This window comes from Cupressus sempervirens, chromosome 2 (assembly GCF_028749045.1).
Source record: "Cupressus sempervirens isolate cs-2001-9-10 chromosome 2, ASM2874904v1, whole genome shotgun sequence".
Lineage (NCBI taxonomy): Eukaryota > Viridiplantae > Streptophyta > Pinopsida > Cupressales > Cupressaceae > Cupressus > Cupressus sempervirens.
The window spans coordinates 706,092,888-706,381,245 of record NC_143119.1 but is presented as its reverse complement, the minus strand read 5'-3'; the positions used below and the strand labels follow the sequence as shown (position 1 = coordinate 706,381,245).

The 288,358-nt window shown below is 35.3% G+C and overlaps 2 protein-coding genes across 2 annotated transcripts; one reads left to right on the top strand and one right to left on the bottom strand.

Annotated features, from left to right (window-relative positions):
* Positions 1-10,472: 10,472 nt before the first annotated feature.
* On the bottom strand, positions 10,473-11,913 carry LOC149575330 (transcription factor bHLH101-like). Its single transcript, XM_089816024.1, has 2 exons — positions 11,692-11,913; positions 10,473-10,937 (listed from the first exon to the last, which is right to left on the bottom strand). Exons 1-2 carry the CDS (start codon positions 11,911-11,913, stop codon positions 10,551-10,553), a joined length of 609 nt encoding a protein of 202 aa, XP_089672150.1. The 3' UTR covers positions 10,473-10,550.
* Positions 11,914-84,854: 72,941 nt separating this feature from the next.
* LOC149575329 (uncharacterized) lies at positions 84,855-245,824 on the top strand. The gene is made up of 9 exons (XM_089816023.1): positions 84,855-85,090; positions 88,822-88,963; positions 119,993-120,094; positions 176,684-176,814; positions 220,471-220,787; positions 244,387-244,480; positions 244,590-244,928; positions 245,374-245,424; positions 245,609-245,824. The coding sequence occupies exons 1-9, from the start codon at positions 84,980-84,982 to the stop codon at positions 245,822-245,824; spliced, it is 1,503 nt and encodes a 500-aa protein (XP_089672149.1). The 5' UTR covers positions 84,855-84,979.
* Positions 245,825-288,358: the final 42,534 nt, after the last annotated feature.

Below are 288,358 nucleotides of genomic sequence, written 5' to 3'. Positions count from 1 at the left end.
TTCATCCACACTAACCAATACAAGATTTTCACATAACATTTCTTGTAACATGGATTGGTCAAGTATCTTTCTCAAACCCTCTACAGTTAGTGGATTAATGTTCTGAGGTGATTTATTAGGAACATCTTTCACTATTATGGTCTCTGCAGGTGTATTTGTGTCATGTGGAGGGCTCATGGCTGGCAATTGTGAGTCTTCAACACTTTGTTCTGCTTGCTACTCATCAGTTGTTGCCATCTCATCTTTCTTTTATTGTGTCTCCTCCACATTAATGTCTTCCTTCTCTTTCTTTGTTTCTTCTTCTTTGTCCTCACCTTCTTCCTCATTGTTTCTTCCCTCAAAGGGATCTGGTTCTCCTTCTTTGATAGTTGTTAAACCATATATTAACCTCTACATTTGTGTGGATTTCTTCACAATAGCCTCAATTATGTTCTGTAAAATGTTGAATTCCATGTACTTTGGTGAAAATCTGCTACCATATTTCTTATTTTCCTTACTTATTTGTCCTTTTGACAATTCTTGCATCACTTGTGCTAATGTTGATTCTCTTATTTCTTTTTCCATATTTAGGCAATAGTCCCACTTATTCTCAACAATTGTATAGAAATCTTTAGGCATTGTGTTATCAAATTCAAGAGGAGTGTTCTTGAATTTTTTCATCATGGCATATACTAACTCTTCAATCATGTTTTGGTCTTCTCTACTAAGTTTACCAAATTCAATGTTTTTCAAACCTGTCAAATATGCATTATCTCTAACATTATCACAAATGTTTTCAAGATTAGATTTGGGAGCATGACTTACCATTCTAAATTGGCTTGTGTCCTCAAACTTTTTCTTCTTATCACTTGTCTTTGGTTGTGCTACATATTTTCTTCTTGGTTTCTTCTGCATAGGACCAGTCTATTCAATGGCCTCATTCTTCTTCTTTACCTACTCTTTGGCCTTTTGAGTAGTTGCCCTTGTAGTGGCTCTTGTTGCTAGAGTTGTAGGTTTTTTTGCACTAGATTTTGCAGCCTTCTTTGTCTTTGGTTGTGCAATTGGCTATGTCTTGGTTTTTCTTTTCTTTGGTTGAGGCTTTGTTGGTGCTTCCTTGGCATCTTCTCCCTCTGCACCTTCTTCCTGATCTTCATCCATACCTTGGGTCAAAGCAAGAGGTTCTTGACCTTGTACCTCTTCTTCATCATCTTCTTCATCATTTTCTTCTTCTCCTTCCCCAAACTTGGCTTTTAATTTTCTCACCATTTTATCTTTCTTCTTCAAATTTGAGGTTGTCTTCAATTCCATCTCAACTTTTGACTTTACAACATCATAATTTACCAAAAAAATTGGTAGTCTTGTCAACTTCTTTAGCAAGAAGTGCAATGATAGCAGCTGAAGCTTCATCTATATTAATTTCTATCACAAAGGCCTTAACCATCTGACTCTAGGTACTGTAGCCTGGATGAAAGTATAGTCAATGTTTACAAGAAAATAAATATCATTGAGATGTTTCTCTACTAGAGAAATAGGAATTCTTAACCTCTATTTCATGGACTTCTTGAAGTCTTCAAAATAGCCAGTCATTAATGACTCAAAATTCTCTCCCATTTGCTCAATATATTCATTGATTTGCTCAGCAACTAACCTATTGGTCTTTCATCCTACTCTACCAAAAGATGGGAATTCATTTTGCACATAGAATAATATACATATTAGTATTGAACCAAACTTACATTGAGCACTCTTTAACCTCCTTATTGCTCCTAGGCTTTCCATTGTCTGTTGCAACTGGAGTTCTGCAAGATCATAGGTATGATCTTTCTTGACTATCTTATAGCCAACATTAATTGCTATACAAGGAACACTATTCAATCTGCTTGACTAATAGAATTTATGTGAAATGACCCTAACAACAAAGTCAAGAAGTGGATATGTGATAGTGTCAATAGTCATCCCATGCTTGTTACACTTGGCTCCTATATTTAACTCAATTACCTCTTTAGAATTGCTTCTCAATGTCTTGGACTAATCTAGGGTTGGATATCCAATAACCCTATGTATAATTCTCTTTGAAAATTTGATAGGGCCTCCTTCTAACCATAGACAACCATCATGTATTCTACTCAGGACAATTTTGATCCATTCAATTTTGAAAACTGATGGGAAATCTAGGGCAGGAGTTAAGCCCTTCCTCTCTACAATTTTAAATTCCTCCTTCAACACTCTATTTTTGCATAGTTTTTCGTATGCTTTTTTGATTTCCATGTCTCCAATGCCTCCTACCTTGCAATTATAACACTTCCTCACATCTTAGACCATTACAACCTTAGGTGGAATGACAAATAACGCACCTGTTGGGTCATTCTTATATGAAACTTCTGGTATGGCCCTGAAATCTGGTTGTTTAACCTCGTTGCTCACTAATTAAACTTTGAACGTGTCTTTCTCTTTTACATTCTTTGAACTTGAGGCCATTGTGCAAGCTAGGGTTTTAACTAATATGAAATGGTGTAGCTCGGCAAGTGAGATCGATGAACTAATGCTCAATCTTCACTATGATTCGTGCAAATGCTTTGATCTTGCTTGTAAATCACTTCTTCACTCTGCTCGCTCTTGCTCTGTGTCCATAATGATGAAAAAGATGTGAAATTCAACCTTATACCTTTTCAAAATATAGCATTTATTGCATGGTACATGTACAAATGTAAACTCAGCTTCAATGCAATTTATGTTTCACTCGGCACTCATTGGTTTTACCATCACTCGGCAACTATTGGAGTTACCTTTACTCAGCACCTATAGAAATTTCTCATACTTGGCAGCTACTACTAACTCGGCTTTAACTGACTTTGGCTGACAGCTAGGCACATACTAGTACTTTACTTAGCAATTGAAGAGGACTTTTCACACTCGGCAGTAATGTGAAAACTTAAAGATTTGATCATGGAATTTACTTATTTTCTTGCATCTGTCTTCATGCTAATATATCTTTCTTAGTACTAACTTATTTTGGAACTGATGTATCATAAAACATTTTAAATATCAGTCCCACATACCTCCTTTTTCTTAATTTGATGAGATGTGATCACTTGACCTATTAGGTGAAGTGATCCCTTTGTTTGATGTGTTGCATCCATCTTTCTTCCTCCATGTTTTGTTCATCTCACCTCTGGTGTGTTCAACATCTACCTTGTCTTTTCCTTTGTTGAACTCTGAGTTGAGTGTCTTTTTCCTTGTTGGGTAGTCCTTGCTAATATGACCAATCCTTAAATAGCTAAAGCATGTAGTTTGACTCAACCATCTATTGTAGTTACCACTGAAGTGTGTTATTATGCAATTCTCAAGGATGTGTCCATACTCTTGACAATAATGATAGCTATGTCTTGTATTGTAATCCCATTTATAGGAGTTTTCATATCTTCTTCCCTTTGTTGGCTTGTTTGATGACCATGTGGACTTGGATCTGCATTCAAAGGCTCTATGTCCAAACTTCTAACAATTGTAGCAGTGTCCTTCAAATTTTGGTACATGCATGGTTCTAGTTCTGCATTCATGTGCCTAATGACCTTTTTTTGCACTTGTGACAATGAGTAATGTTCTTAGGCTTAGCATTCTGACTAGTATTCTTGCTCTTGCAAACATTGGTTGTATGTCACTTCTTACCACAATGATGACAAATAGTTTTGGAATTCTTTCCTTTATTGTTTCTTTCCTCAGTAGCTTTGAATTTTTCTCCTTCTTTAGTGTTTATGTAGCCCAATCCTGATGTGTCTTTACTGGATCTAGGGGATTTTAGTAGTTAATCAAAGTACTTGATGGCTTCATTTGGCTTGTTGAAGCTTTTAGAAAACTCCTTTTATATTTTTAGGTCATTCGGTAGTTGATCATTCTACAACTTCAATGTAGTTATTTCAATGTCCTTAACATTCAACTCATGATGAGCATTCATCATTTGGCTTAGGGTGTCCAATTGCATGTTTGAGATCCTGGATAGCTCTACTGATTTTTCTTCCAATATGTTTGCCAAAACCCTTTTGTCTTCTTCAATCATGGTCTTGTCTTCTATAGCTTTCTTCTTTTGTTTAGTCACCTCATATAGCAATATAGCTTGTGATTCTTGTTATAACTTGAGATTTATTATTTCTTTAGCTTGTGCTATGTTCTTTTCCATGATATCTGCAATTGTTGCATCAAATTCATAGGAGTTACCATCTGAAAATAACTTTGTGGTGTTAATCTCTTTGTATTACATGTCATTTTCTGCCATAGCAATCTCTTTCCTTCTCTTTAGCAAACTTCTCAAGGCATCTCTAGCTTCACTTAGTTGTTGTAGTATGAGATGTATCCCAATCTCCTAATTTTCAATGGTCTTTCCCAACTTGTAAACTTCCATTTCAAAATCTTTTCTCCAAGTTGTAAGGCTTCTCCTGATGAGAACTTAGCTCTAATACCAATTGTTGAAAATACAAATGGGAAACATATACTTCTGGGGGGGGGTGTGAATCAGAAGTCCTAATCTTTAACCAATAAAACTTTTAACTTCAAGACAATACATGCATGAACATATTGAAATAACATGTAAAGTAAATGCATCCACATAAATACTTGACAACAAATATGATTACCCATAAACCTTCCAATGAGAAGGTAAAACTGGGGTGGGGATGACACCTACAATTCTTCACTACTTCAACAATAAAGTTTACCTGTTAAGGTTACATAGTTTGACCATTTTCATGATCTGCCCTATGAAAGGCCTACCCTGTTAAAGGCTTACAAAGGATTGTTAGATCCTACCCTGTTAAAGGATTTTAACACCCTATTTAAAGTGTGTCTGTCTAAAGGACTTTAAAACACTCACTTGGAATGTCACCCTATTAAAAGATTTTACAATGACTATTAAATCAACCTTAGTCCAAAGGATTTCACCCTGTTGATACAGTTATTAGAAAGTAAGAATATAATGTTTGATCTAATACACTTACAACTTTTGCCTTGCTGATTTCATATCATATTTTTGTCCATCTTGATCTTTTTGATCTGTTGTAACACTGGTGTATAGCTTCTCCTTTGTTCTGAAAACTAATTCTGCAATCCATTCACACTTCTAAGTCACCTTGAATGTTTATTGATCAATTCACCCCTTTTCACTTCCTTCAATTCTTTGTTTTCATACACACATACATACTAAATTATGGGGCTTCATCTCCCTTTAAAAAGACTTTGGTGGCTTAGAGTTAGGTATGAATCTATGACTGAGATTCATTCATTTTCCCGCTTAATTCCTTCCATTTTTTTGATTAGTTGCATGTTGATCGCATAAGGAATCCAAATAGATTCGATCTTATCTTCAAAGCTTTGAGATTTATCCATAAGTTGGCATAAAAATGGTTTACATAGTTGTTTGTGTCATCACAAACAACTAGGTCCATTCTGTGTTACTTGGCACTTGATAATACTGATGCTTAGCACTTACTATAATTATGTCATGCTCGGCACTTGAACTTACTCGACATCAATTGTTCACTCAGCACTTGAATTGCTTGACACATGAGTGACTTGGCACTCATTGCAGCTTGGCATCTATACATATTATACTCAACATATGTTACTAGCTCAGCATGAACTTAGTAAATATCTTAAGTGTGTTGACACTCAATTGTCAAAACCAATCTGAGATCAACAATACTCTGTTTGATTCAGCCAAAATTTGATGGGGAATTTGAGGACCCAAAAAATTATGTTTTCTAAAATAAATAAAACTAGAATAGGAATACATATTCCAATTCCACCTATTTAGGTGGAATTGCAAATGCTCATTTTTGGGTCAAATTTGGAATATGTAATCTTATTTTATTCCAATTCGCAATTCTAATTTGGTGCACCAAAACATGGCAGTTATTCTACAACTATATTATGGCAAGATTTTTTCAAGTAAAATGTACATATGATGATATAAGTAAATCTACATTTGATGAATTTTTGTACCACTCAATTTAATATATACATTCCAAGTATATGGGATCATAGTATAATGCTTGGCTACTAAGTTTTGTGTACCTTATTTGTTATGCTAATTTCCCTCAAGTGAAAAGTATTTGAGAAAATGATCACAATCCATAGAAATGAAAAAATATAAAATAAAATATGAGAGCCTTCCTATAATCACAAGACCACATTTCTTAGTACATTAGATAGATTCCATCAAAATTTGGTTTTTTGAGAGCACAACTTATAATTTACGCATTTATTTTTTGTGGTGTTTGAATCTCTAGGATAGAGCTAGCAACCCTTTGTGTATAGTTACCCGTGGAAATTTTGGTGAGTGAAAAGAACATCTACAGTAGTACTAGAACATGTGTGTGTGCCATAAAAATAAGGTATTATATTCCATATTATTCTGTGGATGTTATTTATAAGTCCCTTTCTTTACTACATGTTTCTCACGAATTGGCCACTAAAGGAAAAATACCAAGTTAATTTTATTTTTCTACTAGCCAAGACTTCAAGTTTCAAGGGGAATTCAAATGAATTATGAAACTTTCTCTCCAAGGAATGAGGTATTATAAAGTCAAAATGGGTTAGTATATGTTTTTACTCTTGCAAAAAAAATAGTTATTTTTTCATATACATTATGTTTTTTGTATACAGCTTGAATTATTTTTATTGAGGATCTGAAGCTAACAACATAAAACTATAATTCAAAAGCAATTCACAAAAACACTCAAATTAAGATTCGAATGCAAATGACTAAATGTAAATAATATCATTTGGGGACTTTTGATTCTATTAATTTTTATTAGAAATTGAAAAACTTTTTCGGCCACAAAATAGTAAATTACATGCTCAATTTGCAATATAGAAATACATTTCTTCATACATTTCCATTACAAATATATTCATTAGCTTAAAAAATCTATACCCATTGAATTTAGCATTCCTCTTATTTATTTTTCAAAGAAATTCACAGTTTCTTTCCTTTAGTTTTAGTGCAACATTAGTTGTTTCAAAATTATGACTCCTTGGACTGTGCTATGTCCTAACTCCCACTCTAGAGTCCCATGTTTCCATGCAACATTAAATAGATTTTTCTTATAATCTTTACCACATGGTTTTTGTTAATATCCACAAATATTCCTCTTTATTTCCAATGCAACCAGCTCTTACCGTCTCTCATTTCACTACAATATCTTTTCAACTTCTATTTCTTATGCTTCTTTCTTCCTTAAACTTTGTTTTGTCTCCCATGTTATAAGAACATTTTGTGATTTTATTTATTATTATTTTTTACCTGACTGCATTCTACTTGATGCAAGATGTGAAGTATCAAAATGCTTCAATGGTTATGTAAATTAGAAACTATATAATTTCTACTATTTGCATTACATGAATTTCTTTTTCTGGCTTTATTTGAAGATTCTTCCCTTTTAGAATTTAGTATTTGAATGTTTTATTATGTTATCTTAGTATTTTATTTGTTTTAATTTGAAAATAAATAGTTATTTTGTGGCTTGATTGAAAGAACTTTTTAGAATTTTAACACTTGATTATGCCCTCTTAGTATTTTATTTGTCTCAATTTTAAAAAGTTAGTTAATTTTTGGCTTTATTGGAAAAGAATCTTATGTCATGAATAATATCTAAAACTCTAAGATTCTATATTTTGACATTATTTTTTTATGCAATAGCACTTTGTTTAGCCATTCTCACATAGTTGTTGTACGTGTGAGCTATCAAATTGTGTTGTGCCAGCAAACTGAAGGTTGTGGATGGTATGGAGCAATTAAGAATTTTTTCTTTGGGTGTTTTATGTTCAGTTATGTCCACAATTCAGTCTTTGTAATGCTATACATACTATTCTCAAGTCATGATAGGGTCTCTTATAAAAGCTTGTTTTAGCTAGGATCTTGATAATGGTCTTTTTGGTGTGCTCTATACTCTATATCTTAACCTTTCATTGTGCAAACATAGTTTTGATTTATAATGAATCTTGTATGTCTAAGAAATGACATGGTATCTTGAATTTACTATTAATGTATGTAAATGCATAGAAATTGTGATTGGTATTGAAGTTTGTACATCATGTATTAGAAAATGACAAGATGTACTTGCCCTCCTATTTCCACTCATTCTATTGCAACTTCTAAGGCTCTATGTTCTTTCCTCTTTTGACAAAATTTGTTGTGCTCTCAATGCCTCTTTCACAACATGGGTCTTCCCTCTTATTTCCACCCATTGTTCCTTTGCCTCTATCTATGCCACATATTTCAATTGATTATATTTCATCTCAACATGAACCATAGTGTCATTGTGTCTTACCAACATGCTTTGAAATCTATATTATTGTCCTTGTTGAACTTTATGTTTTGCCTTACACTATAGCAACATAATTGATTATCTTGTTAATCAATTTCAACAACACTAATGCCCTCCTCTCGTGTATTCCTTATTTTTAATTGATATTGCTAATATAAATTTAATTTTTCCCATCATAAAATACCCAATCAAACAAATGATTTCTTCTAATTTTCACACCATAAAATACCCAATCAAACAAAAAATATCTTCTAATCCCCTCCCTAAGGTAGGGACTCTAGTTGTGCATAGTTATTGTTTAATAATTATTTGATATGATATTATGTTGGTTAATTTCATATATTGTGTTAATGTAATTGGTCGATCATATAATGATTAATGGTCCACAATTTATTAATCTAATGAATTGAATACAGATATTTATTATTTATTATGAGCTTGGTGAGGTGATTCTCCATACTCAAAGCCTGAATAACCCTGAGCCACACCTTGCACTTCCTTTCCTTTATGCTGACGAACCTTGTGAGGTTTAAATTGAAACCTAGGGTTTACAAAAAAAGGTTTTGTCGATTGGACTATGGCTTTTCCAGAGAAAATGTTGGTAGCAGAATTACTATTGGACTTGATTGGGATATTCTCCTCCACAAAATGACAACGAAGAAAGTCATTGGGTAAGTGGTTGCTGCGACTGAGTCAAGGATTTGTAGGCTAGACAAAAGGGGTTCCATGTAAAAGTCTCGCCATGTTAGAATGTAAACCCTAAGATTCGCCTATTAATTGTTATTGTTGACGCCCTTTGGCAAAGTTACTAAGGCAGCAAAACTCTTTGAATTTCTCATTCTATGACTGCAACAGTCTTCTTCTCCCCACCGTTCACCATTCTCGCTCTCCACCCATCTCCCTTGTTACATGAATGTTGGTTGATTTCATAGATTGTGTTAATTTGTAATTTGTTGATCGTATAATGATTAATGGTCCACAATTTTGTAAGAATGAAGTGAATACATATGTTTATTATTTATTTATTTTGTTTATATTTACATTATCCATATATCATTGAGGGGTAATGACAAAGATTACCTCTTGAGAAGTTATGGTGCTTCACCTTTGTGAACATCACCTAGATGCAATGAGTGATAAATGTTTTATTCATTCTAATGAGAGATGGGTTGGTGTGAACCACTATTTAGTAAACATAAGTCAATGAGTTTAATTGCATCTTGATAACAATATTATAATTTTATGTGTGTGTGTGTGTGTGTGTGTGTCTATATATATATATATATATATATGAAAAAGATCGAAAAATAATAATAAGACTCAAAGATTGTTATATATATAAGAGATACAATGATTTCTGAGTTATCCATTCATTATAGACAAAGATAATTTCATGTGAACTACTATTCATGAAATTGTTACAAGTTAAGGTTATCGTTGCACCAAAAGATTGATCTGTCAATGCCTAATACAACCACTAGACTTATTAGAACACAAGAGACAATTAAGCCATGTCATGAATCTCGAAGGGGAACATTGGTAGTTAGTCCAACAACCCCCCCTCAATGTTACCTAAGGAGAATCGAACCTGTGACCAAACTCTAATACCACTTGTTACAAGTTAAGGTTGTCGTTGCACCAAAAGATCGACCTCTCAATGCCCAATACAACCACTAGACTTATAGAACACAAGGCAGTTAAGCCATGTCACGAATCTTGAAGGGGAATGTTGGTGGTTAGTCCAACAGAAATATGAATCAATGAATTTGGCTCATACTACAAAATTGAATTCAGATAACAATATCACCAATTAGATATACACCAAACCTAATTTGTAAATATAGATTATGTAACAATTTGAATATGAAGATTTGGATGCATCAATCTTTTTATAGCACCTTGGATTATGTTACTACTTTGAAATTCAACAAAAAGGTGGCGTTGAAGTGTATGTATAGTACGCCTTAGCGTATATTTGTGGCATACAATCTGAATCTTAGATCTCAGAGCACCCAACTGGAAAGTTGAACTTTTCATCATCAGAAATTAGAAGAGGCCCAATTTAATTTGATTTAAAGTTATTTTGAAACATTCAAGAAGTAAAATGGATTTAAACATCACACTAAGACTTGATTCGTAGACTAAAAATATTAAATAGACAACATTTACTTACTCTTAACAAACTTAATTTTTTTCTTGTTATTTTGATATATGATATTTCGGAATGACCTGAACAAGCAAGAGAATACATCATTAATTCACGTCTACCTTAAGCTGAATGGTGTGCAAGACTGTGCCACCTGAGACGAACGTAGAAGCGTTCAAAACATCCAAATTCTCTCGCATGAACAACACCAATAAATTAGAAAATAAAAATGGCGCAGATTCTACTGCGATCACCACCTCTTCTGCATCGGCCATTGAACTGACATTTACTCTCACATTAAATAAAATTCCATAGTTTTGATCCAAATTGTGTTCGAAATTCGTCAGATTCTTCAGCCCGTTATTTGTTCTTTGGGAAATTTGTCTGATCGCTGAAAGCTCCTCTCTTTTTCTGGCAAGAATCTCTATTCGCTTCTGCAGCCACGGAATATATTCTAGGACTCCGCATAAAACTGCAGGTACGCTCAAATTCTTCTGCCAAAATGACAAATATCGAAACTAAATTCAAAACAAATTTGAAAATACTAAAACTAAATTAGAGAAAATTCTTCTGCCAAATGTCTGATACTGAAAATAAATTCAAAACATTTTTTTCCACCAAAATGACAAATACTGAAACTAAATTCAAAACAAACTCTTCAACCAAAATGATAAATACTGAAACTAAATTCAAAACAAATTCTTCAGCCAAAATGATAAATACTGAAACTAAATTCGAACAAATTCTTCAACCAAAATGTGTCTGATACTGAAAATAAATTCAAAACATTTTTTCCCGCCAAAATGACAAATACTGAAACTAAATTCAAAACAAACTCTTCAACCAAAATGATAAATACTGAAACAAAATTCAAAACAAATTCATCAGCCAAAATGATAAATACTGAAACTAAATTCGAACAAATTCTTCTGCCAAAATGACAAATACTGAAACTAAATTCAAAACAAATTCTTCAGCCAAAATGATAAATACTGAAACTAAATTCAAAACAAATTCTTCAGCCAAAATGATAAATATTGAGGCTAAATTCAAACAAATTCTTCTGCCAAAATGATAAATACTGAAACTAAAATCAAAACAAATTATTCCGCCGCCAAATGATAGATACTGACACTAAATTCATTATAATTTTTTCTGCCAAAATGACAAATACTGAGACTAAATTCAATACACCATAAATCAAATGTATTTAGGGTTTGAGATCTGGTGAAATATAAGCAAAGTTACCTTTTTTTTGTCAGAGTAAGGAAGTATAGATCTCAACGTAGCGTAAAGCGCGTTCAATTTCTTACGACGCTGTCGTTCATTGGCGTTCTGGCAGAGCTTCTTAAAATCTCTGCTCTCCTCATTTGTACATGCAAACAACTCATCTAAATCCACAATAATTTCCTGATTTTGGATGATTGCAGAGTAATTTGGGAGGCAGAGAAAGTCTTGCAGAGCGCACATTGTTCTACCACAACCAGATTTCAATTAACAATCTCTCAGCCGTATTTTCCTTCGGTCATTGTTCTTCCGATTTATTTCTAGTCTGAGAATATTTATTTGTCGATCGAATCCTTGAGAATAAAAAAATGATGAAAGAGGATATACTGGACCAGAACCTTGTTCACATTGCGAACTAGTTATTTTTGAGTTAAATATGTGCAGATAAATACGTAAGACAAAAACATTTGGTGAGCGCGTGCCGGGGTCGAATCAGCACACGCTTTCGGCTGTCGACCACGAGCACTCAAATGACATGGCTCCAATTTTAACTTTTAACTGCCCCCACAAAACCATGAGTATTTTTATTTTTATTTTTATTTTTATTTCTACCACTCAATCTTTAGGGTGACATCACTTTCATTAAATTTTCTTTTGAAGATCCTTCTGTTTCTTAGCTCTTTAGTTGTTTTCATAAATGTCAAAAGAAACCATTTTGGCATACATGGTTAGAGAAAAAAAAAATACGTGGTGCAAATTAACAAGGAAACCATTTTGGTATATTCATTAGTAATCAATATTCTAATGACCTCTATACATCTATTGTTATAGATTCTTCTAATTATCCTTCATAAAAAAGTTTCAAAAAAATGATAGCACATGTACTAATAGTTGATTTTTTTTTGCTTTCTTGGTTGCTGATTGGTCCATTTGTGCAAAAACTACTATTTTTTTTAGTGAGTGGCGATTGGGGGGTGAACATAACGAGTTTCGGGCGAATGTTTTAAATTGACACTTTTAGACCACCTTGCACTCTACGAGTTCTACTTCGTAAGTGTGGAAAAGATGAAAGGTTAGCTTTAAGCTCTTCACTCATCTACGAAGGTTCATTGGGAAAATCACCAAATTTCTACATACGAATTAGGAGTTGTAGGTGTGTGAAGTGAGCTTAAGCAGGGTCATCTCCCCTAGATGTTTAAAAAATTTATGAAATGTGTAAATCTATTTATTTTTGAGATTTTTCATTGGAGGGAATTATGGTTCAAATTCAAACTCTTTCATCTTAGATCATGAAGTGGGATTAAAGCAATAAAAAATTTAGAAAAGAACTCTCCTCTTGGTCAAGTTGAATGGTTTGAAATGAATCTACAAGGAATAAGTCTTGTTGAGTGCAAGACTTCAACATCATAAGGGATGAGGTCAAGATCATACCCTTGATGAATTTTGTAAAATGGCTATCCCCAACCCTTGGCTCTTAGTCGAAAAGGTTTCCACCTATAGTCTCATGCTCCCTTATAGGGTAGCAAAAATTGTCTACAGTAGCCCTTGCTAGAACTAGGTTACTCACATGCTTCATGCCACTGTTGGCAACTCTACTTGTAGGTCAACATCTCCATTGAAAATAAATATAAAATTATGTGGTTTAAGTCTTGTTGAGTGAAAGATTTTGACATCATAAGGAATGAGGTTGAGATCGTACCCTCGATGAATTTGGCAAAATGCCCGTACCCCTAACCCTTGGTTGTTAGTCAAAAAGGTTTCCACCTATAGGCTCATTCTCCCTTATCAAGTAGCAAAAATTCACTATAGTAGCCCTCGCTAAAACAAGGTTACTCGCATGCTTCATGCCACTGTTGGCTGATGTACTTGCAGGTCAAAATCTCCATCAAAAATAAATATAAAATTATGCAGTTGTTCTTAAACCACACACACTAACCAACATATTAAGTTTTAAAAGTATTAATCAAGTTGTTTTGTTTAACATTTTTAAGCCTAAAATTAAAACCTTAGTGTGTGCGAGATTTAAGTTGGCCTCTTTTATAAGGTTTGAGGCAACCCGATGACTTCAATAATATCACAATGAAGTATCACACTTTATATTATTTTAAATGTGACATAACTATTATGATACACAATTAGTAAATTTTCAATTTGAATTAGAATAAAAAAACATACATCATATAATTACCAAGGAAATGAATGTTATTATTCCATTCTAGAGATAAATTATATCAGTATACATTCATTAAAATAAGTCGAGACTTATTTGTCAAGGTTGTGATTTGTTCAATACCATATTATGTATAAATGTGGTATAATTAATTTATTTAGTAAATTTTGCATCAAATAATGAGGGATGGCTACAAAATGTATTATACTTGAGCAAAAGACAACTTATCTACTTTTAAGAGAAAACAAATTAAAAATAGTTCTACTTAATAGAGAAGTGTTATGTGCAATTGTATGTATATAATGTCATCGCATATAAATTTTATGATTACGTAGAGATTGAGAGAGCTTACAAACTCAAAAGGGAGCATCAAAGTTGCACAAAATAATTTCAACTATTTAAAGAATGATTGAATTCTTTTATTACAAAGTAATTCTACAGATTTGATGTATTTGGAGGAAAATCATTTTGTACTCAAACCAAATCTTAATTTTATCTCATTAAGTGAAATTGATGACATGAAAAGAAATTATATAGTCAATATCATTGGTGTTGTTTTATCAATTGATCCATCAAATGTAATATTAAAAAAGAATGTAACACAAATTTAAAGAAAGAACTCTTCATTTGAAAGACACCTCAAGTTTTAGAGAGGAGTTGTGTGTGGGGTGGTTTTTACAATAAAAAATGCCAACAACTCCAAGACATATGTGATTTAAGATTATTTCATATTCTTGTTATAAAGATTGGATGAGTTACTAATTTCATTTTAAATTTTATACTAATAATCAACACAACACAAATTTTTATATATCCAAACCTTCCAAAGTCATATCAATTAAGAGGCATTGTCTGATATGGAAGGGAGGAATCATTTTTGTCATTCTATTACAAAGGACATCTCATCTACTATAATGCTGAAAAGTGTGGCATAAATAAAGGAGAGACTTGGTAGATCTAACATGCCTTTTTGGATAGTGATAAAGCTACCTTGTATTTTATAAAGGTGAACAAGTTCTATTATATAGCTCATCCTTTAAAAGTTAAAGGAAGACAATGTGAAAACAAGGTGAATGGTAATGGAAATGGTAATTGGTATTGTGAAATTAATGTAATAAGATTTTTCTTATTTATGTGATTACATATGTATGCATCAATGTGAAGTATAAGACCATGTTGATATCACTCAAGCAAATGCTTTTGATGAAGCACTAGAATAAATTATGGGTGTTACAAGAAAGGAATCAAACAAATTGATGCATGAAGAACAAGTGATGTGAATATTTACGACATCATAGAAAAAATTATTTTGAACAATGAATGTATTTTAAATTTCGAGTGAAAGTTGAGGCTCATATCAATGAGTAGAGGGTTACACACACCATCATAAAAACAAATTGACTATGCATCTAAAAGATTTTTTTTGCTAGGTTCTTGATAACCAACTTCTAGGTTTTATTACATAAAATTATTTCTTTGTATATCCTTTTTGTTAAAAAAAAATTCAAACATTTCAAATAAAATCATTGGATACTTGTAAGTTAGCTCCTCCAATTTTTTATTATTATTGATGAGTGCTTGATAGACCCCTCATATCACCAACAACTATTCAATCTTCTTTCTTGATCAGTAATAAGGTAATTCCATTAATATAAAAAGTAATACATATAATAAAATTACATCATATATATGTTTCAACCAATAGATTAAAAAGATCCTATCACTATAAAAAGTGACCTACCTATCATTTATATGATTTACAAAGAAAAACCAACTTGTCTACCACTACCTTCATTTAGAAAAATAGAGATGAATGTCCACATATTGGACTAAATAACAACAACATCCTATATCAATGACACTTGTAGATATTGAAAATACAATTAACTATGCACAAAATTTATAATCCTAAATATGGGACACATTATTCAACAAGCTCGGGTTCTAGCACAACCTAGTCCATATGACAACATTGGACCACTTCCTTGCAGTAGCATTAGAGCTCCTCTCTAGAATAGACTATTAGGCTTATTAGACATTGGGTGGAGGAATCAATGCAATGATAGATATTGCAAATTTTCTCATAAATATCAAACTTGACGAATAAGAAACTAATAATGTATGCCAAACACTTACTAAAATAAGCTTCAACACTATAAGCACAATGACACAAGTTTTCATATCATGGAAACCATGGGAATAAGGGAAAAACCACGGTGTGAGTTGGTACCCACAAATCTTATTACTACATCAATCACATTGTTCCCTATTAGGAGTGTACAATCACTTTATTAAGAGTACACTTGGTTAGAAGTGTCTAAAGCTTGGTTAGGAGTTAAGAAAGTCTTGTTAAAGACTGAAGTCTTCCTTGTTAAAGGATTTAGATCTTATTATATGAGACCACCTTGTTAAAGTATTTTACAATAGATCATTTAGGATCCTGAAATACCTTGTTGAAAATAACTTTGTAAAAGTATTTTAACTGCAAGTCAATAAACTTCCCCTTGATTAGTAAGCTCAATGAAGTGACCTTATAGTATCACTCTTATACCTAATATTTCTGATAATTTCATTGTCTTGGTAGCATAGACTCAACTCCTTCAATTCTTCACTTTATCTATAATAGTATCTATCATATCTCAATACTTCAATTTTGCCACTTGTATACTCACTGTATAAGTTAGTGATAAACCCTAAAATGTATTACCAAATCCATCTTGACAATACAAGTGCAATTGTAATTAAATTGGTACACGTGATCAACAATAACTGGGTCAGTGCAAGAAGTTGGGTCTCACTTTTGGCCAAAAAGTGGAAGTGTTTTTCCTATTTTTGAAATATATTGTCAATTGATGCCAAAATTTGAGCCATTTAAAGATTAAATGTAAAAAAACAATTAGAAATAAAAATTGTAGTGCTTGGGATCTTTTTGAATATGTAATTTATTTGTATACCCATATTATAGATTTTTTTTTTGGTATGGATCTTTAAAAACTACTTTTTTAAAATGCTTGTTTCAAGACCATACCACGCTCGTGTACAGACACCATAATTTGAAACAACTAAATATTTTTTTGTGAATCCTTTTAAATGAAGTTACTTGACACACCAAAGATTGATGAAAATATTTTTCTTGAATTTTTTAATGAATATTTTTTTATTAATTTGTAATTGACGATTAAGCTAATTTCAACAACTTCTCATCTATAGATGCCATAATTTAATCATATATATATATATATATATATATATATATATATATATATATATATATATATATATATATATAACTTTAAAAAAATTGTGTGAGGATTGATGACATGTAAATTAATTTTTAAAATATGATAAATTTAAAAAGTTATTAAAGTTTTAGTAAATATTACTATTTGACATTTAAGAGATACTTTTGATTAATAAATAATGGAAAAATAGCAAATGAACTCATAACACTATAAAATTTACATTTTTGAAATTAGAATAGTAAGACCCATAATGAGTTTTTGTTTTGTCAAAAAATTCAATGGGGACCATTATATAAAAATTACGACAATCCCTTAAATTGTTGATCAAATGCCTTAGTAAAAAATTGGTTCATAAAGGCATAGGCTTGGTGGGAACAAGCCTATGCCATGCCTTTCCCCAAGGCAAAACCCCATGCAAATTTGTGGGTCATTCCAAATTCCCACCCATGTCACTAGAATCGAGCACCCAATTTGTAATTAAAAAATTGAGTGCTCGATTTGGTTTTAGTCGTTAACCAAAATGGGCACCCGATTTTTAAACAATTGGGTGCGTAATTGTTTAAAAATTGGATGCCCGATTTATAATCAGGTACCAAATTCTAATCTACCCATTGGGCCCTAAAAGATGCCCCATAGACCAATTTTCAATGATTGCAATGATTGAATAACAATTTTGATCTGCAACAATGAATTTTTGCCATAGTTATTCTATTTTCTTGTCTTCTTCTACAATTTGCAAGCTGTTGATTTGAATTCAAAACTAGTGCAAACATAAGATCAAAACAACGAAGAAAGAAGAAAATAAAAGTTTTGACAAATGAGTAGATTGCAACAAATAAAGAGAATGAAGTACAATGTCAATGAGAGAGAAGACAAAGAATTAGGGAATTGAGCAATATTTCAAAGGAGAAAGACATTGAGGATACCACGATGGATGAAGAGGCTAAAGAAGAGAACCCAATACAAGAGATTCAGGTGCACATTCTAATCAAACATTTAGTACAGTTGTGTCTCCAAACCCTTGATTTTTTTCTCATGATGAAATTGGTGATTTTTTAGAAGCGGATTATGATTTAAACGATTTAGATTTTCTTCATGAGAATAGATTGTCAAACGATCATGCAAAACAAACTCCAATGAAAATGCATGCCCCAAATGAAATACCAAGAAAAAATGTAGATGAGATTATAATTCCAAATAAAAGTGAATGAAATGCCAAATGAAAATAAAAATTGTATGAATGTAGACATAGAAACACCAATTACTGAACAAACATGTCAGAATGATACTAAAGTGCCTGAACATAATTTTCATTTTCCTAATAATGTGCTAGATAATCTTGAGGGATTGGTTTTATGGAGACAAATTAGGACACATGCTAATAGATTATATAGACATTTTTTTCTAATAAGAAATTTGGGTTTCAATGTCAGTTGATGTTGCAACTAATTAAAATGTCTAAAATGCAAAAAGTAATGAAAAGGTTAGGAATGTATGCAAAACCCAAGAATAAAAATGAGTCTTTAAAACAAGTTGTATCCACTATTGCTAGTGCCTTGGATGTTATTGGAAAGAGAAGTCACTCTAAAGATAAGAATGTAGCACAATGAGCAATAGCAATAGCTTTAGTTAACAAATCAACAACTGAAAAAAGATTAATTAGGAACATAAGTGGATATCTTAATATGAATCATAAGAGTTTAGGAAGAGTTGTAAAGAAAAGGATTAACTTTGAATGTGATCCAACAAATATTTTGTGGACTTGTAGTGGTAGACTCCTGAGATGTGATATGAAACTTATTAGTGAAGTCAAAATTTTGGTTGAAAAATTTTGGCATGATAATACAAGAGTATCATCTAATTCAAGAGATGTTCTTAAATTGAGAGTTGGTTCAAAAATATGTGATCCAAATCTTAAACACCTTTTCGACATGACTCAAACTGAAATGTTCTGAAAATTTGTAGATGGTAAGGTGTTAACTATTACCATTAGTCAAAGATATTTTGAAAAGTGTAAACCATGGTATGTAAGGATTAACAAGGAAAGGATTGTTGTTGTAAAACTCATATTCAATTTTGTTACCATTATGATGTATTTTGATCTATATGTGGTACATGCATAGTAAAGAATGTTGCAAGAATCTAGTATAAAAATACCACCTCAAACTATAAAGGATTTCATATCAATTTTTTTTTGTAAGCCACCTATTTGTTTTGTAAGCCACCTAATGATCAATACTTTCTTTTCAATGCATGTCTTTCTGGTACATGTGATATGTGTGGCAATCTTTCTTTGTTAGACAAATTTTTGTATGAAAATGCTTTGACTACTTTTGGAAAACAATTAGTTGATGTAAAAAGATTCAAAACTATTGAATATCCATTTAAGGATGGGAAGATTGGAAGAAGGTGTGATCTAGTTATAGATAAAGTTAGTTGTCATGCATTTATGGATGAGTTTAAGAGTGTGATCATACCAAAATATGTTAAACACTCTCAATATGCTAGATGGCTTGATGGACAATTTCGTATATGTAAGAATACATTTTCAATTGGTACTATACTTTCAGTTGTTGACTTTGTAGAGAACTACACACTTGCACCATAAGATGAGGTACAACCACAATATTACAATTTAGTGCAAGTAACAATTTATGTTCATATAGTTTATAGGCATGCACTTGATAGTACAGAGGAGGATCAAAAAATATTGAGAGAGTACCATTTCTATATGAGTGATAATAAACTTCATTCATCTGAGTTTTTCCAATATTTTTTCAAGGTCTTTTATGATAATTTAAAAGAGAGACAAATTCAAATGACACAACATTGGATATGGTCAGATAATTGTACAGGACAATTCAAGAATGCTAGAATGTTCTATTGGTTGATTAGGACACATAGGAAAACTAATATCCAACATGTGTGGAGTTTTTTTAAGGCTGGACATGGTAAAGAAGAACATGATGGTGTGGGTGCATGCATGAAGAGAGCCCTTAGTAGAGAGCAATTAAAATTTGAGGAAAAAGTCAAATTCAAAAATGCACATGAGATTGTCGAATGGTGTAACAAATATTTATACATAGGATATGTTGGGATTAAAGATAGAGTAACTGAGAGGGGGGTGAATCAGTTACTCACAAAAATTAATCCTCAGATCCCTTAGATGTCTTAAAGATCTAGTTACTGTTGATACTCGGTAAACAAATGTTGTAACTCAGTAAATTAAACTATTACTTATCTTCAAGCATTCATGCATGTAATTAAAAGAAAAATGAACATAAGAGACACCAGATTTAATGTGGAAACCCAATATGAGAAAACCCACCAAGTAACTAGTCACCAATTTTTCACTCTTCTGAAGTGAGCCCTGTTAGGAGCCAACCCTGTTAAAGGTTACAATACAAACTGTTAGGTGTGACCCTGTTAGAGGATTTAATCACCCTGTTAGGAGTGGCCTTGCTCGAGGTTTTTAGAACAATTCAACTTAACTGCCACCTTGTTAGAGGATTTACAAAATGGCTATTAAACCAACTCTGTTAAGAGATTTGAAATCGCTTCTACAATGGTTAGAAAGCAACAATGAATTGACCTGAACAAGATGCAACTAAATTTGCTGATTACAAGTCTCTGTTCAGCATCATTAGATCCTCCTTGATCAAAAATACCTTTGCTTCTCCTCAATCATCTCTGATCATCCTTCAAATTTGCTTCCATAATAATCAGTCTTCATATCACATTAATTCCACATCACATACTTAAAATTCACAACTTGACCTCTTAATTATACCATTCAGATTATCAAGTCGGCCCATTTACATGTTACATTTACCAATAAATCATACATCAGTCAACTACAAATATTGCTCTAAACAAATAAACATTATTTCATAAAACAATGAAATCCTTTATTGGCCGACCTTGTTTGGTAAATATTGCTTCCAGAAATTTCCTAAGTTAACCTTCTTGACTTGGTTAACATTGCAATATCCTTAAAATCCTTTGGCTGTTGAGTTTACTTGGTAAGAACTGAATTCCTTCATGAGAGCTCAGTAAGAACTACTTTTGCCACATTTCCTTTTGATGACAGAGTGAGCTCGATAAGAACTGTTTACTCGGTAGATACTGCAAGTTTTCTTTACTAACCTTCTAGGCTCGGTAGATTCTATCCTTTTGCCTTGCTAACCTTCTGAGCTCGATAGACTCTGTCCTTTGCCTTGCTGACCTTCTAAGCTCAGTAGACATTGTCCTTTGCCTTGCTGACCTTCTGAGCTTGGTAGACTCTGTCCTTTGCCTTGCTGACCTTCTGAGCTTGGTAGACTCTATCTGATGACTGATATGACATTTGTGTGACATCAAAGACAACACACAATTGAACAATTGTATCCAACTAGATCAAGTCAGAACTCTACAATCAAACGTTTCTTCTACCTAGTTGAAGAGAAGAATATCCTTTCAAGATATGATTGTGATACAATTAGTAGGTCAGCTAAATGGCATTCATTTAGGAGTTCAGATTCTAATAGTTGGACTATATGGACTTGGGAGCTTGCTTGTTTTTGTCAGTTTTGTCTTGCAGGTGAATGGGAAGAATGCAAGAATACAAAATGGGTTGAAGATTGGCAACAAAAATCATTAGCACCTACTGACACACATTTTCAAGATGATATAGTAAATGAAGACCAGAATGTTACTTTTTCATAAGAAGACTATGGTCGTATTTTAGACCTCATACAACCTAGTATGCACAATTAAATTAAATTTTGTTGTGACCATGCTTCAATTTATATTATTTATTTATGTACATGTCATTAATATAATTCAAATACATGTCTTTAATATATTATTTATATACATACACATGTGATTAAAGTGTTTATGTAATTTATCTTATCTTGCAGGACATCTTTATGTTATTATTGCACCTAATGATAACGATGAAAAGACTGAGTATTGGCTAGCTAGATGTGTGGAACCTAAGAAAAAAATTGATATGTCATCATGTAGATGATGATGGTTTTGAGTATCCAATTGGGTCTATCATTGTAACTAGCACCTAGCTACATACATATCTAACAAGAAGAAATGGTTTACCAGCATTTGAAGACTACCAATTCGAAAAGAAGATTTTACACTATTCTCATTTGGTTGTGGCAACGAATATCAAATTAGAAAGATACAAAGGGAGACCCGCCAATAAGGTATTATGGACAATTTCAATGGACGAGCACGAGACAATCATAGATGCATTGCAAAAGAGAGAGGATGCAGATGGTACAGTGGGATGACTACATTTAAATGAAACAAATGTAATTTTTTTTCTTTATTCTGCTATTTTTATATATACTTATATAATTTAATTACATGTAGGTATGAGTTGTCAATAGAAAATTTTATATATATATATACCTCTTATTCAGGTCTCAATTATAATTTATGCAAATTTAAATCAACATCTTGTGCAATTACATGTTTTAAAGGTGGATCAAACTTCAACATCTTGTGCAATTACACATAGTGAGTACATACAAATTACACATATTTACACAGTTCAAATAGCTCATATTAATTTATGATTTTATTAACATGTGTTTTTGTTTTACAATTTTATTTTGCGGGACCTCATTTGAAGAAATGCGTTGATCCAAGTTTATATTTTGAGTTCACTTCTATTTGTGTCATTGACATTGTCTTACATATATTGTGAAACATGTTTTAAACATTTAAAAATAGAAGTTTACTTCTATTTGAAAGTTAAAGGTGTGCACTTGATATTATAAATTAATTGTCAATTCAATTAATGGACTCCTATTTTTTCCATTACTTTTACATTCAAACATGTTTAAATTAATGTTTCTATATAAATAATTAAAATTATTAAAATTATTGTTCATGTACCATATACTTACAAAATGTGTCATAACATGAATAAAAATATATCACAATAAAGAAAGCGGTTCATACTTACAACATGATATCATAATAATCTATACTACATACACTAACATGATAAGAAGTCATAAAAAAATAGTTCATGGTCTAACATGTCATAACATGATCTATGAAGTCAAAAAATATGTATAATACAGTTGACTATCCTAATACAAATTGAATCAAAATAAACAATATGTACATCATAAAAACACAATCTAAAGGTGCCAAAAAAAACCTAATCTATCTGATCTACAGTCCTCTTTAGTCCACGCAAAGAGGACTCAAATGGATCATCCTATGTAACATGAGTTGTCTCATCATGTGGAACACCCCGTGAGGCAGATGGATCACCCTGTGTAACATGACGTGTCTCATCATTTACATGCTTAATTGAAATGAGTTTCAAAATCTAGCTTGCAAATAAATTAAATGTTCACTATATAATAAAAATAATACCACATGAGATGGGTGTCCCTCTGTAATAGGAGGAGGTGCACTATGAAAGCTACCAAATGTGGCAATGGTGAGGTCCTATAATTTACAATACATACATTTTTAAAATTTGATAAAGAGTGTAATGAACTATGTATGTACATAAATCACAATACTGACCTCAAAGGATGATGTAGGTACCTCCATCTGGCTTAGTCTCGTACACTCAGCAACACTCATGGTGACATAGTCCTAAAATTATGGATACATAAATGTTGAGTCAAAATTATATATACATGAATTATAAAGTACATAAATGAAAAAGTACATAATTTACACTACATTTTTTATAAACTATAAAAATATGTATATGTGTATGTATATATATATCATACCTGAGTACTAGCCAATGTCATAGATGTGTCTAAATATATGCTACCATGATGACCATTAGCATGTCTCACATGGTCAAAAGATGGAGTCAAAAATAAACTATACCAAGGCCTATATGGATAAGTATGATCCATCTCATGTTTGTAAAACCAAAACACATAAAATTGTACATAGATTAAAGTTGAAGATTATAAGTTAATAATAATGTACATACATAAAAATAGTATAAGTTATTTGTCTTGATTCAAAAGTTCATACCGTAGGTATCTGAGGCTATGCCACAGTGGTCAATGGATCAGGACCTGTACTGACATCAAACTATGTAGCTACTGACAATCCCTACAAAATCAAATAAAAAGAACATATGAGTACATGTTATTAAATTTGAGTTTGAATGTACATTATTTATAGTGTAATTCAAAGTGCATACTGTATGAGGGATGCCAACGTTTGTAGGTCTCGAAAAAAGACTATGCAGCCTCCTAGGAGGAACAGTATCATCCATCCTCTGTTATTTCAAAATTAGCATACATTAATATGGTTAATACAATTACACATGTATGTAGAAAGTAAATAATTGTGTACTTTATTTAAATTTTAATTAAAATTTTACCTACGACTCCTAACTATTTCCAGGCTCTCCCTACAAAAGGTCAACAAATGATGACACATCAATATCATCACTACCATCACCATGGGTAGCCTATGCGTCATCATCAAAATCAGCACCCTCAACATAATGGTCATCATGTGCCGCATCAACATCACTCTAGGGGCCTTAGCATATATCTCTACAACTAGTACAAATGTGTCCAAGTGGACGAATATCTCTCACATGTGTCCACTGCTCTACTAAATTGCCTGAAAGGGCACTCAATGAGGTAAGAGCAAATGACACTGCTTGATGATGGTGTGGCACTGGGTCAACTAGTGTGGGAAGAGGTACAAGAGGCTGAGTTTGTATGTGATTCCTCATTCTATCGCTCAGCTTTGCCCTAGGCCTATCCTTAGGCATCCCTCCACAACCCCCTGAAATGATCTAATATCAAAATAATTGGGTTTCAAACCCAATTCAAATTCAATCCATAGCTTCCTAAGGAAGTAAATGGGCACCTCTTGATTTATGTGTGGTGGATGGTCAAATACCATTCACCACCACTCTCAAAAGTGTGCTAATATACGCAGATGTGTGCACCATCTAATAGAAATGCGAGGCTTCTTCTCGCTAATCTCATCACCCATCTTAAAGTTTACAAAATATCTTGTAAAATGTCATTTATTTATTTTGAGGTTATGGATCTCTCTATAGGATAGGTCATCAGAATAAAAGGCATGCATGTTTTGCCTCCATAATCTAAAGCTATCAATATCAAAATCCAAATGCTCTATAGAGTGAACAACACCTTGCATACTATCTGCAAGGCAAAGTAGGTGAGAGGGGGGGGGAGGGGTGGGCCTCATGCTTAATAGTCTCAATATCGCACATGAGGTTGCAAAGGTTTCACCTCATGTTCTCCCTCAAATCCTTTGTGGTAGGTTTTGGAGGCGGACTAGGTGATCGTAGAGGTGGGGATGGAGGTGGAGATGGAGATGGAGGGGGTGGAGGCGAGGGTGGGGGAAGGGGGTGGGGGAGGGGGTAGAGGTGGGTCCATCAAATATAATCTGCATATATGTTTAAACAACATAAAAAATCACAAAATTACTATTTAATAAAATAAATCTAAAATATCAATTATATAAATGCATTGATCTTTAAAACCAAATTTAAGCCTAATCATAAAATAATACTCCAAAAAACAATATTAATAAATCAACTTTAAAAATATCTTATATAAATATGTTTATGATTATGCCTTAGCAAATTTGTACTATTAAGGTTCGATATTAAAACAATTAGGATTGAACATATAAATAAGATTGTGGTTTGGGTTAGGATTTAGGGTTATCCACTTACAACTAAAGTAGAGTGATTAGCATTATGATTGAGGCACAAAATATAAGATTTAGGATTAGCATTATGATTGGGGGCTACTTTTTTGGGGTTAAAATGTAGGATTTTCCTTAATGCTAAGTGTGTGCATCTTCAATGAGATTCCTTTATCACTGCACTAATTCTATGTACTATAATATCACACATAATTATTGTTTTAGAAAATGGTTAAGACCAATCACATAGATAATAATAAAATGTAAAGATATTTACATTTTCCATATATATACCAAAAGTTAATGGGACTTGAAATGTCCTAGAAAAAGGGTTGCAAAAGGAGTCATAGGAAACAACATAGACTAAGAAAGCATGGCGTACCATCTTAGAAATATAGATGGTGATCAATATGATTACTCAAAAGTGGAGTTAATATGGTGATACCACTAAATGGAAGAGGGAAGTATTATGAAATTTTATCTCCCTTATTGGCCATATCCAAAAGTGGAATGGCAGTATGCATTGGTAATGTAAAGATGGAAATGACAATTTCATTTTGTTTATTGTTATTGAAAACATGGCTTTATAAAAATAAAAAATTTAAATTACCCCTTGAGAAGGGAATTATCATTTTTGTAAGGCTAAAGTTTAATAACATAGTAACATAGTGAAGGTTATATGTATCATGGGCCATGTAGAAATATTAATTTTCTAATTTAATCATTATCAAGTAACATACTGAAGGTTTTATATATATATCATGGACTAGGTAGAAATATTGATTTTCCTTTCCATTCCAGTAGTGACACTCTACACTTAAGGTGTCATCATATGGATATGTTGATTAGGATTACTCATATAAGACAAAAAATAAATGATTTTCTTAGGGGTGATTTTGGAGAATAGTATTAAAAAGGTTGTTTGGACATGACCTAGTAATTTGCATACAATGCATGTGAACACTATCATTGCCACATTTTTTGTAGTCCTATTAGATCTTAGTAAACCAAAGCAAATGACATGTGCTCTATGAATTAAACTATTCAAAAGGGTTTCTCAAGAGGTTTAGATGTTAAAGAACTATCAAGTGATATGTAGAAAATAAAAGGAGGTGAAATTTTTTTCCCTTCTCAACTAGGTGATATTTCAAGAATTGAATAGATGTGTCCATGGTGGTAAGATTTAGTGTTCTTTTATTTAAGAAATTGTTGGACCTATTAATGGATGATAGAAGAAGGTGGTCCCAAAAGTAATGGTTTCAAAAGGTCTTTTTGGTGAACATGAGGAGGATATAGTTAAAAGTAACCAAAATATTGTTTCTTCCTCTAGTATATAAATTTTAGTAAAGAGGCTAAGTTGGAGACTCATGTAGATCGTGACCTAAGATGTTAAGTGAAGATTTGTGTAACCAAGAATGTGTATCAAAAAGTGGTGTTTACTTATAGGCAACTTCATGTTTGATTACTAGATCACAATTATGTTTTGTGTAAATGTCATAGAAATAGTTATGGTGATAACAAGATCTTAGTTGGAAGATATTATTAGATGTCCATGTGTTTTTCTTTCTTATGGAAGATTGGATTCTTTGTCAAATTTATGACACTCTAACTATTACAATAGATAGTTATATTTCCCAAAAAATAAAACTCTTGACCAAATAATACTTCAAGAAAAAAATCCAAATTTAACTTAGACATAGACATGGAATTATTTACACCAATGTCTAAGTATAAAAACCATTCTAAATATAGTTTTAAGTCAATTATGTATTAAACAGTAAAAAAACATGTCCAATGTGAACAAACCTCATGCTAAAAGAATCAAACACACATCTAACGATAAAATCCATATCGACTGAAATGTATTATCTACATAAATTATGGTGAAAAGTTAAGTCCTACATATTGTGTGGAGAATTTAAAATAATATAAATCAAAAAATATCATTATCAACAAAAATATTAATAAATTAATATAATTAAATTAAAAGTGTACAAAATAAGTTTTTCTTGAAGTACTATTTTATAGCTTATCATTTAAGATTTCAATATTTCTTCAACCTAATTTAAATGATTAAATAATATTTTCAAACTTAGGATTAAGATTGCTTTCCATTATGGACAAACTGTTATGGTTACCTAGCTAGGGATCAAGTGTTAGGTTTAAGATTTGAAGTTACAATTAGAATTAGGGTTTAACATTTAGGATTAAGTTTATTAATGATTAGGGTTAGGTTTCTCAATTTTAATTATATAATTTGGTTAAAATTTTAATCAGTGTTAGGGTTAGGCTTAGAAATAAATGGTGAGAGTGAGATTTTACATCAAGGTTAATACTATGTTTATGATTAGTGTGTAGTTTTATTAAAAAAGATACGGTTTTAAGGTAGGGGAGCACATTATGTAACACCCCGCCAAGGGATCCAAAGACCTAACCTAAAGTTTTACTAAGTAAGCAATAACATATAATAATACATAAGCAAACATAACAGATTACATTCCTTAAGGATCCCAAGACGTTGAGTCACATTTAATTTTTAAATAATACTAATTAAAATAAATAACACATCTACATGAAAGAATAACTACAAGTTCAATCCATTTAAATAATATACATTTGTTTTGAATGTCACTTGGCATTAATTTGGAATACACAATCATCCACTGTATAGGTCACAAGGTATGATAGGCTGAAAGAATATATATTTATAGAATAGATTACATCATCCCTTTCGGATCCATGAAAAAAAGTACAATATAATAAGTAAAATCATTAAATACTTGGTTTTGTGTTTGGATTCCTTGGCGGGGCGTTACACATTAAATACTTAGTTTATGTTTAGGGTTTAGATTAAATTATTGTACAGTTATGGTTAGGTTGAGGTTAGACTTAGGAATATAGTTAGTTTTACTTTCTTTGTTATATGGTTTACAAACTAGTTTATAATTAATTACTATTTAGTTGAAATAAATATAAAATATCAATGTAATTACATGTTTAAACAATCTAATTTACATCTATCTAATCATTCAACATTGTAATTTTTATTAAATACATTGAAACATCTAAAATAATTTTTAATGAACATCTACAAATTTAAAAAATTAAAATATACAAAACTATTTAAATAAACAGATATAATAATCTAAAAATAAAACTATTAACAATGAAAATTTACAATTTTACATATTAAAAGTGGAAAAAAAAAAACAAAAAATTGATAGAATTATAAAGCGTAAAACTAAAAACAATGAAATAAAATAGTAGAAAACAAACTAAAATACCTAGCATGCTAAAAAAGATCAATAGGGGGTCAGTAGAAATCCAAAAATGGGCTCCTATTTCTATGCTAACATTGGGCTCCCATTTTGCACACAATAAAAATGGCAAAAAAACCCCCAAAAATGTAAGTTTTGTAGTTTTTCACAATCGTGTACCCGATTGCTTTAAAATTGGGTACCCAATTTTTAAAACACAGTTAGAGTACCTGATCCATATTCAAAAATTGTGTACTATATTTTTTGAATATGGATTGGGTGCCCGAACCGTAACGTCTCATTTGCGGAATTGACTTCCATGGAATTGCAACCCAAGTTTGTGCTCTTTCCCAACTATTTTCAACATCATGATACAAAGACTAATCAAACATAATCATACAAATGATAACAATCTCAATTTTATAAATATATTTTTGACTTCTTGATTCCAAGTAGCGATATTGTTAAGATTACCTCTAAAACATACTTTACACATGGCATTTTCTAAAGAGATCTTAGATATTTCATATGTATCCTATTTGTAGTATCTAAACACATGATATCACCTATAAACTTTATTTGATCATCACACCTCTAAATCTTCCTATGCAACTGTGATATCACTAGTTGCTTGAACACTTAACTAAATATTTTATGCAATTGAATATAATATAAGTTAATCAAACTTGTCTTGTGATAGTACAGTAGTTTCTAGCAATAACAACATACATGAAATAATATATGTGACCAAAAAACAAACATCTTCATTGCATGCCAATAATCTCCCCCTCTGGCATTAATGGCAACAATTAGAAGACTTAAGAATATTTTTAACTATGACTCTGATTCTGAGTGACATATACATAAACTTATAGAGTCCTAAAATCAACTTTCCCCTAACATAATGAAAAAAAAATTTCATACTACTCCCCATTACATCAAAAAATTATATTGCTCCCCCTCACTACATCAAAATTTTACTACTCATACTACTTCCCCTTTGACAAAAATGACAAAGTTAGTAGCCAAAAAATATTTTATTAAGATTAAAAGTAGAGTAGAAAATTACAATATTTACAAATGATTGAAAATACTAGTGTACTTGTCCCAACCTTTGACAAGATTTTCAATAATGAGACTTTGACCATGTAGGTTGATTGTTATCTCTTCCATTTCATCCACTATATAAACATATGGTGAAGCTCATACTTGTTCAACTAACTTGATTTCTTATTGCATGACATCCATCTTTGTAATCACAGTACTATGTTATTCCATCAACTGATTTACCTGTTTTCCTATTCAATCCAATAGGTTTAAAACTTGTGATAATTTATAAATTGACATTTGAACCAAACTGAATAATAGACTCAGTGATAGGATTAGAATGCTTGAGTTAATTTATCAAATTTCAATAACTTCCTTCTTTTCAAAATCTTCAAGAAAAGTTGTAAAGGTTGAAATAGTTATTGGTCTCTTTCCATTTTCTTGTAGGATCTCCTTCATCTTATTTATTGCAACAGTTAATGTTTTCCTATCCTTTGCAATGCTTTCTATCATCTTCTCCAATCTCCTATTTTTACAATATGTCATAGCTCTCATTTGTGCAAGCTCTTCTAGACTCTTAATATTTTCTCTAGTTACACTTGCTAGTTTTTAAGGTGCTTAATTGGAGTTGCAATATCTTCCACATGCACATCTAGTACAAAGTAAACTAGTGCATCTATTGTTGCTTCAATTACTAACTAGTAGCCTTGTTACTCTAGATTTTGTCTTGAAAGCACTTCTTATTTTAGCAAGTTTTTTCCTTTATTTCATCATATGTCATATCAGGGACAAGACTTATCATAACGTATTGAAAAAACCCCTTGTCTTGTCTCAATGTATCTTCTCATCTAGATTCTAATGAATTATACAATGAAAGTGCTACTTCTCTATAAATTTCTATAAACAACCTTTCTTATTTGTTCAAACTAAACACATATGCATCTTCTACTTTTGCTTTGTCCTCTTCACTTAACTAATTGTAATGCAATTTCACAATTTCTAATATTCCATACTATTTAACTTTCACAACTAGTTCCTCAGTAGATACAATTTTGTTTGAAAGCAATATTAGATGTATCACCAAATTTATACATCTTACCTGATGGCTCTTCATCAAAATCTTCTAGTATATCATGTCAAGTATATTTAACCTCTTTGTAACCATTTTCCTTCCCTTTATTCCTTTTTCCATCTTCCCTTTTAGCTTCAAAATTGGTAATACTAGACTTCATATGCTCTAATTTAAATTTACTTTCTTGTTTTTTGGGTGGTTTAAATTTGGAAGGAGGAGAAGTCTTCTCCTTCTTGATTATCATGGAGATCCTTGTCTTCTTACCAGTTGAACCTTAACTAGTTATAGAGTATAGTTCTTTTACCTCTTTATCTCCAACTCTAGATGATGATGTTGCAACCTTTTGGGCTTCATATTGTGCTCTTTCATCATTTATCCATACTTATGTAAACCCTTGTTATTCAAAAAAATATCCAACTACTTTCCTTGCTCTTTTCTTGATGGTAGACTCATTCAACATATTTGCAACCTCATGGTACTTTTCATGATATGAGCCAAATATCTTTGTTGTGGTATCCACTGGATTACTTAACAAAAATTTAGAATTATAAAATTTTAGTAAATCACATAAATATCTCTTTATGTCTCATCGTAATGAACTTTTCAATCCCTTGCACAATGCATGATCAAATCCTTCCTCTTGTAGTGCACCAAATCTCAATTAACCAATCCACTTTAGTCTCTTGTCTCTTATGGATAGATACCAAATTCTCAAGGTGAGAAATAATATATAAAAATCTATTTTTAACACTATTTACTTACTACAATAAATGCATTATTGATTGACAGTAGTTTAAACATCATATCAAAGATTTTGTCAAAAATGGATAAAACAATCATAACAAATTCAAATCCTTTGGATTTTCAATGATAACATCATATAATCTGTAATCTATGAAATAATATCTTGTTGCACATCAATTTTTGGGGGCTCATGATATATCAAACCTTATTAGGCTCCTCCTAAGTCAATGGTGACTTATTTTGGTAGAGTGTTCTCCACACTAGGTGAGGACATGGTATCGTAAGTAGATTTATCATCATTTTTTTTCACCCATACCATCTTCATTTGTTTCCTCATCTCATCAATATTCACATTTTAAATTTTTCTCCCTTTATGCTTACCATGTTGATTAACTAGTTGCTTTCATTTGTTGATCCTAGCTTTATAGGACCTAGCAATGTTACCAACTTGACGATTGTAGAAACTTGTCATACTTGTTGAATTTCATCGATCAACATTGCCCCTTCCTAATCTCAAATGAAAATTGATAGTTTTATGTCCATAATTACAATAATAAGAGCATAACACATCAAATTGACCTTTATTCCTTTAAAGGAATCATCCAATTCATGTTAACTATTCTTCTACATTCACTTTCCTTCTGACCAAACTTATTGCAAATGTAATAATAACCATTAAAATTTCCAGATCTACCATTAAAATTTCCAATTCTTTTATTTAAAGATTCATATCCAATATTTAACCTACAAATATTAGTTGTATGACCAACCTTATGACAATGTAGCATACTAGTTTATAATATTTCTTACCATAGCTCTTCTTATTTACCATAGGAGTGATTTTGACATCTTGATCAATTTCCTTATTTCCAGATGATTCTCCAAATGTATATTTTGTATAGACTAAACCATATCTTCCTCCATGTGTGCTTTTCTTCCTTAGTTTTTCATCAAGCTTTACGATGCTTTCGTTGAATTTCTTCAATAGGTTATTAGTAGATTTCAATTCATTCTTCAATTGTCCAACTTCTTTCTCGAAGCTTTCATTCTCTCTTAGTACTTCATGATTCTCTTCATTTGTTTCATGTAAAAGTGCATACAATATATCACCTCATATTTTGACTTAAACAATTCTTCAACTTTTGATTGTAGGGATTCTTCAACAATTTTCTTTACATCCTTAGAGTGGGTCTTTTCCTAGATTCTTCAACATGTCTTCTTGTTTCAAGTTCTTCCCTCATTGTGATAGGTAAGGCTTTTCTTTCCTTCTTAAGGTTCTTCTTATCATGAATTAAATTTATATTCTCCTAGAACATGGCTTCTAGGACTTCTTCTAATTCATCAAATCCACTTTTCTCTAAAAGTTGTTCAATGATATCTTCACTCACACCTAGCTTCTTTATAAGCTCCTTTTGACTGTCTACAAATTGATTAAGCTTTCATTTGATTTGACCTCTTTTGCTTCTTCGGATTTCCTTTTATACTTTAGTCTGTCCATATCTCCCTTGAGGATCTTCTCAAAGGTGTTAGGCTCCTTTAGGGGAACTGAGCTCTAATACCATTTTTTAGGCTTATTAGACACTAAGAGGGTGGGTGGTTAATTAGTGTAATCATGGATTTTGCAAATCTTACCATAAACCAAATTGATAACCAAGAAGCTGATAATTTAAGGCAAGAACTTAGTAAAACACACATCCATAATATAACCACAATGACACAAGTTTTAGTATTATGAAACCCTAAGAATAAGGGGAAAACCACGATGGTAGTTGCTACCCACAAATCTCACTACTACAATAATCAAATTTTGTCCTGTTAGGAGCATACAATCACTTTGTTAGGAGTACATATGGTTCAAAGTTTCTAATGCCTATTTAGGAGATATGCAAAGTTATGTTAAAGGCTACATCATTAAGGGCCCATTTAGCTGCGGGAATACAAATATGGGAATAGGAATTGTTATTTTGGAATAGTTATTCTGGAATAGAAAATAAGGATACATATTCCTATTCTCTATTTGATTCATCTAGAATTTGATTGGGAATTCACAGATCAAAAAATTGATGTTTTCTAAAATTAATAAAACTAGAATAGGAATATGTATTCCAATTCCACCTATTTAGGTGAAATTGCAAATGTTGATTTTTGGGCCAAAATTGGAATACATATTTCTATTTTATTCCAATTCACAATTTCAATTTGGTGCACCCAAACATAGAATTCAAAATCTTAAGAATTTACATATGCCTATTCCACTCGTATTCCCATTGCCAAACAGAACCTAAAGGGTTTAAATCCCATTTTATCAAACCATTCAATCAAAGGATTTTACAAGAAATCATTTAGGATCTTGAAATACCTTGTTAAAAGTAACCTGGTGAAAGGATTTCAATTTTAATTTAATAAGCCCACCCTTGAGTAGAAAAGTCAATGAATGATCTTATAGTAACACTTCTATACCTGATCGATCCAATAATTTCACTATTACGATAGCATAAACTCAAATCCTTCACTTCTTTCTGATAGTCTTCATCACTGCAATACCCTTTCTCTTCCATCCATTACTTGCATATTACCTTTTTTGGTTAGTGATAAAACCCTAAAATGTATCATCAAGTCCATCTTAAAAATACAAGTGCAATAGCAATTAAAATGGTAAATATGATCATCAACAACTTTGGCCAACATTGTGATACAAAGGTCAATCAAACATTATCATACAAGTGACCACATTCTCGATTCTATAGAACTATTTTTACTTCTTGACTCCAAGTAACAATATTTTTAAGATTACCTCCAAAACATACTTTGCACGTGACATCTCTTAAAGTGATCTTAGATATTTTATATGTAGCCTCTATAGTGTTTAAATGCATGACTGTATCACCTATAAACTTTATTCGATCATCACACCTATAAATCCTCCTATCCAATTGTGATATTACTAGTTTCTTTAACACCTAACCAAATCTTATGTTGAATTGAATCTAGTATTAGTATATCCAACATATCTCATGGTAAAAGAGTAGTTTCCAACAATGACAACATACAAACAATAATATCTTACCAACAAAACAAACATTTTCATCATATGCAAATACAAACAAATCCCTAGCCTTGTGTTTCCTATAATATGAGGTGACACCCATCATGTAGCTTTTTTTGGCCATCCTCTTCCCAATTGTCTTTTCCTCTCCCTAATTTTCTCTTTCACCTCTTTTTCTTTCACCAAAACCTTGAACTTTTCCCACTTAACTCTCACATCCTTGGTACAAGCTTCCTTTCTCACCATGGTTCTCCACATAAAGAAGGATAATAAGCACACACTAGACCCATCCAAAAGCCCCATTTCTTTACTCAACACTCTGAAATTGACCTCAATCTCAACAAAGAGAAGTTCATCTGGATATCACTACCCATCCATTACAATATTTTATTCACACAAATCTTCCAAACAATGCCTCCTTTGAAGACCCTAATAACACAACCCACACAAACAATATTGAATACACATCCATATTCACACAATATTAATAGTTAGCCTCCTAATATTCTTCCCCAAAAAATGCCTCCAATGGACTAAAAAACTTGAAATCTCCAATTTTGAAATGCTCTTCAATATATAATGGGATAATCAACCAAAAAATGACCTTTGGTAATTGAGGATCTTCAGTGTAAAGTATGCCTTCATTTGTTGATCTCCAACAACCACCCAACGCAATGTAGCCGCATAACATGACAACTCTCACCAACATATGCAATCAAGGAAATCTAGAGATTTCTAGCCCCTAATTTGACTCCTAACCCCACAATAATAACAACTCAATATACGTGCACATGTTTTAATAACAAGTCACTGTCTCACCCTCCTTAGAACTTTCTGAATAATTATTTGAAGTGAGAGAAAAATTGTCATCCCATCATCATATTAGCCAATCCAGGACAAACAAAATGCCCCTTTTAGAGGCACATCCCATGCACCTATGTCACTAAAGTGGAACTACCCTAGATACACCAATTTATAAAGAGAAACTACTTTTACATTCCAATTAATTACCCTTTATATCTCATAAATATTTGATCAACTCCTTATTCTCTAAATTTGAGTCTCTAACTCCTACTTTTGAAAGAGCATCCATTTGCGTATTTCCTTCCATGCTAACATGGGAGACCCAAAAATCCTCAAATAGTTCCATTTTTGACATGATTAAAGGGATAACTTTAAGAAACCTCTCCCAAAAAACATGCTTAAAATGCTAGTGAATCCAACATTTTGTGGGCAGGAAAATTTTAATGTCAAGGGAGATTTTTTTGTTCCATATAGGAAAATAAAATATTATATGTTCGAGATTTTTTTCTTGCCCTAGCAAAAATCATTTTAAATGTGGTGAATTAATGTTTTTTCTTGTAGACAAATAAATAAATGATGGCTATTTTTCCCTTGCCAAAAACAAATTAATAATGTCAAAGGTGAATTACTTGTTTTGTAGGAAAATGAATAATAATGGTATTGGCTAATCTTTAGTGGTAAACTGAAAAATTGTTTAATCTGAAAGCAAACTTGCAGATGTATTGGCTAGTGATTATACTGACTACTGAGTAGTCACTTCAAGTTTCAACTTGTGTACTGTCTTAGGTATATTATTAATAATGTTGTTACATCAATATCACTATTACCAAGTCGGCTACCATCACTTTTGCATTGTTAATACAATAGTTTTATCAACCATTGATTAATTAGAGATCAATGGTAGAAGATGCATTTTAGGGCTAGTCACTTGAAAAGACCAAGAGTTGCATGAAATTCTCTGGAATGTCTAGACACGTGGAAAGTTTTGCACGAAAACCATTAACTGGAATGTATTCAATGTAGTGAACATCACATCAAGATTAAAATCATAAATGTGGTACTGGCAGTTATAATTATTACATTCCATTTATAGCCACCTTGGCAAGCACTTTCGACTGTCCGACATTAATGTGAGTACGTTTCACACACTTGAAAATTAATAGGAATATGAAACAATAAGATATGAAAGATCATGAATGCCAAACAATTTAATAGAACTACCATTTGATAGCCTCTTCAATTCCTCTTTCATAATCATTTCTCAAATTCTTGAATCTGAATTTGGTTTGCAAAGTTTCTTAGTCACAGATACACCAATTTGCCTAAAATGCACTACAATGACTCTATAAAAGCCCTTTTTGGGCATAATACCTAACAATGTCCTAGCCATGGTTTGCAAGGAAGATGCCTAAGGTCCTTTTATTTGCCATGCTTTATTCATGGTCCTTTTATCCCCCATGAATTCTTAAGAAATGATAAGAGGAACCGTGTGTCCACAAATATTACCTCTCGCTTCCTCGCATCTCTTCTCGACCTTGGAGGTAATCAAGTGGACATTCTGATGCTTCTGGGTACCATTTTTAAGGAAATATTTTTAGAATATGACATCAAAATTCTTGTATTGGTTAAGGAGGTACTGGGGCTAGGTATTGGCATCCCTTTTAGAGACGTAGTAGACAAGTGTTGGGAGCAAGGCATAGGGAGCATTGTATAGAAGCTTCCCTTCTTGCTCAACATGAATGAACGGCAATTGACTCACCATCGAAAGTGGGTGTGACTCGAAAGGAATTTTCTAAGGAAGTGGTTAGTGTTGGACAATGTTAGCAAAACTAACTTCACATGGCTATATGAGTTCAGCAACATCATCTTCTCCAACAAATTCTGCACGAAGGGACTTGAAGACCTTTTTTATTGAAGGCTTCAAGCCTTCGGCTCCTCAGCCCATTGATGCTTCCAACCTCCCTGTTCCTTGGTTCCCTGTTCTATATTTCCTGAATCCTGTAACCTTGTTTCCTTGACCTTTACCCTTTGGGCAAAAAAATGTTTTTAAGATATCTATTTTTTCTTTGGATTGGGTCTTTGCCCTTTAATGTAAATTATGAAATAGTAAAAGTAGGCTGATTTAATTAGCTATTTTGAATATCTATGTTATGAATCAGTATTATGTACATTGTATGCTCTAAAATATTATCAATAAAAATAATAGTTTTTGGCTTCTCAAATCATTGTTTTTGTTAGTCTATGACTTTGTTTTTGGCATCTCAATGCACTGTTGAAATGCTAGTCTACAACTCTACTATAAAAAATTAACTATTAATAGTTGTAAAGTTAGAAACAAAAAAAGGGTTTCAACAATCCCTTTATGGTTTCATATTTGATTAACGATTTATAGCAATAAATTATTCAATTGAAAATTATCCAATGAAAATTTGTAAATTTGTAATATGTATATGTATGTCCTTTAAATTTCAAAACCTGTAAATTTCGATAATATATGAATGTAGGGGCCAAAGCCATGCAAGTTAATAGTTATTAGTTATAATAATTTTAACTATTATTAATTTATTTTAAAATATTAAATAAATAAATAAATAGTTTGTTAAAGTTTAACTTATGATACATGTAACATCATGAATCACGAATCCTGAATCCTAGTCAATGATCATGCAATTTAAATTGTATAGATAATATTGAAATTTGATTTGAAAATAAAAAGTTCAAATTATAACTTATATATAAATGTTCATATAAAATATTGAATATTAATTTATTTATTCATTTCTTCCCATTTTGAAATGTAAATTTATTTAAATATCATGATCATCATAATATTTTTAACTTTTTATCATATTTTGAATTAAATGAAAATTGTCTCAGTTATTTAAATTTAAAATAAGTTATCACACAATTTGTTAAAATAGTGCACCTAGTGAGACATGTCCAAAAAATGACTTTTTTAACATTCGACCAAAGCTTAATCTAATAATATCTAATAATTAAATTTAAAATTATTCATTTGTTGTTAATAGAATATTGTATAACTATATGAAATGTAACATATATGTAACCTAAACCAAATAGTTATTATTAATCACAAATATTTGTTATATATAACTTTTATATATAACACAAAATGACAAATACTTCAACAACAAAAAAATATTTGTTGTTATAAAAATAACACATTATTATACAAAATACAACCTATAACCAACACAAAGGGACCATTAGTTGAACACTAAAATTTTTTGAGGATCTCACACATTTCATAAGAAAATACAAAATGTTTATTAGTATTCACCTTTTATATTTGTGAGACATATTATTGATATAATTTACTCTATGCATATACATTGCTACCTCAATAGTTGTACACATAAGAGTAGTATTTGTACACTAAGATATCAATGTTTATTTAATTGAGCATATTATGTTTTGAGTAACACACATATATGAAATAGCTATTGTATTTTAATTTTTATTTGAGACAAAAAGTTATTTATTTCACTCATTAATGAATTTGTATATTTTTATTTTTTTATAACATTTATAAGTTTTCATGTGTTCAAGTATTGATATATTTTTTATCAACGTTTGGATTTATATATGTACAAATAGTTCAATTAATTACAATATATAATATAATAGTAAAAATGTGTTGGATTGGACTCTATGTTGACAATAGGGTGATCATAATTAGTTCATGCCATAGGTTATAGAACTATAGGCATCAACCTTCTAACTAATGATTAAACTATTGAACATCAACCAATCAATTTTCATAACTTTTCTTCTACACATCAAATTTTAATATTTGATAAAGTAAAATGCACAATTTTTAAGTTTTGTAATTTCTAAAACTGTTTATCTTTAATCTGATTGGTTAAAACAAATGGAGCGATAAGAGCAAATTTCAAGGAAAACTAAAAGATTATAACCTTAACAAAGTTAAATAAAATTTTGATAATTTATGTGTCAATTTTTTATTTCAAACCTATCTTGTCACCTAACTTTTTTTCATTATGAAATATTTTAAATGACAAATAATAATTTATAAATAATTATCACATGCACATTTCCAATATATATTAATAATTTATAGATAATTAAACTATATTACATTTTAATTTTGAAACTAATTCATAAATATGAATAAAAATATAGCATTTGTAATTATATTTTTTAATTTTAATTATTTTATTTAAATTAAACTATTATCATTATTATTTCATATCTTGCATCAATTTTATTTTATAAAATTTAATATATCTTCATTGAATTTTTCATATCATCTTTACAATAAAAAGTTTATGATAGAAAAGAAAATCGTTTCTTTAAAAGAAAAGAAAATCATTTATTTATATTATATTATAACTATTATAATTATTATTATAAATCATATTTATATATATAATATTTTATATAAATAATTAAATTAACATCATGATTTTGACATGCTCAAACTTAAAAATAAAATAATAATAATTAATAACAATTTATTTAACAATATTTATTTTAATATTTTTATCTATATGAAGTGCTTGTGATTTTTTGGTAAATAGGTGCCAAAAAGAAGTCTACAAAATGGTTGTAGTTATTATTGTTAGTAGTCATCCTCATCTTATGTGTCCACTCATATACTAGACTTGGAGTCTCTAATTTCTTCTAGGTTTTCTCATCAAACTTATAGACCTCAATATCAAGCTTGTTGTTTTTTGTCTCAAATATTGGACGATGCTTTGCTAAAAGAAGGTAGCACAAGTAACTTGTGAATTTAAATATCTTTTTATTTCATGTAGTTGTACTTTGTTTAATCATTTGTACAACAATGTGTTGAACAAAATTATATCTTACATCTACCTTCTCAACTGACTAACCTCGATAGTGGATATTATAAATCATTTCAAGAACACTGGCCCCCACTTCCTTATTATTGTCCAATCCCAGAAAAATGATAACAAATAAATAGTATTATGAACCAATGACACAAAAATATCATACTAATAAGGAGGCTTATGGTCTATGTCCAGTGTAACAATAACACTAGTAGACGACTCTGAGTTTATTAAACCCTTAATATATGAATCTTGAAAGACTCTTTCTAGTTTGTCATAAGCTTGTGCTTGTTTATCTAAGTTAATGGGCTCGTTAAAACTTTCTAGTTTAAACCCTAGCCCTAGGTCTGATAGAGAGAAAAATTCACTCTTAGTTATGGATAAAATTTCCTCCTGAGTGTTTTGGTTTACAATTGTCTTTCTATTTTCATCATAATTTTGAGCGCATAGTATTACAATTTTAGGGCAAGGGAATACTTTGGGTACAGTAAGGTTTGCTTATCTAGTAACCAAAGCAACTAGTTTATTTGTATGTGCACAAATACTGTTGTTATATTTGTAATAATTTCTCCCCTTTTGTGCATATTTCCACTTATTTTACAATGAATGTCTAATTCCCATGATTCCCAAATCTCCATGGATAAAAGGATCAAAAATATCATGACATTCATCAATGAAACCTGGAGTTTTTAGCACTTGCCTGAGTTCTATACTATCTTTATTTTCCTTTATGCTTTCACTCATACTGGAGGTTTTTGACTTTGTTTTGCCCATGCCTACTACTGGTTACTACACAAAAATTTTCTTCAAGCCCAATTTAAAAAAATTGTAAAGTGTAAACCTAAGACAATAAGAATCAATATTTCTATTGCTAAAAATTGCACTGAAAAGAAATTTAAAAAATTTAAATACCTAGAATCAAGAATCGAGATTTGACAATACTAATGCTAGTAGATACTCAGATAATTGGTGTTGTCCTGTGATACCCAAGTTTCACACTTTCAGTCTTTAGAACACAAAATGGAATTCAGTCAGTCTCTGAAAAGTTGAAATTTGAAAACCCTATTGTATCAGACTCTTGACTTGCAGAACTCTGAACTTCATACTCTAAAAACATAAAAGGTTAATAGTTAAAATGTAAGTATTAAGTAATTAATGGTTTTAGGTACTTTACTAATTCTATGTACAATGTACATGTAAACAATATGAAGACTCAATAATCTACATAACTACAATAATAAAAAATAAAATTTATTACATTAATATACATTTGAATTTGAAATTTGTTCATTTTAAATAAATAAATAAATAAAAAGCAAACTTAATAATCGATATGATTTTTGGGTCAATTTGTGGAATGCCATTAATGTTGTCAAGAGTCATTCGGAATCATGACACTTGTCAAGGACATGTGTCATGATTCTAGAGGTTTCTTGACAACACCGATAGCATTCCTAAAATTTACTCAAAATTCGTCCCGAACCATTAATCTATCTTTTACTTAACAATCGCGGCATCGCTGAGTTGGGATTAAGTAATAATTTTTTTTAAAGACTAAACATAATTAATATTTAATATTAACTAAGTCCTGACACTCAATTGAGCTTTGCAATGATCGGACACATGTCACGATTCCAGATGAATCTAGGCACATGGAAAAACATTCCTCAAATCAGCCCAAAATTCATCTCGGGCCATCGATCTTTCTTTTAGTCAATAGTTAGAAGTCACGAGTTGGACATAAATATAACTTATAAGATATAATCTTCGACTACACCTATCTTGATTTTGGGTAGAAATAGAATTTAACTTCAATCTTTTAAAATTTGGTCTAATATAGAGCCACAATCTTGATCTATCATTCATTAAATGGTCCAGATCAAATCATGAATCGTTAAACCTTTCACATAACTAATATTAATTATTCAAACAAATTTTGGTAGCAACTACGTTTGTGCCAAAAAATTGATAGAATTAGTAAAAAAATTGATTTTATATATATATATATATATATATATATATATATATATATATTAGCATGAAAAGAATTTAAATAGCATATTAAGATTGCCTATGTCTTGTAAAGATTGCATTCAACTGGGAAGTCAAATTCAATTGGTTGACTGGTTCAGCATGGAAGAGTATAGTATCTTAAGGTTTTACGGTTCAATAGTTGAATTTTGCAAACTTCCAATGCATGACAAAAAGGGTTTTTGCACTAGAATATGTATGGCAGATGGAGAGCGCAAATGAACTTTTCACTGGACAACAAAATAAAATGATATTTCCTTCCTTGCCTTTCACAATTGGAGGCCTCACATTTGAGAGAACGGCTTTCAAAGTGGCAAATGAATTGGTAACTTTTTTTGGCTTTGATTTTTTTATTCATTGGAATTATGATCCACTGAGCATAATAAAAATAAGACTAATTGCCAATGGGAACTCTATGAGAAAATATCAACATCGAGAGATGCCATTGGTAGAAAAGTTAAAAAACAAGGATTCGTGGGATGAGGTTAAGAAAAAGATGGAGAAACATGCAATAGAGAATAATATTTCAATGCAAGAATTGTCATTCCAAATTTCAACATTGCACATATCAGAATCACACAAATCAAAGCCTCTAACATACTTAAATTTCTACAAGAAAACATCTCAACCTTCTAAGAGGTCTATGCCAAAAGCAATTAAAGAGGCATGCACATCTGAATTATGGTGTCAAACGAAGATGACTAATTTTTGGAAAATGAGGCAAAATTTGGGTGAACCAAAGACATTAGTAGGTTTTGAGGAAATTAAGGAGGATGAAATTTTCAATGATTATTGAAATAAAGAGCATCCAACTGCATAGTATATGACTTTGGCAGTTGCAATGACAGTGATATTCAAAGACAGAAGGACCTCGAGTTTGATGGAGGCATTCAAGGTATTCAAGATTTTGGGTCAACTAGGGGTAGACATATTATTAATCTTCAAATCAATGATTCTATTAAACAAATGTATAGTAAAGGGGCAATTATGATACAAAAAATGGGTTATGTAGGTATAGGACCCATTGGTACAAGTGGTGAAGCGATTTTGAATCCAATTCTAGTACCAGACCCACCCAAAAGAGGAAGTAAATCAATCACTGAACTTTCTGATGAGATTGAAGATGATTCATCTAGAAAGGGAAAAAAATTATACTTCTACTTTTGAAGGTCATCCTAACACAACATTTGTTAAATCTTCAAATCCAATTGTAGTTGATCCCACTAGCATGGATGAACCTTGTGCAAAAAAGCAAAAAGTTATAACAATTACACCACAAGCAATGTCAGTGGCTACTTCACTAATGTATGCACCAATACAGCTTCTATACAAAACCCTGAAAATAGTCCTAAAATGTCGAGATTTGCAATGGGCCATCTCCAGTATGTTGGAAATCCTCAAAATATAATTGTAGGTGGAGTAAGTTTAACTGGAGTTGGAGGAGCATACAACAATACAACTGATAATTCACCTTTGAAACACTCAATTGTGTCAGCGAACCCAAATTTTAGTTTGAAAGAGTTTGCATCAAAGTTTGATCAAACAAGCAAAAGAAATAGGAAAATTATGAAGACTTTGAAAAGTGATGCAGTTGCTGAATGTCAGGGATCTACTAACAATATATTTCCAACATATGATCTAAACAATGAAATGATGAACTTCATGGCTGTTATGCCCCTAGCTAGAGATAATAATCCACTAGAAAATGTAATAAATTGTAATGATGTACAAGTTACTAGTCTTCAAATGGATTTGTCAAAATTGAAATTTATCGACAAAATCAATATATCAAAAGAGAGCAACAAAATGGTCTACTCTATACTTTTGAAAGCCAAGAGGGAAAACAAAAGGCTTACAAAGAAAATAGAAATGTTACAGGCATACCTTGATAATGTGAAGGCCAAGGAGAAAGCAATAGACAATAGGTTCAAAGAATTGCAAAATAGGATAAAGAATTCTTCTCCTATAGAGGCAATTGTCTAGCAAGAAAGGACGAATGAACAACTGAAAAAATTGACTAAAGAATTGGATGAGTGCAAAAAAAGAATTTAGCATGACAAAGCCTCTACTGCACAATTGTTCAAGTCTGTAGAGAGTAGTGCACAGGTAAACAATAAATTGAATATTGACCTAGACTCTGCTGTCAAGGAAAATAATCATTTGAAGATTGAATTGGAGAATGAAAAGAAAAAAGAGGAGTCTAAGGCAAGGATAATTGATAATTTGCAGAAGCAAATGGGGAATGAGAAGAAAAAAGAGGAGTCTAGTACAAATACAATCTGTAATTTGAAGAAGCAATTGGAGAATATAAAGAAAAAAGAGGAGTCAACTGCAAAAGCAATCCTTGATTTGAAGAAGGAATTTGAGAATGCAAAGAAAATAGAGTCTAGTGCTACTGCAAACAATAACACAATCCACCATATGAAGAAGGAATGGGAGACTGCAAAGAAAAAAGAGGAGTCAACTGCAAAGAAAATCTTAGATTTGAAGAAGGAATTGGAGAATGTGAGAAAAGAGGAGTCTACTCAAACACTCCATGATTTGAAGAAGGAAATGGATAATGTGAAGAAAAAGAGGAGTCCACTGCAAAGACAATCCATGATTTGAAAAGGAAACTCGAGGATGAGAAGAAAAAAGAAGTAACTACTGCAAAGAAAATTCAATATTTGAAGAAGAAATTTGAGGATGAGAGGAAGAGAGCAACTAATTGGTAAGGGAAACTAAAGAAAATACAAAAAAAGAGTGAAATAGAGATGTCTGAAATGAAGAAAAAGATGGAGAATGTAGTTGCACAAAATATAATAATATCTTTCAAAGACCATCATGTCAAATATACTATAATAAACACAATTAAGCTTATCAAACAAGAAAATTGAGACAAAATAATGAAGAATAGTGATAGTTTGTTTGAATGGCTTGATTTAAATAGCATTCTTAGACTTGTCTTTGTAAATGTAAAAAAAGATGTTGAGTGTAAAAGAAGTATCTTCACCAATTCCTTAAAAAATCTTGCTAAACAAATTTTTGAATAAAGTATAGAGATCTAGTGATAAGGATTTGGAAAACTAAGGAATAAACAACCACTTAAATGCCTTTGTAATAACCTTTTCTATCTATCACTATTGTGAACAAGTAATGGAAATAGATGAAGCTCTAAAATCTACTTCTAGAGACTTGATGAAGATGAATCATAGCATAATGAACTTGCTAAATGTTGCATTACCAAATCTAGCTTACTTAAACAGAAAATTTATTAGAAAAGAAGATTACATGAAAAAGTTGCACAACACCATGGATTTTGATTTAGGCAACTTGCTTGAGGAAAGCACTCCAAAAAGCATTTCAAGTTGCATCAAACCACTATCAACAATGAATGCAGTTATAGATAAATTCCTCTATTCGTGTAAAAATATCTCTTCAAAGTATTCATTGTTGATAAGGATACAACTATTTAGCTACAACCTCAAAAAATAGAGCTTCCAAATGATGCAGAATGGAGTACCCTAAAGAACATCATTGGAGTTGGGTCATCTTCTCAAACTACTATTGTTGTTGTCAATGACAGTCATAGTTGATAACACTAAGAAGTAACAACTTAGTAAGTGATAATACTATAATCGTTTTGTTACTTGTTGCCCTTTAATTTCAAATTTTGGATTTAAATTCAACTTTGTTTAATGTTATTATAAGAATCAAGAGCCATCATATTAGGATAGTTGGATAGCCAGACACTGGCATACTATTACTACACAAAGCAGATGGAAAAAAATTTCCTACTCCTACTTGAACAAATTGTACAATTGGTAATGTGGCAATTTGGCAATGCGATTGTACACACATAATGTATTATGTAGTAATAATATGATTATATATAAAATTACAAACCAACCTATAGCTATTGTTGCTCCCTTGTATGTGTAGACACCCAAAAATTGGCAAAGACCTGAATTATGCAATTTCGATCAATCAACGCAAATTAAGGAGGAAATCAGAGAAAAACAACAAACTTTCAAATTAAGGATTACATCAGGTCATTAATCGATTAAATCATCTATCAAATTAATAAGACTTAAATCAACTTCAAAAGAGGAGAAAAATAATTCAAAACCATAAAATAAAATTCAAAAGGGAGAGGGAAAAGACAAACTTTTGAAAATAAATGGAACTTTTATTAAATAATAAATCCATTTATCCTCATAAAATGAAAATCCTCCTTTTATATAAAGAATTGAAAGAAATTCACATTTATTATCAAAATCAAGACTTTTGGACTCCTCTTATCTCTTATGAGACATTTTAGTTGAAAAGAAATCCACATTTATCCTCAAAATCAAGACTTTTGGACTCCTCCTCTTGTCTCTTATGAGACATTGTAGTTGAAAACAAATCCAAATTTATCCTCGAAATCAAGACTTTTGGGCTCCTCCTCTTGTCTCTTATGAGACATTTTTATTTTCACCTTTATCTACCAATTAAAAGTAAAACCTAGATTCTTACTCCAACCCTTTCTAAAATCCCATAAATAGAAGGAGAATTCAAGAGCAAAAGGACTCAAGTTTTAAGCATCTGCATTATAGGAATATTCAAAGTTATCATATTGAGCATATTAGCATTGTTATTCTAGCAAGTTTATGTCATTTTGATAGCATTTTAGCTTTGTTTTCACATTATTTAGTATCATCTTAACATATGTTTAGCTCATTGCATGTTCATTTTTATAGTATTCTAAGAGTTTTTATTCGCATGTAATCTATATTTTCATCTTAGATCTTGCATACATACTGGTACATCTACATTTCAAGCATACTTCTCACTCTAGAACTATCACTGAGATGCTAATCTAAGAGCATTCTTAGTGGTTGTAGTTAGAGAAACATGAGATGTTCATAGAGTTTGCATTCTAACAATGATTTCTTAGGTTTAGTGTAGTTCATTGTTATTTTATTTGCACTCTACATCAAGGTTTCATGAATACGTGAATATTTTATGTACAAAATGGCACCCAACATAGGGCTTTGTATTAAAACCTCTCTGTTCTTCAAGTTTTCTTGCTAATCTGTTATTTTTTTCTTTTAGATCCATTATTATTTTTCTTTTAGATCTACTTTTTTCTCTGGTTTTGGTGTAGATCTTATCTTTTGCTAGTTTTATAGCATGTGAGAAGCTTCATAATGAGATCAAAAAACTTTTAAAGACATTTCCAAGCTTGCAAATATCAGATTGTCACTCCCCTGATGCAGTAGCACTTTTACACACCATTTTAATGCTTCTGCCCAGTCTTTTAATTCATTTGAATCATTCTATTACGCATTTGATCATTCTTTTAACACATTAGAGCATTCTTATAAAGCATTTTCTTATTGTTATAGTGCATTTGCTCATTTCTATAGCGCATTTGAAGATTCTTATAGTGCATATACTACTTTAGGTGATGCATATGTTGTTTTCTGTTATACATCTAATCCGAGCTATTAACCTTCACATCTAATGTTCAAATATAATTTTTGATTGTTTACAGACCTCATCTAAGCTGACAAGAACTCTCAGGTTGCTAGAAATGTGCAGTAGGAATGAAGACCCTCAAAAATGTGTCCAGCCTTTGCTAGCTCCAAAACAGGTAAGTAGATCTAAACCCTCATAAATTAGATTGCAGCATTTTCGTTTAAGTTAATAACCTACTCTAAGTAGTACATTTGACCTCACTTGTCTAATCAAAAGTAGTCCTATGCTCTCAACTCACAAGAGTTGATTAGAATGCCAAACCTTCTATGAGGGTTAGTAGCAATCAAATAGTCAAAGAACAAACACATAGTTTAACTAGGAGCCCCTCTTGTCTACTGTAGTTAAGGGCTTGGAATTGAATCAAACTTGTTTGTTGTGTTTGGGAGGTCAGAATAGTAGAGATATGCTTTCACTCTCCTAGAGTGATCAAATTCTCAAATTTGTGTATGATTTCCATTTTCCTGCTTTCTACTAGGTAGGATTACTCAGTCATAGAAAGGCTACCTCCTGAGTTGCCTTAGTAGGGTCGGTGAGAACAAACGCCTCTCAATCGAATGTAAGCCACCTATGTTTGGAATATAGCCTTCCTCTAATAGTCATGTAAGGGATTGTGCCAAACCTCCTTAGCATTGGTGGGAAGCTCTCTGTTACAAGAGAGGTAAATTCGATAATTGATGGTTAAAAATTAAAAGCCACTAGTCACCAGCTCTAGACAACCTTGTTAGGAAGCCCTTCTCTTGCATTTTCTAGGTGTGTGCGATTTTATATTTTATTTGGGTCTCTACTATTGTGATTGGATGTATTTTAAAAATTTAATAACAAACTCCAGTTTGAATCACAGACCTTCTGAAAGATGTGACTATAAACTGATAACGAGAAACCAAGTTCAAAACTAGAACATTAGTGAAAGACTCTAAATAGCACATCTACCACTCCAAACAACACATCTAGATGATACTATGATGCTTTTGAACTCTGTCATAATGCATATAACTGCAAAACAATGCATCTAAATCCTTAAATAGTGATTTTTCCCTATAAAACAATGCATATGGTAGATAAAATAGCACATCTAAACATTTAAATAGTGTGTATGATCAGTGAAATAGTGCATATGATCAATGAAATAGCACATTTAATCAATCCTATAATGCATTTGAGAAAGAACCTAAAATAGAGGCTATCTATGTACTCGACATGTGCAAATGAACAATGGATTTGGATGCCCTTTTTACCATTGATATTCTCCAAACTGAGAGATCCTGAAATTGACCAAAACCATTTTTGAAACAAGCAAAGTTATGAACAATATTATTAATCCAAAAACCTGCATTGCTTCATTTCGCATATCAAGTCAGAAACATTGGAGAAACACATCCATTCCCTACCTGACTTCACGAGAGTGAGCTTATCATATCAATATTTTCAAAACACCTTGTCTATCCTAGCTTGTTACTCCTAACAAATCATGGTCAACAGAAATCCTCACATTGTAAAAATGCATAAGAGTTAGAGGAATCCTATTCACTTCTCATGCCACTATGAAAAACTAGTATAATTGTGAAGCCAAAATGATCACCTATACGGGTGAGTGCTCAAATAGCCAATAGAACCATTAAATGCACGAAACCTCTAGATCTCATTGAACCTATTACCCCAATATATTGTTCACCGTTACTCACAAGTTGCCCTTGTTCAACCATGGTTTAGAAGCCTTTACCAAAATGGGTTCATCTAACATATGGGATGAAAAGAGCATTGAAACTAAAATTGAAGATTTTTAGCAAAATCCTGAACTTATTGATATCATGGACAAGATACTTGAAAAACACAAAGAATGCTACATACTAGCATTAGCACAACAAGGTGTGAAATTGTTGTCCAACTTGGATATGACCAATCTGAAATGAGATGAAGAAGAGTCACCCTTAGATATTGTTACACAAAAATTACAAGACTTACAGTTGGAAATGGAAAGAATGAAGTGAGGGAAAATACAACCCATAGAGTTTAGCCTCGAAAAGGTCTGTCCTCTACCATTCGATAAAAGCATTACCTTCACACCTTTCCCTCAAAATGTGCAGATACCAAAATATGATAAATATTTTGGTACATCAGATCCACAAGATCACCTTAGACAATTCTATGTGGTAAGTATGGAGTTTGTCTATGACACGACTTACCTAATGTGTCTATTTCCCAAGAGCCTTGGGGGCAAGCCATGAAGTGGTTCTCCAAGCTGCCTTCCAACATTAAAACCTGTGACTAATTGGCTTTTGTTTTTATCGCCCAATATTCCTATAACATCAAAAAGGAAGTTACAATGATCAATTTATGTAACGCAAAACAACTTCCTAGCGAATCATTCAAGGTCTTTATAAAATGATGAAGGAACACATTTTCTAAGTATCATAGAGACATACCAGAAAAAGAGAAGACAGACATCTTTATCAATAGTCTCTCAAAACCCATGAATTACTGGCTGCAACTCCAAGAGCCTAAAGATTTTAAGACTACCTTAGAAAACACTACTAAGGTAGAAGAAACTTTGATAAACAATGACATTATTAAATTATCTAAAGATGATAAGGGTTTCTCCAAAAATTCCACACAGAATCACAATTCCTCTGATCAGTCCACTAACAAAAAAAATTTGTGGTGGAGAAACAATAAGAAAAACACCGCCAATGATGGGGTGGTTGAAACCAACCATGTCAAACCTCAAACTCAACCTCCTCTAAATCAACCAAGTCCTATTGTCAACAACACCAATCCAAACACACCTTGACAAGATAACACCTATCTATTTTACTGATGTAACATGATAACTCCCTCTATGTCTAATCAAGCTCATCCCCCACGAAGATATCAGTCCTCTGATATACCCAAGAAGTATACACCTATCGAGTTGTCTTATGAGAGTGCTTTGCAAACCCTCTTGGTCGATGAATTCATTGTGCTACCCAAGGCCAAACCCTATGAACCACAAGTCAAACTGAAGTGGTGGAATGACAAGCACATATTTTCCTATCACCAAAATAGGGGGTGCTTAACAAAAAAAATTTTCAGCCTTAAGGGGTCCATACAAAAGTTAATCAATGATGGAACTATCGAAGTAAATAACCTTAGCAACAATAAAGATCATACGACCTTCAAGAACCCTTTCATGAGTCATAAATAGGGTGAATCCTCTAGAGCTAATTAGAAGGCACCTCCTCACGATAAGGTAAATTATGCACATCAATATGATAACACCATCAGTATGATCTCCAGATTTGATGACACCATAAATGTCATCATAATTAAGGATAAAAATAAGAAACAATCGTCAAATGTTGTTACCCAAGGTTAGGCCTCTAAAGTCATTTTACCAGGACCTGTGACAAATTCTGATCATGCAACTATGAGTTCCTCCTTACCTAAATAGAACCTGGTCAACCAGTTACTTAAGACTCTCACTCATATCTCCATTTTTGAGTTGTTGCAAATCTCACCAGAGCATAAAGAATTCCTCACCAAAGACTTAGTGTCATGACCTAAATGTGAGTAGGTTTCATAACATGGTCAGCAATCTTGTGGCTCCTTATTGCATCTCCTTTTCAGCCCAATATGACATATCTGTCATCTAGCCGTAAAACTCCCCTAAGCATATTGAAGTCTTTATCCATAGAAATAGAGTTAAGAGAGCATTGGTCAATGGTGGGGCAAGTCTCAACATTTGCACACTAAATTTAGTGAAAGCCCTAGGATATATAGAATATGTTGATCCAAGGAAGAAAAACACCATCAAAGGTTATGATGACAAGGAGAGATCCTCCAAAGGCAGGGTTATTCTACCAATTAGGGTAAGGCCAGTTGTGAAAGAAACTATTTGTCAAGTCTTAGACTTGCAATTAACTTATAACATCTTGTTAGGAAGATCATGGATTCATGACATGCAAGTTGTTCCCTCCACTTACCATCAATGTCTTAAATTTCTATACATAGGTCAAAAGGTGACCATACCTGGGGACCAAAACTTTGCACAATATTGTAACTCCCTTGTTCCTCATAATAGGGAAGACACTAGCACATTGACAAATGATGTCAACTAGTCCACATCAATAGATACTTCATGCTCTACCTGTAGACACCTAAAATCCTTTAGAAAATAAAATATTTTTATTTTCTAAAAAAAGTCTCTGATGACATCATCATTTATTAATTAATTAATTATTTAATTTATTTATTTATTTTTATGCCATTAAATCCCTTTATCTTAATTAAAAATATTTAATTAAGGAATCCCTCCCAAAAATGTTTAAATCTTATTTAAACATTATTTCCTTATTTATTAATTATTTAATTAATAAATTGACCAAAAAACCCAAAATAAATAAAAAAATTATTTTTTGCTCAAAACTTGGCCAATTTCCTTAAGACCACTAACCTCTTCCAAAATCTTCTAATCCTTCTTTAATTTTGATTAAAGGCTAATCCCATCATTTCCTACCCCTAATCCCAACTCAAAATATTTAATTAAGATTAAATATTAATCCTCATGTTTATTAAAAAAGTTTTAATAAATATCTCCTCAACCCAAACCTTTGAAATAAATAAAACTTTATTTATTTCCTAAAAATCTAATTTATCCTCATCCTAAGAAGTTCTAGACTCTTCTAGAAAGTCTTCATCCTCATCCTAGGAAAATCTAGACTATTCTAGAAAGTCTTTATCCTCATCCAAAGTCTAGACTCTTCTAGAAGATGTCTTTAAACCTAATCCTAATCCCCTCCTAACCTTGTCACATTCTCTAAACATGGGTTAAGACTTACTAACCCAAGCCAAAGTTAACAAATATCTCCTCCTTCACCCACCCTCATTAAATGCCATCCACTTGCCTATCCCTAAGCTAATCCTAAACCATCCTAATCCATCCTCTAATCATTTGCACAATCCTAAGCAAGCTTAAAACCTTCCTAATCAAACCCAAGTCGAAATTCCTCTCATTTCCTTCAAAATATCCCAATCATAAAACTTTATGAAGCCCACTAGGCCATAAATGACTCTTCCAAGCCCTTTTATTGCTCTTACAAGCCATTATGAGGGTCTTTATGAAGATTTTATCCCTTGAGCCTCCTTTGTTGACTCATCTTTCCCTTTCCTCCATCCTCTCACCCTGTGACATGTGTCACTCCTTGATTGGCTGTAAGGAAGCACAATCTGTGTGCTCTCCTCTCATGCAATCTGAGCCCTCCATGAGCTTTTTCCTATCCTTGCATCTTAGCCCTCAAACCCTCAAGCCTCTTGCCTATAAATTGGATCCTTCCCCTTTGCAAAATAACACAATCCATGAAGTAAAGTCATAATGCCATTTTAAGAAGCCATTTTACATCAAAACCATACACTCACACCCAAATTCCAACTCCATTTGAAGCCCTTTTTGAAGCATAAGCTTGAGCATACATCCTATCTATTTAGACAAAGCCACTCAACAAGAGAGCTTCTTATTGAGAGAGCCCATTAATGGCTCATATTCTCAATTGAGAGCTCATCTTATTCTATCTTGAATTTTATGAATTTTGTTTAGTTTGTAGAAGCTTTATTTAAATTTGGTTTCTATTAGCATACTAACATTGCTCATATACATTTTGGCACGCCCGGTGGGACCCCGCATGGGTCATCTTCATTAGCTTTTTTAGTCAATTTTTGTATGTCATTTGCTAATTTTGGCTAATTTTTCTTATTTTTGTGATTGGTAGGATTGTATAAATTGGTTTTGTAGGTCCACATGAGCATAAAGAAGACAAAGGAACTCATAGTCTATCTCATAGTATTTGCAGATTTTTCAAGCTTATAGGTGGACAAAGCACTTGGAATTCTTCTTCCTCTTCTTGTCTATATTCTTCTTATTCCATCTACTTCTTCTTCTTCTTCTTGTGGGAGATCTTGGCCATTTGTTTTTAAGGAAGCAAAATCATACACACTTCTTTTTAGTGCTTAAAATGAACCTCCAAATCACACTTAAATCCATTAAAAAACTAAAAAATTGCAAAAAATATATATATATATTTTAACAAGTGGAACTAAACCAATCCAATCATTTGCATCCTTGCAACATCAAGGTTTTAGATGCATTCATGCAAAGTTAGGAACACTTCATTTTTGGGAATTTAAAAAGAACTTCAAGTTTCCATTTCAAAAGGTTCAAAATCACACACTAAGTGCACACTAAAATCTAAATCAAACTCAAAGCATCAATCAAGGACAAAATGAACCTCATTTGCAAATATTTTAAAGTTCTTTTAAAAATCTCATGAAAACTAAGAGTCCTAAATGGTTGCCAAAAATTGTCCTAAAAGCTTTGTTATTTGTTCCAAACAAATGTCTTGTTGTAAAATCTTGAATGTTTCTTAGGTTTTTCATGCATCAAAACAATCTAGGAATATCATTTTTGGGCTTAAAATATGAAAACTAGAACACAAAATCTTGAATGAAAACCAAATTCCAAAGAGTCATTTTCACTTTTGAGTCCAAAACAATCTTGAATGATCTAAGGTTAAAACAAAGCACTTCAAAGTTCTTAAAACAACACACAAAATCTCAATCTTGAATGCTCAAAGGAAAAAAATTGAATGTTTAATCACTTGTCTTTGAATGCATGTTGCTAAAATCACTCTTGAGTGCCATGGATTAAAATCAAGTTTTTTTTTTATGAATGCATGATTAAAACAAAAAATCCAATATTGAATGCCATAGATCAAATAATCATCTTTTGGGGCATAAAAAGAATCCACATTTTTGAAATCTTCTAAGTTATAAAAACTAATAAAGACACTTTGAGTAAGTTTGTAGTTGGACTCACCCTCTTTAATCACCCATCAATTTAACCATTGGTTGCAACCTCAGTGCCATCTATGGGGATGGCTCTACCTAAGAGGGTGTTAAGTGCTCCACAAAGATCAAACTCCACTCACTTGGGTATTTAGTGGTTTTTCTAAGTTAGAAAATTCCTTGAATGCACATTAATCTCGCTCACACTTCATTTGGGCATAAAAATTGGACAAATCTTGACGTGGAGGGCCTCTGGGTGCGCGCTTGGCAATCGAGTTTCACACATCTTTGTTTTGGGCTTAAAAAAAACTCACAATCAATCTTGAATGCCTAACAATCAACGAACATTTCATGGTTTGGACACATTCTCAATGACGCTCACATTTCTTATGTTGATGATCTCTCAACTTTCATTATGCTGACGATGCTATCAAATTGGAATGAACATTGTATGCCATAATCACAAGTGTCTTCAATCATAGCTTACAAAATCTAAATCATCAATTGGAATAAATGTGTGTCTTTTAAAGCCCAAGATCATGTATGTGGTCTTGTTTTACACTTTTTAGGAGGCCTGCTTGGGGATTTCATCACCCCTTGGGACGACCTCAACTCCAGTGTTCCGGTGGAGTATAAAAATTGGGAAGTGAATCCAAAGACACCTCTCTTGGAATCAAGGTTTTGTCACTCGGGCTAAGCCTCAAGGAACTTTATACCCTTGAGAAGTGAAAGAGGAGAAGTGGGTTACCGCTCCTCTCGGCTGTGTGACATCTTTTTGATTTCATCTACGGATTTGGGCCTCACATACCTTGCGTATATCGAGGACTCCCTAGCTATAACAAATTTCATCTTTGTAGAAAGCTTCCTAGGATGTTGGTGTGTTTGACGTGCTTGCTCCAAAATTTTGTCTTCTTGTTTGTTCATAGCTTTTGAATGAATGTTTGCCAATTTTGGTCAAAATCCCCAAAAAGCAGAAATCTCCCAGCTCAAGGCATACTTAGTGTATTCACTGCCTCATCAAAAAATCATCCAAGCTCCCCCGCTACAACCGAATCTATCTAGTTCCTTGCTTTAGAACAATCCCAAATCATCCCCCCCAGCCAGCTAGCAACCCAATCCAAAATCACACCCAAGCCTTTAGAGAGTCGTTGTCATTCTGTTAGAATTTTCTATCCAATCAATCTGACCAATCCACCAGCCTCACCAAGGTTATCCCTTTGACAGAGCTTTGTCTAGGGTAATCTAGCTTTGTCACTTGTTATCCCTCATCACCTTGAGCTAAAGGTTGGGATCCACAAGTGGTCAATCTCGTGTCATACCCATAGGATCATTAGTCTGTCCTTAAGTTGACACAATCTCCACCAATCCAGCACATAAGAAAGCAAAACTCTCACTTTTTGATAGCATGCCCTTGAAGTCTTCCATCCATAGGAAAGCCAAAAATCTCCAGCCAATCCTCCTTAGGTCTATCATACAGCTTTGACTCTCCCTAGGAAATCCTTCATCAGCCAATCCAAAATCTGAGCTTAATCCAAATCTAACCATGAGCTTCCGTGTTCATCCATATGCAAGACACCATCCCCATCTGACTCATCATCAAAACATGAAATCCCAAACCTATCATGATGTGTTCGGTCATATTGTCCTTGCTCCTGCCACCTCCTATTCCAATGATGATGAAAATCTTGTTGACTATGACGGGTATATTGAAAGCCTTAGAAACATTCCCCCAAGCATCCCACAAAATCCATGCATTCTTCCAAACTATCTAGTCATGCCATCTAATATCCCAGCTTCTCCTCCATCACCCAATCACCCAAGCTTCCACTCTTCCACCCCCATCACACTAACTATTCCTGTCAATCCACCTCCACCTCTGACACACGAGTCTCCAAGGAATCTCCTAGAGGAAATACAAGAAAAGTCGCCTCCAGAAGTCAATAAGCCATGTCATCTAATCCAACCATGTGAAGTAGTCAGTAATGAAGCTTCCCCATCTATAATATCACCTCCATCTCCCATAGCTATCATCCCCATACCATCCATCAAATTGCTTAAAATCCTTCCACTTCCTGCAAGCATCAAAATCCCACCATCTATCAAAACCCTCCAAATCCTATCCACATCACCTCCAAGCATTTCCCAAATCTCCCATAATGACCCTTATGCATCCATCTTCTACTCACCCATCTCCACTATTGAATCTCCCATCTATCCATCCACTGCCTTTGAAGAGTCCATCCCTTCACCTCCTATCACACCATCCACTCCAAACCAATCCTATCAAGATCCTGCCCAAAAGCATGTTGAAATCCCCCAAAGCATAAACGAAGATATCATCGTACCATGTCTTCCATCCATAGTGCAGTCACTATCCCCTCCATCTCCAAAACCTCAAACCATACCTCCTCTACTGCAAGATATATTTTCATCCCATCAGCTAAATCAAGATCCTATCCTACCATCTCCTCCACTCCATGCTTCCATCTTACCACCTATCCAAGCTATTTCACCATCTATAATATACCCTCTTGGTTCACTTACATTCATCCATAGTGGCCTCCTCTCAGTAGAAGAATTAAGAATAGTATCTCCCTATTGCAGTACATTTAATAAAGCACTTCCACCATTTTTTGCAAGCAAAAAGTATCCTTAGCTAGTTCAAATGCTCAATCAATGGAATTATCAAGGTCAAGGTTTAGGACCACAAGAGCAAGGAATCAGAAAGCCTATTATTGCACAAAAAAATCTAGGATTTCATGGTCTTGGATATGTATCCAAAGGCTCACCATCTAAAGGTGTTGGTACACCACACCCCCAAACCAAGCCTATCTCCAAACCCCCCATGCCAGCCTCCCATCACTCCTTCAAGAAATCTTATGTCATCCCCACTCCACCATCTTTGCAACCTAAAACAACCTACCATATCCCCCCTTCATCCGCTAAATCCATTTTGGGTCCCTATGTCCCAAAATCTACCATCCTCCATCCTTATATCAGCCATCATTCAAATCCTATTCCCTCCATTCCTATGCAAGATCAGCAAAGGCACATATTGAGGCACATCATCCATCATCATCCTCCCACTATAAGCTCCTACATATCCTCTCCATCTCGCAAAGCTTCTCATAACCATCTTCCCAAAGCTTACCACAACAATGTGAATGCCAACTTCAAAATGCATAAAGCTAAAAATCCACATCTTAGGAAATCATATGTCTATTCTAAAAAACATACTCCAAAAAGGCAAAATCCAATCAAAGAATGCAAAACAATGTAAAAGCCTATGAAAAGAAAATCCAAAACCATGTGGATCCCAAAGAAAATAGTTGAAATCCAATGCATAATGGCATCCACCATTGCTAATCCTCCATCTAGTGACTCATGTCCCCCATCTCCTAACTCCATCTTGGGTGCCTATATCCCCAAGCACGCTTCCACAAAATCCTCCATCACGCCCGCATCTACCATCTATCCCCTATATGCTCTTTTCACACCCGTCCCAACATGTGCCACTGTTGCTCTTGCAAGCATCCCCATCTCATGCTCCTTTCCAACCTTTTCATCCCTCCATCTCCTACCATCAATCCCATCTAATCCAATCTATTGCATAAATCACACATCCGGTGTACCAACAGCTCGCAACAAAATTGAACATTCCAACAGCCAGTGAAAAATCCCAAAAAAGCCAAAATAGCTGAAGAAAGCCAAAATCATTCCAGCTAAGTCCAAAGTCAAAAAGTCAAAAAAAATAAAGAAAAATAAAGCGTCCACTGGTGAAAACTTGGCAATTCAAGTGCCTTGGACAAGTACCATGATGAAAACTTGGCAAACAAGCGTCATGCGTAATCCCGCCATCCCCAGCTTAGCCTATCACCCTCATGCTTTTGGTCATCTCTTGACATATAACTCCATCTTCCAATCTATCCACCTATCCTCCACCCTCCATCTTCCATCTCACACCATCCACTTATCTCCTGTAGCTTCAGCCAACCATCCCAGCTATCATCCATCTCCCTAGCCCCTTCAGCTTTTTCCATCCTAGCTTCAATCCTATCACATCCATCATAAGACCTCCTTTCGCATGTTATCTTCTGATTGGGGGCACTATATTCCTTGGAGATCTTCTCTTGTCCATCCTCCCTTGTCATTGGTATCTAGCTCTAGGCTATCCTCATGCAAACCCAATGCCATCTCTTTATATCCATCATAATTCTAACTATCTACCATCCTATCCAGCCATCTCATCCTGCTTCTCTAGCTATCCTTGGTCACAAAATCTCTCATCATCATTGGATGCATCCTGCCAAATCCATATCTTTTGCTATCACCCCACCCTTAGCTTTCGCATCTTGCACAACATCGAACCATCCTGCTATCCTATCATCCTGAGCTTTTGCCTGCTTGTAACTATCTTGGTCAGCTTCAGCTTGTAAATATCTTGGTCTGTCAGCTTGTACATCCTCTTTAGCTTAGTACCATTGTATCTATCCAGCTTTTGTGTCAGTTCCTCCTTGATCAGCATCTTGCACACATCGCACAACCCTTGGTTAGCTATCCCAATGCATCCTTTAACTAGATCTCCTGTCACCAAAGTGTTATCCTTCTTAGTTCAGCTTGCTAGACGCATCACTCATCTAGATCCATCAACTTAGGTGCTCTCTGATAGATCCTTGCAGGATATAGCTTTCCTCATGTCTGATCTTGGTCCGTTAGTACTTTGTCCTACCCATCTCATTGGCAAACAGTTCTCTTTTGGATTTTCACTTTCTTTTGATTTGGAATCTCCCCTTTTGGGTCTTGAAGTATCTTTTCCAAACAATCTTTTTGTTCCCTCCTCAAAGTTGCCACGATCTTCCATATCATGGTATACTGTGAATGGGGCAATTTGGGCGTAAGGTCTTGATCAAGTCTTTTGTTTTCTGCTTGTGGGTTACCCAGTGTCGGTTCCACTCTGATTCTTTCGAGATTCATGTGTGATGCTGGGGCAATCCTTGTGTGTTTGTTTTGAGTCAGTCCGTCAGTCCTCTGGATAGTTGGTGAAAAGGCCTTGATGTTCTTGGTAACCTTGGCAATTAACCAACAGTCCTATAGCAAATCTAGTGCTCAACTACATGGTGGTACTTCTCTTTGAAGTATCCCCCCGCTCAAAAAGTTTCAATGGTTTTCCTTCATCTCCATTATCCCCCATCCATATCCAACATCTTTCTCTCCTACCCTAGCTTATACTTCAGTATCTCTTTGAATCACTCCTCACCTTTAGCTTTAGGGATCCATAATCCTAGTCTTAGGGATCCACCAATCCAAATCAATCCACCAAGCCTCATCTTTCGAGATCCACAATCCTAGTCCTAGGGATCTCTGAAACCCATCTTTTGCCAATCTGACTCTTTGAAATCCTGTTGCATCAGCTTTTTAATCCCCTCATCCATCTCCCCATCCTAGATTCCTTTTATAGCGCTCCGCTCCTTCATCCTCTGCAATCCCTGAGATCTTAAGCTTGCTTCCTCTTGTGCCTCTGATTATCCCTTTATCATTCTCCCGTAGTGAGAGTTTGAGCTAACTAAACCTATTCTCTTAAGCCAATCTGAGTCTTCTTGCTAATCTCAAATTCTTGTACTTTTCAAGAAGTTGTCGAGCCTCGCTTTCTCTCCCCGCCGCCTTCTTGAGGGGGCATCTTGCAGTCCATTCTCTCCTCTTCTGCTCTAGCCTTGGGCATCGTATTTTCTTATCTTTGATGCCATGCCACTGGCGGCATCACATCAAAGAGGGGCAAAATGTAGACACCTAAAATCCTTTAGAAAATAAAATATTTTTATTTTCTGAAAAAAGTCCTTGATGACATCATCATTTATTAATTAATTAATTATTTAATTTATTTATTTATTTTTATGCCATTAAATCCCTTTATCTTAATTTAAAATATTTAATTAAGGAATCCCTCCCAAAAATGTTTAAATCTTATTTAAACATTATTTCCTTATTTATTAATTATTTAATTAATAAATTGACCAAAAAACCCAAAATAAATAAAAAATTTATTTTTTGCCCAAAACTTGGCCAATTTCCTTAAGACCACTAACCTCTTCCAAAATCTTCTAATCCTTCTTTAATTTTGATTAAAGGCTAATCCCATCATTTTCTACCCCTAATCCCAACTCAAAATATTTAATTAAGATTAAATATTAATCCTCATGTTTATTAAAAAAGTTTTAATAAATATCTCCTCAACCCAAGCCCTTGAAATAAATAAAACTTTATTTATTTCCTAAAAATCTAATTTATCCTCATCCTAAGAAGTTCTAGACTCTTCTAGAAAGTCTTCATCCTCATCCTAGGAAGTTCTAGACTATTCTAGAAAGTCTTTATCCTCATCCAAAGTCTAGACTCTTCTAGAAGATGTCTTTAAACCTATTCCTAATCCCCTCCTAACCTTGTCACATTCTCTAAACATGGGTTAAGACTTACTAACCCAAGCCAAAGTTAACAAATATCTCCTCCTTCACCCACCCTCATTAAATGCCATCCACTTGCCTATCCCTAAGCTAATCCTAAACCATCCTAATCCATCCTCTAATCATTTTCACAATCCTAAGCAAGCTTAAAACCTTCCTAATCAAGCCCAAGTCAAAATTCCTCTCATCTCCTTCAAAATATCCCAACCATAAAACTTTATGAAGCCCACTAGGCCATAAATGACTCTTCCAAGCCCTTTTATTGCTCTTACAAGCCATTATGAGGGTCTTTATGAAGATTTTATCCCTTGAGCCTCCTTTGTTGACTCATCTTTCCCTTTCCTCCATCCTCTCACCCTGTGACATGTGTCACTCCTTGATTGGCTGTAAGGAAGCACAATCCATGTGCTCTCCTCTCATGCAATCTTAGCCCTCCATGAGCTTTTTCCTATCCTTGCATCTTAGCCCTCAAACCCTCAAGCCTCTTGCCTATAAATTGGATCCTTCCCCTTTGCAAAATAACACAATCCATGAAGTAAAGTCATAATGCCATTTTACATCAAAACCATACACTCACACCCAAATTCCAACTCCATTTGAAGCCCTTTTTGAAGCATAAGATTGAGCATACATCCTATCTATTTAGACAAAGCCACTCAACAAGAGAGCTTCTTATTGAGAGAGCCCATTAATGGCTCATATTCTCAATTGAGAGCTCATCTTAGTCTATCTTGAAGTTTATGAATTTTGTTTAGTTTGTAGAAGCTTTATTTAAATTTGGTTTCTATTAGCATACTAACATTGCTCATATACACTACCAGCCGAAATAGCAACCACTCATCTACGTTGACTAAGGGTAAAGAGAAAGTTGGTTGTTGAAGTTCTCCCCTTCCTTCACCATCATCACCAAAGGACCCTAAATAGACACATTATGAAGAAATGGATAGGTTGATGGAGTTTGATAGGAAGTATAAACTACAACACAAAGGGGTAGGTGAGTACTCAATCTCCTTATTTGATCCCCCACTCTCTCCAAGATCTCATGGAAAACCATCATCCACCGCTAGACCGTATCATGCACATTTTGTTAAGGCAAGTGGAGTACCCCTAAGCACTATAGAAGAAATCAGTGAACAAAACATTGACATTTCCCCCATCTACACGAAAAAGGTTTTGATCTAATGAAAAAGATGGGATATACAGGAGAAGGTCCCTTAGGGAAGGGAAAGGCATTATCGGACCTCTTGTAGCACAGTTTTTGTCCAACAAATCCAAAATAGGGGTAGGGTATAGTGAACAAGGCAAAGCACAGAGCACCCCCAAGTCTCTTCCCAAGCACAGTGATTCTGCCTCTTTTGCCCTGGCATGGGTACCGAAAGAAAGAGGTGGCAATAGCAAGAAGGCAATTGATATAATAAATGTAAATCTATCTATCCCAGATTCACACCACACAAGAGAACTACTCATGGACACCTCTAATAATGAAGATGATGATGACTCCACTAAGTAGGAGTTTGAATCATTATCCAAAGAGTCTATCTATGACAAAGAATGTAATGTTGTTCACATTCTTGAATCCAATGATTTTACTGCACAAGGATCAACCTCTCGTCTGGATCTTACTTCACCAAGAGTCAGAATGCAATAGAATAACTTAGGGGCTACTACAAAATAGACACATCACACCGCATCATATGAGGATGATGAACATATTGAAGGGTTCTAGTTTCAAACCCTATTTCCTAACTTCTTTCCAACAGAAGTCAAAGATGACTACTATGAGTTGCTCGCAAGCTCTACTTTTCCTGGCACTTTAGAGGAAGCACATTTCATAGATTTAACTAATACATCGTATAAGCCATCTATCAAAATCATGTCTTTGAACCATGTGAAACCCTTTCCATATTATGAATCACTCTCCCTTGACCATCCCGAACTCGTTTGCTAGGATATAATTGAGCCTCACCATATTCCCCATTTTGACACTGACTGCGATGTCTTTGTCTACCTTAACGTGGTTGAACCATCTCATCCACGAAGAACCAAAGAAATGCACATAGTCAGGTTTGATATCAATCATCTTAGTCATACTAGTATAGGCCAAGCAGTTCATAGTCTTAAAGATCACTACCAAGTTGTAGCCAATTTTGAGAAAAAAATAGAAATAAATAGAAGTGACGCATCCAATGGTGAAAACCCAACTATGGCACCCACAAATGAGATAATTGATACCTTACCGATGCACTCTGAGGAAAGATTATCCATTTTAATTGAACCAACCAAAAAAGTCAACATTGGTATAGAAAAGGAACCAAGGATCATCTATTTGGTACAGTCTTTAAGCACATAGGAAAGAACTGCATTCATTCGCTTCTTTGAAGAGAGGCAAATAAACTTTGTATGGTCTTTCATAGACATGACTTTAATCCTCCATCACCTCAACATTTCTCCAGAGGTCAAGTTGGTCAAACAAAAACTCAGGAAAATGCATCCCCACGTAGCTCTACTAGTCAAAGAAAAATTAGAGAAATTGATCAATATGAACTTCATTTGGCCCCTAGCATATGCATCATGGATATCAAACATTGTGCCTATATCAAATAAGAATGGCAACATACACATCTACAATGATTTTCAGGATGTCAACAAAGGATATCCTAAAGACACCATTGTAGATCTGATAGCGAGTCATTCCATAAGATTAGGATAGCTCTAGAGGACCAAGAGTAAACAACCTTTACTTGTGTATGGGGCATGTTTTGTTAGAATGTGATACCCTTTGGGCTGAAGAACGCAGGCGCAACCTATCAGCATGCCATGACCACTATCTTTCATGACATGATGCACATCTTTATGGAAGACTATCCTTGCCATATCCTTACCATATCCCATACTCAAGAAGAACATCTACCCATATTGGACAAGATATTTACCCACTTAGAAGCATTCAAAGTTAGGTTAAATCTAAAGAAATGTGCTTTTGGCATCAAATCTAGCAAGCTTCTAGGATATATTTTATTGACAAAAGGGATATAAATTGATCCTAAAAAGGTACAAGCCATAGTTACCATGCAACCACCGAAGAACCTAAGTCAACTACACTCTCTCCAAGGAAGGCTCCAATCAGTCTGTCATTTCATTTCCTAATTAGTAGAGAAGTGTGTGCCTTTCACCCACTTATTACACAAAGACATAATTTTCAAATGGGATTATTAGTGTTAGAAAGCTTTTGATTTACTTAAAACCTACTTGATGAATATGTTAGTGTTGGTGCCTCCAGTGTCACATAAACCATTATTGTTGTATATTTCCCTAACTAAAAAATTCATTGGATCCCTCTTAGCACAAGAAAATGACCAAGGAAAAGAAAGGGCCATTTATTACATCAGTCGCACCCTGGTCGACTATGAGCTAAATTGCTCCTTTATTGAAAAGGCATGTTTAGCCATAGTTTTTTCTTCCCAAAAGCTATGTCATTATCTTTTGACACATAAGGCCAAGCTCATTTCCAAGATTGATCCCCTCAAATATCTTCTCAGCAAAATAACATTAATAGGTAGATTGGCCAAGTGGGTGATGATCCTAAGCGAATTTGACATCAAGTATGTTGATAGGAAAGCAATAAAAGGGCAAGCCATCGCTGACCAATTGGAAGATGCACCTATAGAGAGCTCAAATCTTATCTTAGATAATTTTCCAAATATACACATTCTTCAAACAGAGCTGGTAACTTCGAAATTCTATTTTGATGGTTCTTACACACACCATGGTTCAGGTGTCGGTATATTGTTCATCAAGCCACTAGGTGTTACCATCCCTAAATCCTACAAATTACTTTTCCCCTGTACCAACAACATGGAAGAATATGAAGTCTTGGTCTTAGGTCTCAAGCTAGCTTTAGAATGGAAACTAACAATGCTAGAATTTTACGGAGATTCCCAATTGATCATCAATCAAGTCACTGACACATATTAGACCAAGGATGAAAAATTATTGCCTTACAAACATATGGTTGACACACTTAAGACATGTTTTGTTCATATTACTTTTGAAAAAATTCCCAGAGACAAGAACAAAGCAGCAAACGTCATGGCCACCTTGGCCTCCTTGCTTTAGTTACAAAAGCAACACAAGTGATATGAGTTCTTAGTAGAAGAGGCGGTTCAACCCACATTTACTCAACCTGATTCTCTTATCATTTGTCATTTAGCCACTCCCGATTCCCTTTGGTATAACCCCATCATCACTTACCTCTGCGGTAACACCATCCCCTCTAACATTTCATGCAAGCAAAAATGTAATTTCATTTGACAGACCTCATGCTACACTTTGGTGGCTGATACACTGTATAGGAAGGGTCTTGATGGTACTTTGTTTAGATGTCTTTAGAAAGACAAGTCGAGAGTTTCTCTACAAGAAGTCCATGTAGGAATTTGTGGGTCACACTCTAGTGGTTTTACATTAGCAAAGAAGATTATAGGGATGGATTATTTTTGGCCAACCATGGAAAAGGATTATATTGACTATGTTAAGACTTGCAAAAAATGTCAAATCCATGGTAACCTTGTTCATGTGCTAGCTCAAGAACTCAACCCTTTGGCCACACAATGGCCTTTTTATCAATGGAGTTTTGATTTAATTGGAGCAATCCACCTGCCTTCCTCTAGTGGACATAAATGGATTATCACCACCACATAATACTTCACCAAGTGGATTGAAGCAACACCACTTGCTAACTCTATGGGAAAATAAATCTTTTCCTTCATCCTAAACCATATCATATGTCGGTTAGGAATACCTCATGCCATTCTCATTGACAATGTCTTGTACTTTAAGAATCAAATAATTGATGAATTATGCAAGAAATTCCACATTATACACCACTCCTCGTCAATTTATTACCCCTAAGGCAATGGCCAAGTAGAGGCCACCAACAAGACCATTATCAACATTCTCAAGAGAACTGTCAATGATGGTGGTAGAGATTGGCATTTACAGCTGAATCCCACCCTCTAGGCCTATAGGACAAGTGTTAGGACACCTACAAGTGCAAGACCCTTCTCTTTGGTTTATTGTTGTGAAGCCATTCTTCCCTTAGAGCTTGAGATTCCATCTTTGGGAGTTACTCTTCGTGATATCCTATCAGATGAGGATTATAGAGTGGCCCATCTAGAGTAGCTAGAGTTATTAGAAGAACATTAGCATATGGCACATGAACACCTTAAAGTGTATCAAAATAGATTATCCAAACATTACAACCAAAAAGTCAAACCGTGTGTCTTTCAGGTTGGTGACCAAGTGCTCTAAGAAAACCCTAAAAACCAAGCTACTAGGGAAAAGAAAGGAAAATGGGAGGCTAATTGGATTGGTCCTTACATTATCACAAAGTCTTTTGGGACTGGTACTTCTAGACTTGTGGATTGTGATGGTGCAGACCTAGTAGAACCCATCAACAACATCCATCTCAAAAGATTCTATGCCTAAGATTTTGAGGAGACATATCATCACCGAAAATACCCAATTTAAAAAAAAAAAAACACCAGAAAATACCAAAAAAAAACAATGGTGAGAAATACCACTTTTGGTTTCAAAAGGAGTGAGAGATAGCACCTTTGGACTTCCCTAAATAACACAAGTCCTTCAATGCCAAAAGACACTCAAGATAGAACTCAAGCAACTTCCTCAGAGACAAATTTTGCTTGTTTATGGCTTACCTAGTACAATTGAGTTAATTTCACACATACCCAATTGAGAAACACTTGTGGGTTCCAGTTTAGTAGTTTCTTGGCATCAGACACAGTTCATAGTAGTAGAGACAATCAGTATAATAGCACCAAAGGGAAGCACAATAGATAAAGAGAAACATGGAGTCAAATTATGTATTGAGATACCATAGACATGAATTGCAAAAAAATTAGTGTACCTCTCACCTATCTACCATGGCCAATAATTCCCAATATCTATTTTATCTTTTTATTCAATCATTTTGTTGTTCCAAGGATTCTTTTTGCCTTCATCATCTCCAATATAGCTCCCTAAGCCCACTCTTAGCCCTTGTGGCCCACTTTGGTCTCCTCGACTCTTTCGATGCCTCCACATGGTCCTGGCTATCTCCAGAGTCCAATAAATCTCACTCACATCCTCGCTTCACCCCCACTAGTTGGAAAATTGTTAAAAATTATCAAAAAAATCCAAAAATTATCAAAAATTATCAACAGAATCCAAAAATTGTTAAAAATTATCAAAAGAATCCAAAAATTATCAAAAAAATCCAAATATTGTCAAAAATTATAAAAAATAATCCAAAAATCAAAAAATAATAAAAAATAATCAAAAAATTCAAAAATTGTCAAAAAATATCAAAAAAATTCAAAAATTATCAAAACAATTCATAAATTGTCAAAATTTGCCAAAAACATTCCAAAGGGGGTAATAATTGCCAAAAATAGTCGAAAAATTCAAAAAAAAATAACAACACCCCAACATTCTAGTCAGAGATGACTCATTTCAACTCGAATAAGCTATTCAACTATACATAAATTATTGATGTATTTTTCAAATCAATGATCCATTGATTTCATGTCAAATTGGTGTCTGTCTATAATTGTTGCTCCTTCAGGACAAGTTTGCATACCTCAACCTATTTTTTATGAAATCAATAGTGAGGCCCACTACATTGAAAAATATTTAAATATTTTTTGGCTCCATTACCTTGGGCAAAAAACCAAAAACAACAAAAAAGTGCCTCAATGACATTAAGAAGCAGCATAGTTATGTCGTGAAACATCTCACTAGGCTTTGGAAAATCTAGCACAACTTGAATAGCGAAAGAGGATCTGGTAGAGTTCCTTATCTTTCCTGTAGCCAAGAACAACAATTCTGGATGAATTATTAGTCTTATTTATGTTGTAGTGGCCACAATTGATCTAGACCCCTCCAACAAATATATCAATGCTATCCCAAAACGCCCATATATCCATCGAATTCTTTCATCATCCCCTAACAGGGGGCATGGAATAAGTAAGCATAAGTTTGAGAGATTGTAGGGGTCTCCTTGCCTTTTTAGGACCCAAATACCTTTTTCAAGGCCTTGTTTTGGCCTTTCCAAGCCCCCGAGACACCTTTTCAGGCTAAATGCCTTTTTCTCCCTCTCCCCATCCCCGGACCACCCTCATCATTCTCATCCTCCCCCCCACTCAATGGCTTATCAATGCCTATAATAGGCTTTGTTCGATCTATGTATCTCAGAAAGGGATGCTCCTAAAACCATCATGCATAGTCCCCCTTCATCCCTACATTTGCCTCTCCATCCCGCAAAGCCCATGGTTGTGGTGTGTCTATCATCTGCAAAAAGGCCTTCAGACAAGTTTATTGCACCCGAGCATAATGTGTTGATCCCTGTGGCATGCCCTGTCGCTACCCAAACTATCTCACCACCCACCAGAAACAAAATCGCTCTATCACTATCGGTACCCAGCCAAAAAAAATCTTAGACCAAAGAAATATACCATCTCATCATCATCCTCGGCCCACAGCTCTGTGAACCTGTATGGTCTCCACATAGCCTCATCAATATCATCCATAATACGTCATCAATACTCTGTCTTGCCCAAATGGGGATGAATGATCACACCAGAGTAAGTATACATGTAAGGCATACCCTAAGGCTGTTGTCGCACAGATACCAAACGAGTAATGGGTAAATGCTCCCATGTCCATAGCTATACCAAAATCACTCCTACTGATAGTGATGAGGCTCCCAAATATACAACTAGACGTAAATCATGGTACAAGTGGGCCAATATATAGCTACCCCTTGCAAATCTTTGCGACTGATCTATCATATCTTGTATCAACTGACCCCATTCAACTAGACATCCTCACCCTCATTGGTCTAGCAACAAAAACCCTCCTATTAGTCTAGCCGAAACTGTTGACAATGGATCATATTGTAGCATTTGGAACTATGATACATTGTCATCCCCAATGTTGTCATCTCTGAACAAATCTCTAAAAGTAGTGCCATTTACAGTCTGAACATAGTACACTAAATCCCCTACTGTCGGGATTCACAATATCTGATATACATCCTCTGGAGTCATTGTCATCTCACCCATTGGCAAATGAAAGGTGTTGTGGTCCAAGTGCCATCGCTCAACCACAGTTGTCAATAGCCCCCTATTCACTCAGAACTGGGGCATCTTTAGTAAATAAGTAAACCCACATTTGTCAATCACCTACTGCTCCTCAATCGACAATCTGCCTACTACATGTAGAGGCCATGAATATAATCCTTGCACTATGAGCTTACGCCCATATACCTGTTTGCATCCACCAAACACATGACAATGTCAGTTTTCATCCCAAGTGATCATCATACATCAGTCTACTATCTATATCCAACCAATCAATGATGAGTTCTATCTTGGACCTATTACTTGTCCTTCTCTATCCTAAGCCAAACCTATTTGTTTTCCCTACTTTGTATACTAAGGTGGAGCATCATTCTATCTATCATCAAACTAATCCTAAGACATCACTTCATGACTACCTAATTGTTATTGTTTACTTGCTATGACACATTCTTGTTTGATTTTGCATTATCTTATGCTCAATTACAACTTTACAATCAGTTTTTGCCCTTCACAATTCCTTTGCGCTATTTCCTAGGACATATGCACTATAAGATCCATCAAATGCGTTGGGAAATCCATATGCACTCTTATAATATTTGAACGCATTGTTTCCTGGATTGAATGCACTATAACATACGTACAGTGCATAAGCACTATTATAACCAAATGCACTAAAACACAATGCATATACGCTGCAAGATTATTCAAATGCACTTAAACACTTAGATGTGTTATTTAATGCTACAAAATGCACTATTTCCCTAATACATGCACTATTTTGCTCCTACCCTAGGGGTTTAAATGCACTATTTCATCGCATGTATGCACTTAAAGAATGTTTGAATGTGCTAAAATAATGCATATGCACTAAAAGTGTTGGTGTAAATAAGTATTTACTTATTATACTTAACTTAAGTTTATTTAGGTTAATGCATTATTTAATTATTTTGCATTATTTTATTTGTAAGACATTTAGGAGTATGTGCGCTCTTGTGAGTTGTCTTGATGACATCATAGGGGGTCCACACCTCTTTTAAGCACATGTTGTCTACAACACAAGAATCTTCTACACACATATGACACTCTTATCCATTCATCTAGAATGTTGGATAAGGTGCTTAGTTGTCTTATCTCCTAGTTATTTCTAGAGACATTCTAGGTGCTTCCTAAGAGGCCTTTATATACAGGCACTCCTAGGGTACTTTTTATCATAGCATATTGAATATATTGTCATTCTGATCATACTCTCTCTCTTGGTCTACTGTGTGCTTGTGTTTGAGTTCTTAGTTCCTGGGTGAATTTTTTCTTTAGGCAAATTCTTACATGGTATCAAAGCAACTTGGAGATTTTCTCATCACATAGCCATTCGAGACCATGTTTGCTTTAGCACCTCAGCTTGAATCTGGAGTATTGTAGAAATTAGGAGCATCTAGAGCCAGATCTGACCTCGCCATTGCATCCGAAATGCTAATCTGGTAAAAGTCGATTATAAACACGACTACCTTGGCCCAAAGTCAACCGTGAGGCAAATTTTTTTTGCAAATTGAAACCCTAAGGCCCTGATTTGTAGATCAATTATGGTCGTTTGCAGATCTTTTTAATTCATTTTTGGATCTGTATTTTTTTTTTAATTCTCTGCATTTTTCGTCATTATTGTTCAAAAAAAAAAATTCACCCTACAGGCATCCAGCAAAGGAAATTTTTTTAGCAGACCTGAGCAGTGACACCCCGAATCTGCTATTTTTGGAGGTATTTATTTTTTCGTAGGCAGGCAATATATTTCTCGACCTCGATGTAGCATCCATATGATAAAGGCCATGCAATTGAATTGAATCAGCAGGCGTCATTGAAAATCTGGCATAACCCCATCAGCCTAGACACACACTAATTGACGACCAAAGCCAACCCAGCCCTCAACATAACCAACCCTCAATACAAAGCCAACTTGCTCTTTGAATTAAGCCTCGCAGGCTATTGCTTTTAAAAAGTCCAAAGCGTCTTTGCCTCCTGCATTTGGAATACATCTCCCACATTGCCTACCATTAAAACAATCTTTTTTGGCAACATTCAGCAAATTTTTGGCTCATCTTTGGTGTTCTCCAGTGATCAATGGTGGCCTCTGCTTGCAGATGGTGGTTTCAACACTTCCAGCCCACAACGTCGACTTCCTGGCAACCGTAGGTCTTTCCCGTGCGGTGGTTAAAAACTTCGGCATTATTTTTGTTTTTCAGCACTGCACGTCCCATCTCCAGCATCAATGTTTTTTCTGGCACAAGTTTTTTTAAAAACACTTCCTGCCCACGCATTTCAACTCTTGCCCATGACTATCAAGCTCCACATGGACCAGTTCTTGTCTGCCACATGTAGACATTGACACGTCAACGGCCACAGAGGACCAAGACTGCCACGTAACTAGTGGAACCCATTTTTTGCCATGTCACCACAGTGACTCATATTGCCATGTCATCAGTATAGAAATTTTCCATGTCATCATATTCGTACAACACAGACACGCATTTCACCTACCACATCAACCAGGCGCTAATTTTTGCTGATGTCAGCATTTCCCTATGTTAAAATTGATGGTCATTTGACTGTCAAAACTAGGAATTTTACAATTGTATTGACAGCCATTTGACTGTCAAATTTAGACTCTCAATTTTTGCTCCAGACCCCTCTCCAGATTGCATTTCAGTTTGGCAGCCTAACTTTGCGAGTCCATATCTCAGACATCTAGACTCCGATTCAAGTGCAATTTTTTTTAAAAATTGGGTAAAATTTCCTAAATTTTCTAGTGGTGGTGTTTTTTTCTAGTTTTGGTGCACACATTTTGTAGAAATTTAGTTTTTTGGTGACTGTACCTGCATAATCTTGCATTTTGCAACTTCAGAAGCTCCGTACAGGCACATCTGGTCACTTTTTCAGGTTTTTTTTTTTTGAAAGTGTGTATTTTTTCATCTACTTTCCAGATCTAAAGTCAGATTCTAGGGTTGTGTGGACCAATTTCTCACTATCAGAATCAGGCCTTTTTCAGCATTGTAAAGTTTTGATTCTTTCACAAAATTGTTGTAAATCTGAGCTATAGTACTTAAGTGACAGATTTAAGCCTTTTAAGGTAGTTATAAAAGCAAAATCAGGAAGTCCACTTTGTTCATTTTGACAAGTGGTCCATTGTAAACACACTAGTTATAAAGTGCTAACAATATCTTTTTTTGGGGGGTCTTTTGATTAAGTGAAAATGGGGGGTGCGTACTATGTTTTTTGTGTCTCTCTATTGTGTTCTTTTTATTTTTGCATCATGGGTTTTAAATGTCCTCTAACTTCACGCAACTATTCTACATGGAAAGATATTGCATAGAGTAGATTTATGGAAAAAGGATATAGTCTTTATGTTGATTGTACAATTCCTAAACCTACTGATGCTAAAGAACTCATTGATTGGCAAAATCAAGACTGACAGGCTCTTGGAGTTATCAGGAGTTGTGTACATGGGGATCTTCTCTTTCACATTAAAAATTGTTCAAACTCTAAAGAAGCATGGGATAAACTTGAATAGTTGTATGGTAAGGTCGATGAAGAAAAGGGATTTCAGATTGAGGATGATCTACTTCTCTTGGATCCTAAGAATTTTGACACAATTTAGGATTACATTATTAAAGTCAATGAGTATAGGGCACTTCTGAAAGATTGTGGAAATCCCATGCAGGATGACAGGTTGATTCATCACATCCTAAAGAGGCTACCTTCTAAGCACGCTAATTTTGTTTCAAGTTTTAATACTCACAAGTTGACCATGGGATCTGCCTACCACAAGTCTTCCTTTGATGCATTTGCAGAGATGTTGATTGTTGAACAATCTCACTTAGTGTATTTTGGACTTCTTAAGTCATCAAAGACCAAAGCCTTGGTGGCTAGTGATGAGCACAAATCAACTCAAGGGGGGAAAAGCAACAACAAGAAGAAGTAGTGGAAGCAAAAAACACAATCTGAGACACAACAATCCTCCTCTCAACAAGGTAGTTCTTCTTCCAACAAGAAGGGAAGTAATGAAAAGAAGGACAAGCTTTTTTGTGCATACTGCAAAAAGCCAAATCATGACGAGCATCATTGCAAGACAAAAAGAATTGATGAGTTAGAAAATCTACTCAAGAAGAACAAGATTCAAGTGCCAAGTACTTCCAAGGATTCAACTCCAACCTCTTCAAAGGGTAAAGGGAAAGCACTTATGACAAACCAAATTTCTTCTTCAAAATGGACACTTGACTTAGGTGCCTCTTATCATATGGGTTCTTCAAAGGAAGACTTTTCTTCATTGAATCAGTCAAAGGTACCACACATCTTCGTGGGAGATGATACTAAAATGGAATTTGAAGGAAAAGGACATGTGGAAATGGAAAATGGGGAATTCAAAGATGTTCTCTACATTCCAAACCTTAGCTCCAATCTCCTATTAGTTTACCAAATCACTCACCTTGGAGATGGTCATAAGGTTGAGTTCCTTCCAGATTCAGTGATGGTGCGAAGTCTTCAAGATGATTCATTGGTAGTAGTGGGGAAAGTCAATGATGATAAGAGGCTTTTTTTCTTCTCCCACTTTGTGCCTAAGAGTCCTTCCTAAGCCTTGTTAACTCACTTTACTTCACAAATCAACTTATTGCATGAGCGGTTTGGTCACCTTGACTTTCGCTCTCTTCAGCAACTTTGCTCTAAACATATGGTCAAAGGTCTACCCAATATCAACCTTTCTAAGGGAGAATGTTCAACAGATATGAATCTCAAGGAGATGTATGATAAAGGGAAGTCTTCTCAAGCTCCATTTGTTCTTCAGCTAGTTCACATGGTGTTAGCAGGACCCTTTGCAGTGACTTCAGTCAACCAAGGCCGCTACATACTCACATTTGTTGATGACTTTTCGAGATTCACTTGGGTCTACTTCCTTGATCACAAGAATGAATTGGATCATAAGTTTCAAGACTTCAAGACTCATGTTGAACACAAGTCAAGGAAAGCCATCAAGGTACTAAGGGTGGACAATGAGAATAGATATGTAGACAAAAGACTTAAGAACTTTTGCAGAATTGACAAGATTGATCTTCAGAACCCACTAGCATTCAGTCTGCACAAGAAAGATGTTGCAGCTATGAGGATTAGGACTCTCAAGACCATAGCAAGTTGCATGATAAATGCCAAGTCTCTCGATCCTACATTAGAAGTTGAAGCCATTAGCAGTGGTACTCACATACTTAATAGGTCTCCTCATCCAGCCTTAGATGGAAACACTCCTTTTGAGGCATGGTGTGGCAAAAAACCAGTTGTGAGTCACCTTAGAGTCTTTGGTTGTCCAGCATGGGCATACCTATCTTCCAGGAGTTGCAAGGCACCAATACCTAGGCCTTGTACCTTCATCAGATATGAAGAGAAAGCGAAGGCTTATAGACTGATGGATCCAGAGACTCATGAGATCTTTGTGGAGAAGGATGTTCACTTTGAGGAAATTTCTCCCATCTTATCCTGTACTCCTCTCCGCACATCATACACAGTGGAAACTGGTAGTGACACCAATGATAGTGCTTCAACATGTTTAGACACGTGGGGTTCTATCGATAGTTGCAGTGAGAAGTCACATCGGTCTAGTCCACATGCTTACATTGCCATAGTGAAAGGTCCATCATAGCATGGTACATATCATCTTCCAGCTCCAGCTTTAGTTGACTTGGGAGATAGACTTGAGGACTTACATCTTCTTATTGATGAAGGTGATTTGTCTACAGTTGTTGCGAGGGCTCACTCTGACCCTCATGTCCATTCTCTACATAATTAGTCTTCATAGGTTGGCGTGATTGTGGATCCTTATGAACAACAATTAATGGAGGTCTCTTTGTTAGTTGAGGAGACAGGTGGTTCAATGGAACACGTTCAACAGACATCCTTGCCTGATCTGCATTCGTTCTTTTCAGCACAGTTGGAAGGGGTGAACATTAGCATTAGCACATGGATACTTGAGCAGATTTCAGGGCTAGCATACATCTTTAGGACTGTACCTTTGCCTTTGTTTCTTCCTAAGGGGAGGAACACCTTTTTGCATTTGTGGACCAGCTTCTTCATCAGAGTAGCTTTCACTTGTTTGCATTCTTCTTTGGGGGGGGGGGGAGCCTATATTGTCTATCTTCCTTCTCTCATCATTCTCTTATGTATATACTAGATGTATGTCATAATGGGGGGGTCTTGATTACTCCATCCATCTATGCATCCTTATTTATCTCTCTTTTTGGGGGAGGGTTTTTCCCATGAGGTTTTCCCTCTTTCTCTACTTTATGAGAGATTTGCATCTTCATTATGTACATGGGTACCTAATATAGCCTAGTAGCCGGGACCCATTATGCATCTTCATATAGTTTTGTAAGCTTAAGGGCATTCCCCTAAGTTGCACTTAAGGGGGGGTGTTGGTGTAAATAAGTATTTACTTATTACACTTACTTAAGTTTACTTAGGTTAATGCATTATTTAATTATTTTGCATTATTTTATTTGCGAGACACTTAGAAGTATGTGCACTCTTGTGAGTTGTCTTGATGACATCATAAGGGGTCCGCACCTCTTTTAAGCACATGTTGTCTACAACATAGGAATCTTCTACACACATATGACACTCTTATCCATTCATCTAGAATGTTGGATAAGGTGCTTAGTTGTCTTATCTCCTAGTTGTTTCTAGAGACATTTAGGTGCTTCCTGAGAGGCCTTTATATACTGACACTCCTAGTGTACTCTTTATCATGGCATATTGAATATATCGTCATTCTGATCATACTCTCTCTCTTGGTCTACTGTGTGCTTGTGTTTGAGTTCTTAATTCTTGGGTGAATTTTGCCCTTAGGCAAATTCTTACAAAAAGAAACCATAAACGCACTACAATACCTAAACTATCACATTTATCACATAATTTGCACAAATTTCCAAACAAACTCAAGTACACATGAACAATCTTAACAATGGGGGATCTCAATGACTTACCAAGGCCTCGTAGTCCACTGGATGCTCGTACCTGTGACCTCTCTCAAATCTATGCTCTTGTAAAGGGACCACCATCCTCGTTAACTCAAAGCTCCACAATGCCAAATGTCAAATGAGAGTGTGAAAATGACAAGGGTAAATAGCCTTTTGACCTATTTAACCCTCCTTAGGGGCATTTATATCACCTTTTCACTATATTTACTCAACATTATAACCTTTTTGCTCACTTTCTGAATTGGATATTGTTTTAAATCACCTTGTTCATCTTTATCTATTAATTATCCAACATTTTAGAAATAAAATTGGAAACTCCTTAATTTTCACACATTCCCTTTTTTTCCAATTTCATTTCTAAGGGGGCAATATATCTATGTCCAAACTGGGGCATCCAAACTAGGATGTCAAAATTTTCTAAAAAATAAAAAATGTTCTACCCTAGCAAAAAAATCTCAAACATCAAATCAACCAAAACTAGGGTATCCAAGTAAAAACATCACAACATCAATCAACAAAATCAACGGCAATTAAAACATCAAATCATCAATGATCAAACATCAAGCCATCAACAAATAGACACCGCGACAACTGTGAAATGTTAAAAATATCATCAAACATATATACAATCATTAGAATTTGACCTAAAATTAGAAAATCAAGACAGTCTTTGAACTAATATGCTTTACATATTAGCTCAAAGAGGGGCATTTGTAGACACCCAAAAATTGGCAAAGACCTGAATTACCCAATTTCGATCAGTCAATGCAAATTAAGGAGGAAATCAAAAGAAAACAACAAACTTTCAAATTAAGGATTACATCAGGTCATTAATCAATCAAATCATCTATCAAATTAATAAGACCTAAATCAACTTCAAAAAAGGAGAAAAACAATTCAAAATCATAAAATTAAATTCAAAAGGGAGAGGGAAACAACAAACTTTTGAAAATAAATGAAACTTTTATTAAATCAATAAATCCATTTATCCTCACAAAATAAAAATCCTCCTTTTATATAAAGAATTAAAAGAAATCCACATTTATCCTCAAAATCAAGACTTTTGGACTCCTCTTATCTCTTATGAGACATTTTAGTTGAAAAGAAATTCACATTTATCTTCAAAATGAAGACTTTTGGAATCCCCCTCTTCTCTCTTATGAGACATTTTAGTTGAAAAGAAATTCACATTTATCCTCAAAATCAAGACTTTTGGGCTCCTCCTCTTGTCTCTTATGAGACATTTTCATTTTCACCTCTATCCACCAGTTAAAGTTAAAACCCAGATTCTTACCCCAACCCCTTCTAAAATCCTATAAATAGAAGGAGAATTCAAGAGCAAAAGGACCCAAATTTTAGGCATCTGCATTATAGGCATATTCAAAGTTGTCATATTGAGCATATTAGCATTGTTATTCTAGCAAGTTTATGTCATTTTGATAGCATTTTAGCTTTGTTTTCACATTATTTAGTATCATCTTAACATGTGTTTAGCTCACTACATGTTCATTTTGATAGTATTCTAAGAGTTGTTATTCACATGTAATCTATATTTTCATCTTAGATCTTGTATACATATTGGTAAATTTGCATTTTAAGCATACTTCTCATTCTAGAACTGTCACAAAGATGTTGGTCTGAGAGCATTCATAGTGATTGTAGTTAGAGAAACATGGGACATTCGTAGAGTTTGCATTCTGTAAATAATTTATTGGGTTTAGTCTAGTTCATTGTCATTTTATCTACACTTTACATCAAGGTTTCATGAATATGTGAATATTCTGTGTACAGTATCTATAAAAGTGAATTCAGGGTCATTTGACATTGAGTCATTTGTAAAGGGTTGCAATTGTTTGTAATTGTTAAATATATCATGTTATAGGCTGATTTATAATTATAAATTATAATACAATTTTTTAAAAATAAAGCTTATTCTTTTAAATGCATTATGTTACAATTTCTTAAAGAAACTAGAATCAATGAAAATCTAAAAGTAAAAATGTCTAAAAACTAGAATGAATGAAAATCTCAAGTTCAACATGCACTATTGTATTAAAACTAGAATCAATGAAAATCTTAACATGTTTAAAAAATACAATCAATTAAAATTTTGATTCTCAACATGTTTAGAAAATACAATCAATGAAAATCTCAACATGTGTAGACTCTAAAAGTAAAAACTAGTTTCAATGAAAATCTCAATATGTAAGTTTGTGTTTAATTTTTTTTTTAGTATCTATAAAAGGATAGTTAATGAAGGATATAAATTAAGTTCTATAAGCATAATTAATTAGTAAATAGAGTCTTAGATCACAGCTACTAGCCTACTACTTGATTCACGTAGAAGTTAGAACTTGAAGTTGAGAAGCTTCTATAGTTGTTTCTCCGCTTGGACCGACTTAGCATCACTATCATCAAAATCCTCCTCATTTATTGCATATAACATTTCATTGTTTGTTGTTTTTTCTTTAGATTCACTATCAGTGTCAGTATGCATGCCAAAGTCAACATCATATTCATTGCTTCCAATATCAGGACATGAACCACTACCACCGCCACTGCCACTGCCACCACTACTACCACTGCCAGTTGGGTTTGAAATGTTGGCCATCCATCTTATTCCATATTTGTTTCTCCAAATGCTGAGAGCTTTGTCATAAGGGAGACTATCTACCTCATACCTAGAATTATAGAGCCTCAAACAATTATCCATTTTTTGTCTAATTTGTTTTTAACCTTTGACTTCAGGAAGCCCAAAGTACTAAAAAAATCTCTCGTCCTCCACTAAACCCAATATCATTGTCAAACATAAATTAGTAAGCTTGAAATATTCTAGTATTGACTCTCTCAACTGACTACTTTGACTAAGGTTTTTCCAAAGCTTTGTTACGGCTCCCTCTTCATTTGGATTCTCCATAAGATCATATTATTCCTTCATTATGTTTGTAAAAGAATATGATTGATCTCTCAGTCGAGATTGATCTAAAATTCCATTTATAGTTACTCCATTGATTACTTCAGGTTTGCAAAAATGTTAAATCAAAGTCCTCATCCTTCTTCAAAAATCAATCAGACAGTTTAGAGACCAATATTGAGGAAAAACAATAGACATTGCTTCAAGTAACTCCTCTAGAGGGAATATGAATTTAATTTCTAACAAAAGATTGTAGCAAACTCACTTGACAGAGTCAAGCACAAAGTCTTTGATCTTCTTGAAGTCTTCACTTGTAACACGTGAAAGTACTTTCTCTGGTTCTGATTCTACTTCACTTCCTGCATCGTTGGGGTTGGAGTCAGGGTTGACTCAGACATAGTACTACATTGGTATGTCAACTCCACATACCTTGGCACATACCTCATCATTTGCACCACTATGTAAAAAGTTCCCAAGATTGTTCAAATTTGTGATTTCTATCCACTCTGCAAACTTTGATTCATCTAATGGTAGTAATCAATATAGAGTATCCAAGCTACTACATGTCATTTTATGCAGCTTATTATATTCTACAATGTACATAGCTCTTTTTTGAACCTTTTTTATGATATTTCTCATGTCCTGTAGCATGGGGAGAATAACTACTAAAGTTAAGAGTATCTAAACATTAGTTAGACTTGAATATAGCCGAGGGAATCTATCTCGCACAAAGTGGATTAGTCCAAGCAATGACGAATATTCAAAGAATACTTGATGCACTGGTCCATCCAAAGAGATCCATATGGTATAATTGTCTTTAAGAAGCTTCCTCTCGTCAGAAAGTCCTTGAGAAAAGTTTTGACATTCTCGGGCTCATTTTGGACTTCGACAAAAGTATTGGTAAATATCTTTGATTAGAGATTCCACTTTACTTATACAACCAAAATCACTGACAATTCTGAAGGCTAGATTTATTTGATGGGCCATGCAATGAATGGGAATAGCGTATGGTCCCAAATCATTCTTGATCTTTTTGCAAAGACTGCCTTTATGACCTTGCATAACCAAAGCTCCATCCACTCTAACACACACCAATTTTTTGCCAATCTCCATGTTATCCAAACCTCCACATTCAATTAGAGTACTCTTTAATAAATTATATAAATTTTCAGCTGTTGCACTACAATTCAATTTAGCAATAGATATTAGAAAGGGTTGACGAAAAAGATTGTTTACAGTATAGACATGCATGCACACCTAGGAAGTATTATCAATTGTTGTAACTTCATCTAGAGAAAATGCAATGAAATTTGAGCATTTTATTTTTTCTTTCATATCTTCTTTTTCAACTTGTGCAAGACAACTAGCCCATTCCCACTCACTATTTACTGACCAGTGACTGTTTGATAGTTTCAAACTTTAAAAAAGTGCAACAAGTCAGTAATTAAAGGGTAGTCTATCATAGGATGTCCTTTACTCCAAATATAAAAGGCCACACTTAATTGAACTACTTTTCTCATATTTTGCACTTCCATTGCTTTCCCAATGAAATCTTTAATGGAACCCTTTACTGTAGAATACTTCTCTCATAATTGCTTGTGTAGCTCATATATTTCAGCATTCCTAATATGTAGACAATTGCCCTTTGTTTTCCAAATTAGCACAAATTTTTCAACTCCATCTATAGTTTCCTTTTTGTAAACTTTACCGACATGTTTTTCTATGGTATCAAGTTTAACTTGCAACCTCTTCTCCAATCTTACATCTGCATTCTATGGGAGGCTCACCATCAATTGGATTGGCCACTAGTATAATGAACCAGTACTTTTCCACTCATTCTAATTGAAAATTCCTTTTGGATAGATCCCAACCAAATCAATCTTTTTTTTATTCCAATTTTCTTTTCCCCTTTTGTGCGTGAACATGATATATGGAATCACTTTTGGTTTTCTCACCCGATTGGTCATTAACCAACTCCAACTCTATAATATTAGTTTGTGACTCCCTACTCAGGGGAAGTGCCTCCAAATCATGTTCAAGTTCATCCTTGACTGAGACATCATGTTCACCAACTTGAACTTCTTCCATATGTTCTCCAACTTGTGATGAATCTCCTTTTTCAATAAGCACTAGAGATCTAACTTTTGAATCTTGTAGGTTGCCAACATTTCCATCACCAAAATATGCTGATATGGTTCTACGTTTTGGTAATGGTGGCCTCTCTTGGCTTTTAGGGATCCTATCAGAACCCTTGTTACCCCTCTTGTTTGACATTGCAAACTGATAAAGGCTGCAAAAAATAAATCAACTTAGTTGTTGAACAAAAGACTTAAATGGTGACGAGTCAAAGACTGTGAACAGTGACAATAGACCATTTAGACTACATATAATAACAATAATATGATTCATTCTCATAAAAAGGGTGCATATAATAACAATAATATGATTCGTTCTCATAAAAAGGGTACTGCTACGGTACTACCCAATAAAATTTGCAAACCTATAGTCTATCTTAGCATGTGAGATGTCCAGTCACTAGTGGACACTGGACAATAAAGTTTTAAAAAAACCAGTACCAGTACCACTGTCCACTTAAAAAAGTTAAAAAATCACTTTCCTTTTACGAAAACCACGGTCCACGAGTCAATGGCTAATGCACTTAGCACTCCAAAACTTTAGCAACAATAAGAAATGCCAGTCTCCAGACTAGAAAAGAGCGAATTATGTAGAATAATAATATCTTATAGTCCAATCTAGGTTGGTAAATTGCGTGGGATTAACAAGCGGGAATGTCAAATGTAAGCGAAACACACCTTCTTATGCAAGCCCACAATAGGAAACGGTTGGCTAAATGGGGTTGTTGGTCGACACACGTCGAAAAAATGGTAGGTGATGCCAAACCCAAGGGAAAATTATTTGGTTGTAGTAATGGTGAAACAATGTTGTCCAATAAGAAACAACATGCAAAGGATGGCGAAATGTTTAAAATAAATGTATCCAAAACGTATATTACATTGGCGATTGGACCGATATTTTTGACCAATCATGTGATAACTTATGGGCGACTACCACAGGCATTGGACCTAAATCTGATAAATATTCAGTGATGTGGTTGACCTACGTTACATGTGATATTCGCTAAATGACAATCGACCCATGAGACGGGATTGCCAAAAGGTGAAGATTCGCTGCTCAAGTAATCTTTGCCTGATTAGTTTTACATATTTCTTTAGGTTTCAAGAACAAGCATCCTTGTTTAAGATTGCCTCAATTAACAACAACGAATCTTCCTCCAAATTGATCTTCTTGACCCATACCTTTGTATCCTATTGAACAACCCAATATGCCACCTAAACTTTTGCCTCATTGCTAGTCCCATCCTTTAGTCATTTAGTTGTGAAGAGTATAGAATTGCTCATAGAATCTCTCATGATGAAGCCCACACTATATAGCCCCAAGTTACCGTTTGAAGCCTCGTGGAATTTTGTTTTGTGCCAATCCTTTTCTAGTACCTTCTATACTACTTGCTTTGTATTCCTAGAACGAGGATTACCCCCTTGAAGCCCATGAACGACCAACATCCATTGAATCTATATATTTCAAGTATAATTAAATATATCTCTGATTTATTTTATTTTTGCCTAATATATTTAACATATTATTGGTAGTTAAATATATATCTCATTCATTGTATTCCTATGCTCTCACTTGTATTTATGAATTTGCTTATCCTAATATTGATTTATGCATTGGTAATTTTATTTAATACAAATTGCGTTGAGTTATTTCCTATCTTGCAATATTATATTTCTCTTTATATTATTTTAGGAAGTTTACCTTATCTAACTAGTTTGATTGTTCCTCTAGTTTTTTGTCTAATAACTCGTATGCTTATTCTACACTAGGTATGACTATCAATGTTTTTGCGTATTATAATACATTGTATCATATCTTCATAATATTTAGGGTAGTCAATAAGTTATTTTTTAAATGTGTTTTTAGTTTTAGTAAGAGCTAATTATGGGCTCATTTTGTAGCTTTTGGGCTACATAAAGATAGTCAAGGTTGGCTTTATATTTTAAAAATAATTTTGGAAACCATGTTAAAAAATTTGTTTACATTAAAGAGAGTGTTTGAGTACAATTCTATTGGTATTTTAAAACACAAATAACATGTTGTTTTGAATAGACAAACATTCTATCACATACATGTTGTGAGTTTTTATTAGTAAGAAGTGCATAACTTACATTTTATCATTAGATTTACTCTGCTTTAGATGGGTGTATTCAGTGCTTGGTCTCAATGCATGTTTTGAGTGACCTGACATTTCCATTTAAAAAAAAAAATCTACCTGTCATCAACAAAACTTAATAATTCCATTTAGAGGATTTCTACTTTCTCCCATCTTCGGTTCAAATACATGCTAAATATTGACATTTTATTTTACCTTATGAAATTAATTCCAAATTTTTATAATTCAAGTTTATGGGCCCAAACCAACCCTTTTCCGACTAGTCATCAGGTGTTATTTCCCATGTCAAAAGATTCCAATTATGTGTCTAGTCAAATTTAAAATGACGCTGCCCTCAATTCATTTCACAACACATAGAATCCTTAATCCAGCTATCACAAGGACAACTCTACTACACCAATTTATCTCCATGACCATCTATTAGTCATGTTACAACTTTCAATACCAACACTTCCATTATACATTGTAAAACCCTACTTTTCCCCCCTAGCTCATTGTTACATCCATTGCATCGAAGTCTTCTTGCACCAAGTTACATTTCATAATCACTTAACACTATAACCACATCGACAACATTTACATTTATTGTTGCTTCTTATCTTCAAACACTTTCCAAAATAATTCTATCAATCAATGGAACTTGATCGAAAAGAATGACACTTGACTAGCAAAGTCCTAAATTTGTTTATTAACACTACCAACAATTTGTTATATGTATAAATAATAAAAAAAATATTTATTTGTAGGTATGAAAAGGTACAATCTATTTTACAAACATAAATCATCGTTACATGCAAATGGGGTTGCAAGCTTTGGGTTTAACTGTAGAGGAAACTCCGTAGTTAAGCGCGCTCAGGCTGGAGTAGTACTGGGATGGGTGACCTCCCGGGAAGTCCCGGTGCTTCACCCCTGTGAGCATCACCTAGATCCAATGAGTGCTAAGTGTTCCATTTATTCTCATGAGAGATGGATTCATGTTGAATCACTACTCATGAAATATGGGTCATCGAGTTTGACTCAAAATCACACAGTTAAATCCTGATATTCACATCACAATTTGACTAGCTGTGGAAATCATCTCCTACTTATCAATAAATCATCAAGATACCACAATTTTGATCCATATCATTCATGTTCACATATGAATCTCACAAGTTATAATAAAAGGTTAAAATCAGTTTTATTGACTTTTTAAAACCTTTTCAGGTTGAACCTTTGTTTAACCGATATTTGGCCAACCCCCGAAGAAAAGGCCGCCCAAATATTTTACTGAACATACGAGAAGCTTGTCGGTGAAGATGGAATGCATTGGGTGGTATGGGCCCCTGATTGATCTGGCAGCCGCCTCTGCACATATCGGAGGATTTGTGCAGCTTCTTGTCTTTGTTCATCAATTTCATCCTCCTCAGGTTTTTCCCTTTGCTTTCAATTTGCGCAGAAAATAGACTAACTGAATTGCATGCAAACCTTAAAACTCATTTGAACACCTAGAGCTCTAACATTTTAAATGTTCTAGGTAATGGCGAAAATTCATATTTGTCCGGGATAATGTAGAATGTCTAGTAGCCTAGTCTTAGAATCTTGGAGTCGAGTTGCGGAAATTTGTCATCTGCTTAAATTCTCCGCGTTTAAAATCCTGAAATGTTTAGATTGACATTTTAAGAATCGTTTAAAAATTACAGATGAGTTATAGAAAACCATCACATGCTTAAATAGTTGTGTCCAGTTTGCTGTAACAATGAAATGCTATGGATTGGCATTCTATGAATCATGCGTTGCCATCCAATCAGTTGAATAATCATGAAAAATTCAAGCACGGGACAGACAAAATTTCAGACCGTTAAAAATGACACTTTCGGCATTTCAATTTGACAGTGAAATTGAACATATCTATTTTCAGTCCAGATTATAGGCTGATACGTCTTTCTCAATTCTGACATTAGAAATGATCAGTTTTATTTTCAGATTAGATTATTGAATTTAAGTTATTTTTTTCCCCAAACGATTTTCGAATTTAAGCATTTTTTTGTCCAATTTCAATTTCGGATAACGCGCCAAATTGACGATTAAAAACTTGTGTTGACAATAGCTTATCATACTTTTGATAATGTAGTTCATGTGCTTTGCGCACACATTTTGAGTTATAGTATTTTCTCACAATTTGTGCTGCCACTTATGAAGCAATGATTAGACTTAATTCTTACGTACTCTAGGTTATCCCTACAGAATTTCCATTGCCATCTAAATTGATATATTTATATTGCTGTCTAAATTGACAAGCATTATTTACTACTTCATAAATGTTTTTCCTCCTGTTGATCTGTTGATCATAATTGTTTTGTTTAGTGACAACTCATCCACTGGTTTCCAGTGTAATAGAAAAATCACTTAAGACTCATGCTTGAGTATTATCTGTTTGGCGATATAGTGCGGTCTCACAATTTGAGGTCTGCAACAAAGATTTGGAATTTTATTTAGATATGATCTATGCCGAGGATGAATGTAAATGTATACAGCAGATTTTGTGGATACTTTTCACATGTCAATATTAGGTGGTTTTTTTGGTGTCTTTGCCATCCCATGTCAATATTAGGTGGTTTTTTTGGTGTCTTTGCCATCCCATGTCAATTGCAATGGGACTTGGATCCATGCATCTTTCTGCTTCTTGTTTGATCACTTCAAAGACCTCCTTCTACTGTTTCTTAAAGTTTCCCTTGCCAATGGTATATTTTCTGATCTTCTTTCCCACCTACTCCTTTGTACCCTCGTCTGCCTAGTTTTTCTAGAGTTTTCTCATTCACTGATGATATCACTACCTAGACTGGTGAATTTATCTAGTAGTTGTATCGTGTCATTATTTGTTCATGTGTCATCGATACACCTCTTCTCTTCCTCCTTATGCATATCTTGCTCTCCATCTGTGTTTTGCTGACTAAACTGACAAAGTTTGTCAGCCTGGATAATTGTGCTCCCAAGCATAATGAGCATTGTTGTGTATAAATAGAAGTCAGATTCCACTCATTTGAGGTGCAAACACACTCCCTCTGCACTTGATACTCTCAAACAGCTTTATCTCTCTCTCTTTTATATTCTTTTGGAAAACAAATTTAAAGTACAGGCATTTGTTCTTTCATTCTTTGTTGGAATCTCTCATTTTGCAACCTACAGTTTCTGCAAAAAGAGAATTGAGTTCCCTTGAGTTTATTTCTAAACTTGCTCTTTTTCTTTCCCAAGTTTCCACTACTCCATTCAGGGTTTCATAAGCTCATAAATATAATGCGTATTAAGGAACCACAAAGCCCATAGCCTCCACTGTGGAAGAAGATCAAAATCAGGTGCACATAGTCCTATTTCTTGTATATGTTGCATTTGCATTTTAGAGGAGGGCATTACACTGATATTGCATGTTTAGTCAGTCTTACTTTTAGGACTTTGCTTTGCTTCCATTGACTTGAGTAGTTTAGTGTTATTTATATTGAGTTCTTCCATTGCATGCAGAACTGCTCTAATTTAGTTGGTTATACTGGCATTTGTTTTTTGATATCTTGTTTATTGTTAGAGCAGATCACTGGTTTTGCCTATTTCTGTATGATTGCTAGAAGTCACTGAAGTGCATGCTCCAGGATTGGGATCGGCCCATTCTCTGTCATTTGGTTTTTAGATTCTTTTCCTAGCCATCTAATAAACAAGTACCCTCAGTTGAGACATTTTAAGTGTTTTCCATGAGATACATTTGCAAGAATAAATGTCTTTGTAATAGCTTTACACATCTTTTGTTAATACTATATAATACAACTTTGACTTAGCAAGTCATACGAGAGACTGGAACTGATCTAAATTAGTAAGTACGGCATCTTACACTAATGTGACATGAGTTACAATTTTGGTATGTTGCCCAGAATATGGATAGAATATCTTGTTAGGATTTAAAGAGACAGAAATAACAATTACATGCAAATATAACCAATATCAGAAATTAATAAGTCACACAAAAGAGAACACAAGACTCAAAGATTTAATGTGGTTCATCCAATCCCTGGGCTACGTCCACCAAACAACGAGTCCAATATTCTTATTATCTAGTGATTACAACCTGATTACAATCTACAATCCGTTACAAACTCAATACCGCGCAAGAAGCTACAATCTCATCATACATTATGAAATCCCTAACCTCAAGCAATTTTATACAAGCTTTTTTCTGCTTACAAAATTAGGGCTAGAATATTCTAACCAATAGAAAAATAGGTCCCGACGCCTTTTACAATAAAAAGGTCATTTGAACTTTTGGGGGTGCTGCCCTCGAAAACCCCCACAGGGGTGTTGCCCCTTGACCCCACCTTGTATAGTGACAGGGAGCACACCCCAGGACCTTGCAAGGGGTGCTGTCCCTTGACCCCGTCTTGGGGGCACTGCCCCTGAACCCTCGTAGACAAATCTGAGGGGAAACCGCACCGAATGAAGTAGGGAGAAATTAACCTCCGAGTCTGAGTAGGCTCCACATAACAACATATCTTGACAGGTTGGAACTACCCATTCCAAGACCAGACAATTTAGATCCAATGTATTTAATTTTTGACTCAACAGATCCTGACTTTCAAACAGAGAAGAGGAAAAAGTGTTTCTTTACCATGGAAGATTAAAAGATCACAGATACAAAGTGAACATAAAGAAAAAAAATTCAATCATCAGTTCTTAAAGAGATCACAACATATGCTTTTTTGGTATAAAAGGTTCTTTGAAAGAACTTGAACTACTCTAACAAAGCTGTGATCTTAACAGTTTTACTTATAGTTTGGTTAAAAGGAGTTTGGTTCAGTTAGCATCATTGGATAGATTAATTCTAACCCTAGGTTGGCTTCTATTAGTGTGACTAACTTAGCTACAAAGAAAATTTATCCTCTCCGTGCATGCTTTGGTCATCATCCATTAATATTATCTTTTCTCTAAGATTGAAGTTTCCTTTTTCTCATTTACATCTTTGCATGTTCCGAATTTACTTTATACATTTTATTTACTGACATTTATTGACCTTATGCACTTGGAATTGGTTTACTATATCTTGTTCTTGCTGATTTAATTTTGATTTCTTGAGGCAGATAGCTATTATCGCTAGTTAATGATATAAGTTGTATTGCAGAGGCTTAAAGCTTCAAATGGCAGAGAGCTATTGAAGTCAATGCTACAGGTTGGCGACAACACACAACCATACTTTGATGTTTCTATGTGGCAGAGGCATGCGGATTCTAACATATCTGCTGGTGACATTGTCCTATTACAAAGTACTTACAACAATTTCCAGTAATGGTCTAGTAAAGATTTGCCATGTACAGCATACTCACAAAGACTGTAGAATAATATTTTTCTAGCCCTTTTTTTGGTTAAATGTAAGATGTCAAGGGCAATATGATCATCTGATGGGACTTACGAGAAACAAGGGTCAATGTTAGATATTGTTTTGGCAGATTTTAGCTTGATCTTTAATGGATTATGACACCATTTTGTTTTTGATAGAAACACTAAATAATCAATTTATTTGTATTTTTGGTATATTTAATTTCAAATGATCCTTCATTTCCTGTCTGTTTCCTTTTGATCTGTTTACCGCAACTGAGGTTTGAAGATTTTTATTAACAATAATATATGTCAAGGTACACAAATGACCATCCCATTGTCACCACACAGAAACTGCATTAATCATTTCAGTAGCCAAACAACTACCTATTGGTTTCTTATGCCACTGTCAGAAACAACGTATAATTTACTTTGAGCAAAATAGGCCAATCAAAACTACTTTCGACTGGTTTTGATGCCACAATCTGAACCAAAAACTACTTCTCTAAATAAAACATTTGATATCTTGCCACCCAGTCTCAGCAAAAGGGTGCCGATGTCCTACTGCCTAACTTGCCTCTCAGCACCCAAAAACAAAAGAAAACTGAACACCAGAAAGCCAGTTTTTAGTGTTCAAGCCCTCTGGACTTTGCATGCGAATGCGGAATCATTCTACATTTCTCATTTTCTGCAGACTTCTTTTTCCATTTCACCCTGTTCACTGATTAGAGCCCTCCCCCAGCAGATTGTCAGCTACAACCATATTGCCTTGTGGAGGATCCAACACTAGGAATGAGGACTTATTAAGTGCTGATTTGTGAAGAATGCTTGTTGGAGAGGGAGAAACCTTGTCAGGAAATTTAGGAGCCAAGCTAGTGAGAGGTTCCTTCGACACAGAAACTTTATTGGTGTCAAGAGCATCTTCAATAATTGAAGAAATATGCTGGCAACTAAGTTTTGCCCCAACCCACCAAGTTCCCTTGGTCTTGGGATTAGTTAATTTTTTGGTGCACACTGAAGCACTATGCCCAATGTAATAAAATCTAAATGGTATTCCTTTTTGTGTAATGGGCACCCCTGGATGTCTCAAAAAACTAAACCAAATTGCTGAAAGGAATTATGTCAAACAGTTTGCATTCAACTTCTTAAAACCCCTTATAACTCCGGAAATCAAACATTTATTTGTTTGTTGTGTTTCGTGCATGGAATTGGTATCATACAACATAAACAAAAAAGAAACTACAATAATATGCAAAGTGGAAATGAACGGCTGCTAATAAAATGTTATTTTCAGAATTCATAAAACCAAATACATGGCAGATTTATCAACTCACTAATTACTTCAGCAATATTGTCATAATACTCCAGCCCATGCTTACGAACTTGCTGCTACAATACTTTGTCCTCCAATCAGTCCACTACCTTCATAATACCATTCCCTTCTAGCGGCATAAGCGTCGGACAAGTAGTGAAGAAGATATGAGCAAAATATCAAATCTGCCTGTAGCCGGAAATGCAACTAAACTGCCTGATAATGAAGCCAATAAGAAAGAATTCCAAAGGCCAAACCCCAAGGGAATGACGTCTAGAATGTTACAAGAGAGGATAGACGTCCTCAAATGCCAAGAACAAAGCTGCAACTCACACACCAATTTCTTCTCATATTCAACCTGTCTAATGAAGCCACAAATGCTTCCTTTTATTCTATTCCCACGGGTCCGCTCAACTCATATGGGCAATGTGGGATAAAAGATGTATAATATAAAACATATATTAAAATACCCCTTATGTCTCCCTTGGGTACACATCACCATAAAATAAACATTAAAGTAACACTTTAATATTTTACAATTAAATTAGACGTTACTTTAATAAAACTTCAGGCATTAAAATGTATTAGCAATCGGACTCCGAATGATGCGAGTGATAGCTCATCGGAAAGCTCTCACCGAGGAGTATCGAATCCAATCACCAAAATTGACCTGCACTGTGTCCTGCCGACTTACTAAAAATAGTAAGTATGCCTGAAACTGAGTAAATCAACTTCGTTTTGGCCCAAACTAGAAATGACTAGGCAAAAACACTCCAAGATCCCATTAAACCCTTCGTTAGCCCTCGAGACCATGTAGAACAAGGCTAACGCACACACACTTGGTCAACTGCTAAAATGGGGACATTACAGTCCGCCCCCCTTGAAATTGCTTGTCCTCAAGCAATCTCAGTCCAGCCTGCTGAATAACCTGCTCACTCTCCCATGTAGAATCTTCCTCCGGCAGGTCTTTCCATCTGACCAAATACTCCTTCACTATCCTGTTTCTAAGCTTCCTCTCTCTGGTATTCAGAATAGCCTCAGGTACTAACACAAGCTTCCCCTCCTCATCCAAAGGGGGTAAATCTGCAGAAGGCACTACACTCTGACCAATGGCTTTCTTAAGCCTAGACACATGAAACACATTGTGCACTCGATTGCCCTCTGGAAGCTCAAGCTCATAGGCGACTTTGCCCACTTTGCGAATCACCCTGTAGGGACCATAAAATCTAGGTTTCAACTTTTCAGCTCCGCTCTTCTTGAGCGATGACTGTTTATATGGTTGTAGCCTCAAGTAAACCATATCCCCTACCTCGAAGCTACGCTCTATTCGGTGCTGATCAGCATACAATTTCTGTTGATTCTGGGCCTGTTGTATATTCTCTTTGAGCACTTTCAGGATGTCCTGACTATCCTGCAATAAGTTTTTGGCTTTGGGCACTCTACTGTCCCCCAAAACTAAATCCATGAAGCTAGGTGCTTCATAACCATAGAGTGCCATGAAAGGAGTCATCTTGATGGACATATGATAAGTGGTGTTATAAGAATACTCTCCCATATGCAACCATCTGATCCAAGCCTTTTGTTGTGTAGTTACATAGTTCCTCAAATATCCTTCCGCCCATTTATTCACAATCTCTGTTTGCCCATCTGTTTGCGGATGATAACTAGTGCTAGGTGTAAGATCTGTACCACACAACCTAAACAACTCTTGCCAAAAAACACTCATAAACTTACTATCCCGGTCGCTGACAATGAATCTGGGCAGCCCATGTAACTTGAATATCTCTTTAAAGAAAAGATCTGCCACCTGTGCTGCTGTGTAAGTGGACGGAATAGCAAAAAAGTGAGCAAACTTCGTCAAGCGGTCCACCACCACATAGATGCAATCCCTTCCCTGCACTCGTGGTAAACCAGTGATGAAGTCCATCGAAATACTTTCCCATTTCCTATCAGGAATGGGCAAGGGCTGTAATAAACCTGCAGGAAATGTGTGCTCTCCCTTATTCTGTTGACAAACCACACACTCCCTAAGATACCTCTGAACATCATCCTTGAGCCCTTTCCATGAAAACCGCTCTCAGATCTGCCTGTAGGTCTTGAAGACCCCCGGATGTCTAGCTGTGGGTGCATCATGAAATGCCTTCAGTATCGCATCTCTCAAATGTGATGACGGAATCAAATAAACCCTGTCCTGAACTCTGATCAATCCATCTATCACCTCATAGCGATCATCTTGTATGGTACTTGAAATCAATCCAGAAGCCCAAGCATCTCCGACATACTCTGCTATAATCCGATCTCTCCAATCTCCTGAAATCTCTGCCAGAGCACATAAGTGAGGTCTTCGAGATAAGGCATCAGCCACCACATTTTTCTTACCTTTGACAAACTCTATGTCAAAGTCATAAGCCTGCAATTTAGTCACCCATTTTTGTTGCTGGTCATTAAGATCACGCTGGCTCATGAAGTATTTAATACTGTTGTGATCAGTCTTGATCACAAAACGTCCACCTACCAAATATGATCGAAATTTGGCCAATGCATGCATTATGGCCAACATCTCCCGGTCATAGACAGAATAACTTTTCTCAACTCCTCGGAGCTTCCTACTCTCGAATGCAACGGGATGCTTCTCCTGCATCAATACTGCTCCAATCCCATCACAATGAAGCTCAAAAGGCTTTGTGAAATCTGGTAGAGCTAGAACTGGACATGAAGACATTACCTGCTTGAAATGCTCAAAACACCTCTGTGCTGCCCCTGTCCACACGAAGGCTCCTTTCCTAGTAAGATCTGTCAAGGGTGTAGCAATCTATGAGAATCCCTTAACAAACCTCCTATAAAAACCACATAAACCAAAGAATCCCTTAAGCTGTGTAAGGTTTGTGGGAGTAGGCCACTCTACAATAGCTCTAATCTTTTCGGGATCAACCCGAACGCCATCTGCACTAATGATATGCCCTAGGTAAAGGAGCTCAGTCATGCCAAACTCACATTTAGATTCCTTGGCATACAATGACTCTTTCTCCAGAATAGATAACACCTCCTCCAGATGATGTAAGTGCTCCTCCCAGGTCTTACTGAAGACCAAGATGTCATCAAAGAAGATCAAGACAAATCTCCTCAGTTGCTTCCTGAATACCTGGTTCATACAACTTTGAAATGTAGCAGGTGCATTGGTTAGACCAAATGGCATAACCATGAACTCAAAGTGGCCATAGTGACATCGGAAGGCTGTTTTCTCAATGTCCTTTGCTCTCATCCTGATCTGATGGTATCCGGATCGCAAATCAATTTTGGTGAAGAAGCATGCCCCATGCAACTCATCAATCAGCTCATAATCCTAGGAATGGGATACCTGTTTTTAATTGTTTTCTTATTCAGTGCCCTGTAATCGATGCACATGCGCATCGTCCCATCCTTCTTCTTTACCAATACTACTGCTGAAGCAAAGGGGCTCTTACTGGGCCTGATATGCCCCATCTCCAACAAATCCTTAATCGCCTTCTCTATCTCATCCTTGTGTTTCTTAGGATGACGATAGGGAGTAATCATAACTGGTTTGGCTCCCTCCTCGAGCTCAATAACATGTTCCATCCCTCTGTCAGAAGGAACCCCATGAGGAATATCGCTAAATACTTTAGCGTGTCTATCAAGTATCTTCTGGACATCTAGTGGATGACTCTTTTCTTGTGGCTCTAGTGAAGTTGGCATAATGTGGCACTCTGCCGCCCACTCTATGTCATCATGACGAAAAAGTCTCTGCATTCTCCTCAAGGACACTACTCTGCAACCTCCATCTGAAAGCCCTCTAAGTACCACAGTTCTGCCCTCATGCTGGAATCTCATCTCCAATTTCGCTAGATTGAGTGTGAACTCAACTAGTGAAGCCATCCATGTCATGCCGAGGATGACATCATAATCTCCCATGTCCACAACATAGAACTCATCCTCCAACTCGTAGCCATCTCCAAACCTGATGCGAAGATTAGATATCTTCCGAGTGCATAATAACTTATCACCGTTAGCCACCATGACTCTAAACCCATCATGCTCCTCTGTCTGTAACCCTCTCCTGAAGTTATGTGTAGCCCCAGTGTCAATAAGAGATATCACTTTCTGCCCCTGGATAGTACCCCTGACCTTTTATGTGATTGCCTTTTGGGCCCCTGTCAAGCGTGCCAACGATCTATCATCCTTAGGAATGTTGCTCGCCTCTATAGTGTTACCCTCATCTAAATCGGAGTGCTGATCCTCCCCTTCTGACTCTGACTCTTCTGCTGAAAAATACTCCATTTGATTTGCCTTAGCCTTGAGAGAACATTTACGAGATAAGTCCCAAGGCTCTCTACAATGGAAGCACAGCTTCTTCTTTCAAAGTTCATTCAAGGTTTCATTGTCTAGTCCTTTTGATCCTTCTTTGGGTTTGCTATACTCTTTTTGAAACGATTTTTTGTCTTTGTCCTTGCGGTAGGAAGAATCTGTTGAATGGGTTTTTCCTTTGTATACCGAAGGGGCTAAATCTCGTGCCTTTTTAGTTGCTTCAGCTAACGTGAGTGGATCATGTCCCTTCACCCAACCTCGTAATGGATCAGCAAGACCATCACAAAATAACACCACCAATCTCCTAGGAGAGATATCAGTAACAAGTACAGACAAGCGCTGAAACTCGGCAATGTAAGCATCCACAGAACCTGACTGTTTTAACTGTGCTAGCTCCTTGAAATGTAACTCGGGATCCTTAGTGTCAAATCTCCCAATCAATGTTTCGGTGAATTCCTCATAGGATGTAATCTGATTATGCCCCAAAGTCACCATGCCATGATGCCACCATTCATGTGCAACGCCATCCAAGTGCATAGCCGCATACTTGATAGCCTCCTCCTTAGGCATAGGATTTAGCTGCAAGTATGTATCTACCTTCTGCACCCAAGCTCGTGCAATCATCTTCCCTGAAGCATCATAATAAGGTAAAGAAAGTTTTCCAACTTTCTTTCTCAGCTCAAAGTTTTGATTCCTCCCTCCTGCTTTAGGCATGTGTCTCATCCTCAAGTCCATATAATCTCTAAGAGAAATATCCACCTGAAACTCTGGTCCACTAGCCTCCCAGTCCCTCCTGAACTGATCCTGTAACTCGGTAATCCACGGTTCGTTTACTGGTTGAACCGGATCTCTGGGTGGGAAAGTGGGTAGAAGAGGTCTCGAGCTCGCAGTCCGTGTTGGGCGTGCAACATGTCTAAAGTTGTCAGCCTCATTCCCATTGTTGCCGTGTCCATTATTACCATTAATGTTATTCTCAGGACCATTGTTGTTGCCTTGGCCTTCATGGTTATTGTTTCCCCCGTTGTTATTGTTTCTGTTGTTGGCATCACCTGGATTAATATTGACACCCATCTGTCTAGCCATGAGCTGCAACATCATGTCCATTCGCCTATTCTGCTCCTGCTGCATACGCTGCCCCTGCTCTAATGTATCCAGTAACTATCAGAACAATACTTCCCCCTGATCTGAACCAGCATTTCTGCCTCCACCTAATCCTGTATTCCTGTCATCTCGATCACCCATATTATTGTCCTGATCACAGAATATCTCCTCTGTGTCTGTATGGTTGGATTCAATGTCCCCCTGCACGGATGTACTAGACTGTTTGCTTTGCAAGTCTGAAATCCTATTTTGTCTTGCTCTGGTATCGCGAAAATTATAAGACCCCTGTCACATGCTCAAACATAAATGCTTAGCCTGTGTTTTTTATTTATTTCTGCTTTTAGTGTTTTGAAATTTCGTCAAACACTTTTCCCTCTATCCGGCTGTTCCAAATTCCCTATAAGACCTCCACAGGATGGCAGGACTTATAGCTCTGATACCACTGTAATGGACACCCCTAGATGTCCCATAAAACTAAACCAATTTGCTGAAAGGAATTATGTCAAACAGTTTGCATTCAAGTTCTTAAAACCCCTTATAACTCCGGAAATCAAACATTTATTTGTTTGTTGTGTTTTGTGCATGGAATTGGTATCATACAACATAAACAAAAAAGAAACTACAATAATATGCAAAGTGGAAATGAACGGCTGCTAATAAAATGTTATTTTCAGAATTCATAAAACCAAATACATGGCAGATTTATCAACTCACTAATTACTTCAGCAATATTGTCATAATACTCCAGCCCATGCTTACGAACTTGCTGCTACAATACTTTGTCCTCCAATCAGTCCACTACCTTCATAATACCATTCCCTTCTAGGGGCATAAGCGTCGGACAAGTAGTGAAGAAGATATGAGCAAAATATCAAATCTGCCTGTACCCGGAAATGCAACTAAACTGCCTGATAATGAAGCCAATAAGAAAGAATTCCAAAGGCCAAACCCCAAGGGAATGACGTCTAGAATGTTACAAGAGAGGATAGACGTCCTCAAATGCCAAGAACAAAGCTGCAACTCACACACCAATTTCTTCTCATATTCAACCTGTCTAATGAAGCCACAAATGCTTCCTTTTATTCTATTCCCACGGGTCCGCTCAACTCATATGGGCAATGTGGGATAAAAGATGTATAATATAAAACATATATTAAAATACCCCTTATGTCTCCCTTGGGTACACATCACCATAAAATAAACATTAAAGTAACACTTTAATATTTTACAATTAAATTAGACGTTACTTTAATAAAACTTCAGGCATTAAAATGTATTAGCAATCGGACTCCGAATGATGCGAGTGATAGCTCATCGGAAAGCTCTCACCGAGGAGTATCGAATCCAATCACCAAAATTGACCTGCACTGTGTCCTGCCGACTTACTAAAAATAGTAAGTATGCCTGAAACTGAGTAAATCAACTTCGTTTTGGCCCAAACTAGAAATGACTAGGCAAAAACACTCCAAGATCCCATTAAACCCTTCGTTAGCCCTCGAGACCATGTAGAACAAGGCTAATGCACACACACTTGGTCAACTGCTAAAATGGGGACATTACATTTTGACTATTGTTTCTAGACCTTATTGCTAGATTTGATTTCAATTTCAGCAGGTAACGGTTTGGAGAGATCCATTTTAACTAAAACTGGAACAAATGTGAAAGATAGTTGGACTTTGATATAGGATTTAGAATCCAAAGATTAAGACCAAGGACAAGTTTGCCAATGGCATCACAAATAGAAGGCAAGCAAGAGGAACCCCAAAAATGCAATGGAAGAAAAAGTATGCACACCTAGATTGTAGCTGCAAAATTAGGGTTCATGCATAGTATGTCATTATCTGACATTCATGTATCCTTTTGCATTAACATATCTCTCTCTTCAAGAAACACACATATCATTTAAAAGAAATTGTTTGCACAAGGGCCAATTTAAATCTTGCCATCAAGAATGGGTTTCCATTTCCACTTGATCCATTTGATTAGTTCCACTGGACTAGGCCAAAATTTATGAAATTCACAAATTAGGTTATTATTTATGTGCATCTCTTCACGTCGTAAAGCATTATCACCCAGATCTACAACAAGCAATAGGAGCCTAACATGTTCGGGATTCAAACTAGAGCAAGAGGCATTGCAATTTGAAATACCGAAAGGGGCAATAGATGTGCTTGAAACCCCAATGTTAATAGGAGTAATTCGATCTTTGCCAAGGACAATAGAAACACTCGAAACCCTAGCCCCAATATCTTTACCAAGGATAGTAGGAGAAAGTAGTCAACCACCTAATGAAATTGAGGATTTGGAGCTATTCTCGACCTGCCCACATTTTGGGATACCTTAAGCAATTGAATCATCACCAAAGTTAATCATGGGAGATTTGTGAGGCATTAGTGTGCCTAAACCTTGTAACATGTTGGAGGAGCCATCTTGTTGGGGCCTGTTGAGCTTTCGTTTTGCACGATGCTTAATGACAGGAATCCTTTTGAATTCCTCTCTTGAAAAGCTAATCTAGGATCAACTCCAAGGTTTCGGGCAATCTTGCGACCTACTAAAATCCGCTGAGTTGAAGATAAATGTGTTTGTTCACCTTTGCTGGTTCTTACCAATTTCAGATAAGATGTTCAATTGCTTGTTGTTTCAAAATAACCACAGAAGAGATGTTTTGTGGTATTTTCTATTTTTAAAATGAATGCAATTTAACAATGCAACTATATGAATTCCTAATTTAACCAAGTGTTAATAAAGCAAATAACAAAGACAATGTAACAAGAGATGAAAGCAAATAACATGAAAGGGAAATTCCTAACGGACATAAACTAAGTTAAATCATTCAAAAGATCGGGTAGGAAACTAATGAAAATAGGAGCAACGCTTCTTGAAATCCACTAATGCAATCGTCGATGGAAACTTAGTAAAAATCAAAAGATGTTTCACTTCTCATTGAATCACAAGGCCACAGAAAGTGCAATCATGTGAGACAAGAAGCTATGTAGGAACAATAGGGTGATCTCTTCTCCAACTAGGTACGTCAATGGAATTCATCAACACGCGGTAAACACCAGAACTAAAAGATCACATAATCAAATTAACACAACAAAACTATTGGCTCCATTATTATTCATGAACAAGAATTCACAAAAATAACACACTCTGGCAAGAATAACTACACTCAAAATGAGAGCACCAATAGCATATATTATTGCATCAAAATAACAGCTTGGAATACATGTTACATTCCTGAATTTATAAGAAATTATCTCCTTAATTTATGTTGAGAGTGAGAGATCTCTTAATGCAAACATATGCTTCTAAACTAATAAAACAAATCTAATTATGTACAAATTGTCTTTCTAAATGGTGCTACTTAGGACTCCACCCTTGTTTATATCAATTAATGGGTGCATGAGCCTTTCGATGTCTTAAAACAAAGAAAGAAGCAGTAGATAAGAAGAAGAAAGCTGTAAGAGGTTTTGAGAGTCTCTGGAAACCTTAGTTGCTGATTCGTGACACATTTGATTCGGGCACGCGAATCGGATCCGTGGATTCGGGATTTTTTTTCCCCCAATTATGATTCGTGGAGGATTCATGTGTATATATATATATATATTATATATACTAAAAAATAAGAGAAATATACATAATTCTAAAACTAAATCATTTCATAGTATGAATCTATGATTCTAGTATGCATTTATGAATCTAGCATACTTGATCAATGATAACTAATCTATTTTCATGATTATAAACAAAATCAACACATGAACATTCACATTGAATTACTGAAAGTGAAAGTTTGTAACATTCAAAATATAGATCATTAAACTTAAAGTTTGTAATATGATTTACTCATAAAAGAGTTAAAAGTCAAAACTAAAGTTTTTGATTTAATCATCAAATGGGTTTTCAAAAAAATCCGCATTAGAGGGGTACTGATGAGCTGCAAGTGCTGCATCTATATCAGTAGAGGAACCCAAACCACTAGTAGTAGAGGGGATTGTAAACTCATAATCCTCCTCCTCATCATCCACATCAATCAAAGTGGATCTAGCAAGATCTCAGATGGTCATATCTAAGTTAGGAGTCTCTGGTGCTACATCCCAAAACTTTTCGATCCCCTTCTTGTACATTGGATCCTTCTGTGACAACAACCGCAAATTGTTGTGAATGAACACAAGGTCTTCTGATTTTATTGGAGCCAAACGGTTGCGTTTGACTGAGTGGATAGAGTAAGTACTCCAATTCCGCTCAGCTGCAGAAGAGCTGGCAACCTAAAGATAAATTAAAAATTATCAATATAACAATCAAGATAAATAAATTAAATAATAAATTCAAGGAATTGAGAGTGTCAACCTTAAGCTTAGTTTTACAAACTTACTTGGGATAGGGCCTCTATGGCAAGAGGTTGGAGGTACATGAAGGCTTGCCCATGAAGGTGCCACCATTTGATGGCATTCATCTTGCTTTGGTCTGCTATGGCAATAAGGTGGAAATCCTCATCTAAGATGAAGGCAACAAATTCACTCCTCACAATTGCCCCAATCTCTGGATCTTGGAATATCTTAGCTAGTGCCCTCATACCCATTTGCAACCTTTGCATCTTTAAATGGTGGCACTCTACCTGGAAGGCGAAGTACATCTGCACTATAGTACCTGGGGATAGCAAAAGACAATTGAACACTATCAAATATCAATAGCACAAACATTCGATAAAATAAACACAAGCATTTGATAAGAACTACAGTACCTTGGGGATAGAGCATACGCAAGGAGGTGCAAAGGTGTGGTCATCTTGCTCCATCAATGATGAACAATTTTTTCCACCTTGTAAAGGGTGTCCTCAGGATCATTCTCCCTCCTCTGTATGACCTAGGATATGAGATATGAATAATAACTATAATTAGTGAATATGTCAATTTAAACTTTAGAATCTAGATATCTCTCAAATAAAAAATTGTTGTAAAAGAGTGTAGAACTTACTATTTTAATATTTTCCAGCATAGTGTCCATGGAATCATAAATATCCCCAAGGCATGGCTCATCATTGTCTGCAAAGCTAAGCATTGCTATTATTGGATTGGTGATTTCCAACACATAAGTCACAAGACCCCACCAATCCTCATCTAGTATCATTCTTCTCACTTTTAAGGCCCTTGCTGTATTGGAATTTTTCCAAACGCCCCATTCGGGGCTAATGACCATATGTTTCAATGCTTCTTTTACCTTCACAAGTTGTCTCAAGACGATTGTGTGAGAGGCAAAGCTAGTTTCAGCAACCTAAGAAGATGTTAAACTCAAGTTAGTAATACATTTAAAAATTAAAACATGTTAATGTAAACAACAAAAAAATTTATAGAATCCAATAATATTCAATTATATATTAAATATACAAATTTATCTTCAATAATTCGAAGTCCGAGAAACTCCTAAAAATTGCTTGTGACATGTGGTGATTTGTCACAAACATTTGAATCTCTTCAGCTTCCTCATATATCTTTTTCACCCAATCTATTTCGGTGCCAATTGCTTTCATCACTAAATTGAGAGAGTGGATGGTGCATGGTGTCCAAAAGATATGATCATATCTAGACTCTGCAATTATCCCTGCAGCCCTGCAAACCTTTGCATTGTCCGTGAGCACTTGGACAACATTATCAGGACCCATTGACTCTATGGCATCAATGAGAGTGCATGAAATAAATTCTGCATTTTTCACTTGCCCTTCACAATCAACTACCTTCAAGAACATTGCCTCCTTAGGGCATACAACAATAACATTGATCAATGGACGGTTTCTAGAATCTTTCCACCCATCCGAAATAATAGACACACTTGATTGAACCCAAAAATCTCTTATTGGTTGAAGTTCAACCTCTACAGATTTCCTCTCATCATGTAATATGGTAGTGCGCAACTTCTCATAACCAGGCGGTTTGTAACCACGAGGTGTTTCATTTATTGCTTCCACCATCTCCCTAAATTAAGGTGATCTTACAAAATTAAATGAAACACCATTTGCAATTAAACAACGTCCAATTTGTGATCAGCAATGTCTCTCAATTCATTTTGGAATGCCCTATCTAGTGGGCCTCTCTTCGGGGTGAGTGGAGATGGATCTTCATCTTCATCATTTGTAGTTGGCATAGGCAAAAAAGGATGTGTTCTTGTGTTTGTTTGATTAGAGGATGGTGTTGGTGTATTTGTTCTTTTGGAAGCACCACATTTGGCTTTTGCAACTGCTCTATCACATGTTAGTTCCTTCTTCTGTAGGGCCCAAAAAATGTAGTTTCACTTGGGAATGGGAGCTTCTATGTTGTATATTGCAATAATTACATTTCCATATGTATGCCCCACCCCCAGGACATTGTGCGACTCTTGTTGTGTGTCTCCATAAAGGAGACCCCTTATCAATTTTGAAGCTTGGTGTTGTAGCCCCACCCCCACCCATTGAGCCTTGACTACTCATTGTTCTATTCTTGCAATCTAGAAAGAAAAATGAAAGAAAACCATGCTTCACACTTACACAAGAACTTGAAAATTTGGAAAATAAAAAATAAATCAATAATCTATGAAAGAACTTAAGAATATGGTTGAAATGCATACCTTAAACACTTTTTTCAAGGTATTTGGAGCTCCACAACCTATCTCCTTCGAATCCAAGCACTTTACTTCAAACTAGCAAGTATGAGAGCAAAATAAAGAGCAAAATAGAGAGTAAATGAACTTGCATTATGACTTAGAGGGTTGTTTTTAAGGTTTAGGCAAAAAAAAATAAAATTAAAAAAATTGAATGGGCCCACTTTTTTTGAGTTTTCCTTGCTCCTTTTGTGTAGATTCATTTGGCGCGGATCCAGATCCGGATTGGACCCGAATCCGGTAACTTAGTTGGAAACTCTAAAAATGGAAGCTTGACCTTCTCTAGGCGTTTTTGGGAGTTGAATTGTCACCAGAATGCGTTTCCACTTCCAGTGCATGAAAAGCTCTAAATTTGGAATTGGCAGTTAACTGTTGGTGCATTTTACTTCTTCAAAATTGCCGGTGCACTTTTGGAATAGCACACCTTGCACACCTCGGTGGCAGATTCAAAAAATCCAAAATTTTCTCAAGTGTCAAAACTGAAATTCTAGCTTTTGGGTTTTCTTCCCCTTTATGCCAGAGCTATGTCTAGATGTTTGCTCTTGAATTTCTCTATAATCTCTGTCACTTGGGTAATGTCCGACAAATCTAGAGCCTCATATTTATGCTTGACTGTTTGCCGATAATTACTGACATCCATTCGAGTCTTTGCAAAATAATCATGTCTAGTGTCCAGTTCTAACAGTACCTCTTCAATCCTAATATCTTCATCAGACGAAGCATCCTTGAAAGTTCTTCAGAATTGCTCAAGCACTGATTGCACTGACTTGAGCTTTATTTTCGACTCATCTTCAAAAATCTCAAGAGTAATAGCATCATAATACCTCTCTACTTCCAAAATTGTCTCGAGTCTGGTCTTTTAACTTCTGAATATCTTCACGAAGTCCCTCCATGACCTTATTTTGCACATCTATCTTCTCAATCCAATCTTCCAGTTTATCGAACTCTTTTGCTGTACATACATCCATGAGAGTGTGATATCTTTGACCTTTTATTGTTGTCAAAACTTTAAGGTCCTTAGGCCAGGTTTGCACTTCATCCATCAAACCAAAATCCTGGTTCACTATAGATACCAGCTTCTTCGCACTAGACTGAATGTAATGTAACAGGTTTAGATTACACTATATTATCTCTACACCTTTCTACTTAAAACTGTCATGCCATTGTTTACATGCTCCGAAAATGAATCAACTTGCACATTCCCTTTATCTTTCTTTTCCAATTTTGCAGCAAGAGTAAGTTTTGAGTGATCTTGGTCCAAAGGACCTAAAATTTCATGCAGATAGCCTCTTAGAAGCTCATTCTGTTTACCAGCATCACCAATTCAGACTCATTTCCATCTAATTGCCTGAACACTTCCTTGACACCCATAGTGATCATTACTTTAGTTGTGTCTACCGTGGGCTTTCCTAACAGGACTTCTTTAATTTGATAGTCCTTAGGAGTAAATTTTCAGTATCCGCATGTGGACAAGGGATGGCTATATGGGCAAGTAAGTCTCGGTCTTTATTCTTCATTATGAAGGCCAATTGTGTTGAAGATGGTAGCTGCGATAGAGATCTTTATCTTTGGAAATATGAACATTATTACCGTTATTGTTATGTTCAGCTGAAAAGGACACTTAAGTTTTAATTTGTAATATTAAATATAAATGACATGTGTCATTCTCATGCATTGAGGCATGAATATTCGAAGCGTCATAATTAATTATAGGAGTTATAGGAATCTCAAGAGACCTTTTGGTTATCATGTGAAGAGTCTCTCCTATTGTTATATATTTGTATCAAGCGAAGGATATTGCACACTTGAACATTTCGTTATCAATAAAGATACTTTTGTGTTGTGTGGTTGGGTTTTTCCCTTCATTCTCGAAGGGTTTTCCTAGGATATTTCTGGTGTTCTTTGTTTTAGTTTTTCTCTTTCTATTTGCTGGTTATTATCTTTGATTTCTGGGCTATAGTTTTAACATGGTATCAGAGCTGGAGTTTTCTAGCTCCCCACTTCAAGTTACTGCAAAATATTTTAAAAAAAAAATTATTTGTTTGTTTTTCTTCACTATTGGGTGAGGTTCTTGGCTCCTTGCTATCATGTCCATTTGATGATTTTGGTGAGATAGGTCAGGAGATTTATTTCTTTCATGCAGTCTTATCTTTATCATGAAAATTGAAGGAATTCATACCCTCAGTAGTATTATAGGGAGCAAGTCTGAATTTCACCGCTTGGATTGTCATCAAATTGCTTTAGTTAAGTTGGGTTGTTTCATTGCTACCTGTTTCTGTTTGGACTGTATAGACATTCACTGTTGCAGGTTTGATTCAAAATTGAAAATTTTTGTCTGGATCTAATTGAAAATTGTTGTGGGACATTTATATGTTTTTTTGTAGACCTTGAGTATACTGGTTGCATTTGCATGTTAGTTTACCAGGTGTCTTATTTTTTCTCCATCGTGTTCTATCTCTTAATTCTTTCTGGGTCCTGCATGTGTGTTGGCAACAGTTATCCTTTTGGACTTCAGTTACTTATTGCCAAGAAGAACTTGATTAAAGAGTTATTGAATATATGGTAACCGTTACTTTTGAGAAATGAAGGTCATCGTGCAAGATCATTCCTCCATCACGGCTCGCTTTAGGTTAATATTCTTTTCGTCAGTGATGATGGTATCGACAGTAAGTCATATTATCTCCAGTTTTACCATTACTGCATGTATTTACTTTGCGATTGATAGGCTCGCTTCAGATATGCGGCATCTGGAAAAATTGGCTTTTGTCTGTATGGTCAACCTCTCTCTTCTTATCGACTACTTCTCAGATTTAAGTTTTTCTTTCAGAATCTTTTCGAAAGTCAAGGCTGAGTTGATTTCTCATGCGTTGACAGTTTCTCGATCATTTTGATAGTCAGGGTATGTTTCTTTTGAAGGCAAGAGTCACTTTTTTTTTAACATGCTTGGGGCTTCAAACGTTCATTATTGATGATTTATACTCTGTGCAATCTACATAGGTTAAACTTTTGTCAACGGCTTTAGCGCCAGTTCTAAGGGCATCAGTATAGGATTACTTTTTTTTAGAGCTTGTCACTGTTGATGAAATCAGAAACATTGATATGATGACAATCGATACAATGTTGGTTGTTACAATTATATTAACGCAAAGTTTTTATTTTTCCGTGTGATGCTCGGCAACCAGAGGTTCTCAGTTATTTTTTATTTCCGCTAATTCAGGAAACCCTCCCTAGGCAGGATTCGATTTAGGAATTTGTGCTTTCCCATGGTCTTCCTTGCAAGCATTTGATGTGTTGTTCTGCGGATTATATTTGTGAGTGGTGTTTGTAGTGATTATGTTTTGTAGGTCAGATCTAGACAAAATTGACGTGTATGGTTGCAGAGCTCGTTCTAATATCCGTGTGTGGTGTTGTAGCCTTTGTCTAGAAGGCGTTTTTATCTCCATACGCACTGGCTCGACCAAATTTGGGAGATTGAAGGTGTTTTGTGTGTTCGATAAAAAAAGAAAAAAGAAAATTATTATTATCATTGTCGTGGATGCCGTGTGACTAGAGGAATTTCATTTGTTAGACAAAGATATCATGGGCTCCACGGTTTGGTCTTTCAAAGACTTGTCTTCATAAATATTTTTTTTTGTATTATGTTTATGATAAACAGTCACATTTTGGATGGTAAGAGCTCTTTCCTATTTCTAAGCGAATCTTTCATGAGCTGACAGATAGTTTTCATTTTTTTTTAAGGTATAAGGTTGTCTTATAGTGGCTCCTACCATTTCATAATTTACATGGAGATGAGTATTATTATTATTGATTGTGGAATATTGATTCAGTAAGTTAAAGAAGATTATGATACATCATACAAGCATTATGAGTAAAAGTCTTTTATTTTGGAAAAGCATTTAAATTTATGAATCTTTAAAATTCTCTTTCTCTTTGTTGCAGGATGCAACAAGATAAGGATTATAAATCCAAAGGGAGATTTTGAGCTTGAGAGGGAGATTTTAGCTTCAAAGGGAGGCTTCATAGTTAAGAGGGACTACTTATGGAATTCCAATCACTTTCATAGATGCTTATGATGCTTGTGGTATTTGAGACTTAAATGGAATCAAGTCTTAGTTTGTTATGCCTATTTCTATTGTTGTGTGAATAAAGGAGATTGTAAGACCAGCTATGATAACTCTTTCACTATGCGATAGTGAACATCATGTTGAGAGAGTCCATGATGTCATCACGTTGAGAGATTCCATGATGGGAGTTGGTGTCATGTTGAGAGATTCCATGATAGTTCACGTTGAGAGAGTCTGTGAACAAAGGCTTAGTTGTGAGTCTTACAAATCTTTTCATGTTGAGTGATTCCATGAATATGAGTAACTGTTACAGGTTTTCATGTTGAGAGATTCCATGAATATGATTAATTGTTACAAGGTTTCATGTTGAGCGATTCCATGAATGTGATTGATTGTTATAGTTTTTCATGAATCTTATAGGATATATGGGATAAGATTTCATCATTAACATTTTGGTTGCAGTCTTGTGTGATTGTTCAACTCAAGATCTCTCTCTGGCTAAGAGGGAGTGTTGAAGATGGTAGCTGCGATAGAGATCTTTATCTCTGGAAATATGAACGTTATTACCGTTATTGTTATGTTCAGCTGAAAAGGACACTTAAGTTTTAATTTGTAGTATTAAATGTAAATGACATGTGTCATTCTCATGCATTGAGGCATAAATATTCGAAGAGTCATAATTAATTATAGGAGTTATAGGAATCTCAAGAGACCTTTCGGTTATCATGTGAAGAGTCTCTCCTATTGTTATATATTTGTATCAAGCGAAGGATATTGTACACTTGAACATTTCGTTATCAATAAAGATACTTTTGTGTTGTGTGGCTGGGTTTTTCCCTTCATTCTCGAAGGGTTTTCCCAGGATATTTTTGGTGTTCTTTGTTTTAGTTTTTCTCTTTCTATTTGTTGGTTATTATCTTTGATTTCTGGGCTATAGTTTTAACAAATTGTTGCGCATCACCCATAGGTGGCTCAGGCTTCTTGATTTCTTTTACCAGCTCATCCATACTCTCCTCAAGAGTCATATCCAATTGCCTCTTTTGCTCAATCATAACCTCTCTCTTCAGCCATATTGGTGTAGTGCCCATGGGAGACATATATTTAGCTGAAGAGGAGGTTTGCACTATTGGCCCTTTACCCTTATCACTCATTCCTAGAGTCTTCTCCTTCTGAGAGAGGTCTATATTGGGAGTCCTTGTATCTGTTGTAGCCAAAGTCCTTACCTCTGAATCTTGAGAAGTTTATTGAGGTTCTTCAGGTATCTGTCCCTCCTCTGATACTTCATGGGCTGGCCTCTGTTTTGGCTCTTCTTCAGGCGCTGCTTGTTATTGTCCTTCGGTGGCAGGAGGAAGAGGAGTGATTGAACCTTTGTCTAAGAAAGGCAAGTCTTGAAATGATGGTGGTGATGTACCCAGAGATCCTTGTGGTAGAGGTGGCATTTGGTTCCAATCCTCTCCCAAAGGTTGGTTCTTGGGTGTATCTCGTATCTTGTCACCCACAATTTCAATTCCTACGGGCCTAAAATCGAAATAAAAAATGTTGAAAATATTTGTTTCTTGACCTTCTTGAGCATCAATCCACTGCAGTTGCTCATCTTTAGAAATGGTAACTTGAATAGGTTCCTTAGGAATGGATGGCGGCTTTACAATGGAGCTTCTTCTTCTCTCTTCTTGAGCAACTCTGGCAAAACGAGTCCTCTGACTCAAGGGGAGATTATCTTCTTCATCTTCTTCATCTTCTTCATCGTCCGCCTCAGGGATGGTTTCAAGAATTAAAGGAATTGGAATAACTTTCTTTTGTAATCTCCCCCTTCGTGTCCTTTTCATAGTAGGTCCAACCTTAGCCTTCTTAGCAGCTGAAGGAGTGGCCTTTTCCTCTTGTACAGGTGGTGACACCTCTTGTGCTTCCTGCTCCGGTCCCTGCTCATGTTCCTGTTCCTGCGGGGGCACTTGTGTAGTATCTTGGGCTTGAGCCGCCTCTTCTTGTTGAGGCTCTTTAGCTTCGGGCTCAACTTGCTTTGGGGAATCTCTTTTCCTCTTATTCTTGCCTTTATCTGCTCTAAAGTAGCCAACATCCTTGTCATGTTGACATATCGTTTCCATCCTAACTGGAGATTGAGCAAGGAAAGTTGGTACTGTAACTTTTGCACCTTTACCATTAATTGGGCGTGCTGTGGCTTGAAAGGTAATAGTCTGTGGAATTGAGTCGAGGTTAAAAGGCTTCTTGATCCAATCCTTTGTCAACTGAATTATGTGCCTAGCCCTGTGGTTAATATTTGCATTTTCGTCCTTGTCAATCTCTGCATTCATAATCGGCCTATCATATATCTTGTCTCGGTTATACAAGGGATCCGAGACATCTTGAGTGTCTTGCTGAACAACTTTGAGCGGGACCTTTATCTTTAAGGCGCTCCTTGCTAGATATAGAGTCATCCTACAATAATCCCTTATTCAGATATCCTAGTCATCTATTGCGTTCATTCAATGATCTTCAATGGCATCTTTGTGCACAAACTGCTTCCCTGCCAAATGCTGAACTCTACCAATATTGTCAAAATAGGGACGAGGGGAGTTGTAATCATCCAAGGGATATTGATCTCACTTTGAATCAAAAGTCATGATATGCTGCTTCTGCTTTACCTCAAATGCACCTGTAGTAATAGGCCATATCCATGTCTTCTTATGTTGTTTTCTCACTCTGTCATATGAAGATGTGAGCAGTCTTGCAATCTCCAATAAAATGAGCCTATCCGATGGATACCTTAGGAGTTTCTTTGGATTCACCATCGTACTAACTACCCTTAGGTAAGTGAATGTTTTAAACTGGATGTAATAGGCCCCAATCTCTGCAATCCTTGCTGTTGCCTCTACTGACATCCTCTTAGCATAATCACCCTCTATGAATTGGATGATTGCAAATATGAAAGCATCATTCACTATTTGGAATTCTTTGCTCTAATTTGATAGCTTCTTCTTTAACAACTGAGGATATACCACATAGGACCAAGCATTGACATCTTGCATGCTTCCCCTCTTGTACAGTCCTGGATAGTCAATTGTCCTCGTTGCCAATAAGTACACCAAATATGATATCATGTAAAACTTGGGGTCAGCTTTAACTCTTACAAGCTGTTCATCTAAGTTTTCACTTAGTATTGTGGTCCAATCAATTGGCATTTTGGCTGTTTTGATGGTCTCTATAAAATATACCATCCATATGTGAAGATGCCCAGCTACTGGTAGACCCATAATTCTACTCAAAAGTACAATAGCATATTCGATGTCATCTTTCATATATCCCCTAGTCATGTCTACCTTTTTGGCTCTGCATCCCGTCGGTGTTCTATCAATAAAAAATGATGATTGTATTATCTTTGTGGCCTTCTTGTCATTCTCCCTATATCATCTTTCTACTTGATGATAAGTTATCTTCACATATTGATCAGCTCTCGGGAGATGGGAAATTTTCTCAATGTTCCTCGGTCTTAGGTCCAAGACTATCTCCTGTAATGTTCCCATCTTTTTAGCATCTTAGTGGAGTTCTTAGCCTTTATGTTCTCCGAAGGCTAAGTGGAGAAATAAGGGAAAATTGATTAAATTAATTTCTTATAAAGTCATTAAATAAAGTAAAATTAAAAGGAGACTTTATAGTTAATTAATTTAATTTTCTAGAAGCACAACTAATTATTGTATTGGAAAGGGGGAAGCTTCTAGAGAGTGCATTTTCTAGAAGTACAACTAATTATTGCCTTGGAAAGGGGGAAGCTTCTAGAGAGTGCAATTAAATAATATTTTATTTCTTTCTAGAAGGGTGAAGGAAAAGAATAAATAGGGAGGGCAACCTCATTGTTGAGCATCGAATGTGTTGCCATCTACTCTTCCGGATAGCTTGTGGAGCCAAGGGTTTTTGCAGTTGTTATATTGATCGTTGGGAACGAACACTCCCATTGATTTGCATAACTGAGGTGGTGAAATATCTTCCGAAGGGTTGCAACTGTTGGAGAAGACAAATCAGTCTTTTCATTGTGCCAAATTTGTGGCCTAGGGCCAGCTTTGTGGAGTAAGGAATAAGTTGGAATTTGCTACAGTGATTTGCTACAGGAAAATTCATGTTTTTGGAGCAATTCCAAGTTTTTATCTACTACATTTTGCATTGTTTGAGAGTAGATATTTAGGGCATTGGTAGAGTTTGTAAAATCTGTTGTAACCTGATTTATATCAGAATTTGTTGCCCTGATGTTTTATTGATGTAGATGTATATTTTCCTATTTGTAATCAATGTTATTCAAAAACAATTGCATCTTCATTGTTAGTTGTTTGGTATGTTCTTTGGAAGCATATTTATTAAAGTTTGGCATTTAGAAAGTAATCAGAATTTACATATGCAATATATCTCTTGCTTGCAAAGTGTTTGACAAAATGTCAAACAATTGAATTTGAGAAGGATTTGGTGTTTCACGAAGTTATAACCTATCAAGGTTATTACATCTCTTTTGTGACACTTTTGATAACTCTTTCTTCGAACACATAGTTCTCGGCCAAAGTCATAATGAGCTCAGAAGACTGCACTGATGTGAGATGTGATGTGACATTCACCAACCCTGATCTGATAAGTGTCGACACCATCAGGGACCTCTCTTTAGGCTTATTATAGAGTACAAGGAATCCATTCCAGTCTATGTGTCCAAACTCAGTATCTCTGATCTTCGAATGATTCTCCCGAAAATGTGATTTCTTTGGTGCACCTTGAAACTTGAAGTCAACGGGTTTTGGAGCAATCTTTTCAGCAAGTGAGGATGATGAGGAAGCCATTTTATTTGCACAAAACATAAAATTATTAGTCTGGAGAGGTGAAAATTAAACCGTAAACAAACCCTAATTGACAAAAAATCAAACCTAGAACACCAAAACCTTGAAAAAACAACTAAAATCCCCCTTAATGGCTTTAAAATGCAATTTAGCGCACCTTGATAGGTGCACTAGGTGCGCTTAATAATGTTTTAAAAGTTCATTTTTTGCGCAGTTGTGCATCTGCACACCCTGATGGGGTGCACGCCTATGCACATTGCAGAAGGAATGTGCAATAGGGGGACTAAGTAGTTTACTTAATGCTAAGGGTGTGCACATGCTCACCTTGATGGGGTGCACATGTGCGCACCCTTGGTCTTGATGTTATTGGGAGAAAAAATGGTGTATAGATGCACACCATTATCTTAGGAGCCTTTACGTTTTGAGTTTGAAAGGTGCACATATACGCACCTTGGATAGGTGTGCATGTGTGCACCTTTCACTTAGGTGTGTTAAGCTTTGTTTAGGTTTTGTAGTTACAAATAAAGGTGCACACTTGTGCACCTTGGGTAGGTGTGCATGTGTGCACCTTTGATGACCCTTGTTTGTGTGTGTAGGGTGGCAGAGTGTCGCACCTTTGGAGGTGCGGAGGTGCGGTTGTCGATGGTGATGATAGAATAATAGAGATAAGAGGAGGGGGTCCTGGGCTTTTATAGGCCTTGGATAGTACGCACCTTTGGAGGTGCGTACTTGCGCATGTGTGCAAGTGCACATCTCCAAAGGGAGATAGAAGCACACTTGCGCACCTATTTAAGGTGTGCATGTGCGCTAGGTGTGCTAGTGCGTACCTTTTCACAAAATCATCATTTCTTCTCAAATTTTTCATTTTTGACTACTGGGTTTTTTAGATAGAGGACTAGGCAGGATCCAAACTCCAAGTAGAGTCCCAAAAATGACTTAGACCTCGGACTAGGCGTCTGGGAAAACAAAAAAATTACTAGGGAGTCCCTATTTCTAGGAGAAATGGGACATGCGTTGTGAAACCACAACAAGGCCTAAATGGAATGTAGAGCTAAAACACCATGACATGGAGCTCTAATGCCAAGAGGATTCGGGAAAGCATTGTGTGCATGAAAAGTTTCACCTTGCCATGCATGAGGGGGATCCAAAGGAGAGTGACTCAAGGGCTCAGAGGTGATGGAGCCACCCTGCACACACAAACAAACAAACCTTTCATTTCTTGTCTTTCCCTTGAGTAGTGTGTTAGCATTAAATCACAACTTTGTTACAAAAGGGAACATATGTGGGGTAAAACCACTCTATGGATTAGAAAGAAAAGCTCCTTCTAAAATAAAAACTAACCTAAAATTGGACTATATGTATGTACATCTTACAAACTTTACAATGTTTTTAGTGGCAATATTAGGTTCATGTTGAATTTAGAGTATGTCTTTTTGAATTTCCCCAAGGCAAAAGGACTAAGATGCTTCTCCACTTGAGGGAAACATTTTTAATATTTTGGTAATGTCCTCTTTTTGAAAGGAGATTATAAAAATAATAATTTATTAGTATATGTGGGTGGGCACACGCACTTATGTATCTATGTATGCATCGAAAAAATGATGTATAACTATAAGAGACAACAAACAACTAGAACAAACCATCATACAAAGGATATGTTTTTTATTGTTTGACAATTACTCCTTTGGAGAATGGAACATCATCTCATTTAAGTTGAAGACCTTCTTTACTAAGTCCTTCCTCTTGATCCCCCTCAAATTTTACTCTGTTTCAAACTATATTGCCCCCATTTGAGATTACCCTATATTTTTCCCTAGAATCACACATTCAATAAACAAGGAACATGATATAGTTAGAGATATAACTTTACCCAAAGAATGTGAAGCAAGATAGATCCTTGTTAAGATCCTACAATCATGTTACACAAATTACCAAAAGTAAAATTCATAAGATCAACCACTATTAGGGTTTAAGAACATAATAATTTTAATCATATAACATATCTAATTTTTTTGCTAGGGTTCGACCACAACAAAGTTTGGATAAGACATGATAGGGTGCCCAAGAGATCCTCTACCCTAGGCCCAAGGGTAGATATACCACTCCTCTTGGCCTCGTGTGTCTTTTCACCATTTCATATGTGGTGGTGAACTTAGTAAGGAAACCTATAATGATTCCTCTCCATCATCTGACCCTTATACACTCTTTTGTGACCTAGACTCCTTTTAACTCATCCCAATGATCACCTAATGTAGAGGTGGGTGAAGAAAGTACAAGAGGGTAAAGTAAAGATAGCAAGTTTGCACAATCCATGAAATGTTGCTGTTATACTGTTGATATTGATGTTAAAAGCTTACACACAATCTTTTCCAGATCCGTAACAACTACAATAGGGTGCCCAAGAGATCCTCTACCCTAGGCCCAAGAGTGGATATACCATTCCTCTTGGCTTCATGTGGCCTTCCAACATCTCATAATATCCCATATGGGCTGAAATTTTAGGTTGTCCCCCCTGTATTTATTTTTTACAACTTCTTTGGCCCTATCCATGGCCTCATAAAGGGACCCCATTGGGGTTTGTTGCCCATCTACCAAGTGGAGAACTCTAACCAAGGGCTTCAACACCTAGAATTGAAACGTAGAAAACGATTATTAATTAGAGAGTAGGGTTATAAATTAATAATGAAAGACTTGATTAATAAGTAGAAAACAAATTAAATATTCAACTTCTGAAGTTTCCAAGTTACCTCCACAATTTCTGTAGCTGGATAAAAAAAGTGGCTGTAAAAGACAATGCGTGCAACAATCTGTCCATCGAGCATCTTTGAATAATTTGACTCTAGCCATTGTGGACTCACAAACATTTGCCTCAAAGGATTCATAAGAAGAACACTTTGCAATGTTAAATTTTTTTTTGCAAATCTTGTGACCGCGGGTCTAATCAAATCCTTCTGATGGGTGAAGTCTCATTAAGCAAAGGACCCAAGGGTGATTGTAGATATATTTTGTTATCTTCCTTGCATCCTCTATAGCCGGTTTCACCCAATCCAATTTTCCTAGATCCTCCAAAAGGTCAATAACATGCAAAGCACAAGGAGACCAAAGAAGTGTGGTATGCTTTTCTTGTTAGATCCTATCCACTGCCACGTATGCCGCTGCATTGTTGGTTATGATTTGCACCAAATTTTTAGCCCTGACTGTCATCACAACATTCTCTAACATTAGAGCCAAAGTCTCAACTGTCTTTACCTTGTTTGAGACATCCAAGGAGTAAAGAAAGACTACTTGATCCTCACAAGAAATCAAAAAGTTGGTGATGGTATGGTTTCTTCCATCCATCCATCCATCCGTCTAAAAGTATGGTGCAACTATACTGTTTCCATTGTAATTTTTGCTCCCCAACCACATCTTTAGATCTAGAAACAACATCTTTCAACAATCTACAAGTGCAAAATAAAAAAATGACATTAAGTACACAACTTTGATTTAAAAAAAATTACATTCAACAAAAATAAGTAAACTGTAAAAGTATTAAAGTTTGAAACAAGTAAACTAACCTCCCACTCAAGTCTATAGGAGTAGGTGGTTTGTAGCCCTTTCTCGCTACTGTACAACCAGTCACAAAATATGGATTTGCTGCAACATTGAAGGAGAAGTTGTTAAAAAGCAAAAAATTGGCACATTGAATGTCAACTTGCCGATGCACATCACTGTTCCCTCTAGTACCCTCTAGTGATGGTTGTGCTCCAGGTGTGTTTCTATGCACAAAATAACTATCAATAGAAGATTTTTGTGGTTTACTAGAACCAACAAATGTGGAAGGTGAGCTTGAGGTTTGGCACTGGTAGGTGCGTGGATTTGTGGGCCACAAAGAGAGCCCACTATCCCCTCTAGTCCTCCTCCTTCATCAAGGGTGACTGGGATACCTGATCACAACCCACATCATTTCATTATGAATCATGAACATTGTTTTAACACAATCAAACTAATAATGGTGATTAGAAAATAATAAATGATTCTTAAAAAGGAAACATACCTTGCGATTTGGAAATGGATGCCCTCATGGCCAATTTTGACCTTTCCTTTTTCAACTTCTTCTCTTCTTGGGCACTGAGCAAAGCAATCATCTTTGTTTTTTATTTCATTTGTAGTGTTATCCCAAACCCTTGTGTTACGCTTTTGTATACTTGCAAAGTGGTACTTATAACGAGATATGCCTCTACAAATTTGTTTTTCACATTTTATGCATGTCACACAATTATACTTCGTTCCTTCAAAGCCATATTTCCATGTAAAGTCTCTAGCCCCTTTATGGCGCGTGCCTATGAATCCAGATGGACATGCATCTATGGGGCCATTGCTAGATGCTGCAGCTGACCCAGTTGTAGAGGAATCCATATTTGCCATTTAATGTAAAATCAGCCTACACATACAAAATAAGCCACAAATTTTTAATAAACATATTTAGGAACAAACTATATTGGATTAAAACTTCAAATAAGTTCAAAGATTAAACACAAGCCAAAACTTGAAAGAATAAAACAAAAAATGTATTAGGTTATGACATTATTGAAAAAACTATGATTTTTTTGGAAAAATTGCAAAAACATGGTGTTAGATTTTAGTCATTACATTCTAAAATGTAGTAGAGAACATTGCAAATGGTATTTTAGTGTCTTAATAAAGTTAGATGCAAGCTATGCAAGTAAGGCAAGACAAAATGCATTATAACTCAAAAGAACAAAAAATTAAGAAACTTATTTGTGAATCTGGTTTTTGCTTGAAAAGATCTTCAAATCTGCTTCAAATTCACTCCTAATCCAGTCGCTCCAGATAGCTGCCAAACATTTCTTTTCTCTTAGACCCTCCTGCTCCACCCAAGATGCTCAACATTGGAAAAGAAATATATTTTGCCGTTTTTCTGGGCGCCTCAGTTTAACTGGTAACGCCTGTGAGCACTTGAAGTCTTCTCGCCGAGAAGTGGTGATTTTCTCGCCAAGAAGTTTTGAACTTCTCCTCCTAGAATACTTGTGCGAAAAACGTAAGTTTTCATGCTAGCCTCAAAATCTCGTGAGAAAATGAGATATCAATGCTAATTATTTTCTATTTTGAACTATGATATCGACAATCTTTCATCAATTCATACATATTCTTTTTTGAGTCAATATCGTTCTTCTTCTGACAATATTTATTAATTTATTCATTAATTAAAGATGTGGTTCAATATTGATGTTAAAAGTTTGTACCATCGATACTTGGCAAAATCCATTATAATCTCTAGGAATACCGTTAATATTGATCAATTATTAATAATATTAATATAATTATTATTGTCATTAATATTTATCAATTACTTATTTGATATTTAATTTTTTTTATAAATTTAAATTTACTTCTAAAAGGGGATATCATAGCCCTACCCTCCCAAAATTGCTTGTCCTCAAGCAATTATATGTTTCTACAAATTATTCAACAGTAACCTTTTGTGATAAGATTTCTTTCATTCTGATTGATTATGGGGTTAGACAGATACACATGATCAAGGCCATCTATTTATAAATCGAATTTTTATTCATATAACACTTGAAAATGTATGCATGAATATGTGAAGACATGAAGTATACATGAAGCATACACATTGATGCATCAAAATATGAAGTATACATATTGATGCAAGAAGACACAAAGTATACACATTGATACATGAAGAGATAGACTATACACATGATATACATATTGTTAGGTTCTTTTTAGAATGTTTTGTTGTTTAATCTCTTACCCCACAGGATGGTAGGATCATGTTCTGATACCACTTGTAATGTCTCCTAATTAGGTTTAGTCTCAGTTAGTACTAAATCAACACAAATTTGATATTTATGGCCCAAGCTAAGGGATATAAGACATTTGAAGTTAAAAGAACTTTTCATCTATTTCATCAGATTAGGTTATCTGTATATTTGTTAACACTAAATCCTACCTTATTACTATTCCAACTCAAAGACGGCAGGAGTAGGTGTTATCCAAGTTGCCTAGATACCAACTTGCAATGAATTCCCTCATAATTTACAGGTCCAAGCCCTTTAGCCTTCCTTGGGATTATGCCCGCAAGGTGCTTGGGGTTGTTGATCCCTACCCTATCTTGTGACAAGAATCCATTGCTTGGATTTATACAAGCCCCTCCTTGGAAACATCATAGCATTCCCCTCTTAAGTCAAATAGTAATTAGTTCTGAGTGCACACACACACACACACACACACACACACACAGAGTATTATGTATTATGTACAATCAGAGAGAGAGAGAGAGAGAGTATTATGTATTATGTACAATTATGATTGCATTATCATTTATATATTTTCTCTTATTATTAACGAATGCAGAATATTTGTGTTTGGTTCTTATATATATATATATATATATGTGACCATATGATGGCTCTTCATCCTTAATATCATATACATATAAAATTCTATAAATTAGTATCTAGTTCAGGTATGTTACCATTTTATTGCTATCATGCTATGCTTACAATAGAGTAATTGATTTTATGATACTTATTTTCTTTTCTATTCCACGTATCTATTTCTTTTATTCTTTCTTATGAAGATCATTCTAAATATATTATTTTCCTATTTAATGATACATAACATTTATTCTTGTAATCAATCTTTCTATATTTCTTTCTTCTCTTCCTTCTGAAGAGTGTCCATTATATTTATATTCTCCTTAATTGGTGATTCCTGAATGAGTGACTTCAATGTTCTTATACATGCAATCTTGAGTGGACCCTTAAGTCCTTTGATAATCCTTAATACCAATCGCATCCTTTCATTAAAACGCTGTCCAGATATTGTGCTTCTTAGATATTGACCTTGGCTTACTTATGTTCTTATATCATTATCCACCCATGTGTTTATGACTAATCATAGACTTAGCTAATCATATGTATTAGATGTTGGCAGTGTTCATTTCATTCTTTTGATTATATATGTCAGATATAATGATTGTAAGTATTACCGCTAAAGCTATATTGAGTATTACTTGCCCATAGATTCTTCAAATGTATATTATCATTCTTTCCATAGCTCGTACCATCTTATGGATAATATTAAATGATGACAGTAGGATACCACAAGTGTTCATTATCAATAGCTATAATCCTCATATCATTTGCAGAAATGCTCTATTGACTTGGAGATTCTCTGTGTTCCCATACTAGGGAGATTAGAGGTTGGTCACTGAATTGTGTGGTCCTAGTGATTAGGACATTGGATGCTTTCTTTGATCATTGTTGAATTGTTCAACATTGATTGGAAGTGTTGGATAATAATGATAGTTCTTATTCATATTGATGGTCTTTCATTAATTCAGACATAGTCTGTGTTGAGTCAATATGGTTCTTTTGACAATATCTATTAGTTTATTCATCAATTAAAGATGCGGATTGATATTGATGTTAAAATCTTGTCTATCGATACTTGGCAAAATCCATTACAATCTCTAGTGGTATCATCAATATTTATCACTTATATATATATATATATTTTTGATAGATAATCGGCCGAAGCCGAGATTATTTATTATTCATTTATTATTGTTGTTAAGATTAATTATTATTACGTGTTAATCTTGAATATATTCGAACCCAAGACCTCCTTGATGAGGTTCTCACAATTTACCATTGCATTGCAGGCTCTTGCCGATTATTAATATTATTATTATTGTCATTAATATTTATCAATTATTTATTTGACATTTAATGTTATTATAATTTAAATTTACTTCTATAAGGGGATATCACAAATATCTCATTAGTTTTCCATTTGGAATTATATTCTGAGCACTTATTATAAATATATAAAATTGTTGTTGGAGCCTTTTTGTTTGCCTGTTATTTGTTATTTTTGTAAGGATCATTACAGCACTGTGACGGTTGGCTTTTTCTGTGTTTGTTATTTTAGCATTTTGGCAAGGGATATTGTTGCAGGAGGATTTTGGAAACAAATTTGAAGACAATAATTGAGGGCTAATATCAGTAGTAGTCTGTTAATAATTAATTGTTTGGAGTTCCTGTTTTGAAGGCAGTGTTGTAGTAGGTAAATGATACACTTGAACAATGTTTTAGTATCATCATAATAATAATTAAATCATATGACTTGTAACAATTAGTGTTCGCATATTAAACAAGATAATGTAGAAGTTAGTGGTTAGTGATTGCTGAGATGCATAAGCGATTAAACTATTGTAATCACACATCTGATACATAAACAATGTTCTTTTGAGTGAGAGGTTGAGATAGGTTTATTTGCCTATTTTGAACTCAGTGTATTATTCTACTGAGGCTTGTTTCTTTATACGCTATTTATGATCTTTGTACAATTTTAGCACTTATTTTGTTTGGAGGCTAGTCACTATCTTTTTTTTGGTCTAATATAGCTTTTTCTTCTTGTATGTCAACACAAACTTCCAAATGCTTGCAATTTATTTTCTAAGATTAATCTCTTGGATTCGTTAACGATTTTAATTTTTATTGAGATTTGGCAATGGTCGTCTAATGAATATTTAGTTGTAAGTTATAGTATGAGTTATGAATTGAGAATGAAGTACACATTGTTAAATTATATTCATTTTTGCCCCTTTTTAAGGTTCTCATGATGCTACGTAATATACTATCTATTAGGTTGCGTGCTTGATAAATCATCAGGAACTGATTGTGTATATTGATGTTGAAGATGTGAAGGTAACAAAATTTCGAGATGTGACAATGGCAACAACTATTCAACACTCATCTCTTAGAGTACTATTTCAAGCACATAAACTTCTCGCTAACCTTGGTAATTTCTTTCACCCTCTCTAATTACATACAAATATCCACATGCATATGCACATTTGCTCAAGCTTGTAAATTGATCTTTTTGATATTAACAAGCCCATTTAGAGTAGAATACTTAACGAACAAATAGTCACTTAAAAATTATCATGTGAAATTGTTCACATATGCAGCCTTATGAGATATAGATTCAGGCCCACCTTGAGTGCACCCATTGTACAAATAGAATATTAATGTATTTTAAGTTGAAATATAACTTATTCAGTCCTGATTATTATGTCTAATAACATAATTGAATAATACAGATATAAGTTGTAACTGATGTTCAAGTAGCATTACACCCCAAAAACTAATGATTAGACACTGAGTTTTCAATACCCATCTCATTTGCTATGCTGTTTTTGGAGTCTATTCTCAAGTTTCTGAAAAAATGGTTGGATATTTCTTAACTTAAAACTTTCTTTTCTGGCTCATTTTTACACTTAGGAGAAGAAAAACAAAAGCACAAGAAGATTGGAAAATTTCAGTTTAGGGTTAAGGTCAGGGAATTCTAAATGTACAACATTGAATAGATAAAATTTTAAGTTAAAGTTTTGAATAGGAATGAGGGGTTTTGTTTTAACTACATCTGAATGAGGCTTTGTTTTAACTATAAAGCTATAAACAATTGAGTCTCCCCCTAATTAATAAACCGTGTTTAATGATGGTAACATTTGCCTACTATTTTAGGACCAACTGTATATCTTTTACACGCATACTCTCTTTTTTTAATCGGTAATGTACACATATACCCTATTATTTTGAAATAATTTAATTGTTTTTGAAAAATCCTACTTGTTTTTCTAATAATTGGGATTTTTTTAATATTTTGAATCTCTACGCACTGTATTTGACAAACCAAATCAAAATTATCTCTATTTTTTATGAATATAATATTTACTTTTAGAGTTACCTTAGTATTTTTTGTTTTAAATTTTTTAGGTAATTGTCTTGTGTTTACACTTTTTGCTGTGAAATGTAGATGGAATGCTACTATGATTGATGGGATTTCCTCCTCCATCAGCAAATAGGTTTTCTTATAGATTCTAGTGCCTGCTAGTGCTTTTATTTCCATTTCTTGTAACCTATTGTCCACTGAGTTTTTGGGATGGGGATGTTTTAGGGGATGGGGATGTGTTTCTGGTACGGGTATGGGTTGAAGCCAAAATTTAGGAGACGGGACCTCAAGGGACGATGATTAAAAACATAGGGGATTTTTTTATATATATAGAGTATTAGAGACATAATTCAACTATGCATATCATAACATTGATAAACCATTCACTGAAGAGTTATAGACATTTTAGAAGATCAATACATGGAAATTGAAAACTATCAAGATTCAAATGACAGTATGATATTTGACTTATCCAAATATCACATACATATGGCAAAAATGCCCAAAGGCTCCAAGTATCAATGTATCATGCATGAAATCAAAATGACATAATGATAAAGTAAATACTAGAATTCTAAATGAGATGTCCAATTCCATAATAATCAAAAGCAATAATGTATCTGAGTATTTGCAAAGCAAAAAGCCAAACATATGGCTGTCCTCTAGGAATCTAGATCTATATCTAAATCAAGATCAGCCTCTCCCATTGAATCACTGGTTGGGGTAGGTTGAGTGTCCTCATCCAATGGAATTCCAAACAGCTTTGGAGGTGTGTCATCCTCATCAATTTGCAATGCATCCTCGGGATTAACATCCCAACGTAGTGATGCAGTCTACCGATACTCAAGACTTTCCCACTACTCTAGTCGTAATGCACTGTGAATAGCTACAAACTTCTCTAATCGTCTAGAGGTAAGGTTGTTCCTCTTGACTGATTGGATAAAGCTATATGTAGACCAATTCCTCTCTGCAATAGAGGAACTCACAATCTGTGAAAGAAAACAAATGGCAAGAGCTTTTAGCTTAGGTGCATCTTTACCATTCCATGTCCACCATCCAATCGGGTCCCTTTGAGCTAATGCAGCTCTATCAGTCCTCGCCTTTGGTCTACCAAAAGTTGGACCACAAAGATTGGCAAAGTCAAGCCTTTGCCCCCCAATTTTTGCAGCATCCTCTCCATTATACATTTTTGAAAGGGACTTGATGAAGCCCTCCTTCACCTATATTGAACAAACAAAAAATTAGAAGTTAGAATTTATAAACTTTACAATTTTTTTTAAAAATATATTAAGAAATCAGAAATTCAAATCTTGAACTGTTAAAACAATAAAAACTTAAACATAAATTAGACTCACCTACTCATCAACAGATGGAGGCACTCTCCTAGCCCTTGGTGCATACCATTTAGGATTGATTGCATAGGCTGCTATATGAAGTGGGGTGTTCATAGTGTTCCCCTTTTCATCACAATGGGCTTAAGACACTCGACATAGAACTCCATAGTAGGTTCCTTGTTCCTTGTTTTTAATAGCTTGCTTGACTTGCCCAAGCATGCTATCAAAGGTCTCATAAATCTCTCCATGGCTAGGAGAATCAATATCAACATATCTAATGACTTGCACAATAGGGTCAATGAAGGAGCAAATGTATCTATTAATAATAGAAAATTACAAGTGAGAAACATCATAATTTAAAAAAAATCAACAAATGCTAAAATTAGAAATATTTTGATTAAATCAGCAATAACAATTATTTAAGTTTCTTACCTCATTGTGGTCCACCAATTATCATCCAGGATTCTTCATTTCACACTTCTTCCATCCAGGGTGCTTGATTCATGCCATCTATTCTACTATGAATTGACCACCATGGATTGTAAGGCCTCTTGGACCTCAAGCATCCTCTCCAACAAAATGAAGTAGGTAGCATATCTAGTGTCCACGGGCTTGAGGAATTCTTTCTTAGCACATGTCGTAAATATTCCAAGATATGTGTGATGATTGCAAATAAACATTTGCACATCTATAGCCTCGGATACCATAGCTTTTATCCAATCAATTCTCCCAATGTCCTTCAAGGTGTCTTTCAATGCATGTACACAACACGGGGTCCATAAAATGTGTCTATAGGCACTCTCTACTATCAATCTTTCTGATTTACACACCCGGGCTAAATTAGTGACTACTTGCACAACAATAAAGGCCCTGCCTCTTCTATAACATCCTTCAAAATCTGAAATTGGAAGGATGCATCCTTCCTTTTTCCTGGATAATCAATGACTCTAAGAAAACAGACCCTTTCTTTACTAGTGACAATAAGATTGATGAGTGACCGATGTTTGATAGTGGTCCACCCATCCATGATGATAGAGCATCCATCACTCATCCATGTTTGTTTCATCCTCCATCAAAATGCTTACTTTTAAGTACTCTTTATCAAAGATATTGGTGCGCAATTTAGTCTCTCTTGGTGGTATAAATGAGGGACCACCAACACATATATCTTTGCACATTTGTCTATAGAATGAGGAACAAGAAACATGGAATGGTATACCATGAGCAAAAAGAAATCTGCAAATGAACTCTTCTCAAGTTTCTCTTTTGCTTGTATGTTAAATAATTTAGCTACATTTGTATCTCTCTTGGCCTTTCCCTTCCCTTTACCAATAGTGCTTGTGGGTGTGGGTGTGGGTGTGCTACCTATTGGACCCCCTTCTTTCAATGACTCCCCCTCCACATGCAACCTATTGGACACTTCAACTATAATGTTTTTGCAACCTTTCAACCCTTGCCCACCTATCCATAAAAGATGACAATAGACTCGTGTAGCTCCCCAAATAATGTTTCTTACATTTATGACACTCTCATTCTCTACTACGCCCCAAATAGTTTTTTTTTTATTGTTGTCTACTTTTGGAGCAAATTGAAGGAGAGGTTTCTTAGGGTTGTTTGGGCCTTTGGCATTTTTTTTAGGACTTTGGAAGGGCACTCAAATGGATTAGACATTGTTGCATCTTCAAAAGGGACATCTATATCAGTTGAAGAATCATCCATGGCTGCCCTAGGTCTTTTTCTTTGTCTTGACATTTGAGTTTATTGCATGGCAACCTCCATGCTATCACTACTTCCCTCACCCTCACTGCTGCTCATGTTTTTGGATTTTGTAATGTATTATTTTGTTGCAAGTAATGGGAATTTTTTTTACAATGTTTCATTCAACATACCCTCTCTGTGTGATGAAAAAATTGAAAATTGGCAACAAATAACATTAAAGTTTGAATCAGACAAAAAAGAAAACAAAATACATAATTGGAATGAAGAAGAAGTGAAGGCAAAACCTCCTCCTGCACCTCCAAACTACATTGCTCTCTTGCTGCTATTGTTTTTCTCTTCCTCTTTTTGAGTAGCAAATATCTCCAAATGAATAAAAGGTTTGAACCTTTTGTTTTTTAAAGCCAAAATAGTGTTTGATTTATTATTATACCCCAATGTCCATGTGGGGCCCGCGTGAAGGGGACAAAAATTTAAAAAATAAATAAATTATTTTTTACCTTTTTTGAACTGCTGCCGTTCTAGAAAAAAGTGGATGGTAATTTATATCAAGGATGGTTGAGGGATGAGAATGCAATCCTCGGTACGAATTTTTGTATAAAGTTTATTAGATCGTTGTTGGTGTAGACTTATCAAGGTGTTTCGACATGTATTCTAGATTATAGCAGACTGATGTCTTATTTATTTAATGTCAGACTTTCTATGTTCTTGCTGTGATAATGTATTATCCTTATTTGAGATCAGTATGCCAAGTTAGTGATATGATCTGCAAATGAGAAATTAATTTGGTATATATATAAATTGAAATATAATCAAGTAGGGGCATGACCCTACATGGTCATGCCTCAATGTATACAATACTAATTTGCATATGTTCATAACTAATCGTAAGCAAATACTAATCACAACTGATGGTAATCACTTTAATAATAATAACATTTGGATAAGGAAACTCCCGATTTTCCAGTCAGTGGAAGTAATACAAAGTAGTTCATCTTTATACAATCGGTGAGAGTATACACCCGATAACAATCGGCGTGAACAAAATATTGAATAACCCGATGCAATCGAGATTAGATGTAGCATCTGAACATGAAGTTAAACATGTTATTCGATCTGAATATGGATTGACATAAACAGTCATATATATATGCGTGCGTGTGTGTGTGTTTAAGTTTCTGCATTCAGAATTATAATGACAGGTGTAATATATCCATATATATAATTGTATACTGTCAACACTTACTGAAACAACAAGTGTGTCAACACTCAGAATGCTAACATTCTTAACGCTCCCTCTTTAGCAGTGAGGGTGTGAAACATCTGCATATATATAAGTGTAAGTACCACTCAACAGTGGTTTAATGGTTATGGTGTTCGGTAGAATCTAGCTTGAAGAACCATAACAATGATTTTCATGGTGTCCGGCAAAATCTGGCCTATAACTATGATGGATATCAATGTGTCTGGCAGAATCCGGCCTATAACAATGACTCCAATAATTTTCATGATGTCTGTCAAGATCTAGCCTATAATCATGATGGATATCAATATGTCCGATAGAATCCAGCCTATAACAATCACACCAATAACCATCAATACTTTTGGTATTAAAGATTGGTCATCTATTGATAAGATCGTCATCTTATAATAGAGACTTCTAACAAAATATGAAAGATGACCTTCCATTTAACAAGTTTGCAAACAATAATTTAATATAATATTCATGAATAAATTTACAAAAAATGTAATTACATATTTGTCATACCAAGTTTAGATCTAAAATACTCTATTTTCACTCTTGCAAGAGGTTTAGTGAAAATGTCAGCATTTTGATCATTTGTATTAACATAGATCAGCTTGATCACATTTTTGTCAACCATGTCTCTGATATAGTGGTAAGGAGTCTCAATGTGCTTTGACCCATTGTGGAACACCGGATTTGCTGAAAGTTTGATGCAATTCTGATTGTGACAATGAATCACAGTGGATCTAACTTCTTTCCAAATAATCCAAATAGTAGTTTCCTTAACCGAACTGCTTCACGTGCTCCCATGAATGCTGTCATATATTCTGCTTCAGTAGAACTTAAAGCAACTGTAGGTTGTTTTCTATTGAACCATGATACCATTGTTGATCCGAGACTGAAGCAACATCCGGTGGTACTCTTTTGATTTATGGAACAACCAGCCTAATCAGAATCAGTAAAGCCTTCAAGTTTGATTTCAACATTTCTGTACTTTAGTCCAAGACCAATAGTGCCACGTAGATATCTCAAAACATGTTAAGCCGCCATCAGGTGTATTTTCTTAGGTTCACACATAAAATGACTTAGTACATTCATGGAATAACAGATATCAGGTCTAGTGTTTACCAAAAACATGAGAGATCCACTAATTTGTTTGTAGAGGGTAGGATCAATAGATTTCGAATGTGCTGCTTCCTCTTTTAACTTGTGTAGATTAGTTTCCATTGGAATTGTAAGTGGCTTGCTGTCCATCATTCCAAATCTATTCAAAATATCCTGAGTATATTTTCCTTGATTTAAGAATATGTAATCTTCCTTTTGACATACTTCTAGGCCCAAAAAATAATATAGCAAACCTAGGGCTTTCATGTCAAATTCAGCAGCAAGGTCTTGTTTGCATTTAGCAATAAGATGGTCTTCACCTGTTATCAAGAGATCATCGACATAAAGAACCAATATGATCATATCTCCATTAGAGATATTAAAATAGATATTAGGATCAGCTTCATTTTTAGAGTATCCTAATTTAATGAGATAGCTGTCAATTCTTTCATACCAAGCTCGAGGAGCTTGTTTCAGGCCATACAATGCTTTCTTTAGTTTACATACATAAAGATTTTTATTTTTTATCACAAAACTTTCAGGCTGTTCAATATAAACTTCTTCATTTATGACTCCATTTAAGGATGCAATTTTCATATCCATTTGATGCACCTTCCATCCTTTTGCTGTTGTTAATGCAAAAATTGTCCTGACTGAAGTGAAACGAGCAACGGGGCAAAAGTTTCTCCATAATTAATACCTGCCTTCTATGAAAAACCTCGAGCAACAAACCTTGCTTTATGTTTCTCAGTGCTCCCATTTGCTGCATATTTGATTTTATAGAGCCATTTAAAAGAGACAACAAATTTTACTTTAGGTCTAGGTACAATGTCCCAAACATCATTTTGTAGTATTGATTGATATTCTTCAACCATAGCATCTTTCCACGTTTGGCAAATTAAAGCTTCTTCAACAGATGTAGGTTCATAATTAGTGAGCTCAGTTACTAGTGTAGTATAACATGATTTGTTTTTGGTTTTCTTGACTTCGTTAGTAATTTCATCTAGTTCAATATCATTTTCTTCAATCATTTTTCTTGCCCACAATGGTGTCTTTTTGATATTTGAGATTTTTTTTTTTTTTTGTATCTTGTATTGAACTCATTTCTTCTGATATATTCTCCCTCTAAATTTCAGGTTGTGGACTTTCATCTAAGTCTGTTGAAGGCTCATCATTTGTGCTTATAGATAGTTTTAAGACAGTGTTTACCTTGAATATGACATCTCTGCTTACTTCTACTGATCTTTGTCTAGGAATATAGACTCTATATCCTTTTGAGTTTTCACTATACCCAACAAATATTCCTTTCTTTCCTAATGGTTCTAACTTAGTTCTTTCTTTCTTTAGGTATATGTATATACACAGAACAACCAAAGATCCTAAGATGACTTAAGTTAGGTTTATTTCCTGTAAAGACTTCTTTAGGTGTTATATTTTCTAGAATGGAGTGTGGACATCTGTTTTGTATGTATACAGCAGTATTAGTGGCTTCTACCCAGAATGAAAAGTGTAGGTTTTGATCATGAGGAATAGCTTTTGCTGCCTCAACAATAGTTCTATTTTTTCTTTCTGCTACCCCATTCTGTTGAGGATTATAAGGTACTGTATACTCTCTCTTAATCCCAACAGATGTACAAAAGACTTTGAAATTCTCAGAGGTATATTCTCCCCTAGTGTCAGATCTTAGAGTTTTAATTTTCTTTGACACTTGATTTTCCACCAATTCTTTGAATTCTTTGAATTTTGATAACACTTCATTTGATTCTTTAAATTTTAGAAATAAGATCCAAGTCTTCCTAGAGTAATCATCGATGTAATAGGAGTAACCTCCTAGAGAGAGAGTTGGCATGGGCCCACATAGAGCAGAGTGAATTAGTTCTAGGATTGATTTAGACTTGTGTTCACTAGGAGGGAAAGGTATTTTAATGTTCTTTCCTAGAGCACAACCTTTACATATACTTATATGTTTAGAATTTAGGTTAGTAATTCCAGAGGTGATTTTTCCTATCTTTGGTAGTGAGCTGAAACCATTATGCCCAAGTCTTCTATGCCAAATTTCATTAGAGTTTGTTATTTCATGATTAAGAGCTTGATTTTGAATGTTACAGAGTTTATATAAGGTCCCATCTCTAGTCCCTATGGTGATAGCATTTTTTAGACTTGTGTTTTTAGGCCAGTTCAAGACTTTGTCTTTGTTGAATGTAACTTGAAATCCTTCATCCGTTAATCTAGAGATTGAAATTAGATTTCTTTTTATTCCAGGTACAAGTAGAACATCTTTCAACCTTAATGTAACTCCAGTCTATAATTGAATAGAGCAGGTCCCAATACCTTTGACTGGATGAGTGGAGTTGTCTCCAATAGTAACTCCTTCAGATCTATAATTTTCAAGTGTTTCAAATTTGTCCCTGAATCTTGTTATATGTTGGGAAGCACCACTATCTATTATCCATACACTTTCATTAGAGTTTATCTCACTTGATAGAGCAGAGTAGAATACTAGATTTTCGTCTTTCTTACTTTTGGCTAAAGAGGCTAAGATTCTTTCCCTTTCAGGACATTTATTGAAGACATGTCCGAATTTCTCACACTTATAGCATATAACTTTGGAGAGATTACTACTGTTGAACTTATTATTCTTTTTCTTATAGTCATGTTTCTTTCCTTTAAATTTCCTCTTTTTCCCTTAATGATTTGGAGCTGAGAAAAGAGCTTGATTTTCTCCCTTTTGGTTTGATACAATACCTCTAGAAATTAATCTTGACTCTTCTGATGTACAATCAGTTTTTAATTGATCAAATGAAGGAATTGAAGGTCTACTGACAACTTGAATGAATGCTTCCCATGATAGTGGTAATCCTCTAAGTGCTAATATAGAGAGTTCTTAATCTTCTACTTTGTTTCCAATGGAATTTAGGTGATTCTTAATTTCAGAGATCCTTCCAAAATAAGATGAGATTGTTTCTCCCGTATTCATTTTAGTATTCATCAGTTGATTCTTCAGAGTAATCAATCTACTTGAATTGTTTATTTCAAATGCATTTTTTATTGTTGTGAATACTTCAAAGGCTTTCTTCAAATTTGAAATGGAAGGAAGTATGTGATTCTTTACGGAGTCTATTATGATTTTCTTGGCTTTATTGTTTCGCCTTTTCCAAGTGATTTTTTTTGTTTCATCTTCAGGAATTAGATTATTAGTTTCAATGAAAGATTCTAGTTCTAGTTCGTCAAGGATCGCAGTAATCTGAATTTTCCATGACAAAAAATTTATAGCACCTTCGAGTCTGTCTTTTACTCTTACATTATTTGACATGTTTGCAACACTTTTGATAGTCTCTCTACCAACTAGTCTCTAATACCATGTAAAGTTTATTAGATCGTGGTTGGTGTAGACTTATCAAAGTGTTTCGGTATGTATTCTAGATTATAGCAGATTGGTGTCTTATTTATTTAATGTTAGACTTTCTATGTTCTTGCTGTGATAATGTATTATCCTTATTTGAGATCAGTATGCCAAGTTATTGATATGATCTGCAGATGAGAAATGAATTTGGTATATATATACATTGAAATATAATCAAGTAAGGGCATGACCCTACGTGGTCATGCCTCAATGTGCCTCAATGTATACAATACTAATTTGCATCTGTTCATAACTAATCCTTAACAAATGCTAATTGCAACCGATAGTAATCACTTTAATAATAATAACATTTGAATAAGGAAACTCCCGATTATCCAATTGGTAGAAGTAATACAAAGCAGTTCATCTTTATATAATCGGCGAGAGTATACACCCGATAACAATCGGTGTGAACAGAATATTGAATAACCCGATGTAATCAAGATTACATGTAGCATCCGAACATGAACTTAAACATGTTATTCGATCTGAATATGGATTGACATAAACAGTCATATATATGTGTGTGTGTGTGTGTTTTTTCTGCATTCAGAATTATAATGACAGGTGTAATATATCCATATATATAATTCTATACTGTCAACACTTATTGAAACAGCAGGTGTGTCAACACTCAGAATGCTAACATTCTTAACATTCTGTACCCCCGTTTCCCTGCTCAATCTGAAATTTTGTTGTGTGATGGCACCAATTTTGTTTTATTCGGAACGGGACAAGGTATGGCAAAAAATAGCACCCACATCCTTGTTTTGTACCCGATATAGGTACGAAGCAAAAAAGCCAAGGGATGCGTCCCCATGGAACACAATTTATAACATTTGGTATCAGATTCATCACATGGGTGGTTTGTGAGCAGTGAAGCATTCATAGATGATCTGTTGATACAACAAAATTCTAATTCCTGAATGAAATCCGATTACCTTATGTGATGTAATAGTGATTGCAAAGCTTCACAAGGAAAAGATTGAAACATGTGTCGAATTAAACACCATTGAAAGGAAAGCAGGGTTAGCCATTGGAATACATTTAGAAGTATAGATATCAGTGTAGGGCTGTTTGTAGGAATCAATTTGCAGGTATACACATCTCTGCAGCGTTGGCCATGGAAACAAATATGGTGGGAGTTGTGTGAATTGATGAAACCATTACGGGAGACACCATTATGAGCAGACAAAGATTTTGCAAGGTACAATGCAATGTTTATAGGCAGAATCTAGGGCAGGTAGTGCAGGGCATCCATAGAGACATTGTTGCAAACATTCCAATCGTGCAATCTTTATTGTGTTTGGGTATAGTTATGATATTTGAGCGATTTCAATAAAAAGCATGCAGCAAAACCAGTCCATTTTAAACCTTGGTAACTATATAAATTTGTTGGTGGTGGTCTAATAGAGACTTTCTCTTATCCTTTGAGGTGTCCCCATCTGCTGTTTGACATGGCTAATATTCAAACTTTGGTGTATTTTGACACTTGGAAACTCACTAGGCAAAATTATAACATCTGAAGTCACAAAACCCACACATTCTTTGCATATGAGGACTTTGACTACATAGTTTTTGAGAAGGAATATAAGCTCTTAGCAAGTCTGAAGTGACATTATTTCCTTATCATGGAGTCAGACTGGGAGGACCAAGTAACAAGGGAGGACTGAGTAACACAAGATTTGGTGTTGGCGTGGAAAGTCTCCATTGACCAGTACGTGTAAAAGGAAGCCTGAGAGAGAGCGGTCCCTAAGAGTGTGGTATGGGGACAAACTTTCAGTTCCACCAGCAGTGTATGATCTCCTTGGACAGATATCTTGGTTACTAACAAGGAACCTAGTATGATTGGAGGATGAGTGGGCCTAAGTACTACGTGAACAACAGAGGCAATGAGTACTCCAACAATTTGTTGAGAGAAACCAACGTGAAAATTAGGAGAGGGATATTTCAAGACTTAGGATGCCTAGGCAGCAAAACAAATAATGTCCCTAATTCCAAAAAAAGATCCAAGGCGATTACTAGAAGAAGAAACTGAGGGGGAAGGTGCCCCATGGAAGACCTTACGTATTAGGGAGCAAGAGGAAAGGCGTCGTCATCCGAAAGTCTTGTGCTCAGTCAAAACTACCAAGCCAAATAGAAGAAAATGTGATTGAAAACACTATAAGAAGAATATAAAACTTGGCAATTTCGAAAGAACTAGAAATAAGGGTGGAGTGGATAGATCCAGAAACACCAACACACACAAAACAATGCTCAAGCCATGAATAAAGCTCCAATAACATAGAAGAAGCACAAGGAGGGGGAGAAGTGACCTTGTCGGGAAAAAACACTCAAGGAGTATTAATAAAATTAGATTTCCACAATCCATTTCTAATAAAATTTTGTTTCTGAATTTAATTGTGTATGTTTTTTAGCATCAATGTTTTGTATCACACTTCGTGATCCATCATTAGGATGAGAGAGAAGGATAGTAAAGAAAGAAAGATATGAAGGAGTAACCTTATCGGGAGCAAACACTCAAGGAAATAGTCAGAGAACCAAGATCGCTGACATAGTAGAAAAACAAAAACTCCTCGAATTCGCGTGTGACGAGTTAGAAGATTTAGCATGTCACTGCAAGATGTGTATAACTATATGGCAAGAAAATGGAGAAGACAATTAGGATGAGTGGGTAAAAGCATTCTCGACCACTCTGAGGGGGATTGCCATTGATTGGTATACGGAGTTAGAGGCTGGCAAGAAAGCAACATGGAATGACCTCTGGATGACTTTTGAAGAAGAATTTAGACTATTACGCGATGATGATGAGATAGTTGCAGAAATATATGACACTAGGTAGGCCATAAATGAATCCACCTGAGCCTACAACAGGAGAATGAAAGAATTAATAGGCAAATTGGAAAACAAATCAGTGGACGAATTGAAAAAGATGGTTTATCAAAGGGCTAACTCCATCCTCGTGGTGTAAGATAAAAGTGGTACTGCCATCCTCCTATGCAAATGCCTACACAGTCATGGACATCGAAAGTGATAATAAAACCTCAAAAGGAAGAAAGCATGGGAGTGACAATGACAACACAGAAGGAGAGAGTGGGGAAAAATCCAAAACAATCCAAGTGTCAAGGAGGGACATAAAGCAATTGATGAAGGAGATGACCATTGGAAAGGAAGGCACAAGTGAAGGGAAGGAACTCTGGTGCATGAATTGTTAGATGGAGGGATACACAAAAGCCAACTATCCAAAGAAGGCATTTTGTAAGATATGCAATGTAGTAGGACATTCCTTTCCGTATAACCTGAAGGCAAGGAGCGCTCAGGTATTCTTCACTCAAGATGAACAAGCCACACCCTCCTCTACACCTCTAAGAAACACAAACATGGAGACATCACTAGGAGGGCATTGTAACAATCAGTGGGTAAGTAATAACAATAGCAATTCAAATACACCCTAAAGCTGCATCTAGTACGATACCAAGGGACACCCTATTATCCAATACAAAAGATGTAATGAATGGGGCCATTTTTCTCATGACTGTCAAAGTGGAGGACAAGGTGGAGGGATGTTATGCAAATGGTGTGGACCTAACAATCATGAAGATGTCGACTGTCCTAGAGAGAAAAGTGTGAACATGCTTGCTATCTCATAATGAAAGAGGGAAGTCCTGGCCATCACAAGGACCCAAGCTAGGAAACTCACTTATCCGAATGCAAATACAGAGAAGGAGAAGCTAAGGGAGGTGAGGAGAGATATCTAGGAGGCCATGACAAAAGGACAGGTGAGTACCCCAAACTCTCTTTCTCTAAAATTAGTATTAGAAACTAATATTATGCAACAAATGTTACAAGCCACTGTACTGGTGAGGGTAGCAGATTTGTTGGAAATGTTGTCTTAATTTAGGGTGTTTATAATGCAAGGAGGGAGTGATAAGGGGGAGAAAACAAGGAAGCAGTGGGAGAAAAACACACCAATACTCTGTTTACAATAGGGGCAGGGCGGATACTTGCCATTGTAGAAATGGAAACAACAGGCTGTAAACTAACAAACACTATTGTGAATGGTGGATTTGGTTTTAACGTGCTTCCTGAAGAAACTTGGAAAGCCTTTGGAAAACTAACCCTTTGGCCACCCACATTTCAGTTGGTAGGGGTTGAGTAGCACGAAATCAAGCCAATTGGAACATTGATGGGACATAAAGTGGTGATCGGTACGCAAAATTTTTTCCTCAACTTCGTGGTCATTTCTTTAGAAAAGAAAGGGTATGATGCATTGTTGGGAAGAGGTTGGCTTGTATATTATGGCTAGGGAATTGCTCGGAAGACGAAATGAGTTCCTCAATGGGCTATATCACTGGCAAATGGGAGATTATGAGGTTTTGCAACCACAATATAACATGCTGCAAATTTTAGGAAACAAAACCTAAGAAAGAGTATCTAGAACACTACAGGGAGTACAAGGAAGGTACAACCAAACTAGATAACACTCCAACCCACCAATTTGAGAAGGACAAAGAAGTAGAATACGAAGAACCTAAACTGAAAAAAATGAACCTAGGGGAAGAAGATCATCCCAAGGAAATCCTCGTTGGCAATGACTTGGACCCATTGTTAAAAGCAACAAACTTCAGAATTTTTCTGGAGTACAAGGACATGTTCGCATGGTCGTATAAGGACATGAAGGGAGTACCACATGAATTATGCTGAAGAGCACATGAATATATTGGGGGGGGGTGAATCAGTATAATAACAATTTTGCCAATTTAAAACTTTCATCCAAATAATAACTTCAAATGCTGAAATAAACAATTTTGCACTAGAACACAATAACACAAGGATTTACGTTGAAACCCAATGCGGGAGAAAACCACGGCAAATAAATGCTTTTATATAAACTTGATCTCTTACAATGATTTGTAGGCTCCAACCTACCAGAGGCTTTGACCCCTATGTTCATGAGCATTGACTCATTGGAAGCTCCAAATCCCACACTTCGTAGGCTCCGACCTTCTGGAAGCTCCTACTCCCACGCTTCTCAGGCTCTGACATATTGGAAGCCCCTACTCCCACTGCTGATAAAACCTATCTTCCACCTTGTTTTATTGCTCTTACAATTGATGATGGACATTTTATCTCTCCTATATTCTCTTTATATTTTTCCTTGCACAATACCAGTTGCATCTGCATATACTTAATATATCTGTATTAACATAAATATCTCTTTTTTCAATATTTGCACAAATCCTCTTATATTCCCTATTCCATTGATCTGCTCCACACACTCTTATACCTGATATATCTTCCTTAATACATTTTTGTTTGTATCTATATATATATCAGATTAAAAATCTGAATATATATTTTGTTCCTTGCTTTTCTTCTCTTCTATTCTTCAACTTCTTACTTATTTCAGTGTTCATTATCCTTTCGTTATATATACCTTTTTATTATAAAAGACGTGACTTTTCAATGAATAGGCATAGCTCTTCCTTTATACTGATGACTCTTCATAAGTAATTTTAGGAATAATAATAACAACGAGCCCTTTTGTTTTGTTTTTATTTTAACAACACATTTTAATCTGCCAATTAAATATTATAAAGCTGCCTATAGTTGCGCATCCGCCCAATTGGGTGTAAATAATTTAAATGATATGATTATTATTCAATATTGTTAATTGCTAAAAGCTCCCAACGACATCAATCCAAGCTTGATAAGTTGCCATTAAGACTTGGCTACATCCTCCGGATAACCTTCGACAAATGAAATCACCGACTCAATAAAATATCCAAATGTTGGGTATATCTGTGTATGCCTCTTTGACTGCATCGTCAATACTCTTGGTCTGGATGACACAATACCATTACATGTCTATGTCTTGTCATAGTCTCTTCTTTCCTTCATTATATATATCGTTGTTTACCCATGTGCATTATTCCTTTAAATCTGAAGTTGAACTATTGATTCCTTCTGTTCATTGATTATGCATGTATTAATATCGGGCTCATGAAGGTTGACAAACTCTGGGTGTTGAGCATTCAATCTGATTATCACTTTTCATATATACATGTGTCGCTTGCTATAGATTTTAATTATTGCGGCACATCTAGTCATGATAGTGGATATATATGTCATGATCATTTCTATTACGAAGTATTTGGAAAATATTTGCTTGTTATTAACAGCAATCAAGAGATCAACTTATACAAGAGACTGAACAATGTTTCATTAAGAAACAATCGTAAAGAATAGAAACATTCTATTCTAGCAACATAAAACTAAATATTAGAAACATTCTAATATTTACAGAAGATTACAATAGATAACCATTAGATACTAAATAAAGATAATAGAAACTATCTATTATCGCAATACCCTCCCTTAATGGTTAATCTATCCAGAGCACGAAGCTGTCAAAAAGCCTAAAAGGAAAATTCTATCTGCTCAAGGGGCTCCGCATTGTTCACTATGGGTTGTGAACTAGATTACTTAGAGAGGGCAGCTAAGCGCTTTCAACATTCAACATTTATGTGCCCAAACTTGTGGCAATAGTTGCATTGAATGTTTTTTTTAAGAGCCTTCTGAATTTGGAGTAGAGGATGTCTGTCGAGAAGACTACTGATGTTACTTTGGATAATGCTCCAAAACTTTGTAGATGAGCACAATACTCCAAAACAAACCACAAAAAGCCATGATTTTTAGGAGAAAATTGAAAAAACTAAACACGATTTTTGGGGTGAGAAATCAATCAAAACCCAACATGATTTTTTGAGGTGAAATATTAATCAAAACCCAACATGAATTTTGAAGTGAAAAATCAATCAAAACCCTACATGATTTTTGAGGTGAAAAAACAATCAAAACTTGACATGATTTTTGAGGTGAAAAATCAATCAGAACCCAACATTATAAAGCTTCATTTTTTATATAGGAAAAACGGTAAAACCCAACAAATAATTTTTGAGGATAAAATTACAAACCCACAAAGGAATCCCACACAACTTTGTGAATTTTTAACGGAGGCAAAACATGAGACTTTGCATGGTAAAGCAGCACATGCAAACAACATGCAAGTACATGCAACCCCAAAAAAGTAAAGACCTAGAAAATTTGAAGGGTAAACTAGAAGAGAACTCGAAAACCCCAGAAAGAATGTTGTTGGTTTCTGAATTGGCTTGCATGAAAATTGAGGCACCCAAAAAGTTATAACAACCCATTTGAACTCTCGAAAAACCCATCAAGACTTTGGAATCAAAATTTTTTTCCAAACTCGAAAATTAGGGTTTTGAACAAAAACGGCCTTGTTGCAAAAAACCAAATAAAATGATAGAAATGTGCAGAAAAGATAGACGGATCTAGACATAAATGGGTTGCAGAACTGAAGCAAAAGTCGGCAGATTTAAATCTTTGAGAACGGAAACCTTAGTCGGATTATAGAGAGAGTTGGAAGCAAATATGCATGTAAATAATTTCGAAATAAAAGGCAGATAATTTCAACCAAGAAATTATAATTATTTTCAAAAAAATTTGGAGCGTTGGCTCTGATAGCGTATTATGAAGTATTTGGAAAATATTTTCTTGTTATTAACAACGATCAAGAGATCAATTTATACAAGAGACCAAACAATGTTTCATTAAGAAACAAGCGTACATAATAGAAATATTCTATTCTAGCAACAAAAAACTAAATATTAGAAACATTCTAATATTTACAGAAGATTACAATAGATAACCATTAGATAATAAACAGAGATAATAGAAACTATCTACTATCGTAATAATTTAATCGTTGTCTCTGTCCAAATTTTAACATGCACTTGACGACATGAGCATGGTTCACAGACATTAAATAACTATGTTCTCTATCAGGATTCTTCCTTGCTATTTAATACTGCATATGATATCTTTTAATTCGGAAGGTAATGGATTTTATGTTTCACTGTATTATGTACAATCTCTGATGGCACCATTGGAATATGAAGGGGACACCAGAATTCTGAACCGCTGCTCTTCCACAGTGAACTTCCGCAAATCCCAAACCATAATTATGTATTTGCTGCACTTATTGCGCTCTTCTAATTTATAAATATTCAAATCTATCACTGCATATGATTATTCACTGAACAAGACAAAATATATGTTTTTCATTTCGACTTGAATAGTTAGTCAAATGATTAATCTTCAATCGGTGTCATAAATCTCTGACTTGAATGTTTTAGCATTGTTAGCAAGCATAAAACTCCCAGCGGTATTCTCACAAGTTTTTTAATCAATCGCTGCTATAAATTGCCATTTATATATTCACTCCTTTTCCATAGTGAATCATTGTCTATGAACTTTGTAAGTCTTTAATAGCCCATAGTGATGAGCCATACTAGAGACATTCTAATACAGACATAAATCCAATCAAATGCTGGCTTGGAAAACCATGATGAAGTTGACGTGACTTCATATGATACGATTACATGTTTCAAGCCCACACATGTCTTCTATATATTGGTATTTCCAATTTTTTTCGTCATTTCAAATTGTTTGACATCAATTTCTTTGTATTTTTGTCGATGTGAATGATATCTCTGGAGCTGCAGTTTATGTTTCTTTATACTTCAGTTGAACGTCATTGACTTGCATATGATATTTCCTAATTATTTTAGCGAGTGACTTTTTTTCAATTTGCATTGTTCCTTTTTAAATTCTCTTTGTATTTTATCTTCATTTACCATTGTGAGTATTATATCACTTTCAGTTGACAGAATGATCTTCATTATTCATTGTATAATATTGGCTGCTGAAACTTGTCATGCATCATAGCTTAGGTTTCTTGTAATCTCACATTCGTACCTTTGACATTGATGCTGTTTACACTTACAACTTGTCCATCTATGACATCAATGACAATATTTCCATCACACACGTCCATTGGCTCTCTCTCATACGGATGAATAAAAATTATGCAACTAAGGTACAGGAGGTGATTGCCAAGATGCTAGATCCCGGTATCATTTTTAAGGTACAAACCAGTGAATGGGTCTCTTCTATAGTCGTATCCTTGAAAAAGAAAGGTAATCAAATTGTGTAGATTTCAGATGTCTGAACATAGTAATTATGAAAGATCCCTTTCCAATTCCATTCACAGATAGCATTCTAGAAGAAGTGGCGGGCCATGAAATGTACTCCTTTATAGACAGGTTTCTAGGGTATAACCAGATCAACATAGCTGAAGAGGATAAGTTGAAAGTCACATTTGTTGTGGAAGATGGGAGTATATGCATACAGCTGAATGTTGTTTGGTCTATGTAACACATTAGCCATCTTCCAAAGGATTATACTCTATATCTTTGATTGTATGTCTTTGTGGAATTTCAAAGCTTTTCTAGATGACTGGTCAATCTATAGTGGAAAAGAGCACCACCTGAAAGCCTTGGGATAGTGCATGGAGAGATGCTGACGGGCAAGATTGGCTCTATAGCCAAAGAAATGCCAGTTTATGGTCTCGCAGGGTAGACTTCTTGGCCAAATAGTGTACAAGGAAGGAGTGAAAGCAAACCCAAATAAGATCAATGTTATCACTCATATGGAGAGGCCTAGAGATGTAACCAAAATCAAATCATTCTTGAGGCATGTTAGATACTACATGAGGTTCATAAGAGGATTTGGAGAGGTTTTCTTACCATTAGAAAAGTTAACCAGGAAGGGAGAACCATTTGCTTGGCAAAAGGAGCAAGAGGATGCATTCTGAGAGCTGAAGTCAAGACTAGTAGTAGAGCCCATCCTGGCATGTTTGGATTGGACTAAAGATTTCCACGTCCATGTGGATACCTCTAATAATGAAATAGGGACTACACTAGCCCAAACATGCTAGGAGTGATTGGACCATCCAGTGTAATTTGCAAGCTAACTACTATCAAAGGTGGAATAGAATTATAGCACAATAGAAAGAGAGGCACTAGGTATGGTTTATGCTGTCAAAAAATTTAGACACTATTTATTAACCACACCATTCACATTTTTAGTTGATCATCAAGCTCTGATAAACTTGGTAAACAAGCCTATTATACAAGGAAGGGTAACTAGGTGGGTAATCCTCTTCTAGGAGTTTGCTTTTAAAATCATAGTACGTTCTGAAAGGAACCATGTGATTGCTGATCAATTGTCTCGGATACTGTTAGGAGAATCCATAGAGGAGGGAGTGAATAAAGATTTTACGGATGCAAATTTTCCCAGATTATAGTATTAGCTCACTGGTATGAAGGAATTGGCTAGTATTTATCAACTTCTACTTTTTCGAGAGACATGTCAATTAGAGAAAGGAGGAGCATTGCATTGAGGAGTAAGACATTTCAACTTATCAGCAAATTACTGCCCAAAATGGGGCTGGATGAAGTACTACAAAGATGTGTAATAGAGGAGGAAATTCTAGGAGTACTCAGAGAATCCCATGAAGGAATTGCAGGAGGCCATATGAGACCTAATGCACAACACACAAGGTGTTATTAGTTGGACTATGGTGGCTTACCTTACATACAAATGCCCAGGTAAGTTGTGACACATGCAAGAGAGCAGGAAAATTGTAGTACGCAATAAATAATTAGAACTGGTTAAGCTTTGTTGGGATAGGGTAGTTAGGAAGAGAGGGGATGCATTTGTTGGTTTTCTCAACCAACTGACCATTATATAAGATCTTTTGGATACAGATGATGGACTCATGTGTAGAGTGGAAATATGACTCAAGTTCACAGAGATATGCAAATGATACAAAATAATGCAATTGCAATACACATAAAGTTAAACATAGAATGTACCTTTAATACCACAATGCCAGTAGCAAAGGAAATGGGTTCTTTATTAATACCAAAAATATCATGAGTACATTGACAATAATCTAAGTACTTATAGAAGTGTCGAGTGGTTGGGAGAACCAACCGACGCATTCCCTCACTTCCTAACTAATCTTTTCTTCAGTTCTTGAAAGGCGTCCTCTTGTTCTTCCTTCCACCCAAATCACTCTCCTTTCCTAGTTAATTTCTTCACTGGCATTGAAACTTTGGAAAATCTTTTTATAAACCTTCTATAGTATCCTACATGGCCTAGGAATGATTTGACACCTATTAAATTTGACAGAGCTTCCATTTCCAAAATCACCTTGATCTTATTAGGATCTGTCTTCAATCCTTCTTTGCAAACAATATGTTCAAGAAGTTTGCCGTGTGGCACCATAAACTTGCATTTTTTTTGGATAGAGGGCTAGTCTTGCTCTTCGACATTTCTCCATGCATTCTCCAAGAATATTGAGGTGTTGCTCCTTCCCATTGTAAACCGACCAGTCATCCAAGAAGGCTTTGAAATTCCCCACTGATATGTCATCGAAGATATGTAGTATGATCCTTTGGAACGTGGCGGGTGCATTGCATAGTCCGAAGGGCATCCTATTATAGGCATATAACCCTGTCTTCAACCACGAATGTAGTTTTTAACTTATCTTCCTCCACAATGCTAATTTGATTGCACCCTGGAAATCCATCCATGAAGGAATACATCTCATGGCCTGCTAGCTCCTCCAAAATGCTATCCTTAAACGAAATGGGGAATGGGTCTTTTATTGTCACCACATTCAAACATCTTAAGTCTACACATATCCGAATTTGAGTGTCATCCTTCTTCAGTGATTGACTATAGGAGATACCCATTCACTTGTTTGTACTTTGAATATTAGCCTTGCTTCTAACATCTTTGTGATTTCTTCCCCGACCCTTTTTGCATAGTTCTTATTCATTCTATAAGGTCATTTTCACACTAGTCTTGCTCCGGGTACAAATGGAATCCAATGGACACACAGCTCCGGGGGTACTCCCTTCAAGTCCTTGTACGTCCAAGCAAAGACGTCCTTATACTCTAGGAAGATTCTAAGGGTTGCCACCTTCAACACTGGGTCCCAATCATCTCCTATCCAAATTTCTTTGGGTTGATCCACTTCTCCCAGGTCTAAAGTTTGGAGTTTGGCCTCCTTATATTCCACCTCTTTTTAAAAAATGTGTGCAAGTGTCTTGTTGAGAGTAACCACACCTTCCTTATACTTTGCGTATCCTTCCGGGTATCGTTCTTCCAACTTAGAATCTTGTACTTCCAACATATTACATTCCGCATGGAAAACTTCACAGTCTCCCATCTGCCAGTCAAATAATCCATTAAGGGAACTTGTGTCATCCTCTGAGCATTCCCCTAATCTAAGCACTCCTTCCTTATCTGGTTCCATCCCTTCATAGTCTTCTCTTTCGGAGTCAAATGCCAAGTCCTGACTTACTGATTGGTTCTTGACATCTGTGATGTACTTTCTTCCTTCAGACTCAATAGATAGTGTTCCTTCTCCAATTATGGGTAGCTTTTGCTGTGACCAACCATCCTTTTCCTAATAAAGCATCGTATCCTTTCTTCTCTAAAGTGATAACCACAAAATCTAGAAAAAATTGTTGCGTACCAACTATGACTTTTTGTCCCATCAAGGATCCTATACTCTTGATTTTATGTTGGTCGGCTCCCACTAGTTGAAATGTCAGTGGTCAAAGTGTAGGTTTCCCTATTTCCTTCCATGTTTCTTCTGATAAAACATTTATGCTGGAACCTTGATCAACAATACTATTTGAAAGTTTGCACCCTAATATCTCCATCGCTACTATTGTTGGTGTTCTCCCCATTCCTATAGTGAATAGGGTATTGTCTTCTGTCTGTACTTCTTCTTCTTTCGCTTTCTTTGAGGTTGTCCTTTTCAGGTTTGCCCCCTGAGTTAGCACTACCTGCAATTTGGGTAGTGTTTCTAATAAATCAAAGATTTTTATTGGGATAGTGGTTTCCAGTACTTGCCTCACAATATTTGGTACATTCCTATTTGAACTAGGTTTTTCTGGCCTCGTCTTTCTTTCCTCTCCAATGCTATCTTGAATGTCCTTTGCTTCCTGAAATCTTTCCATCTTTGTAGTAGCATCTGGATAGGTTAATTTTCTGGCTTGCATCCTGGTGACTGCAAGAATTTCACCTTTTGGATCTTCAATGTCTTAACATATTTACCCCCTTCTGTCTCAGGCGATTCGCATCCTCATGATTGCCTGGCCCACACAATTTGCAGAGCATCCCTTATTTTTCCCTCCGCTTTGGCAATTTTGTGCAAAATGTTCCCATTCATTGCATCTCCTACATTGGATCATAGGCCTCCCCTTGGAATCATACTGGATAGGATGCCGAGGTGTCTTGTTATCGCTTTTGTGTTGCTATTATTATTACTTCCTCTTATGTTATGTCTGTATCCTCTTGGTGAGGCTTCCATATTTTTTAATCTTCGGAGGGGTGGAGGGTGATGTAGATTGCTTCCCTTTGTTTTTAAATTGTAGGGACAGTCTTTAATTGGGTGCCCTAGTACCTGATAAATCTCACAAAATGCTTTCTTTGGGCATGCTCCTTTTGTATGGCCTTTTTCATAGTCAAGGCATCAAAGTTCCCTCCCTTCTTTCTTTTCTTCCTTACTCCCTACCACTTCCTTCATCAATCGCCTCAGGTCTTTTCTCAAGGCTTGGATGGTTTTGGATTCCTCTTCGCTTTCTTTGGAACTTTCACTCACGCTTCCATGCCTTCTTGCCTTGGAAGTTTTACTTTTGCTTTCTACGTCCATGGCTTGAGTACACATATCCCCAAAGGTTGATGGTGGGACTATCTTCATCATTTCCCTAAGGGACAGTGTTAATCCTTCAATGAACCATTTTTTCTTTAGTCCATCTGTGGGCTTGTTGTCTAGTTTCCCTATCAGCTCTTTCAGTCTTCTGCTGTAGGCTTTGACGGATTCACTCTTCCCTTGCCTTGTGTTATAAATCTCCGTTACTATTTCATCATCATCCCTTAGGAGTTTGAATAATTCCTCAAAGGTTGTGCGGATATTATTCCACGTGTTTTTCTTTGCTCCCTCCAAAATGGTATACCAATCAATGGCGATACCCCTTAGTGTGGCTGAGAAATTTTTTAGCCATTCTGCTGCATCATTTTTTCCGTTCGCTTGTCATATGGTTATGTATGTTTTATAGTGGCAGGCGGGGTCCTTCGAGCCATCCCCTGTGGACCTTGGCAATTTTTGTTTGTCTATTGCCATTATGTGGGTCTTTTTCCCTCCTAGTGGAATACTTCTTCCTGATGGAATACCTCCTCCCGATGGAACACCTCCTCCCGATAGAACACTTCTTACTGATGGACACCTCCTCCTGATGGAACACTTCCTCCCGATGGCACACTCCCTCCTGATGGGACACTTCCTCTTGATTGGAAGCTCGCTCTTGATGAGGAGCCGAATTCTTGATTACTGAAAGTATCCTCTTCTTCCGGACTTTGCTCCTATTGGAGATCTCTTCGTACAAGTGTCACTAGATTTTTGTATCCTAACTTCCTTACTGGTGTCTCCAAGATGACCAAATTTGCTATACCTTCGATTGTATGTTCGATCAACCCTTCTTTGATTTTGGTGGAATCCACTTGTCCTCCCCTCAAGTTATGACATCTCTCCTCTTGCTACTGGAGACGTAGTGTCCTCAAGGTGACTTCTGTTGTGAGGTTTTCACACCATCGCCCCAAAATTTTGGGGACCCCCTTTTTTTTGATTGCCTTAGCAATTTTCGGTCCAGAGGTTTCAAATTTGAAGATTTCACGTCTTGGACACCTTAAGGGCCAGTGGGAAGAGGGTTAGATTTATTTTCACCGAGTTTCAACTTGATTTTCCAGAGCCACCAATTCTATCCTTAGGCCGAACAAATTTCAAAGTTAATTCCAACTTGGCAGGATAAAATTGTAAATTTTGCACTTAGACATTTTCTTTTGAAAATTTGGATATAATTGTATAAATTTGGATAATTTTCAAAAAATGAAATTTTTGTTAAATTTGGTCTATTGGAAAATCTTAATTATTTTTTTTGGTGAAGAAAATTAATTTTTGTGATGGTGAAATAAAATTGCAAAATCGATTTTTGGCTCTAGAAGAAATTTTATTTTATTTTTCTCAAATTTTTTTTTTTTGGCATAGCAAAATCGATTTGGGTAAAAATTACAAAAAAATGGCTTTAATAGGTAAAAATTGCCTTGAAATTTTTTTGCCTTTAATGAAATTGGTAATTTAATATTGAAAAATGGCTTTTGGTTAGCCAAAATACAATTTTAATGACGTATTAATTGCTAAATCCTTATTAAATGTAAATATTTAACATCTCCAAGGCATTGTTTAATTTCTTTTTGCAATTTAGAACTAATTGGCAATTTAGAAAGTTAATTTTCATCATGGCAAAATTAATTTTGGTTAAGTATTTAATTGTGGGCCATAATTTTGCATTAATTATTTGTTTTTCTTTTTCCCAGAGTCTAAGAAGAAAGTTGGGTATAAGAGGAGGCCTCTCTCCCATTTCTTCCTCACTTCTCACTTCTCTTTCTCAAGGTGTTGGTGATTTTGCAAGAGCAGATCTGCACTCTTCTTGCTTGGCGAAATTTGTGGGAGCCGAAATTTGTGGGAGTGGAAATTTGTGGAAGATAAAATTCTGATTTTTTCAAGAGGTTGCGATTTTTGCCCTAGGTTGGGTAATTTTATTTGGAGGTGAATTGCATGATAAATTTTTGATTTGCAAGGGATTTGAAATTCTTGAAGTCATATCCTAGGTTCCGAAAAGTTGCTGTAAGATTATTGGTTAAGGTGAATTTTCATCTTTTAAAGTTGCAAGGGGTCCTTGCGCTGACATCCTTCTTTCGTTCTAGTCTAAGGATTGCTCCTGTTGGTTCTTCTTGCCTTCTGGTCCACCACTTTACCATCCCGTAATAGGGCGACGAGCATGGAGGATGGTAGTGCAAGTAAGAATCCCAAGCGGGCAAACACTAAGAAAGACAAAGAGGATATGATGCCCAAAACTCCGTTCTTCTCGAAAATGAAGAGAATAATTGACACCAATATCGCTACAGTGGACATGATACAGATGAAGGCCAGACTGAAGGAAGGACAATCCCCCTTGGCTATAGGTAGAGGTAATTTCAAATCATTTAGAGTTGCAAGGAGTCCTTAAGCTGACATCTTTCTTTCGTTCTAGTCTAAGGATTGCTCCTCTTGGTTCTTCTTGCCTTCTAGTCCACCACTCTAGCATCCCGTAATAGGGCGACGAGCATGGAGGATGTTAGTGCAAGTGAGAATCCCAAGTGGACAAGACTAAGAAAGACAAAGAGGATATGATGCCCAAAACACCCTTCTTCTTGAAATGAGGCGAATAACCAATACCAATGGCAGTATCATAAAAGGATATACAAAAGGCAGTTGCACATCACAACCCAAGCGTCAACACTTCCATTTCAACCATGATGAGCAACGTTGAGGTGGCACTTGATTTTGAGGATATCAGAGAAGAGGATGTCAATGAAACAGATTTTGGATCGAGGTTGGATGAGTTGGGGAAGGTTGCTATCAAGAAGAAGCATTTGGGCACCCTTTTCTCTCTCAATGCTTTTATTGGATTTGAGAAAGAATATGAGAAGAATCACGAAAGCATACTACAAGCAGCAAGTGGCATGGCGAAGTCAACGGAACTCAGGGAAAAGCACACACCTTGTCCTCCTATGGAAGAAGTTAACGAAAGGCTAGCTAAGTTCATTGCCTTAGCTAAGAAGATGAAAGAAAAGGGAAGATTTATATTAGAAGATCATTTGATGTAAGCCCAAGTGGCAATTTCCCTTTCTCCTAGAATATGACAAGTGTCTATTTCTGATTGGCCACCATTTTGGTGCCTTCTCATTGGTTGCCACTTTTTGCACTTTTTTCATTGGTCCATTGATGAGGTGGTGGCTTCTCATTGGCCGATGGGGTGGCAACCCTAATTAGGGTTTTGAGGATCCAATCTGGATTGTTGATCTTGTTTTGATCTCCACTGTCTGTTGTATTTTTGCCCCCTATAAAAGACCATTTGCTCTCATTTGTAAGGTGGTTGGAGAAATTGTTGCGAAGATAATACCAAAATTGCTCTCTTTTTCATTGTTGCGATTTGCATGTTGATTAAGAACATTGGGTATTATTGCATGTTTTCTACTCCCACTTAGTTAGATTTCCTTTCAAGTTGTTAAAGTTGGTTTCATTTCAAGTTGCTATGTAGGAGTGAAGTAGATGGATAGTTGTATGGTAGCATTGGTAAATGTTTGATAGGGATCAATACTAGGCCACTAGCATCCTAGCGGTTGGTTGGGAAGCTTTGTGTGGTAAACTAGTTTATCATTCCTTTGAATCATTGCACCTGTGAAAGTGAGGCCGCTGGTCAGTTCGCATTAGGTTCGATCCCCGTCCATTTGCTAACCTTCCATTCATAGGAGTAGGAGTAGAATAGTGAGTAGCTGGGTAGTTGAAGTTTAGGGAAAGAAGTTAGAGTAGGTTGAGTATTAGAACACATCCATTCACCCCCCATAACCATCGCTTTCCCATCAACATCATCCATGGCAGACACATCCTTCATCACCACCACCATCAACATTATCTGCCACTCGCATATTTCACAAACCCATCATCATCTCCATCATTCCACCAAAGTTCAAGTCATCCTCGAATGAATAGCGTAAGGCTGCCTACGTGATTATCAACAAATCACATCGATAAAACTGAGCGAGTACCCAACGGCGTAAGGAACATTGGAGCTATTGCTTATGTCTTCATGAGTAATAACTTTTCAAGCGAGGAGTTGCATGTTTGATATCCCATATTGAATATTCAAATCCTAATATGTTATGTAAGTAATACAAAACTCGCATCGACAACTTCTTCCTTAGTTTCTTCTCCTTGTACCCGCCTCAAATATATGTTTGGAATCAGGGGCATGAATCAATTTTATTGTCTGTTTCCCTTTTTGGAATTTTCACGTTCCTCTTGTTGCATTCCCTGATCCTCCTTTCAGCAAACTGCTGGAGTACTTGTTGTCTCCTCTGTTCCCTTTGTGCCTCAACTCTTTCCTCTTGTACTCATAACGAATTGCGCGCTAATAGGTGAGGAATCTCTCCTAGGAGATTGTACATCGCTAGTGGCATTGAAAGTTCGTCGTGTACTGTACCTTTAGGGACTGTTCTCTTACGGGCTTCCCTTTGTACGTACTGATTGAATGCAACTTTCCAGGACGTCACCAGATCACATGTCAACTGATCTTCCTTAGTTATTTCCTCGTTTTCTCCGTCACTATTTGTTACTTGTATGAGTGGTAAAAAGGGCCTTCCCATTACTCCATCTTGCTGACCTCTAGGTTTAGACTTAGGCAACGACGCCAAAAATGTAGAGTGGAAATATGACTCAAGTTCGCAGAGATATGCAAATGATACAGAATAATGGAATTGAGATGCACATAAAGTAAAACATAGAATGTACCTTTAATACCACAATACCAGTAGGTGAGGAAATGGTTTCTTTATTAATACCAAAAACATCATGAGTACATTGACAATAATCCGAGTACTTATAGAAGGGTCAGTTGGTTGGGAAAACCAAGCGACGCATTCCCTCACTTCCCAATTACCCAGCGCAACTAAGCTTTTAACAAGTACTAAGCACAATAGTTACTTCATTTAGACTACATCATGTTTTTGGTAATCAATAAAGTAATAACATTTCCTCGCCATTTTGGTATTTTGGTACTAGTAATGAATGTCTTGTTGGTACAATTGAATCCATGCTATCTTGTTCTGTATATTGTGCATTGATAACCATTCTACATCTTTGAGTAGTCACTTGTAGCAATTATGAGGACCGATGCTGTACAGATTGAAGTTTACTTATGCAGAGTGGGGTCATACATGGACATGCAATAGAGATATGGAAGACCAAACATACAGTACCCTCGACACTTGAGCAACTACCTCTCATGCACACATTTGCAGAAATGGAGATAGCATTTAGAAAAACGTACTTGGAACTTCGATAGGGAAAGGAATTGACAAGCCGAATGAAAAGAATCAAAAGTTGTTCTGGAAGAAAAATGGAAGATGGAAAAAGCTGACCTAGAAGAGAGATTAGCAGCAGTAGAAGAGAAGAAGATGGATGCATTGCATGTACTCCAAGGAGTTCATGCCAAGTAGAAGGCTACTTAACAGGATCTCCTACGCCTCTGTGAATGAGCCTCGAGTCCAAGGATGTCTTCACAACCTACTTCTTGAAGTCTAATTTTCTTTTTAGTTTGTTGGGTAGTCATCTAGAAGACAACTTTTCTTGTGGGGATAAATGTAGTATGTAATAAATAATTATAACTGGTTAAGCTTTGTTGGGATAGGGTAGTCAAGAAGCGAGGGGATGCGTCCGCTTGTTTTCCCAACCAAACAACCATTATATAAGATCTTTTGAATATGGATGATGGACGCATGTTTTTGGTAATCAATAAACTAATAACATTTCCATGCCATTTTGGTATTCTAGTATTAGTAATGAATGTCATGTTGGTACAATTGAATCCATGCTATGTTGTTCTGTATATTGTACATTGATAACCATTCTACAAAAACCCTTGAAGAGGGATTTTATGCCTCTTTTTCCATCACAACCGTAGGAGTTATTCGAGAGATGGGGATTGGACTTTGTAGGACCTTTGAAGGTAAGCAACATGCACAAATGCAAATATGTGATAGTGGCTACTAAGTATCTTACAAAGTGGGCAAAAGCAAGGGCTCTTCCTAATACAACAACATTAAGTACGACCAGATTTTTGTACGAACAAATAGTTGTCCTCCATTTTGTCATCACAAAATGGACGTAACAGTACAAAACGTTTTCAACTAAGTTTCCCATATCTCGTAATTCATTATTTAATTGTTGAACATTGATTAACCAATCGTTCCCAATTCACGTAGTGAATCATTTTACTGAAGGCTTTTGTTAAGTCTTTTTCATTTTTTCTTTAATTAGCCTATGCTTGATATTTGAATCCTTCAAAGTCCTTATTTGCATTTTCGAGTGTTTGTTTTCTTTTTAACTTTTTGTTTTGTTTAATGTCTTGCATTCAGTTTTCCCTTCGATTCGGTATATCTTAGGGTTTAATCAAACTTATTAGGCAAAAGATATGACCATTTAAGTGCCCAAAAAGTGGACTCTCCAAGTACAATCACATATTTAAAATATGGATGTTATATTCTATTTTGAGTTTCACTTTTGAAAAATGTAACTTAAAATGACTTTATGTTATGTTTTTAAGTTACTTTATCACTTTTGATTTATCTCTTAAGTGATTTAAGTGACTATAGTGCACTTTATGTTATATTTTCATGTTGAGTTGTTTTTTAATTTTTCACTTAAGTGATTAGAGTGCACTATATAGTCTAATTTAATGTTGAGATTTACTTTAATGTTTTATTTAAAACATCTAAGTAAAATGTTGCTTTAAAATAAATATTTACACAATTTGTAAATTATAGTGTAAATAATCTATTTTGACACATTCAAAGTGATTTTACTCAATAATCAATTAGACATTTATTAAATTGGAAGTTTAAGTTGTGCAATTCAATAACCTGACTTTTTTGAAATACGTTTCATGCAATTGCATCCCTAGATTGCGATTTTGCCTTGCGAACCCAAAATGCATGTAAAGTCGAGCATATTTTCAACACATGCAAATGCACTTGGAGAGTGTGATTTGCACTTGAAGCCAAAAATAATAAATGCATTCGCACCTCTATAGTGCAATTTTACACTTGAAGCAACACTCGGTCAAAAAAATTATTGGAATTGATATGAAATATTAATTGATTCATCGGGGAATCAGGTTTAGACTTATAATAGTTCTATTTTTTCTCCCCCACAGCTTGCTCCTCCAATCCAACCTACAACTTACTTAAGAGGCCTCATTTAGGGTGGGAATACCCCTACAATTCTATGGGCAAGCTACAATACTAGCTGATTTAGTAGTTTACCCAGAGTGGCCATAAGCAGAGGCCCCTACAGGGTAGAGGCAAAGGTAATCTTCAAACGCAGCTTACGGGAGGCCCACCCATTTTATTAATTGGGAAATATTTGACTTAGGCAAATAAAAAAGCAAGATTTAAACCATGCAAAAGGCTTCCAAGAGTCCAAGTTGCATGAGAGAAGTCTTTTACATGCAAAAATGTCAAATGCAATTGCACTCCTAGAGTGCGATTTGCACCAAAAGGCTCCAAATATGCTATTGCTAAGTCATTTTAAACATGCATTGCCCTTCCTAGAGTTTGAATTGCATGGAAAGTGCCTTCTACATGCTGGGCATTATGTGTAATGGCTCCTCTAGAGTGCGATTTGCACTCAAGCCACAAACACATGCCCATGTGTGCACTCTAAGGGTCCAATTATGCCTTTGTGTTGAAAACGTTGGAGGTTGAAGTGAAAATAAAACATGTAAACACATCCATAGAGTGCAATTTGGCATTTAGATGCATGCAAACACCATTCAAAGGGCGTTTTGATTCATTACAAGCCCAAACGTCACATGTAAAGGCAGCAAAAGGGCACGTTTTTCTCCAAAATCGTCCAAAGACATTAATTTTTGCCCATGCGTTTGCATTTGAAGGTCACATTTTGGCATTTTAATGCATGTAAATGCATTGAGAGACCGCATTTTTGACCATTTCAAACAAAAATGCCTCATGCATTTGACCTTGGAGATCACGATTTGCAACTTTGAATTTGTCAAAGGCTCTTAGTTGTTGCATGCATTTGCACTTGGAGAACCCAATTTTGGAGAAGACTTGTTCATCTAAACTTTTCTTTCCTCCATTTTAGGCTCATAGAGCTCTAAGTAAGTACAAGGATAAAATTTTGTTAATAATTCTTACTTGTTTGGCTACAACATTGCATTCTTTGGCTTGTCTCTGTCCATTTGTTCAAATGAAGCCCATGTCTTTTGCATTTTCTCTTTAAATAAGTTTGAACTCCTCTCATTTGCAAATGTAAAATGTAAAACTCCTCCAAACTCCAAAAATGAAAATTGCATGTAAAGGGATATCTAAAGTTTGTCATGTTTGAGTCAATAGCAAGAGGTATGTTTTTGTTTTGTTCTTAGTGTTTCTTGTTTGTTTGATTGCTTGTTTTGATTTCTTTTTGGAAGAAAGTTGAGGATTCCCACCCAAGAATGCAAGTGCATATACATGCTTTCGCCGTCCATGCCAATCCATACTTAATCCATTCTCCAATACATGCAATTACATCCTCCGAACATAATCACATGTTTATCTCAAGTAAAGATGGTTCATTTTTACCACATGTAATTACCTGTTTAGAACCTGATTTTGCTAAAAGGTCACACTTTTAAATACCAAAGTCGTAATTTTGCACACATCCATATGCATCCAATTTGCATTCTTGGCCATACAAATGAAAGCCCATCTTTGTCCACATGCAATCCATCCTTCTAAGTCCAATTTTGACCCTTTTTGTCCAAATACATATGCTTTTCGAATATTTCCAGCCATCACATGTGTTTCATGAGTATCTCATCAATACTTCAAACCATAGTAACGAGACTTGCCGCGAGTCGGGCGAGTTGTCCGAGTCAGCAAGTCAAGTTACCTCAGCCGGGTCAAAATGACCCGTGACCTTGGCTCGGCAAGTCAACTTGGCTGACTTGCCTAACTTGGTTGACTCGGCTGACTCGCCTAGGTGACTCGATTGACTCATTTGACTCGGCTAATTTTTATTTTTTTTGCCTTTGTAGTTACATTATCGATGTATGTTACGTATGTGATCAAATTACCTTCTATTTTATGATGTTATTGTGTCTTTAATCTCTATTAAGAATGGGTGCATGGAATTAATTTAAATCTAAAAAAATCTCTAAATTCCAAGGGTTTTATCACTTTGCCGAGTCACTGCCGAGTCACAGGCGAGTCTGAACTGGGTCACGAGTCAAGTTACCCTTGCCGAGTCTGAGCCGGGTCTGAGTCTCGTTACTTTGCTTCAAACACCTTGTTCTTCATAGATCTGCCATTACCAATCAAAGACTAAACCTTTCATGGATCCAATCCCTTCAGATGATGTATTTACTCTTTGGAATTTCCATGTTGCAATGCAAGATTTTTCCGCACCATCATAATCCAAAGGGAAGATGAAATATTAGTATGATAAGAGTAGCTGGCTCACAGAACTGCATTGCTCATTTCATGTCCTCTGGATCAAGTAGCATATACAGAGATTGGGCATGTAGACATGGCTGATTTCTTATAGAGGATCGAAGCTCCTGCCAACAAAGAAATGAAGCGTTTCAAAATGAGTAATATTCATTTGGTGTTCACTTTTCCTATGGCTGCCCCAAAACTTGAGTTTGTCTTGGGATGTGCTCGTTGTTTCAGCCCTAAATAAGAAACAATTAAGGATGCAGATGGTAAGGTCATTATCAGCTTGGACCTTGATGTTATTGAGCAGATCTTCAAACTACCTTAGACTTCAAAATGCATGGATTTGTCTAAAAAAATGTCTCTGCAATTGTGGAATCAGAGCAAATTGGATTATCATAGGTATACTAATGAAAACTGGTTGGAGAATAAGAGATCCAATCTCTCTAGATGGCTGAAGACAATACACAAATTTGACTTCTTCCCAGAAGTTAATGATTTGATAACTCTCCTTAGTAGAATTTGTGCCCTCAAAGAATTTGGTAACTTTGAACCCTGATGTACAAGTTCATCCTCTAGATCCTTGAGAACAAAGAACCCATATACTGGGGAGACCTTATAAGCACAACAATGTGCGAACAATTGATTCATGTGGGTAAATCAACACCATTCTACATGAATTCATATTTGGTCTACATTGCTGCAGCCATGGGAACGTTCTTAGGACTTTCCACCAAAGGAGATCAGTCTCTAGTTCCCATTTGGAACTACTATGATCAGATTACACTGACACAAAACATGTATCATTACAGAAGGGTCCAAGATGCATTCTTTAGACATTTCAGGTGTCAGTTTGACAAAGAGTTAGTAGTCAAAAGTGTATCAAATTAAAAGTTGGATATTTTCTGTGAGAACCATACACGTTACCGAGATATCCTATTGATAGGACATTTTGATGGAATTAACCAAACAATTCATGGAGGTGCAATCGTACCAATAGAGTCTGTACAGTCCAAGATTCGACATTACCACTGCCAAACCCCTCCAAATCAGTCAATATATGCTCAATTCAGTGTATTAAGAGAAAGCTATGGATGCAGAACTTCAGATCATTACTTTGAAGAAGTTCAAGGCTAGATTTGACTTTGACTATCGAGGCATGCATTCGAAGATCAAAAGGACATTCACTTATGTTCATCGCATGGAGGATGTGTAGATTGACTTGTGTACAGAGATAAAGACATCATGAAATTGGACTGCTGTAGGCTTACATTGTAGCAAATCATGAACCTCAACATGGTTGAGATCCTAGAAGGCTTTGAGATTGAAGATGATGGCATGATCCTGTTGAAGATTCTAGGATAGTTTTTTGCAAATGTAATAACACTGCCATTGTTATTGGTATGTTCCAAATGCAGATTTGAAGACTTATAAATATGAGAGGAGACATGTCTCATGAATAGACATCTCTCTATGGTTAATCATCATTAGATAATAATAATAATATAAATAACTATATATATATATATAAGAATATTTGTCTAAATGATGATTTACCATCAATAATGTATCTCATGATTGAATCAATCCGACTGAAGCTACAGACTTAATGCTCCCTCTTAGCTAGGAAGGATTATTACAGAGCACATTATGTTCTCAAGTAAATGAAGAGATATCATTTGAGTATGATATTCCTAGAATGGAATATTTAAGGATATCAACATATATTCATCACAACCTAGATGTTATCTTTCAATATAATCCAAAGTATGATTCAACAAGAAATATCAATCATGTGATATCCATCATACTTATATTCTTTTGGTATGTGCACTAGGATCAAAAAACAATTCTTGACGCCTACCAAAAGAATATGTTATATCCTAGTAGGATATGAGTTATTTGATTTCCAACACTCCGGGACAACTTAATGAAGTTGATGAGATAAGTAGTAATCAACATGTCATGAACTCTATCATGACAAGTATCACGATCTTTGACACTCCGATACAACAAGTTAATGTAGTCTGATCATGATACGTTCATTATCATGACTGCCAGCACTCTGGGACAACAACTTAATGTAGTCTGTCATAATAACAAGTCAAGCTTTTGATAAGATTGTCACCTTACAATATTAACCCTTCAAATATATATCAATGAAAGATCGTCATCTTTCATGACATAATACACATATGCAAAATAGTAACCACCATGAACCAAGCCAGAGGGTGGAACAAGGGCTTTCACCTGAATTTTTCTCTCACAGTGAATAATGCATTACAAGGAATTTCAATTTTTCGTGGAGAAGAACTCATTAACAAAGATTTGTACTGATAAGTAGGAGATAATTTCCACAACAAATCAAATTGTAATATTGCTATCAAGATTTAACTGTGTGATTTTTGAGTCAAACTCATTGACCCATGTTTCATGAGTAGTGATTCAACATGAATCCATCTCTCATGAGAATAAATGGAACACTTAGCACTCATTGGATCTAGGTGATGCTCACAGGGGTGAAGCACCGGGACTTCTCGGGAGGTCACCCATCCCAGTACTACTCCAGCTTGAGCGTGCTTAACTTCGAAGTTTCCTCCATGGTTAAACCCAAAGCTTGCAACCCCATTTGCAAAACTTTCACCAAGTGTTGTGCCTTATGAACCATTCATTAGAAAGCTCCTTAGGCTTATCAATTGATAAGTAGGAGATGATTTCCACAGCAAGTCAAATTGTGATATTGCTATCAGAATTTAACTGTATGATTTTTGAGTCAAACTCATTGACCCATGTTTCATGAGTAGTGATTCAACATGAATCCATCTCTCATGAGAATAAATGGAACACTTAGCACTCATTAGATCTAGGTGATGCTCACAGGGGTGAAGCACTGGGACTTCCCGGGAGGTCACCCATCTTACTACTCTAGCACGAGCGCACTTAACTACAAAGTTTCCTCCATGGTTAAACCCAAAGCTTGTAACCCCGTTTGCAAAACCTTCACCAAGTGTTGTGCCTTATGAACCATTCATTAGAAAGCCCCTTAAGCTCATCAATTGATAAGTAGGCAATAATTTCCACAAGTCAAATTGTGATATTGCTATCAGGATTTAACTGTGTGATTTTTGAGTCAAACTCATTGACCCATGTTTTATGAGTAGCGATTCAACATGAATCCATCTCTCATGAGAATAAATAGAACACTTAGCACTCATTGAATCTAGGTGATGCTCATAGGGGTAGGCCCGTCAAAATCATCCAGTCATACATGTGTATTTTTAGACTCCCTCTAAATATCAATCTTTTGAGCTCATATAAGGTTGTCTCTGATGAAGTATCAAACTCCCTCTTGATATGAAAGGATATTTATAATCTCAATTAGCAAAGATATTCGTTTCATGAGCCTCACTTTATTCAGCCAAATCATCAGATGACTAATGAATTCTTGATCAAAGCTTCTTTTTAAGCTAATGTTATAAGATTGAGTCTACACAATATTTGGTAGCATGTGTAAAGTACCAACCTTCTTTTCCTGCACGAACAACCTCAGAGACAAGGGAAAAGATCAAGACAAATGGCTCTTTTTATGGTACGCATAAAAATTAAAGAGAATACAGTGAATAGATTATTGTGATACTCAAAAATAAGAAATACTTATCTGTACATCAGCATCCTTGATACAAGCTACTCCAATGAGGATCCATATGTAAGAGATAATAAACGTCTTCATATAAGCATTTGTCAACCAGTGGGAATGAAACATTGGTTATTATTCTCCCCGCAATGTAAAATTTCCACTTCTTCCATTTTATGGAGTTTTCAGTCACTATTTTATCCCATGACTACTCAGATAAAGATGTTTCTTTCTCGAATGCAATCTTATATACTTCTATGATAGATTATGAGGCCTTCATAGGCCATGTTATTGGCTATCACTTAGACCATCAGTTTACTAAATGTAGTGATTGTCTCTGCTCTCCAAGCTACAGAAGGAGGGATAGTTTGATACGAGTAGATTTTGGTTTTAACACCAAGTTAAATAATTTGGAGTATTTATCTTATTTCAAACCTTTGTGTTATTCTGGCCAGCAGGATATGCAAAGGAAGAAAGCTAGTACAGGAATCGGTATTTTCTAACTCACCAAAGGATACTAAGCAGCAAGCTCCTAGTTATGCATTGGATGGGAGAATCAGCAATAGAAAATATGAAGTCAATTTAGAGAAGCTAGCAGAAGAGTTGGCACTAATAGTTAAGTCTCAATTGTATGATGATATAGCTGATCAGAAAATGTTATTTAGTCCTGCAATAGATAATATGAAACCATTAACATTGAATAGGCAATCGATTAATGAAGTGGGTCAAAATGATAAAGGAAGAGATAAATTTAACATGTTATTTAATATTCTCATATTGATAACATTCTCTATATATTATTGTATTGATTCTCATTCTCCTGATAACTATATTGACTAATGGATGTATTTTGTTTTGATATGCAATGCAGATATTAGTCACTTCTACCATACCATATCATTGACACTCTAGCATTCATTGTACCCAGATACCTCCCTGTTTGGTATATGGCTACAGTCTGAGATGATATCCATTGTCAAGTTGTATATAATTATTTCTAAATTCGATTAGTCTCTAGCTTATGTTAATCATCATCAATGACAAATTTTGAATGTGCCTTCCATAAGTTAGATTTTAGCATCAAATTCTGGCTCTAGATTTTAGTTTCAAATTCTGGCTCTGGATTTTGAATATTATTTTGAAAATTTGTCAGAGGAACGGTAATGTCCCCGTTTGGGTTCTTCCTCAATTTGCTCCAAAGCTTCCAGTCAGAAATTGAATTTGAATGCCCTGTATGGATTTTAATCATGAATCATTGTTTTAAAGATGTTCAACCTTTGGCCATATTCCTCTCAGAATGCATTCACTGTTCTATGTAGCAATCATGCATATTATCTTATTTGAATGGGTGGTCTCTGTGATCCAATCTTCTCGCAACATGATAATTGCTTCCTGAAAATGGTGTTCAAATATAAATTTGAATAATATTTACTTGTGTACAATTTAAGATACAATCATTTAACGTCTATTTTCCCCCATTTTGGTAGATGTATAATATGTTCAATTCTTCTACTCACAGACTTGTATTTCGCTCCACTATAACGTGCTGGCTATATTGAGTTTGTTTCAATGTCAGAAGGAAATAAAGGGCATTAGAGTGACATTAGGGAAAGACATTATTACAAAGATCGTTTAAGAGATGAAGATAACAGCAACTACTTCTTGTTTGAATATTATAAGTTTATAGAAATGTGAATCTCAATATATCTTCACACTGAAGCTTTATCGGAAGTTTATTAACCTGACTTCCAGGAATAGTCAAGTTCGGAAGCCTATGACAGTAATATATTTTCATCCACAACATTTATTGTCATGATCACATTGAATATTAAACAGTCAAAGATGCAGAGAAAATGATATAAGCAACGATCCATTTAGGAATTAGTGGAATAAAAGTTAGGATATTAGAATGATCAACGGATGTTTAAGTGTGGGAATACATCTCTCTGGCAATAATATAATTATTGATAGACCAATCCTTTCGTCCACAATGCTAATCTTGTTCTTACTATCTTGGTAGAGATGTTTTTGTATAACTGTGTATTTTTTTTTAAAAATTTGAAATCAGAAATCAAGAAATCTTCAAGCAAAGATTGAACTGGTGTAATACAAAAGCAGAGAAAACAATTAAAGATTTGCACATCGGAAAATCCTCTGTTTTACAGAACATTTGTGGAGATATAAGTGATATTGGAGAGATACAACAATCTTTGGAGATGAATCAATTTTCATACACCTTTTATTAAGTTCCTAGTAGGGGTGAAGATACTATCATTGCACAACTCCTTTAAGATGAGATGAAGTGTTATTAAATATTAGTTTCTTGGTGTGTGATACCCAATGCAGACAATTACCTTATTTAAGACAAGCACCATACTGAGCAACATCAATTTATAATCTCATGTGAGAGTCTAGACTTCATTGGGGCATCTGACCAAGGAGGTGTCTCGTTTATTGGTAGTGATAAATATGTAAAATGGATACATTATATAAAGGTTGTGGGTGCAAAAGTTAGAAGAGTTTATGGTTGACAAAAATAAAATAAAAAATCTGTTACCACTATCTCAGTCTGTCCTTGTGTCTCACCACTCGCTAGAATCTCTTCTTATGTATTCGATGCTCTCCTTATTTGTTTCCGTTCCATCTATATCTTTTAAATCATTTTCTCATCTGATAAGCTATCGCTGTGTATAATACCATGTCTTTGATTGCTCTATTACACTTGTAGTTTGTCTTTGATACTATGTTGAAGTATCTAGGATTGTTTTCCGCAAATGTAATAACAGATTTGAAGAGTTATAGATATGAGAGGAGACATGTCTCATGAAGAGACATGTCTCTACGGTTAATCATCATTAGATAATAATAATATATATAACCATATATACATAATGTATATTATAAATATAATATAACATATATATATATATATATATTATATACATAAGAATATTTGTCTAAATGATGATTTATCATCAACAATGTATCTCATGATTGAATCAATCGATTGAAGGTACGAACTTAACATATCCTAGATCTAGAGTATAACAATGCTTTGTTTGACAAGCTCACCCCTTTCCCTATTCAGTGGCAAAAAAAGGAAGGAAATTTTATCTTTGATAGATTCCAATCTAACTGAATACTAACAAGTGGTTGAACATTACAGGCCTCAAGAGTGTACATCCAAAGCTAGGGGTAGATTGCAATCACTTCGGGTTGGTTAGAAGGAGATCTCAGGTAGAGATTATAAAGGATGGTTCATCGTCTTCATGGTTAGCTTTAACACTTAAGTTTAAGCTCAAAGGAGGAAAATGATCAAAACCGCCTTTAGATTCTTCTCAAGCACCCATGCAAGCTCAAGAATCGGAGGAAGAATTGGAGAAATAATTAGATGAAGAAGACAACGAGGAAGAGGGAGACATAATGATCATATCTTCTCTGCGACCAACAAACAACCAAGAGCCATCTATTTGGGAGGAACCTTTTTTGGATGCCGTTGACAATGACGTGGATTCATTCTCCACTATATTCATGCCTACCATTTCTGTCTTGGAAGTGAACATGTCGACACAACCCATCTCTTCTATAGCTCCTCCTATCCTCACAACAGAGCAATGTGAGAACTTGGGAAATGTATTTGATGATTTTCCAGCTCTCACAGAAGGTCAAGTTTCCCAACTTGATACCTTGGTTGTAGGGTTCAAGATGTTCATGACGGAGGCATCCCAAAGGACACCTATGGTTCCGGCTATGCAAATTGAAGCATGCACAGTGATGACATAAATACAATAAGGATCAATGTCTGTTGTAGCTGCTGTTCTAGCTTCAACATATGAAGGTTTTAGTCTGCTTGCATGGTTGTGAAAAATCGCCGTGAAAAGGTGGTCGTACTACCCCCAAATAATCTCCTTGCCAAGAAGAACAAATCTAAACTCTCAAAAGCCAAGGTCATTTCAAGAATCATTGTTGATTCTGAAAATACCAAATATGCTGAGATTGTAGAGGCTTTGGTAGTCAAACTAGCTGAGGAGGAGGTTAATCACTCAGATTACAAGTTCACCAAAATTGAACTTGGTAAGCAGTCACAGCTGGGGTGTTTATAAGATGCCCAAGATGCACTCTCCAATTTGTCAAAAAGCAATCACGAGCTTTGGGAAAAGAAGAATTAGTTGAAACAAGAGATTGCTCATCTTCATGATATCATTCACCAACAATCCTCGCAGCCCATAGTCATTACATCTTAGACAACTTAGGTGAATCAGAGAGTTGAGGCATCAAAGACTTGGTTCGAAGAAGTTATCTCAGAAGAAGTTCAATCAATCAAAGATGCGTCAAGGTCCTTGAACTATCAGAGGTATTGAGGAGATTCTTCATGACATGATCGCTTCCTTAACCAAGAAATCGATACTGTGAAAGAAATTTTGGGTATTTGGGATCAAATGATAGATGTTGATTTGGATGTCTTGATTTGATGCGACGTCATTCCATCCTCTGATATGTTTTACATATATCAAGGACTCAAGGTTCATAAGGAGTTGGTAATGGGAAAGCTTTTGCCAAAGTTATAGGGAGCAGTAGAAGGCTGTCAAGTAGTGGAAATATAGATCATGAACGATCTGGAGAAGATGGGATGCAAGGTCCTTACTGAACATGATAACCTGTTCACTAAAGAAATGATGACCTCAATGTACATTGACAAAGTCAATGCTGATTTTGATTGCAGACAATGAACAAATTTGCTCCATACAAGTTTGTGGCAAAGCACTTATGGGATTCTCTTGTAGAGAATTACAAAGTTGTAAAATCAATACATGCAAATGCAGCTAGAATTGAAGCCATTTCAAAGACAATGGAGATCCTAGATCTTCTTATGGTTCATGATTGTATTGCCAAGTATAAGGCTTTCCTTGATAATTTCAAGGGTTGATTCAAATTTGTTTGCCTTTTCCTTTTTAGTCTTTAGCATTTCATCATTGTAGTTGGGGAAGATGAAAAGCATGTGATGCAATGGCATGTAATTCGATTGCATGTCCTCATGACATGTAATCTAATAATTCTTCTCACTTAGTTTTACCGGGTCAAAGTGGTTGAGTTGCTACCACGTTTTCCTCCTTTTTCTCATTTCTTTTCCTATATAAGAAGTGCCCCCCTCATTGTAAAAATCATCTTTTATTATATGTAAGAAAGTTCTAATAAAATTGCGCAAGCATAACTTTGATTGTGTAGTACTAATTTGAAGAAAACTGAATACAAAGAAACAATTGGAGCTGAAACTTTGATTGAGAGCAATTGTGATTGTACAAATTAGAAGCTTTGACCGTAATTTGTGTCTATTATCTTTGATTAATGTGGTTATTCTATGTTTTAATAAAACAGCATAATGGGTTAATAAGCAATCGGAGTGAAAGCTTTAACTGAGAGCGATTATGGTGATATGTAGACTAGAAGCTTTGACTGTAGCTTGTATTACCGTCTCAATTCACAAAAGTAGTTAGAATTCCTTACTTTTGGAAGTCTTTACGCCCCAATGGTAGAGGTTATTCTTATAGAATAGGTTAAAACAAGACTTAGAGCCTAATCGGTATGCTTTAAACCAGCCTTTGAGTTGGTGTTGGTTTATCGGTATCACCGTTTCCAACTATTAGATAGAAGTGTAGTTAGAGATTTCATCTTGCCCATTACTCGCTTCGCAGGTGGACTCTTTCTTGAATAAGAGTAAAGAATATTGGTAACAACCCTTACAAAATCTCTCAACTTCTTGCTTACCTTGAGTTGATCCAAGGAATGGTGAGAAGGAGGAACAATCCCTTAAAGATAGGAGAGACTCTGTCTCATACGTTGTGGGTGGTCCACCTATTTTGCAATTGGATTTATACAAATAGTTGGTTGCAAAATATCCATCCAACAGCCTTTGGCGGCTCTGCTGGGGGCATAGATGCATTCGAAAGCCTCTTGCTTTCGTTTGAAGTTTTATGCCCTTGTTCTAATTGGTGTTTGGGAAATTGTAGGCTATCATACTGGGAAGTTTTGAGCACGTATATTCGAGGAGAAAGAAGGTTGAAAGTTCTTCAAGTTCTTCTGGATCATTTTGGGCCCAATAAGCTCGTTTTGATTTACTCACTAAAATCGCATCTCTTTCTTGAACTACAGGCTACCCTCCTTCAAAAAGAAGACCATTATATCTAGTGAAGATTCCTAGTTTTTCCTTAAACCTCTTGTTACTGATGTACAACTGATTCCTGCTACTCATATTTCCCATACTCATATTCCTAATACCAATATGGTTAAGCAAATTTTGGCCCACTCAATCTTGCAGCACCATTGTACGACAACAATAATCGTATGAGGAAGTGATGCAGGAGCATCCAGAGGTATAAGGGCAATCTTGTGTCACCCAAAAAAGTGTACTTAGACTTAGTTTCTGTTTCATCTCTTTACATTTTTGGATACCCATTTGGCTCAAATAAAGGTTCCAACTCTCATAGTTCAACTATCAGTGCGTTTGAAAATCCCGAAAAAATAGGAGCATGTATTTGGGCCATCATTTCGGTAAACTAGAAGGTGTGAATTGGCCAGATGAATGTAATCATGATTTAGAGCATTCCAGAAAAAGAATCAGGTCAATAGGCCCCACGGTTTGAAAGTTATTGCAGTTTTTCGAGTTTTGGAGACCTCCTAAGAATGCTTCAAAGTCAGGTTTGGGGCATTAAATGACCTCGAAAAGGGTTGAAAAATGGGGGACGAGCGAAGCTGGTCCATAGGGCTATAGAGCGCTTCGAGAGCTTTCCGAAAATGTAAACGGTTTGTCAATCGGAGCTACGGTTCAAAAGTTATGCCTCTCGGAAGTTCGGCTACCGTTTCTGGATTCTTCTAGATTTGCACCGACTTCTAACGCAACTTCTAGAACCTTCTATTTTGTCGGTGGATGCCTACTAGCACTTTCTAGAATGTACTCCTAGTCCTTAACCCTCCGGGGTCTATTTAAGGAGATTTCTGGCATTGTAAAAGGCAGTTCGGAGTGGAGTTTGAGAGGAGGTGCTAAAAGGAGAAATATTCTCCAGATTTATGCTATTGTAAGCCCATAGGGCAAGTTCTGAAGTTTATTTTCTCTGTACTATTTGTACTAGCTTATTTTCTCAGTAATATAATTTCCCTTTTCTGTTGTTTCCATTCTGTTCTTGGGTTGTGTCCCCATCAGGAAGACAAGCCATTGACTGTACGACCTAAACAAAAGAAGGCACGCGTACAAAAGAAATGCATGCCCTTACGACCGAAATGTAGGAGGACGTGCAGGAAAGGGATGACGGCTCTACGTGGGAGGAAACCAAAGATGACTGTACAGTGGAGGATGTGCAGTGCAATTGTATAGATGAAATAAATAGGGATGTTCATACAACAGATGAAAACCGTACGACAATTGAAAAGGGCCTTTGTACGGAGGAAGGCAGTGGCTGTACGGTATTGGGAGGGGAAGCCAACAATACACCAGCAGCAGAAGGAAATGAAACCAACCATACAACACAGATAGGTAAAGCACTAACATTACTAGATTGGGGAGCTAAATGAATATCATTCACAACATCACAACTATCATCTGTAGCAAACTTGGTTCTAGCAGAACAAACACCTCGGGCTAAGGTGGTAGATCTTTGGTCCCACAAGAAGGAACCTTACCCAATTATGATCACCACCCACAAGGAGTAGAGATGGCTCAACCAATTGCCTTGGTAGTCACATCCATTGATGCTAGGAGAACATGGATGCAACAAGAGCATATCATTGCCATCAACCAAGAGTAAAGCCCTAGACAAGGAGGGGAGGAGGATGAGGCAGACAAATTATTAGAGAAATTCCACATGGGTGTGAAAGAAGTACCTCCATTGTCACCCACTTTGATGTAAACAAAAGATGTAGGAGAAGATAGGATGGAACGACAAGGTGAACACATAGAAGGTATGATGGAAAGGAAGGTACATTCATTTAGGAAGAAATTTGAACATTCTTAACAGAGTTACATGTGATAACACAAGGTACACAAGAAATGATAAAGAGCGCAAAGGAGTTCGATATGGACACAATATTGAAGGCAACGCAATCACTCAATAACATTTATATGGGATGGATGAAATGAAGAGTGGATCACGTTGATGGGAGAACAAATTAGAAAGGAAGAGGAAACAGAGAAGTGGAAGACATCTTGCATTGTGGACACATAGGGAAGCCACTCCTTATGTAGGTGATAGCGCAGATAGAGGGTGCATTTAGGGTAACTTTTCTAGAGCTTTGGCAAGCACAGGAGGATGTAACAAAAATCAAAGAAGAATGGGCCCTCCTGAGGCAAAAATGCAAAAGTTTGAAAAAGAATGGTAGTTGGAGAAGTTGACTCAAGCGGAGAAGTTAGCACTCATAGAAAGGGATCAGATGAACTCCTTGTGGCTAGTTCAAACATCTCGGGCCAAGCAACTGGCAACAAAATGAGACTTGTGGCTCTAAAGGCAGCAATTACACACCTCCATTTCAAGGACGTCTTCACACACTACGTAGAAGTGTGGATTGGCTAGTTCATTTTGCTTTAGGCATCTCAAAGACGATTTCTTTTGGGGGGTGGGGGGATAATGCAGAGTCATAATAAAACATTAGTATAAAATAGTTATGATTACGGATTGTTAGCAAGGGGTTTGGGCAGTTGGGCATAGCGAAGGAATGTGTTGGTTGGCTCTCTTGACCAACCAAGGACGATGACTTCTTTTGGGGGGTGGGGGGATAATGTAGTCATAATAAAACATTAGTATTAAATACTTATGATTGAGGATTGTTAGTAAGGGGTTTTGGTAGTTAGGCATAGCGAAGGGATGTGTTGGTATGAACTATTTTGGAATTAAATAAAGAAATTGTTTCCTTGGCATTAATATGGTATTGAGCATTAATAGAGTAGATATATGTTCTGGTAGCTCCAGCATAATTCATCTACAATGTTTCCAAGAATTGGATGAGGACTACGATTTTGAATGTGAACAATAGCCCTGCAATTTTCAACCCTAGAAATGGCTGAAAAATATATCCAGAGAACATCACTGCCATATTAGCTATCGTGTGCCTACTTATAAACCTTTGTTTTTATTACAAAATGCATAGTTTTATGGAAGATAAAGGACTGCAACCATATGAGTCAACCAAGGATGTAATGTCCCCTTCTCACTAGCGCTAAGATCTAATGGAGTTTGGCCTATAATTGGACCCTTGTACGCCAAGGTGTTGAGGAGAGGGTTGTGTGGCCAGTTCTTACTGTTGTCACAGTCTTCCTGCAGCCACAAACATCTAGCAGCTACAGGTTTCTTGTAGCCACAAACTTCCTGTAGCCTATGATATTTGCTCTTTATATTAATTATATTTTTAATATTACTTTAAAGTGCAATTAATTATTATTGTAAGAAAGGGTGAATCTTTTAGAAAGTGAAATTAAATATTATTTTTATTTCTTCTAGAAGGAGGCCGACCTCTTGGAGGAAAAAAATAAATATAGAGGGAAGCCTCATGTTTGTACATTGAATGTGTTGTCATCTACTTTGCCTAATAACTTGTGGGGCCAAGGGTTTCTGCAGTTTGCTACATTGGTCATTGGGAGGAACACTCCCTTTGATTCGCATAACTGAGGTGGTGAAAGATCCTCTGAAGGTTTGCAACTATTGGAGAAGACAATTAGTCTTTTCATTGTGCTGAATTTGTGGCCTAGGGCCAGATTTGAGGAGGAAAGTTTGAATAAATAAGTCTGATATTAATCTCCAGACATATTGCAATAGTGTTGGGATATTTGGTTAATGATTTTAGAAGAGTTGAAAGACTTTCCTGTAGTAGAAGGTGAACAATGTCGGTACTACAGTGTCATTGCTACAATGTTGCTGCAGTAAAATCCTCTTTTTTTTGCAACAGTACCGTCACTACAGTAAAATCCTTTTTTTTTTGGGCGGTTTCCAAGTCTACTAGTTTATATTTTGCATTTCATTGAGGTTAGATCTGAATATCTTAAGGCATTTGTAGGGATTTAGAAATCAGTTGCGGAAGTCTTGTAATCTGATATATATCAAAATCTTATATCAAAATGTTTTCAAAATGGATTAGAATATTATTGAAAATCATAGCAGGGGTTGCCCTAATGTCTTATTGTTGTAGATGCATATTTTCTCATTTGTAATCAATGCTATATGTTTCAAAAAACATTTGCATCTTCATTGTTAGATGTTTTGGAGTTCTTTGCAAGCATATCTATTGAAGTTTGACATTTAGAAAGAAATCAAAATTCAGATCTGCAATATGTCCCTTGTGTGCAAAGTGTTTGATGAAATTTTCAGGTTAAGGAATCAGAAATTTTGATTTAGACTTGAAAGGGATATTGCAAAGGAAGCTGAACCACCGACACGACATCAGAAGTGTCAAGTAAATAAAGGAAGAGTATACAAATTGATGATCATGATATTTATGATATTAGATATAAGAAGAGTTCTTGAAATGAACAAAAAAATAACGAGTTCTTCAAATACTAAAAAAGCGCAATAGGAGCAACTAATCAGAGCCATTGAATAACATAGATGGGAGAACTCAATATGAAATAGGATCCTATATTGCAAGAATAATCATGAAAATGGTAAGATCTATCTATCAGCTACTCTTGTTTTCAACACAATCTTCTTCCATAGTATATATTCCCAAGTCATAACCAAAGATACTCTTATCTTTGCAGCCTCATGAGCAACCATGCTGCAGTACAATTGACACAAGGAGGGATGAATAGCTAGGGCCAGAGGCATGCCTAACTACCCAATTAGGTTGCTCAGTAAACACAACGGAAGAAAACAACACATGGTACAACACCAAGGAGAGAAGGAACAACAAATAATTTGTTGATTCATCAAGTTATTAGCATACATGCCTAGCTGTAAGGACTTATGGGTTATGGCCAAATATAGAATACAAGTTCAAAATCCACAATCAAGCTCTAAACTTGCTCTTCTAGGAACATATGTTCTAAACTCTTTGTGATTTCTAACCTAACCTAAGCACTCCTAATTATACTTGCCAAAATTGCTTACAGAAGATTCTAGATCATTATATAATAGAAGGCTGACCTTAAAATGGTCTGCACACATCTCAAGACAAGATCCTTAGATTAAATTTACGATCCAAATTAAATACACAAGTTGGCTCAAACTAAGAAGCAATCACAGACAAACTCAGTCAAAGAAGGAACCGAGCATTGACAAGCATCTGGTTCATAAGGCGCACGAAGGAACACTTGGCCAACACTGGACAACTCAACACATACAAGAATGCTCAGCCACAACTCAGCAATGACTGTAGCTTGGCAACCATTGGAACTTGTCATTAACGGGCATTAGGAACAAAGATGAACAAGATAGTGAGGCAACCTAGTATGCTCCTACATCAGACAACCAGGGTTGAAAGAAATGATTCTCCTAAATCATGCATGTGTTACAATCTGAGCTGAATCCAACTCAGATTGAAAAATCCATGTAGCATCTTCAACAGGTCTATTTTTTTACTTCAGCAAATATTCATAGCAATCCTTTCCTCTTGCATTTTTACCAATTCTATGATCCAATATCTGTTCAACCTCTTGAATCTGCTGCTTAGGATAATCATCTGGTACAATAATTTCATCATCTGACTAATGATACTTATGCAAATCAGCAACATTGATATAGTAGATATATCCATGTCATTAGACAACTTAATGTCATAAGCATTACCATTGTCAAATTTACTCAAAACTCTACAAGGACCAAACTTCTTCATTTTCAGCTTAGTGTATGTTCCAACAAGAAATCTTCCCTTCTTCAAATGAACCATCACCTCATCTCCAACTTCAAAAACATGATTTCTCCTAGACTTATCAACATTCTCCTTATACTTCTGATTACTTTGTTGCAACTTAAGCGTCACTTCCTCATGCAAATACTTCCCTTTCAACACTTTTCTTCTCTTTACCAACATCGCTCAAATCTGATATACCTCTAGGTTGCATTCCAGTAACAATCTCAAAAGGAGTTTTCGCACTACTCCAATTCACAAAATTATTATATGCAAACTTAGCTTGTGCCAATACTATATCCCACTTACTCAACTTATCTCCAACTAAACATCTTAACAAATTACACAAGCTTATATTCACAACCTCTGTCTATGGATGGAATGTAGAACTAAACTTCAACTCAGTATCCATCTTCTTCCACAAAGTCCTCCAAAAGTAGCTAATAAATTTATTGTCTTTGTTAGAAATAATACTTCTTGGTAATCCATGCAATCTAACAGTCTCTTTGAAGAAAATCTCAACAACATGCACAACATCAGATGTCTTGTTACATGGTAAGAAATGTGCCATCTTAGAAAATCTATTGATGTAAGGACAAGTCTTGCTCTTCAACCTTACCTTCTTTTAGGGTCTTCACCAGGACACTTCTCTAGCCTATTAAGGTTTTTACTAACCTCAACTTAAGAAGATCCTATCCCCAATCCTCCACCTCTTCAATTTGTCCACACTAATGGTGAAATCCACTCAACCCCAAACATGCTCCATGGATGCCTTCTTGCTTCACCCACACCAAGAGATGAAATATGACCAAAACCAATGAAGAATGGAGAGGAATGTCTGCCAGATCATTGGGTACATTACAATGTTCGTCAACGCAAAATATATTCAAATCCTTATCAATTTCAAGAATTTGCTTGAAACTGGGCCTAATAGGGCTACAAGGATTTAGGCCTTAAAACTCCCTTTTTGGCTTATAACTCACAAACTTTCTTAACAAGGTGGCAAACAAACTCCATATTCTAACACCCTTTTGAAGGACCTTTCAAATTTACCTGATCTCACTTCCCCAACCTGTCCATACAGTGGGTTGCTTGATTTAAGCCTACATTCAAGGGTTTTGCATTAGTCTTTTAGCAAGCACAAGGGTTTGTTCACACACAAAGAAAAACTCATCATCATAACTTCTCCTTCGGCACAAGGCTTCTCCACACTCATATCCTCCTCTCCATCGACTTGGATTAAATCAACCAATGCATTTAATCCCATCAAATGCTATTGTAACCACTGTGATCCCTAGCCATGCTCCTCTGGCTTGCCTAGGGAATCACTGCAAAAAATGCTACGCTTGCTTTCTAGGGCCCAATATCTTGCACACCTATAGTATAGGGAGTCATCTCACACATCCCAAGGAATCGTGCAAATGCCATGGTGGGAAGGTGAGTTATGACTGGATAACCAAAAACTGCCTAGTTCAGACCAGCAATAGTGTTAAAAACAAAAGATTTTACAAAAAGCAATGAAATGAAAACAAATGACCTATCTAATCACACATAAAATCTAGTATTTACATCCACCAACTCATGCACAGGTTACAGTGCAGAGATCAATCCATGAAGTGACCCAATGAAAGGAAAATGCATTGACTGTGATAAAATTGCTCAGAAAATTGCTTGTTCACTAATCAAACTTACTTTAAAATGTCATCCAACCCTTTTCACAGGTCGAAGGAAGTTTGAAATAGGTGCAACACACATGTCCTAATTGTTTGAGGCAGTTATTCAACTCCTTGCTCGAAGGTCCACTCAAAGCAACAAAAGTTGCAAATTTGCAAAGTTGTCATGCAATTTGACAATATTTAGCATAGTTAGACCAAACTTGGTCCAAACCTCTTGAAACTCTCCCAAATTCTTAAATATGAATCCTAGGACATGAAAACACTATTCCATCCTTTGTTTGTCCAATTTAGCCCCTTGAATGCACAGATGTCATGTTTGACAACAATGACAACATTTGCACAATATTTAGCAATTTTGAACAAACAAGCAACATTGCATGTTTCTAATAACCTATTTAGACCCGCTAATCATTAACTCACACTCTAGGACTAACTAGCCTCCCTTATTACACTAGTGGCTTGGCTAAGACCACTACAAGCCAAAACTTGACTACGAACCCTAGGTTACATTGTAGCATCACCTAGGTGCTCCTGCACCATCTATCCACAACTACAAATCTGGAATCATACCCTCTTGCTGTCTTAGGTAATCGAAGAACAAAATCCATACTAATGTCACTCCAAGGTTTCCCGAGAACAGAAATAGGTGTATACAATCTAGTATTCTGACTTACTCCTTTTGCAATTTGCCAAATTCCACAACTCCTAACATGCTTTTCAACATCCTTATACATTTGTGGCCAATAATATTTATCCTTAAGCAAACTAAATGTCTTATCAATGCCAAAATGTCCAACCAATCCACCACAATGTTTTTCCTTAATCAACTCCCATAGAACTTATTGCATTACAGAATTGAATTCCTTTGAACAACATACCTTCTTTGGATGAAATAATCTTCATACTTACTCTATTGATTTGATAGATTTGGTGCTCTGCACTTTCTCCACACCTCAAAAAAATTAGGGTGAATATCATACAATTCCTTCATCTTATCAAAACCAAGAGTTGTAACCTTCATCTCGGTCAACAAAGAATGTCTTCTACTCAATGCATTTGCAACTCAATTAGTGATTCCACTCTTATGCTTGATCACAAGTGTAAAACTCGGTAAATATTCAACCCACTTCATATGTCTTTGATTCAACTAATGCTAACTTCTCAAATACTATAAAGCTTTATGATTAGTATACAATACAAACTCTTTAGGAATCAAATAATGTCTCTACTTTTTCAAGGCTTGAACAATAACATAAAATTTTTGATCATACATAGAATACTTCCTTTCAGCATCATTCAACTTCTCACTGAAAAAAGCAACAAGTTTACCTTCTTGACTCAACACAACTCCTATTGCACTGCCACTTGCATCACATTCAACTTGAAATGCCTTATTCAAATCAGGTAAAGTCAATACAAGTAACTCAACAACCTATTGTTTCAAAGTCTCAAAACTCTTGTTAGCTCCATGTGTCCATTTGAAATCCTTTTTATCTCCTCTCATAGTCTCAGTCATAGCATTACAAACAGAACTGAAATTCTTTATAAACGTTATATAGAAACTAGCCAAACCATGAAATGATCTAACTTCACCCACATTCTCAGGTGTAGGCCATTCCAAAATTACTTTAACCTTCTTAGGATCCATTCTCAAACCATCAACTGAAATCCCAAATCCCAAATACACAATCTCTTCTTGCATAAAATAACACTTCTTGAAATTAATTAACAACTTCTCCTCTTTCAATATCTGCATTACTTGCCTAACATGCTCAAGACGTTCTTCCTTAGTCTTACTGAATATGAGAATATCATCCAAATAAACAATCACAAACTTACCCAAGAATCTTTTTAGGACTTCATTCATCAACCTCATGAAAGTACTAGGTGCATTAGTCAAACCAAGGCATAACCCACCACTCATACAAACCATCTTTTTTCTTGAAAGCAGTTTTCCATTCATCACCATCTCTGATTCTAATATGATGATAACCACTCTTCAAATCAATCTTAGTAAAATACTTTTCTCCACTCAAACAATCCATCATGTCATCCATCCTTGGCATAAGAAACCTATATTTTACTGTGATCTTGATTATAGCTCTAGAAGTAGTACACATCATTCTCCATTTTTCTTAGGTGCCGATACAATAGGTACAATACATGGACTCAAGCTTTCTTTGATCAAACCTTTCTGCAACAACTCTTGCACTTGTTTGTTAATTTCTTCAATTTCAATAGGTGTCAATCTATATGATGCTTTATTCAGCAAACTAGCTCTAGGAATTAGATCCGTACAATGACTTATACTTCTTACTAGTGGTAAACTACTTGGTATATCTTCTGCAACAATCTCTTTATACTTATCAAGCAAATTTTCAATTTCCACTTGCACTCAACATAGATTGTCCTTTTCTACTGTCACTCGGCCTCTATCTTTGTATCAGTCATTACCATATTCTATCACTTGGTGATTACTAGCACAACTCAGACCTCTAGGTATTATAGCAAAACAAACTTGGTTCTTTGTCATCTCCTTTTCAAATTGCTTTCCATTAACCACACAAACTATACAATTTATCTCATCAGAAGACTCAATCGAAGGCAATGATATTTTCTTTTCTCCATTCACCCAAAGTGTATATTGATTTAATCTATCATCATGCAACACATGTCTATCGTACTACCAAGGTCTACCCAATAGAACATGGCAACAATCCATAGGCATAATATCACACAGAACTTCATCAAAATAGTTTGCAATCTTGAATTTCACAGCACATTGCAACAATTTATGCTCATCTTTGACCCTTGAAACATGATAGGGCTTAGGGTGTCTCAACCTTGACAATTGCAACTTTGTAATCAGCTCCTTTGATGCCAAATTTGCCGAACTTCCATTGTTAATGATCACTTTACAACATTTTCCTGCCATCTTACATCTGGTCTTGAAAAGACTTCTCCTCAGGATAGGTTCCTCATCAATCGTCTTATTACACAAAGTTCTGCTTACCATCAAATTTTCTCCAACCTCAGGTCTACAAGGTGAACTCTCAAGATCTGCTTGAATCACATCATTTTTGTTACCCTGTTCATTTTCACTAGTGTACCTACATTGAAAGGATCTATGCCCTTCTTTGCCACATCCTAAACAATTACCATGAAAACCACCTCTAGAATAAGAATTACCTCTTCCATGGTAAGAACTAGTACGTCCTTGGTAAGAACTACCACATCTCCACTCAGACTTCCCTTTATAATCATTTTTCCATTCAGATTTACCCTTATCTTGTGCAAAATTGTCAGACCTGCCACCTTCAACATAAGATCTACCTCTGCCAATCTGGAATCTACCACGTCTAGCTCTCTATCTTCGCTCATGCTTCTTTGTCAAGATCTCCTCAACTTTCAAGGCATATTGATATGCTTTTCCCACATTTTCCAATTTCACAAAATTTGTCTCATCTTGAATTCCAGATCTCAATCCATTCAGGTACCTTGCAACTTTCCTAACCCCATCATCCATATGTCTAGATTTGATATCCAATCTATATATTCCTCAGTGTACTCTTTTACAGTCATGTCTTTTTATCTCAAATTTTGCATCTTTCTCAACAAGTTGACTTGGTAATCAACTGGAAGGAACTTCTGCTTTACTTTGTTCACCATTTTCAATCAGGTCCTGATCTTTTCCATTCCTCTTCTCTGTCTATCAGTTTGCAAATGCTCCCACCACAGTGAGGCATAGCTTTTCAACCTAGCGAGTGCAATCTTCACCTTCCTATTATCAAGAATGTTTTCGTACTCAAAGAGCTTGTCCATATTAGGGGTCCAATCTAACACAACATTGGTGTCCAACTTTCCATCATAAGGAACGACTTCCATAGTAGGATTTAAATGTGCCTTAGACAATACTCTCAATAGTCTTTCCTCATCTTGATCTTCTTTAGGTTTTGGATTAGGTTTTGGTGCAATTGCTTCATCATTACTTACATCATCAAGATGCACTACTATCCTCTGGGCTGTCTCCACAACATCTAATGTGGCTGCAATTTGTCTCAACATGTCCATAATACCAATGTCAACATTTCCTCTACCTCGAAACATTTCGACAAACAAGTTCCTCAAGATCATAACCCTCTGCAAGTTATAGGTCAAATGTGTAGGTTTGCCACCCTACAACCAAAATCAACTTAGGGTTCTACACGATCCGATTTCTTCAAGGATGAACCTCAAGCTCTGATACCACTTGACGCAAGGAGGGATGACTAGCTAGGGCTAGAGGCACGCCTAACTACCTGATCACCTTGTTGAGTAAACACAACGGAAGCAAACAACACAAAGTACAACACCAAGGAGAGAAGGAACAACAAATACTTTATTGATTCATCAAGTTAGCAGCATACATGCCCAATTGTAAGGCCTTTTGGGTTATGACCAGATACAAAATACAACTTCAAAATCCACAATCCAGCTCTAAACTCGCTCTTCCAGGAACATTTGCTTTGAACTCTCTTAAGTGATTTCTAACCTAAACCTAAACACCCCTACTTATACTTGCGAAAATGACTTAAATAAGATTCTAGATCATTACATAATAGAAGGCCGACCTTAAAACAGGTTGCACATATCCCAAGACAAGATCCTTACATTAAATTCACGATCCAAATTAAATACACAAGTCACTCAAACATCAGGTTCAGACGGTGCACAAAGAAATGTTCGGCTAACGTTGGACAGCTTGGCACATATAGGAATGCTTGGCCAACACTAAACGGCTCGACACATACAAGAACTCGGCAATGACTGTAGCTCAGCAACCATTGGAACTCAGCACTAATAGGTAGAATGAACAAATATGAGCAAGATAGCGAGGCAAACGAGGATGCTCCTACATCAATAATCAATTTAATGTTCATTCAAATTTTTCTAACACACAACATAGTAGTTATCACAATATGCAATAGACCCATTCATACCAACACGGTTTCACGCAATTATTAAGCATTAATACACAACCGCAAAAGTTTACTCACATATACCAAAACAACTCAGTGAAAAAAATGAATGTTAAATATTCAATGCAGCAGCTGAAACAATATATTTCCCACAACAATCGAACATTAGATTTTGTCCACAAGCTTTCGGCCCAGAATTAATGCCCTACCTTTTTGAGTACTCAAAAACAAATAAAGCGCACCCAGCAGAAAATAGCACTATAACTTTTGTGCATAATTCTTTGGTTTTTCAATCTGCTATGACCATCCAATAGCTACACACTTCCTTTACATTGCTATCCCCACCATAACGCAACATCTAAACAGAAAGCTAAAACAAATATCTTACCAAGGAGGATACTTTGTAATTTATTCAAACTCTATATATTTTATGTTTTATTTTGTTTGATAGCTAGTTTTGTCTCTATGTACATTGAAGTGTGCATTGGACTTCTTTTTCTGTTCTTTGCACACACTGCGATGTTTCAATTGGTTATACCCTTTTTAAATGATATGCACATCCTCCCAAAAAATACACAACAAATTCAGAGACCGATGTATAAGTATTTACTATTTAACAAATTCTATTTCATGAAATGCACACCACATCCAATTAAATTGAGCTTCCAAGATATTGACCTAATAAATGGCAGGGGAAGAAGACAAACAACTAGCTTGACCACACACAGCCAAGTAGCTAAAGCATCTCAAGGAAGCACCTCAACCAAGCAAGCAATTAGCTCAATCAAATGTCTATTAGTTTGAGTTATCCGTTGGGATTTATACGATCTTGATCATCAACCTTTGACATCAATGACAACATACTTGACAACGGGTCATGAAGATTGTTGTAATGGTGTCTTTGTGTGTTTGAATTGTGTGAGTTGTGATATATTGAACATGTATTCATGCTCATCTTTTATGTGTTTTGAATTTTGCTACATGAATTAAATATGTTATAACAACATTTGTAAAGTCAAATTGCTATTAATTATATTAGTCTTTTTGTTTGTGTTATTTAGTAGACTTAAATATGCGTAGGTGCAATACGTATGTAATAATGTATGTTATGCATGTTACTAACAATGCTAGGCACTATAAATTTTGATTGGCCATATCCTCTTCAAATGAAATCTATGTTTCGCTTGAGTCAATGAATGTCTGAAAGGTTATAGAATCTTGTTCTTATGTTAAGTATTGGATGCTTCATGTTCAAAGGTTGCAATTTTTCGCACTTATGAGAGTTTACTATATGCCTTGCTTCTTGTTATTTAGCCTCTGTGCAATGGATATAATTTATAACTTTATGAAGTGAGCATATTTAGAACTAGATATGTTATCTACACCATATTTAGGAACACTAGAGTTTACTATATGCCTTGCTTCTTGTTATTTAGCCTCTGTGCAATGGATATAATTTATTACTTTATGAAGTGAGCATATTTAGAACTAGATATGATAGCTACACCATATTTAGGAACACTGTAATTGTAAGTATATAGGCTTCAACAATGATGAAAATTTGTATTCCTATTTGTTTCTATATTTTGTCTAGATTATGCTAGGTTATTTCTTTGAACCATGAGAAATGCATTTCTCCATAATTACTAATATGGCTTTTTGCAGGTACAGATGAAGCTATAGAAAGGGCACAAGTAGGGATTGCAATGAACAAAAAGTTGAAGATCGTAATTGCATGGGCAAAACATACACAATCTACTTTTCTCTCTTATTTGGATTCTATGTGTAAATATAATGTAAATCTCAAGCTTTTAATGTGTTTTCTTTATGAATGCTCAAGCTAAGGTATGACCTAAGAAATCTTTTGCAATAGATATAGTCATGCTTATTCAATGCAAAATACAATTTGATCCCACTCCCAAGACAATGAAACCCCTTTAGTATTCACTATAAGGACTAGAAAATTCACATAGGACAAAGTTTCCAAACTTACTCTAGATTTCCTAATCAAAAGTGGGTAATGATAGGTAAAAGATAATTTATTAATCTTCTTCTCAAGATAGAGATAATACATCATTAATATACATTAATTGCTACCAACATCTCAAAATATTAAAAGAAAGATACAATAGGTAACCAATAGGTTGAATTCACAAAACATAAGATGAAGTGACATTGTAATCATTCTGTCGCCTTAAGCCTCAAACTGCTCTCCACCTGCTATGCTCAAGACAAGAATGGGGTCCAAGTGCTTTTTCTGCCCAACCATAGAGTGTTTAGCTCCTCCAACACTCAACCTGAAATGTTGAGCTCCATCCTTGCACGAGGAACTTGGGAAATTGGAATTGACAGGTCAGATGGAATTTGGTGCAACATTTTGACCTATCCACATTTCACCTATGACAATGTACTATCTACTCAATGATGTGTTAGGGAGAGTGCAAAAAAGCATTTATAGTATCAAAATATGCAACAACGCTTAAGCAAAACATGATTTGTTCTAGTTAACTGGCAGATATGCTTTATTTTGAAAAATGAAATAAAGTCAATACCTATCCTTTCCTAATATTCCACAAATGGCACAGGTCCATAAAATCTTCATACAAGCATTGAGAAAACTAATGTTCACTCACCTTGAACTCATCTTTGATGCGATAAAATACTAGATTATTTTGCATGTAATAAATATTCTTGTAATATTTACAAAAATTAAATCAAGAAAAGTTATTTCTTCTAAGCCTGAGTAAGATTATGATGCTAACTCTCTACGAAGATTTTAATGTCACTCATTCCACATACCAAGTAATTTTGTAAATTCTTTTTGTTGAGTAACATGGATCGTTTCTGCAAATATAGAATCATGACCATTGTTATTTATGATGTTCCAAATGCAAATGAAGGCTTATAAATGAGAGAAGGAGACATGTCTCATGAAGAGACATGTCTGTACGGTTAAACATCACTAGTTAACACATTAATATGAGTAATATAAATAACCATATATGTAACTCATCTTTAAGAATATATGTAATATTAATATGTTAATCATATATGTAATATATTATTTATATTATTATATAATAATATATAATATATATAATGTATATTATATTACATATATAAGATATTTATCTTAAAGATGATTCACCATCAAAAAGGTATCTCATGTTAAAATCAATCCGGCAAAAGCTACAACCTTAAGAGTACCTCTTAGATAGAGAGGATTTATAGAACACATTATGCTCTCAAGAATATGAAGAGATATCATCTCAGTGTGATATTCAATTTACTATGAGGCTATCTTTCTCACCTTTCATAACACATAATTTAAGCAATTTCCATAACTTTAGAACACCACCTTAAGTGTGGTCTATAGTAGTAACTATGTCATGGTGTCCGGCAAGATCCAGCCCAAAGAACCATGACATGTTGGTTATCTTGGTGTCCGGCAAAATCCGGCCCAAAGAACCACGATAATAGGTCTACCATTTATAAGATCGCCACCTTACAATGGTTACCTCTTGTTTGTTGGTTATCATGATTTCGAGCACTTTGGGACAACGATTTAATGAAGTTTGTCATGATAACAGGTCTACCATTTATAAGATCGTCATCTTATAATGGTTATTTTATGTTTATATATGTCAATGAAAGATTGCCACCTTTTATTATATATCATATGTGAAATAGTAACCACCATGAGCCCAGTTAGAGGGTGGTACAAAGGCTTTCACATTAATTTTCTCTCACAGAGAAGAATGCATTACAAGGAGTTTCACTTAGAACTTCTCCTCATAAAGAAGATATCATTCAAAAAGGATTGCATCTCAAAAATTCTCCCTCTGAACAATGATCCTTGGAAGTCAGGTCCAGTAGTTACTCCTTTAGAGACTCTCTTCCCCAAGGATTCTTGTTAGACTCACTTTGGATTTGATATCTAATTTTCTAGTGATAAGTCATCACTTCCTTAGGATATACATAGGAGTGAGCCCATCAAAATCATGTAGTTACGCACGTCTTTCTAGACTCCCTCTGAGTATTTATCTTATAAGCTCCTGCGTTGCCTTAGAAGAAGTGTCATACTCTCTCTTAATGTAGAAGAATCTCATAATCTCAATCATCAAAGATGTTTGCTTCAAGACCCTCACTTCATCCATCTTGATCATCAGGGTCTTTGGAGCTACTATCATTAGATTGGGTCTGCACAATATTTGGTAGCATATGTAAAGTACCAACCTTATTTTCTTGTTAGAATATCCTCAAACATAGGAAAAAGATCAAAGCAAATAACCCTTATAATATGTATAGAATTACAAATAAGAGAGAGACTACAAAGTGTAGATAAACGTAAAAGATAAAAATACTTATCTACACATGAAGATTCAGAAATTATCCTTTTAGATTATTTGAAAATGGCACATCTCCCCTCTAAATAAGGTTCAAGTGGGAATTGAACATTGACTATTATTCCCACCACAGTGTAAATTTTCCACTCATTCTTATATTGTGTGAACAATTTTGTGTCAAATATGACAACTCCTTTCTAAGTTCCAACTTGGTCTTTTCGTCCATTGAAGGTCCAAACATTTATTTAGTTTAACAAAAGAAGTGAACATATCCTTCCATTTTATCAAACTGGTCTACAATACGCCATTATCTTGAGTAAGTATGATTGTCCCACATGAATGACTCTACAACTCATACGTCAAGTTTCATTCATCAAGGAGAGACTCATAAATGGTTCAAATGAATTCTTAAAAACTTCATTAACGTCTCACAACAATTCAAATTTCCTTTGTTCATGCAAAGGTATTTGTTTGATCTTTTGATTATACCTATATAACACACATCTCGCAATCTATGTATTCCAAATTTATATTATTAATGAATCTATCACAACGTGGTTTACTCCCTTTGAATTAATATGACCAAGATCACCAAAGGTTGACTGAATCATATCCTCTATATGCTTCCTCTCTTTTAAGGTTACCTCAAATATTAGTCTTCCTTTGAATTTCAATCTTTCTCTTCTTGTAATAACATTCTCAGGGAAAAGATCAAGGCACATAGCTCTTATGGTATTAACAGAAATACTAATAAAAATATTAACATTAGTTAGGATGTTAGTAATTTAACTCATGCTTATTACTAACAATAACATAAATAACTCTTTATATTTCCAATAATAGAAATAAGATAACATAATACTCAATCTTAAATTTTCATACTCCCATATTATATCAAATTATCAAATATCATTTTGAATTCATTTCCTTACACTATCAATTATCTACCATAATATGTTAATAATGCAAGAATATATATATATATATATAAAATCACTTCAGACTATTTAACATATCATAATTATATTCAAGTTAAATAAGAAAGCATTCATGAACATACCTCTTGAATTAAAATTAAGGATGAACTGAATATGTTGTTACTCGCATTGATGTTCATATGCATCATTCATGGGACATGTACTTTCAAAAGGTTCCGCCCATCCTATTAAATCACAAACATACCTTTGGTACTAATACTCCATTTGCTTAACTCGGTGGCCAAAATGCATTTCTAGACGTATCTAATTGTGGGTCTCATCTTATTGATGTGGCATCTAAACAAGTAAGAAGGATGGTCTCCTTTCGATGCTCCTTCCTTTCTTTTAGTGGACCCCATCGTGTTAATGTAGGAGAATCTGATGTTTATATTAAATGGTCACTGCTATGACCATGCCCACTTCCACTGTGCCTTTTGCAGACCTTGTCTTATAGTCTGTACACAGTTCTAATGGCCATGTGCACTCCTTAGTCATTTCAGGGATATTTGTACTTAGAAACAAACATTCCTCTTCCATCCCCACTTAAGTCGACTTCTAATGCTAATATAATGGGGTTCAGATATCCAAGCTTTTGTCAAATGTTTACTTTCCTTTCGTTGATGCTTTGACATCAGTAATTAACGTCCTTGCAGTCATGGCAATGGATTTGTTCTCTTTTACCTTGAAATCTCTTCAAAATTCTCTGCTCATACTTACAGCAGCAGAAGATACAAACTTCTTTTAAAGACATGTAGTCTAAGTCTCACATGCAGTCCACACAAGAAATGACCAGGTGGCTGGGCAACTATCACTCAGGAAGATACATGATAGCTCTCCACTATCAAGAAAATCTCAATAAGAGCGATATTGACTCATCGGGATCTCTATGAGTTCATGGCGAACAAGAGAATTAAAGGTAATGCTTCATCCGCAACAAGTAATAAGACTATTTCTCTTTTGCGATAACATATCACCAATCACCAAGCAACTCTTGCTAATTCCTTCGCACAAGGTGAAGTATTCATTCTTGACAAGGAAAGAACTTTACACACTAGTTGAAGTCACAAGAGTAGGGAAAATGCAGATATCCTTGGGGTTGGGTATTTGATTGTATTCCTGAAATATGAATTGCGGGGTTCGATGATGTTCCCAGATAACAAATGTGTTGGATCGCTAACAGGTTTTCGTTGAAGAAATTAAACTTGGAATTCACATTTGTACACGGAGTTCGCTCGAAGCAAAAGAAGAAATATAGGAAGGTGGCTGCTTTCAGAGGCATTCGAATCAATGTCATTCAGGGATGTCATCACAGCAAGGTCCTACTTTTACTCATATGCAAATGTCTTACTGTATCTTTGTCAATGCTAGAATACTTAACCGAAATATTCAGCATGCCACATAGTGAGTGATTGGCTTGGTGCCCAAAACAATTTATCTTATCCACATGTGAATAATGAATAATTCAAAAACAGAAAGGATGACAGATCAGGAATAATAAAAGACGCTGAAACAAGACTGCCGCTGGAAACTCTTTAGTTTCACATAAGACAAGCTGCTTCCAATGCTAAATGTTAAAGTTTGTAGCTGCGATAGAGATCTTTATCTCTCGAAATCTGAACGTTATTACCATTATTGTCATCTTCAGCTGAAAAAGACACTTAAGTTTAATTTGTAACATTAAATGTAAATGCCATGTGTCATTCTCATGCATTGAGACATGAATATTCGAAGAGTCATATTTAATTATAGGAGTTATGAGAATCTCAAGAGACCTTCGGTTATAATGTGAAGAGTCTCTCCTTTTGTTATATATGCATAACATTAAACGATAGGCACTGTACACTTGAAATTTCATTATCAATAAAGATATATTTTTGTTGTGTGGCTGGGTTTTTTCCTTCATTCTAGAAGGGTTTTCCTAGGATATTTTTGGTGTTCCTTGTTTCAACTTTGTTTTCTTCTTATTGTTGGTTATCTTTATGGTTTTCTGGGCTTTAGATTTAACATGGTATTAGAGCTTGGTTTGATATCAGCATGAGGGAGTCTTCCTCTAATGATAGTTGTTCGAGCTATGGTTATGATCACACCTATTCTGAGTCTTATTATTATGGTTATTTGTTACTTGTAAAGTTTTCTATTTGCTTTAATTTCCCTCTAGAATGTCCCAGTTCTATTTCTCATGATCTCTGCATGAGCATTTGTTTGTTACTTTTGTTTGGTGTTTTCAGTTGTGGTAGTGATCTCTCACTGGCATTAGCTCTCTTGTCAAGTTATTGAAAGTTTTTGAGATAATTTGATGTTTGCATGTACTCGACTTTGTTTCACCATTTTTTGCTATTAGCCTTCATGTCTGAGTTAAATTATATTTTTTTATTTGAGCATTGTCTGTGGGGCACCTTTGATCGCTTGCACCTGTATGTTAGGGTTATCAAAGGGTTTGTTAAATTTGAAATTGTTTTTATTTGCTTAGGCGCAAAATCTTCAATTTTAAAAATCACTGCAGATAAATAATCCTTATTGAAAGTTTTTTTCTTGATTAAGATATCATGTTTGTAGAGTTTCTTGATTAAGTGACTTTGATAAGGTTGAAAGGAATGTCGGTTTTCTTTTACGACATCTTTATTAACATCAATCTTTATGTTTTTCATGTCGTTATTGGTTTCCTTTTTTGGCTTTAGGCGTTACTTATTATATTATTTTTCCGCATGAGGTTGCCTATGTGTGATGCATTTAACCAAGGATCATGACTTGTGTCTCATCGTTCTTTCTTTATCATTTCATGTTTTCTTTGCTTCTGCATGTGTTCGTTCATTGTCCAAGCGTATGATTATTTTTGTTCTCATTCCTGTGGGTTACGTCTTATTTTCGAATGGCGATTTATTTCCGGTCGATTCGATCTCGTGTGAAGGGCAAGGGGCATGATTGTTGAGTCATTCTATGGCATGATGTTTCACCCCATCACAGGATATGAGTTAGGTGTAGCTGCTTTATTCGTGTGTGTTCTAGCATCCCATTCACCTTATTGTTGTCGTTAGAGTTTGCAACACGACAGTCAGAGACAAAGGATAATTCATTCTCGTCTCTCAGATTTCGAGGCATCATATGTTATGCAAGAGTTTGGTATTGTTCATTCATTCATCGGCTTCAAGAGTTATGATGTGGTTGTCGCATATCAAATTTGGTCTCTTCAGTGTTGAGTGTGTCATGTTCTAGCATTGGGAGTTTCATCTCAACTGCTGCCGACGTGGACTCCCATGGCATCGTCTCTACTTAGTATTGGCATTATCTCAAGTTTTATTACCGTGTACCTTTCTAGGAAGATCTGCCGTTTTGTCTTGTGCTATCAAAGACTAGTGCTGGGCTTACCTTCATACACAATAAGACAACCTTTCAGCTTCTTGAAGCATAACGGCTTCATACACAAATGAATGACTGAAATGTTTATTCGTATTTCTTGAAAAATGACAAGGAATATATGTGCATGAAATCATTTGTGGCTAGATGGAAAGCTTGAGAGATTATTCTTTTCTGTAATAGAAACAAGAATTGCTATTGACAACTTAGTGTTTTAGCACTGAGAGTTTTTTTCACTAGTAGTGGGATTTGGGCAGAATTCAGTCTTTCATACTCTAGTTTTTGGAAGAGGATCTGCAATTTGTTGGATGATTTAGGCAGGCTTGACCTTATTCATGGCCACCGTGGGTGCACATTTGTGATTGTCTCAGGCGAGATTGTGTCAAACTGACACTTTGATTGCATTCTTCAGCTACAAAGTGAGACTTTGTTGTGAAATACTATTGCATGAGATTGTAGAGATAAGTATTGCATGGAATTGAAGAGATAATTATTATTATGATGTTTATATTATTTTCTTATAATTATATTGATGCTATGAGATTTACATTAGTTGTAAAGGCATTATTATGAATCTCTATGTGTGTGCGTTCATTGAGATTAGACCATTAGATCATAGAGATGAGTATTTATGATTATATTGCTTGAAAGAGATTATTTTTAACATTGATAGTTGATTTTAATAATCTCTCTTAATTACAGGATGCAACAAAATATGGATTATAGCTCTAGAGGGAGATGTTGAGCCTTAGAGGGAGATCTTAGCTATAGAGGGAGGCTTCATAATTAAAAGGGAGTGCTTATAGAATCCCCTTCATTCTCATATATGGTTGTGACACTTGTGGGATTTGTAATATTTGAGACTTCAATGGAACTAAGTCTTATTTTTATTATACCTATTTCTATTCTTTTGTGAATAAATGAGATTGTAAGATCAGCTATGATAACTCTTTCACTATGCGATAGTGAACATCGTGTTGAGAGAGTCCATGATGTCATCATGTTGAGAGATTCTGTGATGGGAGTTAGATGTCATGATTCAATGGCAATTCATGTTGAGAGAGCCCGTGTTTAAAGGCTTAGCTATGAGTCTTACAAAGCTGTCACGTTGAGTAATTCCATGATTATTAACAATGAGTAATTGTTATAGGGTTTCATGTTGAGTGATTCCATGAATATGATTGATTGTTACAGGTTTTCATGTTGAGTGATTGCATGAATATGATTCATTGTTACAGGTGTTCATATTGAGTAACTCCATGAATTATGTTTTGAATTCGTATGATCAGAATTTATTATTGACATTTTTTGGTTGTAGCTTTGTGTGACTGTTAAGCTAAAGATCTCTCTCTTGTTAAGAGGGAGTGTTAAAGTCTGTAGTTGTGATAGAGATCTTTATCTCTTGAAATCTGGACGTTATTACCGTTATTGTCATCTTCAGCTGAAAAAGACACTTAACTTTAATTTGTAACATTAAATGTAAATGACGTGTCATTCTCATGCATTGAGGCATGAATACTCAAAGTCATATTTAATTATAGGAGTTATGAGAATCTCAAGAGACCTTCGGTTATAATATGAAGAGTCTCTCCTTTTGTTATATATACATCGCATTAAGCGATAGGCATTGTACACTTGAACTTTCATTATCAATAAAGATATTTTTTTGTTGTGTGGCTGGGTTTTTCCCTTCATTCTAGAAGGGTTTTCACAAGATATTTTTCATGTTCCTTGTTTCAATTTTGTCTTCTTATTGCTGGTTATCTTTATGGTTTTCTGCGCTTTAGATTTAACACTAAATACGTATGTGATGGGACTCTAAATTTTAGCAAATCTAGAGCTCCAAGCACCATAGCAAAGGGAAAATCTTTAATCTTACCCACTACCAATATGCTTCAAACCAATAAAAGTTATGATGAGAATGGTGAGAGACACTATAATTATTGAAATTGATGATTGCACTGTCACACTATGATTTGTTTCTCATGGAATATATGACGGTGAACTAGTATGCCATATTGGTCCAATCACTTGTGTTGAATATTTGAAAGCTGAAAAAGCGTGAGAAATGTTGGATGAGTTATCTGTTAAAGCTTTCGAACAAAAGGTTAATGAATACGTACTTGTGATACCATGTATATGTATAAGTATGCTGCCTTGTGAATTTCTGGAAGCAACTTCTTCAATGATATAGAAACATGAATCCTGCTTGGATTTGGAAAGCACAAAAACAGAACAGAAGTATGGCATGGACCAGTCATTAGATATCCCAGGATATAGCACACAAGATGCAGACATTTGGTGACCCAGTGATCAATGTTTCTGGCAGAATAGCAGTACAAATTGTATCTATATGAAAACCAATCATCAAGTTCCAAATCACATGATACCTCATGCGAGGAGGCAACAGCCAATGGCCTTGGAGCATGTGTTTCAAGCACTAAGACAATGATCAGGTACACATTAATATTTGGGGAAGCCTGATGAAAAGCAAAATAACCGGCAACGATGATAAACCAATGCCATGTAAGCATGAAGCCATTGATGCATGAAGCAATAAAAGAAAAATATAAATCGGATTCAATGATAAAGAGTTTTCAAACAGTAACTTCAAAGTATTAATGGAAAGCATCGACAGTGGCACAATGCATACTAAACAAAGGAATACTTAAACATATACTCAAAAGATACAGGTATCGAATGGACTGGAGCAATAATATGAGCCCTCGATAAGACAAAAATTAGAAAAGACAAATTTAGTTTGTCCTATTTGAACATAAAAGGAAAGTCCCATGAGTGATAAAAGATACTACCTTGTATCGGAAATAAAAATCACATGAGACAAATTAGAATAAGGACAAAATATCAGGTAAAGACAAATTGTGTCTACTGTGATTTAATATCAGTAAAAGACAACTATCGATAATTTATGAAGTGATTATAAACAGAAATAAAGAAGAGGCTAAAAACGCCACATCATGCAAAGAAACAAATTTATATGTGATTTGTTTGAAGACAACGATAAGTAAGAGAAGACAAATTCAGTCCATATTTGACAGCATAGCGTATATTGCAGACAGCAGAGACAAATGACTTTTGCCTTACTTGATTTGAGGGGAAATAAAAATATAAAAGGGTCGAATGTGGTTAAGAATCAAACATGTCTAAAGAAAGGTTCGTCCGATACAGAGGAGTCAATATACAGCTACACAAACAAAATAAGATAATTCAATGAAACAGTGTTGCCATCAATCATTAAAAGATTGACTCGTCTTACACATGAGTGACAATTGAAAATATTTTAAAATAAAAATATTATTTTGAAAGGCCCGATAATCACTTAGCCCTCAGACGATGTTAGAATAGTTTGGAAATACTGGCATCGTGAGTTTGAATAATGTTCTATGTAAAGAAATAACACACATTAATAATAAGCATGGTGTGCTTGAGTTAATCGAAGCCTCCTGAAAGCAGCTTACTTTGTTAAAATAACTTAAAGATGGTTTTGATCAAGAAAAGGTGCAATTAAATAATTGAAGAAGTGCAAAGCTTTGACAGATAGGTTTTGGCTAAAAGTCACATCATTTCATTTGAATAGGAGGAATATAAATAGATGTATTTGTAAGCAAGAACATATTCGAACATCCATTTAGATATTGAGAAGAAGCATTTTTATATTTATATATTTTTGTAAGGAGGAATAAGGGCTCAATATGACTTTATAATGAAATTTCATTATTTTATTATTATAAAATTACTTTATTTTAATAATAAAATAAAAATGTTCTTTGTTTATCATTAATGGCATGGAGATTTAAACTATAGGCGAATCGTCCTTCGTAATTATATTTTAGAATTCTGTATATGATTTTGATATTAGATAAGTGGACATGATCATTTAGCATTTTGAATTCAATCATTACAAACATTGTGAAACATTATATCATTTCCGTATTTGTATCTAGTTTGTCTCCTTCTTAGCGGAGTTAAAATTCAGTCTGGACTAATTTAAGATTGCATTATAATTGGTCTGTTGCATCTGGATTATTAAAATTGTTGGCAGTATAAGTGCATTGAACATTATGAAGTTGTACGTGAAAGTTCACCGAAGTTGACTCTATTGCCTGAATGAGCAGAGGCACTGGTCTTTTTATTATTGAAGTCAGAAAATCTATAATATTCCTTCTACAAGGATCAAATTCATTATTAACAAACTTTATACAAATCATTCAATTATCAAGAATTCAGCATCCGGTTTCATTTTGATTGAGTTTAGGGACCTTGCCAGCCGAGGAACTCGCAAAGTTTAAGTTCGCTATAGAAAACCCTTGAATTGAGTAGTCAGTGTTCAAGGTGAAGGTCTACCTGCCTGGGTGTTGTGGAGCCCGAAGTGCAGGGGAATCAAAAAGTATTCCCGTTCGTTGGCCAGAACTGATTGAGAAGTCGTATTGGAGAAGTGGCAGGCTCTTGGATTTCCATTTTGCAGTTTTGGGAACCAACAGATTGGCGACTCTATTGGGGATGTCGCAAGTAAGGTTTACTTACTCCAGGACCAGTTTAGAGTTTCATTTAGGCATAAGCCTAGAGGTGAGTTTTATGATTTTGTTTCTTTCAATACAAACATTAGAAAGTTTGCTTTGATTTCCATTTGCTGTTTGTAACTTTCAGATTTCAATATTCAAATTTCTAAACAGCAGTTGGGTAAAATTTATAAATCTTTTCTAAAATTTTAAGTTGTGTTCAACAAATCTTTAAGTGTTGGCTTGAATCTAAATCGTATATATTTCACATAAACATTAAACAACAACTAAAGAGAGATTTCTTTTCTTATTTTCAGCAAATTGTTTTCAAGTTATTGGCATAAGCTTTGTTGGACAAAGAACCTAAATATTTATTTCTTTCTATTTAACAGAAAGTGGCAACTCTATAATATATTTTGATCAGCATTTGTTTAATTTTGAAGTGTATGTGGGGTAGGAGATCAGTAAATCCTCGACCCAAAAGACTTGAACGATTAACTTTTGATAAAAAACCAAGAAATAAGAAAGGAAAAAATCAAAAGGTAAACATGTTTTACACAGGGCATAGAAATTTTGAGGAAAGAGCCAACAAACAACCTGAAGTAGGTGAGTCAAGTCATAATAGCCCGGAAAAGGAAGAAGAAAATCCATTATTTCATATTCCTAGGATTGATGAAGAGCCTCAATGTGAAATAACCCATATAGAGGATGATGATTAACAAGAACAAATAATGCAGTGGGACATGATAATAAAGAAAATGGCTGAAACTACGAATGGTAATAGCGTAATATTGGCAAAAACATTAAAAATGCAGCCATATGATATCCTAGCAAAAATAGGAATATCAAAAGACCTTATTACTTCTCCGCCTAAAGCCTGTAATGAGCAAAGATTAGATAGATGGAGGGAAGAAAAATCAGATCAAAATACTCCGCCTAAGTACAACCCGCCTCACAAAAAGAATTTGGAAGCACAATATGCTACTAGTCATGATAATCCGCTCTATGAGAACAGAAGAGAGAAATCAAGATAATAATTTTAATAGATATAATAATCAGCGAGCATGGAACAATGGACAAAATAATAGAGGAATTCAGCAAAATAGTGGGAATACTAGGCAGCCTTATGGGGTAAATCAGAATAACAATAATCAAAACATTCAAGGATATGTGGCACAAAATCAAGGGAATAGAAATCAACTGATGAGGCAACCTATGGCAATTGAACGATATAAACAACTTGATTTCAATGGGATTCAAGGATATCCGAATCCTATTTCAAATGATTTAAGGAATGCCATCCCAAAGTTTTCAGGAAATGGAACTGAATCAGCTGAAAGACATGTTATTAACCTAAAAAATGTGATTGAAGACTTTGAAGAAGATCACGAAGATGTGTTCATGAAATTGTTTGTTCAATCGTTAACCGAGGATGCTGCGGAATGGTATAGAAGCTTGCTAGATAGATCAATTTTTGGTTGGTGTAATTTCGCAAATCAATTTATTGAGCAATTCGAGGATCACATTGATACATCTTTCGCGTCACATGAACTAACAAGCATTAAAAAGAACTCAAATGAATCAGTGTCAAAGTTCAACAAAAGGTTTAATAAAGTTCTCAATAGAATTCCAAGGGAAACGAGGTCGGTGGATTCATTCTTGATTGATTTTTACTTAGGTGCCTTTGATAGTAAAACTCATTATGAAATAAGATCACATAGACCTTCTTCGCTGCCCCAAGCTTTCAAAGTTGCCATGACTATTGAAAATGATAGGATGGCAGCAGGAAGAATTAATAAGAGGGATGATCCAAAATTGTATAATCCAAAAAACCCTAAGAAGGACGAACTTAAAGAAATAATAGACATGTTGAAGGAGATAAAAGTCAAACAAAGCAGAAATGAAAGGCCACCCTTTAATAGAAATGACAGGGTAAGATTGCATGATATGCCTTACAACATGAACTGGAAAGATGGAAGACCAGAAAGATCGACTCATGCTAAAGATACACCTGATCCTTTGAAGAAAGTGAATATCGTTGATGATGGTCCATGGTGTGATGCTTGCAGGTTGCCCCACGACCCTAATCATTGTATTGTTGCGCAAGCTATTTTTGAAGAAGAAAATCAGGAAAGCGAAGAAAAACCCATAGTCAACACAATATCATCTGAACCATTATGGGGGAGAGATGAAGACGATTCTACGGATGAAGACCAAAACACTGATTGTTATTATAGGGGTTCTAACCAGCAGCAATATACTCAACAAGTGTTTTCAGATGAGGAAGATAATCCTACCTTTCACAGATTAACACCAGAAGAAAGAAGAGCCTATACTATTGCAGAAGTTGAGCACGCTAAGCATACATACCAAAGAAGGAATAAAGATAATAATGCTGATCAAGGAAGTCCCGCTAGTATATTTGCGAGGAATTAGCAACAGACTGAAACATCTAAAAAACTTGGTAATCAAACCCAAGCCAAACAAAAGGAAGGTAACCAATCTTATAGAATGACCAAGCAACCAATCATGCAAACTAATGGTAAGAAAACATTTGATTGTCATAGTTTTATGAGTCATGCTTTATCTCAGTTAAAAATTGTTGTGCTGCTAATGGAAATGATGAAACCTTCTGATTATAGGGATGAGACTGTGAAGATATTGTCTAGTGTGCAAGATATAAACAATAAGGATGATGTTAAAAATATTGAAGAAACACCTATTGTGTATTTAGGAACAACATTAAATAAAAGGTCAAATCAAGTAGACCTGTTCTATTTAACACTGTTGATAAACAATAAATTGGTAAAAAATTGTATGATTGATTTTGGCGCAGTAGTCAATATTATGTCTGCTGATGTAATGAAGGAAATATGTTTTAAAGTTGATACTCTTTTTGGAAAGTGCTATGCCATGGATAATAGATCTGTACCTGTAGTTGGAATCATTAAAAATGTTGAATTTCGTTTTCCATCATTTCCACATATATTTTACAGAACTGACATTACAGTAGTTGAAATATCAGCAAGTTATGGTATGTTGTTATCTAGGCAATGGTCACATTTGGTTGGAGGTCATGTGCAGTTAGATCTGTCTTACGCTACCATACCTATGGGAGGCAAGGAAATTCGAATCGAAAGGGAACCCCAATAATACTATTTGGTTGAAGATTACATTCTAGATCCCAAGGTTAACTTTTGCCATTCGGACATGGACAACTTCCAGGTAAGCATAACCTAACCTACTTCTAAGATTGTTGATCCAATTTCAATTTATGTAAAAGAAAATTGTAATGATATTTGGAAAATGTTTTTTGATAGCGCGTGTAGTAAGGAAGGGAATGGGGCTGGCGTTGTTTTTGTTTCACTATAAAGTAAAACTTTTAAATTTTCTTTCTTACTGAATTTTGAATGTACTAATAACATTGCTGAATACGAGGCGTTAATTATTGGTCTTGGTATTGCAAAAGCGTATGGGATTAAAATGCTTGCTGTTTTAGGGGATTCGGATTTAATTGTTTCACAAATTAGGCATAAATTTTCAACTAGGAACCCAAGGTTAAAGCAATACCGAAATTATGTGTGGGATTTGCTTGAATTTTTTGATGCCTTTTCAATCAAATGGGTCGATAGTTCAACTAATTACTTGGCTGATATAATGGCTAACCTAGCTATTAGGCAAATAGATATCCCATTTGATGAAGTTGTTTAGGTTGAAATGAAAAACAGACCTTCGATACTAGACAATGTTCAAAACTGGCAAGTTTTTGAGGACGATAAGGATATTATAAAATTTCTAACCTGCTAGGAAGATTATGAAAATCAATTCATTGATTGGAATGGGTGCGTGGAAGAAAAAGACGATAAGGAAACATTGTTCGGAAAGGAAATAATGCAATTAAAAACTAATAAAATACCAAAAGGTCTAGTTGCTTTAGAACAAATTTTTGATGAAAAGGAAAGTCCAGAAAATAGCAATTCTACCGAGATTCAAAATGAAATTGAGGAAATAAATTTGGGAAGTGAAAGTTATCCCAAAAGGGTTTACATAGGAAAGAAAATGTCATAAAAAATAAGGGTTAACCTAATTGCTTTATTAAGAAAATATAGGCACGTTTTCGCTTGGAGTTATGATGAGCTTAAAGCGTATAGGGGGGATTTAGTTCAGCATGAAATACCTTTGAAACCTGATGCCAAACCATTTAGACAAAGACAATGTCCTATAAATCCTACCTTAGCTCTGAAGATGAAAGACGAACTTATTAAATTAAGAGATGCTGGAATTATAAAACCTATAAGGCACTCTATGTGGGTTTCAAATTTAGTCCTAGTAAGAAAGAAGAATGGAGATATACGGTTATGTATAGATTTCAGAAATTTGAATATATCTTCCCTTTAGGACAATTATGCATTACCTAACATGGAAATTTTATTACAAAAGGTAACCGGTAATGAATTACTATTTATGATGGACGGATTCTCAAGTTATAATCAAGTCAAAGTCAAAGAATCCGAACAATATAAGATTGCTTTTACCACACCTTGGGGTACCTATGTCTATGCCAGGATGCCTTTTGGACTATCTAATGCGGGAGCTACCTTTCAAAGGGCAATGGATGTTGCTTTCGATGCATTAATTGACTTAATCATGGTTGTCTACCAAGATGACCTTACCGCTTACTATAAAAAAGTAGAGGATTATTGTAAGCATCTTGAGAAAATCTTCATTAGAGCCCTTGAATTTGGAATTTCTTTGAATCCTAAAAAGTGTCAGTTTGAGGTAACTGAAGGAAAATTGTTAGGTCATATCATCTCTAAGGAGGGGGTAAGAATTGATCCCGAAAGGGTAGCAACTATCGACAACATTCATATACCTAAAACAACTAAGGGAATCCAATCTTTCTTTGGGCAAATCAATTTTTTTGAGGAGATTCGTTTCTAACTTTGCTGAAATTGTTAAACCTATCGCTAAGATGCTTAAGAAGGGTGCTAAAATTGCTTGGGATAGTGAGGTTGTAGGGGCATTCGGTAGGATAAAGCAAGCTATAAAGGAAGCCCCGTCTGAAATTCCCTGACTTTAAGAAGCCATTCCAATTATTTTCATTCGCCTCTTATCATACCATAGCCGCAATTATGCTACAAAAGAACAATGAAGGATATGAACAACCAATTGCGTTTTTTAGCAAGAGTTTACAAGCTGCAGAATTAAATTATGATATAAATGAAAAACAAGCTTATGCTCTTGTTAAAGTGGTAAAATCCTTTCGACCTTACTTAGTAGGGGCTGAGATTATTGCTTGTGTGCCTAATGCTGCCATTAAGGACATATTTAGACAATCTGAAACCACTGGAAGACGATGTCGTTGGATAAATCAAATCCAAGAATTCAATATAGATATTCAGATTACTAAATTAGTTAGAGGGCATGGATTGGCTAAGCTTATGGCAGAGTCAAATTTGGAAGCCGTACAAGTTAATCAAGTTGATGGTAATCAAAATGTTAGCATCGGGATGTGCCCTTGGTATTCAGATATAGTGTATTATTTGCAGCATACTAAATGTAGAGATAATTTGAATGAAAATCAGAAAAGGACTATTAAGTTACAGGTTGCAAAATATGTTTTAATTCAGGGTGATTTGTATTGGAAAAATCAAGACAGGATTCTATTGTTTTGTTTAGATATTGCGCAATCAGAGGTTATTCTCAAGGAAATGCATGAAGGGGTTTGCGGGGGTCATTTCTCAGCAAGGACTACAACACATAAGATATTACGAGCAATTATTGGCCTCAACTTTTCATGCCTATATTCGAAAATGCGAAGCTTGTCAGAAATTCTCTGGTAAGTTAAAGTATGATGGCGCTCTCCCATTAAGGACAATGCAAGCGGAAGAACCTTTCCAAATGTAGGGGATTGATTTTATAGGAGAAATCAGTGAAAAGTCAAGTGGTGGATATAGTTGGATTTTAGTAGCGACTGATTACTTTACCAAATGGGTGGAAGCTATACCTACTCGGCAGTCAACAAGTAAAGTGGTTATTAAGTTTCTTACGGAGAATATCTTGACTAGATTCGGAGTCCCACAAAAAATCATAGCAGATAATGGTATGTGTTTTAGGTCTAATGAATAGAAATATGGCATTGCAGTTTCATATTCATCTCCATATCACCCCCAGGGTAATGGACAAGCAGAATCTAGCAACAAAAACATCTTGAAGAGCATTAGAAGAATGCTAGATAATAACAAACGCGCCTGGGATTCAAAGCTAAATTTGGCATTATGGGCGGATAGAATCATGGTAAAGAAATCAACAGGTTTCTCTCCTTTCAACTTAGTATACGACAAAGAGGCCAAACTTCCATTGAATAACTTGTTACCTGTTTACAAATTTAAGAGCAATTAGAAGATGTCAATTTTATGGAAAGTAGGCTAAATGCTTTGATTGAGCTAGATGAAGTAAGAAGGTTAGCATAGGAGCAAAATATAAATAAACAGCAACAGGTCAAGTTCCTTCACAACAAGAAATCTTCTAAGCGATCTTTTAAGGCAGGTGATTGGGTCTTGAAATGGAACGCTAAGGATCAGGACAAAGGTAAGCACGAAAAGTTCGAAGCCCTATGGCTCGGACCATTTAATATTTTTGATAAAGCGGGGGAACAATCTTATTTTTTGCAGGATATAGAGGGTCATGTTCAAGATTTCCCAGTTCATGGACAGTTCCTCAAGCCATTTTTTCAATAAGCATGAAAGGGAAGTAATTCCGCTTTTCTTTATTTTCACTCTTTTCCTTTACTTTGTTGTTTAGAAGTTTTGTTTGCATTATTTCATGAACTGATTGTTCCTAATCTTTTGGCAGGTCTGCCTCTCCAAAGATAACTGAGATCTCGCTATGCTCACAGGGAGTATACGTCCCCAGAAAGAGCCACTGATGGGACTCTAAATTTTGGCAAATTCTAGAGCTCCAAGCACCATGGCAAAGGGAAAATCTTTAATCTTACCCACTACCAATATGCTTCAAACCAATAAAAGTTATGATGAGAATGGTGAGAGACACTATAATTATTGAAATTGATGATTGGACTGTCACACTATGATTTGTTTCTCATGGAATATATGACAGTGAACTAGTATGCCATATTGGTCCAATCACTTGTGTTGAATATTTGAGAGCTGACAAAGTTTGAGAAATGTTGGACGAGTTATCTGCTGAAGCTTTCGAACAAAAGGTTAATGAATACGTACTTGTGATACCATGTATATGTATAAGTCTGCTGCCTTGTGAATTTCTTGAAGCAACATCTTCAATGATATAGAAACATGAATCCTGCTTGGATTTGGAAAGCACAAAAACAGAACAGAAGTACGGCATGGACCAGTCATTAGATATCCCAGGATATAGCACACAAGATGCAGACATTTGATGACCCAGTGATCAATGTTTCTGGCAGAATAGAAGTACAAATTGTATCTATATGAAAACCAATCATCAAGTTCCAAATCACATGATACCTCATGCGAGGAGGCAACAGCCAATGGCCTTGGAGCATGTGTTTCAAGTACTAAGACAATGATCAGGTACACATTAATATTTGGGGAAGCCTGATGAAAAGCAAAATAACCGGCAATGATGATAAACCAATGCCATGTAAGCATGAAACCATTGATGCATGAAGCAATAAAAGAAAAATATAAATCGGATTCAATGATAAAGAGTTTTCAAACAGTAACTTCAAAGTATTAATGGAAAGCATCGACAGTGGCACAATGCATACTAAACAAAGGAATACTTAAACATATACTCAAAAGATACAGGTATCGAATGGACTGCAGCAATAATATGAGCCCTGGATAAGACAAAAATTAGAAAAGACAAATTTAGTTTGTCCTATTTGAACATAAAAGGAAAGTCCCATGAGTGATAAAAGATACTACCTTGTATCGGAAAAAAAATCACATGAGACAAATTAGAATAAGGACAAAATATCAGGTAAAGACAAATTGTGTCTACTGTGATTTAATATCAGTAAAAGACAGCTATCGATAATTTATGAAGTGATTATAAACAGAAATAAAGAAGAGGCTAAAAACGCCACATCATGCAAAGAAACAAATTTATATGTGATTTGTTTGAAGACAACGATAAGTAAGAGAAGACAAATTCAGTCCATATTTGACAGCATAGCGTATATTGCAGACAGCAGAGACAAATGACTTTTGTTTTACCTGATTTGAGGGGAAATAAAAATATAAAAGGGTCGAATGTGGTTAAGAATTGAACATGTCTAAAGAAAGGTTCATCCGATACAGAGGAGTCAATATACGGCTACACAAACAGAATAAGATAATTCAATGAAACAGTGTTGCCATCAATCATTAAAAGATTGACTCGTCTTACACATGAGTGGCAATTGAAAATATTTTAAAATAAAAATATTATTTTGAAAGGCCCGATAATCACTTAGCCCTCAAACGATGTTAGAACAGTTGGGAAATACTGGCATCGTGAGTTTGAATAATGTTCTATTTAAAGAAATAGCACACATTAATAATAAGCATGGTGTGCTTGAGTTAATCGAAGCCTCCTGAAAGCAGCTTACTTTGTTAAAATAACTTAAAGATGGTTTTGATCAAGAAAAGGTGCGATTAAATAATTGAAGAAGTGCAAAGCTTTGAAACATAGGGTTTGGCTAATAGTCATGTCATATCATTTGAATAGGAGGAATATAAATAGAAGATGTATTTGTAAGCAAGAACATATTCGAACATCCATTTAGATATTGAGAAGAAGCATTTTTATATTTATATATTTTTGTAAGGAGGAATAAGGGCTCAATATGACTTTATAATGAAATTTCATTATTTTATTATTATAAAATTATTTTATTTTAATAATAAAATAAAAATGTTCTTTGTTTATCATTAATGGCATGGAGATTTAAACTATAGGCGAATCGTCCTTCGTAATTATATTTTAGAATTCTGTATATGATTTTGATATTAGATAAGTGGACATGATCATTTAGCATTTTGAATTCGATCATTACAGACATTGTGAAACATTATATCATTTCCGTATTTGTATCCAATTTGTCTCTTTAGCGGAGTTAAAATTGAATTTGGACTAATTTAAGATTGCATTATAATTGGTTTGTTGCATCTAGATTATTAAAATTGTTGGCAGTATAAGTGCATTGAACATTATGAAGTTGTACATGAAAGTTCACTGAAGTCAACTCTATTGCCCAAATGAGCAGAGGCACTGGTCTTTTTAATAATGAAGTCAGAAAATCTATAATATTCCTTCTGCAAGCATCAAATTCATTATTAACAAACTTTATACAAAACATTCAATTATCAAGAATTCAGCATCCAGTTTCATTTTGATCGAGTTTAGGGACCTTGCCAGCTGAGGAATTTGCAAAGTTTAAATTCTCTATAGAAAACCCTTGAATTGAGTAGTTAGTGTTCAAGGTGAAGGTCTACCTGCCTGGGTGTCGCGGAGAAGTGCAGGGGAATCAAAAAGTATTCCCGTTCGTTGGCTAGAATTGATTGAGAAGTCGTATTGGAGAAGTGGCAGGCCCTTGGATTTCCAATTTGCAGTTTTGGGAACCAACAGTATGAAATTGAATATCCACCCATGACAATAAGAGAAATATCAAGGTCGAACTGTCACGATAGAAAATACTTCTTCATTTGCAACTTGACTCTCATACCATGTTGAGTAACATGGATCCTTTCTGCAAATGTTGAATCATGGCCATTGTTATTGATGATGTTCCAAATGCAAATGAAGGCTTCTAAATATGAGAGGAGGAGACATGTCTCATGAAGAGACATCTCTCTACAGTTAAACATCACTAATTAACATATTAATATAATAGTAATATAAATAACCATATATGTAAGTCATCTTTAAGCATATATGTAATATTAATATGTTAACCATATATGTAATATTTTATTTATATTATTATATAATAATATATAATATATATTTATTACATAATAATATATATAATGTATATTATATTACATATATAATATATATTATATATATAAGATATTTATCTTAAAGATGATTCACCATCAACAAGGTATCTCATGTTAAAGTCAATCCGACAGAAGCTACAACCTTAACACTTTTCCAGAATCACTGTAAAATAATTCTCTTAATCTTGAACCATAAAAGTAACTTTTTAATTATAAAATATCTACCTAAAATCTCATTTTGTAAAGAAACTACCAATCCATATTAAATGATTTGGATAAAGGTGTAATACTCCGAATTCTATGTATTTCAATTATTTAAAAAATTGGAAGAAATTCTACTCCATAGAATACATAACTAGTTATGGTTTGTATATCATAGATCATGTGAACTTTTCTATACTTTTGCTAAATCTTATTTTCTTTTTAGGTTTATTTTGTTTTTACTAAAAGTAAAATTTTCCCCTACAAAATAGTTTTTTTTGTTATGATCAAGGTATTTCCATTTTAAGAAAGAAATGCATTTATTTATTATAAAACACCCAATTATTATAATTTAGTTATAAATGAAGAAATTATAGTATAAATTACTTCATTCCTAGAATAATAATATTGGATTTCTATCATTTTTAATATTTTGCATAATAATTGTCATAATAAAATTCTTTTTCTTCATTAATATTTTTAGCATGTTTATTTTCTTGCTTTTTTCTTTTCTTGAAAAGAAGAGTGATTTATAAATTAAAAGGTGGACAAGAATTTAGGTGGTGATGAAGGGTGCTTCCCTAATACCACAACACAGAAAAGAAACAGAGAAACAACACAAATTGAGAGAACAAAATATGATCTTATTATTGCCGCAAATGTGGAATTACAAAATTACAGTATGTAAACCCACAAGGGCGCCTTCTTTACAATAGTCTGCAAAATAGGGCTGCGACTATCACCCATATTTGCCTAGATAATCTACGGGCCTTATTTATATAGGCATTTTTCACCACTCGGGAAAGTTCTAGACACTAAGTCCTAACCCTTGAGGCTGACCAACCTCATATTATATTATTTTATTACACTTTATTATATAGGATTGCTCAAGACAAATTGCAAACTACATTTTCGAATTGGTCCACTGCTGGAGACCATAACTAGAAAATTGTTGACCCGATGGGCTGTTATAATCTCATTTCAGAATCCTTGGCTAAAGATCTACAACTATTGATTGCGCAAGCATCTATTAGCCAAAGTTTCACGTTGTTTCAGAGCCATTTAGACCTTCATTGCTGGACTTGAAGTTTGGATAGCCAAAATTTATACCGAAAATCTTCAATAACTGTCCTAATGCATATGTTATGACAATAAAACTCATCTGGCAGGCTGATATGTCCAAGATGAACCCCTCACATATGAGATTAGAACAATCTGAGCACATAATAGCAACTTACTAAAATTAGCAAGCTCCCACAAATAACTACTCTGCACAAGAATAACCCTTATTGGGAGCACAAACTGGAAAACTCGAAGTGGAAATAGTTTTGGGTGATGCAAGATTACCCTTACACCCAGGATGCTCTTGTGTCAGACACCCGAGGTAATTGGAGAAGTGACTCTGTTATGTCTCAAGTACTGAGAGGAAAACCAAGACGGTCAACCTCCTCATGTGCTAACCATGATGAATCCTCCACTTGCCTTCCTTTCCATTTGACCAGATACTCTTCATAGGTTCTGTTCCTTGTGCTTCTTCCAACACAACTGTCTATTATCTCCTCAATCTCCTTTGTAGCTGAAGTAGATGCCAAAATACTCCACTGTGCTTTTGCAATTTCATCTCCATAACCTCCTTCATAATGTTTTGTCAAATCTGAAATGTTGAATACTGGCGAAATATTTAGTTCAGTTGGCAACTCTACTTCATAGGCATTTCTAGAATAATGCCTTTTCAGTATTTTGCATGGTCTAAACTATTTCATTTTCAGCTTATTATATGTATATTAAAAAATAGAACTAAGAATGAAAATGGTGACAATAGACAACAAAAGTATTTTATTAATCTGGCTACACACATAAAATTAGATTACATGGCCTCTATAAATAGAAGACTTCCAACTACAAAAGAAGAGTCTAGAGCCTACATGTGGATGGTGTAATGTGACAAAACTAACACTAAATAACCTGTCCATGTGTTTAAAATGACTTAGTATATCATGCATGCACTTGTAGAAACGTGGCAGAGTTAACTAAAGTTTCAATTTAGTTGCAACGGTAGAATCGGCCTTATACCAAAACCCTTCCTTAATTTCTACCACTAAAGAATCTTCAAGTGGAAGAAATTACAATAAGAAATTCAAATAGAATAGGTCCCGACATTCAGCCTTGTTAGGTACCCATTTACAACATAAAAAATATTTAGTTCCCCTTCTCACTATCAGTTTGTTCCTTGTGTCATTTGATGTGGGTTTTTAACCCGTTGACCCATAACCATTTGGGATTTGCCTTAACTAGTGCAATTGCTCCACTTTAGGGTTTTCCACCCAAACAAGTGGTTATGGCTTACTACAAACCCTTCAAAGACTTTAAGTTTTTCACCCAAACAAATGGTTTTAGCTTACAACAAACTCTTTGAAAAAATGCTTGAGGGTTTTCACCCAAACAAGTGATTTTGGCTTACCAGAAACCCTTCAACAAATTTTCAAGTATTTTCATCTAAATAAGTGGTTTTGGCTTACCACAAACCCTTCAAAGAGACTCTTAGGTTTTTCACCTAAACAAGTGGTTTTGGCTGACCACAAACCCTTCAAAAACCCTTCAAAAAACTTTGCACAAACATTGTTCTATTGTTGGGGAAACCAGTTGTGAACTTTTCTCATGCACAATAATTATTGAGTCCATATGAAAAAATATCCATCTACCAAGTCACATGGGTACCCAACCACTGTGCTTGCTAGTTCTCTAGGAACTTTTTTCGTATACATGGTTCATCAATATGTCAAACCCAATACAAAAAAATTCTGAGGTGTCGGGCACAACCGATAAAGCACCTCTTACTACAAATTAAGAACCATCACTAATTTGATCTTCATGGCTTTGAACACGTTATTTGGGACTGAAGATACCATCGCACCACTAATCCAAACTCTGTGTACTAAACACATAATTTATTTGTAAACCAAACCAAGCCTACGTGCCTCCTAAGGAATAGAATCAAGGTCTAAAGATTCTCTCCTCACTAACTTATTGACACAAAACTATATGTCTTATTTATCACATAGATACACAAACCAAAAGTAAATAAATAGATCTCACAGCCTATAGTTGTCACATCTGAGTTCTCCTTTGACTGCAACTACCTCATAGATATCACAATCTTCAATAGTTTGAGGCATTTTTTCTTGGCCAAAATTCTATTGTTCAATCACAAATCCAAATTGCTGCAACTTCTATTGACATGCTTGGCGTCTCTATTGCCAACTCCAAAGAAACTCTTCTTTACACGATCTTGCAACTCTTCTTCCAACCAACAATCACACTTTTGTGACAATCTTCTTGCTATTCCCAAATCAGTATGTCTTTATTGGCTTGTGGCAATAATTCTATGTTGGAGGCTCTCCTTATAAATCTTCCAACAATTTCTTCACAACAAATAACTTAGTGCTTGAACAGAGGTGTAGACATTGTCCCACATTCCGGTGTTTTTAACCACAGGCTTGCGATGCACACAGATAAGTCTGCTATGATTTTGTTTGCAAGTATTTAAAAAAGGTCACAGCCCAAAAAGATCTAAATGCTTTAATACCATATTAAAAAATAGAACTAAGAAAGAAAATGGTGACAGCAGACAACAAAAGTATTTTATTAATTTGGCTGCACACATAAAATTAGATTACATGGCCTCTATAAATAGAAGACTTCCAGCTACAAAAGAAGAGTCTAGAGCCTACATGTGGATGGTGTAATGTGATAGAACTAACACTAAACTTAACAACCTGTCCATGTGTTTAAAATGACTTAGTCTATCATGCATGCACTTGTAGAAACGTGGTAGAGTTAACTGAAGTTTTAGTTCAGTTGCAAAGGTAGAATAGGTATTATTTTAACAGTGTACCCACTGGAAATCTCTCCTTCCTCAAATGAACCATGACTTCATCTCCAATATGAAATTCCGTGTACCTCATTTTCTCATCTGCCTCATCCTTATATTGTGTATTCATTCTTGTAATGTGCTTTCTCATCTCCTCATGGATGTTCTTCAAATATTCAACAAAGTCTTCTACTTCAACATTATTTATCTCTCCTTTATCCAACTGCCTCAATTCAAAAGCATTTCTGGGATTGCTCCCATATACAACCTGGAATGGTGATTTTCCATTACTCCTATTGATCGAATTATTGTATGCAAATTTTGCCTGTGGTAATATCAGATCCCATCCTTTTGGCTTATTCCCTACCAAGCATATCAGTAAATTCCCCAAACTCCGGTTCATCACCTTTGTTTTTCAATCAGTCTGTGGATGATGCGATGAATTGAACTTCAAATCTGTCTTCAATTCCTTCCACAATGTATGCCAGAAATACCCAACAAACTTGGTATCTCGATTATAAACTATGCTCTTTGGCAGACGATATAGTCTCACCACTGTTGTGGAAAACAACTTAACCACATGAACAACATCACTAGTCTTCTTGTAGGGAATGAAATGTGCCATTTTTAAAAATCTGTCAGCCACCGCAAATATTGAATCATGCTCTTGTGTTCTTGGTAAAACAAGAGCCAAATTCATGCTGACATCTTCCCATGACTTCTCAGGTACTAGTAATGGAATATATAACACTGTATTTTACTTCACTCCTTTTGCTATCTGACATACTCTGCTACTTCGCATAAACTTTTTGATGTCTTGCTACAATTGTGGCCAACAATAATTCTCAGCAACCAAAGCAATGGTTTAATCTCTACCAAAGTGTCCAACCAATCCTCTACTATGCTTCTCTTTGATGAGATTCTCTCTCATAGAACTTCTGGGAATGCACAACTGACTTTCCTTGAACAACATACCATCTTGGATTATGAACTACAACCATCTTCTCCTTGTAACAGGTTTTGTACAAGCTTTCCAAGCTTCACCAAAATCACAATCTTGCGAATACAAATTTTTGAACCCAACCATCTCAATCTGCATCTCTGTCAGCAAAAGTTGTCTTCTACTAAGAGCATCTACAACTCTATTAGACTACTCACTTTTGTGTTTCAAAACAAAAGGATAACTTTGCAAAAACCCAACCCGTTTCAAATGTCTTCGGTTTAGTTTTCCTTGACTCTTCAAATATTGCAAAGCTTGATGATCAGGATACAAAACAAATTCCTTAGGAAGAAGATAGTGTCTTTACTTCTTCAATGCCTGAACTATAGGATAAAATTCCTGATCATAAACAAAATACTTTCTTTTGGCATCATTCAATTTCTCGCTGAAATAAGCAACAAGTCTATCTTCTAGGTTCAAAACAATTCGTATTGAAATACCACTAGCATCACAGTCTACTTGAAACACTTTATTAAAATTTGGAAGTGCTCAAACGGGCTACTCTGTAACTTTTTGTTTCAACAGATTAAAACTCTTATTTGCTCCTACAGTCCACTTAAATTCTTACTTATCCCCTCTCATTGTTTCAGTGAAGGGTCCACAAATACTGCGAAATCCCTAATAAACTTTTTGCAAAACTAGCTAGTCCATGAAAAGATCTTACCTCTGTTAAACTCCTTAGAGTAGGCCATTTGATGATAGCCTTCACTTTCTCATGGTCTATTTTTAGACCTTCTACTGATACTACAAATCCCAAGTACATCGATTCTACACTTCTTCAAATTTATTAACATCTTTTCTTCCCTCAACTTATCAAACACGTTAAGAATGTGCATCAAATGCTCCTCCAATGTCTTACTAAAGATCAAAATATCATCTAGGTAAACAATGACAAACTTACTCAGAAACTCCTTCAGTACCTCATTCATGAGCTTCATGAATGTGCTCAGTGCATTGGCCAACCCAAAATGCATGACTAACCACTCGTACAATCCTTCCCTTGTCTTGAAAGCAGTCTTTCACTCTTCTCCTTCTCTGATGGGAATTTAATAGTCCTTGAATCAAGTCAATTTGGTCCCTGATCTTCCTTACTGGGGGTAATCCATCAAATACATTATTTGATGCAATATCTAACACTCTGCTAATGAATCTACAACTTGTGTGGGTACCTCCTCTACGTCTTTACCATCTTTTGGAATTAGAGAAAAAACACATATACTCATGCCTCATACCCTTGAGAAACTGCTTTCCATCAACAAAACATATTCTGCCAGTACTACATACCTTTTTTTCTTTGTCCTTCAATGGCTTCAACTGATGTTTGAGTCTATCCTTTGTCAGAGTATAGGTATTTGTACGCCCATCATGTACAACATGCCTGTGCAATTGCCACGACCTACCTAACAACATATGGCATATGTTCTTAGGTATGATATCACAAAGCATCTCATCTTGGTAGCTTCCAATCTTGAACTTCATTAGGCGTTGCTCATTGACCATGACCTTGTGGTCATCGTGCACCTAGGCAATACAATATGGACACGGTTGTTTGTACCTCTTGAGATTTAATTTCGTGACCATCTTTTCTGAGACCAGATTGTCAGCGCTTCTACCATCAATGATCACATCACAACACTTATCTTCACATTCGCACCTGGTACGAAACAAACTCCTTTGATCAAGTTCATTCTCACCACTCAACAAGACTGTTCTGTTAACTAGGACTTTTCCTCTTTCAATATCTTCAAAATGTGAGGATTTGGCATCTTCATCAACATGCATAACTCTGGCTTGGCCTTCAATTCTTCTATTAGTCCTTCCTTCGCGCCGAGGACACTCAAATGCCCTATGCCCTTCTTCTCCACAGTGAAAACAAGTTCCATGAAAGCCTCCTCTACTAGATCCTTTCCCTCTTCCTTTTCCTCTCTGATCTCTATTATTCTGATCATGGAAATGATTTTTTCCCCTTCGATTCTGATTGCTATTGCTAGCCTCTTCCTTCTTTTGGTCATCATTTTGGCCTCCAAAAGATTGTCTGTCGGATCTTCCACCATGACCTCTACCACTATTTTTGTTATCAAACTTTTTGTTCAACTTTTCCTAAACTCTTAGGGAAATTGGTACGCTTCCTCAATATTGGTCATTCGAACTAGACTCAGGTCCTAAATATTTGACCTCAACCCATTAGGATAACAACTTTCTCCTTATTAAAATCTGCATGGCCGGTTCTAAAGAGAACTCGTTAGAACTGTTTGGTATACTCTTGAACAGATCTTCTCACTTGCTCTAACCCTTGCATTTTCTTCAGTAGATCAAGCTCATAATCCACGAGAATGAATTATCGCTTCACTTTATCTATCATCTGATTGCATTTGGTGATTTTATCTTTCCCTCTCCTATTTTGCTCCAATTGGATCTCTTGCTACCAGATCTTTGCGTGACCCTTCAGTTTGGCCTTCGCAAATTTAACCCTATCTAGATCTTCAACATCGTCATACTCAAAGTATTCTTCTAATTCATTGATCCAATTGATCAATTCCTTCGGGTTAAGATTTCTCGAAAATTTGGGAACCTCTAATTTAGGTCTTTTTCCAAGCTTGGAAATGATCCTAAAAGCCTTTCTTCGAGGTTCAAAGCTTCCTCTTCTCCCTGATCAATCTGTCCATTTCCTTCTCTTTTATCCTCACTCTCATGTCTTATGGCGAGATTCATCCCTCTATGCATTTGTTATTACAATTCTTGCATTTGCTTCTAGAGGGCTTGAACCTTAGGTGTAACAGCTCTAGCACCATGCTCTCGTCGTGTAGGCATTTTTGTGCTTCAGTTGTAACCCTAGTGCAAACTGCTTCAAAATCGGTGATTTGTCCACACGTTCAGCCCAAACCATAGTTCTTGTGCAAACTGCCTCCCAGTTGGCGATCTATTTACACACTTTGGAACTCCTGCACTTGAAGAAGGGTGGTCCCCTTAATATCACAACACACAAAAGAAACAAAGAAACAACACAAATTGAGAGAACAAAATATGAACTTATTATTGTCACAGATGCAGAATTACAGAATCACAATATGCAAACCCACATGGGTGCCTTTCTTACAAAACTCTGCAAGACAAAGTTGTGACTATTACTTAGAACTGCCCTAGATAACCTACAAGCCTTCCTTGTATAGGCATTTTTTCACTGCGTGGGAAGGTTCTAGACACTAAGCCTTAACCCTTGAGGCCGATTGACCTCATATTATATTATTTTATTACACTTTATTACATAGGTTTGCTCAAGATAAATCACAAACTACAGTTTCGAGTGGGTCCATTTCCGGAGACCATAACTAGCAAACCGTTGACCTGATGGACTATTACTACCCAATTTCAAAATCATCGGCTAAAGATCTACATTGGTGAGGTGCACAAGTGTCCATCATATGAGGTTTTGCTTCATTTCAGATCCATTTAGGCCTTCATTGCTGGACCTGAAGTTTGGATAGTTAAAATTCATACTGAAAATCTGTAATAACTGTACCAATACATATGATATGGCAATAAAACTCATTTGGCAGGTTGATATGTCAAAGATGAACCCCCCATATGAATTAGAACAATCTGAGCATATAATATCAACTTACTAAAATTAGTAAGCTTCCACAAATAACAATTGCACAGGAATAGCCCTTATTGGAAAGAAAAATGGAAACTGGAAGTAGAAATATTTTTGGGTGATGTAAGATTGCCCGTACACCCAGAAAGCTCTTGCATGAGGTGGTCCCTTTTATAATTAATTAATATGAAACAAGAATAAAGAGAGAGTTATAGGCAAGAGCCTACAACACAACGGTAACTTGTTAGCCTCTTATGTGGGAGGTCTTGGGTTCGAGTCTACGTGAACTTAACACATAATGATAATTAATTTCAACAACTAATATCAATAAATCTAGGCTTTGGCCCATTATTTATCAAGAAAAAAAAAAGAATAAAGAGAGAGTTATGTGGGTCTTCTGTAATTATTTGATTATGAATTCTTTAAAGCATATTTTACTTTTAACTAATGGTTCATGTTCTGATGCAGTTCTTTGATTTCTTAATAAATAAAAGTCAAATAAAATTCTGTTAATATGCATTTAGCTTTTTTTTTTCTTATATTTGTATCCTTTTATTTCCTTAAGATTGTAAAATTGATATTGTACACCCAACAATGATCAGACAGTTTTTAAATGAGTCATATTTTCCAAAGTCTAAATACCAATGACTATATTGATTCTCGTTGTAATAGTAATAACCATAAAATCTACTAGTTAAAAAATGCTTAGCAAAATAAATAGAAACTACTCTCATAGCTATGGAAAAGAATAAACTATTAAATGAAAATCTGATCTAAAATTCAATGTTTAAAATCATATACTAAAATAAATTTTTTTTTGCCAATTTTATGAGATTCATTCATAGTTACTCAAAAGATCAATAAAAACAAGAAAATAATTAGTAAAAAATACATTTTTGAATTCTTTAGTCATATGTAAAAGAATAAGTAATTTTTTTCAGGAAAATAAATTAACAAAACAACAGTAGGAAAAGAGTTGAATCCTGTAATTAGAAGCATTGATTTTCAAAAATGTTATAACTACTGGAATGTCAAGTTTAATAATCTCTATACGCTATGTATTTCTTGAAAACAATAAAAAACAGAATTAAAATTATTGGGACCTGTATTCATGATGTAGTTCTTCACTCCTACTCCTTGACTACTCTAATCCTAACTTAAGGTATATATGTACACACACACAATTTGTGTCAAAAACTATTTTATTCTCCCATACTACGTAAGTGAAAGAATCTTAGAATATTTCCTTACTTCCTCATAACATTGGTGTAAAGAAATGTTTTGTATAGAAGTATGCTTTTGTTTTTCTATTTTCCTTAGATTTCTCGTTGGTGCTTTTAAGTTTTAATTTCCTCTAATTAACATAAAAATTTATACATATTTTTAATAAATATTTTCTTTTATTATTATTTCATCAATGTGTATTAATTATAGTATTTTAATTAACCTTAAATGTGTGTGTATATATATATATATTTCAAAATAGGAAATGAAAAAAAGTATTTTTTTCCTTTTCAGCAATATAGTGATTGAAAAACACAACAATTGTTTCACACACATTTTTCAAAATAGTGGAATTTGCAGATAAGGTTAGAAACCCATCTGAGACAAACATAAATGTAGTTATAAATAATATAAATTAATTTATATTTTGATAATTCAAAAGCATGGAATGATAAATCAAATTAATCCAAAGAACATTATGCATATTTATTATTAACCATGTAAAGAAATTTTATACTATCTATTAATGACTAGGAAATATAAAATCGAGATGGGACATTCACTTAATGAAAACCAAAATGTCAACAATTGGTGCCAATCATCTCTTATTATTCAGAGTAATGTTATCTGAACATGGTTTAAGCAGTTGGAGAACCTAATTTAAAGTTTTAGGAGAGTTTCCCAAGTTTCCAAAACACTTGTAAACATTTAGGACAATGGTTTATCTTTACAGAAGCTTCCTTAAAATGACTCAGGCTTTTGCCTACATCTGGGCCTGTTTAATAGAGATTTTCCTGCAAAATTAAAAACATAAAAGGTTAATGGGGAGGGGAAATGTTTCCCATCTATATTCCTAAACTATGAAACCCTAGGATAAAGGGATAAAGAATTATAAAAAACTTTTATTTCATTTTTTCTTTTTACTTGCTTCAGAACTTGTGAAGAGCCTCTTTTGGGCTCTGTTGTGAGGTTTTCACACCATCGCCTAATGAAACATGGGGGCCCCTTATTTTCATTGTAGGCTTTGGTTTAGTTTTTTGTGGTTGTTAGTGTTTGAGTAGATTGGGGACATTTTCAGAATCTGAGCTTTGGCGAGTAAGAGTGCGACAAAGAATTAGTCATCACAAACAAGGAAGTTAGACTTGGAAAAAACCAGACTTTGCAAATCGGACTTAGTAAGGTGTAGTCTGACTTGGTAGTATTTTGATCATGTGGATTTGCTATTTAGTGGAAATGTAAAAAAATGGTGGCAACTAATGAATGGATATAAAATGTCTTTGCGAGGAGATGGGCTAGGGTGCAAATCCATGTCAGCATTAAAAGATGAAAAAATCAAATCTAAATCACTTGATATTCAGCTGAAATGGGGTTTGTCTAATTTGATATGAATTTTCACTAGGTGCATCGACTTCGCCTAACTTAGTGGTGATTTCCACCGCACATAACATGCACTTGCCTAAGTCTGGGTCATTTTCTACTATACTTTGTATGTATTTTTCCAAGTCCATGTTGATTTCTACTCCACATTAGAAGCACTTGCCTAAGTCACCCCGCATTTCCACTTTTGATTTTCAACTTTTCCTACGTGGGTGATGTTTTCCACTTCACATTTTCAGCACCTTGTCTAAGTCGATGTACGTTTGCACTAGAGAATTGCATGTTTTGCCAAAGTAGCCTTGCATTTCCACTCAAAGATCAAGTTTTGCCTAAGTTATTAGTGGTTTTCACTTGATGCATAAACGTTTTGCTTAAGTCATTAGTGGTTTTCAGTTGATGCATAAACGTTTTGCCTAAGTTGGTAGTGGTTTCTACTTGTTGATTAATGGTTTTGCCCAACTTTGTAGTGGTTTCCACTTTTGGGATCGTAACCTTTGTGTAACCTACTAGTGGTTTCCACTTGGTGTATGATGGTTTTGCCTAAGTAGATAGTGGTTTCCACTTCAAGATTTTAACCACAAATCAAGCCCAACTTTCGTCGAAATTATAAATGGGGCTATACTTGACGCAATTTGCATAGTTAGAGAAGTGGATTAAATTAGTCAAAAGGGACCAGCATTTGATGTGAGGTAAGCACCAATTAAGTACCAATAACATCGACTTTAACCTTGCATTGAGGCATTGCTTGGGTTGATTAAAGGGATAGGCCTCAAATCAAATGTAAGGCCTTAAAGCTCAAATGTACGACCTTTATTTATAGTGTGTTGCCTCATTTCCATAAACATGGGCCATAACCCTTAAATGCATAGCCCAAATTTTTTGAATGTAGGGCCCTAAATCTGAATGTATGGCATCAAACCCCAAGCATATAGGCTTGATTCCAAACATATGGGCCTCAACACCAAGCGAGTGGCCCTTAATTCCAAAACTAGGCTCCAAATATTAGCGCATGGTCTCAAAGTCCAAGTGTAAGGTCCCAAAGTATAATTGTGTAGGCCTTAATCTCCAATGTGTAGGTCTAAAGCTCAATGATGGGACCTTAATTCGTAGCGTATGGGCCTTAATGTCTAATGTGTGGCCTTAAATATGGTTGAATGCTCCAATGTAGTAACTCTGGCTTCGTATCTCTAGCATGTGGGCTTACGTTAGTAAGTATGGGGCTTAATATCTAACTTGTGGCCCTAAATCTGATTTTTTGTTTCTCCAATTCAAATGCATGGACCTAAATCCTAGTGTGCAAGCCTAAAGCTCAATAGTGTAGGCATATAATTCAAACATATGACCTCAACCTCAAATGTGTGGCCTCATGTCTTCAACAAAGGGACTGGAATTTAATGGCTAGGCCCCAAATGACCCTAAATGTGCACGTTTGCCTTTATAAACCAAGTGTGTAGTCTCTTATATTAAACATATAGCCTTGATCCATCTCCAATGCTTTCAAATCTGGCTATGAAGAGTCTAAAATTTATTAAATATCAGCCCCAAGTGGATTTCAATAAAAGCATAGGGGTTATAATTAAAAATTCGAACAGCCTCATGCATCAAATTTAATGACAGAAGCTTAATATTGATTGCCAACTGTTGAATTCGAATTGAATTGGCCAAAGGTGGAATTAAAATTTTGAGTGTTTGAATTCAAGTTTGTGAAACTAAGCTGGCCTCGAGAAAAAAAATGATCTGGAGAACAAAAGTATATAAGTTTGGGTGTTGTTCAACGTTTGAACAAAATTAAAATAATTTCAAAGAGCAAGTTTACAAGCTGTTGTAGGGAATCTGATTGCCAAGAAGGCTGAAAAAAGAAGTTTTTCATCAATTTTCATGGAAAGTACATGGAAAGTAAACTAATTGCAGGAATTCTCAGCTACAGTCATATAGATTTTAACTATCTCAAGCACATTCCAGAGATGTAATGTACCCAGATCCACCAATTATTTCGAATTGCATCCTTTTGTTAGTGCTGATACATTACGATGGTATCGATTTGAGCACATATCAGACACTTATGAGCTCATCAAAGATGGTTTCTCATCACACCAAGGTTAAGACATCTTGGGGAGGTTTGCATAATGTTTCATGCTTAGTTATCGGATTCACGTGTTGGACACCAGATCTGAATTCGGGTACGATCTGGATCTGGATCCACATTTGGATCCATGAGGATTCGGGTTGTGAATCTTGATGGATCCACAATCTAGATTGGATCCCTGTTAAAGGTAGGCAAAAAAAAAAATAAAGTGGGCCCAATTAAGTTTTTAAATATGTTTTTCTTGTGCAAACCCTAAAAATGACCCTTTAAGTCATTATGCAAGTTTATTTACACTCACATTAGCTCTTTATTTTGCTCTCTCATTGTTGCTAGCTTGAAGTAAAGTGCTTGGATTCGAAGGAGATCAGTTGTGGAGCTCCACATACCTTGCAAGAAGTGTTTAAGGTATGCATTTCAACCATATTCTTTAGTTCTTTCATAGATTATTGATTTATTTCTAGTTTTCAAAATTTTCAAGTTTTTGTAAGTGTTAAGCATGGTTTTCTTTCATTTTTTTTCTAGATTGCAAGAATAGAGCAATGAGTAGTCAAGGCTCAATGGGTGGGATTGGATCACCAAGATTCAAAATTGATAAGGGGTCTCCTTTATGGAGACACACAAGAATCACACAATGCCCTGGGGGTCAGGCACACATATGGAAATGTAATTATTGCAATGAATAACATAGAAGCTCCTATTCCCGTGCGAAACTACATTTTTTGGGCCTTGCGGGTGAAGGTGAGGGTAGTGGGCCAGATAAGAAGGGATTACCAACTGTACAAATAACAATGTTAGCAAAAGAGCAAGAAGATGTTGATAGAGCAGTTGCAAAAGTGAAATGTGGTGCTTTCAAAAGAACAAATACACCAACAACATCATCCAATCAAACAAGCACAAGAACACATTCATTTTTGCCTATGCCAACTACAAATGATGAATATGCAAACCCATCTCCACTCACTCGCAAGAAAGGCCCACTAGATAGGGCATTCCAAAATGAATTGAGAGACATTGTTGATCACAAAATTGGACGTTGTTTAATTGCAAATGGTGTTTCATTTAATTTTATGAGATCACCTTATTTTAGGGAGATGGTGCAAGCAATAAATGAAGCACCCCATGGTTACATACCACCTAGTTATGAAAAGTTGCGCTCTACCATATTACATGATGAGAGGAAATTTGTAGAGGCTAAACGTCAACCAATAAGAGATTTTTGGGTTCAATCGGGAGTGTATATTATTTCGGATAGGTGGAAAGATTGTAGAAGCTGTCTATTCGTCAATGTTATTGCTATATGCCTTGAAGGCATTTGATTGCGAAGGGCAAGTAAAAGATTCAAAATTTATTTCACACATTCTCATTGATGCGTTAGAGTCAATGGGTCTTGATAATGTTCTTCAAGTGGTCACGGACAATGCAAAAGTTTGCAGGGCTATAGGGATAATTGTATAGTCTAGATACGATCATATCTTTTGGACACCATGCACCGTCCACTCTCTCAATTTGGTGATGAAATCAATTGGCACCGAAATAGATTGGGTCAAAAAGACTATGAGGAAGCTGAAGAGATTCAAATGTTTGTGACAAATCACCACATGTCACAAGCAATTTTCAGGAGTTTCTTGGACTTGGAATTATTGAAGGTAAATTTGTATATTTAATATTCAATTATATATTATTGGATTACATAATATTTTTGTTGTTTACATTAACATGTTTTAATTTTTATATGTATTACTAACTTGAGTTTAACATGTTCTTAGGTTGCTAAAACCCGCTTTGCTCCTCACACAATTGTCTTGAGACGACTTGTGAAGGTAAAGGAAGCTTTGAAACATATGGTCATTAGCCCCCAAATGGGCATTTGGAAGAATTCCAATACAACAAGGGCCTTAAATTAGAGAAGAATGATAGTAGATGAGGATTGGTGGGGTCTTGTGACTTATGTGTTGGAAGTCATCGATCCAATAATGGCAATGCTTCGCTTTGTAGACAGTGATGAGCCATGCCTTGGGGATATTTGTGATGACATGGACACTATGTTGGAAAAGATTAAAATGGTAAGTTCTATACTCTTTTACGACAGTTGTTTATTTGAGAGATCTAGATTCTAAAGATTAAATTGACAAAATCACTAATTATAATTATTATTCATATCTCATATCCTAGGTCATATAGAGGAGGGAGAATGATCCTCAGGACACCTTTTACAACACAGTGGAAGCAATTGTTCATCATCAATGGAACAAGATGACCACACCTTTGCACCTCCTTGCATATGCTCTATCCTTGAGGTACTGTAGTGCTTATCAAATGCTTGTGCTTATGTTATTCAATGTTTGTGCTATTGATATTTGATAGCATTCAATTTTCTTTCGTTATCCCTAGGTAGTATAGTGTATATATGCTTCACCTTCCAAGTAGAGTGCCACCATATAGAGATGCAGAGGTTGGAAATGGGTATAAGAGGGTACTAGCTAAAATATTCCAAGATCTAGAAATTGGGGTAATTATGAGGAATCAATTTGTTGTCTTCATCTCAAGAGATAATTTCCAGCCTATTGCTATAGCAGGCCAAAGCAGGATGGATGCCATTAAATGGTGGTACTTTCATGGGCAAGCCTTCACGTACCTCCAACGTCTTGCCATAAAGGTCCTATCCCAAGTAAGTTTGTAAAATTTAGCACCTAAAGTTGATTTCTTAAGCTTAAAGTTAACACTCTCAATTCCTTGAATTTATCTTGATTGTTGTATTGATATTTTTTAATTTCTCTTTAGGTTGCCAACTCTTCTGCAGTAGAGTGGAATTGGAGTACTTACTCCTTTATGCACTGAATCAAACACAACCGGTTGGCTGCAAAAAAAGAAGACCTTGTGTTCATTTACAACAATTTACACTTGTTTTCACGGAAGGATCCTATGTACAAGAAGGGGCCTGAGAAGCTTTGGGATGTAGCACCCGAGACTCCTGATTTAGATATGACGATGCGGGATCTTGCTAGATCCACTTTTCTTGATGTGGATGATGAGGACGATGATTATGAGTTCACAATCCTCTCTACTAGTAGTGGAGGGCTTTGGGTTCCTCTAGTGATACAAATATAGCACTTGCAGCTCATCAGTACCCCTCTGATGTGAATTTTCTTGAAAATCCATTTGATGATTAAATCAAAAACTTTAGTCTTGACTCTTGACTCTTGACTCTTTGATGAGTAAATCATGTTCAAACTTTAAGTTTAATGATCTATATTTTGAATGTTACAAACTTTCACTTTAAGTAATTAAATGTGAATGTGTTGATTTTCTTTATAATTATGAAAATAGATCAATTATCAAGTATACTAGATTCATAGATGCATACTAGAATAATAGATTCGTACTATGAAATGATTTAGTTTTAGAAGTATGGATATTTCTCTTATTTTTTAGTATATACAATGCATATATACATATATATACATACATATACATATATATACATAATGCATATATATACATATATGTACATATATATACGGACATATAATACATATAATACATATAATACATATATATGTATTATATGTATGTATATATGTGTATATATATGCACAAATCCTTCACGAATCATAAATGGGAAAAAAAAATTCACAAATCCACAGATCTGATTCACGTGCCCAAATTGGATTCGTTTCATGAATCGGTAACTAAGTTTTCATGCTATCAACTCAAGGTTGGAGATGAGTTTGAAAGATCTTATTCTTGCAACTAACAGTCTGATATCATTGTCATTTAGTTCCTAACTAGGTTTTTAGAGTTTGTTCTCACTCATCATTAAAGCTTATTTAGTTTAGAACTAAGATTTGATGTTACCTTCAGTTAGGTGGCAAGTTCAAGAAGTCAATTCAAAATCTAATGCATGATATTGTATTTTAGGGTAAAAGTTACAGGAGCTGAAGATAAAAGCTAAGCATGAAAGGCGAGGTTTGAGTTTGACATCCAAATAAGGTTCACAAGGATTTTTCAAGTCAGAGTGCAAATGTAAGGTGATCACCAAGCAAGCAAGGTGCTTTCAAGTCAAAGATTAAGCCCAAGGCATCACGGTGGGAGATTGGTGCAAACTTGAATTTCCTTTGGAAAACCAAATTCAATTGAAAGATCAAAATCTGTACCACACAACACTTCTACAAGTGCGAGGTCAAGTACAAGTTTGAAAGCATGTGAATGAGGAAATTTCAGGATTAGGACATCATGAACACATCAAGAGTTAAAGTATAAGTGCAAGTTCAAGCAAATGCAATGAGAAGATTTCCAAGGGTAGAGAAGTCAACATGAAGATTAAAAAATTCAAGAATATGCTCTATCACAACTTAGGGCTTGATAACGTTGAAATATTATAAGCCTATAAGATAAACATGCTGATGTGGCGCCCATTTCTTCAACTATTTGTATCATGCCAAGTGTCCAAGTAGGAGAGCTCAATAATAATGTCTAGCTTCATTTAACTTGCAAAAGGATGAAAAGTCAAAGAAATATTTGGTTAAAGAAGACTTGTTGTAAGTGTATGTGGCATTTTACCATTGGCTTGCAAATTGGTGCCTTCTACAAGTTTATATCTAACCTTTTTTCTCATTGGCGTATCAAAGCATTATAGCTTTCTTACTGTGCCACATGGCAGTGCTCTTTTGTAATTAGGTGAGCATTTAATATTTGTTCGTGTTGGTTATGGAAACCTTAATTAGGGATTTGATGGATTAATCTTGGCCATTGATTCTGATTTAATCATGACAATTCATTGTGGTAGAGCTCCCCATATAAGGGCTTGCTCTCTTCATTTGTAGGGGAGTTATTTTGGACAATTATTGTCAAGATACTACTAGAATTGCTCTCTTCATTGTTGTGTTTGTATGGTGGATGCTTGTGATCATTTTGGAGTATTGCATGACTCTTTCCTCACTTAGAATATAATTTGTTTCCAAGTTTTTATTGTTAGAATTTGATTCAAGTAGTTAATATTGGACAAGAGTTATTGTGGAGGCTTGTTTGATTGAACTCGTTTAGACCAAACCACTAGCTGCTCGCTGCTTGTAAGTACACCTTGCAGGGTTGAATGAAATGATCATAAGATTAATTCAATTAGTATTTGTTCATTGATTTGCGTTCCTAGATGGAATTAATGAAATAGTAGTGATTTGTAACGTCCCCTTTCAGGATCACTGTTTACTTTGGTTTTGCTCTCAAAATCTGATTAATAATCTTTTATTGTTGCATGCCAAACAAAAAAAAAAATCTTTCCTCCATTACAATTGAGTCACCACTTTTTATTATTGCCTTTTTGAGTAATATATTACTCCTGCAATTTCTCTCCCTTCCATATCTCACAAACCAAAGATTCTTCTTTTATATCTTCCAAAAGGTGGAGAAGAGTTACACCTCTTCAACATGTCTTACCTTTGCAATGGTCATGACCCTTTTACAGTTACTAGTCCTTCGAAGAGTCACAAAAATTCAGTATTGTTGCTGCTTAGAAGAGTCACAATCTTTTATAATTACCACCCTTTACAAAAGTCACAACCTTTCATCATTATTGCCCTTCAAAGATTCATATTTTTTCATTGTCATTGCCCCTTTAGAAGAGTCACAACCTTTCAGATTTAATATTCTTTATTGATTCATATACTCTTTTTCCTTCCTTTTTCTCCCTCCCTTCCAAATGAAGTTCTCCCTTTTTATATCTCGCGTTTAAGGGAGTTGCAACTTTTCCTTTCATGCCCCTTGACCCTTCATTAACTTAGTTTAATTATGTTATATTCCAATTTTTTCTTTTATATAAATAAATATTTTATTTTTATTCCTTTTGTATTATTTAATATTTTTTTTGATCAGTAACATTTTTCTTTTGACTGGAGCTACGAACTAGTGAGGCCAAAAATATGGGGGACCTCATCCGTGAAAACAACAATCAAGACTTGTGAGCACAGAAGCCCAGCAGGGACGCCAAGCCCGAGGGGCACATCCAACATACTTGATGTGGGTCCCATATAGGGTCCGTGAGCACTCTTAGGCCAGCAATGATCTTGAGAGTTGATTGTTGTTTTCTCCATCTCCATTGGCGAGCGGCCTCAACCCTGTGATCTCCATCATAAGTTTGCCATATATGTGCACCTATCCACCACCACGTACAAAACCAAGGTGGGCCCAACCAGCATTAACACTCTTTTGGGCAAGCGGGGATTTGAACCTTGGTTGCACCAATAATAGTGCAACCAAGTCACTACTGCACCACAAGATGATCCCCTTTGTATTATTTAATATCATTATTAATTTTTTAATTAATAATTATTTAATATCATTATTAATTTTTTAATTAATAATTATTAATAGTAAATTTAATTAACTAATTTATTTTACTTTAATATTCTTAATATTATTGATTTAACTTTAAACTAATTATATTGTATCACGCTATATTATTCATTTAATTGTCTTTATATTTAATAGTGTTATTTATCTATTAAATTCTTCTTTATTATATTTATTAAACAAACTAAATTACTTAAGTATTTATCTGTTATTAAATCATATTCAAGCAAGGGGACATTACGTGATTTGACCATCTTTCAAGCATACATTAGAAGATTACACTAAGTTGGTGGAGTTAACTAAGTCTTAAAGATATTCAAAAGTTCTTGCATCCTAGCATAGAAATATGAGTAATTTAGATTCCAAAGTTTAAGGTCATTGCAAGTTGGAAGTCTTTATATTTTTATTCCACATTGTGAAGCCATATCATTTGCAAGTTAAGTTGATGCACCTTAGTGAGCAAGCACAAGCCCCCTTGCGATGCCAACATATTATATCATTACAATTAAGTCTGACATTTGAATGGATCATGGAGTTCTCCCGATGATCTTTTCTTGCAATCTTTAGTATACATGATGTCTTTGTTCAAGAGAGTTGGAAAGTTGACGTTTCATTTTGGAATATCAAGTTTTCTATTCTGCGTGTTGTAGTGACATAAAACTCACATCAACAGGTTCCATTAAATAAAGAAAGAAAACAAATGAAAAAAATTACATCAATGTCCACAAATGATTGGGAATGGGTTAAGGGGAGTGTGACATTCATCAAGTAAAATAGAAAAAAACTAGGGAAAAAGGGTTGCTTGACTCAATGCAAGTATAATTAATTAAGAAAGGCTGGAAAAACAAAGAAATAGAGAAAAAAGTGGTTAATGTAAAAAGGGTAACCCTAAAACTAGTACAAGAAGTATGAGTGAAATCAACCTATAATGTGATGATTAGATTAAGATAATTGAGGTGAGTAACTACAAGCCTTAGGTGTCAATGTTTAGGGATGTGGCATTTAGAGTCTAAGAATGCTTATTAAGTAAAGTCTAGGGTGAAGAGGGCCTTATCAGAGTTCTACATAGAACCTCAACTACCACACAAAATCAAAGAATTGTTAGTAATAGAGAAGAAATTAGCAATATGAGCTTACCCCAAGCTTTGCACTGTGAAAGAAGAGTGGGTTGTTAGGAAGTCCTCAATGCTAAGAAGAAATAGAGATGTGATCATTAGAATGAGACCCGAGCGTCCACGACTTTCAGCTTTTGTAGATTGCAAGGATAAACAATGTCACAAATTTATTTCCATTTGTAATCAGTTTCTATTTGCAAGGGGTGGCTGAAGATTCCCTTCTATTTATGGAGTGGTCCAAGGATGTTTAGGTGTCTCTCGATCATCTTGGAGATGGTAGGCTGTCCTTATATCATTACAATAAAGGACCCCTTCTCAAAATTGCAATTTTTTGTAAGTTTCTTATGCCTCGTTACTATTTCTTGAGTAAATAGCAAAATATACAAAGAGAAAAATAAAAATAGAAATAATGACAATTATCTGCTTCAACTATACCACCTTCACCTTGCACTCCTATCCCATTATTTACACTAACCCTTCTCTATAATTTTTAACTTACATTATGTCAAAGTATTGAACCCTGCATGAAAGCATGATGAAAAAGCCAGAGGTTATTAAGATTAGAGTTTCAATTGCTCATACTAATATTTCTAGAGTCCTTAGATTTTGTAGTAATAGTCTTAGCTCAAGCTCTTTTTGGATATCATTTGCATAAATTCGAAAATCACCCTTGGTTCTTGATTGCATATTGATGCTTTTTCATTTTTGATAATGACCCATGGTATATGATCTGGATATTTCTGTTGGACTTGTTTGAGGTGTTTCTTTTATGTTTTCTTGTAGATATAATTTTCTTGGACACATGTGCAAGACCATAGCCAAATATGAAGCTGATTTTATATATGATGATATTATATAGCTTGAAAAGCATAAAACAGTATCAAGCATAATTAGCATCTTGCCTTGGTTACTGTAGACTGGTAAGTTTAAATTTGTACTAGCTCAACACTAATAAATTAACAAAAAAGCATAGTCCTACTGGTCAAAACAGAGCTACATGATTAAATAAGCATTGATGTGGGTCATATAAAAGAACTGCCAAATGGGGCACCATAGACATTTCCCTAATTAAGACAGAATGATGCCAATGTCTCTCTTGCTCATACATATTTAGATTGAATTCTCAGTTTTTTCTCTTATGTTTGGCAATCAAGTGCACTCACGCACCAACCTCGTGGTTTGTTTCCTTCTTTGAGTTGAACCAGGTTTTGGTTTCTATGAGATCCTTCATTTGGCGCCTTCCAATATTTCATATAAGTGAATTTATCTAGTAGCTTTATAGTATCATGTGGTGACCACTGTGCTTAGCTGGTTGGTATTATAAGTTCGGAATAATAATTTTATATATTTTTGCAATATCTGTCTGTTTTTGTTATTGTAGTTGTAGAAATTTGTAGCATCTTTTTGTTGACCTCTGTAATTTAAACTGGTCTGAACTCTCATCATGATCAGAGTAAACTACATAATGGAGATGCAAGTCAAATATCGTACAAAAACTGGTTATGCAGTGGGAAAAAAGAGTTGATACATTGCTCATCTATTGGAGAAGTTGTTTTGCTCAAAGAATTGTCCCTTGTGAGATTATTTGGAAAGATTGGAGAGATTTGTTTACCACACAACGCAAGGAAGTTAGATACAATCTTATTGGTAGATGATTGGCTATTTATTAGTAAGACTTTCCAGGGGTTGACGGACAATAGCATTGCAAAAGCTTTTATCTGTAAAGGTTGCAAGAACTGTGGCTCCCCTGTGGAAGAGGACTATAGAAGGTTGGGACTATCTCCTGCACATGTTTCTTGTTATGTTTAAGGAATGGTATTGATGAATGTCATTTTCAAATGTGTTTATTACTTTGAATGATGTGAATTATTTTATTTTTCTACGTCCGACATCATCTTACTTCATAAAGTTATCCACCTTCCAATTTCTATTGTTACTTAAAATGATTTGATCTTGCTCTTCACTTTGTATTTCAGCTTTTATTGGTAGTGTAGCAGTTTGGCATCCCATTGGACAAAATTTGCCTTTGATTTTTTTATAGCTATATTGACCTCATTTGGTTACTGAATATAATCATATTACGTCATTGATGTTCCATTTAATTTCTGTTGTCCAGTTGAAATCATTACATTTTCCTTTTCTCGGTAGTTTGAATTCTATTTAGCATAAATTCTTTTAAATTTTCCTCACAATGTCATCCTTTTGGAGAAGCAATACCTTGGTTTTGTGGTGGTGAAATGAACTTTGTAGTTGGATAATCTGATCAGTCTTTGCTTCTTGATATTGTTTTTTCTTTCTGTATATATGCAGCACACAATTACAGCGTTAAAACAATTAAAAACATTCATCTTTTAGTGGTTATTGTTACATTGGTGCCTTCAATTGTCCCAACATTTTTGTTTAAATGAAAAGTTGCTAAACTAGAATGACATTAGCTTTTGTAGGTCCTTATTTCAATGGTGAGTTGTGGGACTTTGAATTATTAGGAATTAATGTTAGCTACAATATATGCTGAAATGGTTAGGGTAGTGGTATTATTATGTTATTTTTCCATATACAGACCACTGGAAAGATGCATATCCATTTTTTTTCATTTTTGACACGAGACACTTTGTATCACAAGATTTTGTTGAAGCTTGATTATTGATATTACTCAACCATTTATTCATTTGTTTTATTTGTAACTGATCTATTTTCCTATTCAATACCCAGTAAAATTAAAAAATGTGTCATATTGCATTATGCAAACTGCAATTTGATCTTTTGTGAATATGAACTAGATGCTACTGAGAAAAGTTTTTGATAGCAATTTAATTATATACGGATGGTTATTGCACCCCTTAAAGTTCTTTAAACATTTGTCTCCCTTGCCCATATAGCCCTATGCACATTGCTGTTAGGGACATGTTACTCTATGGATACATGTATTATTTGTATATTAGGATATTTCTTTGGTGTTTTTATATTGATTGCCCTAGCTATGGCCAACCAATAGCATCTTTGGATTGGTCATAGTGGTTTAGGGTTTTGTTCTACCTTGATGGGTTGTCCATAGCATCCATTTGGCCTTTGTCATGGTGTACATGTAGTGCCTTGGTTATTTCCTTGGTTCTATATTAAAACTCCTTCAATGGTGATTTGCATGTGTTAATATCCTAAACCCTAAACCCTAAATCTTGAGGCCTTGTAACGCTTTAGTTCATATTGTTTATGGTGCCACTATTTCAAATGCCTAGCAATTCTCTAACAAGTTATGAAGCAATAAAAACATGTGTTGAGTTCCCTATTACTCCTGTCAATTACCATTATGTTATCAGCCAATTGGATCGACCTATCCCCTTGCTTTAGTCATGCTTGTTGATCTGCTAGCCTCGTGGTCATGACTCATTGTTCCTTGTACCACTTTCTTTATATCTTGTCCCAATTGCTAGGCCTCTTGCCTTCACTTGTATTTTTTGCCTATGGTCAACTCTACACTCTTGCTAGCCCATTGCTTATGTTTTTGATTGTGTACCCATCACTATAGCTTTCCTTTTGCCACACTCATGTCCCTACCTTAGTGTATAGTTGGCAAAATCCTAGCACACAAGTTCATTTCCCTTTTTGAGCTTTGGCTAATCAATCTCCATTTATCCTCCTCAGTGTAGCTAGTCCATTAACAATGTAGGCGGTGTTTGACTATAGTGTTGTGTGTTTCTACTGGTTCACATGTCCATATGTGGCTAAATGGCTCTGCATAATATGTTGTGCGGTCTAATGTCATGGTGCCATGCTTTTTGTGTCAGTGTCATCTAGCTCAATTATTTCTTTTGCTAGCATCTGTTCCTTCAAGTAGGATAAACATGTTTTAGATTGGAATTGATAACACATGGTTGCTTTCCATGTGTTGCCTCCAAGGTTGGGGTGTGCCCAATCTCTATTATCTACATGTGCCCCATACTAACAACATATGAATGCTTTCCATGTGACATCTATGTGGGGTATGATGGACCCATGATTCTTTTTCATTGTGTGAATCCCTTTTTAACAACAATTGTTGCTCCAATTGCTAATAGACTGAGCTAAATTGATGGATAGTTTAGGATGAGAAGATTGATGGAGGGGAGGTACATGTGAATGGATGTTGTGGGTTGGGGCAATAATTATGTTTGGTTGTTTGAGCAATCTTTTATTTTGATCTAACACATGTTATGCACCAAACAACTAGGTTGACAATGTTCCAAGTGTATGAATGACTTACCTAAAAGAAAAGTTGGTAATGTAGTGTCCCCATTCTTGAAGAAATCTTATGTAAGCAGTAAAATGCATTTGTGGATAAGGAGTGCCAGTCCTTGGACACTAATAGTGCATAGGAGTTGTATAATTAGTTGGAAGTAACTATATTTAGATGTTAGTAAGGGAAGAGATGAGGAAACAGTGAAGTCTTATAAATAAGATAGTTTCCCAAGATAAATAAGGGTTTATTCAAGTAATGATTATCTCCAGTAAGAATACTAAGTATCTCCATCATAATAAGGGATTGGCTAAACCAAGCCAGGATATTGTTAAAGATATGGTGAACAACTTGGAGATATCCATCATCCTATGAGATGCAGTAGACTAAGGAGATTAATGAATGACGCAGTGAGGAGCAACTTCTTATATATCAAGGAGAGGTAATTAGAAGATCAACACAGTCAACCAAGACAAAACGACATCTGAATGCTGATTACGTGAATGTCATATCATTGCAGGTGATGATCAAGCATACCAGTCACAAGATCTAATGTCAAAGGATCCTCAAGCGTGTTAACTTATACCGATCAATCGATAGAGCATTAAGAGAGGGACATAGAACTGTTATTAGGCACAATCAATTATCTATCATGATGAGGAGTAGGCCAAGAGATTAGCCTGAAACAAACATAAGCATTTCACATCATGAGAGGAAGAGGAAGTCCAAGATAAGTGGTCATACTTATATATTGGTCAACGATTAGTAGGTTTCCATATGGATTAGAAGATGTGTCAATAAAGATAACCATTCACATATTGTTAATAATCATTCACTATAGAAGGTTAGATAATCGCATACTTGATAAAGCAATATCAAATATGAAGACCAAAACAGACTGAACTGTCAACTATGATTTTGAAATAAGTCTTCCAATGTTTTCTTGACATTAACAACAACTAGATCAAATTCAAATATCGATAGACATTATCTAGGAGGATATTGACCAAAGGATTGAAAGATTATAGATTGTTTGAGACAAACCACATATTGCATTAGTGAGTATATCCATGTTGTAATCACAAGCTATTGATGAATGAGAGATCAGTAGTGAGTACAGTATATCAGGAATGGAAGTCAATACTGTAGAAGTTGTTGAAAGCCAACTTCACAACTCGCCAAGATCACCTGCATACAAATAACCTGCTGAAGGGAAATTAAAGAAGGAAGAGGTGGAGCTTGGAAAAACTAAATGAACTGAGAGAGAAGATATTGCAAACAAAGAAAAATGTATTGCTATACAATATGCCTTGAAAAGGAGTTGAGAAATACAATGAGAGAGCTTGAATATAAAGGCCTGAAGGAGATTTCTAGAACAAGTTAGAAGATGCTAGGAGATAAGAATGACAACTAAGCATACGTCCACAAAAGGTGGAATGTCCTCAATCAAGGTGAGGAGATAAGTATGACTTAGATAGGAACAAACTCTCGTGTTGTCAACAACTCCTAAACTACAACAATTAAATAAATGCATTTAACCTAAGTAAACTTAAGTAAAAGTGTAAATAATAATTATTTACTCTAACACCCCCCCTTAAGTGCAACTTAGGGGAATGCACTTAAGCTCACAACAGCTAAGATGAAATGCAGAATGGGTCCCAGCAACGAGAAATGCAATCTCTGAAAAGGGGGAAAGAGAGAAAACCACATGAGAAAAACCCTCCCCAAAAAGAGGTAGAAAACCTAGTGAAGGACTGAAGAAGCCTCCAACTAGTGGAATGTCCCAAAAAATAGGAACAAAGAGAAGATCATGAAGAGTATCATTGAAGCATGAACAGAATGGACACAACCCAAGAACAGAATGGACACAACAGAAAAGGGAAATTATATTAACTGAGAAAATAAGCTAGTACAAATAGTACAAAGAAAATAAACTTCAGAACATGCCCTAAGGGCTTACAATAGCATAAATCAGGAGAATATTTCTCCTTTTAGCACCTCCTCTCAAACTCCACTCCGAACTGCCTTTTACAATGCCAAAAATCTCCTTAAATAGACCCCGGAGGGTTAAGGACTAGGAGTACATTCTAGAAAGTGCTAGTAGACATCCACCGACGAAATAGAAGGTTCCGGAAGCTGCGTTAGAAGTCGGTGCAAATCTAGAAAAATCCAGAAACGGTAACCGAACTTCTGGGAGGCACAACTTTTGAACCGTAGCTCCGATTGATGAACCGTTTACATTTTCGGAAAGCTCTCGAAGCGCTCTATAGCCCTATGGACAAGCTTCACTCGTCCCCCATTTTTTGACCCTTTTCGAAGTCATTTAATGCCCCAAACTCTGACTTTGAAGCATTCTTAGGAGGTCTCCAAAACCCGAAAAACTGCAATAACTTTCAAACCGTGGGGCCTATTGACCTGATTCTTTTTTTGGAATGCTCTAAATCATGATTACATTCATCTGGCCAATTCACACCTTCTAGTTTACCGAAATGATGGCCCAAATACATGCTCCTATTTTTTCGGGATTTTCAAATGCACTGATAGTTGAACTATGAGAGTTGGAACCTTTATTTGAGCCAAATGGGTATCCAAAAATGTAAAGACATGAAACAGAAACTAAGTCTAAGTACATTTTTTTGGGTGACACAGGATTGCCCTTATACCTCTGGATGCTCCTGCATCAGTTCCAGCAACGAGAAATGCAATCTCTGAAAAGGGGGAAAGAGAGAAAACCACATGAGAAAAACCCTCCCCCAAAAAGAGGTAGAAAACCTAGTGAAGGACTGAAGAAGCCTCCAACTAGTGAAATGTCCCAAAAAATAGGAACAAAGAGAAGATCATGAATAGTATCATTGAAGCATGAAGAAGCCGCAAACTTTGTCAAAAAGAAACTATTGATCTGAAGAGCCTCCACGGAAATAGAAGGCACGAACCAAGAGTATCTATATGGTAGATGATCCATCTCACCGAAATGCATAAGTAGCCAGCCATTGCAATCGCCTAGTATATAGGATCAAATACTGAATACATAGCTCACACTATCGAACCATCGAACCAAGGAAGCATTAGAACAACAGAATAACCCCCCCTTAATGCAGATTGGGTGAGGTGATAGGCAACTAAAAAAGTGGGCCAAAATCCTTTGTAGAAAGAACCAAGAGTAACGAGAGAGATGAAGAGGTACAAACACCTATAAAGGCACGTGTCACCGACACATTATGGGGCTAATGTCGTGAAAGGGACACTCACTTGACAAAGGAGAGGGCACAAAAATGGCAACAACTAACCCCCCATGGTGCTTTATAAAACAATGCGAGTACAATTGTCTCAAAACAATGTTCATGAACCCAAAATGCAAGAGTGGCACTTTATCTTAGTGCGTTTGCATAAAGATGCTTACAAATGATATCAACAATGATCAGAAAGAGAAAAATGCTAATACAAAAGATAGTATAGCCCAAAACAAAAGATCCCATGCCATGAAAATGATCCTTGGAACTGGAACACCCAAGATATCCGCCATAGAGCAAAAATGCCAAAAACATGATAGAAAGAGCATGGGGCAGAATCTGAAGGAAATGACAACATTTTTGAAAACATGACAAAACCAACTTTCGAAAAATATAACATTTTCAAAAAATGGAGATGAGACGCATAAGATATGCTTGTTGGAGTGAAAAACAGAATGTTCGACTTTGACTGCAAAAACAGGCAACAAAACTGCATCAAAATCACAAAATACTTGCACCAATGTCTCTGTCTCGGAACCAGCATTCCGACGCTTTCGGATCGGAAAAATACCTCCGTTTGCTCAAGTTATGGCCAAAAAACCGTGAGTAGGTCAAAAATTACCCTGGAGTGCTTGCAAGATGCTGATATAGTGCTGACATCAGCATTTCACCATCTCAAAATTGACGGCTAGATGGCCATCGCAGCAAAAAAGTGCCACGTGGCATCCACGTGGCAAGTGAGCTGTCCTGGCGATGACATGGCACGGGCTACGTGGTAGGTGCCAACGTGGCACATGCTGTATGCTGCCAACTGGTCGTTGCAAAAAACGCCATGTGGGCTAGAAACACCGGTGGCCACAGAGCAGCGTGGAGGCGGTGAAACCCGGTGGCGGCTGAAGAACAGGGCGGAGGCGGCAGTGGAGCCACAGAATAGGGCGGATGTAGACTGAGGTGGCGCCATTGAGAAGGGCGGTGGGCCAGCCACCGGGGCAGCTGTCGAGTTTAGGCCGCGTTGTGGTTGCACCCAGGCTGAGCGTCGGTTGCGCGGTGGTGTGGCCACTGTGGCGTGGCGTTGGCCGTTGGGCGGCCCTGCAAAATTTTAACTTTTTTTTGCAATAAATGCTAAAAAATCGTTTGTACAACCTCCAAATAATTTTTTTTGCCTCCTGAATCAACTGTGTCCAAAATGGACAAATTTTATATGGATCCTGACTTTAACGGACCTTCTGAACTCAATGGCAGCATCCGTTTAGGCCCAAAGTGCTCCGAGAAAATGCTCTTCCTCCTGATTGGAGAAAAAAATCACAAACAAACTAAGGTTTGTGTCTCCGAATCGCGGCTTCAAAAAATCCTTTAGCGAGGAAGCAACAGGGTGGCTCTGATACCATGTAGAAGTTGATGAAAGCCAACTTCACAGCTTGCCAAGATCACCTGCATGCAAATAACCTGCTGAAGGGAAACCAAAGAAGGAAGAGGTGGAGCTTGGAAAAACTAAACGGACTGAGAGAGAAGATATTGCAAACAAAAAAAAATGTATTGCTATACAATATGCCTTGAAAATGAGTTGAGAAATACAATGAGAGAGCCCGAATATAAAGGCCTCAAAGAGACTTCTAGAACAAGCTAGAAGATGCCAGGAGATAAGAATGACAACTAAACATACGTCCGCAAAAGGTGGAATGTCCTCGATCAAGGTGAGGAGATAAGTATGACTTAGATAGGAACAAACTCCCGTGTTGTCAACAACTCCTAAACTATAACAATTAAATAAATGCATTTAACCTGAGTAAACTTAAGTAAAAGCGTAAATAATAATTATTTACTCTAACAAATACATAGATCAAACTTCATCACTAGACAATTATCAAGGGAAAGATATCAATCAGATATAATCATAACAGTTTTGGCTAAGACACCAATTAATATAAGTTGATTAAACACTAATGATAGTTAAACCAAACTAATATAGTTAGCTAAGAGATGTTAACTATTGATTATGGAAGGATTACCTTCATAAAGAAACATGAGATTGATTAGTGTTAACCTGGGAGTTAGTCAATGATCATCTGCACAAACCAATCTGTGTTAGTTATGCAGCAAATTAGTCTTATTATGGAAAGTTGCAGTTAGCAAAGGGGCATGAGGGAAGAGACGTGTCATTCATTGCATCTCTTTGTTTGTAAAAAGACAAAAAAATGTATTCTCATGGTTATTGAAAGTATCATTGGAATGTTACCTCTTTTTTAATCCAGTATTGGATTGGCTCTATTAGAGCAATTACCACTTGGCATAATCAGTGGCATATATTCAAAGGATTGTAATCAGAAACAGCCAGAACATTGCACATTCATAAAGTGCAGATCAGGCACAGCAATATCATCTCTATAAGCTTTAATTGGAGACATTGCATGCTTATAAGCTGTAAATCAGAAATAGCATCCATCATTGAAGTCGCAAGCATACAACTATTGACCTGAAACAGAAACATATCGCAGTTGGCAATATCCATACATTGTATAATCAAATCTACATATCATACATTGCAGTCCGTTTCTACAAGCAATGTATTTTTGATTGCATAAACATATCGTATGTCAGGCATGGCGTCATTACTTTATCACTATAAATGATAAAGCAATATCATTCATAGCATATTTAGTAATTGGATATCAGACATTGCTATCCATGCAATAACATTTTTGTATGCACACACAAACATATAAGAAATAGGAATTGATATCTTGTGTAACATCTTAACTGGTTCTAATTGCATTCATTTGATAAAGTAAGAAGTTGGAATTGGATGATTATCCCGGCTTTCCAATTTAGCCATAAAGGGGAGATTACATGCAAGCAAGCGTATGTCATATGACCTTATGATATTGAAAATCATGATGTCATTGTGGTAATATGTGGCAAGGATTGCAATAGATGCAAATGAGTGATAATGCAAATATGCAAGAATGCAAGCATGCACAAGGAATACAAAGACAAAAAGATTTGCCTCTAGCTTAGTTAAATACCAATATTTGTTGTTGTTCTTGATGATAATGGTGTTGATTATGGGAACAACAAGAGATTTGGGAAGGATATGTGGCAACAACAATTATTTGAGTGTAGTGGATCACGGCTTGTAAAACTGAGAGATTCTTTGGAAGATGTGTTAGATCACTTGGCGAGATTCCCATGGAATAGGATTGCTGTGAGGTTATGGGGGCTTGGTGGCATTGGACTATGTTTGGATAGCCATTCCCATGGGACCAATAACAAGGGAAAACCACATCACAAGACAAGGATAAAATGATGGAGAGATTGCTTAGAGAGTGGGAGGGTGGTAGGACGTGTTTAGGATGGATGTGTGAGGGATGCGTGGTTATACAATGTATCACAAGAAGCAACTTTTTATGGTATAGACATGTAAGATATGAGGGACTGAGGGTTGTTGGAGGGGTTTCAGGATTTGATCTCCAAGGACTATGTTGCATAGGAATAACATGCCTCACTTTAGATATGTTTTTTTGTATTTGGAGGTGAAATTGTGGATAACATTGATAGGGTTCTTGATCTCCAAGGACTATTTTGCATAAGAATACAAGATTGTGTTGGGGAACATGGATTTTTGTATTTGGAGGTGGGGTTGGCATTTGGAGATATGGATTTCGATAGTATTACATGTTGACATGTTGTGACATGATGAGCCGTAAAGTTTTGTCTTTTCTTTGTTTAATATTAGTGTTATCTCAGATCTAGAGGACAAGGGCCAGGGGGAGGGCCTCAATTTGGGGTGGCGGGGGTGGGGAGCAATGTAACTTGAAATACTAGTTATGAAAAGATGGAACGATACAATAAGTGAAGTAACAAAATTGCAAATGCCGAATACTAATTCTTGAACATTGAACAATGAACATTGGAATATTGAAAATGTCAAATTACTAATTAAAAATTACAATATTAAATAAAATTGTCGAATTGGTGAATAGAAGATTTCTATAATAAAAATAAAATCATAAAGTCTTAAAGATGATTACAATGAGTGGCATGATATCATAACATGTATAAAATGCATAGTTACAATGCCTTGGGGGATAGAGGGACGACGGAACGGGGGGACAAGTTGCTAGGATTAGGTGACAAAGGGGCCATAATTTAGGGACGGTATACACTATACATATAGTACTTAAAATACTAGTTATGAAAAGATGTATTACAATATAATATATAAAGATGTAAAAGAGTGACTACTTGAATATTGCATTGAATTGTAACATCAAACATTGAACATAAATAGTCAAATCAAAAAATAGTCAACACTGGGAGGTCCCCCCATCCTCGATGGAGGTGGTGGAATATGGTGGTGCTACTAGGGACAGGAGAATGGAGTCCCCAAGTCCCCTATGCATCCACGTCTTCGGGACGTGGGGCAAAAAGAGGGGGACGTGTCCCTGTGTTTCTATGATAAAATGTCAAAGTGTAGTAAAGGAAGGCCTCTAATCATCCCTCGACGAAAACTCCTCATCATTGGAATCTAGTAAAGAGGGTATAAAAACATCAAGTTGATTTCATTCAATTTCCTCATCAATTTCTTCTTTTGTTTTTAACTTCGAAAGCTGGGGTTTGGAAGTGGCAACCCCTAGTTGGGTCAAGAGGCAACACCCCTTGTATGCTCCTTGTAATATAAGGAGGGGTAGTGCTTCCGCCGCCAAACATATTTTCCCTATTTTGTGGCCTTTGGATTATTCATATTTGACGCATTTTTCCCCCAAATTGAAGTGTATGAACAAAATTTAAAAATATACATTTAAAAAAAAAAAAATCACTTTATGGTTCTTTACTTATGGGGGACATACATGCATCTCCAATACGGTTGAGAGATGCTTGGGTGTCCCCACATCCGTTCTAAGGACATTGTGTCATTCTAGTGGCATCCTGATAGTGCAATGGTGGCAGCAGGGTGGTGGTGGGGGAACACCTTGTCCCTATGGGGGTTTGGGTGGGGGGCAATACATCCTTGTATTACATTGCTTTATCTGCTTGTATCCAAATCATTTGCAAAGTTGATGATATGGTCCCATAATGAGATATTATGTTGGCATCCCATGAGTTTAGTAAAGTTCTCATCATTTTTAGAATAAGACATCATGCATGTCTTTGTTGATCTTGATAAGGAATTTTAGGTGATGGATGGTGGGGTTTAGGGATGAGGTCAACGAGATGATTGGTGGCAACAATCTCATGATTGTAGTGCTGCAAGGCACCTATTTAGATGTTGTAAGTAGTTTTCTTATGATGTGCAAAGAGCTTATTGATGCCTTTTCTATGAGACTAGTAGCCATGGTGACCTTATGATCTAGGTGCAATGTGTTGTCCAGCATTTTGTCACTACAAAATGTAACAAAATGTAGGTAACAGTACGAATCTTTTCGAATTAAGAGATAACCTATTTGATTGGTAAAGTTTGATCAACTGATCGTTCCCAATTCATATAATGAATCCTTTTATTGAAGGCTATCATAAATTCTTTTTTTTTTTTTTGCAATTTGTTAGCCTATACTCGATTTTTGAGGCCTTCAAAGTCCCTTTTGTGTTTTTGAGTGTTTAGATTGGTTTAATCTTTTTGTTTCCTTCAATCTATTGCTTTTGGTTTTCCCTTTGATTTGATATCTCTTGGGGCTTAACGAGAGTTGTTAGTCAAAAGATATCAAGGCTTAAGTGCTTAAAAAGTGGGTTCTCCAAGTCCAATTGTATATTTAAAACATTGACTTTATATTTTAATGTTGAGTTGCACTTTTTGAAATATATAACTTAAAATGACTTTATGTTATGTTTTTATGTTACTTTATAACTTTAGATTTATCACTTAAGTGACTTTATGCACTTAATAGTCTAATTTAATGTTGAGATTTACTTTGATGTTTTTTACATGCCTCTTTAGTGGATAACAACTTCTTCGTAATGCATAGATACATATAAATCTATTTTTCTATTTATATTGTAGTTATCGAGTTATTTATAACATTGATATTACAAAGGTTTTTTTATTTTATCTTTGATACGATAATTTGTTTTTTTAGTTTGAGCAAAATGGTGAATTACACAGCAATATGCTTTTGATAGATAGACAATGGCATGGAATAGCTGAAGTGCCTTGGTGGAAGAAGGTTTGGAATAATTTTTCTTGGGCTAAATGCAATTTCTTTTCATGGCTGATTTCTCAAAAGAAATGCCTAACATAGGAGAATCTTCAAAAGAGAGGACTTCAAGAGCCCTCTCTATGCCTCCTTTGTATGAATAATGAAGAGTGTGTCTCCCACTTGTTTTTCCTCTGCTCTTTTTCTATAGAAATATGGCATAGGTGGTGGCAAGTGTGGCACCATGGATGCATCCATGCTACCTCCTTAGTTGAATTGTGGGAAAGCTTGGGTAGGCCTCCTACTAGAACTACTTTCCCTCAAGTGGCTTGGGATATTGTGCCTATTTTCATAATATGGAATCTTTGGCGAGAACAAAATCGTAGGATTTTCTTTATCATATCTTATCAGGAGACTATCTATGCTGAGTGCGATATATTTGAAAATATTAATCCTGGAGATTATGGTATTATGAGGAACTTGAGCCTGGTGGACAAGAGAGTGAGCAACGCTAGTGGCATGAGGTCTCATCAGGTAAAGAGAAGGGTTTGCAGGACTGGGAGATGAAGGTCTCCCTTGGTGTTTTGAAGAAGTGACTTTCTGCACTTTATAGTCTAATTTACTGTTGAGATTTACTTTAATGTTTTATTTTAAAACATTTAAGTGAAATGTTACTTTTTGAACATATTTGCACATAATATGTAAAATATACTGTGTAAATATGATATTTGACCCCTTTAAGTGATGCTTAATAAATCAATTAGATAGGTGCTAAATAGAAAACTTAAGTGATGCAACTTCATTACATGTTCTTTTTTGAAATGAGTTACATATAAATGTATCTAGAGAACCTGATTTTGGCTTGGATACGTAAATGCATTACATATTTAAAACATGCAATCACTCCTAGAGAGTGCAATGTTGGCTTGGAGGTGGAGTTTTGGTCAGAATACATGTAAGTGCATAACATGTAAATGCAAGGCAAGAAAACATGACATGCAATGGGCTCTTCTAAACCCAATTTTAGTCTATATATGAGTTATATGCATTTTCCTTGCACATTTTAAACTTGCATTTGAGGATTCTATACCCGATTCTACATTTACATGCATTTGTGTTGACCATTTCCTTCATGCATTTGCTCTTGGAGGGTGCGATTTTGGCTTGTATCACATGCTAAACAACTTGGGGACCACGTTTTTCCTCTTGGAGTTTAAACACTTTCCTTTGCATATTTAAAACATGTAAATGCTCTTCAAGAGTCCTATTTTACTCTTGCACTAAAAAACACTTCATGTAAATGCATTTGTAGAACCCACTTTTGCTCTACATGCAAATGCATGACATGCATTTGGTCTCCAAGAGTTCAATTTTTCTCCTTGAACGGAAAACGTTTGAACTTGTGCAAAGGAAATGTGTATTTAAAACATGCTAAAGTCTTCTAAAAACTTGAGTTACATTGAAGGCATGCATTTTCGCCAAAAACGTCGCGTGTAATGCCTCTTAGAGAGTGTGATTTGGGTTGTAATGCAAGTAACATGCATTTGCCTTGCATTTTCTCTTCATGTGTTTGGAGTTAGAGACCTTGATTTCATTCCTCAAGGAGGCGTTCTATGCAAAGAGGCTCCAAGACCACAATTTACCTAATCAAAGGCAAAAACGTTCATGTAATAGGGCTTCCTAAACCCGATTTTGCATAAAACATTGGAGGGAAAGGGATTTTCAAGGCATTTGCATCAAATACATGCACATGCATTTGCGCTTGGAGACCACGCTTTGCCTTATAGATTTTTTTCAAACATGGAAATCCTTCCAAGAAGTGTGATCTGCACTTAGGATTGCATTTGCAAGTTTATTGGCAACATCTTGCACATGTATTTGCATCTTCTAAACCCGATTTGAAGCCAATGTTTGAATTTATCGAAGACTTGGTTCATCACATGCAAATACACTTGGAGAACCTAATTTTGGACAAAACAAGTTCATCCAATTTTCTTCCAAAAATTGCTCTTTGCTCTCCAAATAATTGTAAGAATCTGGTTTTGCTTGTATATCTTCATTTTTTTGTTAGATATCTGAGAGGGGGAGGTCAATCAGTTATATCCAATTATCCTACAGGCCTTTAAAACACTTAAGTACGAAATCAACCTTCATACACTTTCAAATCAATAACTCATTAACCACATTCAACATATCAAATTAGACTCATAACAACTTTACTTCAAATTGTTATCTCATTGTTTCTTACTTATACCAAGTATTACAGAAATCACTTGGTATATACCGAGTTGTAGCATTACGTAATTAACATGAAAATAAACTTGCAACACAATAACAGTCACACATTTGATGTAGAAACCCTATAAAGGGAAAAATCACCTGGGAATCGACAACCCAAATTATTCCACTCTTCTAAAGTGAGCTCTATTGGGAGCCAACCTTAGTAGAGGTTACATGCACATTTTTAGTGTAATTGGGTTATATGATTTTAACCAAAGATCAGCTAGACCTTATCACTCATTGACATTTCTAAATAGTGGTCTGCTCTAAAGGAATTACAAACATCACTAATGGATGCTACCATATAGGATTTCAAAGACTTGTTCTGTCCACTCGATTAAGAGATTTTATCTGCTAAAATCGTAAGAAGGTAAATTCAAGTGATCAATTAGTTTTAGCACTACCTTGCTTGTTCAGATCTTTGCTTTGCTTTGTCTCTTCCTTTTGATCTCTTTTTAGCTGATTTACACACTTTATCGTCACTTAGCACTTCCTTTGCTTGATCTTTTCACTTCTGCTCTGCTCAGTTTGCCTTCTATCTTCCTTTAACTTTAATCACTCAATCAACAACACCAATATCAGCAACAATCAGGAAGCAGAAACAATCTTGATCATCCACATAAATAGGTAACTTTTCCTTTCCAAAATCTTTCAGATTTTCCCACTTAATCACGATTGTAGCTCTCAGATACAGTGAATTTAGACACTCGATGTATACATCTTCTCCTTGAACTTTGTGCTCATCTTCATTTTGTTAAATCTCCTTCATTAGATCTTTATTACATTTTTCCAGTCGTAGATCTCATAAGTAACTTTGAGTTTATCCTTTGAACTTCTTGAACATTCTTATTTTCATCAAATGTCGTCCTCAAATAAAATCTTTTCTTAACTTGTTCTTTTTGTTCAAGCTCGGTGAACATAACAACTTTACTTAGGCAATACATCACTCAGGTAACACTGAAATTACTCGTTTAATACTAAACTTCAACTCTTCTTTGCCAAGCGCTTGGTGAAAACTATAGTAGCTCAGTTAATACTGTATTCCTTAATTTACCTTGTAGTTATGTTGGTGAAACTTGGCATGCATATACATGATCTTCATCACTTAATCACAACATTACATTATTGTAAAACAATCAAACCAACATTATACTGCCACAGTCCAACTCATTCAAGTACCCATTGAATACCATACTTTCTTCAAATCCTCTTCATCAATCAAATGGTATGATACTCTACTGAATTAGCATAATGTCTAACCAATTAAAGCCTAACATCAATGACAAATAACACCTGATATGACTCTTTCACATACATTAACAACATTATCAGTTGCGGCTAACACTTTTGCTAATTTGTTGCGTTCTTCAGCACTTTATCATCTATTTGTTCAAATGCAGCCCTATATTTTTGCTTCAAGTTACTAAATAAGTTTGAAACTTTCATTCTTAACAAATGCAAAAGCTTTTCCATGTCAAAAAAGAAACTGCATGCAAACTGAAGGTTTGGAGTTTGTCAAAGTTTGAGTCAAAGCAAGAGGTATGTTTTTCTTTTTCTTTTTAGTTGTTGTATATGTTTTGTTGCTTGTTTTGGTTTGTTTTTGGAGAAAAGTTGGAGATCTTCCCTCAAGAATGTAAGTACATTTCCATGTTTTCACCTTCCATTTTCATCCTTTATCCAAATACATCCAAACTCTTGATTCCCTAACATGTATTCTCAATTCCAAAACCCGATTACATATTTTCATGAAGTAAAATGATGAGTTTGTACCACATGTAATTGCATCTTCCAAATCCAATTTTGATCAAAACTCATATTTTTAAACATAAAAACTCTCATCCTACACACATCCATATGCTTCTCACTTGCATTCTAAGCCATTCAAAGAAAAAGCCCCATTTTGCTTGTATGTAACCACCATCCAAACCTTAATTTTGGTCATTTTTGCCCAAATACATGTTGTTCCATTCATTTCCAGCCTTGAAAAGCATTAAATAAGTATCTATTCCATACTTTGAACACTTGTTCTTCCATGGATCTTCCATTATTGTTCGGAGCTTTAAGCTTTAATGGATCCAATCGCGTTAGATCATGTTTGCATTATTTGGAATCTTCACGTTGCAGCAAACTCTTCAAGTCAAGACATGTCATAATTTCTTCAAAGAATTGAGACATCCTATCAAGAAGAAATGCTTAGAATTAGAAGAAGCAATATTCATTTGGTCTCCACTTAAAAAATGGTGGCCCTAGAACTTGAATTTGTGTGGGAATGCGCCAAAGCACTTAGAGAGAGAGAGAGAGAGAGAGAGAGAGAGAGAGAGAGAGAGAGAGAGAGAGAGATCAATTAAAGATGCTGATGGGACAGTTGTTCTGAGTTTGCATTTGGACATCATTGAGAAGGTTTTCAAAGTGTTAGAAACTCCAGAAAGTGTGAATTTGACAAAGAAGAACTCACAAATGTAGAACGAGGAAAAGTTTGATTATATCAAGTTTTCAAATGGCAACTGGTGATTCATCAACAAGAATCCGGTGATGCGAAATACAAGAATTTCCAATTCGGCAATCATCCGCAATTGCATCATCAAGTACAAGGCCTTTACCGACAATCTACAAGATTGATTTATTTAGAATCAGCAGTTTCAACTTTTTCTTCAAGAACATTTTTAGTTTTGTAGTTGCAGAAGATAGATTATGTGTAATCCGATTACAGGAACCTTCGGTCATGTAATCCAATATTTTTTGTTTTTCCTTTTTTGACCTAGTCAAGGTGGTTGAGTTCCTCCTACGTTTTTCTCCACTTTTCTCTCACTCCTTTTTCCTATATAAAGGAGTGACCCCCTATTGTAAAAATCATCTTTTATTTTATGCAAGAGAGGTCTGCCAAACTTGTGCAAGCATAACTTTGATTGTGTAGTACCAATTTGGAAGCAAAGTGAATACAAAGAAGCAATTGGATTCAAAGGTTTGACTAGAAACAATTGTGATAGAGCAAATTAGAAGCTTTGACTGTGATTTGGGTCAAGTGTCTTTGATTCATGTTACTATTACATATGTTTATTAGAGCAAGTGAGTAAAAGAAACAATTGGAGACGAAGCTTTGATTGGGAGCAATTTTGGTAATATAGGACTGTAGGTAATATTACTATCCGATTTTCACGCACTTTGTTAGGTGTAAGTTACTTTCATGTCTTAGAACTGAAATAACTTATAGGATTATAGCCTAGAAATCATCTACTTCTGGAAGTCTTTGCACCACAATAGTAGTGACTTACTTTTATAGTGTAGAACAACTGGACTTAGATCAAGCTGGTACACTTTCAATCAGCTTTTGAGTTAGTGTTGGTTTATTGGTATCATTGTTTCCAATTTCTAGATAGAAGCGTAGTGTAGAGGTTCTTCTTTCCCATTACCTACTCTACGAGTAAGTGGATTGTTTCCTAAAACAAGAGGAAAGAATATTAGTAACACCCTTCAAAGTACCTCTAACTTCTTGCTTACCTTTAGTTGATCTAAGGAACAGTAAGAAGGGGAGCCTTCCTTGCGAGGTAGGAGAGACTTTATCTCACACACTGTGGTTGTTCATCCTATTTTGCGATTGAATTTTCACAAGTTGTTGGTTCTAAAATGTCTACCCTACATGATGTGGGTTTTCTTGGGACATTTGTGCTGAAATTGGGATGAACCCAACCACACCTGGGGGAACACACGACTGTGAGCACCAAAAACTGGACCCCACTTGCTAGAAAACAACATTTTAAACCTTAAAGAAATTCCTTGCGAACCTAATTTTGAGCATATTACCTCTACTTTGATCATTCCATTCATCTTTCATGTATTTTCCACTATTCTTTCTCAAGCTTGGTTTGAAGGTAGTTAGTAAAACTACCAAGGATTGAGACACCCACAAAAGGCTTAGGAACTGTGATGCAAGAGCATCCGGGTGTAAGGGCAATATTGCATCATCCAAAAATATTATCTAGTTTCCTTTTCAATAAAGGCTATCTTAGTGCATAATTGTTTCTGAAAGCTTACTATTTTTAGTAAGTTGTTCATTGGAGATCATAATGTTCTAATTTCTTCTATTTAGGTTCACTTTGGATGTATTAACCTACTAGTAAAGTTTCAGTTTAAGATCAAGTCTATTTTTGAAGATATTGATTTTTTTTGTATTTGCAACAAGGTTCAAAAACTTTGAACTCAGTTTTGAAGGCTTTAGAGGCTCCAAAAAGGGGTCAAACCTCAGTTAACTAGAGCTTGTGCTAATCGCACATTGTAGAATAGGTTGTGGCATTCTCGAATGATGTCATAATAGCCAATTTAAGCAACTGGCGATAAATTATGGTTTCCAAAAGTTCGACTACCTTAAATAGACAAATATGAAATTCCTTCAAAATTTCTTGTAAGTTTCGAAATGTCTCAAAATAGTAATTTGGAAAGTGATATGCCAGTGAGGCATCTATTATCCAATTAGGCACCTTTTTTTGGTGAGACATTATAAAACATTTCAATACCGGGGTAAAACATTATGGTCCCATTTTCGAAATGGGGTTAAAATAGCCAATTGGAGCAACTAGCGATAAGTTATGATTTCGAAAAGTTGCACTACCTTAAATAGACGAATATGAAATTCTTTCAAAATTTCTTTTGAGTTTCAAAATATGACTCAAAATAGTAATTTGGAAAGTGATATATATATATATATATATATAGCCAGTGAGGCATCTATTATCCAATTAGGCACTTTTTATCGGTGAGACATTTATACTTGACAGTGAGACATTGTAAAACATAATACTTTAGATAAGACATTAAGGCACTTCAAGTGGTTTAAATTCCCAAAGGGTTTTGACTTGGGACAAATTCTTTTGTCAAACGCGTGCATGATATTTTGTTGGGGGCTACTCTGGTGTAATAAAATGTGAGCAATAATATTTTAACGTTGGTTAGCTTCATGGTTAAAACTTATAGAGCCTTCTAGGGCAGTTAAAAATTGCCTATATAATGAATTTGCGTAGGGTTGTCTAAGACAATTCTGGGGATATATATGTGTGGCTCTAACTTGTAGAATACTGTAAGGAAATTGCCCATGTGGCTTTGCATGTCATTTTGCTAAACATTGTAGTTCCATTTTAATGGAGATAATCAGAAGACATTTTTTTGTTCTTGCAATTTGTTGTTACTTCTCTATTCAATTATGTTAATAGGAGGAGTACCCTTATCAAATTGTTGGAGGAGGATTTATTGTGCAAAGGTGAGTGAATCTCCATTTTCTTTCAAGTATTCAATGAGTTTTTACAAGATGAAGGAAGACTAAAAAATGTTCAAGTTTCTAAAATTCCTTTAATGAAGTTTTGAGTACATTTTACTACTTTGTATACATATTTAGGGGCTATAGTGGTGAGTTTTTTTTCACTTATTTTTAATAATGTTTTAAGTTTTAGTTTCCATTTTAGGTTCATTATTCAAACACAATGGTTGGAATTGGAAGTTGTAGTTCAATTGCTTGGGAGAATCGTTTTAAAATTGATTCAACTTCACCACTTCGACTTTGTGTAACAATGATTGAGAAAATGCCTAGTGTTGGTGGTTATCTTCTATGGTGTAACCATTGCAACATTGAGTATCTAAGCTCATACACTTGAATGAAAGCTCATTTCTATGCCATTCCTGCAAAAGGATTGTAAGTTTGTCAAGGGCCAAATAAGAAAAGGTTGCCAATGAGTCTAATCTTGCAATATATTATAGAACAAGAGGAAGTTGATGTGAGAAGAAACAAATCGAAGACTAATTATTCCCTTGCCAACACAAGATTGAATAGGCTTCCTAGTGGCTTGAGAAATTAGGCTGGCCTACATCCTTTTAAGCTAATGTCACCACCTTTCTAAACCAAAATTTGTTGTACACAAGAAAGAGGCCTATGGGATAGGGACAAAAAACATAAAATCAAGGAGGTTGCAAATTAGAGTGTTGCTCATAGCATTAATGCAAATGAGCTTCCTTTCAACATTTTCCTAACGCCTTTCTTGGCAAGAGATGGTGAGTACCCCTTGTAATACACCTCATTATGTTAATCCTAGTTATGGAAAGGTGTGAACCACCTAATTTGGTAAAAGATGCTGCAATATAGATACAATTGAGAGTGATCAGAGATACATAGATGGTAACATGTGTGTCCATGTTTGATGGCGGAAAGACTACAAAAATAGGCTATTGATCAGTACTATAGCACTGCCTGCTAAAGGGGTGATGTTCTTGAAGACAATGGATTGTGAGGAAGTGAAAGATGCAAGTCTCATTGCTTGTATCCTCATAAAATCAATTGAGATGGTGGGGCCTACAGATGTTGTCCAAGTCATAAGGAACAATGGTAAAAATTGTAGGGCAATTGGGTCTATAGTGAAGGCCACGTAATCACATTTTTGGACACCATGTACAATCCACTCACTCGATTTAATCTTGTAGAAGATTGGCATAGAAATTGAATGGGTCAAACAAGTTTACAAAAAAGTTGAGGAGATTCAAATGTTTGGGACTAGTCAATAAATGTCACAAGCCATATTTAGGACCACCTTCAGATTGAAGTTCTTGAAGGTAATTTAATTTAATTTTTTTAAACATTGTAGTTTTAAATTTTCATAGCTGATATATGACATGTATTATTTAATGCCATTTTAGGTTGCCAAAACATGATTTGTATCACACCCAATCATTTTAAGATAGCTTTTGAAAGTGAAAGAGGTTTTGAGTGCTATGGTCATGAGCATCTTGCGGAGTGTATGGAGGCAATTAAACACAAAAAGAGCCCAAAAAGGAAAAGCATTGGTCCTTGATGATGAGTGGTGGGATCGTTTTGAGTTTTGTCAAGCATATCATGAGCATGATTAGTTATTTTGATACTAATTGTCCATGTTTGGGTGAAATTTATGATGGCATGGACACCATAGCGAAGAACATATGAACAATCATAGAGGCTAAAGAACATATGTGTGCAGTTTTTAATGTTGTGGAATGAATTATCATTGACTATTAGAAAAAGATGACCACCTCTTTACACCTTTTAACATATGTTTTGTCGCCATGGTTTTGTAGCCAAGAGATGCTTGCACTGCCAAGGAGGGTGGAGATGCAAAGGTTGTTTTTGGCTTTAGGCAACATTTAGAAAGATATTCGATGATAATGAAAATCGTAATATTTTCTTGATTGAGTTTGGTTGATTTCTTAGCTGCTGGATTCCTCCTACACAACGTAGATCCGGATTCAGATCCAATCCAAATCCGGATTCAGGCTTGGGTCCTGCCCAATCCAGGCAGGATCCTTGATTTTGCTTGTGGAGCCCATGGATCCTGACGGATCACTAGGTAGACTCAAGGATCCTGCCCGGATCCTCAAGGATCATAATGTCATTTTGTAATAAGTAATTCAAAGTTAATGTGTTGATTTTCTTTATAACCATGAAAATAGATCAATTATCAAGTATACTAGATTCATAGATCCATACTAGAATCATAGATTTTTACTATGAAATGATTTAGTTCTAGACTTTTGTATATTTGTCTTCTTTTTTAGTGTGTGTGTGTATATATATATATATATATATAGACATGAATCCTCCATGAATCTTAATTGGGAAAAAAAAATCCTAAACCCACGGATCAGATTCACGTACCTGAATTGGATTTGTTTCATGAATCGGCAACTAAGGTTGATTTGCATCTTCCAAATATCATGACACTACCTCTCTTCATGATCAATATAGGATGAATGCTGATGAGTGGTGATATGTACATGGTCAAGGCTCCATTTTCTTGCAGCCTCTTGCAATTAAGTTCTCTCCCAAGCTATGTTTACCAGAAACGAGAAATGAGAAGAGAAATGACGACAACCTGATGAAAAATGCAAATATATATCTCTGTGGTTGTGTGTAATTTTAGCTCAAATTAATAAATATCTTATATTTTATACAATTAATTTTTTTCCGAAATAGAAAATAACTTCTGCAATAGCAGCTTCTCACTCCAATTAGATGCCTTGTCATTTGATTTATTTCCGGTTGCTTTTGATTTATTTTTATCACCTTTTTTGTTGCCTTCTAATAATTTAAAAAATAAATTGTAGTTTCCAACATCCACGAACAAGTTAAACACATTTTTCAGCACCCAGCATCAGATAACAAGCTCAATGCCAGTTTTCAGAAATAAAATGCAACGCAGACAAATGTTGCTCTTTGTTCAAAGCCACAGTAGTCTACAGTCTATTTAACACCCAAAAACAGTTATAATATTTGTAGCAATAACATTCAGTTCCCTTCACATGGATCTTCACATCTTATTATGTTGGTAAAACTTTTTAAGTCATTCTCAGGCAAAGAGAACCAAATGAAATCAATGCCACTTCATACCAAAATCTATTTTTCTCTTCACAGGGACAGAAGAGTTTTAGCAGTAGCGAGAAACCATAAGAATTTTCCTTTCTAGCAACATACTCACAGGGTTTTGAGATACAAATTGAGAAGCAAAAGTCAAATTCAGATTTCAAAATTTCATTTAAGAGAGTTCAAATTAGAGGGCTATATAACCTTAGATACAAGAAACAAAATACTAAATATAAAATGGATAACAAATTAGATGACTTGTTTTAGGCTTCTTATATGATTTCTCATCTCACAATTATATTTAGAGCAAATCAATTTATTGTACGAAGAGATTTCCTCGGTCCGTCATATAAAGAGAATGCTGTTTCTAGATTCAATAGTGTGGATTTTAGCATCAACTTATCCATCATCAGGATGAAAAGAGCCAGTGGAATCAAGTAAGATGTAAAGTTGCAGACCCTAGAATAAATAAGAGATGAGGAAGAATGAGAGAAGTGAAACATGAGGACTGAGAGACCAGGATGGTCAATAGTTCTTAAGAATCAGCAAGACAGTAAAAATCATAAGACTGAAAAAACTGAACTAGATCAATCAATAGAAAAGAAGACAACATAATAAACAAAAAAGAAAGGAAAAAATATGAATATGTAGAATGAGAAAAAAGAAGAAAAAGAAGGAAGTTACTAGAGCCAAATATAAAGAAATTACTCAAAGCATAGATAAGACACAATCCAAACAAAATAACTAATTAATATAAATAAAAGTAACAACTCTTAGGGAAGTAAGAAGGAAAAATCTAAAACTGTGCCTATGACTTGATAATTCTGTCATGCAAAATTGGGAGCTCAAAATATTTCTTGCATTTAGCTTTTTTATCCCTCTGTAGCTGGTGAAATTGGTTTCTATGAAAGCAGTTTGGTGATAAACAATCCACTTGGAGTCTTTATGGTTTTGGATTTCTTTTGAAGTTACCACTGCCATGCATTATATTTTTTCACTTTTTATTTGAAATTCCAAATTGTTTGGATGTTAGAATAATCAGTGATGGCTTGATCCTTCTTTGTTTTCATTGAAGTTTGGGCATATATTTTTCCACCTATCATCAGCAGGCATTAACTTTTGTGTGATTTCTTACTTTTGTGCCAGCTCGTATGATACTAATCAAGCAACATTACCACCATACTGCGGCAACAATGTTAACCAGATTCATTGTATTTGCTGGATTTATAGACCTTTCCTGGTTAGTATATAGGAAGCTCTCACCTCCTAAGTTCTTTAATTTATGCCCAATTTTTTTTAGCAATTACATTTTCAGCTCCTCATGGATGACTATAATATCAATGCAACAGCTCCATATGTGGGATCAATCAGCAAATATTCCAGTTCTTGTAAAGAATCTAGCAGCAAAACAACTTTTTGCAAATATTTCTGCCGAGTCTATTTTTCAAAGCCTTGAAGCCTCTAGTTCTCCCAATATAGATAAGAAAACTAAAGTGACAACTAGTGACACCAATTCTCGCCAAGAGAGGGAAGATTCTCATTGCTGTACTACAAATGTGGCTTATATCAAAAGAGATGATAAAGGCATTCCTACTGAAGATCTCTACCGAGAAGATAAACAAGCATCAAAAGGGGTTAATCAACGGATAGAGGGAAATCAAAGTTCTAATGTGATAGATTTTGTAAAGGTATTTTTAATTTTACTTCGAACTCTTCTACGAAAGGATGAAAATAGTCCATTTGAGTTTCAAATTCTTGTCAATCCTGATGTATCCATAGGAACAAAGATTTGCATATTCGAGCTTGTTTCCTTCAAGCTGCTCACAGAGGCTTAGCAATATTGATAATTTTATTCTCCCATCTTACAGAAAACTCATTTCTCAAGTTTGCTACTGTTTTGTTGCTTGCATTTGGCTGTGTCATTGGAATGAATCTCTATTTGAATTTCAGTCAACTATTTCAGATGGAACAAAATAAGAACCAATTCATTATTTTAAATTTGATAACTGTTTTTTGTTTGTCAGGTTGCACTAAAACTAAGAAGTTCAATGACTCTGTTCGACTTTTTTGTTTTGTTTGTTGAACTTTTTTTTCTTGGTCTTAGAGCGCCTAACAACTGAGATGGTATCGCAGAGGGAATACCAAGCCTACAGGTGGCCTAGATTATTGAACCTGGGATGTCGGGTAAATTCTTCTCGATTTGCTGTAATATCACAACCTGACCAACAATAGAGAATGTTAGTGTATTATGTAGTACCCTTGAGATATTACCTTGTATTTGTGACAATAACATCTGCGAATATTTCAATTCTATGGTAGATTGCATTGTGGCTTTCCGGTTTCTAAACTTAATGAGTTGTCACTGCAGTTAGTCACTGGATCACCTGTATGCTCAAAGAAATTTCCACTCACATTCACAAACAGAAAACTAACAGATATGCATAAAATGCAAATAAGTTTATTGGATATCTTCACAATGTTAAATGAAGATCATATCCATCCTCCATATAACCACGATGAGATAGATGTAGAATTGGGAGTATTAATCGTATATCTCACAACTAAAAAAGGTTCACCTAAATAAAATTAGTGAACTATATTACCTAACAAGATGTTCAAATAGGATGAAAGTTGAGCTTGAACTCAACTAAGACTGACTATAGTCTAGTATGGAATATTCATTGAAATTTACATTTATAACATTTGTTTAAATAAATAAAGTGCCAATTTCAGGAAAATATTGAATATCAAGACTACTTGTAGATATATATAGTTAAACATTAACATTTCCCATTTTAGAAACTTGGGTGAAAACTTTTTTTTGCCTATCACATAATTAAATTGAACATTCTTTGTTTTTGCTAGTGACTTTGTTGTGACATTGGCAACATGATCTTTTGTATAGTGATATTGTTGGTTAGTTATGTGATCTTCAGATAATTGTCTAAAAAAATGTGCATATGAATCTCCATGTGCTTGGCTTGCTAATGCTCCATTGAGTTGTGAGGAATGTTGATAACAATTAGGTTGACATCTATGCTCCACAAGGACATGTCCCCTGCCAACTTTCCCCCACATCTTTCTGAAGGATACTAATTCATTTCTTTTTCCCCCCAAAACAGGATGTTTTGGAAATGACACTTTGAGAGTAACAGCGTATGGGCATATGGCTAGAAGTTTCAAGACGACTAGAGGATAGCTAGGAATCCCCTTCCCGTCTTGGGGACTTCTAGCCATCCTCTATTGCTCAAGCCATTTTTGGACTGTGTATGTTAAAAAGAGAGATTTTTAAATTTGGAAAACATACTAGTTGGCCCTCAAGGACATCCAAACCATAGTAACAATACCAAAACCTAATCTAAGCATGAAGCAACACAAAAAGAAGAAAAAAATTAATTTTCACATTCACGAAGGAAAGAGTAGCAACTAGTCAAGAAGTAAACAATAATTGAAAGATGAGGTTATGGCATCAAATTTACTTGATTTAGACTCCTAGACATACCATCGTTGACTATGGACAACTATATATCATTGTGAATGTCTGTGTTTACTATTTAGTAGTTTAATTTTAGTGTTTACATTATAATATTATTATGGACATTTGATTATGGAATTTGACTTCTATGTTATTGGTATTGTTTAATATTTTAGTTAGACTTATAATAGGATGTCTATTGTTTAGATTTAAATATATAATTCTTTTCATGAATGAAACTTGGAGCCTTTGGGCATTTTTGCTATATGCACACCATATTCTTACAATGAAAGCCTTTAAAAAAATAAAAAAATGCTATCTATTGAGCTTCTAAAATGTCTATGGTGAATGGTTTATCAATGTCATGATATGCATATATTTGAAATCTCTCTCTCTCTCCATAGACACATATAAACACTTTCTTATTTTTTTAACAATTATCCCTTGTACCCTAAAGTTTGGCCCTAGATAGTACCCATACTTAAAACACGTCCATGCCCCTAAAATGTCTCTGTCCCCAACACTTAGTGAAGCATAATTTGACATACCAAAGATGATAGGGCTTTTGTGGTGGGTTATCCAACTTGTTTAACAGTCGTTGTTTTAATGTCCCATTGACCTAGTTTGGTTGCTCCATAATAAGTTTTGTCACATAAAAGGTAATAAAGGGTTTTGTAAAAATATGTAAAATCTTTTCTTTTTGAGGCCCATTTGTTCTTTGGTCATTATTTGATTTGGGGAGAATGCTTTTTTTTTTGGCCTTGTTCCTTTGTTTGTAACCTTTAGCCTTGGATTTAGAAGTGGAAAAGCTAAAAAAAACTTGTATCTTTCTTGATAACTTTTTGTAGTTGACAAATCAACCCAAGTTATTAAAATTGGTTAGATCGTTGAAAGGTGAGGAATTCTTGATTTTGAATAATTTCTTATACACAAAAGGGATTCTAAAATTACTGTTGAGAGTTGACAAGGGTTTCACCACTTTGTTGGGGCTTAATGTTGCTTTTCCTAACTTTTTGTGTTTTCAAAAGAAAAGCATGTGACTTTGTCATCAATGGTCCAAGAGGTTCTTAAACCTTTGTGGGCTCCCAACAAGGCTTTCCTAATCTTGTTCGACATTGATAGGTTTTATAACTTTCAAAAAATGAAAATGGATCGAGTCTTTGGGTGCATGTCAAGACTTTTTAGTGGTTTAGAACCACAATTGAAGTTTGGTGTCTTTTTTGTGAAGCATCATTGCATGATAAGGGCAAGGCTTGTGTGATATTTCCATGTGGTTTTGTAAACATTCATTGGAGCTTGTTGATTTAATTAAGATATTTTACCTTAGTTAATTTTCACCCAGGTCCTAATTACACATTACTTATGCTTGCTTATGTAATTGCGTGGGAATAGTTGGAGCATTTCCACTTTAGGTAGTGTTGTCACATTCCACTTTATGTTAACTTTTGGTGCACTAATCTCTTTATCAGTCTCCACCTTAATTGCACATGTTGCACAACTTTTATTACATATTGGAGGATAATCCGCTTCTAATGGACATTTGACTCCACTTTGGGTGGGTGATAAGTCATGTCTTGATTATCATGTAAGTAGACAATGTCAGTTGTCATTGTATCATTCACTCCTTTGTAGTTGGCTATGTAACAAAGGGATCTCCTATGTACTATCATCCCATTGTAATTATTGATACAAGAGCATCTTGGGTATAAGGGCAATCTTGCATCACCCAAAAAATATTTTTGTTTGTCTTTTCAGTAAAGGTTGTTTCAATGCAAAGTTGTTTGTGAAAATTTACTATTTTTAGTAAGTTGGTCACATGAGCTCAGAATGTTCTAATTTCACTGGTGGAGGTTCATCTTAGATCTTTTAGCATGCTAGTTGAGTTTTATTGTCATACAATATGTTTTGGTGAAGTTATTCAGGATTTTCAATGTAAATTTTTTGTAAAAAGACTTTGAGCTCGATTTTGAAGGCTTTAGAGGCTCTGAAAAAGGGATCAAACCTTGACTAATTGAGGCTTGTGTGAGTATACTAGTGCAGAATAAGCTCTGTCTTTTACCAAAAAGTGCTTATAATAGCCAATTAAGTCTATGGTTAAGAAGTTATTGCCTCAGGAAGTTCGGCTATCAAAAAATATAAATTGTATTTGTCTTGAGCGGATTCTATGTAATAAAATGTGAAAAATAATATAATTTTAGGATTGGTCGGCCTCAAGGGTTAGGGTTAAATATTTACAACCTTACCAAGTGGTGGAAAATTTCCTATATAAGGAAGGCTCGTAGGGTTGTCTAGGGTAGTTATGGGTGGTGTATGGCTATGTCTTACACAATATTGTAAGGAAAATGTTCATGTGGCTTTGCATATTGCATTTATGAAATATCTAGTTTCAAACCTTTCGAGATAATAAGAAGTCCATTTTCTGGTTCTTGAAAATTGTTGTCGTTTCTTTTCCTATAATGTGTTTGTGGTATTAAGGGGAGTACCCTTCATCAAGTGGGTATTAGAGCAAAGGTTCTTGAGTGTGTAAACAAATCACCGACTATGAGACAGTTTGCACTAGGATCATGGTTTAGGGTTTTAGCGATAAACACAAAAATGCCTCCACGAAGGGAACTTGGCGGAAGAGTTAGAGGTGTGGCACCTAAGGTTAGAGCCTGACAGAGGCAAGTGTAGTGCTAGCATTTCAAAAAGAGATTAATAGAGGAATGAATCTTGCAATAAGAGATGGAAGTGAGAAGGAATTCAAATATGGAAATGTCATTTAGGAAGCAGAATTTGAAGTTATGAACCAAGAGGAAGAAAGACTTTTCGTGGTCATTTCCAAGATTAGGAAGAGATCTAAGATTGTTGTCCCCATATTTTCAAGAAATCATAACCCTAAGGAATTGATCAACTAGATCAATGAGTTAGAAGAATATTTTGAGTATGAAGAAATCAAAGATCCTCATAAGGTCATGTATGTGAAAGCCAAACTGAAGGGTCATGTAATGATTTGGTGGTAGTAGAGTCAATTAGAGTGACATAGAAGAGGAAATGAGAAAATCACAAAATGACATCGAATGGTGGATAAATTGAAGCGAGAATTTATTCTTGTTGATTACGAGTTTGATTTGCTCAAGAAAATGCAAGGTTTGAAGCACACATGAAGATTTTTTCAATGGTATAAAGAGAAGTTCTATCAAGTCCTTGTTAGAACAAGCCATGCAGAAGTTGAGAAAGAGAAAGTTGTCTATTATCTAAATGGACCAAGGTTAAGCATTTAGGAGGAGTTGAGTATGGTCCACATGAACAATATTGAAGAGGCATAGTAATTTCTCCTAAGAGAAGAGGAAATGTTGAGCAAGAAGCTTGAGAGTAGACAAAACATAAGAGGTCGTAGTGGAAGTTCCAGCGAATGATATGATGGAACCTGGAATGAAGATTAGAAAAACAAGGACAAGGCCAAAGGCACTTAGAATCAGAGAAAAAATAATTTCAATTGTTTCTATGATCAGAATAATAAAGATCAAAGAGGAAGATGAAGAGGAAGAGAAGGGGAAGAGGAAGAAGATAAGGATCATGGAGAGGAGGCTTTCATGGAACACGTTTTCACTACAGAGAAGAAAACCATAGGGCTTATTAATGCTCTCAACTTCAAGGAAGGATGGATAGGAGAGCTGGAGGTTAGACCAGAGTTGCATATGTGGATGAAGATGCCAAATCATCACATTTTGAAGGTGTTGAAAGGAGAGAAGTCCTTGTTAACAGAAGAGTCCTGCTAAGTGGTGAGAACAAACCTAAACAAAGGAGGAGCTTGTTTTGCACTAGGTGCAAGTGTAAGTGTCGTGATGTGATTATTTACACTGGAAGTGTATATGAGCAATGCTAGTATGCGAATAGAAACCAAATTTAAATAAAGCTTCTACAAACTAAACAAAATTCATAAACTTCAAGATAGACTAAGATGAACTCTCAATTGAGAATATGAGCCATTAATGGACTCTCTCAATGAGAAACTCTCTTGTTGAGTGGCTTTTTCTAAATAGATAGGATGTATGCTCAAGCTTATGCTTCAAAAAAGGCTTCAAATGGAGTTGGAATTTGGGTGTGAGTGTATGGTTTTGATGTAAAATGGCTTCTTAAAATGGCATTATGACTTTACTTCATAGATTGTGTTATTTTTCGAAGGGGAAGGATCCAATTTATAGGCAAGAGGCTTGAGGGATTGAGGGCTAAGATGCAAGGATGGGAAAAAGCTCATGGAGGGCTCAGATTGCATGAGAGGAGAGCACATGGATTGTGCTTCCTTACATCCAATCAGGGAGTGACACATGTCACAGGGTGAGAGGATGGAGGAAAGGGGAAGGATGAGTCAACAAAGGAGGCTCAAGGGATAAAATCTTCATAAAGACCCTCATAATGGCTTGTAAGAGCAATAAAAGGGCTTGGAAGAGTCATTTATGGCCTAGTGGGCTTCATAAAGTTTTATGGTTGAGATATTTTGAGGGAGATGAGAGCAATTTCGACTTGGGCTTGATTAGGAGGGTTTTAAGTTTGCTTAGGCTTGTGCAAATGATTAGAGGATGGATTAGGATGGTTTAGGATTAGCTTAGGGATAGGCAAGTGGATGGCATTTAATGAGGGTGGGTGAAGGAGGAGATATTTGTTAACTTTGGCTTGGGTTAGTAAGTTTTAACCCATGTTTAGGGAATGTGGCAAGGTTAGGAGGGGATTAGGATTAGGTTTAAAGACATCTTCTAGAAGAGTCTAGACTTTGGATGAGGATAAAGACTTTCTAGAATAGTCTAGAATTTCCTAGGATGAGGATGAAGACTTTCTAGAAGAGTCTAGAACTTTTTAGGATGAGGATAAATTAGATTTTTAGGAAATAAATTTATTTCAAGGGTTTGGGTTGAAGAGATATTTATTAAAACTTTTTTAATAAACATGAGGATTAATATTTAATCTTAATTAAATATTTTGAGTTAGGATTAGGGGTAGGAAATGATGGGATTAGCCTTTAATCAAAATTAAAGAAGGATTAGAAGATTTTGGAAGAGGTTAGTGGTCTTAAGGAAATTGGCCAAGTTTTGGGCAAAAAATAAATTTTTAAATTTATTTTGGATTTTTTGGTCAATTTATTAATTAAATAATTAATAAATAAGGAAATAATGTTTAAATAAGATTTAAACATTTTTGGGAGGGATTCCTTAATTAAATATTTTTAATTAAGATAAAGGGATTTAATGGCATAAAAACAAATTAATTAATTAATAAATGATGATGTCATCAGGAATTTTTTAGAAAATAAAAATACTTTATTTTCTAAAGGTTTTTAGGTGTCTACAGGAAGCACTAGCAATTTGATGTTAGAGGAGATGGTCACAGAGTTAAAGTTCAAGAGGTAGGAATACCCACATGCATACTTGATTTCCGGGGTGCAGGATGGCATGGTCAATGATTAGTGCCTAGTGGAGTTTAAGATTGGGGGCTACCATGATGAGGTACTGTGATATCATGCCTATGGATGCATGTCATATGTTGTCAGGTAGGTCGTGTAAGTTTGACATGCATGTTGTAGATGATGGCCGTGTGGATGCCTATTGACTGATAGTGGATGGAGTGCGACACAAGCTAAAGTCATTGAAGGACATATAAGAAAAGGTATGTAGTAATGCAAGAATATGTTTTGTTGATGAAAGGAAGTTCCTAGAAGGTATGAGGTATGAGAATATGCATTTTGCTATGATTCAAAAAGTTTGTAAAGAAGAAGTTGAAGATGTACCTATAATGTCCTCATTTTTAGCAGGTTCCTATGATTGACTTGGTCAGTTCACCATCCTGACCCTCCTGAGTTGACAATGGAATTTGAGGGTCTTAGTTATGGGGTCATAGGCTTTCCAGTAGCCTATGGTGTGTTTTGGCTCCATTCAAGGGACTTAGTATTTATAGTAAGTCAAATTGTTGGTTTCGATGAGCTCAGTTGAATTAGAAGAATTGAGTGGTCTCAGCTTTTATTTCGACCTCCAAGAATTTTGGAGTGAGTTTCTATTTATAGTAAGTCACCTCATCAGGTTCAATCATCATCTTTCTTCATCATTATCACTCTAGTGTTGTCACATTTCGATTCTGATGCTTCTTCAATTGTTTTCACAAGATGGGTGAATTAATATTATTATTCATCTAACTATGCTGAGGTTGCTACTTTTGTTGGTGTTGTATGTTGGTCACATCAGTATCATAGCTCGTTGGAATTGGGTTGAAAAGTTATAAGTCGTGGGCATAAGAAAAGTGGCCTTGTGTGTCAGAATATTATGTTATGGTGGAAAGGTCATTTTTGGAGTAAAAAACAATTAATAAATTATATTATAATGACACTTTATTATATTTTAATGTTGTGTGTTGGAAGCTTCTTAAGCGGAGTTCATTTGGGAAACTTTTGCCATTTGAAGATTATAAATATAAGCCCTTTGATGAGAAAAGCATCTGATTGAATGCTATTTTTCTTTTGTTGTCTTTGTGACAGTCTTGAAGTTCTTAAATTTTGCGCCCTTGCTGAAGTATAAGGGTTTGTTCCTGAGAAGTTCATAGTAATTCACAATTGAGGTATTGTGATTAGTTTTTTGATGATTGTTCTTTACCTCCAGTGTTGTATACGTTGTGGTTGGGAGATACCATGGTGTTGGGAATTTGGATTTTGGCGTCTTCTCATACTGTTATTACTTTTAATGAGAAGCAGTTGTGTGCTTGTTAATTTGGAGTTGGTTGAGCACTCATTTATATTTTCTACTAGGTGTTATTTTTTATCTGCATTTTGGGAGCAACATTTTCCATATTTGCAGTTGCATTTATTTATTGAAGAATTCTTTTGTTGCTGCTCGTCTTCATTTTAGAGGGTTTCAAGGCATGCCTTACTTGTAAGTTCATGGATTGTAACTTCTAATTTTTTTGGGTATTGTTGATTTAGATAAAGGGGATATTTTATTAACAAGGTTGTTGGTATTTTGTGAAAATACTCATTATCTAAATTGGTAATAAAATTTAGAATTTTTAGCTGTATATTCGTTATGTAATATACAAATATTTGAGTTAAAATTGTTATTGCGATATCTTCTTTCTTTTCTGCTATATTGTTGTATCAAAATTCGCAAAACCTCAAAAACAAAAAAATAAATCAATTCTTTAGCACATATGGTTTGAGAGCCAACATGGCTCATTACAGTACTTGCAAAAGTTACAAATTTGTTGGATGACTTCCAGGATATTGTATTTGATAATATGTCTGATAGATTACCACCAGTAAGGAAGATTTGACATCAAATAGACTTGATTATGGGAGCCAAGTTGCCAAATATGACAACACACAAAATGACACCAACAGAAAGTGAAGAGTTGAACAAATTAGTACATGAGTTGTTGTAGAAGGGGTTGATTTGAGGGAGTTTGAGTCCATTTATTGTACCAACAATATTAGCACTAAAGAAGAATGGAGAATGGACAACGTGTACAAATTCTAAGGTTGTAGATAAAATAACAGTCAAGCACAAATTTCCATTGTCACAGATGGATGATATTATGGATTGTTTGAGTAGAGTGGTGTATTTCACAAAGATAGATTTATAGAGTGGATATCACCATATTTGGATTAGAGAAGGAGATGAATGGAAGATTTCCCTCAAAACAAAATGAGGATTATATGAGTGGTTAGTCGTGCCTTTTGGGCTAACGAATGCATCGAGCACTTTCACGGGGCTCATAAATGAGGTACTAAAAGAATTTCTTGGTAAGTTTGTCATTTTTTACCTAGATGACATTTTGATCTTCAATTAGACATTAGAGTATATAATGCATAATCGTAGGGTGTTTGAGAAGTTAAGGGAAAATAAATCATTGATTAATTTGAAGAGTATCTTTGTGAAGGAGTTAGCGTATTTGGGATTTGTAGTTTCAATAGAAGCTCAAAAATGGACCTAGAGAAGGTGAAGGCTATCCTTGTGTTGCCTACTCCAAGGAGTTTTACTAAGGTAATATTTTTCATGGTTTGGCTAGCTTTTACAAAAAAATTATTAGGAGTTTTAGCAATGTCCACGGACCCTTGACTAAAACAATGAGAGGAGATAGAAAATAGTTTAAGTGGACTACAGAAGCAAATAAGAGTTTTGCATTGTTAAAAAAGAAAGTTACAAGAAACCTATTTTAGCATTTCTTGATTTTAAGGTGTTTCAAGTGGATTGCGATGCTAGTGGTACTACAATAGGATCTGTTTTGAGCCAAGAAGTTAGATATGTTCCTTATTTGATGATGCCAAGAGCAAATATTTTGTTTATGATAAGACATTTTATGCTATAGTTCAAGCATTAAAGAAGTGGATACACTATCTTCTTCCTAAGGAGATTGTTTTGTATACTAATCATCAAGCATTGCAATATTTGGATAGTCAAGGAAAATTAAATCAGGGGTAGTTGAAATTGGTTGCGTTTTTGCAAAGTTATGCATTTATTTTGAAACATAGAAGCTAGAACTCTAACAAGGTTGTAGATGCTCTTAGTAGGAGACAATTTTTTGTTGGCAGAGATGTAGATTGAGGTCGTTGTTCAAGGAACTCAAGAGTTTGTGTCCTAAGGATCTTGATTTTGGACAAGTTCGGAAATATTGTAAAAACCAATTAATCTAGACAAAACCAAGTGGTTGGATTTCATCATCCAAGATGGTATGCTATTCAGAGGGAGTTATTTGTGCATTCCAAGGAGTTCTATGAGAGAGAATCTCATCAAGGAGAAGCATAATAGATGATTGACTAGGCATTTTGGTTGAGATGAAATCAATTCTCCAATTAGTTAGAATTATTACTAGCCATAGTTGCACTAAGATGTCAGAAAGTTTTTACAGAGTTGTAGAGTATGTTAGATGTAAAAATGAGAAAAGAAGAATACAGGGTTGAATCGACCACTAAATGTACTTGAGAACTTGTGGGAGGATATCAATATGGACTTTGTTCTTGGTTTACCAAGGACTCAATGAGGATATGATTCAATTTTTGTAGTGGTTGACAGGTTTTCAAAGATGACGCATTTTATTCTCTACAAGAAGACTAATGATGTTCATGTGGTAGATTTGTTTTTCGTAGAAGTGGTGAGACTACATGGTCTACCAAAGAGCATAGTTTCAAATTGAGATACTAAGTTTTTTTTGGATATTTTTGGCGCACATTGTGGAAGAAGTTAAAGATAGATTTGAAGTTCAACTCGTCATATCACCCACATTGATGGACATAAAAAGGTGATAAATAGGAGCTTGGGGAATTTGCTGAGATGTTTTGTCGGAGATAATCTAATGGGATTCGATTTGATTTTACCACATATATGATTTGTATACATTAATTTTGTCAATAGAAATGTTGGTAAATCACCATTCTAGATTGTATATGGAAGTAGTCTTAGAAATGCTTCTAAATTGAGGAAGTTGGATAAAGGGGAGATAAGTAGTGATGAAGCTGAGGATTTTGCAGAACAATTGAAGGACATCCATAAGGAGGCGAGGAAGCACATTATAAAGATGAATGCACAATACAAGGCTAAGGTAGATGAGAAGAGGCATAAGAAATTTGAGATTAGGGATGAAGTCATGGTTCATTTGAGGAATGAGTGATTTTTAGAAGGTACATATAACAAATGGAAAATGAAGAAGTTTGGACTATGTATGATATTGAAGAAGCATGATTTAGTAAATGCCTATGATGTAGAGTTGTCTATTGAACTGAATGTTTCACCAATATTTAGCATTTTTTATCTGAAGGAGGTGTTGAAGATGAGGTCATTATTTTTGTAGTGGTGTATTTTGACAACTACTTTAGCTACAAAGGAGATTGGGGATATACTTGACATACGTGTTAGCATAAACACAAGCAACAAGACATATGAAGAATATCTGGTCAAATGGAAAGTAGAAATCGTAGAAGATTCATCATGACTAACAAGGGAGGAGGTTAACCATCTTGGTTTCCTTTGAACACTTGAGACGTGACATGACCACTTCTAAAATTACCCTGGGTGTCTAATGCAGGAGCATCCTGGGCGTAAGGGCAATCTTGGATCACCCAAAAATATTCTATTTCTATCTTTTCAATAAGGTTTGTTTCAGTGCAGAGTTGTTTTTGGAAACTTACTATTTTTAGTAAGTTGGGCTTACGAGCTCAAAATGTTATGATTTCACAAATAGAGGTCCATCTTATAGATATTTTGGCCTACCAATTGAGTTTTATTGCCTATCATATGTTTTAGTGAAATTCTTCTTCTTCTTTTTCCTCTATTTGAGGTTCTTGTTCTTCTTATTATGATTTCTATTGCCATTATCTCAAGGATGAGTACTTCCATAGCACAATTTTACAGAGTAAAAGTTTTAGAAACTTTTCTAACCTTGAACAACGTAATGGAGGCAACATTTTATATGTGGCAAAGGTTGGTCGTGGTTCTCCCCTCCCACATTCTTCCCTTCACTCTCTTATTTAGTTTTTGCTGCCCTCCCGACCTTTTCCATTTACTGACCATCCTTTCTTTTCTAGAACTCTACAACTCCAAAAAAAAATAAATAAATAAAACTTTTCACTCCACTTTCTCCCAAAGTAGAGTTAAACTCTCTCCTTTAATGTGAACATGTAATCTCCCAAAATGTAAGATTAATATACAAAATAACGTATTTTGATCTATTGAATACCTTTCTTGATAACTTTTTCAACTTATTACCAAACCATTGGATTTATTAGTGAGTTTATAATGAAATTTAGAAATGGTTAAGCATTCCTCACTGACATAGCAACCTTCAACATTGCTTCTCCACACCACCAATCTTTCTTTGTAGGTATAGACAAAAATAAACTTTTGTATGTTCTGGAGATTTTAATAATCAAAGATAAAAAGAATCACAAAAAGGTCAAGGCCTCCTAAGAAAATGTTAAGGCTCATTTAGGGGGATGAAAACGATATTTGCAATGTTGCTCTGAGTTCCTTACACAACTCCAATTTTCAAAAAGCACATCCATAACAACCTATTCTTCCTAGATTCTATTTGAAATTCTAAGTATTTGTTTTCTATTATTGTCAAATTGGTTTCCCTCCTTCTAACTTCAAGTTGCACTCAATCTTGGTAAGTGTTTAGACTTAACTCCCCTATGTAGGTTAATTTTTTATTCAACCACTTTAATTAATTTACCAACCTATATATTTATTTATGGGGTGTTTGATCCATACATTTTTGGTGCACGAAATCAATCCAAACCTTAAGATTTGTCATTTTACGTTGTTGTTTTGAATATAATATTATTTATTCCCCATCTTTTATTTGAATGAAAAACTAATTGATACTTTCACGAAATGTTTTGACATAATTTGGTATCTCCATCATCCATTTTTTTTTGTTACCTAGGGACATATCGCCAGTCCTCACACACCCATCATCGTTTTTATAGCCATTTTGCGGTAAACAATACAAGAATAAATATCACCTTGTCATCCCTCCTCATCTTCCGAATATAAAAAATGTCTTAGAATTGTTTTCACAAATCAAGGACATCTAAAAATGTTAAAGGAATGTCTAGGTGACCTTGAGGAAATTGAGGATTTCTCAAACAACCCTAAAATGCATTGGGATGCCCATAAATTTGTCATGACAAAGGATTTTTTTCAATCATTTAAAGTATACATAATATTTTTTAATCCTTTTTATTAGATTGTAAAGGACCACAAACTCTTACATGCCCTGTATGCATCGTAAATGACAATGAACTAATTATTATGTTTATGTAGTGGTTGTTGAGCTCTCACATCATTCCATTGTTTTTATGACTTCATTGTTACTTGTGATAGGGAAGGGGGCTTGAAGGGTGGGGACACCTTATGTGATATAGGTACTAAGTAAAGTGTTTAAGTTTAAGCTTAAACGACAATTGAAAATATGAAGCATAACCATCAAGTTGAACTATTTTTTTGATGAATAGGTCTCGTCTCTATTAATATAAATATAAAAGTTACATATTCACAAAAAAAGGGTTGAGGGATACAAGATCACTCCACGAGAGTTTACACGGCCTAAGGCCAGAAAGAAAAATAACTATTCATACAAAAAAAAAAGTGTAAGAATTGTGGTGATCATCAAAACCCAAACATCAACGAGGTTAGTGGGTGACTTAGGAGGAGCCCACATGTCATCAGCACCAACATTCTTATCTTTATCTTGTCCCTCTATCCTAGGAGGTGAAATAACCAGGTCCAGGTGGGGGAATGACTACTCAGGGTCTTGACTAGAGGATGACTAACCAACATCAGTATGAGAAGCAAGAGGAACAATCAAGGACCAATTAAAGTCCCATTGCGAAGAAGCAGAGCGATGACACCAATCAGCAAACCCACCACTGGGTGAGTGATGGGGGGCATGTGAACGTGACATCTGCAAGTGGAGAGTGGAAGAGCTGCAACCACGGGGGCAACATGTGTTCTGTGGAAACAACATCCAGTGGCACTTTGACAATTGTACAAGGTATGTTCCCCCAGTGGTTGAGCGATTCCTGAAGGTGGGCCACCTTGAATGCAACTTTGTTTGTTTGTAGTTTAATTTTCATCATGACATTATTACAAATACAAGCCTTAGTGTACATAGAGATTTTGATATCTAGGAAGCTATGAGTGTACAAAACAACATGTCTATCTTTCCACAAAGTAAATAATATCTCCACTCTAAAAGCATGCCAAATCTGGGTATACTTGAAGGGCATTCCAAGAGAACCCCCCAACAAGATCATATGCTAGGAGAAAGGCTTTGGGTGAAAGGGTTTGAAGAAATTTTGAATCCAAAGCCAATAATGTTGGGCCCTTCGACAAAACTAGAAGATAGGAAGGAAGGTTTTAGGCTGGCCACAAAAAGGATACCTGGGGTCTAGGACTCCCAAATATTTGAGCCAAGGACCCAAAGGCAAGCCCTAGAAAATAATACACCAAGAAAAGTGAGAAATCTTCAGCTCTATTATAGCCCTCCAAATGGTGGTAAATTTGTGGCTCCAATTCTTGTGAGAAGACTAAAAATGCCGCCATTGATTGAGTACATCAACCATAGACAGGTGAAGGACCAACCAATGATAACCCAACTTGGGTCTATAGTTGGTCATAGGAGTGCCAGGGTACCACTTCCAAGTTCTAATCCTTCCACCATGGTTTAATAGACTGAACGCCCAGTTTGTGAAGCATATGAGGAAGCATCACAAAAACTAGAAGATCAAAAGTCTAGGGATCTGGACAACCAAGCTGAAACCGGACTTGCAGGTCCTCCCAAGAGAGAATACTCATGGTGGCTCTAGAAAAAAGGTCCTTAGGAGTCCTAATGCCACATTTGAAAATATGAAGAGCACTTGCTCCATGAACCTTAGCCAACAAGATTCTTTCAACAATAAACAAGGGGGACCACCAAAATGTTGTATTGGTTCATAAAAAGCCCATCCTTGAAGCCATCACCAACCCAACAAAGCTAAGGCTTGAGGGATTTCCAGGCTTTCCAAATGCTTTTCAACATAAATGTGCCAATGATTTGCATAGGTTCTGAGGTAATTAGAAGGGTTTGAAATCCAATCCCCTTCTAGGCCAGTATATGGACTAAATACCTTGAAAAGGTACAATGTTTGCGCAAAATATTCCATGCCTCATTTTCAGTGAGAGCATGGATGACCCATTTCGCACATAGAGAAATTACCTACTTTTGGGTAGGCATGAGTTTAAGGCTGTCAGACTCCTTAGGGAGACAAAACTCTCAAGCCACTTTGTGAAAGCCATGATGCATAGATTTTGTGGCCCAAATGAAATCCCTTAAAAAGTGTTCTAACTTTAAATAGGAAGAGGGAACCCAACATGAAGAATAGTAGACATGGGTAGTACCCAAACTTTTGGAACAAATCTGGAACTTACTAGCTAGTGAAATAGGCTTGGTTATCCAATTTCCATCTTTTTCTCAATTTTGGCTAGCATTGCATTCCAAAGCTCAATAGGGGAAGCTTGGAAAGCAAAAGGAATACCTAAGAAGTAGAAAATATCACCATGTTGAATTTTCTTCCACTCATACTGGTCAAACTAGGAAGGAGCTAGAAGAAAAGATTGCTTGTAACAGCGGGTTTTATGCTATTGGATAGTTGAGCCAGAAGCAAGACAGAATGTGTCTAGAGACTGAAGAGCATTGGCAACATTTTCTTCATCCTCAATGAGGGCGACAAAGGAGTTGTTAGCAAAATTTCCATAAAGCAATTGCGAGGAAGAATCTAGTAGGGAGATGCCACAAACCAAACTAGACAAGATGTCATTAGTAAGCAAGTACCCAAAAGCCTCAACCACCAGGACATAGAGGGTTGACGTAAGAGGACAACCTTGCCAAATGGATCTGAAAAGATCAAAAGTAGAAGATTGTCTATATTTAGTGGTGATGCAGGATGAGGCATCCCCAAAAAGAATTTGAATAGATTGGAGAAAAACTTGCCCAAATCCAAGAGCTTTAAGCCTTGCGAGAATGAAGGACCACTCAATCTGATTATAGGATTTGGCAAAATCAATTTTGAGGAAGAGAGTTGGTTGCTTGGAATGCTTAGCCCACTTTATACCCTCCCATACAACAATGACATTATCCAAGATGTATCTGGATTGAATGAAGCCAGTCTTCTCAAGATGCATAATCAAAGGTAGGATGTGGCGAATTTTGAGGGTTAGAGCCTTGGTAATAATTTTGTAGGAGACATTCAACAACGTGATGGGTCTCTAGCTACAAATATCTTCAGGATCTCTATCCTTAGGTATGAATTTAATACTCCCTTTTTTAATAATATTTCCCAGTGTATTAGAACAAAAAGCTTCCAGATAAAATTTATGCAAATCAAGACCAATGAATTCCCAAAAGGCCTTAGAAAATTCACAAGGGAGCCCATCACACCAGGAGCCTTGTCATCCACCATGGAAAAGATGAATTCCTTGAGGTGACTGATGGTGAGCATCTGCTCACATAAGGCATAATGTTCGTCTTGGAACCTATTGGGGACAACAAAAATTTAGGTCTAAAGGGTTTAATGGGTAGAAATCTTAATTATGGAAGATGCAAATGGATGACTATCTTTAAAAGAAAGATTTATGGTAGGAATTTCAAGGAAAAACCAAAAAAATGACTGCTATGATAGATGAGGACTGAGAAATCCTGGATCGAAAGACATTTGGAAGTATTCATTTATTCTTGGCACAATCGGTGCCATTTAATATTACAAAAGCTAAGACAACATAAGAGTTGATGCAAACCCTAACAAAACTGTATGAAAAGCCCTCCACTTCAAACACGATATTTCTCGTGAAGCATTTATTTAATATGAAGATGGCAGAAGGTAGAATTTTTTACTGATCATTTAAATGAGTTTAATACAGTTAACAATCAATTATCTTTTGTAAATGTTAATTTTGATGAAGAAATTAGGGCTCTCTTGACTTTGTGTTCTTTGTTAGAAAGCTGAAATATCTTGGTAATGGTTGTGAGTAATTCTATTTCTTGATCTAATACCTAAAAATTTGATGATGTGATTGGTGTTATTCCGAGAGAGAAAACTAGTAGGAAATACTCAGGTGGATCTACACCAAGAAGTGTTTTTATTCACAAAACAAAGACATAACGCCTTAAAGAGGAAATAATTCTAAAAATTGTGGGAAATCAACAGGAAAGTCAAAGGGAAAAAGGTCTCAATCTAGAGGGATAATAGATTGTTGGTATTGTGGAAAACCAGGGCATAAGAAGAAAGATTGTTGGACTCAAAAGAATGATGAAGGAGACAAACAAGAAGGGAAGGAGACGGATACAGTAAGTAATAAATTCGAAGAGGATGCTTTGCTTGTTTCTTTAGAAAGTGTTTATGATTCATGAGTTTTAGATTCCAGGGCTTCATTTCATGCTACTCCACATAGATGTTATTTTCTTGATTATGTCCAAGGGGATTTTGGGCTTGTTTATTTGGGGGATGATGAACCTTGTCAAATTTTTGGAAAGGGAAAAATTAAGATTAAGTTGTAGAATGAGAATCATTGGCTACTACAAGAGGTAAGACATGTTCCAAGGCTGAGTAGGAATTTAATTTAGTAGGGCAATTGGGTGATGAGGATTGCATAGTTACTTTTAATGAAAAAAATTGGAAGGTTTCAAAAGGTTCCCTTGTAGTAGAAAATGATGTGAAAGTAGGCACCTTATATCTTTGTACATGTCATATTATTCCTTCTATTGTAATTATTTCAAAGAGAATGAATGTTCAGGAACAATGACTAGAATTGAGCAGGGAGAACAAACAATTGCTATAGATTCTAATATAATGCTATGAAATAAAAGAATTTGGCACATTAGTGAGAAATGTATGAAATTACTTCATTCAAAAATTTTTTTACTAGGTCTGAAATGTGTCAATATAGATTGTTGTGAAAGTTGTGTGTATGGAAAACAAAATAGAGTTAGTTTTGTGAAGAGTGGGAAGGAAAAGAAAGACGAAAAATTAGAGCTTGTGCATACAAATGTACGGGTACTAGCTTAGGTATCTTCCCTTGGTGGATCTCATTATTATGTTACATTTATTGATGATGCAACTAGAAAAACATGAGTTTATTTCCTTATACAAAAATATGATATATTTCAATTTTTAAAAAAATGGAAATGCTTGGTTGAGAATGAGATTGGTAAAAAGCTAAAATGTCTCAGATTTGATAATAGTGGTGAGTATTGTAGAAAATAATTTTTTGATTATTTTTGTACTAATAGTATTTGTAGATAGAAAATTGTTCCAAGGACTCCACAAGAAAATAAAGTGGTTGAACGCATGAACAAGACAATAGTGGAGCATGTAAGGACCATGAGGTTGCATGCAGGGCTTCCCTTAAACATGTGCACTGAGGTTGCTAATATTGATGTATATTTGATCAATAGAGGCCACTGTACTCCTTTGGGCTATGGTATTCTAGAGGAAGCATTGAATGGTAAGAAGGTGAGTTATTCTTTTCTGAGAACCTTTGGCTGTGAAGCATTTGCACATATAGATTCTAAAAATAGAACCAAGATAGAAGCTAAATCTAAAAAATGTATATTTGTTAGATATGGCATTTGATGAATTTGGTCATAGGCTTCACAATTTTAAAAATCTTAAAATTGTAAGAAGTAGGGATGTCATATTCAATAAGAAAGTGTTGTAAAAAGATATGTTGCAACAACCTGAGAAGAAAGAAAATGATTATGTAGTGCTAGATGATACTCCAAAAGATGATGTCCAACAATCCGTCATGCTTTGTAGCAATCGCAATGAAAAATACCACACCCCAGTGAATATTAGATAGTTCACAAGCTAAGTAGACCTTAGGAAAGATTTTCAACATCTTTGTATTTTATTTTATTAACAGATGCTGGTGAACCTGAATGTTATGATGAAGTTGTGCATGTTGATACAAAGATTCAGTGGGAGTCTACAATGAAAGAAAAAATTGACTTCTTGCTAAAAAATCAAACATGAGTTTTATGCAAGTTGCCTGTTGGTAAAAGGGCTTTACAAAATAAATGGGTTTATAGGTTGAAAGAAGAGGATGGAGGTAAGAAAAGATTTAAAGCCAGATTAGTTGTAAATAGATTTGTACAGAAAAATAACATTGATTTTGATGAGATATTTTCTCTTTTTGTTAAAATAACTTCTATTCGCATTGTTTTAAGTATTGTGGCTACTGAAGATTTGCATTTGGAGCAGTTTGATGTTAAAACACATTTTCTTCATGGTGATTTGGATGAATAAATATATATGGTACAACCATAGGGATTTGAGGTCAACAGTAAGGAGAATCTAGTGTGTAGATTGAAGAAAGTTTATAGGGCTTGAAGCAAACACCTCGGTAATGATATCTTAAATTTGATAGTTTATGAATGTGCATGGTTATATTCAGTGTCTTTCTAACCATTGTGTTTATTTTAAGATGTTAGATGATAACTAAATTATGTTTATATGTTGATGATATGCTTGTAGCTTGGTCTAACATGGATCACATGAAGGGGTTGACAAGACAGTTAGCACATTTATTTGCTATGAAGGATTTGGGGGCAGCCAAAAAAATCCTTGGTATGAAAATTTGCAGAGATAGAACGAATAGAAAATTGACATCATCTCAAGTTGATTATATTAATGTGTTGCAACATTTCTTTATGGAGAATGCTAAAGCTAGCAACACACCTTTACTTTGTCATTTAAAATTGACCAAGAAGATGTGTCCAAAAACACAAGAGGCTAAATTGTCCAAGGTACCTTATGCTTTAGTTGTAGGAAGTTTAATGTATGTTATGGTATGTACTAGGTTAGATATTGTACATGTAATGAGACTTGTTAGTAGGTATATGAGTCATTCAGGGATTGAGCATTTGAATGTAGTCAAATGGATTCTCAGATATTTGAGAGGAACATCTGGTAAGCGTTTACATTCTTGGGGCTCTAGTACTAATTTACAGGGCTATGTTGACTTAGATTTGGCAAGGGATTTTGATACTAGGTGGAGTAGTATAGGTTATGTATTTACTATTGGTGGGACAACAATGAGTTGGATTTATCGGTTGCAAAAGGTTAATACTTTATCCACTATTGAGGAAGAGTATATTGCTACTTAGAAGCAACCAAGGAGATGATATGACTTTAATCATTCATGGGAGAGTTGGGGCACCCACAGATGGACAATAATTTATTTATAGATAGCCAAAGTACCATCCATCTTGCCAAGAATTTTGCTCTACATTCAAAGATAAAATACATACAATTGTGGTATCATTTCATTCGTTCAGTTTTGGTTGATGGACAATTAAAGCTAAAGAAGATACATATAGATGATAATCTGACAGATATGTTTACCAAGGCAATGACAAGAGAGAAGTTGAAATCCTCTTCTACTTCGGTTGGTCTTCTAGATTAAACAAGATAGAAGAAAAATAGAGTCTAGGGTGGTTTGATATTCCAGTGGGAGCAACAGGTTTAACAATGCTATGGTTAGTCTCCAAGTGGGAGGTTATTAGTATGGATTCTGATCAGTCTCTATGTAGGAGATTGCTGTGATGTGGAGCCTAATCAAACTTTGAGGTTAAATTTCCTCTTTTTTTTTTTGATGCTATTTCCCCCCTAGATTATTACTACGGGGGTTTGGGGGCAGTGCCCCTTGTAGGATCCTAGGGTAGTGTCCCAGGTGCGCTCCTTGTCACAGTACATGGTGAGGTTGAGGGGAAACACCCTTGTGGGGATTTTTAGGGGCAACTCCCCCAGCACAAAAAATGAATCGACTATTGTAAAGACGTCTATTAGTTTTCTATTGGAGGACATATTCTAGCACTAATTTTGTAAGCGACAAAAGCTTGTATAAAATGAATTAGGGTTAAGGATTTCATAATGTATGATGATATTATAGCTTCTTGCGGTGGTATTGTGTTGTAAGGTATTGCAGATTGTAATCATTAGATAATAATAATATTGGACTTGTTGGTGGACATAGCCCAGGGATTGGGTGAACCAAGTTAAATCTTTGTCTGTGGTGTTCTCTTCTATGCGATTTATTATTTTCTAATATTGGTTATAGTTGCATGTAAATTTTTTTTTTGTCCATGGTTAATCCTAACATGTTAGGCTTCTTTGGAAATTCAACTTCAAAGCACAAGTACCACACTTGGAGGTTGTTTCCATGTTACACGAGGTCACATAGGGATAACACGTCATGCACGGGTGTATAATTTTGTGTCAACTATTTTTGGCATGCTTGGTGGGACATAGTTTCAGCTTCATAAGTTTGTTGGTAGCCAATTTAGTCTTTATTCATTGAGAATTTGGGTGTTTTCTAAGTGTCATTATCCTTTGGAGGCATTCAATTAAACACTATGGCGACCCTAAGTGCAAAGTCTACTGGTTTCAAGTAGTTACAGTGCTAGTGTGTGCAAAGATCTATTTGATCTTTTATGTTTCTTTAGGATTTCAATGAAGTTTTTTGTTTAAATGCTTTAACATGGACCCACTTCATAGAGATGCCTATTACTTCCCCTCATATTATGAGAAAGAAAACACCTATGAGGCCTCTCTTCAACAACATGAGCTAGATTATTTTTCTCTCTTTCATGTGAGAAAGGCCCCATTTGAGGAGTCCCTTGCAAGAGGATTGGCTATTGCGAATGAAGAGATGATGCTTAATCTTTCTCAAGTGCAAGCAACTAAAGTGTAAGAGCCTCCAAAGTGAAAATTTTCTAGCTTTAGCCAAAATAATCCTCCCCTTTTGCAAAGGGAAACACATGCAAAGCTATTAATTCAGGAGGAATTTGTGTTGTAGCAACAACAAATGGAGACACACATGTTACCAGCCACACCATTAGAACCAACCCATGTTGGCCAAAAGGATTTAGAGGTTTCAGAGCACAACATGGTTATGGATGATTCCTTGGACCCAATACCATCAAGAGGGTGCCCAATAAAGCATCTAAATTTGTAACAAAGCAAGTTGTCCACATTCATGCTCATTGTAGAGCATTAGGGTGAAGATCACAAGAAGGAACAAGTATGTCTTGCTTAAAAATATAATATCTTAGTACAAGAGAGCTTCATTTTTGTCAGCACTAGGAAGGTTTTAAAAAGTGTAGTATTATGTTTGTCATGCTTGTTGATTTGTTTCACTACCCATACACATGGAAGGAACAATAAATTAGTAAGAAAGGGAAGCTTTTTCAACAAGCTAGTTAATGACTTTGCTTAATTTATTTTGTTGTAAATACTTATATATAGTATAGTAGGTTTAAAACTTTCCAAGAAGTGCATGTGCACAACTATTCCCTCCTAAAAATACCAAATTTTGTAGTTTTGGTTGGTTGCGGAGGTTGCAAATTTTTTGTGAATTCATAGTTTGGCTAATACGTCATTCTCTGCTAGTGACTATATGCCAAATGGATTGCTTAAGGCCACAAGATAGTATTATTCTTAGTAGGAAAGTGTCCGCTCTAAGTCACAAGAAATGATGGCTATTTCCCCCCCATTTAACCCATCATAGATAACTGATCTGAGAACTTTGCAATGGACTATAATTTGTCACATTTGATTAACACATCAAATCTGTGGTTAACATTTTGTGTTATCCCTTCCTGCATTGTTTCCACGCGTCTCTATTTTGTTCAAGTAGTGGTAATGTCATGTTGGTTTAGGGATAAAGTCTTGCGTTGTTTCCATTTGTCCCAAGTTTTATGTCATGCATGTTTTAGTGGTTAACAAAATTGTGTCACATACCAAGATGTTAACATTTTGTGTTCCTGCATTTTCTTTTACCACATGTCTCCATTTTGATGAGTAGTGGTAATGCGATGTTTTTCAGGGGTTAAAGGCCTAGAATTGTACCATGTGGTAGGGTGTTAATATTTCTTGGTATCCCGCCCTATGTTTTCTTCTGCTAGTTTTTATGTGGAACTTGTTAACATTTCTTGGTATCCCTCCCTATGTTTTCTTCTGCTAGTTTTTATGGGGAACTATGTCAACCTATTGGATTTTTGGGTTTCTTTCCCTACCAATAGGTATTGTAGGATCATGCCAATGTTATGTTTCTCAATCTTTTACAATGTGCATATTTTTTATGATCAACATTTAGTTTTCTCTCGCATTTTCACAATAGAGTTTTTCTTACAAATTGACAAAGGTCAATGAGTTAAATCTATAGGTGTGCAGGCTAGTTAACACTTCATGTTATCCCATCTCGATATCTTTTGACAACATGATTTGATTTTATTGTGACCATAACACATTTCCAAAGCCAATTCTTTAATGTTGAGTGACTTTTTTGGCCTTGCTATTATGACACAAATGCACTCCATACCTATTTATTGCTTACATGGATAAGATTTGTCAAGTTTATCTTTGCATTTTCTCTATGCATTTTTTTTTGGCTCTTTCGTGCCACTTCCAATAGCAAGTTGCACATAAGATCATATTTCATTTTGATATTTATTTATTTCTTTCCTCTACAATTTAACTCCATAGTGGTTGGGGTTGAACTTCATGTAAAAATATGAAGTATGCCTGAACTCTTCAAAACGAAATCCTTTGTAAATATTATAATTTTTTCTTTGTATCTCTTGTAGTACATTTAAGATCTGCAACTGTATTACCTTTCTACCTTCCTATCTTTCATGAATAGAAAGCTTAGTTTTTGCCTTATCTTGTTAGTCTAATATTTTGTGCATTTTATTGCCTTGTATGGATTATTCCTTCTCTATTTTTTAAAATTTGTATGTTGTGTTTACCATGCTGTTGAATGTTGTATTGTGAACTTGTTTCCTTTTAATGTTTCATTAGTTTTAACTTCATGTGAATACTAAAAGAGTATATTAGAGTCAAGATTTGTGAATTTGGGTTCTTTATTCATGTTTTGTGCATTTATAGGCATATGTAGTAACCATTTTCAATTTGGTGCATCACTCCATTTCCCTTTCAACATTTTATTCCATGCATTCCTTCTCCCTTTTTCTTCAAAGTTGTATTTTAGGTGCATCATGATTGTAAGGAAGTCAACCTTCACCAAAGATTCAATCGTAGAGCATGAGTTCCACACTTGGAAATTGTTTCCATGTTATATGAGGTCACTTGGGGATAACATGTCGATCATGGGTGTAGAATTTTGTGTCAACAAAAACTTCCCCTAAAACCATGCAGTTAGAGTCATTCAATAAAAGAGGAAACAACACTCAAAATGGATGCTAGAACACCTTTAGAAGCATCTTTTTTTCTTTCCATCAAATGTATCGTTGTTTTCTTCTAAGTATTCTACAAGCAATAGACAATTATTTAAATTCTTGCAAAAACTTGCAATATGTCTTGTCATGTCATAGTTTTTCATTTTTGCAATTACATTATTTTTTGTATTGATGTTTATTCTACTTTAAACCTTTTTGTGTCTCTAGTCATTGTTTCTATAGCAATATCCATTAAAGTTCTTAACATTTCTATTCATGTTTATTCTACTTCCACATTGAACTACCTTAGGTTAAAACTTATTATAATGATAACTTCTTTGAAAACATAACTCCTTTTTTGAGTTCTAGATTCATTTTCTCTATTTTCTACTTTATCATAAGAAAAATAAGTTCTATTAACATATGACTACTTGGTGACTCCTGATTATGGTGAAACTTTTTTCCCATATCGTTGTTGTTGAGGGATTTTCATGCATGTGAACTTGGATCTAGATGACCAACACTTGGAGCTTGGTCTAAAACCCAATTGAATCTAGTACCATTGTCTAGGCATTTGATGTATCATTTGAAGACCGTGAGTGACTCTACCATGTTAAGGGACCTTGTGGCTGGTGTTGATGATATATTTTTCTCGAGTCACCAATGTGTGGATGCTATCATTTCTGGGGCAGATGTTGGATAATCCCTACAGGTCTTGCCTAATCCTCTTCCTTCCTTGTCAATTATTCTTAGCTTATTGTTGGGGGTGATTCATCTGTGACTGTTGGGGTTTCTAGGGGATCCTATATTGACCATCTGGATAAGGGTGTGGGCTTGGGACCTAAATTTTTTGAGCCTTTTCTTATTTTTTGACCAATCATTGTCAACTTGGATGATGATATGATTGTTGAGATTGATCAGTGTGCATTTGATCTCTCTTGTAATGCAATTATCTACAGGTTTGGGGGAGTTGGTCCAATCTTCCTAGCCTCCATTCTTGGATTTCTAAGCAATGGGAGCTTATCATTTTAGACTCGGCTTTGATCTTTCCTATGGAAAGAGTTTCTTCATTACTAAGTTTGAGAATGAAGCAAATAGAAATACCATCTTGTGTGAGCATTATTTCACTTAGGAAAATTGCTTCCCCTTGATGATTAAACCTTGAGATGAGGATTTCAATCTTCTTCTGTATCCTTCTTTAAAATGCATATTTGGGTTAGACTCCCATATTTGCTACTTCATCTATAGTTGGATTCAATTCTTGATGAAGTGGGAGATGCACTTGGAGACTCTTATAGTGGATGAAATGTCCCTTTTTTGATTTTACATGATATTTCAAGCCTCAAATCAAATCTTTAAAATCAAACAACCAATCTTACAAAGATCCACCAATTTTCTCAAGAATCCCCAAATCGGGTATGACCGAAATAGTGCCAAAAGCTTCACAACTTCACAAATTATTAATAAATATGAAAATGGACATTTTTACAGAAATTTTAGCAGCATAACAGCCTACAAAATGACATTTCCAGATCTGTATAGCCTTTACACAACAGTTCACAAATGTAGGACAAAAACTATGCTCATCGGGCTCCCAAAATTAACACAAAAATGCCCGGAAACACCACAAAAACACTAATAATCTATCTCAAAAGTTTAATCACGTCCCAATACATATATTCAGCTCTATTTTAACATCTTAAAGTATGAAATACAAAAACAACCCAAACTGATATGAAATACTCAACTGAAAACACCAAACTCATACAAAAAACACACCCAAAAACCCACAAATCTGCACTGTTCAGCACAAAGGAAAACTCTGTATGAGCATGCACATGGAATGGCTTCAAACTATCATCCTTAGCCTTCTTGGAAAGCTGCAAACTCCCGTTCTTGGGTCTCCCTGGAAACCTGCAAACTCCCATTCTTGGGTCTCCTTCTCCACAGGTTTGGCAGCCTCTGAAGAATAACAAAGAATGAGCAAAAATCAAGCTCTGCAATCAGCCCAAAATGCCTCCAACCCCCTTAAAAGAGGGCATAACCGTAACTCATGTCCAAGAGAGGTTAATGAAACATATTTTAATAATAATTTTCATTTATTAGTCCAACGGTTTCCAAAGATTAACCCCCTTTTTTCGAAACTTCACTTTCTTGGGCCTGCCTGCCTTAGCAAAGATTATTATTTTTTAATTATTTGAAAAGGGGACATGACAGTGGACTCCGAGTCTTCTAATATTCACCATTCCACCTATGCTCATATTTTGGTAGATATAGATACTTCCAAGCAGTTAACTGAGGCAACTAGGATTATGACACCTAAGGTTTTCTTGATCTATTCTCTAGACTATAATGGAATCCCTTTCAAATGTAGAAAATGCTTCAAAAGTAGCCATTTTGTGCTAAATGTGAGATGCAAAAAGTTAAGTCGAAGAAGCCATAATCTTGAAGGCTTGGGGTCACTTCCCATCATTATGTAGTAGTTAAGGCCTCCTCCGAGAGGATGAGAAGGATATTCCTATTAATGGATCTCAGATGGATGTTAGAGATGATGTTGGTTCTGATCTTGTAGACCCTAGGATGGACAATTAGGTGGATATAGTGGTAGTTGTTAGTTTTTCTATTTGTTTTGATTTTTTTTCTCCTACTTTTGTTGGTATTTTTGGTCTAGCTTTGAATGGATCTGCTAGATCTATTCATGTTTCTCCTTCTCTGGAGGGTGTTAATGCTATTGTTGGTATGTTGGTTGGCATAGTTCTAGTGTCGATAAATTCTGCTAGTCTCACTCTTTTTATTCATTCTTTAGTGGGTGTTAGTTCTCTTGTTGACTTGTCAACTGACTCTGTGTTGGCATATGTTTTCTCTGGGCCTTAATCTATCCCTATTTCTACTAGGACTTCTCACAATGTTGGTCTTTTGAGGGGTGTTGGGTTGTTGGTGGGAGAGTGGTTGGCTTGGAAAGAGGTAACTATAAGGGTGAAAGATGGTTAGGATTTAGTCAAAGGTAAACATTGAAAGAGGTTATTGCCTTCTTTTAATATGACCCTTCCCTCTCATGAGAAGGGTGCCAAAGGGAAATCTTAATATGTCTCTTTGGTGTTATTTTTTTTCAAGTTGTGGGAGCCTGTTATCAAAACCCTAAGGGCAGTATGGGTTGTGTTTGTCTCATTTCTAGGTTGGTAGTAGTATTTTTTTGTTTTAGCTATTTATCCTTTCATTTCTTCTCTCTGTAAAATGGTTTTGGGTTGCTAGACATTAATAGTTCTATTTTTCATGGTATTTTGTCTTTGTGGGGACTATTTTTTCCCTCCTTAATTGCAAAGGATTTTAGGGTCCCTCAAAACCTATTTTGGCCTAATTCAAAAACATATGACTAATTAGAATGAATAATAGGAAGTCTCCTACTAATTATCGCTTTCTTATCTTTGTCTCTTGTTTGCATCTAATCATGCCAAAAACAATTATTTTCCACTTGCTTCTAATCTACCAAATTCTCTTAATCTTCCACTTGCTTTATGCCTATCAAGTTTATTTTGTATTCCATTTAATTTTGGTCTACCAAATTCTTTTTTTCTACCATCGGTGGTTTTTTAGATTTATTCTTCATTTCTTTAATATTCTTTGGCAATGAAGAGTCCACTTTGTCTTTTGTCTTCAATATAATGGATGTCTTAAATACAAGTAGGAAAGGTTAAGTACGAAGGGGGGCAGGTGAATTAGTACTTAAGCAAAAATTTCATTTTTTATTAATTAATCGATAGTTTGTGACATCATTGTTCTGATAGTTTAGATCTACAAAATAACATAAGCACTTAACTATTAATAATTCATATGCATGAAAGTAAATAAAATACCATGAAAGAAAATTCACACACATAATACAAATTTTTTTGGTATTGCAGAAAACCTTTGGTCAGAGGGAAAAACTATAGTGGGGATGGAACCCAAAACTTTTTTACTACATTCAAAAAGGTTATTTTATTAGGCATAAAATAGTATTTCCTTCTAAAAAAACTTACTCTATCACAAGTGACTGATACAATGTTAATTGTATCTTTAGCCTACTAAGACTAGTCCACTAAGAGATTCAATCTTGCCTGACTAGGCATTCACCTTGTTAGAGGTTTTAACAAAAGTTCATAGATGAACTTAATAGTCCTTCAAAAGACATTACAAATCTTGTAATAACTGATTAGGTATTATATAACTTGACTTGTCTAGTGCTTCTCCTTAATCTTGTCAAATTAGTTTGTTCCTCTATCCTTTCACTGTAATGCTTATTGTCGTCATTCACTATGTTCGCTCCTCCTATTCCTCTCACTCATTATTTCCTTACTCCCTTATATCATTGCTTGTTTGGTAACTCTTGATCATAGATCTTAGGGTTAGGTCAACTCCAAAACTTCTTCCTCAAGCTTCCAATAATATCACTTCTACTTACTTATACACCTCTCTGATAATGTATTTTACACTTCAATAGTGGTTCTTTGTCTTCTTCATAGTAACTTGTGTTAGTGATACCCATAGTAATTTTTGCCTTAGTCATTTTGACATCAATGGCAAAAAATAACTAACTCCAACAATCTCCCCCTTTGGCATTGATGACAAAAACAAAAATCTTGTAAACTTAATTCTTCTCAATGTTGTATAATATCTACTTGTACTCTGTACTCCCCCATACATGTATGCATTGATATCCTTTGTATCCTTTATCTTGTTATCTACTTATTAGTCCATTACTTTATCTTCTTATCATTAAATTATTGTCATATATGTATTTATCCCCCTTTTATTTATGGTAATCAGTGCTAATAAACACGACCAAAAAAAAAATGTAGTGAAAAGTTCATATTCATCTTACAATTTACATACAATATATGTGTATTTAGAATCAACAAGTTGCAATAATGTTTCCCATGTTTTCTTTAGTGCCTACATTTGAAATTCTGCTACCTTCCTATAACATACTAAAAATTTGCAATTAATTCATTAAATTAAATGATAGGATTCATTACAATATTATTCAGTTGAAAGAAGTTACATTTAAATTATTTATTCTACTCTTTCATATGATGAAAAATACAAGATAACTGTAATTTACTAATCCAAATAAGTAGAAACTATCATCCAATTAACTACTTCGATTCACATGATATTCTACCATTTCTCTTGCATTTACAAAACTAATATCCTTTCTTTAAGATATATTCAATACATGAAAGTAATGTACTCATCAAATGAAATGCAAAATAGACAAGAAAATGGTTATTAAAGCATATATGATTGATGACACCGAGTTGTGCAAGCCTTGGCATCTAGAATAGACAAGAAGCATTTCCATGGGCTTAACCTCCCAACTAGGGATCCTTGATATCCCACACAATCTAAAATGAGAAAGACCCTCCCTACCCTGGGATTTGGCTTGGGACAACCTTATCTAGCCACTGAGAATCTTGGTGGTAAAGTGTCAATAGTCAATTGACAAGGCCGTGGATACTTCCCAATCATATTATATCACAATTTTCAACACTCTGACCTCTAATGATCATAGTGGCAATACTGGCATTAATTACCTTAAACAAGGATTTCAAATGTGCAACTTGGATGCCTGATCACCTATCGCTTGACTTAACAACAAGAAATATACAAGCATTTTCATGAGCTAACTTAGTATTTTATTAACCCATTGCCCAAGCAACGATACCACGAATTGGCTCCTATCAGATAGGTGTCAGACTTTTGTTGTCACAAATTGTGACAAAAAGGGTGTCAATCACAATTGTGATGGATAAAGATATTTTAAATTGGAAGAAGGCAAGAGCAAGAATTCATCTTCACGTCGTCACAATTGTGAAAGTAAACCATCTGATGCAGGAACATCCAGAGGTATAAGGGCAATCTTGTGTCATCCAAAAAAATGAACTTAGACTTAGTTTCTATTTCATGTGTTTTCATTTTTGGATACCCATTTGGGTCAAATAAAGGTTCCAACTCTCATAGTTCCACTATTAGTGTTATGGGTTAGAGTTTTTAATCACCTTGGGATACATGTAAATGCCGAAAAAATAGGAGTATGTAATTGAGCCATCATTTTGGTGAACTAGAAGGTGTAAATTGGTCAGAAGATTTTCATTGTAATTTAGAGCATTCAGAAAAGGAATCAGTTCAAAAGGCCCCACAGTTTGAAAGTTATTGCAGTTTTTCAGTTTCTAGAGACATCCTAAGAATGCTTCAAAGTCAGGTTAGGGGCATTAAATGACCTTGAACAGAGCCAAAAATGGGGGGATGAGAAAATTTGGTCCATAGGATTATAGAGCACTTCTAGAGCTTTTCAAAAATGTAAATGGTTCGTCAATTGGAGCTACGGTTCAAAAGTTATGCCTCCCGAAAGTTCGATTACCATTTGTGGATTCTTCTAATTTTGCACCGACTTCTAATGCGACTTCTAGAGCTTTCCATTTGGTCGGTGGATGCCTACTACCACTTTCTAGAATGTATTCCTAATCTTTAACCCTCCAGGGTCTATTTAAGAACATTTCTGGCATTGTAAAAGGTAGTTAGGAGTGGAGTTTGAGAGAAGGTACTGGGAGAAGAATTTATCTCCAGATTTATGCTATTGTAAGCCCATAGGGCATGTTTTGGAGTCTATTTCTCTGCACTAAGTGTACTAGCATATTTTTACAGTTAATAAAATTTTTCCTTTCCTGTTGTGTCCATTCTGTGCTTGGGTTGTGTCCCCATCAAGTGGTATTAGAGCTGGTTTTTCTGAGTGTGTAGACAGAGTGCCAAATGTGAGGCAGTTTGCACCAGGACTGTGTGGTTGTGCGTTTGAAGTAAGAAGATGCCTCCACAAAGAGAGCATGGTGGAAGGGCCAGAGCCATTAATCCTCAGAAGGTTAGAGCCCTCCAAAGGTAGGTACAAGCGTTGCAGGAGGAGCTCTGTAGAGGAACAAATGTTACTACAGGTGACGAAAGTGAGGATGACAATGAAGAAGAAGAAATTGGACTAGAAGGGGAATTTTATGGGAAAGTTTTGAGTCAAGCAGAGGAAAGGCTTTTTAGGGCCATTACTAAGTTTGGGAAAAGACCTACAATTGATGTGGGTGTATTTTTAGGAAATTTGAAACCAGATGAGTTGATCGATTGGATCAGTGAACTGGAAGAGTACTTTGAGTATGAGGATATTAGGGATCTAGATAGGGTTAAGTTTGCAAAGGCCAAACTGAAAGGCCATGCCAAAATTTGGTGGCAAGAGGTTCAATTGGAAATAAATAGAAGAGGAAAGGATAAGATCACAAGGTGGGATCACATGGTGGAAAAATTGAAGAAGCAGTTCATTCCTGTTGACTATGAGCTTGATTTGTTTAAGAAGATGCATGGGTTAAAGCAAGTAGGAAAATTAGTCCAGGAATATACAGAGGAGTTTTATCGACTTCTTATTAGAGCAAGGCATGCGGAAGCAAATAAGGAGAAGGTTGCTTGTTATATCAGTGGGTTGCAACCTAGCATCCAGGAGGAATTAAGTCTAGTAAGAATGACCAGCGTTGAAGAGGCATAGCAATTTTCCCTACGAGTTGAAGAGAAGCTAAATAAGAGGTTTGGAGGGAGACAAAGAGGGCATGGTCAAGGAGGAAGGGGTTGTGGTAGGTCATCTAGAGGCCAAAATGAAACCAAAAAGAAAAATTAAGATGTGGGTACTAGCAGGAACCAGAGGAACGAGGGATTCAACCACTCCCAAGATCAAGACTTTGGAAATCAGAGAGGAAGAGGTAGAGGACGTGGAAAAGGAAGAGGAGGCTTCCGTGGTACCTGTTTCCATTGCAATGAAGAAGGTCATCATGCCTTTGAATGCCCTCAATGACAAGGAAGGACAGATAGGATAGCTGAGGGTCAAGCTAGGGTTGCTCATGTGGATGAGGATGCACAATCATCGCATTAAGAGGATGCAAAAAGAGGAGAGACTTTAGTAAATGAAAGGGTCCTACTAAGTGGCGAGATTGAACTAGGACAAAGGAGGAGTTTATTTTGTACCAGGTGCAAGTGTGAGGATAAATGTTGTGATGTGATCATTGATGGTGGTAGCACTAATAACTTGGTATTAGAGGAGATGGTCTCTAAGCTGAAGCTCAAGAGGGAGAAACACCCCTAGCCCTATCGGATTGCTTGGGTGAAAGATGATCATAAGGTCCTGGTAAGTGAACAATGTTTAGTGAAATTCAAAATTGGGAGTTACCATGATGAAGTTCTCTCTGATGTTGTTCCAATGGATGTTTGCCATCTATTGTTGGGAAGACCGTGGCAGTTTGATAGGCATGCAGTACATGATGGTCATGCAAACACATACTCTCTAACAAAGGATGGAGTTCACCACAAACTGAAGCCCATGAAAAAGGAAGGCGAAAAGGTATGTAGTAGTGCTAGGATTTATCTCGTTGATGGAAGGAAATTTTTAGATGGCATGAAACATCAGTGTATGTGCTATGCTTTGATTCTTAGGAAAGATAAAGAAGGTAGTAGTGAAATACCACTTGAAGTTTCAGATTTACTAGGTGAGTTTGGAGATATTATCTCTGATAATGTTCTAGAAGGATTGCCACCAGTAAGGCAAATCAGTCATGAAATAGATTTAATCCCAGGAGCTAGTTTTCCTAACAAGGCTGCTCACAGGATGACTCCTACTGAAACTAAGGAGCTAAATTGACAGGTGTAGGAGCTATTGAGGAAGGGCTTGATTCAGGAGAGCCTGAGTCCATGTGCAGTACCTGTAGTAATAGCACCAAAGAAAGATGGAGAGTGGAGGATTTGTATAGACTCTCGAGCTATAAATAGGATAACCATCAAGTATCGATTTCCTTTGCCAAGAATGGATGATCTTATGGACTGCTTGAGTGGAGCTTAGTACTTTACAAAGATAGATCTCAAGAGTGGTTATCACTAGATACAGATTCAAGAAGGAGATGAGTGGAAAACAACCTTCAAGACCAAGGAGGGTCTTTATGAGTGGTTAGTCAAGCCCTTTGGATTGACAAATGCCCCAAGCACCTTCATGCGACTTATGAATGAGGTACTTAAGAAGTTCTTGGGAAAATTTGTTATTGTCTATTTGGATGATATTTTAATTTTTAGCAAGACTTTGGAAGAACATTTATTACATATTCGTAGTGTCCTTGAAAGGTTAAGGGAAGAGAAACTATTAATTAATTTGAAGAAGTGTATCTTTGCAAAAAGGGAGTTAGTCTACTTGGGGTTTGTTATATCACCTGAAGGTCTCAAAATGGATCCAGAGAAGGTAAAAGGCATCTTGGAATGGCCTACTCCAAGGTCTGCTACTGAGGTAAGATTGTTCCATGGTCTGGTTAGTTTTTATAGAAAGTTCATTAAGAATTTCAGTGGCATATGTGCACCCCTGACTGACACAATAAGAGGGGATAGAAAAGAGTTCAAATGGACTGTGGCAGTTGCGAGAACTTTTGAATTGCTGAAGAAGAAGGTGACAGAACAACCTGTGTTGGCACTTCCAAATTTTAGAAAGGTGTTCCAGGTGGATTGCGATGCTAGTGGCAATGCTATTGGGGTTGTATTAAGCCAAGAAGGTAAGCCTATTGCATATTTTAGTAAAAAATTGAATGATGCGAAAAAGAAGTATTCTGTTTATGATCAAGAGTTCTATGCAATAGTTCAGGCCTTAAAGAAATGGAGGCATTATTTATTGCCAGAGGAATTTTTTTTGTATACTGATCATCAGGTATTACAGTACCTAAATAGCCAAGGTAAATTGAATCAGAGGCATATAAAGTGGGTAGAGTTCTTATAGAGCTATACATTTGTGTTGAAGAATAGAAGTGGAAAATCTAACAAAGTTGCAGATGCACTAAGTAGGAGATAGTTGTTGCTTACAGTAATGCAGGTTGAAGTAGTTGGGTTTGATGAACTCAAGAATCTGTACCCTGAGGATCTTGATTTTGTTGAAGCGTGGAAAGCTTGTAAAGAGCCTGTTGCTGTAGATAGAACTAAGTTGTTAGATTATCTGATTCAGGATGGTATTTTATTCAAGGGCAGTCAATTATGCATTCCAAGGAGTTCCATGAGGGAAAATCTGATTAAGGAGAAACACAGTGGAGGGATGGCAGGACATTTTGGTCAAGATAAGACCATTTCCATTCTCAAAGAACATTATTTTTGGCCTCAAATGTCACTGGATGTGACGAAGTTTGTATAGAGTTGTCAGATTTGTCAAGTTGCCAAGGGATTTAGTCACAATACTGGACTATATCAGCCATTACCTGTTCCATCAAAGCCATGGGAGGACATAAGTATGGATTTTGTTCTTGGATTGCCGAGGACACAAAGGGGTAATGACTCAGTATTTGTGGTGGTTGATAGGTTCTCCAAAATGGCACATTTCATTCCATGCCACAAAACTCATGATGCTGTCCATATTGCAAACCTGTTTTTCAGAGAGGTGGTAAGACTACATGGTCTCCAAAGGAGTATAGTTTCTGACAGAGATACTAAATTTGTGAGGTATTTTTGGAGAACATTGTGGAAGAAGTTGAGAACAGACTTGAAATTCAGTTCCACACATCACCCGCAGACTGACGGCCAAACAGAAGTGGTAAACAGAAGTCTGGGCAATTTGCTGAGATGTTTAGTTGGGATAAGCCCAAGGGATGGGATTTGATTCTACCGCAAGCAGAGTTTTCTTACAATAACTCTATAAATAGGAGTATTGGTAGATCACCATTCCAAATTGTATATGGAAGTAGCCCAAGGACTGCACCAGAATTGAGGAAGATAGAGCAAGGGGAGAGGAGAAGTGCTGAAGCTGAAGAATTTGCTGAACATATCAAGCGTCTACATGGGGAGGTTCAGGAACACATTACCAAGATGAATCAAGAGTATAAATCTAGGGCTGATCAAAGGAGAAGACATAAGGAATTCTAAGTAGGGGATCTAGTCATGGTACACTTACGAAAAGAAAGATTTCTAGCCAGTACTTACAACAAGCTGAAAATGAAGAAATTTGGCCCCTGCAAAATTCTGAAGAAACATGACTTAGGAAATGCATATGAGGTGGAGTTGCCAGATGGTATTCATATTTCTCCTATTTTCAACATTGCAGACTTAACAAAGTATCATGATGATGGTGTAGATAAGGAACGATGTTAGAGCCATGTCCAATTCCTACTTCTAAGAAGGAGGAGATAGAAGACATTCTAGATCATCGTGTGGGTAGGAGTACTAGACATAGGCAGTATGAAGAGTATTTGGTCAAGTGGAAAGGATGACCAATCGAGGAATCAACTTGGATATCAGTAGCTAAGGTTTCCCATTTGGGATTTCCTCTACCATTCATAAAGTGATAGGGTCACTTTTCAATCTACCCTGGGTGTCTGATGTAGGAGCATTTAGAGGTATAAGGGCAATCGTGCGTCATCCAAGAAAATGAACTTAGACTTAGTTTTTGTTTCACGTGTTTTCATTTCTGGATACCCATTTGGGTCAAATAAAGGTTCCAACTCTCACAGTTCCACTATTAGTGTTTTGGGTTAGAGTTTTTAATCACCTTGGGATATGTGTAAATGCCAAAAAAATAGGAGTATGTAATTGAGCCATCATTTTGGTGAACTAGAAGGTGTAAATTGGTCAGAAGATTGTCAGTATAATTTAGAGCATTCCAGAAAAAGAATCAGGTCAAAAAGCCCTATGGTTTGAAAGTTATCGCAGTTTTGCAGTTTTTGGAGACATCCTAAGAATGATTCAAAGTTAGGTTAGGGGCATTAGATGACCTTGAATAGGGCCAAAAAATGGGGGACAAGCAAAGCTGGTCCATAGGGCTATAGAGCGCTTCGAGAACTTTTCAAAAATGTAAACGGTTCATCAATTGGAGCTACGGTTCAAAAGTTATGCCTCCCGAAAGTTCGATTACCATTTCTAGATTCTTCTAATTTTTCATCGAATTCTAATGTGACTTTTAGAGCCTTCTATTTGGTCGGTGGATGCTTAGTAGCACTTTCTAGAATGTATTCCTAATCCTTAACCCTCCAGGGTCTATTTAAGAACATTTCTGGCATTGTAAAAGGCAGTTAGGAGTGGAGTTTGAGAGAAGGGACCGGGGGAAGAATTTATCTCCAGATTTATGCTATTGTAAGCCCATAGGGCATTTTTTCGAGTCTGTTTCTCTGCACTAATTGTACTAGCATATTTTTACAGTTAATAAAATTTTTCCTTTCTTATTATGTCCATTCTGTGCTTGGGTTGTGTTCCCATCACCATCACAAATATGATGGCTTTGGCTTTCAGTCTATCATTCCAATTGTGACGATTGTGTGACAACAATGCTATGGGAGTGAAAACTATCCATCATAACCATTTGTCGCAATTGTGATGGCTATGTGACAATAATGTTGTAGGAGTGATGACTATCCATCAGAACAAGTTGTCGCAATTGTGACAACATGCTAAAGAGAATTTGACAAAAAATATTGAATAAGTATTCCCAAATTTCACATGAGGACATCACAAAGAGGCTCAAAGTTAGTTATGATGCTCTAGGGAAGCAAGAGAAGGAGATGTTATTGAATGCATCATGTTTCTTTATTGGAGAAAGAAGAAGTGCATCCATTGCAACATGGGATGTTGAGTTTTATGGAACACTTGGTTGGGGAACTCCTTTTAACATATGTCTTATGTTTACTTTTATAATGCAAGAAGAAATATGAGTCTAAGGAATAACAATAGATTCACATAGTTAGTTGTAATGAAATCATAGCTTAATGTTGAGCTTCACTTGGTTTTGAGAATAGTTTAATATTTCCTATTAATCAGGGCCAACCACATAAAGGTGGAAGTTCATTTGCACACCCCCCAACATTTAAAATTCTCGTTAACATCTAAAATTTATTCATTCCATTAATAAATTTCCTGTTAACATCATACCATTGATGTGATAAAATTTTGAATTCCACTCTTAATCAAGAATGCATGTACAACTGCGTTCTATATGCATGGACAATAAGCAAAGCTGAAAAAAACCACAACGTTTACATTTATTTAATAGGTCAATGCAAATATCTAACAAAAATGCAAACCTATTGGATTTTTTCAGCTCCACCTGATGTTGTATGCATATAAATTGAGATTAAATATTGAACTATGACATCCTTCTACATTGCCTGAAACCAAGAGATTCACACAATTAATTGTCATGCAATAATAGGTTAATGTTCAGCTTCACTTGGTTTTGAGAATAGTTTAATATTCTTTACTAATCAAGGCCAACCAACCCACCCACCCCCCCGCCCCCGGAAAATCTAATTCCCAATTAACATCTAAAATATTTAAGAAATGATCAATCTATAAAGTACTTGGAATGTCCTCATCTCCTTCTACTACTCTTAGGGGAAGTCCATCTTCATTGCTCATGCACAATTTAGCACAATTCTTTAGTAATTCTCGTACATTTAACACAGGTACATCTAGGAATGTCCTGATCACATCCTGCATAAAATGAATCCAATATTACAAAATGCCCCCTAAGAAATAATAGTTCAAGTGAAATAAACACATGAAAAATGTGAGAGAAAAAAAGAATCCACTTATCAACAGGTGTTGTCATCGCATCTGTAGCCATGCTACATGTTGAGTGAGTTTTTTTTTCCTGTTGTACCAATATCTCTTTGTTTACACACACACACACACACACACACACACACACACACACACACACACACACACACTCACACATGCATACATACATAGACACACACATATGTGTGTGTATGTATGTATATATACACATATATATACATATACATATGTATATATATGTATATACATACATACATACATACATACATTTGCATATGCAATTTTATCACCTTGGAAAACTATATTTGATCTTTACTCAATCACCAAGAGATAATATAATCTGTAAGTATAGATTTATGCATACTTAGTTTGGTATGAATAGTTTTGATTGAATTCATCTAAGGAGAGCGAGTCTACTCATGATAATAATGGCTCTGTGTATTGGGTCTTTAGAGGAGAGAGACTTATAGAAAATTAGATGTTGTTTCTAGCTCAAATGTTCCCAATTTCATGTTCACAACTCAAATGCTCTCTCATGGCCTAAGCTAAAACCCTCATTACTACATCCAAAATTAAGGAATAAAATATGATTATGTTTCCAATAGAGAATTGAAATGCAATTTTTTTGGATTCCACTTAGCATTGTGTTGATAAATTCAATAAATTCTACTACCATGCAAATTAACTAACATTGATTCCAAAGCTTAGGCCCTAACAACAGTCAAAAGGTAAATTGTTGTCAAAGAATGTGCTAAACAAAAGAAAGAGTACATATTTAGAATAAACATAATTATTGGCAACAATGAAGAAACATATAATCCTCTTATACATAATTGCAATTATGTCAGAGATTAACTCAAGAAATTGAGTAATTGAGTAACCAAATCTAGCCTTTCAATTACCATGCTCTGTCCATCATTATCATTTTATCAAACTACATAGCAGTTCTAGAGATTTATCTAAATAATAAATTACACTCATATAGAAATCTTATACCATGAGAGATATTCGAACTTGTGGACTATTTGGAATTAATACTACTTTACTAGTAAGATACCACTATAATGGAGCCATAGAGATACAATTCTAGCTTGTGTGTCATTCTTGAAGACCAACTAATATTTGCACTATCAAAATTACAATATCCCTACTCAGAATCCCTACTCACTTAGAAGATAAAAGCTTGCGATGAGATTTGAATAAAATTATTGTGATGTTGTTTTATAGACAACTTATATGGATTCATATCTAATGATCATAGGCCAAAGTTATTCATGTGTATCATACACTTTTCATGAAAAAAACTCCTAGTTATAGAAGTTTCTTCTACTCATGTTGGAGCAATATTCACCCTTGAGTGAGAAACTATACCCCATCTGTAAAGCCCTTTACTTTTTTGGAGAAACTATAACCCATCTATAAAGACCTTTACTTTTTTGAGGTATGGAGCACATTCTATGTTAGTAAAATTCAGGTTTGCAATTATTTGCATTTTTTTCAAAGATATGAAAAATGATTGATTAGAATTTTCTTCATTTGTTTCTAGATATTACCCTCTATCATTTTCTTCTTCTAGAAATTATTTTCATCTTTAATTTCCCAAATCTATCCATACACACCTTCCTTTTACCCCACCATAGGCAAGGACTAGAGTTGCATGCAACCCTTGTTCTCTAACGTGGATATGATCAAATATAGACATGAATTACATAGGCATTATTTTCTGACCTACATATGGCCTATTAAAAATATACAATCTAATTTTAAGAAAAATAATAGTCTTGAATGTATATGATTAAATAAAATAAAGAAGAGTACTAGCTATAGCTACATAATTCTAGCATTACTAATTATGTTAAATAAAATGTTCAATAGAACAAGTATGAAGTAACATAAATGGATCATTTGATTGATCCTATTATGACTTAATATGAATGCATCTGATCATTACCTAGATGGCATTATACATGAGATCTTTACTCAATCACCAAGAGATACTATAATCTATAAGTACATATTTTTGCATACTTAGTTTGGTATGAATAGTTTCAATTGAATGCAAGGATAATTTTTTGTGTGAATTGAAGACATGAATGATTAATTCAATTTAGCACAAGTACTATGCAAGTGTGTATGTATGCATGTAAAGAAGTTCATATAGTGAACTGATATACATACATACAAGCACATATGGATACAATCATCCTAATCAGTTATCCTTGAATTTGACCAAAGCTATTAGATATGAAAAAGAGATACATGTTTAGAAGGAAAAAAAAAGAACATTTACATAGGTACCTCTTCTCCACTGATCTCCACCAAAATTCAAAGCTCTCTACCCTCATTCAGAACTCTCCACCCTCTTTCATGTACAACTCTCCACAATCAATCATTTAAATGGAGAATGATTAATGTCATGTTTTCTTTTCTTTTTTGTTTATAATTCATAATCCATAAGATCTCTTTGTATATATACATACATACATAAACACACATATATACGAGTGTGTGTACACACACACACACACACACACACACACACATATATGCATAAATAAATAAAACAATGCACTTTCTAAGAGTTTACAATTGTTCAACAAAATTAGTATTTTACAAGAACTGTTAACTTAGAAGCAAGAACATGGTGTTGAAATAGTATAGAAACTGCTTGACATGAGAGGTTCGCAAGTGAGGGTGTTGACCAATCTTGAAAACTTGAATGCTGAAATGAAAGCTATCGATGATCAAAAACCTATACAAGAGTTACAACACAATGTGAATTTGATTTTAGATATGGTAGGGGAAATATTCAAAAGTTTGGTAATCAAAATTTAAGGCATGAGAGTGAAGGAGGAGCATCTTTAGAAATAAAAGGAGGAGCGGCTTTAGAAAGAGACTCCATGACAAAAACAAAAACTAGACAACATAGAGGATATTATGGGAGCCACTGGATAGAATCTAGGAGAGTGTTATGGTAGGTACTATGACATTGGAATTAGTTTCAAGTATCTTTGAGAATTTACAGTCCAAATATCAGGAGGACTACAAGTTGTGCAATTTGTGATGTATTGCATCTACATTTTCTTATAAGAGTGTTTCAAGTATTGGTACACTCAATTTGGAGCACCCCTCTACAATTCTATGGGGCATCATTAATGAACTGATGCAGCATGCTTAGCAAATTAATGCCTACAATTCTATTGGGTGTGGGGTGAGCAGTAGGTCCCCCCACCCGTGTTACGTAGAGAATCGAGTGTGCAATGATCCCAAGTATCAAATTCTTATAAGAGTTTCTCAAGGTTAGAAACCACTTCAACATCCTTTGTATGGTTTAGAGGTAATGCCTTTGTGACAAAGGCTTTTGCAAGGGAATGAGGCTCATGATTATGACATTTACATAGAAACAAAACTTGCTTCTTCAACTCCATACACTCAACTCTTCATTGAAGTTAATTCTTCTAGCAGTGAGAATAGCTACTACAAATTCCTAGGAGCCAAGGAACCTAGAACCTATGCTATGTTTTTTGGAGATACGAGATAAGTTACCACCGACTTCATAACTTCATAACATTCTAGATCATATAGCGATGCCCAAATTAACAACAACAGTAGATACTTGGGATCCTCACAGGGAGAGTGTGCCAATACATGAATGGTTATATCCTTGGCTTCCATTGTTCGTCCAATGTATGGAGCCTTTATATCTAACCATTCATTATAAATTGGGGAATGCGCTACATGCCTTGCATGCAAGTGATGTATCAACATATGAAATTTTATCACCTTGGAAAATTGTATTTGATCCTACTAGCTGGGAATAGCTGATTGTTCATTGTATTGTACCTAATCTGAAGATAGTTCTATAGGAATTTGTAATCAACCTAGATAATCAATAACTAGACCCATTTAATTGGGTTATGACTAGTTTCTTTCTAAAAATATCTACTATGATATGTTTTTGTAAAATTTCTTGCAAACTCTGCCCATTTTTCCTAGTTTGCATTATTTTTGTGCAGGATCTTGAGGTAAGTCACTTAACGCAGGTTGAGTGAGTTTTATTATTTTATTATTTGGATTTTGGAATATGTATGCAACTAGATCAATTTTTCTATTGTGTTAAGATGTAATAAGCACCTTAAAAAAGATCTCTAAGATATACATGTTTCAAAAGAAATATACAGAGATACCTATTTAGAAGGAAAAAAAACAAACATTTATATAGCCCTTGAAGAAAATTGCAGAGAAATGGCATGACAACAAACTCATAGAGCAAGGGCATGAAGATCACAAGAGCATGACATGGCAACAAAATCGCAGAGCAAGGGCACACCAACAAAATTGCAGAGAAAGGGCACAACAACAAAATGCAGAGATCACAAGGGCATGACAATGAAATCATAGAGCAAGGGCACAAAAATGAAATGCAGAGATCACATCAACAAAATCATAGAGCAATGACATGGAAATGAAATTTAGAGATCACAACAACAAAATGCACTGATCATAAGGGCATGACAACATTTAGATCTCTCCACCCTCATTTAGAGCTCTCCACCCTCTTTCATGCACAATTCTCCACAATGAAAACAAATGGGGAATGATTTATGTCATGTTTACTTTTTTATATATTTATTCTCACGTGATTGTCACAATTCTAACATCAATGTTAGTATTGCGACAACGTCGGGGACAATCACAAAAAATGTATATGAAACTCACCGCAAATTGCACCACTATTGTAAATTGCCATCATAATTTGACCCGAAATATTGCAAATTGCCATCATAATTGGATCTCAACCAAATTTGTCCCCTTTACATGGGAGATTTATAAATACTTTTTTTTCATGATTACGTATACATTTTCCATTCTTCTTTCCATTTCTAGCCTATGGCATCATAAGTGGATTGCAATTCCATTCTGATAAAAAATTAAAACACATGGAGCAATATCCCATCTCAAGGATACATTGATTATATCACTGGATGGGATCATCACTCGCATCAAACATATGAAATTTAGATTCAAAAATTTATCAAAGGTATAGCATATCAAAATCAACATAATGGATTCAAAATTTTATCAAAGGCATAGCATATCAAAATCAACATAATGCTTTGAAAATCATTTCATTTGGCTTTGTGTTTCAATTTAAGTGATATGGGCCGACTTTAAGAAATAAATGGAAATTTTAGATATTAAAACAATAAGCAAGATATATTGTTATTAAAGCAAAGAACATGACCTAATTTAGCTGGCACAACCTTATATATATATGTATGGATTTGGTATGTTCCCGAGCTCAGAATTTCAATGATATCCCAA

Coding starts and splice junctions, on each gene's coding strand:
- LOC149575330 (XM_089816024.1), bottom strand. CDS start 11,913: ATGTGCGCTCTGCAAGACTTTCTCTGCCTCCCAAATTACTCTGCAATC. Junction 10,938..11,691: donor CTTACTCTGACAAAAAAAAG/GTAACTTTGCTT, acceptor TCATTTTGGCAG/AAGAATTTGAGCGTACCTGC.
- LOC149575329 (XM_089816023.1), top strand. CDS start 84,980: ATGGAATGCATTGGGTGGTATGGGCCCCTGATTGATCTGGCAGCCGCC. Junction 220,788..244,386: donor GTGGAAGAGGACTATAGAAG/GTTGGGACTATC, acceptor CTTTTGTGCCAG/CTCGTATGATACTAATCAAG. Junction 245,425..245,608: donor TATTGAACCTGGGATGTCGG/GTAAATTCTTCT, acceptor TTGTCACTGCAG/TTAGTCACTGGATCACCTGT.